Source organism: Miniopterus schreibersii, assembly GCF_964146895.1.
Source record: "Miniopterus schreibersii genome assembly, chromosome: 9".
In the NCBI taxonomy this organism is placed as follows: domain Eukaryota; kingdom Metazoa; phylum Chordata; class Mammalia; order Chiroptera; family Miniopteridae; genus Miniopterus; species Miniopterus schreibersii.
This window is the reverse complement of record NC_138118.1, coordinates 64,803,943-65,047,735: the sequence shown is the minus strand read 5'-3', so window position 1 is coordinate 65,047,735 and position 243,793 is coordinate 64,803,943. Positions and strand designations below refer to the sequence as shown.

The window sequence follows — 243,793 nt, the reverse complement described above, 5'->3', positions numbered from 1 at the left end:
TTGATCAGGCTTGTTCCAGGTATTTGAGCTGCATCTAAATCACCCTGGGAGCCCAGTGCTTCTCAGATCCTTACAGAGGTGAATCTCCATAGAAGGAACTGAAGTATTGCCTTGAGGATAGAAAACAAAAGGCTTGGTTAGCTGCCTTGCCTCTGCAGTGGGGAAAGCCCACTTGATGGTTACAAGCACACTGGACTTGGAGAACCAAATCTAGGTTCAAGTCCTGGTTTTGTAACTCTAAAGTATAATTTCCTGTATCTATAAAATATGGCTAATACATGCCCCTTACCTTTCCAGTGGTTGTGAGCAATCGATGTGAACATGGTTGGCATGGCAGTAGGCATTAACTCTGTGCATGTGAACCCCAGGGCTTTTAGCATCTTTCTTTTCTCATGACCAGCCACTGTGCTCAGACAAGTTTAGCAACAGCAGTTTCAGGCTGTGTGTTATACCTCATCCCAGGGGACTTCCTAGCCCTATCCTCGAACATATTTATTTTGTTTTAATTACCTATGAGGAGACTCATTTATGAATTTATTTGCCCATTTGTGGCAGACAGCATTTTCCAAAGATGGCCACATCAATTTCCCCATCCTATGAACTCTTCAGCAATGTGAAAGTAAAGAAGGAAAATTTGGTTTGTGAAAGGACTTTCAATATGGACACCAATTTTTCAACTTATCCTTTTGTTTGTCATCTAGAAGCTGAGGATGGGTAGGAAGGATGCTCTATTATTATTATTATAAAGTGAGAAATGGAAACCTGAAAATTCCTCTCCAGGAGCATTAGTTGGGGAAAAAGAATATAAGGAAGTATGAATCTGAAAATTGATTCTCTTAGGGGCTGTGTTCCTGAGCTTGAAGGCTATCACTCTTCATAACCATTCCTTTGTGGTATGATAATTTGAAAAACTTGTTTTATAAGGTATTACTAGAAGTTAAAAAAAATCAAAGTGGGACTGGGCCCCATGATGAAAAAATTGTTTAGGTAACTTTGATTTAACAGAGATTCTTCTTTGTATTTCTCAGACTGCACTGTGACGCTCCAGGGGGTGAGGGATACAGAAGGCGACATTCCCCAAACTGATCTGGATGGGAAACCTTTTATTTTCATAGAGCCTGATATTAGAAAATTGTTCAACTAAACATGCTTTTGGACGTACTGACTGTATTAGCCATCTATTTTTGTGTAACGAGGTACCACAAATTTAGCTTAGAACAACACACATTTATTATCTCACAGTTTCTGTGGGTCCGGAGTCTGGGTATACTCTGCTTCATTTTCTGCAAGGATGCATTCAGGGTGTTCTCCAGGGATGAGTCTCATCTGCCTGTTTGACTGGGAAAAGGTTCATTCCAAGCAGGTTGTTGGTAAAATTCATTTCCTTGTAGGATGGGGGGAGGGGACATTTTCTCACTGGCGGTTCCTTGTCACTTTTGGGTCTCCTTTCATCAAAACCAAAAGTGAGCAGAGCCTCTTCACAAGATGTATGTTACCATCTTATGTAACGCAATCATGTAAGTGTCATCCTGTTCATCCATCATCTTTGTTGAAATCAGTTGATTAGAAGCAAGTCATAGGTCTCACCTGCACTCAAAGGGAGAGAATTACAGAAAGGCATAGAAACCAAGAGTTAGGAATCACAGAGGTAAAACTGCAAAACTCTTCTTAGAAATGACTTTGTCTAACACCCACACTAAGAGGCTTGACTATTACAGCATGACTTTTATCAGCTCAGGGCTGTGTCCCTAAAAGGATAATCCCAGCCCCTTAAAATGGCTGCCAGAGAAAGCTCAAAAGAACTTACTGTTTTCTCTACTAAAATCTGTCTTGAGTCCCTAATCTCCCTTTTCTTAGAGCATTAACTTTAGAAAACTTGCAATTGTAAATCCTTTCTCTGTCCCTTTGAGATATATCTTCTACAACACAGGAATGTCTTTGTCAGGACCTGGGAGCCATTCCTTTAAACATGATCATCATGAAAGACGGGGTCCTTGTCTCCCAATCTCTGTGGGAGGGCAGGAGCCCCACTTCAATCAATAAGCACCAGTTAGCAGACATAGATGGCCTAATCACAATGACCAGATTCCCCTCACAACATCCTTTAGTACTTTTCCATTAGTACACCCAGCATTTAAAAGGCATCCTATTTGGATTTTTTAGGGAGTTGAACTCGGTCTATACTGGAGTGTCTATCCCCTACTGAATAGCCTGAATGAAATCTGTCTTGCCACCTTTGACAAATGTCCAACTCGTTTTTCTTTGACAGGAGCAACCTTAAGAGTTTATTTTACACCATTACCTAGAGGTTTTGGTATCATTTTGCTTTCCATTCTCACACATCTACCTTAGCAAAGCTGAGCTTCAGTGAGCATTTGTGGATTATGGTGTTTGTAGAGTAGCTTGGGTATTTCTCCTCGTGTATAATAGACACATTCCTAATGGGTAGTAATTGTTTTAAAATGAATTAATACAAATTAAAGCACTAGGGGATGTTGGTATTGATAAGAACCACAGGCAGAGAAGTACAGTCTGGGTTGTAGGTCTGGCTCTGTAACATAGACTAGCCTGGATGGTTAGTAGGTGGAAAGTAATTCTCTTCGTGGAAATACCTTCAGGTGTATAAGAAAGGAAAAAAAAATAGCCTCAGCCTTGCTGGAAGAGAGAAACTGAGGTGGAGTGGGTAGTAATGGTGTGTTACCCAAGTCTAGCCCAGTAGTAGTTCACTCTTTCCCCCTGAGGAATATGAAGAATCCTGAGCAAGAAAATATCCCACTCATCCAGCTCAAACCTGAGTTAGAAGAACTGACGAAATACAGAGAGGGTCTGGAATTGGGGCTCTGTAGGAAATATGTTTGCCAAGCAAAGGCACACGTGGTTCTGGGATATTATTGGAGCCCTTCTGTTAAAGAACCTTTCCAAGGCTCTATTGGATCTAGAAGTGGTGGCCGCACGTGTGTTCCCTCTGGCCTCCTCCACTCATAGTCAGCCAAAGAGCAGGGTCCTGCTTCTTATGGTTTCCTGTGAGGAGTGGGTCACTGTCTATCAGACATCTCTCCTTTGACCTTGTAGGGCCAGTACCTCTGTGTCCCTCCAGGCCTGTACCTCCAGCCCAGTCCCTTGAAGGGTACAAGTGATTTGTGGATCATGATGCACTAAACCAGGAGGAAAAGACATTAACCAGGTGTTGAATGACTGCAGAACAGGAGGTTTTGTAGGTGGTGGTGTTTTGTTTTGTTTTTCAAGGGAAGCTCAGAGCTCCTTTTATGTTTTATGATATAAACTATGGACACCAAGAGCTGAGACATTTTGTCTGTTCAGTGAACTGCAGAAAATGCAAACCTTTACAAGTCAGAGGAATATATCTCCCCTGTGTGTGCTTAGAATATTTAAAGACCAGTATGTGTCTAACTTTTTGTTCTCAAAGTTTTGGAAATAACATTCCACTAGATTTTATCTTCTAAAAAATTAACTGGTTCTGATTTTGAAAGAGTGTATTAAATCAACAGTTATTTCCCTAGTTTTGTATTATCTTTAGTATTTCAAACTACATCATTTTTTACATTGCAATACTCTTCTATAGAATCCTTGGAAATAGGATTCTTAGGGATAATATTTACTCCCTACCCTCAGCTGATTGGATACAAAGCCACAATTGCTCTAAAATTAAATTCTGTATAGATTTTTGCCTTTCATATTTCACTTTCCCTCCTGATATTTAGACCTACTTTTCAATAAAACTACTTTCATATGGAACACTTCATTTATATTTTTATTTCATTAGTGGTTTGGTTGTAGATTCTTCCCTTCAACGTCATTCTGTTCGTATTAAGAAGCTTCAGGTCTCTGTGAGTGTTGGTCATCAAGTTGTAGGTTCTGGCCTAGGACCTTGCAGGTAAATTACTTTTCTCATTCAGGGCCTGTGTAGACAAGTCATAGTCTTCATGCTTTGAGTTTCCATCACTATATGTAGCTTCCCTGAGCCACTTGGCTAAAATTAGTAGCTCTCATTTTTATATTCTTACTAGATTATAACAACTTTAAGCTTATTTGGGAATAAATGTTTCAATTAATTTTTTTTCAATCTTCACCCAAGGATATTTTTTCATTGATTTGTAAAGGGGGGGAAAGAAAGAGAGAGAGAGGCAATGATATGAGAGAGACACACTGGTTGCCTCCCACACTTGCCTCAACTAGGGACAGGGAACCTGCAACTGGAGTATATGCCCTTGACCAGGAATTGAACCCGAGACCCTTTGGTCCAGGGGCCGACACTCTAACCACTGAGCCAAACTTGCCAGAGCTTTCAATTAAATTTTAAAGGATGAAATAGAGAAGATATTCCATGAATTTGAAACTTTTTGAGAAAAAGGTGTTATTTAATATCTATCATGTACCAGGACACTGTCATGTTCACTGTTTATTTAATCTCCATGTAGCAGGTGAGTCTCAGTGAGCCTGGCCTGAGAGCAGTGTCTCCTGCCAGTGGCCTTGACTGTCACTGCCCTGTAGCCCACTGCCCTCTGCCCACAGCTGATTGGATGTGGGGCAGCTTGTGACTCAAGAACTGTGCCAGATCACCACATGCGAGACTTTAGAATTCATTCGAAGTTCCTGGAGTTAGGGGCCTGTTGTGGTAAATTTAAAACCTCTGCTGAGTAATAATCAGAGAGAGAGGATTTTCACAAGGGGGGGAAAGGAACCTGTTAAGAAGAACAGGTGGAAGACTACAGAAAAGAATGCTGACCATTAGCTACTTCATTCTTGAAGACTTTCTAGTTCCCCATTCCGGCCTGTCTGGGGCTTTCTGACACTTGGATTCTGTGAGACATCCCTGTGCTCACACATAAGATTGCCTTTTACATAAATAGGCTTGAGTGGATTTTTATTCTTTACAAACTAACTGTATCTGACTAAGAAATTTTACAACATTCCTGAGAAAATCATATTTAAAATTAGGGCTGACTTTTCTTTTAAAAATAGTAGACTGAACTCGTGTTTCTCTCTGCTGCTTCTCTAAGAACCAGTAAAATTGAAGTAAAAAAATAAGAGGTTTTTCATCACAGGGACAAGGGGAAAATGAAGCGAAATTTTGAAGCAGTGGGAAAAGAGAGTATGTTGCGTGATAACCATCTCAGCTAAGCAGGAACATGAGGCCCAGGTGCCCGCACAGGGTGGTGACAATCAGACTACTGCGTGTCTCAAACCCCATTAAAAACTCAGGAACTGGCACCACCAGGCATAATGGGAGGGTGGAGTGAAGGGTGATGCTGAAAAAACACGAATGGGGAACAGACATCTGGGTGCACTTCCCCAACCTGCCCAGTGAGGCAAGTGTCCCTCCAATTAAAAAAAGGAAGTTCATTCCCTGCCAAAAGTAAATCAGAGTCTCCAGACAAGGGACAGCAGCATCTCCTGAGGAACAGGGGAGGCTCCCTCCTGACCATGAGGTTGAGCGAGTTTCCATGTGGGCCCGTGAGACTGTAGCCCCACTAGAGCCCTGGCTCCCTCACCCCTGGCACACTGTCTGTCCTGAGACACATAGATCCAGGGTGGATTCTTCCTGGAGGAAATGAACAGCCTCACATAAAAAACAAAAAAAACAAAAAACAGAGGTACTGACATTTGGAGGAGTCTCCTATTGAAGCCTCCTGGGGTGAAGCTCACCAGCCTGGAAGCTGCCCCAGGTACGTAGTGCCCACTCTTCAAGTATGAGTGGGCAAAGATGTCCAGACATGTGAGGAAAGCCTTCAGTATAAAAGGGGAGGAAGAGAGGGGGAAAGATATTTAGGGGAACAGAAGGGGGAAAATGGACAATTCAAAATAACTGAAAGCTTCATGAGGGGAGTTTGGAGACATCAACTTTGTGAGAGAATGGCCTCAAAAGGGTATAAAGCTAGGTGGCTAGAATAAGAATCTAACAAGAAGATGCTACTAGTTCCAGAAAGCAGGTCCTAGAAGGAGATTTACTGATAGAAAAAGAAAATGTGATTATTGTAATGGAGGAACAACTGACTGCCTCGGTCATAGAGAAAGGACATTCAAAACGACTTTGCAAACAAACAACCTCATAGAAAAAAATGGGCAGAATATTTGAATGGGTACTTTAGCAACGATTATATACAGATGGCAAATAAGCACATAAAAAAGTGTTCAACATCATTAGTCATTAGGGAATTGCAAATTAAAACCACAATGAGATGCCCATTTGAATGTCTAAAGACAAAGTAAAACAAAACAAAAAATACCAAGTACTAGTGAGAATGTGAAGATGTGAACCAACTACAGCCATCACATTGCTGGTGGGAATGTAAAATTCTGCAGTCCCTTTGGCAAACATTTTAGCAGCATCTTACAAAGCTAAATACACACTTAGCATTTGACCCAGCAATCCCTCTCCATGGCATTTACCCAAGAGAAAAGAAAGTTATGTCCTCACAAAGGTCTGTACATAGCAACTTTATTTATAGTCACCCAAACCTAGAAACCACTCAGATGTCTCTCAGGGTGAATGGTAAACACCCCGTGGCGCACATACAGTGAGCACCACTCAGCAGTGAAAAGGGGTGAAGTCCTGGTACGTGAAACACCGTGGATGAACTTTTAAGTGAAAGAAGCCCCACCTAAAAAGCTGTATCATTCCATTTATATGATATTCTGAAAAAGGCAAAACTATAGGGACAGGAAACGGATTAGTGGTTGCCAGAGGTTGGGGGTGGGGAGAGACAATGACAGTTGGCTATAAAAGGTCTCAAGGGAATTTGGAAGTGTGATGGAACTGTCCCCTATGTTAATTGTGGTAGTGGCTACATGACTGCATGGTTTGTCAAAACACACAGAACTGCACATTAAAAGTGTGAGTTTCACTATATGTGAATCATAACTTTTAAAAATGAAGGAGCAGTCAGTGAGGTTTCTGGCTTGACTGACAGTTGGAGAGTGACATTGGTTCATAGGAAAGCTTAGCTGGGCAGCCGACAAGCCCAAAAGGAGACGGTATTATTCTGCCTTGGGAAATGGAACCTGAGACAGCAGAAATACAGAGAATTTATATGGGTCAAGGTTGCGGGGCTTTTAATTGCTGATTGGTATTCTGTTTTATATCAGAATTTATCAGTTTACCTATTGAGGGACATTTGAGTTGTTTCCAGGTTTGGGAGATTAAGTCTCTTGAATGGTACCCCTCTTACATGCAGTTTCGATTTCCAGTTTCAGTCATCTGCAGTCAACCATGGTTCGAATAAATTAAATGGAAAACTCCAGAAATAAAATTTAAATTGTGCGCCATTCTGAGTAGCACAGTGAAATCTCACAGTCCCACTCCTTCCCACCCAGGATGGGAATCATCCTTCGTCCAGCGTCTTCACGCCGCATACACAACCCACCTGTTAGTCACTTGGTAGCCTTCTGGATTATCAGATTGACTCTTATAGCAGATGTTCAAGTCACCCTTATTTTACCTAATAATGGCCCCAAAGCACAATAGTGGTGATGCTGGCAATTTGGATATGTCAAAGAGAAGCAGTAAAGTGCTTCCCTTAAGTGAAAAGGTGAAAGTTCTTGACTTTATCATATCCATCATCACAAGAAGGGTGAGTATAGTACAATAAGATATTTTGAGAGATAGACCATATTCACATAACTTTTATTATAGTATGTTGTTATAATTGTTCTGTTATATTGTTATTGTTGTTAATCTCTTACTGTGCCTAAGCAAACTTAATTATAGGTATGTTATGCCTAGGAAACAGTGGCATGCATACACACACACACACACACACGCACACACACACATATGTATATGGTTCAGTACTACCCATGGTTTCAGGCATCCACTGGGAGTCTTGGAACGCTATCTCCTGTGGATAAGGGGGGACTACCATACACACATTCCTGGGGCTATTGAAAGATCTGAGCATAAGCCAGGGATATATGTTTCTAAAATGCAAACCTGATCATGGTAGTCCCCTGCTTAAAATTCTTCACTGGTTCCTTATTGCCCACAGCAGGGACTCTGCACCGTGACTGCACATTAGAATCACCTAGCGCACGTTTCAAGCTGCCAGATGCTCAGCCCACACCCAGAGATTCTGATTTAATTGATCATTGGATGGATTTCAAGCATCAGTTTTTTAAAAAGCTCATATGATTTTGTTTTATTTTTTTGGCTTAAATCTTTTTAAAATCATTATTGAAATATAATGTACATACTATATAATTTATCCATTTAGAATGTACAATGTATTTGTTACATTAAATTATTAATTTTTAAAATTGTAAAATGAATATAACATGGAATTTGCCATTTTAAATTATATAATTCAGTGGCATTAATTACATTCAAAATACTGTACAGCCATCGCCACTATTTCCGCTTCCTGTTTGACTTTAACAAATATTCAGTTCTAAAACTAAATCCAAGTTCCTTAGCAAACCCCAAAGCTGTTCTGTCTTCCTAGACGCAGCTCCTATCACTTCCTGCCCAGCATTCTCTTGGATTCAGACATGCTGAATCATCTTTAACCTTTGAAAACTCTTTACCTGTGCATGTTGCTATTTTATCTCTCTGAAACAGTATTCTCACTACTTCTGGTAAAATCCCATGTCTTCAAAGCCAGACTCCAGTATTATCTTTATGGGGTGTTTTTTGTACCTCTGGGCTTATTTAGCTGCTCCCTTCCGTGATCTATGGCACCCTTTACCAACTTCTATTCAAGCACTTAATCATGACTCTTTTCTATGTCTATTTTTGTCTCTCCCATCAGGTATTCTCCCCCACACACACTCTATTTCTCTCTCTCTCTCTCTCATGGTGAACACTCAAATAGTTAAGTTCCAATATGAACATATAAATTCATGAGGCAGTTTTCTCCAAGAACTGCCAAGAAAGCTACCTGAGATGGTGATGTGAGAAGTAAACTTTTATTGGCTTAAGACCCTGAGATTTCAGGGATGTTTGTTTCCACAGCATAGCATAGCTGAGCCTGACTAATACACTCATGATGAATTCATTCACCATGTTTATCAGCTGCTCTCTTGTAATAGAATTAAAAGGAGAATGTGAAACTCCATGGGAAAGAGATTCTGGGTTTGAGGGAAGGCAGAAGGAGAGCTAGGATTTAGAGGAGTCTGGGAAAGGTGTGAAGGAGAGATCTTGAATAGCTGTTCCTCAGGAAAGATAGACCTGGGCTGGGATGAGGGCAGAAGGAACTCATAAATTGGGCACTGAAGACAAACATCCTACTGAAATCTTTTGCATAACTGTTCCTGTCTTCCAGAATTAGACATCATCAAATGTAAGTTTCAAACCCAAAATCAATACTTGCCAAAAATATATAGTCTAAAAAAAAAAATCAAAAAGAATCGTGATTCTGAACAGATGTTCCATTTGTTAATTTGATTTTTACTAACAAGATACATTTTTGAAAGCACTGCTGAATACACCACTTTTGTCCCTTGTTGATATAATCAGAAAGATGTCTTGGTTCAGCAGTACTCTGGAAGTTGAAACATGTTCTCTTTTATGATTGGCAGTTCTGATTAGTTCTATTTTTCTGCCTAAGATGCAAAAATGCAAACACAAACTGAGATTCTGTCATTTCTGCTTCTTACATCATCATCATTAAAAAAAAATTCAAAGCAAATATCTTCTTTTGAATCTCACTAAAAATGTGGCTTGAGGTGCACGAGGCAGAATATAATATGGTTCAGTCTTCCATTACCATGTTAGCCTACTGACTCTTTCACAATATTAAAATACAAAACAAAATGTGCATCTGTCATAGGAAAACATGTATACATTAAACATATCCAATCAGAAATGAAGTGCTGAAAGGAGAAAAGCAGGTGTTAAAAAGCATTGCAGTCTGGGATCTAAGGGAAAATGTATGCAAAGCAAGCATGGCAAAATCTTAATAATCTTGTTGAATCTCAGTTACAAGTCTGCGGGATTCTCTCTACTCTTGTGTGTCTGATGTTGATGACAAATAGTAGAGGGATCGTAAATGTACAGATAAATACTTTCAAACATCTGCACAAATCTAAGGACACAGCTCATTGTAGTAGGTTCCTTAATTACAGAATTTCATTATGTAAAAAATAAGGTCCAAAATAATGACATTTTGCAAATAATAGGTTTGAATCTGTCTCCTAGTTGTTGCACGTGTTATTTCATCGTGGAGCATAGAGTGACAGATTCCTGTATGGTTATTACCTCTTTCTGGTACTGTTTAATAAGTTGCCTTTCTCATTGCTCTGAAATATGAAAATCCTAAGAGTTCATATGTCTTTAAAAGCAACACTAATCTTGTATCACCGTTAGAACAAGACTCAGTATTAAAGATAATGGTTGAAACTGACATGAATCATGGAGAGCCACATTCTCTGTGCCTTATATATTGATAAAGAAGGTTATCATGTTCAGACTTACACATACAACATCAGATTCAGTTAATTATTGTTTTCTGGAAACTGTATCTATTGATTGATTATGGCTTGAAACACGCCACTATGAAAATAGTGACTTTTTTAACTCCACTGACAGTATCAATAAAGGTCAAGTATTATCTTATTTTCTAGAGTGAGGTATTTAGTATGCTGTAGGTGTAAATGAAAGACTAGACTAAGAGACAAAAGTGAACCTTTCAAACGTTAATGTGGTATTGTCTGCGCTATTGTGAGCCTCATGATATCAAGTGCGCACAAGAACACATAGGTGTCATGCTGGGAAACCAATGATCTAGCTCTCATCTTGACTGCAGGCAAAGAATATCTCATTAAAGCTATAAATTTCATGAGTCTGTTCCCAAATTTAAAACCCTTAAGGCAAATGGCTCTCATGGTTCAATAGTTTTAAACGGTTGTTCTTACTTGGCTTTGTAACAAGGAAATTAATAGTTCTGAAACAAATCAGAATTATGCCATACTTGCATGTGTTTTCATGCTGTTGTCGTTAGCACTTAACTTCCTCTGTAGATGACAAAACCATGGACTTCACATTGAATTCACCATGGGGAGACATTTATTACCTGCTATGATTGCTCAGGATAGTCGGGTGGAAATGAAATGTGCTCATTCACGGCTATGTAAAAATTGTTTTCTTGAGGTAATATGAAATGGAGTAGGTTTCTAATCAACCTTCACTATTCAGAGTGAATCCTTTTTAGCCCACTATCAAGAGAAATAAGTTGCTTATATGGTGTTAGCACCCAACCAAAGAAATGTGCAGGCCTCAGGGACCCAAGGCATTGAGGCAATGTCAAAGCAATTAATTCAACTTATTTTTAATTTCTCAATGGACATCAGAATAAATGTTACATAGCCATGTGAGAGGTGCATTTGTAGAAAACATTCTCCTTTTTTGGGGGGGGTATACATTCAATTTAAAGAGCAACTGTTTGCTGCATCTGGGAAAAACAAGACAAATTACTGTGGATGTAGGACAGTGCAGATATGTCACGTGCCCGCAACTGTTAAAGCTTAGTGGAAAGGCATTAGTGATTGTTTTACAGAAAGAACATATACAAAATGAGTAATAAGAATATAATGATTACTTTCCAAAAAATAAATTAAACAAGCAAAATGACCTAGACTCACCTCATTTTATCTGGATGATCAGAAAGTTACAAATGAAAACTATTATACCTCAGGGAGAGCATGTGCTATTTGTCGTGTGTGGGAATGAAACTCAAAGCAGTTCATAAACCCTTTAAGTTGGAACAACGGGGCACACATCTTGCGTTTCTCCTCCCTCAAGCTTTCTAATCCAAAGGGAAAGGGATGGAAATTGTCCAGAAGATACAGTTTTGATTTAAAAATTTTTAATTGGGTTTAAATGTATTTTCAACTGCAAAGGCCATTAAAAAATCATTAAAACAGAACATGCAATCATTAAAAAGCTTTAACTTCATTAAATGTTTTCAATAAGACATCACACTATTTTTTTGAATGTTGCATTTTTTGTATGTTAATTTCTTTTAAAACTTTCATTAGCATATTTTGCAGTGGTGATAATGTTTAACTTTTACACTGTTGTCGTTACAAATGCTATTGCAAAATGCATCCAATTTCCCTAAAAGAAAATCAGAGATTAAACACTAATTCTGTGAAGCACACTACTTAGTGTGACAAGTGGATTCCAAAAAGAATAACCATTATGAAGTATATGACTTCCACTTAAAAAGAAAGAAAAAAAAGCATCTAGTTTTTGGCTACTATGAATAAAGTTGTTAAAAATATTTATGTATAAATCTTTATGTGGGCTTACTGGGTTATATATTAAGGGTATGTTTAATTTCATATGAAACTTCCAAAGTCTTTTCCAAAGTGGTATACCATTTGGTACTTGTAATAATCAGGTGGGCAAGACGGCAGTTTCATTTAGCAGTAAGTCAGCTTCTTTTCATGGCCACATCACTGCTTTTCTAGTAGGCTCAGGAACAAAATGGCCATTCTGCGGGGAGAAAGGTTACGTGTGGCCTTAACGTTAGTGTTTACTCCTAAAGATTTGGTTACCACTGCTGAATGCCTAACTTGCCAACTGCAGCAGCCTGTCCTCAACCTCTCACGTGTATCTCTTAGTTTTCTGTTGCAGCATAAGCATTACCACAAAATTAGCAGCTGATAACAATACATACTAATCATTTCACAATTTCCATGGGTTTATACTTTGGAAAAGGCTTAGCTGAGTCCTTTGTATGAATTATTATCAGCCTTTAAGTTATTGCCTAGGATTCATTTTGTCCAGCAGAAATGGAAGCCACATATGCAATTTCAAATTTTCTATGAACCATAATAAAAAGTGAAGATAGTTAAAATTTATGTTAATAATATATTCTATTTAACTAAATCTACTCAAATATGATCATTTCAGCATGTAATCAGAATAAAAATTATTAATGAGCTCTTTTACCTTTTTTCATGCTAAGTCACCAAAGTCTGACATGTATTTTATAGTTACAGCACATCTCAATTGAGACTAGTCGTATTTTAAGTGCCTAATAGCCACCTGTGGCTAGTGGCTGCTGGACTGGACAACACATTTATAGACATTTTAGTGTATGCACAGTGGCAACTCATTGTGGTTTTAATTTGCATTTTTCTTATAACTAAATGATACTGAGCATGTTTACATGTACTTACTAACCATTTGTATACCTTCTTTTGTATGTCTCTGTTCAAATGTCCAGCAACAGGTAAATAGCTATACAAACTGTGGTGTATTTATACAATGAAACAGTACTCAGAAATAAAAAGGAATAAACTACTGATTCATGCAGTTACATGGATGAAACTCAAAATATGCTGAATGAAGAAAGCCAAACTCAAAAGAATATATACAAAATGATCCCTTTGTATAAAATTTTAGAACAGGCAAAACTCGTAAGAAAGAAAGCAGATTAGTGGCTGTAGTAGGTATATGTTAGTGATTACAGAATTTCACAAGAAACCTTTGGGGGGGGGGGTTAGGGAAATGCTTTATATCTAGATTGGAGTGGTGATTACATAGATATATGCAAGATTTATTGAACCGCACATGTAAAATGGGTGTGTTTCTTTATATGTAAATTATACTCCAATAAAAATGATTTAAAGTAAAAGCAGTACATGTTAGTAGTACCTGTTATAATCTGTAAGCCAACTGCAAAATAAAACTGTGAGGCCCCTTATTTAGAAATTAAGCATTTTTTAAAATTTCATGACAGTGACTGCAGAGGAAGTTTGTCTGTTACTGAATCCCCGATGGGCAGTGTATGCATAAAGTAGGTTCCAAGAAAGTTCTGTTGAATGAATTTAAGAATTTGGGCATCTTAGTGCCCAGCACTTTGCATTGGAGAACAAATAACACCTCTTCCTCTCTCTCTGCTGTTTGTTCCATAGACCTGAGGAAGAGAATTCTGAATTGAAAAAATTTTTAATGGTGTTCATCAGTATGATAGAGAAAAATACTGGTTAAAAGTTGTTTTACTTTTAAATTCTTTGAAGGTGTGAAAAGATATGGTAACATGAAGACAATAGACTTTGGTTGAGTGTGTGGAAGCTCTACAGAAACCATGAGGTGGAGGGGAATTTTGTCCTTTAGATATTTTATATTGTGAGTTACAGACCGACTTCTGTTGGCAGTGTTACACCTAGTATGGGCCAGAAAATGGAGTAAGTAATGAGGATATGGAGATAAAACAGGGACATATAATTGTGCAATGGTTTACCTTCTTTAGAAATGAATGTTTAGATTATATTCTAATTATAAACTTTTCTAAAGACCTAAATATATATTGCCATAGACTTTTCATTGGGACTTCTCTCTAGTACTCCTTAACATAACTCAGAATTGTTATAACAGAGGCATTTGATGTATTTAAGTAATGTATTATGGAGTGAGTGTACCCCCCATATTCATATGTTAACGCTCTAACTGCACCTCCCCCCCCCCCCCCCCCCCCCGTAGTAGGGCTATATTTGGAGTAAAGACTAAGTAAGGTTAAGTGAGGTTGGGGTCCTGATCCAATAAAATCAGTGTCCTTTTAAGGAGAGATACCAGAGAGCTTGCCTGCTCCCTTTCCACATGCACACACAGGCAGGACCATGTGAGGACACCACAAGGCCACCATTTGTAGGCCAGAAAGAGAGGTCTCACCAGAAACCAAAACCTTCTGGACCTTGATCTGGGACTTCAGCCTCCATAACTGTGAAAAAATAAATATCTGTTGTTTAATTAAGTGACCCGGCCTGAGCATTTTGTTATGGCAACCTGAGCTAAAACAATATATAAAATAAGTATATATTTATATAAATAATATAAAATATATAATATGCATAATTTAATTCAAATTAAGTGACTAGCTTAATCAGTCATATAATGTAGACAACTTTGTAGCATTATAACAAGTTTATATATATGCACTTATGGCATGAATGTATGGGCCCTAAAACTTTGAGAAACTTCTATGACACATTTTCTCTAAAGGAAATTTACAGTGATTCTACTATACTACTCACTATCCTAAATCAAGGGGCATATATTTAGAAAAAAAATTTTTAAAGGAAAACTGGGGTTTTAAATGGTTAAAGGTATTACTTAAATGTAAGTATTTAAAGTGCCTGCTGGATGGCTAAGTGTCACTGATGCCTCTCATCCCCAAAACTCATTTTAGAAATTAAAGAATTAAGAGCTGAGATGACAGCACACTAATAATTGAATAAACAGTCTACTGAAAAACATGGACATAAATTTCTTGAAAAATCATAGAGAAGCAATAAGATGCTTTCATACTTGTTGTTCCATCATAACCCATTGTAGGAAAGATAAAGCACGATTTTCATAATTTGGAGCAGGTGGAATGCTAGTTATAATTGTTTCACTTACTTCACTCAAGCCAGTCTTCAGAATGAATTAGGTGTGGCTAAGAAGTTGTGGGAAAGAAATAACTAAAGGAGAGGTAGCAGGTAATGAATGAGGTACTATAAGGGGGAGAATAGTGGATTGAAAAGAAGGATAATATTAAGTTTTTCACAGTGATAAATGTGATGTTCTGGGGTGAGACTGCTTGGGTTTGAAGTCCTCCTAGGCCAATTATAAGCTAAGGTGACCTTGGTTAATTTATTTCCCTTGTCTGAGCCTCAGATCAATCATTGGTAAAATGGGAAGAGTAATAGTAACTATATTATATGTTAATTGGGATGATTAGTGGCATAGTGCATACTAAGTAGCATTTAGTATAGTACCTGCAAATAATAAATATAATAAATGTCAGCTATATGAATCATGTATTACTGCTTCTTTTGAAAAGTGACACTATTAATGTAATTTCAATCTGTGTAAATATGAAAAAATAGGGGGGGAAAATATTCATTTCTTAGTCTCAAAGTCTTTGCTCCTGAATTCTTCGAGTGAGTCCAGTCTGTGGGATACAGCTGTTTTCCTGATATCCACTTATGTTGCATTTTTGGGGGCTTACACAGCAACGAATTTCCTATCTTGCCTAGTTGCAGCTTTTCCCACTTCAGCCCACTGTATCACAGCTGCCAGCTTGTCCCGCTGTCACACCTTCATTGAGCTTGTCAGATGCATGTGATAAAACTATGGCTCCCGGGCAAGTACATGGATTCTAGTCTCACAGGGAAGGAGCTGTATTTCTGACATTCTCTTTTAAGCCTTCCAAAGTTCTGCCTCTTATTTTAAGAAACTCTGCCTTAAATAATCAAACAAAGACATCTGTCAAAAACATTTGGCTCTGTAAATAGCAAGTAATTCTTTGCTCCTGCTGGAGTTGGCAAATGATAGCTTGGGAATTAGAACCAAGGAAAGAAAAATGGCTGGTTACTGAGAACTGACAAAGATGGAAATCAAAGAAATCTTACAAAATGCCTAAACCAAACAGGTGGGAACTGTTTTTGAGATGTCCAGGAAAAGTGTGTAGGGCCCAGCACATAGTAGGTCCTTAATAAATATTTTATGAATTAAAAGTCATGGCCCTACTTCTGCCCCAGAGAATGTTAATGTATTTCTTTTTAGCTTTTACCTGCAATCCTAGAGTATTATGTGATATATAAGTTGAAATCAGGAAATGGTATTTCATCTTGTGGCACTGGCTGATTTTAAGTGTTTTCACATGTACGTGTTGCCTGTTCACTTTTGAACTATGCTGGTTTTTCTTTATAAAAATATTTGAAATTCTGTTAAGGCCCTTGAAGAAGACAACAGAGACTAGTAAGGGGATAAAAGACTTTCAATTTTCTTTCAGGTCATTCAGATGTGCTAACACTTAGGTTATAGATAAGAGAAAAATTCTCTCTATTCTCAAATTTCAGTTAAGAATTTTTTAAAAAGTATTTTAAAGGCCTAACTTTTATATAAAAGTTTAAATTGCTCTAAAAACATACAAATTTCAAATGCAAGCTCCTATTTCATTTTCAACAACTTTATTCAGAACATTTTGCAGATTAAGATTTTACAATTTAACATTTTACAATTAGAAATTTTATCTGCTACTACATAAGTTGCAAACTTTTCAAAACACTACAGAAAATCCTTTATTTCTTTGGATTTTTCTGTTCCATGCTGAGCTCCTGAGATATATTTTTTCTTTCAGCTTCATTTTCATCTTCCTGTGAAATAAATTTTAGAAAACATTAAAATATAAACTTTAGGGCATTTTATCAGCTATACTTAATACATTTTAACTCTATTTTTCTGAAGAATTGACTGTCGTGACTCCAGTAATCCTAGGGAAGAGGCTATAAACAAAATGGTAAAATTATGTAACATTTAAGTATTTACAGTGGGTACTGTTTTATACTACACATGGACTAAAAATTTCTATGATATACAGGATGTCCCCCAAAAATATATACACACTTTTGAGTAATTATTAATTCCAATGGGTTAAATCTGAAAAGAAACATTGGAATTAATAATTATTCAAAGTGTGCATACTTTTTTTGGGACAAGCTATATATTTTTAAAGTAACGTATTTTATTAACTACCTAAAAATTTCTTTTGAAATCACACTTGCCACTAAGAGGTGTCCTTTTAAAGGGGTGAATCAGATATTTTTACTTCACTGTTTGATGAAAAACATTAAATTTAACTTCTGAGACACTATGTGCTCCAGGCATGGCATTTTTGTGTCATCTAGCATACTTTCTTGACAGGTCTGCCAATTTTCCAATTACTTGTACCACCATATGTTATCTGAAGATCAGTCAGCTCTAAAATAGGAAACATGGGCATGTCAGGCTATAGAAGGCTCACAATCTCCTACAGCTTCGATTCTAGGTGGTGGCCTCATAACTCAGAGCAGGCTCCTGTGGAACACGGCGAATAGACGGCGTGACATCATAATGTCTGGCCCCATAGGAATAAAGGGCTGCTGGTGTTCAGTACTGTGCGTGACCTCCAAAGTATAAGTAATGAGAGTCTGGAAAAATATTTCATCTCACAACTTGAAGTACATCTCATCATACCTGTTCCTTCAACGATACCTACGTACAAAGCAGTCTGGCTTTTCTAATATTTCTGATTTATCAAGTAAGATCTTTCATATTTATTAACTGAAGTAAAAAGTATTGCCTAACTCTTTACTGAGTTAATTAAAGCAGGACTATCAACTTCTTAAGTATCTCTAGACAACAGTAATATCAGTTTCACTGAACGCATCACCCTGTATCTCTGTATCTTATAAACCATTATTCAATTAAATACTTGTTGAGCTTTGCTTAGTAAATTGACCATATAAGCAGTTGTAAGTCAAGGTATACGTATTTACTTCCCATGAAAATCCACACTTCACCTGTAAACATTAAGTTGGAGAAAGCTTCCTTTATATACTTTGTCTCTAAATTCAGTAGCATCTGTGATTCAGACTTTGTGAACACCAGGAAAGTACAGAAATTATCAATATGACCAACCAACCTGAATATTATAGCTATATGGGATGCAAGGGAGAGTGTTTCAAATATCATCTTGGCAATATAATTTAATATACTTCTCAAAGCATAAAAGCCACTGTATTTGTTTAATATTTTTTCCAAATTATCTCTACAGAATAGAGATATGTTCTGTTTACTCTTGAAAATTTATTAATGAACCGGTAGTTTCCACTTTTAGACAAAAGTTTCCAGAGATTACATTTTAATTCTATCCTAATAAAAAGTAAATATTACTCTACACTTTCCACTGCCCTCTCCAGGTGAGACACTGACGGAAAGTATTAAATCAGCAGGTAAAGGTGGCAAGACATTTTGTTAGGTATCATTGACTTTATCTATATGTTCCTCAGGGCAGGGCTTTATCTTTTTTATTTTATATTCCTACCATCAGACAGGGCACATTTAGTATATAGTTGGAGTCCAATAAATGTTTTCTGAGCTATTTAAAACAGTGGAGTATAAACTAATACGTAATTTGGAAAAGCACAGTATCCTTTCTTATCCAGTAGTCATACTTCTAGCAATCTTAACTTACTAGAACAGTACTAAAAACAGAAAGAAGCAAAAATGTTTGAAGCAACATCAGCCAAGGCAGCCATTATCAAGCTCATATCCTTTAATCTGTACAAGAATGGAGCTTATCATGGGGACAGTCTGCTAACTTCCCGTACCAGTAAGACTTACTGGTTTAAGAAGCTTGGTTATCTAGTTTTCCTAGCAACCTTCAATGATGCTCTAAGTAAAAGTAGAAATGTAAAAGCTTAATAATAATCCTGAGGGCTAGGAAATATCTATATACTTTACTTTCATATTTCACTAACTTTCTTAATATAATGCCAGTCTTTTTACTGTTGAGTTTCTGTGAGTAATAAAGTATGGTTTGTAAACGCCTGTCTCTTCTAACATTGCCTTCTGATCAGGACAGGTTGCAGAATCTGTTGCACTTTCCTTTATGCTGAAGACATGTCATGACCTCTCTTGCCTTTCTGTGCCTTTAAACCACTTGTGTAAGTAACAAGATCCAATCTCCTCCTTCCTTTGTACAAGGATAATAGCTGTGATCTGGATGTAGAAAGAATTATGGAGGGTGGAAAAGGCATTTAACCCTACCTGCTAGAGTATAACCCATCATAACTGCTATAGTATAACACCATCAAAATAATGAAAATAACAGGAAGAGATTTTATTATAAATAAAAGCATCAGAATTAGAGACAATAACGCTCCAGAAAGGATTACAGAGGTTGCTTTGGCTTCTTTTTTTAAGTGTTAATTTGTCTTTCTAACATTGCAGGTCAATTTTTGTAAGAAGTTTACATGCGATTCAAGATTAATAAAAACATTAAAATAGCCCAGGCAGCAAATCAAGTATCACTGGCAAATGACTGAATAATGAGTGAAACTGCAAAGAAAGGAAGCTATTTTACCAAAGTATTTCCTCACTACTGGACATTAAAGGCAGGCAAAAATTTCTTCTGATAGATGGCAGGGTTTTGTCACTCTTTGCTGAGAAAAGACATCTGTTTGTTTCCCAGAGAAAGACCCTTGCCACACGGATCATTTTCTTGGTGACAGCCCTGACAAGTTTGACATGTGTTTCATGAAGTGTTCTGAAGCAGTCAGCAAGAAAATGTACCCTTTGGGGCTGCTGGAAAGTAGACAGATTGACCTCTTAATGTTTAAGCTTGTTAATTCATACTGCAAAAAAAGTGTTGATTGTCACATCCTTGCAGTTCTCCTTGCATGTGGAATTGCAAGAATACCCACTCATATAACAATAACACTCACAATGTCAGATAACTGAATCCTTAGCCTTCTTGCTCTTTTTACACTAACAGCACTGTTGTAGTTGAGGACAATGGTTTCTAGGCACACATGGACCATGTAATTATGGTCTAATGCTTCAGGTGACAACACGAGACTAAAAGAGTTACTCTAACAGAGAAATAAGTAAAAACACTGCCATGTCTCTCTGCACTCAATCCCTCTTACCACTGAATAAAACTTGCCAGGTTGTTTAAATGTTACTCAGCTTGTACCATCAGTTTGCAAGAAAGTTGCTCTCTATTTCCCCTCATTTACAATTTTGACTTCCCACAATAGTTCAAAGAGTGGATGCCAATTAATAAAACCTACCCATCCTGCTTTTCCTTTTTCTTAGGCAGTAACCAACTTCAAACAAATCCCAATTATTTTAGCAGCAGGAAGTTCTGCAGCTCAGGTAATAGTTAGATTCAAATTACAGTCCACAAGCACTGATGACTGTATTTATCCTGTAGACTGCCAAGTTTTAAATGATTTCTTTTAAGGGTAGAATTATACAAAGAGATAATTTTCCCCATTGTTTCTTTTATATCTTTAAAGATGGCTTTAAGAGTATACCTGTATAGTGGAGAAACCTGTCAAGCATCACCTTAACCAAATGATGGCTGACATCACCAGTGACACATATTAACATGTGGAATCAAGCCCTTTGGTATGATGCACTTAAAAGGACCCATCAACTCTGGTCTGTGGTATCCTTCCCAATAATGTACCACCTCAATGTAGTCATGAGAAAATACCTGGTAAAAACTATAAATTGAACAGTAGTCTTCAAAAGTGTCAAGGTCATGAAAGATAAGGCAAAGCTTGGACTGTCACAGATTGGAAGAAACTAAGGGAATATGATGACTAATTACAATGTGGGATCCTAGGCCATAGAGGACATTAGTGGGAAAACTGGCAAAATTTGACTGTGGTCCATGTGATAGTTAATAGTACTATCTTAATATCACTTTCCTGGTTTCAGTAATTTACTTTGGTTATAGATGGTAACACTATAAGAAGCTGGATGAAGGGGAAATGAGAACTATTTGTATTAATTTGGCAACTTTTCTGTAAGTCTAAAATTATTTCAAAATAAAAAAGATTAAAAAATAAAAATGGCTACTTAAAAAGTTTTCTAAATTCAGAGTAAGTACAAAATATGCTCAAAGATTTTATGTAGAAAAAAACCTGAAACACCTGTAGCCCCTACGCTGAAAATATACAGCTAAAATAATTTTTTTATGCTCCATTGTTCTACTTAAAATTCCTTTCTTGAGTACTTCCAATGTCCATAGAGGTTATGTTATTAAATTTTGTTTTCTTGTCTGTGCTTCCATGTATTTTCTTATTTTTCTAACCTGAGCATGGATTACTTTCACTATCAGAAAACATCAGCTTTCTTTTAATAAGTCCGTTTCTAATCGGGCCATTTGAACTATTTTGAGAAATAAGTAAGCCTAATGGTGGTCTATGTTTACAAAGAGAATGATGTCAGTTGATTTTATTTTACTGAATTTGCTATCCATAGCAGACAAAGGCACATAGAGCTACAACAATAAAATGAAGTGAGAAGTATTTCTATTTTCTTATATTTTTCTTTAGATTTTAAATATTCCATTGATGAAAAGTTATTGTAATTGGATTCAAATGAACAGTCAAAATAATCTGTATGCTTTGATAATGAACCTTTTTAAAATTTTAGTAGCTAGAGAGAGATATAGCTTTCGGTGAAAACTATGTAGTCACACTTAACCTGTTCTATTAGTTATAGAACAAGTGTAGAAAAGCAACATGTAATACTATATTGTTCCAATCTGTGGTCAAGACTTTCTTTTATTCACTTAAAACACATGCCAGATAGAACTCTCAACAGCACTTAAGATTGTGCTTTTAACAGAGAAAATATGCTAGTGCTGCACAATGAGGAAAAATTTATCTTAATAACTGGAAAAATACTGATGATAATGAAAATGTTTTAGGCAAAATGAGCACGCTCCACGCTTCAGACTAAAATTAATTAGAGTTTTTAACGTTTTACAATTCCACCATAATTCTTTAAATAGTACATTTACTTCACAGTAATAAATACTTGGATCATTAAGTAAAGTGCAAAATGCGTGTGATGCGCTACATTTAACCACCTTTGGCCTTTTTTCCGTACTTCTGCATTCAGTTTTCCAATGCATTGAATGAGCAATTGAAGAACACAATTAAACTTCCTGACTTTGCATATTTGAGATTCTTATTTCATTTAATACAAAAGGCAATTAATCTACCATTTTACAACTGAATTCCAACTTTAGTGGGCCATGATAGATACTGAAATGAACTTACAAGAAATGCTTAATTAAATTTACTGTAAAAAAGCATAAGAGGGTTTTTTTTTTTCTTATGACAGAAGTTGCATATTTAATTAGGAAGTCTAGGGCTATATTGTAAAATTAAAGTAACTGGGGAGGTTCTTAGTAGACGTAGTTCAAACACATCTGTCATTAAACCAAATGGAGCTCTTTTATACATTTCTATCTTTTTTCTCTACTTGATGATTCAAACAAAAGACAGCTAATCAAAGAAATCCCCCTTTATTTAATGTTACAAAATCGTACCCTTTATTTTAATAGCAACTAAGATAGATAAAAGGGTGATAATGAATATCTAATTTCATGTATGAGAATACATGAATAATTCTATTTCATTTGTTGAGCAATCACTCATCTCTCCCATTTGTGATTCTGGAACAGATCTAGTGGAGTCAGTTTGCTTTCTGAAGGCTTTAGTTCCTCCTGTCACATTTTATTTTTCTTTGTGGTGGCTTTGGAAGCATAGAAATGGGGCATTTAAAAATAAGACTTTGAATTTCCCGAGTATGATTTGGAATCAAGAGGGAATCTCTCTGACCTGGGAAGAAAGACTGTATGGATTTGCCTAGCCACTTAGGGAGGGTGTATTTATAGTAAAGGAAATGAAGATCAGTGAGTGGGAGGGGCGAGTCTGGCAGAATAGGTGGGATAAAAAAAAGGAAATAAAGTGAATGATGGATTGGTATGTTAGGGTGGACTCTTAATAGGCATAAATCCAATTCTGTAAATTTATAACCTTCCCCTAAACGTGAAAAAAGCACACCTTTTATAATGTGAATTTTTAGGTGTTTAAGATATGTTTAAAATACAGTGCTAACTTACAGGGGCTAAGCACACCATCACACTCTTTTCCTGTATGATGACTATGTTTAATAATCCCTGAGGAGCTTAGGGTCTTAAAGATAAAACAAACAAACAAAAACACCTCTCCTTCTCTAGTAGACTTCTAATATCTGGGAAATAAGCATAGAAGTGTATGCTAGGACTCTACATTGGAGGCCTCACATTGATAACTTTCCTTCACCTATAACATTTTTGGTTTAAAAGATATTACCTGCTTTTGAAATATTTAGGTTGCTAAGTTGGTATGTGTCAGCACTGATTATAGAAAAAACTCCAAAACACACCTCAAATTCCATAACTGGCCAACATAAACACATTTTCAAATGAGGACACCAGATGTCCAATATATATTAAAGTTTATTATATGGAGATATAATATTTAAAGAGGTTTTTTAGAAAATATTTTTGCATAAATCGTGTACTATTCACTAAATGTAACATTTATTTCAAAAATAAAAATTGTGCTAATATTTAAAGACAATACATATAAACTTCTACTTCCCCCACAGGTACACAAGGAGAAGAGACATTTCTAAATTTATGTTGTTTTATTTTTTGCCCTAAATATATACATAAAGGTTTAAATTCCCAGGAGTTTAAAAAAATCTACCAAATTAAAGTAAGGTAAAAATAATGTCAAAAAATGTTTGAGATATGCAAGATCACAAAATTATAGTTCCATGACCAAGGGGTTTCCAGGTTGAATAAAAAGAATCAGTTATTGGCTCATTAAAATTTTCAGATACATACATGCAGTTTCTTATGACTAGAAATTATTCAACAATAACTTAGTTCATTATACAAGCTGGAAAATACTTATATATATTCATTAATATAAACAATAATCACAGTTCTGGAATTGGTAGCTTTCCCAGTAATGCATACCCCAATCTAATCATGAAAAAAATAACAGACAAATCCAAACTGAGAGATACTCTACAAAATAAGTGCAAAGTATTCTTTAAAAGTGTCAAGGTCATGAAAGGCAAGGAAGAGTATGTAACTGCCATGAATTGGAGGAGACATGAGGACAAAATGAAATAGAGGATCCTGGACCAGAAAAAGGACATGATTGGCAAAACCAGTAAAATTCAAATGACTTCTATAGTTTACTTATAATACTATACCAAGGTTTAGGACTGATAATTGTTCTACGCTTATATAAGATGCTCATGTAAGAGAGAAGTGTGTACTCGCTATGCAATGATTGCAGCTCTTTTAAAATCTAAAGTTACCTCAACACAAAAAGTAAAAACAGACAAGCGAACAAATAATCTTCATTGGATGATTTAGAAATAAGTGTACTTTGGTTTCAAATACTATAAAGTCTCTTTCCAAAGTAGTATGCATAAGTAGAGTTATGGATAATGAGGTTTTGGAATTTCCCTGACATGAAAAGCTCATTACAGACTGCACACTATAAATAAGTATTTACTGCTTGCTGGTAGAATCATACAGTCATTCAGCAATACTGAGTGATATTTCCCACATGAAATTCATTGTTATATTTTTGGGGTTCATGCAGTGTAAGAACTATTAGAATAATATTCAACTGGTAAATGGTAAGATATAAGAAGACCTGTTTCTGTTATTTCATATGGTAGTTTTTTTGGGGGGAGTAGTAGATGTTCATTACTATTATTATTATTATTGCGGATGTTCTTATTAATACTGACATTTTACTGCAGCACCTTTAATCAGGGGTTTCAAAATAATGTCTATTATTTGGAGGAAAAGAGGTACTTTTGCTTAACAAAAGAAATTTCTCCATAGAAGCATCATTTGATTTAAGACTGACTTAGTTGTGTACAAATATCTAAACAAAATGAAAATATTAGTAAATCAAAAGCTAAAAAAAATTTTGATTTTTTTGTAATCCAATGACAGACTTGACTATTGATCACATAATCTCACTTTAGAAGAGTCTGGAATACATTTGTCCCTTGACTCATATTTAACATTTAATCTTTTTAAGATGATCTTAACCCTTTAAGTAAACTCCTATTCCTAGAATCCTTCCTTCTTCCTACAAAAGCTTATTGAACAATGATTGTGTGTCAGACACTGGGCAAAGTATTAAAAATAATAAAGATGAATAAAACGTTTTGTTGTCTAGAGGAGCCCATGTTCCCAAGTGGTAGACAGCTGTGCATAAAATTACAATGCAATGGAGAAAGTATATAATAAAGTTCATCAGGCATATAAGTGTGATAGGGAAGGAAACTGAACCATGACAACACATGAGGAGAACTTATCTTTTTAATGATTAATATTCTACATAGTCGGGCTACAGCAAGACAATTAATATACACTCCTACATGCTCAAAGGTTAGTATGAATCTTTAAAAAAAAATACTTCTCAATGTAACTTACACTGCTTTTTTATTAAGATAACCAACACTAAGGACTCTATCTTTCAGAAATAAACTTATGTTTGGAAAGTGAATTTTTAAAACTTTACTCCGAAGTGAGTAGATTAAGTTTCCCCAAATATCTCTATTTCAAGTTGAATGCTGTTTTTCCCAGAGTGAACCCATTAATCTTCACAGTTTTATTGCAAATTAATTGCTCATTAGACATCCAAGTAACACATCTCCTATGGCACATTAGTTTTTCATGCATGAAAAGAGTTGACTTTGCTTCAAAAAAAATTAAAACAGTATTTTAGAAAATTCCACATCAAAAATTCTCTAATAATAGTATTTCATAATCAGAGTCAAAAATAGCCATATTTCCACATCTTAAATTTATATATTTTCACTTAGCCACTATTTTGCTTTGAAAAAAAGATTAAATATTTTAAACTGTTTCCTTTAGTTATCTTGAAACCATGCAGTGATATGTTCTTAAATGATCAAAAGAGTAGGCCACTTTGCAAATACCAAATGACTTTTAAAGCTCCCCTGAAAATGCATTCATTTAACCAATATTTTCTATGAACATATTATTCTATAAGTATAAAATATTTCTCAGTATTCCATAATCTCAGTATAGGACATTAGACAAAAATATCTCATACAGTGCCATTTAAAAATATTCTAGATGAAGAAAACATATTCAGAGAGCTACATAAGCCATTTATGCATCCCTCTCTGACAATCAACTATCAGGCATTGTACTAGGTGCTAACAAAAACTGTGATATATAAGACAGACACAGTCCCTGACTTGTGCAGCTTGTAATCTGTGACTAAAACAGTTAATTACCAAAGTAACTATATTACTGCAATTATAATATGTTCAATGAAATAAAAGTATAGTTCTATAAAACTTTTAATAGAAGGGCCTCAAAAGTTTCAGGCAGGCCCTCACCCTCCTGAAAATGGAAAGCACCTTGAGACCTGAAGGGTGGGAAGGAGTGGGTAAGGCCAAGAGGAGAGGCAGGCACATTCTGGGCAGAGGGAAGGAGAATGCAAGTCAGCTGGAGTCCAGTGGCAGAGAGGAATAGAGTGGGAAATGGCATGGAAAGGCAGACAATACTTGGGTTTTAGCCCTTTCTGGTTCTGGCATTAACAATGCTCATGGATGGTTTCATTAGACATACTTTATATTTGTCATTTCTCCTATGCAATTGTGTCCTAGAGAAAACTTGGGCTTTGTGGTCAGTGAGTGGCAAACCTAGAATCAAATCCTAACTAACTGATACACACAGTATCCAAAGCTATGCAACTTTGAAAAAAATCACCCTTTCTGGATCTCACTTTCCCCCTCCATAAAATGGTGCTATTACTGATGGCTAAAGGTACTGAATGAAATAGCACAGATTGTGGCCCACAGAAAGCACTCAGGAAGCTTTATTCTCACCTCCTTCCAGACTTGACTTTATTACAGATTTTAATCACCAATGGTCTACTGATATGCAGGGAGGCAGTGGGGTTCTGCTTCAAAAACAGTGCTTTCCTAACTGAATAACTATTATCATGATGTTAAATAGCACCCAGGTCCATCTGTCTCTTTAACTTTTTGATCTTGCAATTTTAACTGTTTGTATTACCGGACTCAAAAATAGCAACAGTAAATGGAAAAATAAGTTAATCAGGTGAATGATTACTCTCAAAGATACTCATTCATAAACAGTAATAATTAGGAAAAGGCAATAATTAAATCATTCTTTACAATTAACAACATGGGCCTTTGATTAGCATTTTATGATGACTCTCCAATTTATATCTTCAGCCCTGACATATATTCCATGCTTTAAGCTCATATACCACTGCTACTTAACGTCTTCATTGAACTTTTAATAGGTACCTCAAACATACCACACAGAAAGCTAAACTCTTCGTTCCCCTTCTTCAACCCCCGCCAACCCCCCAGAAAGCCTCTAAGGCATTGTCACACCTCTCTTGATCTGAAATTCACCTAATTGCTCAAGTCCAAACTCTAGGGGTCATTCCTTAATTTATTTCTTTCTCTCATACCCAACTATTGTTGTTGTCTCTATCACCAAAGGGTATCTAAAACCAGTCTAGTGCTTTCCGTCTCCATTGTTTACCATTTTAGCCCAAACTATCATATTTCTTGCCTGAATTACTCTAATACTTCCTAATCAGCATTCTTGCTTCCATTTTATACTTGTACAACCTATTCTCCATATAGCATACAGCAATCTTTGTGAGACAGAGATGACATCACATTCTAACCTTGCTTGAAACCCTCCAATAGCATTGTATTTAGAGCAGAACCCAAACGCCTGTCATGGCCTATAAAGTCCTATATCATCTGGCCCGTCCTGCCTTTTGGACTTCATCTTGTAGTTTTCCAATTTGCTTATCTGGCTCCAGACATGCTGGTTTTCCTGCTGATTCCTGAACAAATAGCACAGCCATTTCCTCTGCCTCTGATAGCTTAGTTTTGGGGGTGTTTTTTGGTCATAAAGGTCTGAGTCAGTGAGGAGTTCTCTAACTTTGTGAAGGAAACCAGCCCTTCCTTCACCACTCAAACAGATTGTTCTCCATAACATTTATCACAATGAAATGTCCATTTATGCCCTTGTTTACATATCATCCGTCTTCCTTCTCTAGAGTGTAAGCTCCATAATAGCAGACTTTCTATCTAGTTTACCACAGTATCCTCAGGCACTAGTACCATTTTTATCATAGCACAGCCTCTCGATGAATATTTTTTGAATCTATGAATGAATTCCCTACTATATACATGCATGGGAAACAAATAAGTAATAGTTTTGACTTTTTTAGTACTCATGAAGTACTAAGTATTTACATGCATTCCATGTAATCCTCACACATGCCAGGCAAGATAAGTATTATCCCCATTTCCTGAGAAAATTGAGGATTGGAGGCAATAAGGAGTTGTCGTTGGTCACATACTTAAAAATATAAGAGGAGCTGGGTTTTAAACTCAGTTCTGTCTGACTCCAAAGAATTCTCTTTCTATTATGACATGTGGAAAATTAGAATTCCTCATGATCAATAAATTTTAAAAGCTTCATATACCTTTCCAAATGAATTCAATGTTTGTCCAATAGATATTGACCACATTAATTACTTAGTTATACAAAAAGGTCCTAAGTTTTTCTTGTAGAACTGATCCAAAAGCAATCTTCAAACCAAAAACAGTTCAAAAATGCTGCTCCCTAAAGATTATTTATAGAAATCTTGATAAACATATGAACTGCTTTTCATTTTTCAAGCATCCTGACAACATTCAGACTTGTTGAGTTATATCTGCTAAATCTCATGAGGATACAGAAATAGATGAGGACAAAAGGGGGTACTGGGAAAATGTTACAAAAATCACGTTCTAAGCAACATAAAATATTGCCATTACCCTGGAATGACTGCTCTTCAAATAAGCTCATATAAAGATGATTTATTACCAAGGTCCACGGCTTCCTCGATTCTTTGGCAGTACTAACACAAAAGCTTACTTTCCAAGAAAGAAAAAAATTGCCTCTATTTGTAAGAAGATTCATAAAGTCCATGAAGGACTCTTGAGGGCTCTTGGGAATATTGAGAGTTCAAATTCAAAAATCTCAAAAGAAAATCTTAGTATACTATTAAATTGTATATAAAATTCTGACATAATGCAATAGTTAACAACATGAAATTATAAATTTAGAAAAATGAGAAAATGAAAGTTAATGATTTCATAGCTACTTTATGTGGCAACTATATTGTTAAATCAGAAATACGTTAAATGTTTAGAAAGTGTGAATTTTCATAATACAAATGTTTAACAATTACAAAGGAAATTTAAAATAAGTAAAAAGTAAAAGTCCAAGTTAGAAAGGCAATGAAAAGGTTTAAAAAAATATATTTTACTTTTCTTTTTTTGCCTTTTTAACTTAGGCTTTTATTTTTTATTTATGTTTTCCTTTTTATTGAATTTATTGGGGTGACACTGGTTAAGAAAATTATACAGGTTTCAGGTACACAATTCCACAACACATCATCTACCCACTGTATTGTGTGTTCACCACCTTATTTTACTTTTCTTTTTAAATTACTAGTGTATATTTTGTCATAGAAAATTCATAAATAGGGTGTAGCTCCTTTGGTCATTTTATCTTAAAATATGGGGTGGGCAAAAGTAGGCTTACAGTCATGAATATGGGAAACACAGTTTATTCTTGTATTATTATTTATTAATTATTGTATTATTTATTTGTATTGCAACGGTAAACCTACTTTTGCCAACTCCTGTTAAACTGTATACTCTGTATTTCATCATAGTTTGAAATGCCTTGTCAATATACTCAATATCAAAACAATAATAAAACAGGAATATAACACCAACAGTAGGCATTTGAGGCTGATAGCATTTTGGTTTTGTCCCCTCTGAAGGTAGGTAGCCTGAATCATTGTTAGGACTTAGCACACAAGTAGATACCTCATAATTATTTTGTGTTGCATGTTCACACATACCACAAGCAGCATAATAAATACGTTATAATATTTGATTTCTGGAAATATGTACGGAAAACTTAGTAACATTATGTTCTTTAGGGAAAATGTAGGCTTTTAAAATACCAAATAAATCTATATGCCTTATTTAAACTAAGCTTTTCTTAAAAAACTAAAGATCCATATGAAACTGAAAAATACCCTCCTTCCCTCCATTTTTTCAGTCAGTAATTACCTAGTGAATATATGTCACATGTTCTGGGCAGAAAGAACAAACAGAGCTGACCCCTGCTCTCAGGAATTTTATAGACTTGAAATGTAAAGATGTGTTCAACTTAGGCTTCCGACCTTCTTCATTGCTAGTCAGCAGGCCCTCCAGGTTTCCTCAGCAAATCAGATGGGTCCCACAGCTCTTTAATACAGAGCTGGAGTCAGAGTCATCTAAGTTGCTGTTGGGAACTGTCTGCCATGATGAGTCAGTACTGACCATATGAATCAATATGATTTTGAATCAGATGTTGGCAAAAATAGAGCATGTATAAAAACAAGTTGGTGAGGTTTGTATATGTGCATGTATGTATTCTGTGAATTGAACTGATCTTATATTGAAAAGCAGTTGTGTGATTTTCTTACCCAAAACATCTATGTGAGCACAATGGACGATGTATAGGTTTTGGTGTCACATAAACCTATTCGAATCCTGCTTTGGCACTTTTATTGGTGTGACTTTGGGGAGGGAACATGACCTCTTAATCTCAGTCTCTCACCTGTAAAATGTAAAACAAAACAAAACAACAACAAAAACTAACCTCAAAAAATAATTTTGGGAATTAAAAGTAGAATCATGCATGCAAATTTTATTAGTAAAACATTTGTAACAATAGGTGCTAAAAATAATGGTAGCTATTACTATAAAATTTAAAACATATTTCCAAAAACTGTGGTCCAAAGTTGAGCTCAGATGAACATGGTTAGAGAAAGTTTCTTCTTCCTACCAGAATAATAATGATCAGTTTTGCTTCCTTTTATAACTACAATTTTAGCATTTCAGTAAAAATGGTAATTATTATATTAAGAAACATTCAAACTTATAATATAAAAATGTTTTCTATTCATTTATTAACCTACAGATAGATACATGTCTACTCTGTGCCAGCAGTAGTCGTGGCAATGAAAAGAAGTATGATATGATATGGTTCAGTCAGGGCAAGCTGATAGGTAGGTGGGGGATAAACAAGAGAGTAATTAGCAATGATGCCTTTGTTTTTGGCACCCAAAAATGGTAGCAATGAGTTGGGAAAGACTGTGGGAAGGAAGCTGTGATAGGAATGAGGAAGGATCAGGAAACAATAATTCTATTTTGGCAACATTAAACTTGAGACAATATTTAGCTATTTGATGCGACTGTCAGGCACACATTTGGATATATGAATTTAGATCTTGGGGGCAGTGTTCAGAGCTCATATCAGACGTTTGGAAGTCCCAACACACAGACATTATAAGACTGTATGCGATCGTCTAGGGAATGACATGTAAGTAGAGAAAAAAGGGCCAAAGGACTGAGCCATGGTAATAAGACTTGAGTACAGTGGAGAATTCAGCTAAGATGTAAGAAGAAAATTAAGGGACTATGGTTGGGAAGGGTGGGTTCATATAAACCAAGATAAGAAAATGTTTCAAGAAAGAGGGAATGTTAAACATTGTCAAATGATACTGAGTGGTCAGGTAAGATTCAGACAGATGCATGACTGTTGAGTCTGACAAAAAAGAGATTTTATGTGACAAAGCACTTTAGTGTTAAGAGCCATTTCAGTGGAGTGCTAGGATCAAAGCCTAGTTGAAACAGATTAAAGAAGGAACGGGAGATGCCATCGTGCACTTCCTCCTTCCTCCTCAATTTCAGAAACATGGATGCGATGACTGGAAGCAGCCACCTTTCAACAATCAACCATGATGGAAAGACCAAAAGAACTGTAGTAAAGTTACTCCTGACAGCCAGGGCTGCTGGCAATACTATTTCTGGGCTTACTGTTAAACATTATATTTTTACATTTCCTGTATTAATCACACTTTTCCTGTAGCCTAAAAATACCCCCCCCTAAAATCAATATGTCATATATTCTCTATCCTGGTTGCTAAGACTTTCAACTTGAGTAAACAACACACAGAAGACAACTCCAGCACTGATTTGCACAGAGTTCAGTGCCTTTACTGTAAATAGAGCATTTCTCAGCATCTCCTTTTAGGTTTGTATGTCCTAGTTATGCTCAAAATGATAATATGGAGCTGACTGTATATATGAAAGAAAAACTCGCACATAGAGCAGACTTCTATAAGTGCTATTTTAAAAAATGTGCCTATATGTTGCTTTATAAACCCAGCCATAAACAGTCCAGTCAAAATAACCTCCCCAAATTCAATTTAATGTTCAATTTCAATTTAATGTTCTGAGAATTTTCTCTACATGACTGTAATCAGGATGTATAAAAATTTTCTACTCTTTCACTTATTTTTTAATAAACATCTCCAGTTTTGGAGAAAATGGAGGTATAGACGACGTTTAATAGTTTTTCTGTAGTACAAAAATAAAAATAGCTAAAAAAGGGATGGGAATAAGATTAGGGTCTGTAAAAGACGGGGAGATATTAAATCATGTTTGTCAAAGGAAACATTAAAAAATAAAGCAGTCTGGCTGGGCTTTGGCTCAGTGATTGAGCATAGACCTAGGATCCAGGAGATTGCAGTTCGATTCCCGGTCAGGGCACATGCCTGGGCTGTGGGTTGGGTCCCCAGTCGGGGGCGTGCAGGAGGCAGCCCATCAATGCCTCTCTCATCACTGATGTTTCTCTCCCTCTCCCTTCCTCTCTCTGAAATCAATAAAGATATATTTAAAAAAAAAAAAGAAAAGATTCTTCTGAAAAGTACTAAAATTATTTCTTTCAGATATTCCTCTGGTATTAGTTTAAAAAATAAAGTCTTAGATCATAACCAAAATTACTTGCTTTCAAAACATGATTTTGTAGTATGTAAATAAGTATTGTATTATAGGAAATCTATAAAGCACTAGAAACTATGTCATAAAACAGTGTCAGACGCCTAGATTTTCCTATGAAACATTTTAATATAATAGAATTAATTTAATATAGTTAATAATAATGAAAAAATTTAGGCTCAAAACATTCAAGAGCTTATTTGCCATTGTTTTTACAAAAAGATTTTTAATATGAAATATGCTTTTATATTTTCCTTAGTTTACTTTCTGATACTAATACAAGGTTAAAATATGGTAATGTATAACATATAGAATAAATAGACATGAAACAGAAAGGCATTAAAAGGCTTAGTATTCTATGACCTTGTTAATTTACTGTTTTAATGAAATTATGGTACTATTACATATATGTATAATACATGCTACTTTTCATATTTATTAGCATAGTTCACAATGGTCAAAACAAAGCACATGATTTTTTATTAGAAAAACAGGTCTTTAAATAGTTTGATTAAATTAAGTATATTAATATAAAATTATTACAGAATTGCTATGAAACTATGGTAATTGCTTTAGGACAGCAGGAGTGTTAAAAATGGATAAAATACTTTCATAAAATGTAACAAGTGAATTAGCAACTTTCTATTATCAAAAATAATTTGGAAATGCTAAGTTCTTTTCTGCCCATAGGGAAGTAATTGCCTAATAGACATTTTGGAGATATGCTCATTTTCAGTCTATTTAGGTTTATAGCAGTGATAATGATACCATCGTGGTTTTTAAAATAATGTGAATTTTTCAGATATGAAGGCTATATGCTCACAAGAATTGTTTTTCCTCCTAGATCCTCACTGAAATAGCTAATGGAATTTTAAAAACATAAGAAAGGGAAAGAGAGAGCAAGTGAGAACACATGCCTATAATATAGTACAGGAATCTAGGGAAGACTCTTACCATATTCAAAAAATATCAAGAATACTGCTGGGACCCATTAAACCAGGTTGGTTCCCTGCTTCTGGTTTTAACAGTGCCTTGGGTTCTTCTTCCATAGCTTTCATCTCATTTGTCTATATTCTCTGATAGACTATAAGCATCAAGAGGACAAGGGTTATATCCTGCCATGAACACCCAGTACTCCCAGCAGGATAATGAAAACAAAGTAATTAATAGATTTTAAAATGCAGCTCTTAAAGTAACCTGCCATTTAATTCTTTACTGAATATACCATAGATAAGCAGCAATATGAAAAAAGTAATAATTAAAATAAATTAATACTGCATAGTTATTTATTAAAAACATTTATGCTAAATGAAGTTTATATACCTTAATTATAAATTACTATAGCATACAACCTTCAAAAATTATTTAAAGCATATTTTAGTATATACACCATAGTTCAATAAAATTTTAGTTTTCATTGTTGGAAAAGCAAGTTAAAGTCAAGAAATGTAAATCTGGATTCCTGAAGCATGTCAAATATTTCTAACATAACTAAAACCCTTCTTATCCCTAATTTTTAAGTAATACAGATTAAATGATGTATTGTTAGTTTGTTCCTATTCTATAGAAATATTTAACTTTACCCCAAAAATGCAAGCAATACTAAATCACAGGGCCACATTTTGTGTGTGAGCAGAAAATAAAAATCTAGATTTTTCAAATTGGTAACTTTTATCAACTAGCCATTATGTCATTAGTTTATCCCTATATATATATGGGATAACTTTTTGAGAATTAAAGTAGGAAACCATGAACTATTAACATAAAAATTATTTCATTTATGTTTTTATATTTTGGGAGTTTTTTATGATCTTGCATATATAGTGAAATGTGACTAATAAAAATTTTTACCATTATTTTTTCTCTATCAAAAATAATAGAATCTTCTTTAAGCTAGGTTTGTGATTCTGATAGGTTAAACTTGTCATACTATTTTTAATAAAGTAGTGCTTCCTTACTTTAATATATGGGAAGTACATATATTTTCTTCATGAAGAAAAATGCTGATGTTATCTTGGTTATAAGCTTGCTGCTGAAATGATTTAAGTAGTTCTCTGTTCTATACAATACCAGTATAAGGTGTTTCTTTTCAAGCAAATGAATTATAGCTGATACTTCAAACCTATTTTATCTGTATCTTTTAGTTCAGAAAAATGAGAAAACATAAATATTTATTCTATATAACCACCACAGACACAAGACGTAGATAAAAATGATCCAGTATGGAGTAATGAATAAATGCTATGTGCACCACTATAAAAACAGAAAAGGGCACCAGATGTTTAAGTTTGACGATTCCTAAGGTGACTTAAGAAAATTTAAAATCTGTAATTTTATGTGATTGGGATTCATGATTTTGCATTGATAATAAATTTAGCATTGTTGTCTATGGCACACTTTAGAGAAAACACCAACTATTTGCTTTAAAAACTTGTCTAAGAAATGCTAATGTAAAAATATTTTAACCAGTAAACCTATTGTTTAAGCAAATTATTCATTTTATTTTGCCATTTCTGATACTAGATATTCAAAAGGTGGCCACCTAAAATTTTGTAGGCAGATAATTCTCAGTCTGATAACTTGAGGAAAGTATTATTTTCTTCATGAAGCAATCTTGTTTACATTTTGGGAGGCCACATGATAAGGAAAAGCAAGGACCAAGTAGAAAGAGCAGTATCACTAATGAAGTGATAGAAGTATAAAAACTTGTAGGTGCTAGAAACAAATAATTTGAAACATTGTTTAAAAAATCAAACACAAAAATACTGAGAGATTCACATACACTACTGATGTAAAAAATATCAAAGAATAAATACGAGTATAGATTAAACCTGTTTATGGGAAACATATCAAATTATGCTCTTGAAGAAACTCAGGTTATGATATAACACAATGCAAAGAACATTTTAAAATAAGTTACTTTATATAAAAATAAGGAAACCTTTATCTACATATGACAAACAATAAGTCCACTTAGATAATCATAGAAATTATACAATATTTGGGAATTTGTGGTTAAAAGAGTTTTAACCACAAATGCACATAAATGAGCACTGGGACCAATGGCCTGGGAGACAGAAACTCAAAACCCTTATCTGGGCCCTGATACTTATTACGGGTCTCTGACAAATTGTTTACAAATCTCCTGAAACTCCAGATTTCTTTTTTCAAATTTTATATAATTTTTGTTTGTTTTCTTCATTTTATCTTATTTTCTATCACTATTTACCCCTCCCATACCCTCATCCACCACTCCCACCCCCCCTCCCCCCCTCGTCCCACAGTCACCAGATTTCTTAACCAGAGAGACAATCTTGACTTGAGGGAACTCAGGTCTAAGAGAACTTGACCAGTTGATTCATAAAGTCACTTCTACATTTAAATTTTGATTCCAATTACTATAAATGAATAAGTACACTATTATGAATAAAACAAGGTGAAACTGGCATTTTCCTCAAATAACCTTGGGAAACAAATTCTCTCCTGTGTCAATACTTTATAATTCTAACAAACTGATTTTTTAATGGAGTTATTACTTGTTATTACTTGTTTTCAGGTAAGTCCGAACACATAATGCCTCTCTACTGACCTCTGTTATTAGCAATAATTTAGTATCATATTAAAATCAACACTAAGGGCCTGATTGAAAGATGCCTAGAAAATACAGTATTCATATAATGCTATGTTGAAAAAATTGTGAACTAGGACTACGCTTTAATTTCATATTAATCCAGAAACCACGGGTTATAAGTGAAGAAGAAATTTCTATAATCAAATGTATACATGATACCATTTTTCTCAAGCAATCTTTTTTGATAGTAACAATCATATAAAGAGCTACTATAAATTTTTAGGAATCTTGGGTTATAAAATATCAAACATACATTCAACAAAATAGCTTGACTTTGCTCATAAATCAGGATAAATGAGGTTAATAACTATAATAATAATAATCACGATGATATGTGTTGCCACTTATAGGTGATTTAATGGGCCGCAAATTGTGGTAGAAATTCTGCATATGCTATGTTCTGAGCTTCAGAACATACCTATATAGAATTTTTACTAATGAGTACATTGAAACTCAGAAGGGTTAAGGAATTTATCCAGAGTGGCACAGCTACTAAGTGAAGGAGTAGATATGCTAATTCCAGGTCTGTCTGATTACAAACCACATGCTACTCAGGTATGTTTCACTTAATTTTAATTTTATAGAAATAGGCATATAAAAAAAGAGGTTATCTCACAGCTAATAAATATAATGAAAACAGTGTCGACTTCTTGACGTTTACGTTACAGTACCGACAGTATATCAAAAGACATTTCCCAGGAATTAAACATTTCCCAAGGTCATTAAGTAGTTGGGAGTAATTTTAGATAATGCCAGAATTTGCAACCTACTGCCATTCTACTGGCGTGGAGCCTTTCTTTTAATATGAAGTGTAGAAGTTTCAATCTTATTATACGAACCTCTTTCAAATCCTATCACTGGAACATCTTAGTTGGAACTTACAGTTTCTTTAAATATTTCTGCATATGATACTCTTGTAGTCTGTGTATTGTATGATGAGGAAAAAAACAGAACTTATAAATCTATAGCTCATCATTGCTGAACAGTAAAAGATCACATACAAAAGCTTGAAAAAACCCTACACAAAATTAGGATTATAAGCAAATTATTACTTCCTCCTAGATGATCTATATTTGCTTCTGGATGTATTCATATGCCTAGACACTTAGCAATATAAAGACCTTTACATCAGTCAGGATGTATTATAACAGCAAGCGTGCTCCGATCTAGACACAATGTGAGCTTAGGGAGCTGTGAACATTTGTTTTAAAGGTGTAATTTAATAGAAAATAATAAAATAGGGTACATTACAGATAGTAAGGATAAGAAGGGTAAGTTTCGTTTAGTGTAGATTGTGTGTGTTTCGCTTTAGTGCAGGCTCTTATGAAGGGCTGTGTGTAGGTCTACGTGTAGAGCTGTGTGTAGGAACACACGTAGGGATGCTTGGGGGTATGAGAAGGTTGCTATACAAGGTATGCACAGAGTCCTGTAGAGGAATGTGTACAGGGCCATATATAGGGATGTGTGCAGGATGGTATGTAGGCGTGGGTAAGGAATTGTGGGTGACCGTCGGAGATCTTTGAAAGTTACTGCTCCAAATAAATGGCCTGATAGGCCAGGTCATCCCCGCTACCCTGACAGAAACCCAGAAGCCAATGCCATTATTATGTGGACTTGCTGATCAAAAAGCTGCATTAGTACATTATTAGCAATAGTACATTAAGTCATATCCTGTGGAATATTTTACTCAACACTCATCAATTCTAGAAATATTTACCATACCTTTTATATACCTGCTATACCTTTAAAAGGTACCAAAGTTACTTGCTATATGTTTCATCTTTTGTAATTTATTTTTTATTTCTTTCAGAAACAAAGCTAAATGATTGGCACACTACAGATTTTTGTCTTAACTTTTTAAATTACCTATAGGGCTAGTGTAAAACATTCTTCATTTAAAATAATTCAACTTTTAAAAATCCTTTAAATTTGATTTCATACCAAAGGCTGATGATTTCTATTTGTCTTTAATCTCCTCTCAATATCAAGTTCATCATAGTGTGACAATTAGTTAACTTAATTAGGTGAACTTGATTAAGCTATTTTTTCTAGGTCAATATGTAAAATTACTGAAATTGAGAGCAGAGTTTGTAAAATTAATATTCCTATATAATGTAAATGACACTGAGTCATGTATTAATAAATACTCTCCAAATATCAGAAGAAACAAGTGAGTATACCTTGAAATAAAAAATGACTCTAAAAGGTTTAATATAGATAAATGTCTAATTTTTTAATAGAAAACAAATTATTTAAATATTTTTCCCTTAATGTCTCTTATTTAAAAACCTGTAAATTTTGCTTTAAATTACTCAAAACCAACTGCTTTTTATTGTTAATTCCAGTAGAAATGAAAGAACATATCTAAAAAACTATCTGCTATAAAACAAAATTCTTCTTATGTTTATAAATACTATGAATATGAAAAAACACATATTTTTTGCAGACATGCCTACTCCCTGAGATTTTCCTAATAACAATGTTTCCAAGGCCTTTGCTTTTATTAGATTTTTTTGTAAAAAGTCATACAAGGAAAAAAGTAAAACATTTGTTCTAAAAAACAACTATAAGTTATAGTTAGCTCCTCACGCTACAAAAATAAGAAATACATAATAACCACAAGTTTGTGTTTGGCTAGATTACTTGGGTTCCAGAATCACGTGTTACATGGGCTCCAAATTCACTTAAAAATGAGAGAAAAAAATTTTAATAAAATTTTAAATTATTCAAGTCAAGGAGTTTAAATTTTACCAACAGTGAACTAAATGAAAATGAGAGCTGAATATAAAAAATAGAAGTCTTGCCCAGCTGATGTGGTTCAGCAGTTGAGCATCCACCTGTGAGGGGGAGATTGTGGTTGGGGCACATGCCCAGGTTGGGGGCTTGATCCCCAGCAGGAGGCAGCTGCAGCTGATCAATGACTCTCTCTCACTGACGTTTCTATCTGTCTCTCCCTCTCTCTTCCTCTTTGAAATCAATGGAAATATATTAAAAAAAAAAAAAAAGAAGTCTTCAAGCTGCAAAAATAAGTTCTCTGGCTCCACCAATCACAACATGACCTAGTACTTTGTGGATATTTGTAGACTGCTAGCATTTATGATTATCTCAAATGAAATTCATTATAATGCCTGATGCTAGTAACACAAAGGAATCTACTATTTACTTCTCAATTTGATAGTATGCCCACTGGCTTTGCCTAAAAGTAATTTTTAATACTTACTATGTAATATTAAGAGAAAAAGCAGGGATAAAGTCATTTATGCCAGTGTTTCTCAACTGTTTTTTAATAAACATCCCCCCAAATTTCAATGCCACATAAATACTGTACTGTATATCTGTTTATGTGCTTACATATAGTTGTACTATATATATAAAAAGAGTAAATTCATTTTTTATTTTATACAAGATTATGAATGACTAAATATAATTTTTAATCAAAAATTAAAGCTATTAATATGTAACAACTTTATAACTACCTTTGCTGAGTAATCTTAAGGGAAAAACAACCATGCAAAGGATTTACACAAAAAGAAGGAAAGTGTAATCCAGGTTCTGCTTGTGAATGCTGACATGAAATTTCTGAAAATCTGGCTTCTTTCATAGTACAGAATACTTTACTATGGTAGTTGCAGTATTTGGGGGTCAAAAATGAATAAATATGCTAGAATGAAGAGATAAAAACAGCCAACAAAGCAAAAAGCCAAATCCTAATTTTTAAGCCCAAATAAAAATGAAGAACTCTAAGTCCTTTCAGCTTGCATCCTGAGAAAGATTATTTGTAATTAAAATGCTGACAGAACTACTTAGCAGCAGCACTGCTACCATGGCAGACAATGGATTTGGCACTGTGGAAGTCACAACAGCTGCTAACTGTACCCAGCCTCACCCTGACTTAATATGTGATGAAAAATGAAGGACTTTAAAATGTAAGAAATGCAAACAGAACTGATTTTAGAAAGAAAGGACAAGAAGCTAGGCTTGAAATAAGATGTTGGGAAATTTAAACTGTTGTCAACAATGTTACTTATGTACACTGAAAGCTTACCAATTATTTTTCCTACCATTCCCCACCACCTGTTTTTTAATACTGGATGACTTTAACAAGACAGGTCTGAATGTATCATAAGTTAATTCTTTATCAGTTTTCATATATCACCCTTTACCTTGGTCGGCCAGCTGAAAATTATGCAAGCTATAAATTAGCTTTAAACAAGCTGTGAATCAGGTTAGAACTGGTTTTCGAATTAAAGAGCCTTCAGTATATTACAAGGTGCTGTCATTTTATTACCTCAATCAATTCTGTGTGGCCTGAGGTGGAAGGAAATGAATGCTGTCTTCATTTGCAATGGGTTTATCTCTTACAGCAGGCTCTGGAAACATAATCACAGCAATGAATTGAACGCTAAAGTACATTTAACATTACCAATGCAGGAAATTGTTACTCCTTCACAAAGATGGAGTTCCAATGGGAAAAAACCACATTTCTTTACCATGAAAAATATACAAAAAATTAGCACTTGATCAAGCTTAAATTTTATAGAGTATTTTAAAAAATTATAAAGCTGACATTCTATTAAAATAATTTTAAGTGGTCCTCAAATAAAGAAAAGAATAAAAACACAATGGATGTGCTACTCTCAGTGTTTCAGAAGTACTAGGCATAAATATATATATTTCATCTTTATCTTCATGAAAACTATTTCTTTTTCCTGTGGCCATGCAATTAAATAGAAAAGTGAATTAGGTACTCGTCAGGCTCATCATAGTTAACAGACTATAAAACATAAAACAGCCAAAAAAAAAAAAAAAGGCTAATAAGTAGGTATTATTTATTACTGAGGAAATGAGCGAACGAGGGAGAACAAGTGACCCCCAAGATAATGCAGCTACCTAGACAGCTGGATTCTTGGTCTGTATTTCTGAAGAATATCTGACTAAGAGTACAGGGCCATTGAGTATGTACACCTAAGAGACTAATTTCTTAGAAAACATTGCTTGTACCAGAAGTAACAAGGAACACTGCCGAGGGAAGGAATAAAGTCAAGTTAGAGGCCTTAGAAGGGTATGTTAGGTGAAGGAAGAGGTGGGTTCCAGTGCCAGGACACAAGGAAATCCACATGTTTATGTGCAAGTACTCAATGCACACACTAGAGCGCAAGAATGCTTTCAGGCTTTGACAAAGTTTGCTTAGAGGGCTGCGTGTTGCTCTACCAAATCATTCTATTTGTACAATGTAAGCTGCAATGACGTGTTAATTTCCATATATGGTTTTAAAAGTCATTCTGTAGTTTGCCATGTTTCCTCCTACAGTGCTTTGGACCACATATGTTGAAATAAAACTGTCATCAGTTTGGATCCCCGAGTGACCAAATGGGCAGACTTGCTCTTCCAACATGTATTAACATGTTACTTGCATGAGAATCAACAAGTGTTAATCCACCAAAAATTTGGTATTTTTTGTGTCTGTGCTGTATTACCTAGCCTACCCTGATTTATATTCCTATCAAACTCTTCCTAGTTTTCATAATCCCATTCCAATGGCATGTTATTTACAATCTCTTTTTGATTCTTGGAGATGAAAACGTTACTGAGTCTCTCAATGCCCACAGTAGCTTATTTGCACATTTTAATGGCACTTAACACTTTTAAACCTTGTTACAATTATATGCATACATGCTTCTCTATCCTTCTAGAATACAAGTTTTTTAAAGATGAGATCATGTCTGATTGTCATAGTATGTATCAAGCACCTAGTAGAATATGTGTGGCATACCTTTTGACTATGATACAGATTTTTATTCAATAAAATGAGGTTCCTATTGCAGACATATTGGTAGGCCCATCAAGGAAAAGAAAATACCTGTATAAATAAAAGAGTTCCTGTTTCTTTTCAAATTTTATGTACGAAAAATACGAAATAGACATTTTGTTTGAGATTAGTTTTACACCCTTTGACAACCCCAGTGTTCTTCATTCTGGAGGGCAGTTTCTTTTTAATTTAAAACTATTATCTCTATTCCAAAGAAATCTATAATCAACAGGTACTCTTATAGAGATGCTGAGTGAACTAGACAGGAACAGAAACTATTCTAAGAAGGAATATTACCTTAAGTTTGCTCAATAGATAATTTCTTACGTCTCTTACTCTTAGTCTTTTCTGCGTATTTGGGTCATGGCTGGCAGGCGTTGATGTTTCAGACATCATTTGTTGTTTCAACAAATAGCCTTGGGCATCCAGGGCAAAAACTAGAACGTGCACCCTTCCACTGCCATTCGGCAAAATAAAAGTTTAAAAAATAATTCCAATAACAACTAGTAGGAAACGGGCTAGCAGTGAAGAACTACCAGGAGCAACTTTAAATCTGTCTATCTTAGAAAATACTATGTGTAACTGTTCTGGCTCCTTGTCTTCAAGGAAGTATGAGAGAAATATTTTCTGCCAGAAGAGTTGTAGTCTAACTGGTCAAAAGAACCTAAACATTAAAAAAGATGAATAACAGTACAAAGAAACACCTACCAAATGCCAGGTGAACAGTCTAGCAAACAAATGCAACAGATTTAGTCCAGACCTGAGGAAGACGGAGAAAGCCAGGATTTCAGCTGGACACTTTATTTTATTTATTTATTTATTTATTTATTTATTTATTTATTTATTTATTTATTTATTTATTTGAGGTGTTTCTTGCTGTTGTTTTCTTGTTTTGTTTTTTTTTTTAACATATCTTTATTGATTTCAGAGAGAGGAAGGGAGAGGGAGAGAGAGAGAAATATCACTGATGAGAGAGTCACTGATAGCTGCCTCCTGCACGCCCCTGACTGGAATGGAGCCCGCAACCCGGGCCTGTGCCCTGACCGGGAATCCAACTGCGATCTCCTGGATCCTAGGTTGATGCTCAACCGCTGAGCCACGCCCAGCCGGGCTGGACATTTAATTTAAAAAATAAAACACCAAAAAACAAACACAAAAAAAAGGGGCCTGATCTTATGAGAGAAGGGCAGACGGAGGAAGTGGGGAGAGGGAGGGTGACAGACATAGCTTTCTGGAATACTAGCTGGGGACTGACTAGGTTATAGGTGGCCTTGAAAGTCAGGGGTAAAGCCCTGACATCTGTCCTATGGTATGGACAAGGCAGAGCTCCTTCCTTGAGTTTTCTAACCTGGAAGGACATGTGGGAAGTCGTCTTTCAAAAAGCCTGACTTGGAGAAAAACTTTTAACATGGCTTAATGGGAATAAAAACGGATCCTGAAGAGAAAGATTTTTGGAATAGAGAACAAAAGTAAGTGACATTTTGTTTTTTCTTCTGAGACAGTAAATAAGAGATTGAGGGAGGGAAAGTAACAGAGACGGAAGTCAGAAAAGTGCAAAGGCTACTTCTCAGGTTGAGAGGAGGGAGATGAGGAATTGGCCCCTTTCTCCTCGGTGAGGTAAGAAAGCCTTGCTGATAAATGAGGGTGCTGGAAGTAAAACCGAGACTTGAGATATGTGGCCAAGACTTGAAGTAACTGCTGTCGGGAATCTGACAAGGGGCTCCCACGATGGCCCGGAGGCCCTGCTTAACGTAGGAGGCATACATTTGTAGTGAACCGAAGTTCGTCATTTCCTCCAGTTATTTCTGGCCAGAAAAGAAACAGATGAACCAATCCAGTGAGTGCAGAGAAAGCAGAGGATCTGTAATAGGGGACTCTAATGCTCTGTAAAAGGGTACGTTCCGAGGCCAAATCGTAGCTTAGAAAGGAGGGGAAGTCGGAGGGGAGCGGTGGCCTGGCGGCCTGGAGGAGGGCTGGGCACCTGGCAGGCAGTGGGTGAAGCAGCGGGCGTCCCAAGGAAGAAAGGGTCGCCAGCTGAGTCACAGGGGAGGGCATTTCACATACATTAAAGGACTCACGGGCTGAGTGAGATTTTCTCGCAGTCTCATAAAATTTCGTGTGTTAAAGGAGATGTGCCCTGATACAACAGTTCAGGGACTGGTTCCCCTGAAGTGTTTCACAGCGAACACGGGCCTGGAAGCTCAGGAGAGGCCTGAAGAAGGCGGACAGGCGAGGTCGGAGAGGATGGGTTTCTTTGGAAGGGGCACTTTAGAGGCAGTCCCTAGATAAGAGGGATTTTCTGAAAAGCTCTCAGAGTGACCCAGGGCTTGAGGGACACAGAGACTGGGCGGCGAGGCATGTCTGCCTGGCTCCTGTGACGGAGCAGTGGAGAAAAGAGGCGAGGGCTTGCGTGTGCTTACTTAGGACAAATGACCCACAGAGGACAGCAAGACCAGATGTCTAGAAAGGTACCTAACCAAGTGGGACAGCCAAGTGGGAATGAGGTGACACCAATCAGAGAGGAGGAAAGGGACTTAAGTTCTGAAAATGAGTGATAAGTGACCCACAGGAGCAGGCACCTCTCACATCAAGGCAACTGCAGGTAGGAAAACCCTAGTAATGCTGGGCAGCTACAACCCACGCAGGGAGCAGGGACAAGATCCAAGGCCAGGAGGCCCTTCCAAACCCAAGGTTTCCCAGCTTGAGGCAGACCTGAGCTGGTGAGAAGCTTTGAGCTGCTTGAGAATCTGAAGCCCTGGCATTAGACTGGGCTAGATTTATATATATATATATATTTTATAGAGTATTAATACCTCAGGGAGACTGAAAAAATATGAGATACGCCCTATAATCACTTGAGGAAACAACAGAGCTTGTGTAAAGGCACTGGGATGAAAGAATTAAGTCGCTTTATATTTGCATCTTGCCTTGAACTCAGGAAAAACATATCTGAATAAAAATGGAAGATTAGTCTTTTAAAAACAGGAACCTGGATAGTCATTAAAGCATCTCATACGGAGCACAGATAAGACCATTTCTATTGTCTCCTTTTGTACTCTTTACTTAAAATTAATTTGAAGGGTTTTCGTTAAAGGTGTGGATTTCAGACTGCGGGGTTTTAATTTTTTCAAATTGCTAAAGTGAGTAAAAAATAAAAAGGCAACTAACTCTAGTTGACCCTACTGGGGAAGTTCCTATGTTAAAGAAGCTTTTTACTGATAAAGAAACACAAATATACTTGATAAATATATGTAGAGTGTCATGTTTTCAAATGCTGCTTTCACTAATTCAGGGAAAAAGGAGGAAAATTGAGGAAGAGGTGAGAAAGATTTAAAAATAAGAGGAAATTGGGGGATTTGGGAACAACATCATGAAGACAAAGTTTACCTCACACAAAAATTAGACTCATGGGTAGTAGTAGACTTGAGAAATGGAAGACAACACGAAACTTAATACAGCCTTTATGCCGTAACAGGTTAATGCTTCCAGTCACTAAACGTCACAGGGAAAAGGTAGAAAAAATGTCTAAATTATACAGCAATTTGCCTGCTTGTAAAAGAGAAAAATACGCTTTCTAAAAGATCTACTTCATTCGCAATCTTAAAATGACCTGAAGTGCGAAAAAATTAGTGGTAAGTAAACTAATGACTGGATACTAGAATAAATGTTAAACTGAGTTATTAAATAATGTTTTGTTATATATGTTGAAACTGCTGTATTAAAATAAGAAAATAATGCTTATCTACCTTATGTTTATGACTTGCTTTAAGCCACCTATATATCTGTGCTTCACAAGCTGATTCACAAATATCTGGTAATCTAAATTTAGATATCTGGTTTTGGAAAAAGAATTTACAGAATACTATTTGTCTTGAAAAGTTCAGAAAATAGTCCAGTCCCTCAGGAACGCAGAAGTGAACTAATAAAAATGCTCTGATGCAGCCTGAACTTTTCAAAGTGATTCTTAAAAATTTTAACCTCTATAAGCATACTCTAAAGAGTTTTCAAACCAGCGAAGCAGATAATCATCTGTAGGCATTATCGAAGGTACATTTCACCAAAACCCAACTTAACTTAAATGAAGATATAACACTATGACATAAACCTTTAAGAAACCTTCAGATAAAACATAAAAAGAGATTGCATTTAGGCAACCAGAGTTTAAATTTAGCATATGACTATAGTTCAAAAGAAAAAAAAGGAACAATACATTAAAGTGATAACAACCTGTACAAGTCTGAAACAAAAAAATCTGGATGGCTGAGCCAGGTCACAGGTAGAAATACAGTGGAATAAAAACAGTTACATATGTGAATCTTTATCTGTCAAGGAGGAGGTAAACATTTTTTTAACTTTTTATAGGTGAAGTAGTAATTTCATACTCTTTGGTTAACAAACAAAAGAATTAACCCCAAATGAGCCTAAATTGCATTATAATTGGTACTTGATCCACTGACAAACAAAGCATTGTTTTTGAATAAAGGAATTTTTACTGCAAAAGATTGCTGATATTAAAAAAATGTACAAAATCTTCCAGTTTGTACATAAAGTGGCTGACACTTCACAAATCAGAATATTCTTAAACGGTCTTTGCAAAAAGACTGAATGTGGTTGATTTTAGTTTCTTTGCACAATAAAGGTTTTTAAATTTCACAACTCAGGACAAACATTAAGAAGAAATATTTGACTCAGCTAAAATACAGTGCTTAGTGCCTAATAAAAAATTCACCTTTAGATCCCTTTTCCTCACCCTCCCTCCAAGTATAACAGATTAGATTCTGCTGGCTCTACATAAATCATCTATATTGTCAAGTGGCAGCTCTGTTAACACAGATACTTATTTCATTGAATTTTATGAGGAAAAAAGCCTTGAGCAGTTGTAGGACCATCTTTAATTAATTTATTTGTTTTAAGAATAACCTCCAGTTTTTATTCCCCTACTTGCTAGAAAGATCAAAACACATCCCACTTAACAATAAAGATATTTTTTCTTTTCCTAGTAGTACTAGTGTTTTTTCCTAATAGAAAAATTATCTGAGTTTCTACATTATGAAAATCTAAAATAGCTTCAGGACAAAATCTAATTTGAGAATCTCTTGCAAAAAAGGAACAGAAAATACTTATTTCAATATATGTATAAAAGCAAGTTTCTAAAACACAGGTTCTAAAATCAGGCAGGTGTGGGTTCAAATCACTGTTGTACCACTTATTAGCTGTGTAATCCTTAAGTTCTTTAAACTTCATTTTTCTTTAATCCACAAGGAGGAGCTAATAAACAGTAACTACCATAGGACTCTGGTGAGGAGGACACGGGATGGTACACTGACAGTGCTAGGCACACAGAAGTACTCAGAAGTGTCCATTGCTGTTGTTACTCCTATGGTACTTTCTTATACTAAAAGGGTTCCTTTTTTTTTTTTTTTTTTTTTGAACCAGCAATTACAATGAGAGTATATGTGTACAAAGAAATACTGCACATATATACTTAAAAATCTGGTTAGAAAAGAGTATTTGACATGAAAAATTGTTATAAATAAAATTACATGAAAAAAGGCCATTAAAACAGAATTATATGATTGCAAATTTTAAACTTAAAAAAAAATTTCAATTACAGTTGACATACAGTATTATAATAGTTTCAGATGTAAAACACAGTGATTAGACATTTATAACTTACGAAGTGATCACTTCAGTAAGTCTCGTACGCACCTGACACCACACACAGTTATGACAATATTACTGACTCTATTCCCGATGGTGTACATCACATCCCTGGACTGTTTTTATAACTGGCAGTTTGCACCGTATCCTTTCACCTTTCTTACCCGCCCCCCTAACCCCCCTCCCCCCGGCAACTATCAGTTTGTTCTCTGTATCTGAGTTTCTGCTTTGTGTGTTCGTTTAGTTTTCTAGATTCCACATATAAGTGAAATCATATGATACTTATCTTTGTCTGACTTATTTCACTTAGCAGAATTCCCTCTAGTTCATCCATGTTGTCACAAGTGGCAGATTTCATTCTCTTTCTATGGCTGAGTAACATCCCATTGTATATTTACTACCTCTTCTTTACCCATTTGTCTATCCATGGACACTTAGGTTGCTTCCATATCTTGGCTGTTGTAATAATGCTGCAATAACATAGGGGTGCATATGTTTTTGAATCAGTGTTTTGGATTTCTTTGAATAAATACCCAGAAGTGGAATTGCTGGGTCATATGGTAGTTATATTTTTAATTTTTTGAGGAAACTCCATACTGTTTTCCATTGTGGCTGCACCAGTCTGCATTCCCACCAACAGTGCACGAGGGCTCCCTTTTCTCCACACCCTCCCCAACACTTTTTGTTTGTTGATTTGCTGATGGTAGCTGTTCTGACAGATATGAAGTGATATCTCACTGTGGTTTTAATTTGCATTTCCCTTATGATTAAGTGATGTTGAACACCTTTTCATATTGGCCATCTGTAAGTCCTCTTGGGAGAAGTGTCTATTCAAGTCCTCTGCCCATTTTTTAATCACTTTTTATGTAAAGTTGTATGAGTTCTTCATAAATTTTTGTATATTAACCCCTAAACAGATGTATAATTGGTGAATATCTCCTCCCATTCAGTAAATTTTCTTTTCGTTTTATTGATGGTTTCCTTTGATTAATATGTTTGCAATTCTTAAAGAGTAGCTTGTAGTAGGATATAGGATATACTACCTAAACATGAGCAGAAATGTAATACTTTTAGGTGCTATTGTTGCAGGTAATTTTAAATATTTTAAAATATTTTTTAATTTTTCAATTATTCTACAATGACCATGAATTAACAGTTATAACAAATTTTATTTTATTATTTTTTTTCAAAATATATCTTTATTGATTTCAGAGAAAGGAAAGGAGAGGGAGAGAGAGAGAGAGAAACATCAATGATGAGAGAGAGTCATTGATCGGCTGCCTCCTGCATGCCCCCGACTGGGGATCTAGCCAACAACCCAGGCATGTGCCCTGACTGGGAATCAAACCCCGATGGCCTGGATCCTACGTTGATGCTCAACCACTGAGCCATGCCAGGCCGGGCTATAATAAATTTTAAAAGACACGCGCAATGTATGTTACTTCTTTTTCTGACTCCAAGTTTCTCCAGAGAGGAAGAGTTAGAGAAAAGAAGGAAGGAGAAAAAGAGTGAGAAGCACTTCTTTATTTAAAGCCAGATTTTATATAAAAGTTATTAGTTCTGTTATATTAAAAATTACTATTTCAAATTACTACTTTTCAGCTTTAAAGTTAAACAAACCTTAAGAGTCTGACACCTCAATTGTAGCACATTCGATCATACCTCAAATATACATTTGGAGATCAGTTGGTATGAATTCTCCTACTTAAGTAAATACTAAACTTTGTAGTGAAAGGAGACTATTAGATCATGGAAATGGCCAACTAGAACTTACTGATAAATTTATCACTACATGATGTCTTAATCAGACCAAAGGATAATATTTAAAAAGGCATAAAGCCTCTCTCTTGATGAACTGTTAACTCAGAGAAAGTAGATGGGTCATTAAATCTAAATCCCAAGTTTCCTGTAGCAAAACTGTTATGGTACAGAGCTTTGGGTATGGATGCTGTAGCCTGCAGAGTGAGAGAAGACTGTGAAAACAAGCCAAAAAAGCCTACCAAAAAGACCCAAGAAATGGTCTGCTAAGAAGGGAGAAAACCAGAAGAGAACAGGTTCACTAAACGCAAGAAAGGAGTTTGTACAAAGTAGGAAGTTACCAACAGTGTCAGCTACCACAAAGAAGTAGCAAGCAGATGAGGCAAAGTAATTGAGGAAGATTCTTGATGGGACAAACTGAATACAGCTCAGAGAAGATCCTTGAGATGTTTCTGGGCAATTCCAAAACTTGGGAAGAATGGGCATATGGTATATTAGTAATCCAGGAATGCTACTGTTCTGAACCTGAGTCAGGTGTCATCTCTTTACCTTGCCTATGGGGCTGAAAGACAGTCCTGTTAAAGAACAGCAAAATGTGAATACTGAAGTTAGAGACAAAGTATGTGTAAGGAATTTAAAAGAGATCAGGGTCAAAAGTTGTGCTCTTAAATTTTAATAATCATAATTATCACGTATGGTGTTTACAAAAATGCTGAATCCTGAGCATCATTGCAGAAATACTGGTTCTGCAGGTCTGCATGGGGCTGTCTGAACCACATATTTAATAGTACTTTAGGAGATCCTGGTGCAGGTGATCTGTAGACTACACTTCAGGGAGAAATCCCTGGCATTTGGGCTGTGTGGATTGACAAATGATGAGAATTACAAATTATAAGGTAAACCAGAAGGTTAAAAATTGTTTTTGATAAATAAAGCACAAGAAGGAATAAAGTGATGTTCACCTAACCTATTAAAGGTAGTTTAAAGGTAGCTCACAGGGCCCTGACAAAATGAGAACCGAAGCTAAGAATTTAATATGGAGCAGGACTGGACTATGCTGGAGCTTTGAGGCCATGGAGGACAGTGTGGACCTTTAAGGATAATTTGCCTTACTCAGCATTTACCAATGGAAAATATGTTAAGAACAGCATATATGAAATTCCCAGGAGATATTCAATTTTTTAAGTAACATGAGATAAATTTATATGCTACAATTAAGGAAGTACAGTCATCCCTCAGTATCCATGGGGAACTGGTTCCAGGTCTCCCAGGGATACCAAAATCCTAGGATAGTCAGGTCCCTTAGTCAACCCTCTATATCCACAAGTGACGCATCCCTAGATTCGACCAACTGCAATTCTCGGTTGGTTGAATCTGTGGATGTGGAATCCATCATACAGAAGGCTGACTGTGATTTCTTCCACTGGGAACCAGGGAGCGGGTGGCAGAAAAAGAGAATGGGGTGTAAAAATAGGGTTCTGAAGAATTTATATGTATAAATCATTGGCTTTTGACTCATACACATAAAGGACATGTTGAGGTCCTACATCCCTAAAAGAAAGGCATTAGGAGCATCTGAGAATGAGTATAATGCCCTCACTTCAGAATGAAGCGCTCTTGGGGCATAAATCTGTGAGACATATTGAAGGCACATAATCGTTTTATGAAATTCTGAATGTGTTTACAGTGTGCCCTGAAAGTTAATAACCTTAATTTCTATACTCCACACGGAATGTGAACACACCAGCCCAGAATTTGTCACATTTCTATCCTTAAAAGTATTCCAACATTTATACCATGAAAGGATGAGTTTCCAATATATGCCTGTTCTGTAAAAGACATTTGTTAGGCCTGATGAATCTTTATTATCAAAAATTGCATACAATCTGACAAACTGGGCCCATAAATTATCTTATACCTGTTTTCAGTGTTTGTTACTTTTAAATTTTGTTGTATTTACTTTTAATTTTTATTTCAGTTTCAAGTTTATAGTTTTCATGACCCCAAGGAAATAATACACCTCCACAATGTATAGGGAATTTCTTGTATATTTTTTCACCTATTGACAAAACATGCCTTCAGTTAAAAACAAGTTTCACTTTTATGCCCGTATCAGTTATATCTTCCTATTATTCAATAGTGGTAGATCCACTGGTTTAAATATGAAAGTAATATAGTGCCTTCTACTTATAAACATATTAATGTACGATCTTTGCGATTCACAGAGGGCCATAATTCTATATTTAATGTTAAATAGGCATTGCCATCAATATAAAAAAACAATTATTTGCTAATGACATACAATAAATTTAGCAAGAATACCTATGGAATACTATATAATTTTAAGTCTAGAGTACAAGTGCCTTAGTTTAAAAATAGGTTAATTATAAAAATACTTTTTCTTGCCTCTTAACTCTAGCAGGAAATGAAAACAAATAGCCCTTTTTGTGAATAAAGAAGTTAGACATGACCTTATTCTAGTGTGAAACTCTGGAAGAGACAAGACAGATTTTTACTTTTTATGTGTGAAGACAAAAAATAACACAGAAAATTGATCTTCGGATTACTTTGTAAAAACATTTCTTACATTTAAAAATCATAACATTATCACTAATTTTGAACTTTCCTCTTGACTAAAATGCTTGCTTATTTTTAAAAAATAAGAGATGCCATTTACTTAATGAGTATCTCCATTATTCCAAGTATTGCCATTAAACTTTTCACAAATGAGCAAGCTGAAGCCCGCTGGAGTATGGCTTGCTGAAGGTCACAAGCACTATAAATAGTTACTATATGAGCCCAGTTTATTCCTTCTGAAAGCTCGTAAAGCTGTTCTCTCTACATCATACTGAATACTTTGACTTTCTGAGTATTTTAAATTATTCTGTTTTCTTATTTAACAGTGCCTCAAATTGTAAGAAACTCCATAAATTTAATGGCAAAATTTTATAGAAAAATACTATCACTTAAAGATATAAACTGCTTATAGATACACATCCAAATTCCAGAAATGTCAAAAAGTAAATGTCAAAATAGTAAGTAACATGATATAACACACTTTCACTATATCCCCAAACCTTAATCTATAATTTCTTTTTCTTTTTTTAATCCTCACCTGAAGATATTTTTTCCATTGCTTTTCAGAGAGTGAGGAGGGGGGAAAGAGAAGCATCCATGTGAGAGAGACACATCAATCGGTTGCCTCCCACACGTGCCCCAACCAGAGCCAGGGATAGAGCCTGCAACTGAGGTATGTGCCCTTGGCTGGAACTGAATCGAGGACCCTTCAGTCTGCAGACTGACGCTCTAACCACTGAGCCAAATCGGCTAGGGCCCTAATCTATCATTTCTTACCAGTCTTGGCAAGGATTCTATCAGAACATCAAGATTAGAATGCTTAAATATATTTAATTCCAGAACTGAATTCTGTTAACTACCAGAGTTCATTCTTTGAGTCTTCTAGCTTAGAAGAAGTCTATCTTTGTTGTAGGCAAGAAGGTACTTTTTTTAAAAATTTATCTTTATTGTTGAAAGTGTTACAAATGTCCCAAGAAGATACTTCTTAAACCACAATATGTAAGTTACAAAGACAATTTTTAACAGATAATTCTACAAAATGATGAAATTAAATTAAATGTTTAATAAATTGGAAAGAATAAACTATCTAGCTGTATCTATACCTAGAATACCTGAAATCTCACTCACTTGTCTGAAGCTAGAACTTGAGCCATTCTTACTCGGGCGTTACTCTCCCAGCTCTGAGAACGGGCTAGCTCACTTCAACTAGGACCACCTCTTCGCAATGAATGCTGCCTCCACACATTACATACAAATACTGGAATGACAGGTTGTGTAATTAATATAGTCTCCATGACTTCTGAATTTTTACATTGGTATGTTACAAAACCCAATTTTATTATTTCAAATACTGGGTTAATAAAGTAAAAATATTCTTACTAACTTTTTAAAAGCAGTAAAGAAATATCTTTCAGCTTAACTACCATATTCTTAGTAGGGGACTTTTTTCCTCCAAGGGGGGGGGGAATATATATATATATATATATAAAAAAAACAGAAGAATTTAAAAACTAAAGAATGATAAGGTTGGTGAGTTCTGAAAGACAACCCTATGTATGGTGCCCTAGCGTACTTTGATTAATTATCTCAGCTGTGATTTAGTTTCTCATCACATATGGCTTTCCACAGCATGCTATAGAAACGCACCAGGCCACATGCCATCTAAATTAGAAAATGGCTTGGTTTTCCTAGTTTATAGTAACTGTAACTTAAAAAGTAATTTAGTTTTTCAATTTTGTATGTTATTAACATAGAAAACATTTGTCTCATTTTAGAGGTTCCCAATCATTCTCTTTCTCTGTGAATATAATGCTGAAGTATATAAAAATGTATGTCATAAACATTGATACATTTTACCTAGAGGAAACAAATCATATATTTGAAAAGGTTCTAGAGGAACACCTGACCATAATTTATTGAAGTAAACCAATATGCTTAATGTATATTACACAGGCACCGTGAAAACTACCTTAGGTTACAGAACTAAACAGATCAGCATAAATTCCAATTCTATTATAAAAAATAACCATAAACAATCTTTGTTTTGCTGAAAATTGTTACTTGATAAAAGTATTACCTAGGGACAGGTTTCAGAAACATGTCTAGGACAATGAAGTAAGCAACCTCTTTGAGCAGACTGTTATGACAAATAAAAAGTAAGTTCAGTTCAGTATATAAATGTTCAATTTAAACAAATAACATACTCTAAAAAAAAAAAGCACAGTGGAATTGTTAATGGCTGTTACTACTTACTGAATTCACAAATCACTGTTACTAGTCTGACATATAGCACTCTGTTAGAAACTAAGGGCTTAAAAGACATACAATTTTGCGAGCCAAGGAAAATGCCAGAGTAGCAGGGCATACCTTGAACTTTGTCTAGGAGAAGGTCAAAGATCAATTGGAAGTTTATGGGCTTTATCCCCTAAACTATCAAAGAGAAAATCTAAAGTCTAAATATTTAACTATAGCAATCATCAAGGATATCCCCCCCCAAAGTTTTAATCCTCAGACTTTTAGTAAGTCTACAAACCACAACAGATTTGTTCAATGGGATTTTAATGGAGGGCACTGCATATAGCTTTCCTCCAGATTTTTACATGCCTGTATCAGTGAAAAGGCAAATAAACACTCAGTGAAGCTAATAGAGGGCATTGTCTCACAAATCCTAAAAGAATGCTGAATTAAGACCATTAAGTGGTATAAATTTTACCTAAAAATGACTTCTCTGTCAACCCTGATAAATTCAAAGATTTAAAATTTAACCTAATGTCAGAAAAAAAAACAGGAGGCGAAATGAATAGTTAAAATATCACAAAGTCCTTTTTTATGAGTCAGTTATGTGCTCAAATTTCAAAGGACCTTAAAGGATAACTCATTTTAATTTTATATTTTTCACAAATCTTCATAATACATAAAATTCAGACACTCAATTTCTACTATTTCTAGCTTCAATTAAGTGTGCTTGCTTAATGTATTATAGCAAGATACTCCTTGGAGAGATTGTTCTGTTCCCTTCTTGAAGAGGCAAAATTCTCAATGACTATTTTACTTGAAAATAAACATCTATGTTGTTTCGACATAAGTATATCGGTTATAGGATTCCAGTTGCTCAATGCTGGAAATTTAAAAATAAAACAAAAGTGGGGGAAAAAATAATTCCCTTACTCAGGGATTTCTAATAGAAAGATTATCAAAAAGTACCATTTGTCTCAGGTGGCATTTGTAGTTCCACAAAATCTTCCATAGGGATTTGGATGAGGTTTCTATGCATATTTATGACTTAAAAAATTATATACTAGAAAGATCAAATATGAGGAAACCACATGCAGGTCTCCAAGCCGAGACAGCTCATCTTGTACTAGTCAGATAATGACCTGTCATGTTTACTCTAAGGCTTTTCACAAAACAGAGCTTAAACAAGGATGAAAAGTTAAAGCATAACTGGCACAGTCACTGTAAAATATATGATGTAAATTTAAATTCTCAGTGGCACTTGTGAACATAGATGACTTGGATGAAGCACTTTATAAAATAAATATTTATACATGTTCATTACCTACATCAAAAGAAGTTGTTTTCGTTTTGGGTGTTTCAGCCACAAAAGTTGTTGAGATCTACATCGAGTATACATTAGAAAAAGACTGAATAGTGAACTGGGCCCTATATTTTAAAAAATACAATATTAAGTCTACCTTATATCTTGATATATGTAAGTATATATCATAATTTTTAAATGTCAGTTAAAGTTTGATTTAGGTTATATGCATTGTGTGTATTTGTTTTAAAATTCTAAAAAAGTTCATTTTTACCTTAAAAATGTTAATAACTGAAGAATTCACAAAATACATAAAACAGTGGTTCTTATTCCTGATTAAAATAATTTGAGGAGCTTGTAAAAAATATATCTACCCTCGCTCCCTCTCTCTCTCCTTTCTGAACAATTTAGTCTAAAAGCCATTAGGTTTTGGTAAGTAAAGGTAGGTATCCATGTGGGTGGAGGTAAAGGGTGAAAGAGATCAGCATCAGGATTAATCATGTAAGAATATATATTAAGGATATTGGGAACCAGTTTTCTGTGAGGGGGTTACAAATATGGATGGGGGGAAAACTAGAATGGTTTCCAATACCTAAAAAGACACAGAAGTATAGGTGTAAATGTAGGTGTGTCGGAATGTGCACACAGGCATACCTTGGAGGTACTGCAGGTTTGGTTCCACACCACCACAATAAAGAGAATATCACAATAAAGTGAGTCACACAAATGTTTTGGTTTCCCAGTCCATATAAAAGTTATGTTCACACTATACTCTATTAAGCATGCGATAGCATTATATCTAAAAATACAATGTATATACATATCTTACCAAAATGTGACACAGAGACCCAAAGTGAGCAAATGCTATTGGGAAAATGGTGCCAATAGACTTGCTCAACATAGGGCTGCAAATCTTTAATTTGTAAAAAACACAGTACCTGTGAAGTGCAAAAAACAAGGTATGCCTGTAGGTACATCTAGTCCTTGGCATTGTCTACTGAGAAGACCTAGTAGGAGCAACATCCCAGTAACAATGAGCACATCTAGTACCCGTATCTTGGTTTCTAAATACCATTCTCTACTAACAGGAACTAGAGCTCCTTGGAGAAATAGCTGGTTCCAGGAGTAGGGGAATGGGAAGTGCAAGTTGAGCCTGGAACATTTTTAGTAAGAAAATAACTCAAAGACTGCTGATAATATCAAAAGGACACAGATGCCAAGCTGAAGTGGCAGACATCAGCCCCAAATGGCTTCCATTAACCAAATTTGGGACAATTTGAACATCAAAATAAATGATAATAAACCCATTGGGGGGGAAAAAACACAGAAAATGAAAATTTGATGAGGAATAGGATACTTACATAATTTCAAGGTTCTTGCCCATAAATTACATATTCCAAGTCTCTTTAAAGTTAGGAAGTTGATATAGAAAAGCTATCAAAATGAAGGAAAAACGACACTTTTTCTTATAGGATTTCCCCCCTTACCTTAGAAGATGAAGAATCGCATTCCTGACATATCCACCCATAGCCTGTTTGTTTAGGAGACTTTTTCAAAGGAGGATCCAGACAGCCAAAATGGTAGCACAGTCTGCATTCATCACACCTGCATGGTAAACAGATTTATGGTATATCTGAATAATATTTTCAAAACCATTTTTTTTGCAAAGACAAATAGCAAACTATGACACATTTCAACTTTAACACTGTTTATTCTACCTTTAGCTCATAAGATTATTAAATTAATGTTTATAACAAAAACAATCTAAACCTGAACTAATGGTAGGAAAAACAAAATATAACATATTTAACAAGCAAACAAAATATCATTCAGAACATTTTGATAGAAGAAATGTTAAGAGCATATGAATGAATGTACGTGTATAGCCATGTGTTCAAAACTGACCCAACAGTTTAGATTTTGAACTTCAAGAATTAGTCATTTGTCCATTAGATAATTTAACAACATTTAATGATATGATACATGCAATTCAATGTTATGAATTCAATTCACTACATTGTGTTTGTTCTAAAAATTTTTAGAACTCGAATTCTACAGGCTACATAAAGTACTCTGTAATCAATTCTATACAATTTATATCTCACCACTCTTTCTCCAAGTTCCTGTAGATTATAAACTTTCCAAAGTTTATAGCATGCTATCACAATCTATAGCAAATAAAAACCATTCTGAGAACTAAATGTAATTTTCTCAAATATAAATTTTCTCAAAATTTACTTGTCACTTTTTCTCAGTGTAGTTGGTTTTTCAAAGGACCTCCTAGTACATTTTAAATCTTATTAATAAATGTTTTGATAGTGTCTTTGCCACCTCTGATGTACAAAATCTAAGAAAACTATCATACCCATTCTTCGTTTCAGACAATGTCATCCTGCCGACAATGAAGAAAGATCTGTATTATTTCAGTGTCTTATAAAAAGAATTTTATCAGTTGGAATAACATGACCAAAATTTAACAACAAATAACAAAGATGTATACATCTTATAGAAAGAATTACATTCCTCCTTTTCTTTGCGCTCTCTTTTTAAGTTAAAAAAGATACTTTCTCCAAACCAATCTGTCAGATTCTCTTTATATATAGTTTCTCTTACTGATTTAAAACTTTAAAAGTTGAGAAATCCACAACTAAGAAACCAAGGGGAAAATTATAGGACCCACAATACTTGAATATATGCTAATTACTATTCAATAATCTTTATTAGAAAAAAAAGGGGGAAATGCTATTGTTATAAACCACACACAAAACTGTTGATTTTTTAAAAACATCACAATAAATGGGACTATAAATATACATTTATACTACAAATTTCATATAATGCTCCAAAACCCAATCTCCCAAAGACTCATTTTAGGAATCAAGAGTTTTCAGAAAAGTTAGCAACTTAGCTAAGTTATTCAGGTATAAAGAAGCTTACAACAGTTATATATCATATATTTATGCATTTCTTCCTCTACAACTTTCTCCTTATGAACCAAATAAATGTATATACTTTTCCAAAATCCTTTTAGACTAAAGATATGGAGTTGGGGGAAAATAGTGTTTACTGTGATAATTCTAGCCATGGAAAAATAAAACCAAATAAGAATAACAGTACTTTATTTACGATGCCAGTATTATAAACGAACTATCCAAAATTCTATTTAAAAGCAGTTAAAATATTTAAATAGCTGTGTTCTGACATTAAGAAATAATAGATAATATGTAGCTAACATCAAATGTAATATAGACTAAATGGCAAGCCCGCACAATTTTATGTTCTTTCTTCTCAACTTATTTACCTTTCAATAGTAAAAGCTCAGTTACACGAAATATATGGATGGTTATGGGACCCTTCATAGTATAAACATTTCTGAGTTTATAAGAATGTTGAGATTTCGAGATAGCTGAGGGCATTAAAACTAGTATTTCAATCATCTTTGAAAGGAAAATTTGAAAAAATGATTCTTTACTTCATCAAGAAAATGCATGAAGTGTAATTTACACTATCTTTGTCATCTCAGGACCATGAATGTAACAGATGTTGCTATGTGTCTAACGGTGTGCCAGCCTTTTGTGTTTGGAGTGAGTACCATCAATCTGCTGCTGTGTTTGAATTCTTGCACGCAACACTTTCACACGTTTTCAGAGTCCTCGCTTGAAAAGTATCAGCTACTGCTTTCTGATACTGTTAGTGTATTTGTCTAAGCAGCATTTCCCCCTCAATAATTTGTTATGGATTCAGAAACCAGATCATTAAACTTATTAAGACAAATTGACAGTAAAAAGACATGAAAATGAGAATTTCTACTGAGTTAAGTACATGGACTCAGTTTTTGATAACTATAGTCTTTTTTGCTTAATGGTAGGTTTTCGGGCAATGTTCCTCACAGTTTAGAATGCCAATAATCTGGGCCCTTGATAGGTAAAGAGGTATGGTAATGCCTTCCTAGTTCATATCAAATCACAACATAATTACTGCATATTTACTTTATAACTGTCTCATAATTACTTGCAAATTAAGCTTTCCAGTATATATTTCAAGTCAAACGCCAGATGAATATAAAGGTGAATCTTAATTCGTTATTTTTTACCTTCATGTATGCAGGTGATTCTTGTTGGAATATATATGAATTTCCAGCTAATAAACTAAGAACAAGTTTGCTACATTGATATAGTTCCAATTTGTAGATGAGTTCAGTTAATTATAAAATTAAATTATCTTTCAGCTCAAGAATAAATGCAAAAGGGAAAACAAAGGTTTATATGCTAGATTTGTTAGAATATAATGCTGAAGTATATGCCATTTGGAAATGACCTAATCCTTACTAATTCCTTCAATAGTGACACACTTTAGAATCACTTGGTCTACATACAGAACTTTGATGTATTTGTGATCAGTCCCAGAGGAAAGGAAGAATTTTGTCAGAATGTAGGGTGATATGTGAGTTCTCTCAAGTTATAGCTCACTCACCAGTAAATAAAAAATTGTAATTCTAAGACTAAAACAGAAAAAAAGAGTAGTTAATACACTTAGGAACTGCCAAAATCCAGGAGACAAAAAACAAGAATAAAAAGAAATAACTCAATCTTGAAATCATTAGCTGTTAATAAACAAATACACAAATGTAAACACTTTCTGGAAATGACTAAAATTATTTCCATGAGGAAAAAATCTCATCCTTTCTACATTGGAATATTAAAGAAATCTTTATGTGCTCGTAACAAAAATATCCTGAATGACACAGTGAACTTGAGCAGAATTTGCAAGAATATGCCACAGACAAATGTAAGAGATACCACCAAGAATCCTAGAAATCAAAGGACAATGTAAATTGTTGAAAATAGTGGATTACTTATTTCATGCACACACACACACCACTTTGTAAACTTTAGCAGATTTTGTCAGAACAAATTCTGGCTATGTTACAAATTTATATCATTTTTAAAAACTCAAAAATCAGAAACTCATAAGGGTCTGCAATCATTCTGCTACCTAAAAGCGAAATAGTTGAAGTAGTTATTGATCAAATTATTATTGTTGGTTCCTTCTATTTCTTACATATACTTGGAAACACATTATCATAGCACATGTATAGTACATACTTAATTTATAAAAATAAATAGTGAATAAAATGTTTCTCAAATCTTTTGCAAAAGCAGTCATTGACCCACAAATGCTTAGTGATATAACACAATGTACTTTATTAAACAATGCAAATGTCTATGTAATAAAAACAGACTATTATAACATACCGATAACACATATATTAAATAGGAAGGACATATCTTAAAATATGAAAAGAGAATATAAAACTAACCTGTAAAGAAACACTATGAAATTTTTAATAAAATGCAAACTGGATGCTTAAAGAAGTATCCTTTAAACATCTAATAAATACTGTTCACATTAACACTATAGGGCACTCTAAAATTACAATTTTAAATGAGATTAAATGAATCCCATTTATAAGATAAAAGGAAACCTGATTGTTTAATTAGATTCTTATTAAATACAATTTTCTAGGCATCAGATTAATAATGGATACAGATGTAAATAATAAAGCAGCTGTATATATGGTCTTTTACACATTGACTTAACAAAATGCAGTGAGCAAATAAATGTATTTCTATATGTTTTTAAAATGCTTACTTAGCATATGGTTAAGTATAGCACCCTAGACAAAGAAGAGGAAGAAAATGATTTATGTTCATATGTCCTATGATCCATGTAACAAGCAATCGATCATGTTTATCTGATTGCTGAGAATTACATACAAGTAAAAAAGAAACTACTGATTTATTTTTTCCTGTGCCTAAGAAACAGGCTAAAAGCCAGTGTTCTAAAGGGTTTCTTTAACTCTCCTAATTTCCAGTTGATAATTTCACTAGGAGAGTACACTAAATAACTACTTTTTAAACTAACAGAAACAATTAAATGCACCTCTTATGTTTATAATTTAAAGCCAGATGATAAGCTAAACTTGAGGAACAAGAGATATCCCCAACATGGAATTTGAAAAAGAATGTACTTTTTTTATGATCAAGTTGATCCATAATCAAGCTATTTTTTATGTCAATGAAACATTTTATTTAGATCCCTTTCAAGTCTATATACAGTAAAATAAAATACTGACTCTAAACATAGATACCATTACACCTGTTCACTTAAAACAAAACCCTAAATATCGAGAGAATTCATGGATTAGATTTTCTTTTCTATCATTTCCATGTAAAAATTCTATGAAAAAAAGATCAAAAGAATTGGTCTTGAATATTAACATTACTTAAATAAATCTTACTGGCAGCTTAAACACCTACACAAATCTATTAACCGGGAGTGGAAGATTCTTTCATTGAACAGTAGCCAGTTTTTTCAATTGCTCATTTTAAAAGATGGAGAAAATACAGGTCTGTGGCCCATGAGTTAAATCACTTTTAACATAATACAAAAGTGCACATAATTCTGCATTCTACCAATATCAGAATAACATTTAACATCAATAAAGACATTTTATTCCTTATATTTTACATCAATTTTAGTGCAAACCACTTATATAAGCATTTTCTAAACAAAATAACTAGAAAATGTCTTTATAGCATATTTCACAAATATAAGACTAATGTGGAGGTCTTAAACATATTTTCATTAATGCCACTATAGACTTATCACAGCCAGTAATAAATGAATGAATGGTAAGACAAAAATATTCTTTACACATGAAAAGTATATTAATTGGAAAAATATAGGGATAATTATCGAAATCCTAATTCATATTTAATGATCACTTAAATAATGGGGTCCCTTCAGTTAGCTACATCTGCACAGCCAGGTTACAAGATTAAAAGTGAAACCAAAAAAAAGAAACATGAAATAAAAGCATTCATATAAAAATACACAGTAAGGTCAAGTGCCTCTTCACAGCACGGGAATGATTGACATTTGCATACCTGGAACACGACTGCTTTGTTCTTTAATAAACTGATCTCCATCTGCTCATGCCCTTGGAAATGTTTCAGCAGTACAGCCTGCTGTGCTCAAGCCCCACGTAACTTTGTATTTACCTGTTCATAATTAACTAATTATGCTCTAATCAATAGTGTAGATCTTCATTTTACAATGTAAATCAGATAAATGAGATAATGGCTGGGGGTCAATCTCATTTTATTTACAAAGCCCAGCATGAGCATCCAATTTCATTATATCTTATGTACCTGAACAGCAGTGAATCTTATCAGCAGACCTGCAGAAAGTCTTAGAGGGAGTGCTGGGAGAAAGCGGTCTACAATTTCATTAAGAATGTATTTGCAAAGTATGTCCATCTCAGAAATATTTTTAATCACAATCCTTAGTATATGTAAAATTTACAAAATGCTGACTCAGATTATAGAAAAAGATTTCTGCCTTCATATACCATACAATGCTAAAGCTGAGTCTCTTGTCAAAAACTATTTCAGAAAACAAAATTAATAACATTAATACTCCTTTCTGCTGCAGAGAATCCTTCTAAATTCCTTGAGTAGATTTTGGTGAAATATTGATAAAATATTCCAATACCGTGAATCAAGTAAAACAGTGGTAAGTTTTGTCAAATAGATAATATAAGTGTTTAAAAAGAGAGTGGTCGCATTAAGTAGTAGGGTATAAAACCAGGGGACTAGATAATGGGTGTGAGTCTTAATATTGTCTGAGGTCAGCGACCTATTTTTAATATAATGTAAAATAAACATTCAAGAAATACATAATTAACAAGGATATATAAACAATACAGAAATATTTCTAAATTTAAGATGGATAAAGGTTAAGGCTAAATTTTGTTTTCATGTTCAAACATAACCCTAATTTCAAACCTTTTTTTTAAAGGAATCAGTGAATTACAGATAAAGATGTATATGTTTCTTGATTCATTTCTGAATCTAAAACATTGATTCCCCTATAGGTATGAAATAAAATAACCATCTAACTGAATTTATGAAAATAAAGAAATTATATTGTATGTGTTGTAGATGAGACCATCACAAACGTTTTTATATAGAAACATATTTTTGAAAATGTAAGGGCCCTTTTAAGGAGATTAAAGCAACATTCAATCAATCAATGTCAAACACAATACAAGAGATTCTTTTAAAAATATTATATACAGATGGTCCTCGAAGTGGTGTCCCTGGCCAGCAGCACCAGCAGCACTTGGGAACTTGTTAGAAATGCACATTTTCCGGCCTCACTGCAGACCCACTGAATCAGAAAGGCTGGGAGCCAGGGGGAGAGAGTGAGGCTGGGGGGGAGGAAGATAAGGAGGGAATGTGGCTGAAGTCGCACGGTTCCGAGGCAGCGTCAAGTTTGAGAACCATGGCTGCATGCTACCATGTCTGTCTTGTATTTCAGTTATTCAGTTTCCTTCCTGACATTTTAGTGTTTTTCCTTTCCCTGTTGCATAACACACAGTCATCATTCACTTGTAGTGCCGTTTTCTCTCGCATATGTCTGTGAATTGGCTCACATTTTATTAAGTACATATTAATGTTTCCTTTCAATAGTAACTGGACCAATTATGGAAAAAAATTAATTTTATACTGTGTAAATATGAGAGCATTTAGGAGATTATCAAGAGAAAGTGTTTTCTACTCCCTTCAAAAGTTCTCCTATTCCAAATATGTTTCTAGGACGAATAATTATGAGTTATGCGGTTTATATCTGTGGTGTGTGACAAAGATTTTTAGGGCTAGCACCAAATCTGGAATAGCCTGCCTACCACTGAAGACTGAAGATGGAGAATGGTAATAAGGTAGTGTCCTAATTAGAACCAAGGTGGAAGCAATTCTGATTAATAGTGATACCAAAACCACAAGGCTTAATGATTTCTCAAGAAATCTAAAATAAAATCATCGCTAGTCATTTCTTACCATACATCAAAGAAGGGCCAGGATCTAACGCATTAGCACATTCTTTTAAGAAAGTGGCAATCTGTAATTTTTCTTAAACTCAGCTGGATTTCAGCAATAGTAATGATTATCAACATTAGTAAACTTATGTAGCAATAAATAAGTCCTTTCTTACTCTTAAAAGAAAGCTTACTGGTTTTGCTATAGGTTATTAATACTTTTTTCAATAAGATCTTTTGATAAGTTAATCTCAGTTTATACATATTTTATATACACATTACTATTAGTAAACATCTTATCCAATAATATGGTTGCTTATTATAAATTACTACTAGAACACAGCAACTTTATATTTACACTTGCTTTTGATTATCACATTGCCTACTCTATTCTTAAAGTTTAAACTATTTTCAGTTTTCACTATATCTGAAAAGATGTCCAAAACCACATTTGTAAATCAGGAAATTCCAAGAAACAACTTGACAATTTACAGTGTATATGTGCATTTCAATTTCAGCAGAGTCTCTTCTAAACCAGTTCAAGATGGAGTGATGAAATATTCAACATATTTCTGTAGTTGACTTAAAACTTGATCATTAAAGCTTGAAGATGAAATGTTAATTCTGTAAACCTCTGGGAAGCTAAAGATGTTGATGAAGATCTTTCAGCTGGCGTGCTGTGTAGTCAGTAAGTTTTGTGTCTCACTCCTTAGTTTTTAACCTCATTCTTCAGGTTGAGAAAAATAAAATTATACTGAACACAGAAAGCTTGTATTAAATCAATAAAGACTGAATAAATTTGGGTATTACTAAAAAATATCTAGAGATCAACACAGATATACTCTTACTCATGAGCTTAAAAATCTGCAATTGTAAAAATTTCATGCTAATAATATTAGTGCTTTTACACGAGGACCAATGAGTCAAAACTAGGATACATATGCTTTACAAGTATTTCACTTCCACTGAGTATTATAAATAGAAATAACGTATAATGTGAGAGTCTGTAGTCTCTCAGTGCAGCACTGCATATGTGAATATAGGTATTAAGTTGGATGGAACAGAAGAGCAGCCTAACGGAAGGCATCGTCTCTCGTTTGTTACTGGTATTCGACAGCAGCAATAGCGCTTTGCATGTTAAGTCCCACAGGCTCCATAATCTTCAGTAAGTCCAAAGACTGTATCACCATTTGCCAAAGAAGCAAGAGGGAGAAACATCACTTAATAGGACAATTCTGACAAGACATTATCCAGTATTTTTCAACAATGCACATATCAAATATTTCTGATTAGTGCAAAAAAAAAAAAAGGAAAAAATTCCACACAGGCAAATTAAGTGCCTTGTCAGTCCAAGTAACAAACCAATCAATTACATTCTATCCAAACCTGACAAGCAAAGGCAACTTTCTGCAGTGATAAGCTTATGGGAAGGACAAGATAGCTGTTCTCCTTTACTTTATGTACTCTATTGAGAGTGTTATCCACATTTTTAAAATCACACTTATAAAAGAGGTTTCCAGGATTGCCTCCGAGGATGAGCTGTGGCAGAGTTGGGTCTCATGAAGGGTATCTACACAGTAAAGTGATAAGAAAAGAACATTAACATTTAAAGATCATAGCAGCTCTGCACTATGTCTTATGAAACATACTAACAACACCACAGTAGATTCAAATAACATATGATCTGGTCCAAAGAGATAGATGCCCTAAACCTAAACGCCACGATCTTGTGTAGGTTCAGACTGGTTAAAATGGAACTAATTTTTCATTTGAAACATTGAGTCACCTCCTCTTGTATTATTATTACTTTTAGTTGTCAAAATCTGTCTTACTAAAACAAAAAAGAAAATATGAATGTGATGAAGGGTATGTATTTACATAAGCAAACTAAATATCTTGAAAAATAGCAGTTTGCTATTTTTTTAATCAAATAACAGCATTTTAACAGCGCTTGAGAAAGCCTGTAACTACGCTGAAAATAAGCACACCTAACCAGTAAGTTCAGGGCTGGTTCTACCCAACCCTAGAGTTTCAGGGAGGAAATTTTCAAATGATTCTTATGCCCTGTACCAATACTGCCTTCCTTTTTAAAAAACTACACCAGAAATGTTTGGTTACAACTGTGAAAACTATGTTCCTAACTAGCTAGTTTAGTGGGTTGTGCAACAAAAAAGAGAATACACCACACTATAAAGACCTGGTAATTGATTATAAAAGCACCAATTTTAGCCAGATTTTCAAAACTCATACACTTGCATTTATTTCTCAAAACTTTCTCTAGTGTTTCTTGTACTGATTTCCCCTGTCGACATATATTCATTTGCTATATTTGTTCCTTTATTTCTAGAGAACAAATTTTATTTTTTTGACTATGGTAAACATAAAAATTTTCATTCAGTTATTTATATCAGTGTAGATGAGGTGAAGTTGCCAAGTAGTCACACATCATAGAAAAAGTTCATTTTAATATTTAACTATTAGAGAGATGTGTTTAATGCTTCTAAGTTCCACTGAGAAAAAGAAAGTGAAAAGTGGCACAATCACAGACAAATACAGCACTACTGAGAAGAACTGCCATGCTGAGCTGAGCAACCAAAGAAAGCCCAAACAATACTGTACAGGAAAAAAAGAATACAATGGGAGAGTGTTTAGAGAAATGTACTTATCAACACATGAAAAACAGAGCAGAATCCCCTTGTTGAGTAACAGAGAGATAGGAAGAGCTGAATTCCCCTGTTGAATATGCTAACTTTTCTCAGTGCTTCAGTCTTTCAGTGAGAGCTTTAGGCATATTCTGATATTCGAATTGCTTTGTCTACAGGTTAAGCACTACCAGGAAAGCTTAATGCAAGAGAAGCAACTACATCATTTACCATAGAAGTACAATTAACTCTTAATACATGCACAAATGATGGAGACTAGCAAACAACACAACAGATATCTTTGTATTTAACTTTGATAGTTGAATATACATACACTGGGTATCAGGAAGTCTGCTTTAACCACCAATAAAATTTAAGTAGAAGTTTAACTTTGCTAAAAGCTAAGAAGTTATTGCTAATATTCCTTCCTAAAATTTCCTTCCATCCTAAAATTTCACTTAATATTCAAAATCTCCCTTGAAACCAGCATCAGCAATGTGACTTGTCTTGGCTGCTACCTTCCTAGGATGAAAGACTTGTGGTCTTGTACTTCAGAGATCAAGTTCTGGCCTTGTCTTCATTCCATATGCACCTAGTAAATTTACTTACAAATTAATGTAGAAAAAAAGAAATTAACGAATTTCAAAGAACTTTATAGTTGGAATTGCCTGCTAAGAAGAAGCATGTACTTCTTTTGCCCCAACAAAGTCAAATATGCTAAAGTGTGCAGTTGGTGAGGCAGTGTGCCTTCTAGAGCATGAGTTTCACAGTCAAGATTACCTAGACTCAAACACTAATTCTACCACTTTCTAGTTGTGTAATTTTGGACAGGTTATTCTTCCAACTTTCCTTACCCATAAAGTAGGGATTGGCTGTGAGGATTACTGAAGATAAAATATAAAAAGCACCAGCACATTGACAGGCCCATAATAAATATGCACTCTATAAATCTCAGCAACCAATATGAAGAACTGCAGATTTACCAAACACTATAGTAGTGTTTATTGGAAGGGAAAAGAGTATAATTTCAATATGTAATTGGAATAATTTCTATTTCATGATACTTAGTGTCTCTATACCTCAGTTACCTAATCTCCAAAATGGAGATGTGCATACCTCATAGGACTGTTGTAAAAACTGAATGACCTAATACATTTAGAGAGCAGAGAATAGAGTCTGGGACATAGTAAGATCTAACATTAGCATTATTTTAATTCTCAGTCAATAAAAACTATAAAATAACATTTGTTTGGGTTTCATTACAAATACTAAAAATATAAGATTCTTATACATTATTACCTAGATATAAAAATCTATCAACTCCAAAATGTATATCCAATCTTATTTTCAAATTCATTTCACCTTTAATTTCATTACTACTGTATCCATTTCATAAATCCAAAACTACTCAAAAATAATACAAATCAAAACCGTGTTATAGGAGGAACAGATGAAAAAGGATGTTTGATTTTTTTTAAAAAAAGGAATACCAGAAAACAATATACAGCAGGCCCTTGAACAATGTTGTTTCATTCAACAAAGTTTCGTTAAAATGTTGTTAGGATGATGTGGGAATTTAAATCTTGTTTATATCAATTAGTTTATGGTGAAACTGATTTTGTTTCCATGACATTAAGTGAGGACTTGCTATAAGTGGTTTCTAATACTCGAAGCTGGATTATGCTTATTTTGTATGACTCCAAGAACTGATATTATTGAGAGACCTGTCAGCTCTCTTGGAGAGAGACACTGCCAATGGTCAGAACTGCCTCAAGAGGGAATAGGTTACTTACAGTTCTATCCCTGGCTGGCAGACGCTCTTTCCCTTGTTGCAGATGACTCAAGTCTCAGATGAATAGTGGGATAACAGACTTGGAGAGCATCTTCAGGACTATCTAGTGTTTGTTTGGTCATCTCTTTGAGTTGTAAAAGTTATATTTGAGAAAAAATGAGGTTGATGCTCTCATTTCACAAATGAGAAAATGATTTTAGAGGTAACTCTATTCAAAGTCACTCATCTAGCCAATAACAGAACTGTGGCTACTGTGCCCGTCTTTCCAAACAACTGAATATATCATAGATAATCCCTTCTGTAAAAATTAACAATATTAACATGCTGTAATGAAAAATAACTAAAAAATTACAAAAGTAAATTTTACTAAAAAGAGTGAATCGAGAAATATTTCATTGCTATATGTTCTTGAAATTATGATGTTTACTACTCTAAAATTGTGTACACTCCAGAAATACCACACTTCACTATGTAATTAACATATACCATGTTCAGGCTTCTAGTCTCTTTAAATACCAATTACATGTCAATAATGCATTCTTTTAAAAATTTCAAAATTAAAATGTTAACACATAATGTAAAAAATATGAATCATGCAAAGTTATTTAAAGATTTAATGTTTCAATACAGATTTTGAAAGTCAAGGAATGTCGTACATTAAATACTAAATGTGTGCAGCAGGTTAGCCATTCCACATGTCTACCAAAATAAATCAACTTAATTATAAAAGAAAAAAATATACTGAGTAAACATTTTCTTTTTAATCCATATTTATCAGAATATCACCTTAATAAGAAAAATTAAACGGCAGCTTGGCTACTTTCATCATATAAATACAAATATTTCAAAAATTAAACACCTCCAATATTTACTAATAGAAAAGCATTCTTTAAAAAATAACTTTTAAGTAAAGTTTCCTTCACAAGACCAGTTTATCTTCTGATTTCCTCTTTAGAATCTCTTCTCATGATGTACAATACACCATCATTTTAGGTCTAAAGACATTAACTTAAATCATGGATCATGGCTCTTTATAAAGCCAGATCTATGGCAAAAGGCCACATTCGTGGTGGTAGGTATCACCAAGTAACTTGTAAGAACAGTTATATAAAGCATTCGATTTTAGATTTAGACTGTTCTGTGCTATAAGACCTCTTTGTTACCCTAAATTGCTCAGTAAATGCTCAAGACAACCTTGGAAAAATGGTTATCTGGAGAATAAAGTGAGGAACAGCTGATTCCAGTAGAGAATGAAGCAGCAGGAGAACATATGGCCTCTCTGAATACTGGTGGGCTTTCCAATGACTAGAGTTACGATTTGGGCCATTTTATCAGGCAAGAGAAAGACCCAGAAGGTTGGGGAATTGAGACATATTAGAGCTACAGAATATGGTTATACATTAACAGTAAACATGAGGAGAGCCAAGGCAAACAGATCCAAGGAGAGCTAAACAGAAGTGAGAAACACAGAAAAAAGGCAAGAGAAAAGAATGCAGCAGCTAAGGTGCACAGAATGATGTAGTGGAGAACAGTGACACCAACACTGATAAAGGTCTCAAGGAAGCCACAGAATGGCAAAGAGAGGAAATGGGTATCAAGAAATGTTATGATGGAAAATTGTTCCCAAATTAGTCTGATATTTTCAGTTTTCAAATAATACACAACGGCTAATGTTTTTTAAATTTTGAACAAAATCATTAAAATTGCATGAATAAAAATATGTGATGTTATTTTTTTAGACCAATTGTAGATTTACAGAAAAATTGAGCAGGTATACAAAGATTCACATATACTCCCCTCCTCCCCACACACACCTTTCTTTAACTTTAAATGTTAAAAATCTTCATTTTCACATCATAGCACCTTTGATAGCTCAGGGGTAGGGAAAAATGAAGGGGGAGAATGACAGACAGAAATAGAGGAAGAGACAAACATACCAAGATTAGGGTATATGCACACTTCATCAGTTCTATTCAGGGCAATGACAAGGAACAAGTCCCTGAGTTAGATACTTGGGATAAACAATGAACATGGAGAGTGTGAAGGGAAGGAAGACTTTCATAGGAAGACGCAGCTAGCCTTACCTCTGCCTCTGGCGTTGCGTGTTTTACTACTTGTGAAGTAGTAAAATAATATTTGAAGGGGGTCAGTGATACATTAAGAATGCATATTTTAAAACGTAGGGCAACTACTAAAAAGTTGTTTAAAAGACGTCTAAATAATAAGACGATATAGATAAAACAAAATCATAAAAAATACTCAATGCAAAAGCAGGCAGAAAAAGGGGGGAAATAACAAAGAACAGATGGAATAAACAGAAAACAATACCAAGCTGGTAGATTTAAACTCAGCCATATCAATAATTACATTAACTCTAAGGAATGTGACCAACCCAGTTCATAGATTGAGATGAGAAGACTGTATAAAATATCAAGTTCCAACTATATGCTATTTACTAGAAATTCAATCCACTGTAATGTGGTCTGTGTGTGCATATGTAAATATTTTAAATATCAAGATATAAACAAAGCAGGGTAAAAGATATACCATGGAAACAGCAATCAACAGAAAGCAGGACTGCTTATAGTGATATCAAAGTAGGCTTCAGAACAAGAGTGTTACGAGGGTGAAAAGGACACTGCATTGATAAAGAGGTCAAGTCACCAAGAATAAATAACAAAGATTCAAAATATATAAAGCTAAGGGCCTGAAAGAGAACTGACATCGGTACTAATAGGCCGTACCTACGAGGTGCTACAAGGTACTAATACCTATGGAGCTTTGTAAAACCACAGATGCCCAAACGTCACCCCCATAAATTTATAATATACTGATTGGGAATCTCACAGAGTGAGGTTTTTTTTGGTTTTTGTTTGTAATTCTTTCTACAGGTGATTTGCAACCCTAGGCAAGCTGAGAACCACTACCTTAGGGCTTAAGCTGAAGGACTTCTGGAATAAAGCAATGATTCTCAAAGTGTGGTCCCTACACCATCAGTATCAGCATTAACTGAGAACTTGTTAGAAATACAAGTTCTTTGGCAGCACCTCAGAACATCCAAACAGAAATTCTGTGGTTTAATAAGATTTGAACCTGATCATTGATTTATAGAGCTGCTAATAAGATTTCAGATTATTTGAATGTACCCTAAAGATTAAGAAGTTCTACTTAAAGTAGAGCAAATTCAGCTGGCATGAAGGCACCACACAGAAACAGGCATGGAAACAAAAGCCAGTAAATAAATAAATAAGGTAGGAGACAAATTACAAAAGTTTTACAGCTTTGGTTAATGTGGACCCGTTAACATTCAACTAAGCAGAGACAAATATTTACACACAAAGATATTTTGGTCACCAAACAATGCTTTAAAAAACCCAAAGAGTACTAAGCAATCTTATCTTCAGGATCTCCTATTTGGTCATTAAATTTCTCTAGACTTAGCCTGTGGCCCAAATCAAAAACATCTACCCAATTCTTTCAGTTCCTCCACTGTTACAGAACATGATTTCCTATCAGACAGACCTTGAGTATCTACTCAGAGACACAGTCATTTACTTAAAGGTAGGAGAGTTAGGATTAGATACTTGAGTTGTATGGAACAAATCTGTAACAGTTACCAAATCTATTTCCAGAGTTGGATTCTGCTCTGCATTTGTAATCCCAAACTTTAATTTCTCATTTTACATGCCTAAAAAGAAACCTCACAATCCCCTATGACGCCATTCACATATTTTATTTGTCTCCAAAAAATAAATATAACCACTCATCTTTCTGTTACTGGTATCACTATGCTTTCCAATTATAGGTCTCTCCCACTTTCAAAAGATCATATTACACTATTTTGCTTTTACAAAAGCCCAGCATTAGTATCTGTTTTCACTGACAGAAATCCAAAGATGATTTTTGCTTTAAAAAAACAAAACAAAAGGTGAAAAGCAAAAACAGCATTCAGTGCTTGTTTTGCAGTGAACTGTTATACAGGCAGCGTGCACCTTGAGCAGTGGAAGTGGCACCACCAAGCTCCTTCCCTGAGAACTACTCTCAGCATCTCAGCATCACACCCCCACATCTTTCAACTGTCTGTGAGCATCTGTGCTTTATTTCTATTTATTTTGTGTATCCATTAGCAAGATGTGTTCTAAGGTATAAGAAAGCCTAAGAGAGCTCCCAAGGGTGTTATGCTTAGCATAAAACAGGACATAATTAAGGATTTCAGTCATGGTGAACAAAATAAGGGCTTTCCTGCACCCATGAAAAGTATTGAGTTTTTGAAAGGGCACATAGGTTTAGGGCAGGTTTTCAAGATGTTTTGCGTGCCTACAAAGAACTATATGATAGAAAAATGCACGAGGCAAAGAAGACAAGCATACTGTCCTATTTCAAGTCTTCCATGTCAGCTATACAGGTGATGAACCTCGACCTTCGACATCAAGTCAGGCAGACATAGAAGTAGGTGTTAGTGACATGCATGTCTGATGGATTCAAATGACAGTAAGATGCTATGACCCTTTTCCTCTCTCTCCTATAACCCTGTCTCCTGAACCTCCCACCACCCCGACCTGGATCAACTTAGCCTAACATCACTAGCTCTCGGCCTTCCAGGCTGCTCACTGCCTTCCTGATTCCCGTTAAGTGAAACTACTCTGTACATATGTTATTTCTACCTTACACAGGCTGTGTAGTCATCATATCATTCCTGCTTTATTATATGTTAGTGTTATTTTAGGTATTATGTGTTATTTGGTGGCCTTTTTTGGGGTCTGGGAATGCTCAAAGAATTTTCCATATAAATTAATGGCAACTGCTTCTTAACTCTGCACCATTTCCGTTTATGAAAGATTTCACAGGAACACTGTACTTTTAGATAGCGAGGAAAGTCTGCGTTCTGTTCAAGTCAGCCAGCTTCTTCCTTCCTCCTCATTTTAGTTAATTATCTGCTACAACCTCTAGAGTGATTTTATATCTCCTGAATCCTTTCGTTTATTTTTCCATCAGTCTAGATTCCTAGACCCCAAACTGGTCTCCTTGGAGCTGCTCATTCATTCACCACACAGTCCACCATAATCTTCCAAAGCGCTGCCCTCCCGATCGTCTCTTGCCTTCAATGAATCCCTATTAGGGCTCTTAAAATCTTTAGCCTGAATCCAGGCCCCAATCTATGTTAAAACTGCATCACACAACTCCAACAATCACACCCAGTGCCTTTTTCATTGCCACTCATTCTGAAGGATTTGCTACCTCCCTATTAACCTTCTGAAACCTGCTTATACTTCCAGATCCAACTCAAATGTCACCTTGCTTGAATATAAAGATTTCTCCCTCCTTCTTTTAGGAATATTCCCAGGACCTTCTAAATTATTATGTCTCTTATATATACACTATATAGCAATTTGATGGATGAATAAATGAATGGATTTTAATATCTGTAATGAATATGAAATCAATGGGGAAATTAAATTTGATGACAACACAGGAATTTTATTTTTAAAAGAATAGGGGAAAAGCAGATTCTGTAATTTCTTTATGAATGGAAGCTTCGAAAGAACAGTCAAAGAAATCTTTGGTCCGTGTGCTCAATGCTCTGCATGAAACTCAACTTCTCTTTTAAAAAAGATCTACACATTAAAAAAAAACACCAAAAGCCCGGCCAGCGTGGCTCAGCGGTTAAGCGTCGGCCTAGGATCCAGGCGATCAGGGTTCAATTCCCGGTCAGGGCACATGCCCGGTTGCGGGCTTGATCAATGACTCTCTCCTCATTGATATTTCTGTTTCTCTCTCTCCCTCTCCTTTCCTCTCTCTGAAATCAATAAAAATATATTAAAAATAAATAAAAAAATAAAATAAAATAAAAAAATAAAATAAAATTAAATTAAAATAAAATAAAATAAAATAAAATAAATAAAATAAAAATAAAATAAAATAATAAAATAAAATCCCGGCCGGGCGTGGCTCAGCGGTTGGGCATCGACCTAGGATCCAGGCGATCAGGGTTCGATTCCCTGTCAGGGCACATGCCCGGGTTGCGGGCTCGATCCCCAGTCGGGGGCTTGCAGGAGGCAGCCGATCAATGACTCTCTCATCATTGATGTTTCTATCTCTCTCTCTCCCTCTCCTTTCCTCTCTCTGAAATCAATAAAGATATATTTAAAAAGTAAAAATAAAATTAAAATAAAAAAGATCTACATTTTAGAGGCCATGTCACAAAAAGGTACTTGATATAATCAGGCAATTTTTCAACTCTTTAATAATTGACACAAATAAGTAACCTGACGAGATCTTTGGGTCTCGAAGATTTCAGCCACTTAAAAGGAAAGTTATTGACTGATGTAATTTCACTTGGATGTGACTGAATCCCATTGATCTAGTCTCTGGTAGACCTATCTGCCTTGTGCAGCTGTCTGTGTCCATCTGATTTACTGAGCAATTACAGGGAGTGCCTAACACTTTCACTCAAGACAGAACTCCTCCTCTGCTTGCAATTACTTAGAGAGAACATATTTAAAAGGTTACTTGTTCTGTTGTTCAATCTATCAGTTCTCACAGTGCTCAAGTGGTTGCTATTGATGAACTAAATCACACTTAGAGTTCTTGGCTTATTTTTGTACTAAAAAATGAAATACACTGAATGCATGAACAATTTTACAGTAAAGTTACATCACACAGTTACATTTTTAATAGTATAGTCATGAGGTAATAATCAACCTCTAACTTGTCACTCTTCTCTTCACCCATAATACTTTTCTCAAATTGCCTAAGTATTTTAAGAATATAGAGATATATTAACTACCTCATAAAAAAAGTTTCCAGAATATTTATCTGCAGTTTAAAGGAAAACCATAAAGCATTAAACACTATGGGACCTATGAAAGACAGGCTGAAGATGCTGGTTATTCATTTTTTAATAATTTTCTAAATTTCTTTCTAAAGAACTAAAAGTAAGGGTACACTAAAACAAACTTTGGTTAAATAACAGCATTCCCTCGCCTAGGACAGAATTAAATATCATAGTAACCAATCTGGGTAAATAAGGTACTGATTTAGAGAAATGATAAATTCTGGAATCAATCACTTAATTTTCAGATAATAATACATGCAAGGAAATAAAGATCACAAGAACCTTTCTAATATGCAAGGTTTTAAAGAGAAAAATCCAGATTTAACAGTAAATAAATCTTTTAAATTTATGGTAAGGCATGTCACTTATTTATATTCTAGATTCTAATTCCAGTTCCCCTTACAAACAAAGTTAGAGTAAATAAAAATTGTATTTGATAAAAATAGCAATTAACTCTGGCCAGGTAGCTCAGTTAGAGCAAAGTCTGGATATGCCAAGGTTGCGGGTTCAGTCTCCAGTCAGGGTACATACAAGCAACCAATAAACGCATAAATAAGTGGAACAACAAGCTGATATCTCTCTCTCTCTCTTTCTGAAATCAATAAATAAAATAAAAAATTAAAATAAGATGAAGACAATCTCATTCCAAATCTAATCTTATCTAAGAATATTAGGGGGTAAACAATGAAGTAGAAAGTAAGCAATGCCATTATTTATATAAATATGTTTATATATTAATATGAGTTATTATTTACCAGTATAAGAAAATAGGCTAATGACACTGAAAGACTTGCCTACAGATAGCAGTTCTATCTGGTATCAATAAATCACACATTGTAACCAAAAGTTGTTTTCAAGGATTTAAGACAACCAAACATCAGAACAAGAAGGTCTAGGAAATATATAAAGTGAACAGTTTTATATATGGGATATAATACTGTGCTATACTGGCTGCAGAATTTAAAAGGATATGACTGTGAGGACTGAAGCTCAAGAATGTATCACGAATGATCAGCAATTACATTGAAGTAACCAGACAAAATGAATACAATGTTGTAGAATTAAAGTAGCTATTGTCACAGAGGGAAATGTGGAAACCCAATGAAGTACAGTGACATATGACACTGCAAAACGTTTTTCAAGTATTTAAACAATTAAGAGACTTGTAGCTAATGCAGAAGAAGGAAACTATATACTTCAAAACAACAATTAAAATGATAAGTTCTTCAAAGGGAGTAGGATTATTACAGGAACTTAATAACACAGACCCTGTAGAAATAGTATGACAATGAACACTGAGGTCAGGAGGTCTGGCTTCCAAGCCTCACTCACACTAAACAAGTGATCTTTTATAAACCATCCATTCCAAAGATTACTGAAAGATTACAGCATGCCCAGTTTTACCCGGGCTCTTGAGATATAAAGTAAAACTCATTAAGTTCACAGACAGGTGGGGGACGGGGGAGTCAAATGAACAAAAGTGTAAGACTAAATTAGGAGAGATTTAATACAGTGTGCCAAGTATTACAGAGGCCTGCATAAGCTGCTAATGAAGCATACTGGGTAGACAGATGATATCTGCTTGAGAAATAGGAGAGAGGGTTCGGAAAAAGATTAACAAAGATTAAAGCAAGTGTTAAAAAGGTAAGTAGGAATTTATCAGGCAAAGAATATGTGGAATAAAATTTGAGACAGAAGGAAAGTACAGAGGAATTTTTTTAAAAAAAATATGTCAAAAAATTTAGTTTGGTATGGTTGGAGTGAGGGTACTTGTAGACAAGTGACAGAGGTCTAGATATTTTCCTGGAGATAATCTGAAAAGACTTAAGCAAGTAGATAACGTAAGTATGTGATAAAGAAAGAGGGCTATGGATGAGTTAACTGGAGAAAAAGGAAGCTATAAAGAGGGAACATTTTTAGAAAGCATTCTGCAAAAGCTCAAATAAGAGAGTACAAGGCCAAACCTGAGACAGTAGAAGTGAAGATGCAGACTGAAGGTATAGATTGTTATGAGATGTGAGAAAGTGAGTCAACCATTTACATACTGAATCTGAGATGCCTCTGAAATCTCAATTGGTGAGGCCTTATTTGGGCTACTTTTAGTGTCTTTCTTGAGAAGGAATTTTGATGTGTGTTTCATTTGAAGATGCTTTCTCTAGGAAGTTGTAGTTTCTGAGCAAAGGTTTGTGTTAAGTTAGGTTTTTATATGCTGTGGTCAACTGACTCTACCCATGTTTTTTATATTTAATTAGCCTTTCTCTCTGTGTGTGGTTAAATAGGGCTCTATTTGAACATTAAATTCATGTAAAATTTAGTAAAAAAAATTTAATTTTACACATAATCTTACCATACTAAAAAAATAACATGTTCATTTCTTGTCCCCTTTCAACCTGTAGCTATCTAAAGGTAACAATTTAGTAGTATATACTTATGACCTAAAGTAGGTTTTATCATTCTATGTAATTATCATGTAATTTTTAAAAGATACATAATTTTTGTTCTACTGATATGCTGTAGTTTATCAGAACCTTCCTATACAATCTTTAAGCTGTTTTTATATCTGACTGTATTACCCGGCAGTTAAAATTAGCAAAAACTAATCGTAACATACACATTTTTAGATTAAATATAATTCATTTTTGATGGGATAGGTACTATCCTTAGAAACGAGAGGCATACTAATCATAAAAAACTCATTTAAGAATTTAAAATGAACCTTAATTCATAGAAGAAAAACATAGCCATGAAAAAAATGAATTGAATTACTACACAAATTACAGTGTAATAAAGGCTGACAAATACTAACACCCTGATCTAAACAAGGCTTCAATGTTCTGTATCTAAAAACAACGTGGCTAATCCAACTTCCCGCTGACACCTGATGACTGTCTTTCTTAAAATATTAAATAAGAACCAGTCTAATTAAAATCTGTAGTAGGTTCTTTATTCTCTTCAGATGTATTAAGGGCATACTATATGTTAAAGGCATTGCGCTTAGACTGGGAATACTAAAATTAATTTGTTTAATTACTAAGATATGGTACTTACGCACTAAGAATCATGGATTGACCAAGACAGAGAGACTAAACACAAATGATTGAGAAGCCCTCATTCCAGAGAAAACAGAGAGGTCATTTTAGATAAGAGGGTACAACATAAAGTAAAAGCAAGACGGCATGGAAGTAACAGGAAAAGTTTTAGGAAAGAGAAATAGCCTGCTATGGTTTAAAAATAAGTCATCTGGAGCTGTGAATAAGAGGAAATGAAGAAAAAAAGATGGACTGGAGGTTTGGAGGGCCTTAAGCCATGTTGTAAACTCTGGATTTATCTTGCAAGAAACGGGAGTTTCTTGACAAATTTAAGTACAACATGAACAAATTCATTCAGAAAACTGGACAGAGACTGGAGACATTCAAACTATGAAGGTACTGGTTACTGAAAAGACTAGCAGAGAGTCGATGAAGGCATATATATAACCACTCTATATAACCACTATATATCTCTATTCATTTAATCCTCATAGCAGTTCTATGAGGTAGAAATTATTATTATTCCCAGTTTACAAATAAGGAAACTAAGGCACAGAGACTATATAACCAACTCAAAGTCACAACTAGTAAGTGTTGGGAGAGGATCTAAACCCAAATTACTTGGTTCCAAAATTCAAGTATTTAAACCACTGTTTTGCTGCTGGTAAGAACTAGAGTAAATGCTGTACTATGAAACCAAAAGTGTTAAGAAGAAAGATTGGTGACTAATGTTAAATGCTGAAATAAGACCAAATACAATGAATACTTGGAAATTAAAAAGGCCATTAAATTTAGCAATTTAGAGTTCACTAGTGACTTCTTCAATGGAAACAATAATTATTGCATTTGGAACCAAAACACATATTCAGTTTCCTCAAGGTCCAGAACACTATACAAAAGGTTAAACATCAAAAGGAGTTTCAACATGCTTTAAAATTTGCAGTTTCAATATTTAAAAATTAACAAACTAGAGTCTCTGAAAACTAATAAATTATATTTTAAATCAACAGAAGAATATGACATATTACATTAGAGCAAAGTAACATTTTTATGTTAGGCTAATGCCAAAACATAAAATAAAAAATTATTTTTAAATGACAGTATCTTAGCAGATTTGTGAAAATATTTCAAGCAAAACTGCATAGATCACCTAAAGGTCAAAGACAATGTGAGATGCCTGCTTCAATAATATATAAGATATTAGTTGGCTATTTCATAATAACACATCAGATTAGGTTTTTTCCACACATAAATATCACAACAAATAAAAATTAAAATTTTGATTTGGTAAAAAGTACCATTAGCAGACAACTCTCACAAATGCACACACACACACACGCGTGCGCGCGCACACACACACACACACACCCACCCCTGAAAGAAAGTATTTGCAATTTATACATCGCAATAAATTCATTTTTTAGAATGGAAAAAATACCTCAATAGATAAAGAGGCAGAGGATATGGAAAGACAATTCATGGATAAGAAAATCCAGATGGCTAATCAATATATGTATAAATGCTCAACCTCATAGGTAGTCAGAAAATACAATCAAAATGCCAATTTCTATCCACCAGATTGTCAAAAATCTGTACCAAGACATCATCACACATTTGTGTCTATTGGGAAATGAAGTAACAGTATCTATTAAAATGTAACATAGATATACTTTGTCCTAGCAAACTCACTTTGGATACAAATCAAACAAAAAAGAATTTCCATCAACAGAGAAATACTACAATAAATTATGGTACATGCACAATATGATATGCTATTTAAAAGACTGGTTTAGTTTTATGTTTATTGAGAAAAAGTCTATTATGTATCTCAAGTTTAAAAAAAGGTTTCAGAGTAAAGCCTATAATAGGTATAAAAGGGAGAGGGAGAGAGGGAGGAAGTATGGAAAGAGGCCAGTCAATGAGTCCTGGATATTTTGTTTGTACTTGGAAGTATGGATTATTATACACTAAACTATAATGTCTGTTATCTCAAAGGGGGGGGGTTTAGAGTAATTAGGAAGAAAATAACATTGCTTTATATACTTGTTATTTAAATAATTACAAACAACATATATTGTTATTTTAAAAAAATCTATCTGATAAGTCACTGTGTTCTAATCCATTAATTATCTTTAAAATAAAAGGCTATCTATATATGCCAAAACATTTTTATTTTTTCCAGAATATGTGTATCTTGAATTTCTTTGAGAACATTCTTAGGTTTTAAGTTTTGTAATTGTTACTTTAACAACATTTTTAGCAGACAGTTGTAAAAATATCTTATTAAATATTTTTTAGCTTACTCATGTAATGTTGCAGTCCAAACAACCAACCATAAATTGTGCTGTTTTAGGTCAAATAATTCTCCAGAAACCTCTGCTTGAATCTACCTATTGCCATAAAAACTTTCCTTCTTCCTGGGCTCCCCTCCTCTGGAAGGCCTGGCTCCATTCCTCCCTACTTACTTAGACCTACCCATTCTTGGATAGCCCTGCTACTTTTATTGGCTACCACTCCTTTTTTCCAGTTATCTTACTGGATAATCCTATACTAAGAGTTCCCACTATGTGAAATTCTTGGGAAAACACTATTTCTATACAACGGACTCCTGTGTCTTTCTAGTCAGGATGACCCGATGACATGAGTGAGTGAAAAGATTGGCTGACTTGGGGGTGGGGGTGGGAGAAAGAGGAAGGAAGGAAGGGAGGGAAGGGAAGGAGCAACTTGCTCAGCATGCACGCTTCCTATCACTAACAAAGCCTTTCAGTCATTTTTATTTGAAAGAATGGGATATAAGTCCACACTGTATATCATCCTGATTAGTTCTCCTGATCTAGGTCACAGTTTCTGCAATGAATTAAAATAAGATAAAACAAAGATAAAAACTTGTTGATCTCAATGTGAACCCTTCCCTTTTGTGAAGTTTGGAAGGAAAAGCAGCAGTTACCCTTGGGTGGAAACTAAATCTAACCCACACCTACAGAGTTCATAAAGAGAGATGAAGTCTCCTCCTGAAAAAGTCAGTTCTTTAAAGAGGAACAACTGACTGAGAAATTCCAAGTTAAACTTCCATTCCTTAATTGAAATTGCACCTTTTATGAATATTCCTGTAATACTGGAAAATGGGGGGGGCAAAGTAGTGTTTAGTCAAACACTATCTGATGCAATTTTTTAAGTGAGATACTAAGAAACAGGCATTTGTAAAATAAATTCTTGTTTTTTGTTTTTGTTTTTAAATATTTGTGCAACTGAGCCCATACCCAGCACTCCGTATCAGCACTGAAACTGAAAACCCAAAGCTGCAGAAGTCTTACAAACTATATTTTGCAAGATTTTTTCTCTCTTGGCATGTTTTCATAGGTGTAAACAAGCTTTATACTCTTTTTTTTAACCTGGTTTCCAAAGTTTATTAAAACTCAAGAATAGGAAAACTTTACATAAAAATGTCAATTTTAGCTTTCACACCATCTACACACACACACACACACAAAATCGAAACATGGTTATCTTTTTGTTAAACCTGTAGCCAGTGACCACAGTGGTAGCCAGGCCAATTCATTGGGTTCACCACGGGGGTGGAGCATAACACAGGTGCTTGAATGGAGCTTTAAAATGGGCACCCACGGGACACTCGCTGCTGTCCCCACAGTGGTGTCTTTAATGTAGGATTACAGTCAATGTTGCTAGTGTGTACCTTTGTACTGGTTTTATGTGGAACAACCTGATGACTTCATTTCCAACAGAAATGTAACCTGTCAAAGTTAACAGACTAATCTTTTGGACCTCTGAATCTATCCGTACTTTGTTTCCTTGTACAGTCAGCTCTAGTAATATACATCCAAAGTGACAGTAAAAATAGGAACCTTTCTCAGTTACATGTAGGTGAGGTCTATGTAATTACTAAAGAAAGCTTTCCTGAATTATTGACATGTCATTTATGATCAGGAAGAAAAAATACAGAGGAGGACAATGGAAGAAAAAACTACCTTTAAAGAAAAAATAACATCATTGCGAAGATATAAAAGAAGTGGTTTGTATATCACAGTTAACATACAATGTGAAGAGGGGAAAGCAAACATATTCCAAAAAATATATTTATTTAATTTGAAAATAAATTCATAGAATTTAGTGCTTGGTCACTCTTCCCCTACATTCCTATCCTAACTTTGGTTTCTTTTTAATGAAAAAAAGGAGTCAGCAAAACAAAATGCCACCATTAAATCATTTTGCAACATTTTGTGTCAAAAATGTAATGGGACATGCACACATCAAGGGAAAGGTTACTGTTCTTCCAGAACATCCTTTCGCTAGGTTCATGTCTCATTCTTCTACATAACTGTGCGGGCACTACTGCTGGTTTCCTCTTGGTTTAATGTGGCATTTGAAGGATTATGGCATTTTCGAGAAACCACAGTGCAGTGATTTTAGTGGTTATCTGGCTGAAAGTGATACTGTGATTGAGAATACGTGCACTGTTTATGTGCGATGGTAAAAGTCAGCTACTAAGGCATCTCGTCTCACAATGTCAAACCAATTCCTGATTACATATTTTCTTAATAATACATGAGGTTAGTCTAGAAATTGAGACAGAATGAGATGAAACTCCTTTTAAATGGGAGCCAGCTGTATGTATATAGACACACCACATTTAGCTTTAAATCCTATTAAGTGCATGGTAATAGGAAGAGCTAATTCAGAAACTGATCATCTTAATTCATTTCAATGTAGGATAACTGTAATTGCTCCTTGAAACTGTTTCACAAAAAGGATTACAATGAATTAAGAATTAAAAGAAAAATTTTTAAGAATTAAAATGAAAAGAAACCATATGTCATATATGCAAAACAATTATGAGTTACCCAGTAAACATGAGAAATGCTATAAATACTCAGATAACATGTCATTATTATCTACAAATATATTTTAGCCTATTTAAAAGCTCAGTGCATAACATTTTGTTTTATAGAATTAAAAAGAAAACAAAAAACTTTTTAGATTAAACTACTAGAAGCCATTCCTCACAACCTACATCTCAATTAGTAAAAATTGAAAACTGGCCGCCTTATAATCAACTCACATATTTGTGATAGGGGTACGATCTATAAAATATATAACTGAAATTGAAATTAGAAAATATTATGGGCTAACAATACAATTAATAGCACTGTTGGTGGGAGATTTGTGCTATAAATTATTCAGAATTCCTTATACCTGGATAATATTTTTCATTGCAAAATTTCTCTCTTTCATTCCCATAGTATTATAAAATCAGAATGCGAAAATTAAAGGGCTCTTCAAATCGATACATTGCTCATTTCGTGAGTGAAATAACTGGTTCCCAGAGAAGTTATCTGCATGCCTCATGGTGACACATCCTCTTGCTGGCAGAGCCTTACTTAAAGTTCCAAACTTCCCATGTCAGCCGTGTGCCCTCCCACCATTTTCCTGTTGAGCTACTTAAGTTTACAAAGGAGGCCCACATTTTGAGCCTATTAAGATAAATAGTAAATGCACCGCCATTGCCAGGGAGAGACAGAGACAGAGAGAGGGAGATTGTCCCTTAATAAGCAGAAAATCATCACTGTGGTTTTCCTAATTAACAATATGCATACCCAACAACTACAGTCAGTGGAAAATGACTTATACTAATGATGACACCACATCGAGAGAATGAGTAAATAAAGTAAAATACAGGGGGAAATGAGGCCTGACAGTGTTTCTTCTCTGTCCTTCATCATCAAATACAAATGTAGGAGCATTTGTGCTCTAATACCAGTTTTAACATCCACACACACATGTGCACACGCGCATGCACACACACGCTTTAATACCTGAAGATCACCTAAGGTTATGTCAGTCTGAGAATTAGCTCTCTCAGAAATGTATGCTAAAGTGAAATTTACTTCACAAAGGAAACTCTGGTCCACATGGTTTCATTGGGGAATTCAACAAAATTCAATAAAGAAATAGTACCAATCTTACACAAATGCTTTAAAAAAAGAGAGGAGGAGGGCTTTATAAGGCGTTTTAGAAGGCCAGGATGACCTGGTATCAAAACTTGATAAAGGCCTAGCCGGTTTTGCTCAGTGGTTAGAACGTCAGCCCTCAGACTATGGGGTCTGGGTTCGATTCCGGCCAAGGGCACTTATCTCACTTGCAGGCTCGATCCCCAGCCCTGGTCATATCTCTCTCTCTCTCTCTCTCCCCTCCCCCCTCCTTTGCCCTCCCCTCCCCTCCCCTCTTCTCTCCCAGCTCTCTCTGAAAAGCAATGGAAAAAGTATCCTCAGGTGAGGATTAAAAAACAAACCCTGATAAAGACTTTACAAGAAAAACAATTAACAGAACAAGACTTTTATGAATAGAGATCCAAAACCCTAATCAAAATATTAGCAAATGAATTCCAAAGTTAAATAAAAGAGACCATAGCCCATGTTCGGGAGGGTTTTATTTCAGGATCCCAAGCTCAGTGGAACTTTTAAGGCCTCCTTTTGTGGGGAAAGGAGGAGCTAGACTAAAACACAACCCCTGCACCGTTCCCAAGATCCCCTTGTTCAGAGAGGGGTCTTAGACACTTTTATCCACTGACTGGGTACTTTTCTACTTCATAGCCCTTAATTTCTTCCCCACAGCCCCTGGGCCCATAACACAGCAAGGGCCTTTTGTTCAGGGCTCTGTCAGCAGAGACATTAATGCACCACACTGCACCCAATGTCTACAGTGATCCGTTTGACCTTTACCCAGTTCTGTTTAGTAGGGGAAAATAGAACATTTGGGGAGCCAACAACCATTCCTATTTGGCCTCTTGCTTATGCTACTATATTAAGTAATTTTAACTATAACTTTCAGTTTGGTTTGTGATCCGAACTGACCCCCTCAACACTTAGCAGCTTTCAACACTTGTATAAACAGTTAAAAATTATATTGAAATTTTCCTATGCAATAGCATCAAAAAACATGACCTTGGAATATATTTAATAATAGACTTGTAAGACTTCTACAGTAAAATTACAAGAACAGATGAAAAAAAAGTAAAGGATATCTGAATATCTGAATAAATGTAGAGATATACCAAGTTCATGGATTAGAAGACAATATTGTTAAGATGTTAATGCTCCCCAAAATTCATCATAAAGCTAATCATAAACCCAGTAGACTTTTTAAAAAATTGTGGTTAAGCATATTTTCATTATGTCTCTTGTCCATTTGTATGTACTCTTTGGAGAAGTGTCTATTCAGGTCTTCTGCTATTTATTTATTTATTTATTTATTTATTCATTTATTTTTTATTATTTTATTTATTTATTTATTTATTTTCCTAATTTTTTTTTCTTACTTTTTTTCCCCACCCACACCCCCCTCCCCGCCTTCCCTCTGAGATCCCTCAGTTTGTTCCAAGCTTCTATGTCTCTGGATCTACTTTGTTCATCAGTTTATTTTGTTTATTATATTCCACATATAAGCAAGATCATTTGGTACTTGTCCTTCTCCGACTGGCTCATTTCACTTAGCATAATACTCTCTAGTTCTCTTCAGGTCTTCTGCCCATTTTTTAATTGGATTGTTTGTCTTCCTTTTGTTGAGTTGTATGAGTACTTTATATGTTTTGGAAATTAACCCCCTATCAGATGTATCATTGGCAAATATGTTCTCCCATATAGTGGGTTCCCTTTCATTTTAATGCGGGTTTCCTTTGCTTAGTTTGATATAGTTCCACTTGTTTATTTTTTTCCTGTTTCTCTTTCCCTAGGCTATGTAAATGTGAAAATTCTGCTACATGAGATGTCTGATATTTTGTTGCCTATATTTTCTAGGATTTTTATGGTTTCACATCTTACATTTAAGTCTTTTATCCATTTTGAGTTTATTCATGTGTATGGGTAAGCTGCTGGTCTAGTTTCATTTTTTTGCATGTACCTGTCCAATTTTCCCAACACCATTTATTGAAGGGACTGTCTCTGCTCCATTGGATGCTTCTGCCTTCTTTGTGAAATATTGAACATAATGGCTTGGGTGGATTTCTGGGTTCTCTGTTCTGTTCCATTGATCTATATGTCTGTTCTTGTGCCAGTACTGATTACAGTGGCTTTGTAGTATAACTTGATATCCGCTATTGTCATCCCTCCAACTTTGTTGTTCTTTCTCAAGATTGCTGTGGCTATTTGGGGTCTTTTTGGTTCCATATAAATTTTTGGAGTGTTTGTTCTAGATCTGTGAAATACGCCATTGGTATTTTAATAGGGATTGCAGTGAAATTATACATTGCTTTGGGTAATATGGATATTTTAATGATGTTAATTCTACCAATCCATGAACACCGTATATTCTTCCACTTATTTATATCTTTTTCTATCTCTTTTTTCATGGTGCTGTAGTTATCTGAGTACAGGTCTTTTACTTCCTCAGTTAAGTTTATTCTTAAGTGTCTTAACTTTCTGAATTGGTAAATGGGATTATTTTTTTAGCTTCTCTGAGAGATCACTGTTGGTGTATAAAAATGCCATCAGTTTCTGGGTGTTAATTTTGTACCCTGATACATTGAGGAATTGATTTATTAAATCTGGTAGTTTTTCGGTGGCGTCCTTCGGGCATTCTATGTACAATACCATATCATCTGCAAATAATGATAGTTTTACTTCCTCCTTTACAATTTGGATGCCTTTTATTTTCCCTTCTTATCTGATTGCCGTGGCTAGGACTTCCAGTACTATGCTGAATAAGAGTGGTGAAAGCAGATACCCGTCTTATTCCTATTCTTAGGGACATGCTTTTAGTTTTGCTCACTGAGTATGATGTTGGCTGTAGGTTTGTGATATATGGCCTTTACCATGTTGAATAAATATCCTTCTATTCCTACTTTGCTGAGTTTTTATCAAAAGTGGGTGTTGGATTTTGTCAAATGCTTTTTCTGCATCTATTGATAGGATCATGTGATTTTTCTTTCAATTTGTTTATGTGATGTATCACATTAATTGATTTGCAAATATTGTACCAACCTTGCATCCCTGGAAGAAATCCAACTTGGTCATGGTGTATGATCTTTTTAATATATTGCTGGATCTGTCTTGCTGATAATTTTGTTGAGGATTTTAGCATCTATGTTTATCAAGGATATTGGCTTGTAATTCTCTTTCTTTGTAGTGTCTTTATCTGGTTTTGGGATTAGGACAATGATGGCCTCAAAAAGAGCTTGGAAGTGTTCCTTCCTCTTGGATTTTCTGGACTAGTTTGAGGATAGGTGTTACTTCTTTGAATGTTTGATAAAACTTCCCTGTGAGGCCATCCAGACTAGGGCTTTTGTTTGCTGGGAGTTTTTTGATTACTGCTTCAATTTCATCAGTTGTTATTGGCCTGTTCAGGTTTTCTGATTCTTCCTGATTCAGTTTTGGAAGATTGTATTTTTCTAGGAATTTGTCCATTTTGTCCAGGTTGTCAACCTTGTTGACATATAGTTGTTCATAGTATTTGCTAACAATCCTTTGTATTTCTGTTGGGTCAGTTGTTACTTCACCTGTTTCACTTCTGATTTTGTTCATTTGGGTCCTCTCTGTTTCTTGATGAGTCTGGCTAAAGGTTCATCAATCTTGTTTATCTTTTCAAAGAACAAGCTCTTGGATTCATTGACCTTTTGTATTGTTTTTTTAGTCTCTATGTCATTTTTTTCCACTCTCACCTTTATTATTTCTTTCCTTCTACTTACGCCGGGCTTTTCTGGTTGTTCTCTTTCTAATTCTTTTAGTTGTTGTGTTAGATGGTTTATTAGAGCTTTTTCTTGTTTCCTGAGGTTGGCCTGTAATGTTATGAACTTCCTTCTTGAGACTGCTTTTGCTGTGTGCTACAGATTTTGGGTTGTTGTTATGTTCATTTTCGTTCGTTTCCAGAAATTTTTTTATTTCTTCCTTGATCTCCTTGGTAACACATTCATTGTTTAATAACATGCTATTTAGCCTCCATGTTTGAATGTTTTTGAGTGTTTTTATTATAGTTGATTTCTAGTTTCATGCCACTGTGATCTGAGAAGATGCTTGATATGATTTCAGTCCTCTTGAACTTGTAGAGATTTATTTTGTGACCTATCTTTCAGAATGTCCCAAGTGCACTTGAGAAGAATGTATATACTGCAGCTTTGGGATGAAATGTTCTGTAAATGTCAATTAAATCCATCTGACCTAATGTGTTAAGATCTCTGTTTCCTTGTTGATTTTTTGTCTGGAAGATCTATCCAGTGATGTTAGTGGGGTGTTAAATTCCCCTACTATGATTGTATTGCTGCTGATCTCTCCCTTAAAGTCCCCCAAGAGCTTTTTTATATATTGAGGTGATCCTATATTGGGTGCATATATGTTTACCAGGGTTATATCCTCTTGTTGGATCGATCCCTTTAGTATTATATAGTCGCCCTCTTTGTCTCTTTTTATGGCCTTTGCTTTGAAGTCCATTTTGTCAGACATAAGTATTGCTACCATTGCTTTTTTTCCATTTCCATTTTCATAGCAAAAAATTTTTTCCATGCCTTCACTTTCAGTCTATGTGAATCTTTTGTTCTGAGGTGGGTTTCTTGTAGACAACATAGATATGGGTCATGTTTTCTTAACCATTCAGCTACCCTATGTCTTTTGATTGACAAATTTAAGCCATTTACATTTAAGGTTATTATTGATAGTTACTTGTTGCCATTTTTATTCTTTATGCCTGTGTTCCTCTCTCACTCTCCATTTCTTCTTCTTACAACAGTCCCTTTAGCATTTTTTGCAGTGCTGGTTGGTGGTAATAAACTTTTACTTTTTTTGTCTGGGAAGGTCTTTGTTTCTCTTTTAATTTTAAATGATAGCCTTGCTGGATAGAGTAGTCTTGGATTCAGTCCCATTACTATTTTACATTGATGCATCCACTAACTCATTTCAAATCTGTGATTCCTATTTTCTTACCTAATACCCAGGAGAAACTTCTCTACTGTTTTTTAGTGACATAAAAGGAATTCTCCATTATTGAACTTTTTAAACAACTTCATCAAATACTTATACCTAGTGACCAATTTGTTCTAGGAAAAAATTATGATATTAAAAGTTTTGGAGTAATTCAGCAAAGAATAATCAGTCATTACTTTTATATGGAGTAGTAATTAATTATCAAGCATTTATTTTGAATCAAATGTGCTAGGAACTGTGGAAATGAAAACAAATAAGATATCACTAAGTGGGCCCATAATTACCTCCAACAAAGAACATCCATCATAAAGAGAAAAATACCTAAGAAGACCTTACAATTCCAAGTCAGAGTTTCAATTTGGCCGTTAGCATTTAATTGCACTAAATAACACATATTTTTGTTAATTGGAAACTTTCCAGGTAGTTTTTAATAAAATTTAAAAAGTAGATGGCAAAAAAGGAAACACTATTTTTCAAAAGTCCATATGATACTGTAAACTTCTTTCTCTTTAAGACCTTGACAATTTTTTTATTTCACATGTCTAATGGAAATAGTTTAGTCTAATCATTTTAGAACATGTTTCAACAAATTCAAATTTTTTGTCCCACATATTCTAGAATCAATTTTATATTAAAACAGAATATGCACATTCTCTGAAAGGTAAAAAAATATATATAGCATTTATTATTATTGGAATATATTTACCAATTGGAACCCTTATTTCAGAGCCCATGTATACATACCCTTTGTATCACTAAATTCTATCACTGTCCCACTATTTGATATGGAAAGAATCTACTGTCACTCAGCTATTATTAACAAAGTCCCTAATGGAGCAGAATATGATTTTTACCATGTACAATACAGGGGAAAACTGAGACACAGAAATTACTAAATTATTTGCCAAAAGAAGACTGAGAAAAACTTAAGAGGCAAAAGAGAAAATAGTTGGAACCTACTATTACAATTAACTGGTAAATTGAATGCAATTTCCCAGTGAGAGCAAAAAATTATGCATGTAAATTTACATATGAATATATACAAAGAACTGAAAAATCAAGGGAAATAATTAAGAAGGAATTTTTTACATAGCCTTAATTACATAGAGAAGTGTGGTTTCAAAATCAAAGTTGCTAAACAGCAGGTTCTAGTGAGCCATGTCCGTTTGTTGAAAAAACTTGGGAAATAAATATGGTTTATTCAATAAGAGATTATAAATTAAATTATGGCCCAAGAAGTTTAATTTTATAAGAGAATCTAATAGACATATATAATAGGTATAATATCATCTGACCAAGCACTGAAATATATCTTTAGAGAAAATAAAGTCTAATTTAAAATGTCTTAAAATTAAAGTTACAAAATAAAATTTCATGTGTAAATAATATTTAAGATGAAACTTAATCATAAAAGTGTGGACTTTTAAGAAAATTTGCAAACAATGTTAGTGGCAATTACAAAATGAAAGAGATGTTAAGGGAAATAGCAGATATTAGCTTATAAAATTACCTTTTTAAACATATTAAATGCTATGAATTGAAATGCTTTTTTAACTCAAGAGCAATAGTGCTTAAACTGAATGTGTATTATTTTCTTTTACGGAACAACTACACTATACCCATAAAACATTTTATGGCACTGCTTTATATCCAGCTTATTTCATCCTCAAAAACATTAATATGTAATATTTATAAAACTTTTTAAGTCCCTCTTCATAACCTCTTTAAATCCTTTGCAGAAAATCTGTGATGTTATCTTCTAAACAAAGTAAAACCAAGGCAGAAGGCTTTTATTCCATCATTTCTATAGTAACAAAAATACCTTTACCTTCCAGAAGACTTTCACAGAATCCCAAACACTAGCATGTTATAATCAATTAGGAATGAAACTAATTCAATAAATGAGAAGACTAATATTACTCAAAAGTATTATCAAGAATCAAAGAAAGATAGTACTTATTTTTTTAATACAGCTAAAATATGTGTCGAAGATGCTATTATAAAGTGGTTTTTAAAATAAAAATTATGTTTATTTCCTGGATTATTTCTTTCAAATGCAGGACCAAATAAATAAATAAAAACCTGGTAAAAAGTATAGGTCTTATAGTAAAAAGGCCTGAGTCAACCTACTATTTAAAAATAAATGAGAGTACATATTTCCAAAAGTTCAATTAATTAAAAAGAAGATAACCTGCTCTCTAAGTTTTTAACTGTTGTTTCAAACTGATCATGTCTGACAATGTCACCTTCAACCTCAAGGAAATTTCCTGTAGAGTGAATTTTTGTCCACTATGTAAGATTGTTTTATAATTTTCCCCTTTTGTTTATTAATTTGTGTTTATTGTTTCATGCACTCTATATGTTATGCTTATGCTAGGAATTTTTTTCTTTACATAAATCAGAAAATTATATTGTTGTCAGAATTATTCATGGGTATCGTCTATTATTAGAACTACTTCACCCTAAATTTAAACGAGTTTAACCTCTAGGAGAGTTCTCACAACATTCAAAAAACACTGGCCAAATGTTACACTTCCTTGACTTTGTTGAAGCACTTCGTATTTCATCACTGTAATTTTAATTTCCTCCTATCATCTTCAATGACAGTATAAAAAACTCAAATTCAAAAACTGTTGCCTTTGAGGAATTAAAACAAATAGAAGTTCTATTTTTAATAACAAATAAATGACATCATTTTGGAAGCAAATATTTATCATCATATACTAGTACTAATATATGTTTTATCAATTTACTGTTTTTGAAACATTTAATTCCTGTGCCCTCAGGTAATTTAATAGGGGTTTATAAAACGACAATTTTTTAAGAAATCAGAAAGAGTTCCCTTAACATACTAAAAGATTATTTATATCACTGTCCTTTGAAAGAATGATGACTCTTTAAAATGAAGTCTCCTTAGTTCACCCACCCACTCCTCCATCTCACCCAGGGCTTTGACCAAGCTCTTCGCCTCAGCAAAAGAGGCAAATGGCTAAAATGATCAGTGTCTGGGCCATCAGGAATAGCCAATATGCAACATCAGCTGAGATTCCTGATTAGCATGATGTCTTCTAAAAAAAAAAAGGTACCAAAACAAAACAAACAACAAAACAAAACAAAAAACGAAGTAACTCTATCTAGGCCATCTTTTCACCTTTCTTTATCACCAGAGAAGCATTTAACACATTGGTTTTGATAAACAGTAAAGAACTACTGATGAAGCTCTGATCCATAAAAAGCATATCTTATCATTTTTGCTAATAAACTTCCAGTTTTATAACATGCTAAGAGAACTTAGTAATTTTATTGTTTAATGAGATAAAACATAATAATCTTAGTACAAAGTGTTTGGATTAAATTGTTTGTGGCCTCTTTATGCAGAGTATTGTCAACATCTCTTGTCAAGAGAAAATTAATTCTCTTGTGTTCAAAATTCAGATTATCATTCCTCATTACATCTAATTCCAGAGAATAACCAAGTTTGCCATGTCAGTAAGTGGACGAAATCTGCTTCTGAAATACTGTTTCCACTAAATAAGGTTTTAGAGAAGGTCCTGTACTGTGATTTCCCCTCATTATATCTGTGATGAGAAAATGATGAAAATGCCACCTTAATCCCCTAAAGACAAGGTCTCAGCATCCACCTTACCTGACAAGATTTTCATTGTCTCCAGTTCCCTTGCAAGTTGCACATTCAGTTCGTAAATCTTCAGCCTTGGGTTTCTTTTGTAACACAGACTGCCTCTGTCTCCTCTCTCTAGGAACTCTTTCCTGCCGTCCCAGGGGCAACAAAACAAAATCAGGATATCAGGAACAGAAATAATTCTGAGCAAAAAAGTTTTCCAAAGTTTAGACTGTGTAAAAAGTGCTTAACTTATTCCAACCTCATGTTTTTCTTCATCAGGAATGAAACTTCGTTTTCGTCCTCTGGTTCTCTAAAAAAAGATCCACAAAAATATCTGATGTTTAATTAGTAAGAAAAATATTTGTCCTCTGTTAAATGTTACTGCTTAGGTTAAGCACTTGGAAAATAGTATTTCTGATTAATGCTGTATTTCTCTATTGCACTGTTATAATTTATGTCACAGGAAATTGAAACATGACAAATTAAACACAGTTTATAGTGCTGTACTTTAAATAACACAAGAATCTGATAGGAAAAAAATGTTATCCAAAATTAGTTTGAAGAATTTTTTCAATACTTCATATATGTCACACAATTATGACTTAGGCAGAGAATTTAAGTTTTCGTAACTTATATGATTTCTGAAATGCTAAACCTAGACTCATACTACATCTACTGTATGCCTGGGTATGTGTGTGTTTGCATGCATGTTTGTGTAACAATCAGTTTTTTACAGCCATAAAAAAGTGGGTGGAAAAGATCTCAGATGTTGCCAAATCCTAGTTAAAATAAAATGAACCAAAACATGATATAAATGACTTTTTTCTTTTTTAATCCTTACCAGAGGATACTTTTTCTATTGCTTTTCAGAGAAGAGTGGAAGAGACAGAGAAATACATCGATTGGTTGCCACCTGCACAAGCCCCAAGCAGGGCTGGGATCGAGCCTGCACTGGGGTACATGCCCTCGGTGGCCATCAAACTGGGACCCTTCAGTGTGCAGTCCAACGCTCTCACCACTGAGCAAAACCAGCTAGGGCGTAAACGACTTACTTTAAACTTAATTAATTAAAATTTACATCCCATATTTCAAAACACATTTACCACTTGAAAGACAACATCCAAATGTTTAAGAGTAATTAAGTACGAAATGCAAAAGTATTTAACAACTGAAATGTTAAAAATCTCCACTCACATAGCACAGCCTCTGTAGACCTACAATTCCATGTGCAGACCACTGCTCTACAAAGAATGGAAGAGAAAGGAGGCACCACTCCCACAAATTACTATGTTGAGATCAGGGAGCATTCCCAGGTTAGAATAGTTACCAAATACTCTAAACAGAATTGCTATCTGACATAAATACATAGATGCTTTCCTAAAGTACTGTCATTTCAAGTCTTAATATCGAGTACCTTGTTATTTTAATACCATGGCTCAATGCATACTATTTAATCTGCCTCTAGATAACCAAGACTTGACTGAATTAGTCATTCAAAAGAAGTAAATTTATAAACTATGTATTCGTTTACATTAGTACTGCCAATTAGTACGTTTTAATCATATTATGTAAAGAACTGGGGAGAAAAAGTAAGGCCGTATCAGGAAAAGTCTTTAAGTGCAGACCCTACTTCTATTCTATCTATTATTAATCCCAAAGACAGTGCTGAGCCTTGCTCCTCAAAATACCAATCATGCCTCATAGGCACTGGCCTTCCCTAGTAGCTTGTCAGAAATGCAGAATCTTAATTCTTACTACGTACTGAATTGGAATCTGCCTTTTAATAAGATCCCCAAGTAAGCCACATACACATCAAAGTCTGAGAACATCAGTGCAGAAGAGTCCTTAATATTAATAACACTTATCTAAGTTCTAACTAAAACTTTATGTCTAGCTCTTTACATATCCATCTCTCCCTTCTGTGACAAGCCGGTCCTTCATGCTTCAATTTCTGTTCCCCAACACAGTTCATTCCCAGACTGTTAAGGATGATATCATACTCATCTTTCTAAACCCAATTAAACTTAATACAATACGTATTACGTAAAGGCTGAATAAATTGGTTGTAAAAAAAATAAATAATAAGTGGTTAGATGAAACTCATAAATGATTATGCTAGATAATACAAATGATAAAATAATTAGCAGAAAGGGTAAATTATTGTTTCCTTCTCTAATAAGCGATTTTTCAATTTGCATAACTTTTGCATATAGGACATTTCAATGAGGTAACCAAAATAACCAACATCAAAGGGAAGATATTCAAATTACTCATTTTTGTTTATAAACATCTGAGAATGCTCCACACAGTCCCATGTTTCTCTTCATTGACCCATCTTTTAGGTAATGAAATACCAAGTGAATCATTTAGTTTTTGAATCATCTAATCAGTGAATTTATTTTTGAAGTACATATGTGAAAGCCTCCAAGTTCACGTTTTCAATTCTTTTGAAGATATACAATTATTTACGATGTCTAATTAATACTTTAAATCTTCAAGCATCTGAAATGACTCCATCAACTGGAAGTTTTTCATACTCATGAAATTAGTATCATAAGGCACGATGCCAATACATCATCCTAACGCACAATGGCATAGTTACATTTCTCTCTATATATAATTTCCTTCTTATATAAATACACATATATTTAATTAAAGTGCTATTTTAAAAATGAATAAGTGCATTTATAATTATCTAAAACAGTCATTTAAAATTAAGTGCATTTATTACCAAATAGTAATCATTGGTGTATTCCTGTAGTAATTTTAAATAACTAGCCATAAGAAACATAAACAATTTCCAGCCAGAAAAACATTGTTATAAGCAATATGAAATGACAGTGTCTTAGAGCTTTGAAAAAGCAGTCCAGGGGAGTAACCTGATGATCACACAGCTGATAAATGACAGAGGTAAACTTCAAACCCAGGTATCTCAACTCCCAATTCAGTGATTTTTCTTGCATGCCAAATCCAAGATTAATAAATTTAATCCCAAATAGAGATGAGCAAAGTTATCATGAGAAAACAAATATCTAACTCTCACTTGAATACTTAGACTGTAACATCATAATGCCTAAATGAAGCATTCTTACATTTCGAAACAAGTTAGTTAAAAAAATTGTACCCAATGAAGAGGTAACCTCAATACCTCAAATTAACACTACATTCTACCCAATTCGCTACCCTACACAGTATGACTACCATGATCCATTACCAAAGTAAATTATAACAAGCTTCTTTAGCTTTTATCACATCACTAATATTTACAAGGAGAGAAAAAATAAGGTGGCTGAATCCAAACACAACTCTTTACAATACCAAGTTCTCCAAGAAAATGCCAACAGCTGTTGGTCTCTTTCTAGTTGTAATGAAGTAGCAATAACAACTCACAATTGCCTATGAGCACAACAGAACATATCTTACACATGGTGCCCCTAAATGAATCAGAAAATGTAAGGAGAGTGAAAAAGTGGGAGAAATGATGCAAAAAGGCAAAAAGAAAGAAAAACAAAAACAATTTGTTGGCTCATTCAACAAATTTCAATGATCAAAGAGCTTGCCCCATCTTAACTGTATGGTAGTATTCATAACCAAGTGGTTATTTCATGGTATACATGGAGGCTGACACTATTTTAGAAACAAAATAAAGCAGGGCGTGTAAATAACATGAGGAAAGAAGAGTTTTATTTAACAATTATGTGCTTTGGAACCTAACACAGATACACTGTCTAGAAATTCCAAATGATCAACTGAGGGTTCATTCCAAATTGTGGTTCCTTTTGCAATTATTAAGCTATTAAAAGCAAATGGAAAGTTCGAAACTAGCTCCAAATCTTGGCATAGTCCTGTTTTTTTTTGTTTTATTTTAAGAACTTTTTGCCTAGGGAACAATTCAATCTAAGCTGCTTAGATCACCTGGCTCTTTGTCTGTCTATGGTACATTTACTTGAAAACAGGAGGTGATAAAAACATCCACAAAGAGAATGAAATGGTATCGGGAAAGAATAAAATATTTAGTCATCTGATATCATTTTAATAGCTACTTCATCTGAAACAAATAATTAGATGTTTCAATAACTTCATTTGGACTAGAAAACATGTAACAAATTTAAATTAATTCTTTAGAGCTGGGGTTAAATTTACAATTAAGTTTGATGCATGATTTTCCCAAGGTTAGAACAATTCATTTGACAAATGAACTAAATTTAAAACTAAAAGACAGCCCTGGCAAATTTGGCTCAGTGGTTAGAGCATCAACCTGCAGACTAAAGGGTCTTGGGTTCAATCCTGGTCAACGCACATGCCTGGCTTGCAGGCTCGATCCCCCATCCTGGTCAGGGAGCATGCAGGAGGCAACCAATCGATGTGTCTTTCTCACATCGATGTTTCTCTCTTTCTTTCTCTCTCTCCCTTCCACTCTCTCTGAAAAGCAATGGAATAAATATCCTCAGGTGAGGATTAAAAAATAATAAAACTAAAGACAGTTCCTCCACATCTTTAATATCATAAGATGGGTTTCACACATTCATATGTGCAGTTTTCTCTAAATTTAACAATTTACCTATTTTATGACAAATCAACATTTATACAAAGGACAATAAACAAGCTGTTATGTAGCCAGATAAAACATAAGGAATGCCTCCCTATGTAATTATATATAAAAAGAAATGCTTATTCTTGAGAAAGATTTCCAATTCAGTGTTATTAGCACAATTAAATCAAACCTTGAAAACCTCTGTAAAGCTTAATATCTTCAGATTTATACTGAGGAATAAAATACCTACAACTATCTGGCAGCTGTTCAAAATGCTTCAATATAAATTTCATATATACATAAAGTTTATATATATATATATATATATATATATATATATATTCTAAAAAAATATAAGTATTTTTTCCAATTATAGAACAATATATTGAAAACAATAATATATTAAGTAAAGCTCATGAAATATCCAAAAGAAAAATGTTAGTTACATATATAAACAAGGTTGGCTACTGGCATACAACAGATGGAATAGTGAGCACCAAGAGTGTTTCCCCTTCTTATCAACTGGCTGTAGGGTTTATTTTTATCTAATTTAATTTATATTAACAGAGTTAGGAAAATACATGGAAGAATAAAGAGAACATCATGATCAGTTTGGGTTAACAGTGTAAATAAAAATACAAATCTAAAAATATAAAACTACACATTTTACATAATAAATAGGTAATCCTATAAAACCCTTCTCACAGATCATGTTATAATCAAAATAAATAAATCCTAAGCTTTGCCTAATCTTCATTTTCTTTATTTCATACTCTTGGAAATAAATACAACTGATGTATTTCCAAGAGGCAAAATAAACAGCAGAAGCCTTTGGGTTCCGAATAAGGTTACTTGACACCCACAGTGAATCTCTTCTTACAAATGAGCCAGCGTGAGTAACATACAGTCCAGTTCCATCACAAAAAATTTTGCCAGCCCGGCCAGCATGGCTCAGTGGTTAAGCATCAAGCTATGAACCAGCAGGCCACAGTTCAATTTGGGTCAGGGAACATGCCAAGGTGTCGGGCTCAATCCCCAGCAGGGGGCGTGCAGGAGGCAGCCGATCAATGACTCAGTCTTATCACTGATGTTTCTATCTCTCTCTCCCTCTCCCTCCCTCTCTCTAAAATCAATAAAAACATATTTAAGGGGAAAAAAATTTGCCAGGTTTTCTTCTAAGGATAACAGACAGAGGTTATATAATTTGTTTAGTATTTCAAAAGTCACCTTGAGTCTTATAACAGACTCAATAATAGCTCTGATATCTAAAGCCTCCAAATAAATCTTTCTTCACAGAACTATAATACTTTAATTAAAACAGTACAAAATAACAAGTAAATTAAGAAAAGGACACAATGCATAGTAACCTTTAGTCATTTCATTAGGGCCAATCCATCAAAAAAATTATACATAAAATTAAGTTAAAAAATAAATTTAAAAAATATATAAAAAACATATTCCAGGTTTTCAAATTCTTAGGACTTAAGCGCTAACTTTATTAAGTAGGATACCATTTTGTATCTGTAAAACTAATTTAACAACAAATGTAGTAAGAGTAGAGTCTAGGACATTTGATTCTCAAGTGAAGACTGCCACTTGTAACAGGCTATTGACTTACAGTGTTAAGATGGAAAACAGATTAATCAAGTGTTTAAGTCTATTTCCAAAATAATGGTCTATAAGAAAAACATGATTTCAGTCAAAGCTGCTAAAAAAGTACTTTGACTTTTTATTGTGTTTATTTTCCAAAAAAGGAGATACATAAAACAAGATAGAAAATGTATGAGACAGGAAGAAAGCTCTCACAACTTCAGAGACAGCAGAAGATGATACACGTGTGCAAAAGACTATGGAAAGATAGGTCCCAAAAAGTCCTTTGGCACTTACATAAAAGATGAAAAGTCGCTACATGACACAGAATGTAAAGAAAATGAAAAGAAAATCTGAAAGCTTTCAAGTTACATTAAAGTTGTTAGAAAATATGCCAAAAAGTACAAACATCAATTTTAAAGTAACTTCAAAGGGGACATGGGTAAGCTAATTTATATTTTCTTCAAAAGTAATTTACTTGCCTAAAAGCAAGTGAAAAGTCATATAAAAAATAATGCAGAGAAAATGTCTAAGTAATAGCTTCTTAAACAGAAGTATCCCAGTCTGCTTTTACAGTAATTCTCTAGTTTTACCAACAAAATATGATTAACATACAAGGAGAAAGGACCAATTTCCTTCCTAACAATAAAGGACTAGAAAAAAAGAGTTTTCCAAAGTACACTGGCTTCAAATGCATAGTCATGGTGGAAGATAGTATTTCACAAATAAGTTCTTCTAAGTACCTACTGTGAACCCAACCTTGTGGTAGTCCGTGGGTATCCACAGGGTTTTAGGAATATGAGTCTACAGATACCAAACCATTACATGAATAATTACTTAAAAATATAGTAAATGCAACTAAGGTAAAATAAAAGAATAAAATCACACTGGTCAGATCTTTCAAAATCTCAACTACAATAAAAATTGTTCTTAAATTTAAAAATCATAGTTTTAATACCCTTCATAATGATATAAAACTCTACATTCATCTTAACAATGGATATAGAGAAAATGTCTAAGAAAAATATAAATCTCAAAGGAACACATTTCCGTGTGATGCTTACAACCCTCAAGGAGGAATGGAAAAAGAAAAGTTCAGACTTGCAAGAGGATAAAAGAATCAAGGGTGGTAGCAAAAGCATTATTAAAGGGACTAAACGCAGGATCCTGTAAGATACCAGAATTTTAAGTGATAGCAGGAGGTACCGGGGTAAAGTAGGTTGCTGGATAACTATGAGAATAAAGATGGCTATTGGACTAGAAATGTAAAGAAGGATCTACAATACACTGAACTCAAAGGAATCTGGATTTAGTCATGGTTATTTCACATATGCCTTAAAATAAAAATAAAAAATTATTTCATCTACCCTTCTCTACCCAGTGCAGAAAACTCTTCAAAAATATCCCTGATAGTCATATAGCTTTAACTATTCCAAAGAACAAGCAGCATGTTCCACTGTAACACAGTTCTAATTGTTGGGCCCAGTAATTAGATAAGTCTGAACTTATCCTACCATTCACATAACATCAATTGACTGCCTCCCGCATGCCCCCTAGTAGGGACTGCGCCCTGAACTGGGGTATGTGCCCTGACCAGGAATTGAACCAGCAACCCTTTGGTGCAGGGGACGACGCCCAACCAACTGAGCCACACTAGCCAGGGCACATTATTAGGATTTAATCCAATTAATGTCTTCAAAATTTTGCCAGAAAGTTATGTGAGAGGCTGTTGCCATCAAAATGCCTATCATAAAAACATGTTGTAAGAAAGATGGCTATAGGTGTTGATACCCAAATGTGGTTCAAAACTTTTACACTAACTTTTATGCTAAAGTTTCCCATGCTTATACAAGTATCTGGCTTACTGTTACTTTAAAAAATTCAGCTTATTATTGACTGGGCAATAATAACAGTGAACTTGCAATCCTTGTGGCTCGCCTCAGTCTTATATCTTTCCTCTTCCATTTCAGTACTATCATGTTACCCACTAGGGCAATTTAACTATACCGCTCATATGGACACTGTACTTTCTAATTTATATTACATTTCCTTGATAGCCAACTTTCTATCAACTTTCTGTTTCCTAGAGGGCATAGAGCATGTCTTCATTTTAGTATTCTATTCATCCTCTATTGCCCAGTGCCTTACGTTATTAGTTCCTCAAAAGATACATGTTAAAAAAACTAACTTGATCATGGTTCAAGACTAGTAGAGTCACAAGCAAGTATTAGAGAGTATACAAAGAGCTGGATTCCCCTGCATTCAATTTTTACTGCTTAACATAAAGAACTATTCAACTCAGGAATAAATATTACCAAAGCACTCGTACAAAAGATAATTGCCTTCAATTTTGAGAATTGTGAAGAAAATGTAACATAAATTCATGTTTCCGTCTGTTATAAACAAAAGTTCACCTTAAAGTACTGTCTTGCCTTTACTGGACTCTGAAGGTTTACCCAAGAGGCCAAAATCCGCTAAAGATCAAATCAGTGAGGCTGAGAATTACGCTGCGTGCGTCAGAAGTCATGATCTGCCCTCTAAGTGCTGCGAGGTAAAGCTGGAAATTAGCAAAACCAAAGTAGATGAAATAACTGTAGAACTACCGGGATCTCCGAAGATGTGAAAAACAAAACAATTAAGTATTCAAACTAGCTTATAAAATCCTAAAATGGACTACATGATACTAGACAGTGAATGCTTCACAGGTGAGTAAAACTGCAACCTACAAGGTCAGGGGGCTTGCAGAGTTGAGAAACAACCTGGAATGGTAGAAGGGTAAAAATACTATTTGAAACTAGTGGAATGGAAGTACTGTAATAAAACTCATATCTGAAAGATTAGAACCACATAATATTTTAATAAGTTCAAGAAAATGTTTTTCTTAATCCAAGTAATATATAAAGTATGGCAGTGATTTGCAACCTTTTCCATCTCATGGCACACATAAACCAATTACTAAAATTCTGTGGCACACCAAAAAATATATTTTTTGCTGATCTGATAAAAGAAATAGGTGTAATTTTGATTCATTCATACCGCGTGGCTACTGTTGTGTTGGCTGTTGTCATTTTTTTATTTGAAAATCTAAGGGGAAAGAGGACAGTGCCCCTGACTAAATAATCAGGTATTGCATGTTTTAAAATTCTTCAACACATCGGTTGAAAATCACTCAAGTATGGTGATTTTACATTTGAAGGTGGGCCAGGTATATAAATCAGTTCACTATCCTATAAAAATGCTCTCATTCAGGAGAAGAAAAGCAATTCTCCCAATACAAAAGAAGTTAAATTATATTATGATAAATGAGATTCCAGTCCCAAAGACTAAACATTTTCATTCCTACAATAAATGAAAAATGTATTAAAATATTATCTGCAATCATTATTATTGGCAATCAATGCAGAAGTTAAAGCTATTAGAGAAAATTACTAGTTTTCCCCAGAATGTATAATTAGACTATGAAAGATACTATTTTATAAAGTGATATTACTGATAAACCAAATGTAGATTCAAAACATCAGCTCAACCACTAAAAAATAAATTATATCAAAGCCAACTTTTGAAATAAACATTGGCAATGTATGGTATAAATTATAAGAATTCTGAAGGAAAAGTTACTTAATGCAATCAAAATAAGAGGGATTCTCTTTGCCAGAGTCTCTAATGATAAAAGCCCTAAACTCATTTGTGTAGCTTCTATAAACAAAGAGGAGAGAAAGTCACTGGGTTAACAGACGCTGCTGACATATCACCTATCACAAGAACCTTTGTTTTTTAAGATTCTCTACTTCACCCATGTTACTCCCTTTTAATTAACTTTTTAAAAAAAAGAAAAACAGGGAGAGAAAGCCTGTGATTCACTCATAAGTGAATGGCAAACAGTGTGAAGGCTGAGCTGGGTATTCAGCAAGCTAGGGAGGGAGTTAAGCCTCTCTCTATTTTCAATACCGCCGGGCCTGTAAAAAGCCCAGGTTCGCTTTCTTTGGCCTACACTCAGATTATCCTCTTGGTATGTTACAACTCTTCAGTCCACTGTGTGCATGCATGCTGTCAGTGACTCTATCAGAATTTACTGCGTGCCTTGCACAATGCTGAGCTGGGAGACTATGGGTGAAAAAGAAAATATCACAGACCTCAAAGAGGTAAGAGAAGGGGCGGAGGGAAGGAGTCTGGAAATGTCTCTGTCTATAGGGCACCTAGCCATGTGGCAAGTAAGCACTACATTAGCCACTTTTCAAAACAGCAGTTGGTTACTATGCAAGATTGCCTGCGGTCAGTCTGGCACACATGTCTATCATGACCCAGCCACCTTACTCACTCTAAGGCTGGAAATCACATTTCCCGAGACCCCTTCCCTGCATAATTCAATGTTCATAACCTCGGATTTGAAACAGATAGGAAGGTCATTTTTCTCAGCAGGTCAGGGGACTCTGATGCTTGGCTCTTTCAGATGCTGCAGCCTTGTAAACCTTTCCATTAACTACCACATCACAGTCCTGGCAGACTGCAGACTTCCCTACAAACTCATTTTTCCACCCACTCACCAGTGCTCTTTAGGCTGAGATCTTCACTGCCAAGTTCTCTGACCTAATGTTAGCTCCCACCACCTGTTCAGTGCTTCAGGATAAATATTTCATTGAGTTTCTCTGACGTTCAGCAGAGCTCTTCCAGCCTACGGTGACAGCTTTCTTAATATCCATACCCCAGTGGTATAAGCTCCTAATTCTCCACAGAGTGACTTTCATATTCCTGGCCAAACCCTTAGTCAGTAAGCTGCTGGAACCCTGAGGAGCCTCTGATTCTGGCCCAAGGAGAAGAGCTAGTAATTTTGTCTAGAAAAGCAGCACAATAAAGTGGTAAAAAATATGGACTCGGGAGATAGCTAAGTTTGATTTCTGGCTTAGAAGCTGCATGTCTTTAGGCAGTTAGTTACTTAAACTCTACCTCAGTTTCTCATCTACAAGGCAATGACATTAATAACTACTTAATAGGGTTAATATGACAAGTATGTTAATATAAAATATATACTAACAAAAGTGACTAAAAATATGCTTTTCATTCTTATTCTTCTTTAGGCTTAGTCTTCCTACTTACATCCAGTAATAAAAATCGAGAGTAATGGGTACTGAGATGCCGAAATACTAGAGATGAGATATTTGCAACCCTATCTAAGATGTTACAAAAGTCATATCTCTGAAACAATATGTGAAGAATTTTCTAAAACCAGATCATTCCTCTTTTACTTGAATAATTCTATTTAATTAATACTTGAATATTTCTGTTTCTTGAACTATCCCCACACTACTTTTCCACTACTTTTTCATTGATAATTTCTTTCTTTCTTTTTTTGACAAATACACCAAAAGAATGTACCCTTGGTAGATTTGAGGAATGTGAATTTGGGTTGGGGGAGGGGAATTCTAGCAAGAAACTCAAAGGAGATTTTAATTATATTTTTTCATTTCTTACAACTAAAAAGTATTTACGTATTACTTTTATAGTTAAAATTTAATTTTAAAAATAACTAACATTTGGAATAATAAATTGCCAAATAATTGATGGTAAGCCAACAATTAAATATAACATTAAAATGTGAATCAAAGAGAATCTCCATGTTTGTAAAAGAATGGTACTGTTTGAAAGTATAGTATTTTCATTTTTACACTTAGAAATAGCTCTTGTAACCCATTATCTTTAAACACTAAGTCTTTAGTGCTATAATTTTTTCCAGCAAATTTTCTGGTTAATCTTTTGATCTCCTTCGGGTAGAAAAATCTAAGAGAAAAATGTAATTCTGGGACTTCTCCCTTTGAAGAGCATCTATATCTTACAGAATTGGATGTCTCAAAATATGCTGTATTCGTTCAGGTTTCTATAAATCCTTATTAAGGAAACCAAAGTAGAATGAAATGAAAATTGACTTCCCTCAGTATCCAAATAATAAAAATATAGTAAGGCTTGCCGAAGTAGTCTATTCCCCACTGCACTCTCTGGCCATGATAAATGGAAACTGCCTGTCAGCAGGAAAAAGTGGATGCCATTCATCTAATAGCAGCCTTGTTTGACACAAAGGAGGCACTGGAGCACAAAGATTGAGTCTGTGGGCCCATCTCTCTTAACAATGGTCAAACCATGTGACCAAATCAAAAAGATATTTGTTGCCTTATCAAAAAAGCTGAGATTCAATGAGCTAAATGTGTGTTTTTTTTAATATATCTTTATTGATTTCAGAGAGAGGAAAGGAGAGGGAGAGAGAGAGATAGAAACATCAATGATGAGAGAGTCACTGATCGAGCCCGCAACCCAGGCATGTGCCCCGACCAGCAATCGAACCCCGATCGCCTGAATCCCAGGTCGATGCTCAACCGCTGAGCCACGCCCGGCCGGGCGATGAGCTAAATGTTTTAGGTATGTTTGGAGTGACTACTTAGGAAAGAAAAAAATAGGAAAGAAAACCACATACTTTCCCAATTTCACTCTCAGTACAAAGGCGTACACTTTTTTTTTTTCCTACAGGTTTCACAGTACTCACAATTTGGAAGAAACAAAAGCAAATGGACACAGAACAGGAAAATTAACATCCACTGGTGGCTCACCTACATGAATGCTGTTAGTCTACTTACTGATTTGCTACTTCTAAATTTTTTATTTTCTTTCCATTTGATTTATTTAAAATTTCAGTTTCAAGTTAGAATACCTTCAAGCATTTTATTAACTTCAACACTATTGCACAATTGACAGGAGTGATGCCAATGCTCTCAAACAACTGGAAAAAGAAAACTGTTCATACTCAATGAGGAGTACAAAGAAAAAGAGTGTTGAATTTACATTTAATGTGAATGAACTCAGTTATATGAGACAGTAAGTGGGGATGTGCCTGCATTCCCATTACACTATGCTGTGCAAAGACACATGAACACTCTGCTATCGTATTAGAACACCACACTCCCAAGCATGCTACCTAATAACCAAATGTTTTACAACAACTCTATCTGTACTTCAACTAAATGCTCCCCTACAGACCTCAGTAAAGACATGAGTTCTTAATCAGGCTATTTGGGTTCTATTCCTATCTACTTATTGTCTATAAGATCACAGGTAAAGTACACAAGCTTTCTGTTCCTCGGTTTCATTTTGAGTAAAACAGAGGTTTAATAGTTAAAAACTAACTTATTTTAATAGGATGGAGAATTACAGTGCAGTGTCTGGCATATGATGCATCATCAAATGTTAGCTATTATTAAATCATCTTATATATAGGTAAACTAATCCCCCACATCCTCTTCTGACGCACCGACCTTTGAAAAATGTAATGAAGTATAAAATACTCAATGGTTAAGTTGTAGGAAGAAATACAAAATAAAAAATGGTTGGATTTGCGCTGACCAGTTTGGCTCAGTGGTGAGAGTGTCAGCCCTCAGACCGAAGGGTCCCAGGTTCAGTTCCAGTCTAGGGAATGCACCTCATTTGCAGGCTAGATCCCCAGCCCTGGTCCGGGTGCGTATGGGAGGCAACCAATCGATGTGTCTCTGTCACATCTATGTTTCTCCCTCTCTCTCTCTCTCTCCTCCCTTCCCTCCCCTCCATTCCCTCTAAAATACCAATGGAAAAAATATATCCTCAGGTGAGGATTTAAAAAAAAAAAACAACAAAAAATAAAACAATACAGTCTTAAAAATAACCAATAACAATATACATGTTTCTTTCTTTGGTTCCTGAATGTATATTCACCCTTTGTTTTTCTCACCTCTTAAGTTCTAGCCTCAGAATTTTGTGATGATTATGATAAATAGGTAATAAATTACCGTGTTTCTTATTGGAATCTTCTTGGGTTCTGGAGGCATGTCCTGTGGAACAAATTTCACTGGTTCCTTAATCTGCCTCCTTGATCGTTTGGTCCCGTCTGGTAAGGTTTCCATGGCCATCTCTGCTTCCATATCACTGCTCCCAGCCTGGTCACATTCTGAACACTGCCTACATAAAGAAAAAATATAAGTCCATACATTTATTTTTACATCCTAGTGTTAGCATTGGTTTCTATAAATATAAAATTCAGGTATATGTGAAGAATATATAAAAATATAAATGTGTATATGTGACCACAGGGTATACAATCACTATACATACAGAAAGGCATATATATTCCTATAAGAATGAAAACAGTAAATATATAAGGCAATTCCATGTAGCCCACTCCTGTAAGTGTAATAAGAACATATGTAATAATGCTACATGTTTATGTGAACTAACATAAAAGATTTAGCACTGATTAAAAAGGTAGTTTCCCTTTGGAAATCATGACTTTTCCTTAAGTGACATGTACTGTGATACCTGAAAATCAAAGTCAGTTATTAACCCTACACTACTCCTGTCATAGCTATCATATCTTTTCATCTTAATGACAAGCCATGATGAATATAGCAACTAAGACTCTATAGGAACAGTTTTTAAAAAGTATTGAAGAAATAAATGGGTCATTTTAGTTAGTGGCCCATACTATTTACAAAAGAGGAAATACAGACTTACTCATTAAAAGAATTTAATGAAGCATTTTTAAAAACATGGGGTCGGAAGGAAGATGGCAGAGTAGGCAACCACAGGAATCTGTTTCTCTACCTAGAATACAACTGCACCAGCAGAATCTGTCTGATGTAACTATTTTGTAACTCTGCAGTCTATTGAAGGTTTGCAACACAGACAAACAGCTGTTAATTTCAGTCAATTCAGCTCTTAGCACTGTTGCAGCTACTCAAGCCACACAACAGGCAGTTGTGCACATATTCCTGCCCTAGTTTGTACACAGTAGTTAGGAGCCAGGGTGGGCAAAACAAACCCTGACTTCAAATATTGGGATCCATGCTCCGAGTGCTAGTTGCTGCTTTTGGTCATAGAAGTGTGGACAAAGTGGTGGGTGACCTCCCTCTATTACTGCAAGACACTCCTCCTCAGTCTGAAGTAACTTCCAGGACTTAAAAGACCAGGATCCTTTATCCTTCCACCTTCATTTTTCTCTTCTTTCCCCTTTGGGAGACATACATTAAAGACTAGGACATTCAAAAATAAGTGCATAGATGAGAAAAATAAGAAAGTGACCACACTTGTTCAAAAAAGACATGAGAAGGCCATAAGTTTACACCTCAGGCTGATCCTCAGCAAAGAGACAGCCCACTATAATAAAACAAACAAGTAAAAAACAATACAAAACATAGCAAACCCTGGGGATAGAGAAGAATTTCATTTCCAGACTTAACACATCATTAAATTTAAATATCCAGTTTTTGACCAAAAAAAAAAATGAAACAAAATAAAAAGCATACAAAGAAAGGCAAAAGTATAGTCCATTTAAGGGAGCAAAATTAAGTAAACAGAAACTGTGTCAGAAGACCTAATGGCAGATCTATAAGACAAAGACTTTAAAACAACTGTTACAAAGATGCTCACTAAACTGAAGGAGGTTGTGGAGAAACCCTGGAAAACAATGTATGAACAAAATGGAAATATAAATAAACAGATAGAAAACCAAAAAATAAAAGAACCCTGGACCTGAAAAGCACAAAAATTGAAATGAAAATTTCATTTTTCCATGGGGAAAAAAAAAAAGGCAGATTTAAGCAGGCATAAGAATCAATGAACTTGAAGATAGGACTGTGGGAATTATCAAGTATATGGAACAGAAAGAAAAAAGACTGAAGAAAAGTGAGCATAGCCTAAGGGACATGTGGGACATTAACAAGCAGACCAACATTTGCACTGTGGAAGTCCCAGAAGGAAAAGAAAAGAAAGAAGGGCAGAGACAATGTTTGAAGAAATAATGACTAAAAAAAAATAATCTGATGGAAGGCATGAGTATAAACATCCAAGAAGCTCAATGAATACATTGTTCAATAAACTCAGAGTCCCACACCAAGACACCTTATAATCAAACTGCAAAGGAAAAGATACAGGTAGACTCTTGAAAGCAGAAAGAGAGAAGTTCAGAATTGTCACATATGATCCTCAATAAGATTATTAGGCCTGGCTGGGCGTGGCTCAGTGGTTGGGCGTCGACCTGGGATCCAGGCAATCAGGGTTCGGTTCCCGGTCAGGGCACATGCCCGGGTTGCGGGCTCGATCAATGCCTCCTCTCATCATTGATGTTTCTATCTCTCTCTCTCCCTCTCTTTCCTCTCTCTGAAATCAATAAAGATATATTTAAAAATAAATAAATAAATAAGATTATCAGCAGATTTCTCATCAGAAACTTCGGAGGCCAGAAGGCACTAGGTCAATATATTCAAAGTGTTAAAAGAAAAAAAAAGAAAAACACAAAAAAACAGTCAACCAAGAATCCTATATGCAGCAAAATAGCCCTTTAAAACCGAGAGAAATTAAGATATTCCCAGACAAACAAAAGCTGGAGAAATTTGTTACTACTAGCTCTGTCCTGTAAGAAATGCTCAAGAAAATCCTGCAGGGTGCAATCAAAAAAAGACACTAGACAGTAACTCAGAGCCATATGGATAAATATAGACCTCAATAAAGTTTCATACATCATCCGTTTGAAAGCTAGTATTATTGTAACAATGGTTTTTAACTCCATGTTTTGTTTTTTACATGACACAAGAGACTAATACATTGAAAAAAAATTTTGCCCTAAAAGCTAGTATTATGTAACTTTGGATTGTAAGTCCACATGTTGAAGAAGGATTTGAATAATTACTTCTCCAAAGAAGATACACAAATAGTTAATAAGCACATGAAAAGATGCTCATTGCTACTAATCATTAGGGAAACGAAAATTAAAACTATAATGAGATACCACCTTACATTCATTAGGATGACTACTATCCAAAAAACCCAAAAACAAAATGAAAACCAGAAAATAAGTGCTGGTGAGAGCGTGGAGAAACGAGAAAATCTTGTATACTGTTGGTAGATGCGTAAAATGATACATGCTTTGGAAAACAGTATGGTTGTTCCTCAAAAAATTAAAAATGCTATTACCATATAATCCAACAATTCCAATTCTGGATATATACCCAAAAGAACTGAAAGCTAAGTCTCAAGGAGACATCTGTACACCCATGTTACATGGCAGCATTCTTCACAATAGCTAAAATGTGGGAGCAATCCAAGTACCCATTTACCAATGAATGGGTAAGCAAAATGTAGTATATACTTGCAATGGAATATAATTCAGCTTTAAGAAAGAAATTCTGAAGTATGCTACAACATGGATGAACCTTGAGGACATTATGCTGAGTAAAATACGCCAGTCATAGAAAGACAAACACTATATGATTGCACTTAGATGAGGTAATGTAGTCAAAACCACAGTCAGAGTAGAATGATGGTGGGCAAGGGCTCAGGGTAGGGAAGAGTGGGGATTAATGTTTAATGAGTACAAAGTTACAGTTTTACAAGAAGAAAAATACCATAGAGATTGATGGTTGCACATTATTAATGTATTTAATACTGTTGAACTGTTCAACTTAAAAATGATTAAAATAGTAAATTTTATGTTACATATTTTTTGCCACAATTGATTCCAATAAGATATACCAGTAGCTTCTTAAATTTTGGTTTCAAAAGCACATAAATGTCAAAAAAAAATACACTCCACTATATTTGAGAAGAGCAAACCAGTATGAGAGTCTCATGACAAACTGATAAAAGAACATTATGAAAAAGCAATTCTGTAAAATGGTGAAAATTGTAAGCTTCCTAACACAATGAACAGAGGTAGCTTTATGAGATAAAACAGTGAGGTCAAAAACATGCTTAATATGTTTGAGAAACACACACAACTTTTTGTATAGATCACCATTTAAGAATATGGGTTCATTCTTTTCTAAAACTAGAAAGGTAATTTGTATTAAAAGAATATCACGTTCATTCCAAAGTTGTCCATGTCCCACATTCTTCCTATATAGAATCAGCCTATTAAAATATGAACACTTGTCTCTCCCTTGGACTGAAATTAAGGAAAGGATAGAATTCATCATAGGTATCATAAGCTTTTATCAAACATTTGTAGTGATTCAATATGCCCAAGTTAAGGGAAAAAAAATAATTAAGAAACATGTCAAATGTTTCTAGATTTGCAAAGAATGGTTGAACTTAAATATAACTAGCACAAATTCAAATAAAAGCATGAATATGGAGGCAAATTCTTGATAAATTAGTTCAATTTCAAAATGAATGAAGTATTTGAAAAATTCTTACAGTAAAGCAAAAGAGAATTATAAACACACTAGACAGAATTCATGATTTAAGAATCCACTAAGATACCAAACTAGTCTCAACTTAAAATTCATTTCTCAAAAAAAACTATTACAGCATTATTCATATAATAGTATAATAAACATTTGTCAGAAGCATTTTTACCACAAAAATAGAAGGCAGTAACAATGTGAGGTGATGAACATGTCAATTAACTTAATTATTTTGCAATGTATACGTATATCAAATTGTTAAGTTGTATACCATACACACACACACACACACACACACACATTATATTTAATTTTTAATTGTTGGTTATACCTCAATAGTTGGATAAAATATTTATGACAGTATCAATTTTAAAATGTGCCACAAACTTTATTATGAAGCAATATAACACTTCATCGTACTCTACTGAAACAAAGCCAACCCAATTCTAACATCTAAATCCTCTCCATTTTACTTACCAATAACTGTTTTTGGTCTTTCGTGGCATCCGTGTAAGAGGAGGGTCCAGACACCCAAGATGGTAATGGAGTTTACAGGTATCACACAATAAAAGAAGATGCTGATCATGGTTCTTTTTACAAATTCCACAACTTTGAATAAAGGCAGAAAATAAAGTATTAGAATAATAATTATCATAGTGAAACAGTTAATTTATAGCATACTTTATAAATTTCAAATTTCATCTCAATTAACTTAATATTTCTTTTGTTGAAATCAAATCAAATGTTTTTTTTAACATATCTTTTTGTAATGTCAATAACTAATCGTTAATTCTAAATACTTTTGAGAATACTGAAAAATAGCTCAGATCTAGTATAAATAGTACTAGAGACAAACCTTTAGGAGTAGGGCATATTATCTGTTCTCAACATCTTTATCTTAATTTTAATTATCACAGAAAACCCATTTAACATTAGCTCAATTTTCCTCTAAAAATATAAACAAGAATTTTCCAATTTTCTACTTATCTACAAAATGAGTGACTTTACAAACAAATGTCAGTTTCTTTTCTACCATTAATTATAAATCTTTCAAAGACCCCTCAACATGTAAAAAAGCTACATATATACAAGTCTCTTTTGAAAATCAGACTTTGCATCTTAAAAATATACTATAGATATTTACTGCAGAGAATGAGGAGTTTTACTACTGGTGTTACTGTTATTTTGGGATTTTTGTTTGTTTTTAAGGAATCTAACTTTTCTTGTGTAAAAAAGGCAACTACTAAGAGCACACACACCATGACAAGAAAATCTAGAGTATATGTAAAGACTGGGAATGTAAAGACTGAAGGAAAAGCTGTTCAGAACCTAAAAGACCATCTATGTACAGAAACATCAATGATGTTTGAATTTTTAAAATAATGTTAGAAAAAAAATATCTCACACACACACACACACACACACACGCAAAAATTTGCTCTCAAAATTGCTCAGAGTTAAAAAAAAAAAAATCACGTAACATATTCAAAAATAAAAATGAACTGTAGTGCTAAAACTCAGAAGTATAATGATATGCCTGATGGTTCCAAATGAACCAATTTTATTCAGAAAAGGCTGGATTGAGAATGTGCTAGTCTTCACACAGTACATTAAGACACTAGTGGGCTTGTCCCACATTTCAAGGAAGTTATTTGCTATTACCTATGGAGGGAACCTTCAACCAGGAATAGGAATTATAAAGATTGATGTTGTTGCTATTGCTGCTATTTCTGAAAAAGGAAGAGGTTGTAGGGATATTTATGTATTACATAAGCATACATGCATGATCACATGAAAATACATTTGTTTGTGTATGTGTATATATACACAAACATAAATCTACTAGCATCTTCTAAATTTTTCTCATTTAATCAATATAATCAGTTATATTTAAAAAATCATTTGGGGTGGTGAACACAAATATAGTGTACAGATGATGTGTTGTAGAATTGTGGACCTGAAATCTGTATAATTTTGTTAACCAGTGTTACCCAATAAAAATCAGTAAAAGGGAAAAAGGAAGGAAGGGGGGTGGGGGGAAGGAGGAAGGGGAAAAAGGAGTGTAACCTATTAAACTATGCAAAGAAGTCTTGACTATATAAAATTACTATAATGGACACTGTAAAATATTGAGCCAAAAAAGTAAAGAATAGAAATACTTCTGGAAACAAAATTACTACAACTTAGCATAAAGAGAAAAAAAATGTAGACAAGATTCAAACCTAAACTTACGTTCATTATCTACCACTGTACAAAAGCAGTAATTCAGAGTATATATTTAATACCCATCACTCCTAAAAACACATGCAGAACTCTAAAACACACTCAAATAAAATACCTGTTTATCTAATGTACTGTTTAACTATTTATAAAAAGAATCATCTATATTATTTAAAGTCACTTTCCAATTCTCCACAAAGAGGGGAGCTCATTTCCATAAAGCTATGCACATATATCCCCAGTTACGTAAAAGATACAAAAAGTCATTTCATTTATCTTATTAAAAGAGGAGTAAAAATCTCTTCTATCATTAAACTTAAAAAGCATCTTTGAGGAAGGGAATAATAAAAATGAACTTTAAATGCATTTAACTTAAATTCTGGTGTGGACATCATTCATTCTCAAATACTTAAAGTACCTTGTTACTGAAAATACTAGTTTGAAAGTACATACACACGGTTAATCTGCCATAATTGTGTTACTTGCCTATAAAGTACTGTAGGAAGAGCAGATGTCTTTTGTGTGCCTCCTTCTTTCTTACTTGGTTTGCGCTCCTTGGGTGCTCGCAAAATTGCCGGTATGTTCAACTTCTATTGATTTGAACAAATGCAGTTTATTTGTTTTAAAAAACTATAAAACAACACTTTCCTCTCTAAGCCATTCAAATCAACTGAAAGCGCTAGGATTGTGGGGGGAAATGTTTTACCAGCTATTACACGGGCAAAAAGGATTAAAATGAGTTTTTGTTTCACAGTTACTTCCATTAGAAACCTATAATTACATACTTCCATCAATTTTCAGTAGCACACGAAAGCATTATGAAAATTAAACTTCTATTTAGCTTTAAAAAGTAAAAGACAAGGACAAGCATTTAAGAACATTAAAACACACACACACACACACTTGACAAAAAGAATATTGAAGCCGTTTATTTTCCTCAACATCCCAACTACACTGGTGCTCCATAGGTTAATTAGAAAAATTATCTTATTGGACCAAACTCTCCACAAAGTGAATGAGAATCTCTTTGGGTTTCTACTAATCTGTAGTATGCTGGCTTCTCAGACAGCAACCATCTATCAAAGTCATTTCTCAGTGGCCCAGTGGGCCAGCATCTGTTCAACCAACTGGAAGAAAGTGTCATGTAAGCAGTACAAATGAATTCTACCTCTGCTGTGTATTTTACATTTGCACAAGGAAATCTGTGAACTTCTGTTAAAAGTCATTTAATAAATGAAAATGCCCTTTTATAACAGATTCTTATGAGACCAACTTGAAAATCAACCCAAAAGATAATGCTAGCTTGGCAAATAAACCAATAATAAGCTTGTACTCAACATTAACTTCTCTAAATAGAAAATATAAAACACTAGCCCTGGTCGGGTAGCTCAGTGGATTAGAGCATCATCCCGTCCTGATACACCGAGGCTGTGGGTTCGATCCCTGGTCAGGGTACATATAATTAACAACCAATGAATGTATAAATAAGTGGAACAACAAAAATCGATGTTTCTCTCTCTCTCTCTCTCTCTCTCTTCACCTCTCTCTCTAAAATAAAATAAAAATTATATCTATAAAACCCCATAATCTTCTAAAAATCCATCAACAATGTTCAATTCTCCATAACCGAGTATTCATTCTCACCTTTTAAATTATGTTTTTCATTATAAGCCACATACAGCCTGTTCACAAAAGCATCCTCAAAGCTAGCATGGCACAATACACATCAGTATGTATTACTTCCTAAAATAATATGTCTACATGAATTGCATGATGAATTTGACTCTTTGTAAACCTGTGAAGCGAGTACAATGAAAAACATCTTTTCTTTGAAAATCATCCTTCACAAATAAAACTACTTTCATTGTGAAAGGACCAGTGAGCCTCCATCATCCTTAAAAGAAACACAACTGAAACTACTTGAATGAATTCTTAATTTAGGAATTATATACACCTTACTAAAAAAAAAAGAAATTCAAAGAAATCCATTTGGCAGTGATTCTTCTTTCCAACACCAAGAATTTTAAAGGGCTAAAAATGTTCAAGGATAAAATAATTTTTTTCACAACTACAGTAATACCTACTGAAGGGGAACTATTAAGTTTCAAAAACCATTTCTTACACAGCTCAAAGGCAAGTCAACATGAAAACAAATTTCTCCAGTTTGCCTTTTAAATTTTACATTACAAATAACCCTCTCACATCCATGTTACTCTGTTTCTCCCTCTCTCTTCCTCTCTCTAAAAAAGAAAAAATCAGCCCAGCTGGCATGGCTTAGTGGTTGAGCATTGACCTATGATCCAGGAGATCCCAGTTTGATTCCCAGTCAAGGAACATGCCCGGGTTGTGGGCTCGATCCCCAGCAGTGGGCGTGCAGGAGGCAGCTGATCAATGACTCTCTCTCATCATTGATGTTTCTCTCTCTCTCCCTCTCCCTTCCTCTCTTTGAAATCAATAAAAAAATAAAATAAAATAAAATTAAAAAAAAAGCCCTAGTAGGTGTGGCTCAGGGCTCAGATGGTCGGGTATAGTCCCATGCACTGACAGGCTGCCAGTTCGATTCCCGGGCAGGGCACATTCCCGGGTTGCGGCTAGATCCCTGGTTGGGGGCATGCAGGAGGCAGCATATCGATGTTTTGCTCTCACATGGGTATTTCCTTCTCTTTCTCCCTCTCCCTTCTCCACTCTCTAAAAAAAGTCAATAAAAAAATATTTTTAAGAAAATCCAACTAAAATACATTACAAGAACAAGACAGAAGAAAATAAGACAAAGAATCTAAAACTGATAAATTCCAGGGGGTGGGGATATGGTAGGAGTTAACTAATGCTTCAAATCTTAACTTTATCACAATTACAGGTCAATAATCAGACCAAATGAAAAAATTCTACAAACAAGATAGCTGTTAAAACAACCAAATTAAGCTATAGGTTCCCAGTAGGCAGCTTCTAATGCTCTAGATGTATTTCAGGCAGAAATCATTACCCCAGAGGATTATTTGGCCCTAATTAAACAGAATTCTTCACCTAGCAAAGTGACAGTTGTTATCAGAGATCTGATTTTTAAAAATAATACAGAGAACAAGAATAGAAGGAGATAGCAATTGGAAAGAAACTAACCTGCCCTGTGATTCTGCCTAACAAGGCCCATATTCCTTGCCCTTCACTTCGAAGTTTCCCATTCAGGTTTTGTAGTTCTTCTAAAGATTCACATAGCTACAATGCAAATAATTCAAATTAGTAAACCTTTAAAGTATATAGTAAAATATGTAAAAATATAATTATTTACCTATAAATATCCACTAATATCTGTATTCCACATAGTTTATATACAAGTCACAATACTACTGAGAGATGAGGCTATCCAATTAGTTAAGTCTCAACAAAATGTAAGCATTTTATGTTAGTATTTAATGACAATACCTATATTTATATATTGCTATCGTTCACTATATAATTTCACACACATTTTGCTAATTAATTCTTGTGACTGTCAAAACACATTTCTACCATATCCCAATGAGAAAACCAAAAAACATAGGGCTTTTGTGACTTAGCCAAGATCATAGAACTACCAAGAACCCCCAGGTCTTCTGAATCTAATCCCAGTACTCTTTCACTACTGTATGGGTAATTATGGGATATTTCTTTCTACTAATTTTTTATCACTTAAAATGTTATCTAACAATAATACCAGTTTTATATGCTCATGTTACTTATTACCTAACATCTTAACCACATTTTGCTTTTGTGCAATCTTTCTTTTTGAGGTCCCTCATCATTAGAACGAAGAGACAGAATAAAAATTTGAATTGGGAGGTATTTTTTTAATCAAAAGTAACATTACAAAAAATTCGAGATAAAAATAGTAATTTAATAATTAGTTTCTAAGTTTTCTACAAACTTAGAGAAGTTCCATAGTACAGGGGTTAGGAATAAGGAATGGAGTCAGACTGCTTGGCCTCAAGCACAAACTCCATGACTTGATGGTGTACATGGCCTAAGCAAATTACTTCACCTGTTTAGGACTCAGTTTCCTTCTCCAAAAATAGGAGCAATAAGCATAACCCACATTATAAAGTTGAAGTGAGAATTAAATGAATGAATGTAAAATTCTCAAAATTGTGCCTGGCACATAACATAGCAAGTACTCAGTACGTGTTAGAGATGATAATGAAGATAATGAGGGGTGAGAGTTGTAGGGAAGGACCTAAAAACTCCAGAAGAATTTCAAAAGGAAAGATAAATAGTAATACTGTAAAATCACAAAAGAAATCACCAATAAGATCTCTTATATTATGTTGTTTGTTTTGTAGCCAACTTACCTTATTATATTCCACGTGAAGCTTTTCTTGTTCATTCTCTAATTTATCCTTTATATTTTTTTGTTCAGCCATATTTTCCTGAATTTGAATCATGCGCATATTCCTCTCTATATAAATTAAATATCAAAATTTACTTTAGTAGAAAATAAAAGCTGATATACACAATACACAAAGGAAGAAGCTAGCCATAGAGATGATCACATGGATAAACCTACATTGTTTAAAACACTTTTAACTCTATTCACAAATACATGAACCTAGCATTTTACAATAACCCACAACTTATTAGGAAAATAAACATGCTTTTGCTTGATATATTCAGCATGGCTAATGAATTAAAAATTGACAGTATACCAAATATTTTCATTAACAAATTGTTCTCATTGAAAATGTTCACGTAATAGTGTCTATACTGACCAAAATAATAATTCACAAAATCAGCAGTGAGAGCAGGTTGCTTGTGCTTTCTCCTTCCATCCACACTAGAACTAGTATCTGAATTGTCCACTGGGAAGATATCTGTACTGATCCCCATTAGTTCTGCTTTCCGCATCAGTTTACGAATGGCTGAAGCACTGCTAGTGAGTGGTCTGGGCAATTTTTCCCTTGGAACCCAGGCCTGGGGTCTGGTGGATCGGGCTAGTTCTGCTTTGGCACGATACTGCTGAAGCCGGGCATTGATCCTTGCCTATAAAAAAATGTATACAAATTTTAAAAGATATTAAAATGGAATATACTCCTTATAATTTTTAATTCCGTGCTTAGAGAAAGTAAAGATAACACAGAATTCCCTGTATCAAGGCAATTATATCTATCCGTGGTCCTTAAGGTGCACTGTATAATTCTTGGGTTACAGTAAATTAGGTCTACTCCTAGTAACAACTCTTCTATTCTATGATCAGAGTTGTCACAGACTAATTTTATTAAGCTGTGGTTTCTCTTCTTAATAAATGCAACTGTGTCCATACTTACATTTAAAATGATGGGCAAACTGATCAAATACTTTGTATAAACATTAGAACAGACTGAAAAGATGTGGTCAACATACTGCCCTCATAGAATACTTACTTCTAAGCCACATTTTTTCAGTGAATTTGGAAACATGCTTTATAAATGGCTGCTCTGATGACTAGATGAGGAGCAATGTATTTAGCCACAAACTATATCTGCCATTTAACTTAATGACAACCCATTTCCTAAGTAACTAAATTTCATAACTATACTTTACATGCCAGTGACAAACACCCACGAGGTCGGAAATACATAACCTCAAAAGAATAAGCATGAGTTTGGCATAAATTCCATACCTGTGCTTCTGGTGATAGCTGCTTCTCTCTTTCTTGTAGAGACATTTTACAATAGGACTGTAGAGCCAAGTAGTTTTTTCTCTTCCACTTTCTGTCCAACCTATCTGCATGTTGCTTACAATAAGCAAAAAATGGATCTGCTATATCCTATATCAAAAACGGGGAGAAAGTGAACATTTTTTACTCCAAAAGGTCATAAAAAACCCCAACACAATAGATAATTTTTAAAGACTCTCCAACAGTGTTATTTCTAAAATAAATTATAAAAGTAATTTATTCAGTGATAAAAACTGCTTCTTTAGAAACTTAATCCTGTATATCAACATCAAATTAACAATTTTTTTCTTTAAAGGGCCTTGTAGATTTAAACATACTTAAAACAAATCTTATGTATTATATTTAATTATACTTGTATACCTTAAAAAGGTCCTTTTTAAGATAAATAATATTTTAATAATCTAGGTGGAAATTATCATTAAATATTAAAGTTATGCATATATAGATTAGTATTATAAAACAATAATATATTCAGAAAATAGAGAACTAGCCAACACAGATAAGAGGGAAATTTCTAACTGGCTAGCAATACATGGACAAAAATGAATTAAGAAGGCCAGGCCCTGTCAATAAAACACTTTTAGGTATCCCCTTTACCTCTATATAACCCTAAAACCTTAAATGGAAATACAATGCTGTCATAGCCATCTTTCATGGTACTAGCTTAATGGCAATGGGTACATTTTTCATTCATAAAGAGTAAGGTACAATAAAAATAAAATAAATAAAATAAAATAAAATAATAAAATAAAATATAAAATAAAATAAAATAATAAAATAAAATAAAATAATTCTATCAAAAACAGAAATATTTTTTAACTACATAGCCTAAAAAAAAACTACCATGTGGTTGCTAATGAAATGACAGGTAGTCTTAAGGAGGAGAGGTAAAGATAAGCTATCCACATAGTTTTTATCTAAGTTATAGTAAAAGGGTCTCGTAGTGGGGTGAGGTTTACAACCCAAAGAGAAATGATGATACTAAAAAATAAAAATAAAAAAAATAAGAAAGAATAGAAAGAGAAATAATAACTAAAAAAGAATCTAAGGTGTCCTTAACATAAAGAATATATATGATGCACTTAGTGTGATATCCACAGATGTCAGACTGTAACACTGTGGATAAGGTCACAGGATTTAGAAATATAAAACCCTAGTTATAAGTTTTAGCTCCACCATTTTCTGGTTTTGTAGCTTCAAACAAGTTGCTAAACATCTCTGGGCCTCTGTTAACTCATTAATGAAATGGACTTAATAACTTCTTCATATAGCTATAAAAATAAAATACAAAAATGTCGATAGAAGGCTGCATTCACACACACACACAAACACATCTGCTTTCTCACGACATGCTCTCAATCCTGGTGACAGAAAGTGCTAAATGGAAATAAAGATCTGAAGTATTTGTCCATTGTTTCAAAGTAGGAAAGGTTGAAATTGAGTTATCAGGTAGGATTCATGCTTGCATAGGTGAGTTAAACATTAGGACCAAGCCAGACTTAGGAAAAAGATCAGCCACCTTTGTTCTAACAGATATCTGAAAGTGAGTAAGTAGCCCAAGTAATTTTGTTTTGTTTTGTTTTAATCAGTTAATTTTGGATTAAGGGACAATAAACCCTAATTCTATGGTTAGCATGACCAAGGGATTAATCTTGTTTAGAGAATGAAACAGATATATTATGCAAATACTAACTATTGTAGAAACCACTGCTTTCCAATTCTTCAGTTAGTACTAGAACCCTCTGAGTTTTTACTGGATGCATGGCTGCCCTGCTGGGAACACTCTTTCCCAGCCTCCCTTGCAGCTGGATATGGCCATGTGGTAAGTTCTGGCCAATGAGGTGTGTGAAATCTCCACACCCTTGAAAGAAAGCTGCCCACTCTTTTTGTTTTTAATTCTCACCCGAGGATATTTTTTCCATTGCTTTTCAGAGAGAGTGGCAGGGAGAGAGAAAGACAGAGATGTGAGAAAGACACTTTGGTTGCCTCCTGTGCACGACCCCTACTGGGGATCCAGCCCCCAACCCAGGCATGTGCGCTGACCAGGAAAGGAACCAGTGATCTCTGGGTGCATGGGACAACACACAATGAACTGAGCCACACCGGCCAGGGCCGTATATTGTTAACTCTTGAAGTTTTAGACCAGCGATCTAGGCAAAGCCTTTAAGAATAAACTTGTAAGTTTAATTTACGATGCATACCTATTGTAGGATATAATGGAGTCATGAGAAGTCTCACAAACATATTCATCAACTATAGGTTTACATAAACCTACCTCTTCTGCTGCTGCCTCTGAAAGCAGACCTTCCTTCTGGGCGCATGTCACGTGGAAATAGGCTCTGCACATCCCTGCATCACAGCTAATGCAAACTCCAGTTCTAGCAAAACGAGGGTCTTCACAGAAGCTACACTCCTACATTGGAATAACAGGAAAGTGCTCAGAGTACAAATATTTCCAGAATGAAGACAGCATTCTCATACAAAGCATCCACAAAATACAAAAAGTGAACCAACAGTAAGTATATCAATACAAACAATAACAGTAGACAAGCCAAGAAAAAATTCTCTATGTGATTCAAATAAACCAAATTTCCACTGACATAATAATAATGATAATAATATTTGAGGGCTTACCATGTGCTAGGCACTATTCTAAGCACTTTACATATATTAATATCATTTCACAATATTCCACACTAATATGTGAATGAGGTAATATAAGTATTCCCACTTTACACATGAGAAAATTGAGGTGAAGACAGGATCAGGAATCCACTCAAAATAACACAAGAAATAACTGGAAACCAGTCTTCAAACCAGGTAATCTTACTTTACAGTTGATGCTCTTAACCATTAAGTTACACTGGGTAAGACAATATAATGCTGCTTGGGAAAAGAATGAAAATAAATAAAAAGTCAGAGAAAATTCACCAAAAGATCTAGGCATTACAAAGAAATCATGCATTTAAAAAATATCTTTAAGAGAATTAAAAGTGGTCTAAGTTAAGTGATATACAACATAGCCAATTATTTATATTATTTCTATATACTAAAGGGAAATGGTAAAATTAAAAGTATAAACTGCTGAATATATCCCAGGTCCCCTCCAAATTTATCTATTTTTCTTTTAACTATCTTAACTACAGAGAGAAAAAATCTAGTCTCAAAATATATACTGCTCTGGAAATAGGAATCTTTATAAAAGAAAAACTTGCTAAATTGTGGAAAACTGCCAGTAGACAAGGAAGTACTAAATGTATTCTAAGTAAATTAAATATGACAAACATATAAAGGGCAAAAAGTTTCAGTAGGTACTAAAAATATCATTACAGTACTATAATAGTTAGTGACTACCGACTGGGTAGACATCAGCAGACTGACACATCGGCAATGAATGAAAATAGCAGGAATAGGACTCGGTACCGATGTGAAAACACTCCCAAATCCTGATACTCTACTGCCTAGTTAAGGGTCCTTTTCCAATAATAGTAGAATGTGTATGCTATGAAATACCAGCAAACAGTAACCTAAACTTGATACCAAAAAAGAGAAAGAGGAAATAGAAGAAGAGAGGGCAGGAGAGAAAGAGAGAAATTAAATTATTTAAAGGATGTCAATACTATGACTAGAACCAAATTGTAATATGGTAAAATTGAGCAAGGGATGTCAGAGTGAACACAAAGAAAAGTTCCCTAACGATAAAGTGTTATAAGAGTACAGAACAACCTGTCAGAGAAAATGGAGTATTCCTCAATTGCCTAAATCATTTAAAATGCTAGGGAACTAAGCAACTGAGAACACTGGGGAGAAAGTACTCAGGATTAGGAAACGGGCAGACAATGTGGTCCAGAAGAGCTGTCCCTGCTATAATTCACAACACTGCTAGATTCTGCAGATGAGCTGGAGAATACAAAATTCTCCACTCCATTTCCGAGTAATACTTCAAAACAGAATCAAGTGATAATGAAAAAGTCAACTGACAACTGGGCATTTAATAACTCTTCAGTCTGGAGGTCACTGCTGACTTCAATTATATGAAGTAATGTCTAGTTACTGTTTTTTGTTTCTAGATTTATATTTGTGATCATAATGTATGCCTATTAAAAAATGACTCAAGCTAGTCCCTTCTAGCTCTGTGCTTGTGAATTATGGAGCTGCTATCAAAAAGTAGTAACTTCTACTTCCAATAATGGTGGACTAGGTAATTTGTATTAGTGTGGCTCAACTAGAAAATGTGGACAACAGTTATTTAACACTATAGCTTAAAGGCATCAGAGAGGTAACAAGATAGTGCAGAATTACCTGAAGACCAGAAAAGTAAGTGCAGTGGTTGGGCCTGCTTTTCTCCCTGGGGGCTTTAGCTAATTCTGGAGGGGGCAGCTGTGAATAGTTTAACAAACATTACCCAAACTAAAGCACAAAATTACTGGAGTGCAGGGGGGCAGAGGGAGCATGGTGGTGGTTAGAGCCAAAGGAATATATTCTGAGTATAAATAGCAGAAACTGTCAAATTTCTAAATGTTCAATATAAAAATTTCCCAACAATCTATGAATTCTCCACCTCACCTTTAATATGTTACGGATGCTATTCAAGAGTCTTCCTTCCCAATTTCCCAATAAACAGTAATGAAAAGAGAACACAGAAGTGCCCAGTTAGTTCTAGTATTCCAGGAAGTTTGTAGTAATTATATACCTAAGTTTAAATTAGTAAGTGGGTATTTTTATCATTGATAATCCTAAAGGTCAGTCAACAAAAACCAATTTATGATCAAGGTTGAGAATCATTTGCTCAGCAGGTTATGTAGGGTTATGTAGTCGTAACGATAAAACCAGTCCTTGAGTGCTTCCTCTACTCTTTTTCACAATTTTGATAAATTCCACTTCCAAAGTAAAATCAGAGATTAGGTTTGTATTTGACCCAACTAATTAAAACTAAGGATTTCAGCCCTGCCAGGCATGGCTCGCGCGGTTGAGCGTCGACCTAGGATCCAGGCGATCGGGGTTCGATTCCCGGTCAGGGCACATGCCCGGGTTGTGGGCTCAATCAATGACTCTCTCTCATCATTGATGTTTCTCTCTCTCTCTCTCCCTCTCCTTTCCTCTCTCTGAAATCAATAAAGATATATTTAAAAAAAATAAAAATAAAAAAATAAGGATTTCATCTGGAAACTCACTATATACTAGGCAGTGTGTTAAATGCCAGGGAAATAGCAGTAGTATCAATTACCACTTTACCCCCACAGGTTATTCTAAATTAAAAATACCTGGAAGAATTTATACATTTTTAGCTTTCTGAGAAAATTACTATAAATAATAAATGACATAATGCTAACTGTTATACAAACAGCAAGATTACTAATAAAGCATCTCTGTGGTCAATATAAGTAAAAAGCCATGTAAACTAGTAAGTAAAAACTTTCTCTCTTAGACAATCAAAAACACTGTCTCACCTTGGCACCGTATTTGGAATAGTTCATTTCAGTTAGAGTTACTGGTCGTAATTTGTCAATATCTCCAAATGCTACTCCAGGAACATACAGGGCACAAACAATGTGAACCCATCTACAAGGAGAGAACATACAATTTTTCTATCAAACCCTTTTATAAAATGTCCACATGGAAAATACACATAAAATATATACCATCTCAAATAATTACTGAAAGAGTTCTATGGTCAGATTTCAAAATCTCAGACATAAAACTAAAGAATATGGAACACATATAGGATATTATCATTTAGTTACAGAAAAAGTGACTAAAATAAGCACTACTTTTCTATCTGCTTAGTCAAAGCTGAATTAACAATGACCTTTCATTTAAAATTCACTGCACTTTGCATTTATCTGTTAGTCTTAAATATTTGCACAAACCATTACTCATATGAAACAAAACATCATTTTCATACGCATGAAAAAGTATTCACATTCATTATTTTAAGTACTTTGAGAATTAAGAATCCTAATTTAAGAACTGTGAAGTTACTCTGCAGTAATTAGGTAAAATTGTTTCTGTTACTTTTTTTCTAAAGGCTGTTAGATAATCCTTAAGGACATATTTTAAAACAATTTTTGGTATGCATTTTGACTTTCTTCCCAGGTTAAAACTAACTGCTAGAAAACTGTACAAAACAGTTATAATAATATAAGGAAGTCATATTTCATTCACTCATCTCTTAACAACACAACTTACATATTAAAACTTATATCCCCCACATAAAATTTTTTTAAAATCTGAATGATGCAGCAACACTAAACAAAGAATGCTCAAAGTTTCAGTACACGAAAAAGAACAAATCAAGTTGATTCTGGTCATTTTTAACTGCTCTGAACCTTTTGTAATATATTAGGCAGTTTCATTTTGCTCTCAACCAAAATATGGATCATTCGACTTTGATATTTAAATAGATCTATATCACTTCCGTAAGAAAGAGGGTAAAAGTGAGAGGGCAAATCTCTCTTAACCTTGTGAATATATTAACAACAGCTTCTCCTTTATCACAGCTTAGAGGCTATGATTGCTACATGGTTCTGTTTTGTGATGCACTATGAGTTTTAAAGAAATAATACTAAGAATCATTTTATAGAAGTACCAGGGAAAATAGTTACACATCTTTAAAAATTATCTTTTTTATTAGAAAAAACTCCAAAGTTTGAGATAGAATGTTTTAATCCAACCTCCCAAATGCATCCTGTGGAGTTCAATATAAAGATACACATCTCCAACAAGCAGCTTTCTCAATTTAATTTGAGCAGTTTTTTCATGCTCCACTGGTGTGTTAAATGCTGCTGTACTCTACAGGAGTTTATCTTTGATAAACCCAACAGCTGGCTGCTTGATGCAGACTGACCTTCTTAAAATGTCTTAGTACAAGTTACACAAGCGTTACAGATACAATCACCATTTCAGTGTGACTGGCATACAAGTGTATCCTTCCCCCCAGCCATTCATGAGAGGATGCCAACATGAGTCTTTATTAAAATGCAGATCAAAAAGCTGAGGCAGTGTTGGTCCTTATTGATACCTGTTATAAAAGATTTTTTGTTCATTGTTTAGCTGCACATGCTTTAGAACTTTGTAATTAAGGCAAATTGGGAAATCAAAAAGGAATAATCTTCCTTGTTACTTTACCATCCATTTTGGTTGGAGCTATGATGACAGATGTTGATTGGGGAAAGGAGCAGAAAACAAGTACCACATAAAACCACCAAAAAAATGAAGAGTCAGAATTGTCATTCTAGCATAGAAACTATTGATAGATTCTTTTAAACTCACATATTTTAATAAAGCAAACTCAGTAGAAAGATACATCTCAAAAGACTCATTTCAGAATAGGAACTATATTCATCTATCAAGTTTGATTCCGAATAGCCTTGAATCTGTCGTGCCTTTACAACATATAAAACAAATTCACTTCCAGTATGTTATTTTCAGTCCTTTACTTATTCATCCACTAATTAGTTACTAAGAGCACCCCAGGCAGTCTGGAAGTCATGATAATGAATGTGAAGTGCTGCAGCGTGGTGCCTAGCATGCTATCTCTAGATATTAGAGTATGTCTAGTATTTCCCATAATCAGGTTTATTAAACCTCTTAAGACAGGGTAAAATACTCCAAGAAATGAAAAATTTAATGACAAGAATATACTCATGGTTTTCTCACATCCAGTCCCATCATTTTCTATGGAGAACTGGTGGCTACCATCAGAAACAGGGAAACAAGTCTAATTAGCCCATGTGACAGAGATCAATTTCAAAACTTTTTTAATACTTTCTATTCATTGTTCTTTCTTTTCCCCTCTTTTCTGTGTGAAGCTAGAATACTAAATGTATTGTCAAATCTTCTTGGCTATGTTTTATGCCTTGGATCAAGCTAGTGTTACATTCTTCAAACTTTAAGACCTATAATTTCCACTATAGTCTATAGGTGAGTGTGGACATAAACATAAATAAATTGGTTGAACAGTATAAAAGAACTTTTGCCAGACTGCACAATCAAGGGAGATGCGAGGTCCACAGGAGCCAATACAAAAATCTCTCAGTAAATCTAAATGGTTAAAGAGGCCTCCCTTTTCTTCATTCACAACTTTACCAGTGGCTTTGTGGACTGTGATAGCATCAAGGGACAGCTACTTTAAAGTTTTCCAATAGAACTTTAAAATTATTAACAAAACAAAAAAATTCTCCTCCCTGAAAGGAAGCTCCCTGTTTTCCAAAGTTGCCTTATTTATTCGCCACAACTTACCACCATAAACTTCAACTCGCAGAACTGAAGAGTTACCAGAAAGGATTTATGCAGCGGGTACTCAGATTATTTTAAATAAGGAGGATAATATTTTTAATAAGAAAGCACTAGTGATAGCGGAAGTAACAGCGGTAGCAGCAACAGCAGCAGCCGAACTACAGAGACATCCAATGAGCACTTATGTTTCAGAAACTGTATAATTGTTTTATATGAATCATCTTATTTAATCTTCTCAAAAATGCTAAGGACACAGAGACACAGGAAGGTTAAGTAACTTGACTAAAAGCAGAGTTACTAAGAAAAGACAAGAACCCAAATACAAGTAGTCCAACTTGAAAGCACACACTTTAAATGCAGTACTATACTCCCTAATTCTAGGCCAAAGTCAGTCCAAACATAAAATGATGCCCATGTCTATGATATATACCACAGACTCTTGTCAATACATCATATCATTTGTTACGTATTTCTTTTATTTTAGTTTTTGGGTGGGCAGTGAGGAAGAGGAGGTAAGAAGGTTAGCCATTTTTCCTAGACATCGACACACAAGGTGCTCCGAGAGTTCATGGTAGAGTACGTCCCAACAACGTGACATGGCAACATTCCTCAAGGGCCTGTGTACCAACTGAGGCAAAAATGGGGAAAGTAAGAAAAACATTTTTTACTTACTAAAGTAACATTTATTTTATTTAAAATCCTATCCTTTATTTTGGGACACAATGTATCCTATCCTTTCCAATGCTAAAATATAAGAAATGATGGTGATAATGTGCATAGGTTTTGTTCTTGATAAAATATTACACACATTTGATAAAAATACTGAAGTACCCTTATGTGACAAAATAAAAAATGGAGCATCCCCTATTATAAGGAAGGGTGAGAGTGGGAAGTAATCCACAAAATACAAAAAGTTAGGGACTACCCTTACATTTCAGTCATCCATCCAAGGTGGGAGTCTCCTGAGGAAAAACATGAAAGATGTCAACACTATTTTGATGACAACTGCTCGCAGGGGATAATCAAGATGGGTATGAATACAATAGTGAAAAGAACAGAGGTCTGTGCCAGTTAACAATTTATTGCCTCAGCTCCAAACCCACCTTTCCACATCTGCTCTGCAAGAAGGGACAGAAGCCCTTCAGCAGGCATTTCTGCTTTACAGTGAGCACGTGCCCAGCTCCCTTAGGGTGCTGGAGGACATTGTGGGAGGAAAGGGCTTCTCCGCAGGGATGGGGGTAGGGAGGAGGGCATCCGCCAGAGCCCTGCCCCGGCCACACGCATCATCCCTCAGTGACCTTGCAGGCCTCGCCTGGAGATCTCTTTTCTGTGGCCCTTGCAACATAGAAACCACATATAGCACCCTGGCTCCCTCTGCAATCTGTGCTCATCCATCTGTACTCGCCAAGAACCACAGATTAGTTCTGGCCAAGGCAAACCAGCAAACGTCTCTACCAACCAATGGCTGCAACTACACCTTCTCCAGCAAGGTCTGAATCCCAGCCTGGGAGAAGGGGGTTATCCTTCCAATCTTTCAGAGTTCTTTTATATGTTATGGTTCCTTTTTTATCATAGCTTACTAATGCTTTAATTTCAAATTCCCCTTTTAAATCACTATGTAGGTTCTGTCTCCTGATATATTCTTGGAGTCAAACCAGATATGGGTTCAAACTGGACCAGCTTGTGGTTTTGAGAAAATTAAAATCACTTAAATGATCTGAGCCTTAGGTGCTACCCCTATAAGATCAGAAACTTTATAACATGTCCTACCATAGGTTTAATATTAGGATTAAATAGGCTAATGGGTATAAAGGCAAATGGAGGTACTCAATAAATGGTCTTTCCTCCTCCCCGCTCTGATCTTTAGCCTACTGTTCATTTACTCAGTGCCAAGAAGATACAAAAATGCAATCCAATGAAAGGAAGTAAAACACAGAAAATCAGAGTAAAAGAACACAGTAGTCAGAAGCAGATACATTATAAAGCAGGCATATTAACCCAAAAGAATTATGACATCAACCTTCCAGCATCTGTCTCCTTGAAAATCCCATCCTGATTGGGACACAGTTCACAGCTGGGGGAAACACCACATTTACAGGCATCACAAAACCATGGTTCAGTGGAGTTTTCAGAAGCTGAACTCATAATAGAGTCACTCTCTCCATCAACTCCATAGCAACCTAAAAAAAGAGAAAAGTATGATTAAGTAATTTATTTTTTTAAACTTACATTTATAAAATCACAAAAGAAAAAGAGAAGGAAAGTAGAGCAAAATTCTGAAAAAATAGTTTATAATGATGATTTTAATGTCAAAACACAAAGATGAAATCATTTTATAAAAAATGCTTTTTCACCTACTATAGTATACGCAATAAAATAAATGACTTTTTAAAATAGTTTTAGACGTACTGGAAAAGCATTAGGAAGTGGAAAATGTACATACAGTTCTTTTAAAAATGTTTAATTGAAAATACTTAAATATGAGTTTTCACTAATAAAATATCAGACTGAGCCTAGGAACTATTGATTAGTAAATATTTTTTTAGCTCCCTTTGTATAGGACATTAAAATATACATAGATGATCACATTCATGTAAAACAAACATACAAACAAAAAAGCCTCAGATCTGATTTTGGAGGTGGCAGCTTAAAACACACTCCATTCAGCCATAAATGTAAAGTAAGTATTAAGAAGGGCTACAGAACATTTGAACACTTCAGACTAGAATCAGACAAGCTGAGTTCCATTCACAAATGGAACCTCTAGCTATATGAGGTATTTTTTTCTTTTTAAACATTGATAATTCTATCTTCTATAAAAATTTATTTATAACTGAAATGAATGAAAATATTCCTCTTCTCATTCACTAATAACTCCTATTCTGAAAGGAGTTAATGTGATAAAAATCTTTAAGATACTCATGAACATACCAAATAAACTTTAGCATAGTACTTTACATTTTAGAGTAGGAATGTTATACTTCAGCTACCTCCCAATTAGCAAAAGCAAGAAGTTTCCTTATTAACTAAAATATACGTCTGAAATTATAAATAATATTTAAGGTTACTATTTGGGTTTTCAGATCTGTGTAAAATATGTATAAAATCAAAAAGATTTTCCCTGGTCTTGAGCTTAAAAAAAGTAGATTAGATGTCAAAGATGTAAGCCAACAGGAAATTCAGGCAGGACAACACTGTTAACATCTTGTTAAGATCAGGTTTCATCATGAAATTTCCTAAAACTCAATTTTGTCTATAAACTCAGCATTGATGAGGCTCTCAGTACCTGACAAACCAACCAAATTCACTAGGAAGTGATGTCACATCTATAATGAATAATTTTTTCTCAGTATAAAGATACCAAGAAGAATGTATTGGCACCAAAAAGTGCTGATGATCATGGAATCCAGTAAAGGGGAATTGGAAAGTTGAGAGATAATTTCACCCAGACTATAAAAAACTATCCTGTTCTAGTGATGAGTTACAATAAAAATCATTCTCTGGTTACAACAGTGATTCCTAAATAACTTTCTTTTTCCTAAATGGTGCTGGACACACACCTTTATATAATCCAATTTCTCTTCTTCTGGAAAGAAAGACATGCCCCTCAAGTTAAAATGTCCTTAGACAAGCAATTTAATGCACCTACAGTTGAAATGGATTACAACTTAATTCTGGTCCAGATGTATGCCCTTGTGATCTTTAGGCTAGGGCATTTTTCTGATCTTCCAACACATGTATTACCTCTCAAGATACATTCGTTGCTTCTACAGATAGCCAAGTATCGACCATCCCAGGACACGGCCCATAAAATGAAGACATTAGATAATCCACTATGAGAAAAATATATAAATAATGATCATCTCTCAAAAGGCTTCACCACTTAAGTAAGTTTATATATCCAATGTAAGGTCATGTGATTGTTTGAACTGACTATACACTAAACAGACAAAAAGGGCCTATATTGGAGGGTGCTTTCTTACAACCACCAAAGATACCCAAATTAAAATGAATAAATAACTATGTAAATAAGTAAATGCTGAGTCAAACAAATCACTCAGAAAGAAAAAAGAACAACATACAACTAGTAAATAATTTTAAAGTACCATTAATTTACTAGATGTCATTAATAGGTCAACAGTCATATGTAAATATTTCATTCATACATTACTACTATTCAATACAGACTATAATTAAAATAATCTAGTAGGCAGAAAACTAAAAGTTGATTTGCAATTATGATTTACATAAGCTGCCTCAAAAACTCCAACAATTACTATCATCATTAAGCTAGTCATGGCTTTATAGTAGTGAAACTTAATATAATGTACAAGTCACATAAAAGAATGCCAAAGAAAAGATTTTAAAGAAACTAGAGTATACCAGATAAGCAAAGTAATCAGAATTCATTAATTTCTTTAATATCATTAAATTGTGGTTGGTAATCTTCATCACTTCTGTTGATACACATAAATTTTTAAAATGAAAAATAAAATTAAAAGGAAATACAGTTTCCTTTTTGGAAGCAGTTATTATTGATTGTCACCCATAAAAGACAATTTTTCAGTAAAGGCAACAGTAAGCAAAACATTGTATTTAAAGAAAAATCATAAAACGAAATAAAAATAGTCAGTCTGCTTTTTCAAAGGATTATGCAATAATGCAAGGGGGAAAAATCTATTTTCTTTACAAAATAATGTTCCCTGTGAAACCAGTTCTTTCATCTGTATTCACACAAAGGCGGCAATTACCAAAATAATAAAGCCCCAAGGGGCTATCCATTTTATTCCTTTCATTCACCAAAGTCAAGGTAAATCACAGCAGTTCACTTTTTTAGAATAAAGCAAAATTTCAATTCTACTTTTTAGAAGAATATATTACACACATAGCAAACATTTGCACAGAGATTTAACCACCTAGGAACAACCTCCAAAATGATTCTGAGAGTCTCTCCTGGAAAATTTCTACTTGTAAGCTAGAAAATTGGTATCATGCAAGCTCAAAAAACATCCAGCAAGTGGATAAGTATCTCTTCTTCAGCTTCATTGCTGCTGAAAAATAACCCATATCATGTAATCACCTTTACAGGGTTCTTCCCTTGCCTTTCACCTGCCACTTTCCCTATATTTCCTCCATACCTATTGGGTTTACTCAGCTCTAGACCAAAGTTATAGCACTTAATATCCACTCGAATCTATTTTAATTAGTGACTAAATACATTTTTAAATCATTTTTCCTTCCATACAAAACAGAATTTAAACTACCATAAAACAGTGTTTGCTCTCTTTTACCTATCTAATTCTGAGTAAGATATGCCAAAAGTGCATCTTCAATGTGATTATGGAAAAAATTTTTTATACAGGTAAATATAAAATAAAAAGTTTATAAACATAAAATCCATTTCAGATGGATTAATCATGTTTTCAAATGAGTAAACACAGAAAGCATGTTTCTATGGCTATCTGATTAGTTAGGATCAACATATAAGTAACACATGCATCCTACACAAATCATAGTTAAGGGAAAATAATATAAAATGTGTTTACAATTGTTTTGAATTATACAAGAGTATGGATAGTCCAAATAAGTGGAAATTTTCCCCATTTAATTTGTCACAAGGGACCAAAAGACCTGCAGTTTTCTATCTTCTGTCTATATAACTGGACAAACTGCATCTCTGAGACTGAATCACCTCATCTGCAGTATGTATTTATATCTATCCTAACTATCTCTAGTATAGAAAGGGAAAAAATAGGAACACAAAGTTGCCATATAAAAACTTAAAACAGTTCTTAGTTATTTAACATCTTATCACTAAACCTCTGATTACAAAATCCACTGAAAGATTTTAAAGTGAGTCATGTTGTTTATGAGAAATGAACTTATACATGTACCTGTCAGAAATATATCCTAAAGCATAAAAGAACCAACTTTATTACCAGTAAACACTCATGCAGATATATTTCTGCATACACTAAGAAATAAAAATGGTCTAGGGCTAGACTAACAGCAGAATGAAAACTAAACAGGAGGAAAACATCGCTCAGCAGACCTGATCTGATTTAATGCCTAGCAACTAAAATTAAGGGTAATTGCTGGCAAGTGCACTACCCAGTGCTCTGCCATATACTGTGACACATACCTGACATTTTTCCTCCGACATGGTGCAATCAGTGCATCAGGACAACTGACAGCACAGTCAGGGGTACCCTAGTATTACAAGTCAGTTACAAGATCTTGTCACAAAGGTGTTTACACTGACAGTCTGGAACCCTTCCATTTCAAAAAACAGGAGATTTATCTACATTTAGATGAAGTGAGTCCTCTGAAAACTAATTAGACAATCATACATTTAAAAAGCAACATCTGGAATACTATCTTTTAGCAAACCCTCAACTTAAAAGTCTCTCTTCATTATGACTGCTTCAGGACTATGTTTAACAAGGAGGAGGCGGAGGAAAAGAATGACACAGGAAACACATCAAAACACTAACTGTGGTGGCCTGGATATTAGGACCAGTAGAAACAAATTTTCTTCTCTCTGTTCTCTATTTCCCACGTTTTATTTAGCATCCATGTATTATATTATGATGCGTAAAATGTTTCTCTCTGAAATAAAGCAGCTGTTTATGTTTAGCTATGAGATCTTTAAGGGAAAGATGCATGGCTGAGTTACAATGTGGAAATCTGCAGGCACCTGAATTTGAAAAAAGCAAACAAACCTTAGCAACACTAGTTTCCTATTACGCTTTAGAAAATTTCCCCTTTCTCTGGATTAATTAATTTTAGATGAAAATTCATGTAAGGACTTAAAAAGTAGTAGAGAAAGATCTACAAATGTGACTGTATAAAAGAGAGCATTCTAAACACTGAAAAATATCACAAAATGAAAAGGTACAGGACAGGATGGAAAATAACTGTAACATACAGCAGGCAAAGGATTAACTATATTTTAAAAAAGAATTCTAATAAGTCAGTGAGAAAAAGACAACCTATTAAGAAATGACTAAGGAAATGTAAAACAAATAACAAAATAAAGTGCAAATGGCTTCTTGGGGAACCTCATCACAGGTTTGACCCAGGAACTGGACCTGGGCAGCTGGGGGCTTCCCACTCCCCTTCAGTTTTGGAATGTGCATTTCCCTGCACTAGAAGCTATCCAAGGCCTTAAGCCTGAGATAGAAATGTGCTGATGAGATTATCTGGACTTGGTACTTGACTGTCCCTAGTTAAGGCTTCTATGTAAGCTTTTGAGATTCTGGCCAGCAGGTGCAAAAAACTCATCTTGTGGCTGCCCATGACACACCTCCCACGTTCTTTGGCTTACTAAACCTGCCACCTACCAATCCGGGTAATCTGCCTTTTCTTCAGTGGCTCCCTGCCCTCCAGCATAAGGGGCCAGTTCTCCTTCTATCTCACTGGCCAGCCACATGTTCCCCAGTCCCAACATCTTACCTACACCCAGACGGCTTAAAGCCAAACTTATACTGTCTACCTGAAAACCTATTCCTCTCTTGGATCACTGCAATGGTCTCCCTAAACCATCTCCCTGATTTCCACCTTAGACCTACTAGACCACTTCAGTCTACTCTCAATCCAACAGTCAGAGTGATCCCTCCAAAATATAAATCAAATCAGATTAATCCTCTGATCAAAACTCATGTATGTCTTCTTATACCCATCACAGTAAAATCTAAAATCAGTACTATGACCTGCAAGGCCTCACCTGGTTTGTCCCAACCTCTATCCTGCCACGAACCAGCTCGCTCACTCAGTTCTAGCCATACCAATCTCTGCCATTATACAAACACTCCAAGTATGTTCCCACTTCACGAATTTACACTCACTACTCTCTCATACTAGAGTGTTCTTCCCCCAAACATTCATAGGGCTTCTCCCTCACATCCTTCAGGTCACTGCTCAAATATCACCTTATTAGACAGGATTTTCTATAAATACTGACCTCTAACTATCTACTCAACCACCCACATCCATAGCATTCCCAATACTCCAATGTCCAGATCACCACCTGATATGTATTTATTATTTTTTCATTGCCAGTCTCTGTTACCAAACATTAAGCTCCATGAAGTCAGCAACTTCTATATTCTGGTTATTTCACATGTGCAAAACCTACAGAATGCCTAGTACATGGAAGGTACTCAACAAACATTACTGAAAAAAATAAGTGAACTAGTAACAGAAAGAGGAGACATTCCCACAGTGAGCCTTAGCAGCAAGCGAGGGCAGCTTCACATGAAGGCAAGAGGATTGGTTAAACAGCACAGGCCCCACAGGTCCCACAAGTCGAGCAGACTCCCAGCTGGGAGGAGGGCTATAATACCAGAAAGGCGGGTAAGGGCAAGGCCACTGAAATGCTGTTTTATGGAAGTCATGGCCCTGATAGAAGAAAAAAAAAAATTAACTGATAGGAAAAAATAATAACTTTACTACTACAGAGAAACCTGAAGACACCTTCTCAACCAAGTAAAGTAACATCCCTGCAACTGGACAAATAAACATTACACTATGTCATACACTGAGAATACAATATAACTTCTATGACATTCCTGCCTAAAGCACATAACCTGAATTTAATAATGAGAAAACATAAATTTAAAAGCCCATAATAAGGATATTATATAAAAGAATTGGCCTTGTATTCTTCAAAAATACCAATGGCATATACAAAAAGGCACAGGATATGTTCTAGATTAAAGGTGACTAAATAGTAAAGACAACTGAATGCAGTCAATGATCCTGGATTTTATTTTGCTAGAATTGACATTATTGGGATGATCGGTAAAATGTGAATACAGTCGGTAGATTAGATGATAGTATTCTATCAGTGCTAATTTGCTGGCTTTGATAATTATGTGCTTAAGAGAATGCCCTTTTTCTTAAGAAATACACATGGGTATTTAGGGGTAGAAGGGCATTATGTCTATAGTTTACTCCTTCAGAGGTCAGAAAAGAAACTGTTATATGAGAGAAGATAAAACAAGTATAGCAAAATGTTACCATCTGTGAAATCTGAGTAAAGAAAATATGGGAATTCTTTGTATTACTCATAACTTTTTTGTAAGTCAGAAATTACATCAAAATAAAAATTTTAAGTAAAAAAAATTATATAACAGCCTGGCCGGGCGTGGCTCAGCAGTTGAGCATTGACCTAGGATCCAGGAGATTGAGATTCGATTCCCGATCAGGGCACATGCCCGGGTTGTGGGCTCAATCCCCAGTCGGGGGTGTGCAGGAGGCAGCAGATCAATGACTTTCTCATTATTGATGTTTTTACCTCTCTCTCTCCCTCCCTCTCCCTTCTTCTCTCTGAAATCAATAAAGATATATTAAATAAATATTTTTAAAAAATTATATAACAAAGAAGGTTCAAAAATTATAATCAGGAAAAATATTTTCAGTATATTACAGTGACTCCTATTTCAGATTTTAGAAGATGACCCCTACATATTCTCCTTTCAAGTTCAAAATTAAAAATAACTCTGAAAGGAGAAAGTGTATAATATCACTATGCTTAGAATGTTACTTTTTAAATACTATAATGCATTCTACTGGACTAACATATTAGACTTTGTCTACATCTAAATTTTATTTAAAAACTAGAATAAATAGTGTCATGAAAGAAAACTATAACACTGACCATCAAAGACTTATTGTGGTGTCCACATAGTAACATTTCTATTTTTATTACTTTAAAACACATTTAGAGTGGTGAGAGGTTGAAGAGGGTAAAGAAGGTCAAATATATGGTGACAGAAACTTTGGGTGATGAGTACACAATGCAATATATAGATGATATATTATAATATACACTTGAAGCCTATATAATCTTATTAACCAATATCACCCCAATAACAATAAAAAATTTAAAACATATTTAAAGTTAACACAATCTGAAAAATAATACCCATCGTACTTGAAGGATTCAGTATGTCTTATATCAACTCAAACATCATGAAATATTACAGGAAAATCTTAGAATAGTACAAATGTGTAAAAGAATTGATTTTACTTTTTTAAATGCAGTGTCAGTCAGCCATTTCTGAAAAGGGAAAAAACAAAACAAAATTACCTTCATGGACTGTAATACCACAATTGTCACACTGAATTATTTCATCAGCGTCTTCGCTATTATCTCCAAGACAAACACAGCAAATCAGAATATGGTCCATTTTTTGAGAACTCCAGTTTTGACTCTTCTCAAGAATCAGCGAGTCCTAATATTAAAACATATAAGAAAATCACGTATTTAAATGAAAAGGTAATTTTCATAAATAAATTCTCACTTAAAATTCTTTTATGGATTTCCATAATTATGCTGCCTTCTCCATTCTTTTAGTAATTTCAGAGCATACTACATTGGAGAAGTACACCTCTGTGTCAAAGGACCCTGCAAGCGCCCTCTAACGGTTCACTTCTCTTCAAGTCCCATGTACTTGCTCCTCTAGGGAATGGAAAAGCAAGCATGCAACCAACAACTCCATGTCTGCTTTGCCACCCTGTGTAGTCTAACCCTTAATCTAGGAGAAAGGAAAAAGTAATCTGTAAGTAATTATTAACCCTATACATTGCTTTAAAATGTATAAAACATTAGGCTCCTGCTCTTTAGAGACTTACAATCCTACCCAGGGAAGACAAGACATGCATATATTAAACAGGAATAAAGCAATTCAAGATAACCTATCAGCAAACCTGTCAGCAACTATGTATGTAATGGCAGTTATAGGCCTACACTCCTGATGTATATAAAGGTAATTCAGGAGTTCCAGGGTCATCCAACTACTGGATGATAGATACATGAGGGCCTACCTAGGTATGTCCATGTATACAGGTACAGAAAACCATCTAAAAAAGGGTCCAGGTTGATTAGTTGCTAGGAGAATCAGAGTACTCATATTAGGTTTATGTCAAGAAATATCTGGTAATAAAGAGCCTAGCTAATTGTAATATAAAAGGAAAAAGATATATTAATAGATAAATATAAAAAGATAAAATTTCAAGAAAGGGAAGAGTTTGCTTCTTTTAATTTAAACCTTCTGCATTATGGATTTAAATTTTAAAGGGTAAGTTAAAAAGATAATAATTCTTGTCATATTTAACAGACTGGGCTTAGTGTTACATAGTAAAAGATGGCACTTAAGTCTATATATTTTCATTTAATAACTTAACCATATTCAGAAAAAAACTAATAAATTAGTTCCATATTATACATTCACTATATTGTTTCATATTAATTTTTATATATTTTTGTTCTCTTAAACTGACCAATATTAAAAGGTAACATTTAGTTATCATTTCAATAGCAGTTTGTGACATCTGAATGAATGACATTTGAATGTCACAATTAATAACAATCAGTATATTTCGTAAACTTGCAATTGATCTGTAGAACAGATCAGAAAAGAGTGCAAAAGTCAACAAGGAGATATGCAATTTCTCTTGAGAATTCTAGTACTTTAAACTTTTATATTTTGCTTCTTTTTGTTATAAATTCAAAGTAGTTTAGGGGCTTTGGACATGGCAAGCAAATAAATGTAAAAAGTTCCTAAAAAGAAAACTCATGTTTTACAGTACTTTGGTACAGTGAGTAAAATAAAAATATGCCCAGATTTTCATCCCATTAGCCATGTTTCACATTTCACTCTAAGTCAATGTTGTTCGGTTTCATTCTCAACTCTCATTTAATAGCTGTTGAACTTGAAGCTGTAGTTTTCTCATCTGTAAAATGGGATGATAAAAGTAATACCTACCTCATGAGGTTATTGTGAGAATTAAAAACATAATGTATGTAAGAATGTTCCTGAGACATACTAGATACTCAATAAATGTTCATTCCCATTCTCCTTTCCTCTATTTCTTGCAGGAGGGTGTAAAGAGAAACATTGAGCTGACCATTTATTACATTTGGGAATCTCCCTTGGAACCACAAAAGAAGTTATAAGCCTCAGTGACCACAGCTACTATAAATATGGTTAAGTCCAAAGTGACTTTTCTCTTAGAATATCACATCTAGGTTTTAAAAAATCACAGACTAGGGAAAGACCTAATAACCAGAGTTTCATGACTGAGAGGATACTCGTATTTATGGGCTGTGACAGTATTTATCTGGTGGAATTACAACAATTAATCAGCCCTTGAAAAAGGTTTATCCATATGGGAAACAAGAAAATTTCAATGGATCAGAAAAAGTAACAGGTAGCTAATTCCAGTATTTTCCTAATTGTCTATTTTGCTCAGGAAAACAGTAAGTGGCTAAATTATATCTCTGCACCAATTTCTCTCCTATACATATTATCATTTAGAGGCAGAGATAACAAAGTTAACTGGTGTCTCTGGCCCTGTGTTCCCCATCATTAGAAACTCTTACTAGAAATGTAATGCAAAGAGAGACAAATGGGGGGAAAATAGCACCCTGTAATAATAATGCACAATCCAGTGGTTCACAGGCAGTGCTTCAATGGGAAAATCTGAGTAACACAGTCTCTTAAAAAATTATGCTCTATGCCCCGCCAAGCGTGGCTCAGCGGTTGAGCATCGACCTGGGATCCAGGCGATCAGGGTTCGATTCCTGGTCAGGGCACATGCCCGGGTTGCGGGCTCGATCAATGACTCTCTCATCATTGATGTTTCTATCTCTCTCTCTCCCTCTCCTTTCCTCTCTCTGAAATCAATAAGGATATATTTAAAAAAAAAAAAAATTATGCTCTAAGTTGTCTTTAAGAGATCAAACATAGATTTTAGCACACTTATAATCAGAATATAAAAGCCAACTTAATTAGTTTTCATTAACATACTTCTAACGCTGTATATATAATTTTTCAAGTTTCTGGAGAAGACAGTTTTCACCACAAAATCTATTTGAAAATATGATTTTTACATAAAAATAGAAATTGGGAAAGTTGGTTTTGAATGGCATGAGAGTATCACTTAGAATATAACTTTAATATTATGGAATAATTTAAAGGATTCTAGTGGTAATTATAAGAATAAATGGGACACTATAGTAAATTAATTATAGTAAATAATTTCATTTTTTCCCTTGAGATTTTAAATTTATACCAAAAATTATAATATTGCCCAATGGTCTCGTGGCTCTAAAATATGCTTAGTGTTCATTTATATGTGTATTCCACATAGATGATTATAAATAATTTATACAACAGGGTAAATTCTAAGTTATATGTATCCTTAATAGAAGGAAATTCCAGCACACTACATGTAAAACCAGAATTAAAGGAATCTATTGCCTTGAAGAAGGGAATAAAATTAGTATACCAAGAAGTTTGACCAATAGTTCCATGTTTTTAAACAAGGTTAAATTCTTAAGAATCTCAAGTAATTTTTGTACAGTGTTAAAAATTGATTGTTTACACCTTAAAGAAATGTTTTATTTTGAAATGTGTAAAAAGGCAATTGATTAATAAGAAGCCCTAAACACAGTGGTTATTTATAAATTTCAGCAAAAGTTTTACATTTTAATTAGCAAATCAGAGGAGAATTGCCATTTCTGCACATGGGAAGACACTACTATCCATTTATTATAACTGAGTCTTTTATTTTAAAAAAAACAATAACTTCCATCTGAAAATTTCTACTGTTATGATTTTCTGTCATATATTAGTCCAAAGTTCTTTAAAGTCCTGAATATGGAAACCAGGCTCTGAAAATACTATATAGCCCTCTGCCAAAAATTTACTTCAGGAAACTAAAAGGCAAGATAACTTAGTGAATCTCAAAGCTTCAAGATAAAAGTTTGAAATAACAGACACATAACCATATTCTGAGGAGACTGTTCAAAGTGCACCAAATTTAAAAATGCTATAATACCACTGACAAAGGCAAGTGCCCCTATGCAGAAAATGCCCAATTCTAGAACAGTAGTTCTCAAGATATGGTCTAGGAGCTGTCCTTTAGGGCCGTCCACAAGGTAAAGGCCATTTTCATAATACTACTAAGCCTATTTGCCTTTTTCACTCCCTTATCATGGGTGTAAGGTAAAGTTTTTCACAAGCTACATGACATGGGATGGCAATGGAATCATCGACCTGACAACTTATATACTTCTTTATGTCTTATTTTTTGACATTTCAAAGTTTTAAATTGAAATGGTAAATATCGATATATAACCTACATAAATAATAACTGCGATCCTCAATAATTTTTTAAGAGTTTAAAGAGGTCTTGAAACCAAAATGTTTGAGAATCACTGCTCTAGAGTATTTCAAGGCCTGTAGCATAGATAAGATGTTCAGACCATTAACAGCCAATAATTTATAAAAGGCCCCTGCTCAAAAAAATATCAAATTCCCCTAAAAAACTTCAAAGTTCCTGAAGTTCCTGGCTATCACTTACATGACACCCAACATCCTTTCCCTACAAACCACTTGACATAGCAGCCAAGAAAAAAAGTGCATCTGCTTATAAACTAAATATAATTCTATTAGGTATTTCTAAAGCCACATTAGCTATCTCTACTCCAAAGCAGTATTTGAAAACTTATAAAGCAGAGAAAAATAAAACTTCAAATATAACCAAATAAATACATATTAACTAACGGACACTTGGCAAGGTATATCTACCTAAGATAGCCAAGAAGACACAAACATTGGCTATAAGGCAACAAGGATTACCTTTATTCATCTTTTTACAAAATCAAGATCATATGAATAGGAAATTTAGAAACATAAGATAAAATGATAATCTCAATTGAATAGTTTTTTATCAAAATGTAGTATCTAGTTTGAGTAACATTTCAATAAAACTAATATCAAAAATTATTGAAGAATTTGAATAATAGTTTTGGGAGGGAAAATTAACTTTCTGTAAGTTCTACATTTCTACATAGGGTAGAGCAAAAGGAAAGTTAACATAAAATAACAGAAGAGGAATTAATTTAGCTACTTAAGAAGAAACAAGGCACTTTTCCAAGAAATACTCTGGAATCTCATTCCTTTGGGACTGTTAACCTAAATATATCAAGTCCCATTATTTACTAAAGTCTCTTCTGGTAAGAAAAAACCAAACAGCACATGTGACCTTGAAGTGCATCATAAAAATAGCCTACAACCCCTTAAGCAATATATTATGCATTATAGATTATTAACAAATGGATACCAAAGAGATTTTATGTGGCAAATTTCTGGACATATGAAGGTGTTCCCCCTATCTTAGCATAAGTCTAATCCACGCTGCCTCTATCATTAGCCGGCCTACTTTTGTGAATGTCAGGCTAATAAAAATGAAGAAAGTGATGCTGCCAAAGGTAAACTTATTCAGTAAATACAGATGGAATACTAAGTGCTATAAAATAAAGTGGATACATACCTAAAAAACAAATGTGAACAATTGGATTTTCCATACTTCTATTTCCATAAATTGGCACTGAGAATATGGAACTGCCTGTGCTACATTATTATAAATACTATATTATAACCCAAATGACAATTCTCTTTACCTAAAGATAAGAATTAAGATAGCACTGGAGGCAAGCAACACTCTTCATATGAAAGTAGGCACAATAGAAGTTAAAAAATGTTTATAATCTAAAATATAAACTGTTGTTTCATCTCTACTGACATATAACCCCTCACTGACTGCTATGTATTATTTCGGTAAGAAAATCACCATATTTTTTAATGAAACTTAGTTAAGATGGATAATCACTGCTAAATAAAATTTGTAAGCAGAAGAAATGTAAAAGAACAAATAAAGCATAAAAGAAAAAATTTTCTACCAGTTTAACCTATGTCAATGGTATGAAAAACAAAGTGCTTGATAAAGTGAAAGTGAATTTTCATGACTATAAACACACTAACAAAATGACACTTATATTCTAGTTCTACATGTGATGTAACAAATACATCTACATGTGGGAAGACAACTCAGTCTTTCTTTTGAAGAAAAACATATACATAAACACACAGACAAAAAGACACAAATGTGTTTGACTGAAGAGTCTTGAATGCTGCATCTCGGGCCCAATGGATAAACCTAATTTTCAGCAGTAGAACATCACGTGGAAGAACTGAGTCATTATATGTAGTTTTATGATAGAAATGTTTGTTTGGTGATGGAAATGTTTGTTTTCATTTCTTTGTAGAGAGAACTTATTCACTAAATACATGTAAACATATCGTTTATATTTACTCCCATACATCTAAATCAAAGATCTGGTGACCATTCAGACAATGGTGCAACGACTGGTAAAGAAATTAACCTTGAAAATTAATCTCTAAAAGTCTGAGACAATTGTTAAGCTGTTTGTTGCCTTGCTCTCAAGTATTCTAAAAGTCTAAACTTTTACGTGGATATGAATATAACGGAGTTGAAAGAAAGGTGACCCTTTTTTCCATAATCCAATTAGCATCCTTCAGCAGGCCTAAGGACAATGGGGTGAGAGGATAGAAAGGTCAAGGAGAAACCCTACCATTTCCCAAGTCTATGGATATAAGAATATTCCTCTAAGCACATGGACTGTGAGCTCCTTGAGAACGATGACTGCGAGCTCCTTGAGGACGGTGACAGACAGCAGGAATTCAATAAAGGTGGCTGAGCAAGTGAATGTGTTACACCGACTCCCTACTCTCTCCCCGGGATTGCAGGGAAGCGGCTACGGCCCCAGCGGCCGGCCTCGAGCACTCCCGTCACCCCACAGACAGACCCATAAAAAGCGGCGCTCTACCTCGTTGCTCTTGCTCTGAGATAGGGCGAGGCTATCATTGGTCAGTTCCTCGTCGTCGGCGCAGTTCCGGCTGGGCGCCTTGCCCCGCCTCTTCCGGCCGCCCTCGCTGGCCGGGCTGCCGCGGCCCTCCTCGGGGCCCTCGTGCTCCTCCTCGTCGCTGCCGCTGCCCTCCTCCTCCTCGTCCTCGTTGTCCCCGTCGCTGCCCTCCTTCTGAGAGGCAGCTCTTCCCTTTCTCTTCACCACCGTGGGCCGCCAGTCATTGTCGTCCTCGCTGTCGTAGTCGTCCATGTCGTTCAGCTCTTCCATGGACACGAAATCCAGAAGCGGCCGGTTTCGGCGCAGGTTCCACTTCTTGGGCTCACTGACTTGCTCCTCCGCGGCCGTGGGGGGGCCCGAGGGCGACGCGCTGACCGCGGGAGGGCTGGTGGCCGGGGCGGGGGCGGCGGCCAGGGGGTCGGGCGCGGCGGCCGCTTCCTTCTCCCCCTCGCCCTTGTCTCCCTCCTTCTCTCTCTCCCGCTCCCGCTCCTTCTTCTTGCGCGGCCTTTCTCCGCTCTCTTCCTCCTTCCTCTCCGCTTTCGTTAGCTGTTTCTCTGACGACAGTGCGTCTTCCTCTGCAGGGTTTTTAACTGGCTCTTCTTTGACTTTAACATCTTCACTCAGTTCTTCCTCTAAAATATTCTCTTCAGAATCACTACAGGAGCCTTCTCCACTGTCCTTTGAGGGGTCTTCACTTCCATTACCACTCCCTTCAGAATCTGTTGAAAATATGAGAAAAAAAACCACACATATGTAGATACATACACACACACACACACAACGCGGACACAAATGAAACCACCAAAACCTGTGAACAACTTGTCAAACGATATAAACAAATTTAAGGCAAGTGATGGCAGACATTACTAACCTGGTTAAATGGTAAGTCAATGAAGCTGGTTGATGGTTTTAGCTCAACAAAGCACTAATGAAGATGAAAATACGTAACTAAATTAAAATATGCTTTAAAAAGAGCACTGTTTTGTCGTACAACACATGTGTTATTTGGTACCCTAGAGGCAAATTTTTTCTAAAACTAAATGTCATTCCTTATAAAGTGGGTACTTGATTTTAACTTAATGATAATAGAATACACACCAAATTCCTCTTCCGTTATTACAGCTTCCTTTCATAAACTATATGGACTTCCAAGCATTGTGTCACATCCAGAACAAGAAAATCCTGGCCCAAAAAACCTCGTTCCATCGCTTCATGCTTTACCCAGCAAAATTAAGCGCAGATATTTACGCCAGTCACCGTGTACTACACCCCTAACACACCAATCAGTGTTAGCACCAAGCACACAGGTGGGAGGGGACAAGAGCAATGGCTCCGCAAAGGGAAGCTGCAACAGAAGTTACCAGTTTTCCTGCTTATTAGGTTACTTACTAGGATATCAATAAGAGTTACCGAAACCTTCAAAAAGTCTAGGCAGTGACTGCTATATCCCCTAAAATGAAAGAAATTAATGAATTTTTAGAAAACTAAGCCGTCTTGGAAATAAGCAGCCACAACAGTCACTAAAAAGATAGGCTAAGGACATTAAAGAGTTCACATAGGACTGTAAGCCTTCTAGAAAGTTTCTCCTGTTCCTGCCTGGCACAGCCCAGCTCTTAACACTGTTTAGTAACCTCCTAATCATCTTTATGCCTGATCAAATAAAAACCTAAAATATCTGGGGAAAGGGATATGGGGGTGGGGGGAGGAAAAAGGAAGGGGAACAGGAGGAAGTGGGAAACAAACTAGCCACACTCAGGCCATCGCCAACACCAGTAATAAAATCTGTAAGATGATGAATACTTTGCACCTATAACCAAGAAAAGGGTAATAACAAATGATGGAAAATTTATGTTTCTACACCATTTTAATTTCTGTTAACTCAACCAGCCTTAGCCTCTATAATTTATTGGGCATTAGATGTAAAGAAAGTTGTATATAATTAATACCTGATATTTAAAATAGCTCAAAAATCCTTTACAAATGACTGGTAAAATAAAAATCCTGCCAGATAAATCACATTAAAAAGAAAAAAGAAAAAAAAAGGCTAACATTTAACAGATGTCGACTGACCTTATAAAATCATTGTCAATCTCTAGTTTATCATGCAGATACCCACAGGTTATTCAGGACTGTTGTGAAAAAACACTCTCATCCTAAGAAATCTTGCATAGGAAACAAAATCATGTAGGTCAACAATCCCTCATCTGAATTTTTTGGAGCCAGATGTTTTAGAAGTTAGATTTTTTTTTTTTTTAATTTTAGAAGGGTATAATGGTATCTGGACAATATATCACACTAGTACTCCCAGTGAAGTCTATGGTCCTGTCCTATAATCGAATACATTATTTCTGCAATAAAATGTATGAATATTTAGAGTAAGATACATACACTCCAAATAAACTATCAGTACCAATCAGGTTTTACCATCAAATAGGTTTATGCCAAACTTAGGAAACACCTCTGGATTTGTGAGCTCCTTGGATTTCAAAAAAGTATGGGGACTCAATATCACTCACAAATAGGTGACTTCAGTCCAATAGCTCTATAAATCATTAAGAAAATTAGGACTTTTTTTTTAATACTACTAACAAACCCAACCTACAAAAACAATCTACCTCTGGAAAATACAGTAATTTCTAGATATTTTAGACAATGATCTATTAAATAATAAGTAGAGTTGACTAAACACTTCTAAGGCAAAAAAGAATCTCTGTGCACACTGACTAAAGAAAACTAGAACATCTTATAAGCAAGACAATAATTAAGAACTGGGAGATGGAGAAAAGGTACTTTTCGTCTGGATTAATCTAGAAGCCTTTTTAGAAGAACCTAAAAGGTACTGCTAGTTATTTTACCAATAAAAACGTAACAACAGATACAAAAGATTAACCAGGGCACGAACGTGGTTACCTGATCAAAACTGAGAGGAATCCAACTTTGCTATTAGTAAATTTTACAAAACATCAAGAATTATTGTAATTTTGGTTTGGTTGTTGTTGCCAATACCAATCAATTAATCATTTTTCAAAGTAGAGGGAAAGTGATACTTTGATTGTTCTTACTTTAGAACCAGGCCTGAACAGAGCACAGTTTTTAATAACTTAAGTGGTTTACACCTGTTAACAAAGCATTACAAGAAAGTGAGTTTTTCCACAAATCCAAGTCCTAGGAGCTTACCCAACCCTTCACTCCAAATATGACATATGAGCCGACTCCAACTGCAGGCATCAGGAATATGTCACATTCTATTTTCTCTGATGTCTGAAAAATAACTTCATCTCATTAGTCATCACTTCTTTTTGGTACATATGTACTTGAGGGATGGAGATAAAAATACTTAGTTACCAGCATAGCTTGGCAATAATAATAACAAAGAGAAAATCAGGGTCCTTGGCTGTCTATAGTTTTGTAGGCTGCAAAGAAAAATTTCCTCTTACTACAAATTCAAACGAAGACTCTCTGCCATATTCCAAATCTATCACTTACACCCTTTAAAGAAAAAAGAACAGACAGAGAAATAATCCAAATACTTCAAATACAGCTAATCTTAGGTATACGGGCCAGTTAATTCTAAGTCTATAATAAATAATTTTTACACTAGAAAAAAATATTTAAAATTGAAATCCCTACTTCCTATTCAGTTAAACAGAAGGTAACCTTTCTCAAGCACACAATCTATCAAAATCTCTCTAATCAATAGCTACTTCAACTTAGAGTTACAGATTTTCTTCCCGTTACAGAATTTAAAAAAACAACCTTCAAGAATCCCTTCACAATATTCAATGCTTAAGTTTTCCCCATGATTAATATCAAACAATAAAATCAAAAACAAAAAACAGTATGACTTAAATCAGAGTTTTTATGTTAGCTTTGCAATATAAAAAACCATCTTTGTTCATCAGATCTAATTAATTATTCCATTCATTGATAAAGTTCAAGAGCGATCAGTTTTATAAACATACAAGCCAGACAGACAACAGACAGATCACCAGTCTGCTGGTTATTCAGTTACCATCTTGTGACCAGTTTGACTAATCCTGTACAGCTCTTTTTAAAAAGCCAGTCAACTCAGCTCACCCTCTATTTCCAGGTGTGACAATTTTGTCCAACAGAGGACAGTTGACAGTGTCTAGAGAATGGGTGCCATGAAAGAACCAGGGGTGAGGGGCGCTAGGTAGAGAAGATGCTCCTGGCATTTAGTAAGCAGAAGACAGGGATGCTGCTTAATATCCTACAACACACAGGACAGGCCTCCACAACAAAGAATTGTGCGGCACAAAATGTCCACAGTGCTGAGGTTGAGAAACCCTGGTCTGGCATATAAGGCCTCAATGTGACCTCATCCTACTTTCCCTGGCTCGTCTCCTCTTTTATTCAGTTGTGATCCAGGATTAATAAACAATATTTTCCAGCCTCTACACTTTTAACACAACACTTCCTCCACCTAGATTTGGGCTGTTAATTTAACTCTATCTCCTCACTGAATTTTCCTCGATAAATCCAGTCTAAAGTAGTCCCATATCCTTTGAAAGACTTAACCTGTATAAGTGATCAATCATGTGCTGTATCATCTATCCATTATATTATCTAGTTACTCTATTATTAGCACTATTTCTTAGTGAATTTGCCATAACATTCAGAAAAGTGCTTTTAAACAAAGCTACAATGGTCAATGAACATACTTTGATCCACTTAAGCTAAAGTCAGATTAAGCACAAAATATTACCAAAGCAAAGTCCCAGCCTGACTCTTTCAATTAAACTACTTTCTGACGATTTCACCTCACTAAACTATGACTTAAGATATGAAGTTAACCAGTTTATTTTTTTCATTAGATTCCACATATAAATGAGATCATATTGTCTGTCACTTATATCTGGAATCTAATGAAAATAAACCGACAAAATAAATCCGGAGACATGGAAGCATCAAACACACTGAGGAATCCCAGAGGGAAGGGGTGGGGGCAGCAAGAGATCAACCAAAGAATTTATATGCATAACCCACGGACACAGACAACAGTGTGGTGCAGGCCTGAGGAGGGGGCTGGAGTAGGGAGGAGGAAAGGGTCAATGGGGTGAAAAAGGGGGTCATCTGTAATACTTTCAACAATAATGATAAATTTTTAAAAAATCAAACCTATTTCAAAAGATAACTAAATAAATAAATAAATAGCCCGGCCGGGTGTGGCTCAGCGGTTGAGCATCAACCTAGGATCCAGGCGATTGGGGTTCGATTCCCGGTCAGGGCACATGCCCGAGTTGTGGGCTCGATCAGTGACTCTCTCATCATTGATGTTTCTATCTCTCTCTCTCCCTCTCCTTTCCTCCCTCTGAAATCAATAAAGATATATTTTTTAAAAAAATAAAAAATAAAAATATAAATAAATAAATAAATGAAAAATATAAAGTTAACCATCTCACTTTGGCCAGAGAGTTGGGGGACACAGCATTGTTATTTTGTCATTTAATAAAATGCATGTACTCTTCTTCAAAAAGATTACATTTATGTAGCAGATTACTAAATGAATCTATCCTAGCCCTAATCCTAGGTCCAAGTCTCAAATATAACCACTTGAACTAGGCCAAACCATGAAATCGCCAATATGTGACAGTTTTATACCTATAAAAGTGGTAATTTTATATAGTTTCACCTAACATTTCTACATATGCTTTTTCTGGTGGTTAGCACCATAATTCTAATATACTTAAATCCTGTTTTAGGACTTATTAATTGTAAAATTTATTTATTGACTCTCCTCAATGAAAAGTGAAAAATTTAGCTCTACTTTCACATTAGAGATAAAAGAAAAGAAAATCTATTTTCAGTCCATAATTTTTTCATGGTAGAGGCTAATAATTATTAACTGTTGATAATTATTGAGCAATATTTATCCTTTTAGACCTATTATCTGAGAAACACATGAATAAAATTATGTTTATCTGCAAGGGTCTTAAATATAATAACCTTTGGCTATGGAACTGTATATATTCTATTTTTTCAAGATTTTTTTCTTGATTTTTAGAGAGAATGGGAGAGGGAGAGAGAGAAACATCAATGTGAGAATGATACACTGACTGGCTGCCTCCTGTACCCCACGACCAGGGATCAAGCCTGCAACCTGGGCAACCTTTTAGTGCACGGGAAGATGCCCAACCAACTGAGCCACACCAGCCAGGGCTATATTTATTCTTATAGCCAAACAGAAATAAGAAGTTTTATAGTCAGAATTTCAGATTTCAAAATGATCAGAAGAAAATGATGCACAGAATCCAGGTGAAAATTGAGGTCAATCAATCTAAGCATTTTTACATTAAGTTCTAAGGAAGCAGGAGTCATTTCTGGAAACTTTTTGAAAGAAGCTATGATCCACAAATGGTTTCCACGACTCCACTTTAAATTTAACCTCCTATTCACAGATAGGGTTGAGATTCCACAACATCAGCATGTTTGAAAACCAGGGATAAGTCTAACTAATGTTTTATTTCCTGCAAGAGTCCAACTACCTCAGGCAGAGAAAAGACTCAAACAGGAGTCACTGGTAATCTAGAGTAAGCCAAGATCTCAGCTATGGGAGACACCAATGTACCTAATCCAAGAGCAGAAGATACCACTTAATGTCTATTGACTGTGAACTATTTTAAAGAAAATAATTTTCTACTAAACTCTCATTTACAATTACATCAAGGACTACACAAATAAATTTTGATCTAGGGTCACAAATTTAATCTCCACAGAGGTCTGAAAAGTAAATTACAAGTACAGCCAGCTAGGTATTATGACAAGAGGGAACAGAAAGTATATAGATTTTTAGTGCTTTTAGATTTTTTTTTTAATTATCAGCTAACAAAACTCATCCTAACACTTACCGCAAATAACAGATAATTCCCATCAACTCTGATTAAGATTTAACAAGGTCAGGAATTTCTACTTAGCTTGATACCATAAATTATTTTGAGAAAGTAGTTTGTACGATTAAACTGTTTTAACCTTTGTAAAAGAGAAGTGATACCTGTGAATTACTCCATCTTAATAAGCAAAAAGAAAAAAATTATTTACAAAATCAGAATTTACTGCCCTGGCCAGTGTGGCTCAGTGGGTTGACCATCATCCCATGCACCAAGAGGTCACTGGTTCAATTCTAGATCAGGGCACATGCCCAGGTTTCTGGCTCAATCCCCAGTGGGGCCATGCAGGTGGCAGCCAGTGGATGTTGTGCTCTCACTTCAATGTTTCTCTACCCCTCTCTCTTCCCTTCCTCTCTCTTTAAAATCAATACAATTTTTAAAAAATAAAAATCAGAATTTATTGCCAAAAAATATTTATGGAATACTTAAGTAAATTAAGCTTTGGAGTTTTTCTCATAATGGTATTCAAATAAGTCGTAATTTTTGAGAACCAGCTATTTTTGTCACACTTTACAATCTGGACCGTAACAAACCAAAACATTCTAATCAAGAATATTCTGCCAAGGGTTCACCAAGAGAACTAAAGTAGATTTGGATTTTACCCCCTTGCCCTACCCGTTCTTTGGAAGTACCAAGCATCAGTGGATCAACTGAATGGAAGATAAAAAAGCTGAGAAGCAAAGGTTAAAAAAACAATCAAGATAAACCTAACAACTTTTGGTTACTAGGAGTGACCTCAATTAGTCACCATAACATCCAAGTAGTTTTGGTTTAAGATTATTTCCTATCTCTTTTTAGGATCTAAACATAGAAAAGATTATAAATTTTGGAATCAAAAGATATGGATTAGATTCCATTATGGCCTGAGTGACCTCAAGCAAGATCTTAATTTTTTTTAATACGTTTTTATTGAATTCAGATAGGAAGGGAGAGGGAGATAGAGATAGAAACATCAGTGATGAGTCACTGATCAGTTGCCTCCTACACGGGTCCCCACTGAGGAGCAAGCCCTGACCTCCAGGTTCATAAAGTGATGCCTCAAGGGCCTCAAGCAAGTTCTTTAAATTCAGTTTCCTTATCTATAAAATATCTCCTTTACTAAATTACTTTAAAAATTAAATGAGATTATAGAAACAAAAAGTTCTCAGTAAATCACAAGTGAATTCTGATTGTTGATGCTATTAAAAGTAATAATAGTAATACAACCTAACTTCATCCTTTCCTATCATCCCTAGCAGGAAAAAAACAGAAAGGAGATAGGACTAAGCATATAAAATTTTATGGAAGAATACTTAAAAATTGTTAAAGGGATGAGCCCTGGCAGGGTAGCTCAATTGGTTAAAGCATCATCCCAATACACCAAAGTTGTGGTCAGATCTCCTGTCAGAGCACATACAAGAAGCAACCAATGAATGCATAAAAAAGAGAACAACAAATCGATGTTTCTCTCCAATCAATCAATTAATAAAATCAATTAATTTTAAAAAACTTCTAAAGGGATGAAATTGGAACGGCTTACATTTCTCACTTTATTTAAATTTCCGTTCAAAAGGGGCAGAATTATAAGTAATGTTTATTGTTCATGTGTCTTGGTATTATTCACATAAAATATTTAATCAAAATTTGTATCCACTTCTCAGATTCCTGAAATTAAAATTTTATATGTATCTCTACATGAGTTACCATGAACAGAAGATACAAAGTAAGCCATGCTCTTCTGTTTTCCAGTTTTGCGCAATGTGAATACATAACCTTTAAAAAAAGCTCATTGTTTTTAAAATCACAAAATGTTGAGCAAGCACGCAGGCTTTACATCTCAGAGAGCCTTGAATGGCCCAATCCACAAGGTCCAGCAGCTACTACAAAGCACAACTTTTTTCTCTGGTCAGTTTTAGTAAAACACCGCTCAGAGGGGGCCACGTGATTGGAAAAGAAAGGAACCCTACTCTCTCATCAACAGTTCATGGCTCACATCACTCTCAGGATATTACTCCACCTCGTGATCTCTCTCAATTTTTTTTCCTCTATCCATAAAATAAGCATGAATGTAATCTCAAGTAAAGAATAGAGCAAATGTTTTTGCATCTTTGGAATAGGTCCTCTTGCAGGCTCCTTATCTAAGTACCAACAAAAACAGATGCAATGATAAGACCTAGCGAGAGGATCCTAGAGAGATGTGGGAAATCAAATGGACAAAATAAATGACGTTTGTGTGCTTTAACTTTAAATTGGCATTTTCATCAAAACCAATTCTTTAAAAAAAAGTCTGAAAATAAACCCAACTCTGGAAAGCTGGGAAAGGGAAGAGAGAAACATTTACCTGAGGCATCTCCAACTTTAAAATCACTGTCATCTGAACTATCATAATCGAGAGCTTCAAGCAGAGAAGCTGCCAACGGCTTCACCTGCCTCCTCTTGGAGCTGCGATCCACTGTTAAAAAATAAAAATTAAAAAATTATAGCTTCATTTAAAATCACACAAAGCACAGGGGAGAGCTGTGGTGCTGAGGGAAGGAAGGCACAGAAGGCCCCGTGCCGGGGGTCCTGATCTAACTCAGTTCTCAGCAAAAGGTGCAAAAGGTGCGGGGAAGGTAGGGGTGGGGACGGGCTGGGGGGCCGGGGGCGCGGGCAGCCCCGGCCGGCGCGGGGCGAAGGCGGACGCAGCCCCGCCGCAGCCGCCCCTCTTGCGCATCTAGTGATGTTTCTGGACTCGCCCGTAATCCCTCATCGAGACACCGTGACATCCACAGGAAGCAAATGCAAGGCCCAGGGAATGAAAGCAGCCGCGATCGTTCCCGCGGGCCGTGGAGGGGAAGCGCGCCCAGCACCCCACCCCCGCCCTGCGGTCCACCGGCCCGGCTCGGGCTCGAGCACCGGCCGAAACGGACCTCTCCGCCCGCGGAGGCTCCGACACTTACTAAGGAATCCGAGAGGCGGTCGTTCGGAGGAGACCCGGGGAGAGGCTGCGGGAGCCCAGCAGCGCCGAGGTCGGGCACTGAGACCGCCGATCCGGTCGTGAGAGGCCACTGAAAACCTGCGGCTCCGCGGGGCGGATCGGGGCGTGCGTCCCCGCCCGGGCGCAGCCCCGCGGTCCCTCCCGCACCCCACCCCCCGGCCCGCCCCGCCCCTTGGTCCTCGCGGAACCGGCCCCAGCCGCTCGCGCCCCTTCCCACGGCGCTCCCACGGCCCAGGCGCCCTCCGGTCCCGGCAGCGCGGCCACCCCGGCAGCCCTGAGGAGTTAACGTTCCCCGTTAAAACTGTTGGGGGGGGGGAAGAAAAGAAAGAAAAACTTTATTAGCCTGCACCAGAAGCAACAAAAGACCCAGACTTTGCACAGTCCGAGGCGCCGGTTGCCTGAGACAATGGGGGACGCAGCGACCCGGATACAGCTCGGAAGACGAGGAAGTAAAAACTCTGGCGGAGCGAGGGCCGGAGTGCAGCGGGAGCCCAGAGCGCCTGCGCGGGCCTCGCCTCCGCTCGCCCTGCGGGAGAGAAGCCGAACAGCCGAAAGGCAGCCGAGAGCGAGCCGAGCGGAGCCGAGCGGAGCCGAGCCGTGCCACGGGAACCGAGAAACCCCCGACCCTGCGTGGCTCCTCCCACACGTCCCTGCAGCCCCACCCCCAGCCCAGATGTGTAAGGGGCCAGTTTTGGTTCCTGGTGTTTCTTTTTTAAGGTTTTACTCAGAATACGATTTCCCTTTGGGACGTTTGCTAACCTAAGTCACTGTCAACATACCATCTCTTCTGCTGCTGCTTCCATAAATTGCATCCCTTAAAATGTCTCGGAACGTTGGGAAATTTTATTTTCTGGAAGTAATATGAGAATATTAGCAATAGACCTTCTTCAATTGCTGTTTTGATAATTACAACTCTTTAACAGAGGAAAAAGCATTACTTTAATTATATTAACTATTGTTACAGTGATTGTACTGTGGACAGACATTTCCACATAAATAAAATATACACATTTAATTGTGAGAAAGAGATAATACACCCAGGGGAAATATTCCCTCTCACACGTATGTTGTGCACTCACTCGTGATGTGTGTCCACACGAATGTGAAATAGTGCCTTTCATCCACTTAGAGAACTTATTTTTTAAAACGAATTTTTAAACATATAAAAACCTGAGGACAGTATGCACAGCCAGGCCTGGCAGCCTTCCCTCAATGGATGGGCGCTGGCGCGAACCCAGTGCCCACAGGAATCCCTAGCTCTGGGTGCAGTGAAGAGAGAAGTTTTGCCCAGTGCGAACAGCTCGGCTGGCACAGCGCAGTGTGAAACTGCTCAGCAGCGTGTAACTCAGGTACGAAGCCCCACAGCGCGGCTGGCAGGCGGCCCTGGGCGGCCGTCTCTGCGTGAACGGCTCTGCCCCGGGCTGCCCCGCCAGGCGTCTCACATCTTTGGTGTTTCAGCTCCAGCCGGGGAGACAGTCTTCAGTCTCCCACGGAAAGGAAAGTGCAGTGAGAGGAGAGACTATAGACAGAAGTCCCTGCCCCTGGGACTTTTGTAAGTGAGGACACCAAATCCTCACAGTTTGATTGATCCAAAAAGCACTCTCCTGATGGGTCAAAATGAAGCTTCTCTGACTGGCCGGTGAAGATTCTGGATGGAGAGATAGCTGTGCTACAGCTCGGGTGGGACAGGGAAAGCCTGTCCTATTGACTGAAATACTATTCCAGGAACTCCTTTCGAAGGGCTGGATCATAGGGCAGGAACCGGTGCAGGCAGCCGGCAGGTGCAGGCTTCCACCTGAAGTGTGGTTTGCATTAGAGGCCCCTGTGCAGAAGCAGGCTGCTTGACTCTGCTTTTAAATTCGAGCCTACTTTGCCACCAGGAGCCCTCTTCTGTGGGTATCTTCTTGCTTAGGGGTCCGCACCTTCAACAGTTCCAAAGCCCATGCTTATTCACAGACAGGTTAGCTACTTTTAAAAGCAATACTAAAATGTTAGAATCTGAGCAATATTAATACTTTTTAAAATGTTTATATATCAAGGCTAGAGAAAGATGTGCATGAAGCTGATTCGGTTCACTTGTTTATTCTACAAGTATACATTATTAATGTGGCAATGTTTGTAACAGGGAAATACAGTGTTATGAATGACTATAAATTAAATATGTAGGAATCAAATCATATAATGCTGTATTGGAGCTTACTCTTTAAAGAAACATGTGTTTAATGCTTTTATAAACTGGAATTAAATGATATAACATTAAATTTGAAAATTAGTAAGTATTTATGTGGTACAGTTTGTGGGATGGTTACAGAGAGGCTGGATTTTCTGCAAGACAGTTGTCTTTTCCTTTTCCAGAGCTTAGGATATAGTTGAGGATACAAACCAGTCAATAAGCAATTGCTGTATATTGTGAAAAGGGCTACCAGAGAGAAAGTGCACATGCATACAGGAGAGAAGACACTCGGGGAAGCCTTCCTGGAGAAAGTTATATTTGGATCCAGACATAAAGTGTCTGGACTGGCCTGGTGACGGGAGGAAAGGAGACAGAGGTGTTCCAGAGCAGGAAAGGACATGTGCACATGCCCAGATCTAAGACAGCATGACTAGTCAGGTTCCTCAAAACCTGGGCTACCTCTCATGCCCTCAGGGCATCATAACAGTACTTGTACCAATTATTATTATTATTTTTATCCTCCCCAAGGATATGTTTATTGATTTGAGAGAGAACGGAAGGGAGACAGAGTGAGAGAGGAACATTGATGTGAGAGAAAGACATTGACTGGTTGCTTCCCGTACCCACTTCAACTGGGGATTAAACCCAGAACCTAGGTATGCGCCCTCACTGGAAATCGAACCCTCGGCCTTCTGGTGCATGGGAGGATGCTCCAACCAGTGGAGCCACACCAGCCAGGGTTCTTGTACCAATTATATTGCAACCTCATCTTGCTGTTTTCCTCATCACTACTAAAAATGTAAACCCTTCCAATCTCTCTGAACTTCTAGTCTTCTGACCCAAACTACCACTGCTATCTGCCCCCTCAAACCTCTCTATTGTGCTGTAGAAACTTCCATTCCAAATTTAAAAACCTACTTAGTAAACCTTCTTCCTTATGATTGAAACTAAATCCAGGAGGTTTGGAGATAAACAGACGAGGTGCTTGGGGAAAGTAAAATAAATGAAAACAAAAATTGAATTGTCTTACGTGGTTTGAGGGAGAAAATGTAGATCCTGATTACTTTTTCAAAGCATCTAGGAAAGTGCAAATCAGTTTATTATAAGTCTAAGGACAATAGGTCTGATTCACAAAGGGTAACTGAACATCTGAATTACCTTTCTGCCCTCCCCAAATTTCACTGAAATCACAAATATATAAATAGAAATACAGCCATAAAATCATACTACTGCTATAACCTTAGAGAAGTGTCACCCAGCAAACATTTGAGGGCTATTGAAGAATTTTCACAGTTATGGAGGTGGCCTCGGATTGCCAACAAAACCCACCAGACTAAGAAGCTAGTGATCCTATCCAAGTGAAAGAGAGGAAGCACTGAATGAGTTCTTCCAGTAAAATCTCCATATAACGCTCAGATGAGAGATAATGAGGACTGTAGAAAGGACAGGCTTGGACAACAGGCTGGGTAATTCATTGGAAGGAACAAAGCCACATAACAATCCTTTTTCCAGAAAAATGGAAAACAGAGTTTCTCCCCAGAATAAAACTTCAAGTTCGGTTCTATTAAGAAGGAAATCTGCCCGGCCAGGCGTGGCTCAGCGGTTGAGCGTCAGCCTGGGATCCAGGCGATTGCGGTTTGATTCCCGGTCAGGGCACATGCCCAGGTTGTGGGCTCGATCAATGACTCTCTCATCATTGATGTTTCTCTCTCTCTCCCTCTCCTTTCCTTTCTCTGAAATCAATAAAGATATGTTAAAAAAAAAAAAAAGAAGAAGAAGAAGAAGGAAATCTGACTCTAGAAATTACCAGAATGGGCACCAGGTTTATAGGAGAAATAGTGAGCCCAGTGACTATCCACTGCTACAAGAAACAGGAAGATCCAACATACAAACAACTCATAAGGGAGAGCCTATTCACATGCATCCTCCCTCTACCATCAACCTTCTTTTCCCACCCACCACAACCATTGGAGCAGGGACATCTATGAACAGAACTTGTATTCACATCTGCTGGGTGAGGTCTTCTTATTTAGGCAAGGTATATAAATTCTGGCGACCAATACCACACAATCTATGTATAAAGACATATAGGCAACCAGGAATCATTAAATATTTAAGTAAAACTAACAATGTCAGAGAAACTGAATTTTTTAAAACAATTATATGATTCAGATATATCAAGTCACCTATGTACATCATGAGACTTAGAAGAAAGCGAGGCAGAAACCTCTTAACTGTAGCAGCAGCAAAGAAAGCTGCATTATCAATGAGAATAGAATCTACCTTCTAGCTTCTACCTTCAAAGGTATAAGGAGGTCATGTTGGAAGAGCTATTCTGGAAAAGGTTAGCAGCAACAGCAGCACTGGTTTTCTGACTTCTAGATCACAGCTACATTGTATGATCTTGAAATTAAAAGTCCCATTGTATCCCTGACTTTCACTCCTCCAGCCTTTCAAACGATTTTGTATACACCAAATTTCTTTTCAGTATAAACTACCCAGAGTGGTTTCTATTTCCTCAACTAACATATTTTCTGATACAGTATTTGGTACAGAAAGGTGTTCATGAAATAACTATATAAGCCTGGCCGAAGTGGCTCAGAGGATGAGATCGCAGTTCGATTCCTGCTCAGGGCACATGCCTGGGTTGCGGGCTTAATCCCCAGTAGGGGGCTTGCGGGAGGCAGCCAATCGATGACTCTCTCTCATGACTGATGTTTCTATCTCTTTCCCTCCCTCTCCCTTCGTCTCTCTGAAATCAATAAAAACATATTTTAGATAGATAGACAGATAGACAGATAGATAGACAGATAGATGATTAGATAGATATAGATAGATAGATAGATAGATAGATAGATAGATAGATAGATAGATAGATAGATAGATGATGATAGATAGATGATAGATAGATGATAGATAGATAGATGATAGATGATAGATAGATAGATAGATAGATAGATAGATAGATAGATAGATGATAGATAGATAGATGATAGATAGATAGATGATAGATAGATAGATGATAGATAGATAGATGATAGATAGATAGATGATAGATAGATAGATATAGATAGATAGATGATAGATAGATAGATAGATGATAGATGATAGATAGGTAGATAGATAGATAGATAGATAGATAGATAGATAGATAGATAGATAGATAGATGATAGATATAGATAGATAGATAGATAGATAGATAGATAGATAGATAGATAGATAGTTAGATAGATAGATAGATAGATAGATAGATAGATAGATAGATAGATGATAGATGATAGATAGATAGATAGATAGATAGATATAGATAGATATAGATAGATAGATGATAGATGATAGATAGATAGATAGATAGATAGATAGATGATAGATAGATGATATAGATAGATAGATGATGATGATAGATAGATAGATGATGATGATAGATAGATAGATGATAGATATAGATAGATAGATGATAGATAGATAGATGATTGATAGATGATAGATAGATAGATAGATAGATAGATGATAGATAGATAGGATAGATAGATGATGATAGATAGATAGATAGATAGATAGATAGATAGATAGATAGATAGATAGATGATAGATAGATAGATACCTCAACAGTAGGAATTTAAGATTTATTATTTAACTCGGTGTTGGTCAAAAGACAGTGACAACTTCATTAGCTGTGGAAAATACTATATTGGTAGTAGAAGGCATACACTGGCAAAAATTATTTATATTATCACATGTAATCACCTGGAATAAAGTACCCATTGAAGACAAACCTTTGATAACAAGAGTTTGATAAATGTTAAGATGGAAATAAGAAATACTGAGCTGGGCTAGCGCCAGCAATTAGCCAAACAATTGCCATTTATGATCCCTAAAGGATATCTTTTGCAGAAAGCCCATGGCTCATTTGATCTCACTATAATTAATATTTTCAGGGATATTTAAGAGAAAACAATAGTGATGAAGTAGGAAAAGATTATACTGAAATGTATGGACTTCGAGAGAATCTCAAACGCTTCCATAGAGAAAAAACACACAATATCTACATAGGAATCAGTTTCAAATTAGAATTCCTAACTGCAACTTTGAGTGTTTGGGAACTTCAAAATCATTTCAATGTTTTTTAATAAAGGGCTTATTGGTAATCACCCTTTTCAAGTTATGTAAAATATATTAATCAAAGAATTTTCTTTAAGGTTTAGGCCGTAAGAATCTACTCTAGTATTACATAAGGAAACACTTTTCTTACATATAACAAAAGAATAATATTGCAACACAATTTAAGTTAATCAATTAAGTTTTTCATAGCTATATATTGCACAAATGAGTATCATGAAAATACATTTTCATCTTATCTTTGTGCCCTAGCCAGTCAGTCATCACTCTAGACATAACAAGAGTAATTTTTCTAAAAAGGGTACTTAGCTCAGGGCTGAGTTTTTATAACAACTTTATTGAGATATAATTCACATAACTTAAAACTCTCCCTTTCATATTGTAAAATTTAATGTTTTTTAGCGTATTTAAAATTTGTACAACCATCAACATGACTTAATTTTAGAACATTTACATCACCCCAGGAAGAAACCCCATACCCATTAGTAGTAACTCCTCACTCTCCCTCTTCCTAGCCTCTGGCCATCACTAATCTTCTTTCTGTCTCTATGGATTTGTCTATTCTAGACATTTCATAAAAATGGAATAAAAAACATGTGGTCTTATGTGTCTGGCTTCTTTTCACTAGCATAGTGTTTTCATGGTTCATCCACATTGTAATACAGCTTGTTTTTAAATTAACATGGTACTGTAAAATGTGATTGGTATTTGTTCTGCATGGAGAACAAAATAACAAACAAAAGTGAGAGGTGAGTACCTCAGTATTTGCTATAATAGCTGTTTATTAGACAGATCTCTTAGACAGGCCAAGGTATTTTATCCTGTTTCAGTGCATATGAATGGCAGTCTTAGGGGCTGAATTTCACAGGTCCCAAGAAAGCAGAGCAGATGGGCAAAGATAGCATCAGTGGAGCAACATCATAAAGTTTACAGTATTATATGTAAGTTATAATAAGGTTAGTTAGAGACAGGAGGTTTCACGTCATCAACTCAAAAGGTGGAAAAGCTTCCAAACAAACAGAAGGGCATAAATGATACCTTCTGTTCTTTTAATCCATCAGATCATTAACTGACAAATCATAAGCACACTTCCTAACATTGTTCTAAATCTATACAACTTCGTTTTCAAAAACATTTTATTGGCAAATATAACAGGGAAAAGTGAAAAATAAGTAAATGTTTAGATCAAAGGATCATCAAGAAGCAAACACCCTTATAAATACCATCTGTGCCGAGACCCAGTGAGCCTCTCTTGAGCCCCCTCAGTTAATATTCCCTTGGTGCCTATAAAGACAGTCGCTATCCTGAGTCCAACAGCACTATTTTAAAATTCTACGTAAATAGACTCATACAGTATGTGTAGTTTTTTCTCTGGTTTCTATGATTAATCTTTTTCTGTAAGGATCATCTATGTTGTTGTGTGCAGTTGTAGTTCATTTGCACTGTGGAAACACATACTTGAATGTACCACAATTTATTGACTCATTGACCCTTGATCAACATTTTGGCTCTTTCCATTTCAAGGCTGTTATAAATAATGACTCTGTATTCTTGTTTGTGTCTCTTGGCACACCTAAGCACACATTTCCTTTGGCTTTATATCTCAAAGTGAAATAATGATCATATAGTATTCAAATATTGAACGTTAGTAGAAAAAGTCAAACAGATTTTCAAAGGGTGGTACAAATTTATACTCTTATCAGGAATGTACTTAGGTTTGGCTTTCTTTGTCTTCTATATGGTACTTGAAGAGAGTCTTTAATCTTTAGTTTGGTATCTTACTTACACCAGATTTCAAACAATCTTTGTTATATTTCCAATGTTTTTTATGCTTTTGTCCAGTGATTTTTAACCTTCTTCCATTTCATGGCACATAAACTAATCACTAAAATTCTGCAGCACACCAAAAAATGTATATTTTTTCAATCTGACCAAAAAAAATAGGTATAATTTTGATTCATTCACACCAGACAGCTATTGTTGTATTGGCTATTGTCACTTTTTTATTTGACAATCTAAGGAAAAAGAGGTTAGTGCCCCTGACTAAATTGTCAGGTAATGCATGTTTTAAAGAAGTTCTTGCGGCACACCAGGGTGCCGTGGCACACTGGTTGAAAATTGCTGCCCTAGTCTTCTAGTGTTCTCCAGAACTTCAACTTCATATATATATTGGATACTCTCTTATTTTCTATGTCTCTTACACTGTCTCCATTTTACTTCACAGTCATGTTTCTCTCCCCTGCCCCACTTGCTGGTTTTTTATTTTCCACTTGGTGAAAGGCACACGGTTACCAGGCATCAGGAAGTCTCATGTGTGGCTTGGATAATAAATTTCCTTTTTGGTGTTTTGCGGTTTTGATATAAAAGAACCCATCTGCTTCTGCTTGTTGCAGCCTGCCTAGTCTACGGGATGGGGTAGGGAAGCTGGGAGAAAGGTAGCGAGTGGCTCAAAAGAGCATAGTGCCTCTGGAAGTCTGGTAGCTGGTGGTGGCCACTCGGGATGGGGGCCTGGTATTGGCTTAGCTGAGCTGGCCACCAAGCTGCTTCCTCATGGCTTCCTGGACCAGGTCACAGGTGATCATGCTGCTGGAGGCCTGAGGAAATTCCAAGTGCTCTGGGTACTCGAACACTGTGGCCATGAACAGCAGAGGAGAATTCCCCAAAAAGAAGCTCGCCCCGCCTACCAGTAACCCAGTTAGCCTTGGGGAGACTGGGGTGGTGCACTTTCACAGAAGCTCTTACTGGCAGTGGAACCCAGGTGGCACCTGTAGTAGTTGTGGGTGGCCATCAGAAAGCCACTGGAGGGGACGGTGGCCATGCTCTGGCTTGTGGGATGGTGGAAAGCTCGGTGGTGACCCCTCAAAGGCCTTGGCACGCAATCACAGGTGGCGGGGAAAGAGGCATCAGGCCTGGAAGCCCAGTTGCAGGGAGACTTGTGGGAAGCCACTCTATGAATGAGTCCATGGAGTAACAATTCCTTCTTTAATTTATCTCTTTCCTCTTGCATTTTATGCAAGTAGCAAAGAGAAACAAGGCTCTCTCTACCTTCAACACTTCACTGGGAGATCTCTTCAGCTAATATCCAAATGTATCATTTACAAGTTCCATCTTTATGCTCAACAATAGAACACAATTCCTCCAAGTCATCTGCCACTTATAGCAAGGATCGCCTTTCCTTCAGTGTCTAATAACTTGTTCCTCACTTCCTTCTGTGACCTCACCAGAAGCACCGGTGATGTTCATGTCTCTATCAATATTCTGTGCATGGTAATTTATGTATTCTCTAAGATGGCAGTTTCTCTACCATGCTCCTCACTTCTGCCTGAACTCTCACCAGAACTGCCCTTGATGTCCATATTTCTAGCAATTGTCTCTTCAAGGCAAACTAGACTTTTTCTATCATGTGCTTCAAAATTCTTCCAACCTCTATCCATCACTCAATTCCAAAGACATTTCCCCATTTTTAGGTATTTGTTACAGCAGCACCTCACTTTTGGTACCAAAATCTGTATTAGCGTTCAAGGATTACCATAAAATATTACTACAAATTGGGTTGCTTTTAGGAAATAAATAGGAATTTACTTTCTCACAGCTCTGGAAGTCAGAAACATGAAATCAAGGTATCAACAGGGCACACTTCCTCCAAAGGGTCTAGGGGAGAACCTTTCCTTGCCTCTTCCAGTTAGTGACTCCTGGTGTTCCTGGGCTTTTGGTGGCTTACCTCCAATCTATGGGTCTTTCACATGACTTTCTTCCTCATGTGTTTGTCTGTGTGTCCACTCCTCTTCTTATAAGGATACCAGTTATTGGATTTAGAGCCCACCCTAATCCAGTATGATGTTATCTTAACCAGTTACCTCTGCAACAACCTTATTTCCAAATAAGTTCAGATTCTGAGGTTCCAGGTGTTCATAAATTTTCAGTGGACACTATTCTACCCACTACACTCTTCAATGTCTTTGAACAGAAAAACATAGTCTGCATTGTCTGAGTAATCTAGAGTGCAAATCTTGGAGTGAAAGTCTATGAACAGTTTTAAAATCAAGTGATTTTAAATCAATATTTTACTAGGGCCCCACATTTTGAGGGATCTGACATTTATTTGATAAACTGATGTCATTGGTCTGTTTGTAATTAAAGAAAACATGAGTGGACTATTCATGTCAAGTTTTATTATGAGGTTAATCCTTGCTTTGTAATGCGAATTTGAAAGAGTCCTTTTTCAATGTTATGGGACAAACTTAATAGCATAGGAATTATCTATACCATGAAGGTTTGATAGATGTTATGAATTGAATGTTTGTGTTATGAAAAAATTCATACATTGAATATTATAGGATTTGGATACGGGGCCTTTCAGATGGAGTTGGGTTTAGATGAGATCATGAGGGTGAAGCCCGTATTATTGAATTAGAGTCTGTATAAGTAGAAGAAAGGAAACCATGTGAGGACACAGTGACAAGGCTTCCATCTGCAATCCAAGAAGAAAATTTTCATCAGGAATCAAATCTGGGGGCACCTTGATCTTAGACTGGTGAATGCTTTTGTATCTATAGCTGCTATTAAAGACCATCAAAAATAGTTTGCTTTCTGTGACTCATAACATACTTTGACTGTCATACCGGGGATACATTAACTCTGGAGCCCTCCTGCAGGGTCCTTAATCATCTCTTCATTCAACAGAAAGTCATGATGATCAGTTATACCGATGGTATCATGTTGATTGGACCTAGTAAGAAAGAAGTAACAAGTGCTCTTGACATATTGGTAAGAAGACATAGGCCAGGGGGTGGGGACTAAATCTCACCAAAAAAATCAGGTTTCTGTCACCTCAGTGATATATCTAGGGTTCCAGTGATCTGGGAAATATCAAAATGACCCTTTCAAAATGAAGGACTACTTTGGCTCTTATTATCACAAAGATATGTAATACTACGTGGGCCTCTGGATTTGGGAGGCAACGTTTACCTCATCTGGGTGTGCTCACTCTGACCTATTTACTGAATAAACTGAAAAGCTGCTAGTTTCGGGCAGGGCCCTGCAACCAGTCTGGGATGCCAGGCAAATTGTTCTTCAACTGAGGTGTATAACCTAGCAGATCTGTTAGTGCTTGAAGCAAATTACCATAGCTACCTGAGTTATCTATCATGAACTGGGTCACATCTGACAGAGTCATAAGGTTGAATATGCACAGGAGCAGTCCAACACCAAATGCAAAGCAGACCGGTTTGAGCAGGTCCTGAAGGCACAGGAAGCTGCATGAGCAGGTGCCACAGATGCCCATGTTCTATGCCTCCTTCCCTCTCAACCTGCACCTATGGCTACATGGAGCATTCCCTATGACCAGTTAACTGAGGAAGAAATATTTGGGCCTGGTTTACAGATATGGCTCTGTATGCAATGCTGTCAATATACCAAAGTAGTTGTACTATAGCCTCACTCTGGATTGACCCTGAAGGACAACAGTGAAAGACAATATAGGAGTGGCTCTTCTTACTATTTTCCCTAGTGACCCGCTAATGAAATTCTGACTTACCATCAGTGCAACTGTGGCTTTGCTGGTCTAGAAGTCTTAGTTTCAAGGTAAGAATGCTTCTATCAGGAGACAGGGCAATGATTCTATTACACTCGAAACTGAGACTACCACCCAGTCACTTTGGGCTCCTTATGTCAATCAATAAACAAGCAAATAGGAGGGGTTACTCTATTATCTGCATGAAGGATTTTGATTAGCAAGGGAAATTTGGGATACTAAAACTCAATGAGGGTAAGGAGGAGTGTGTTTGGAATTCCTGTTCTTGCCAAATTACTCCTTTAGCTTCTATATTCCTGGACTAGATTTTTGTCTAGTTTTGTGTCAAAGGTTCTCATGCCTTCTGCAGGACACCAACATCACTGAACTTGAGTCTGGAGACAAAAAGAGATCCAGTGGGTTCTCTCTGTCCTTTTGGGTTCCACCTATTCTCACAGGTTCTAATGTGTCTTTGCTTCTGCGATTCACGTTCCACTTCCCAACTGCCTCCCCTGCTGACATCAGGCTGCAGTAAGAAACACTGCTCCACAATTGCTGAAGGTCAATTCCTTATAATAAATCCTCTATTATATATGTATACATCCTAGAAATTCTGTGGCTCTGATTGAACACTGACTGATATATCTTTCTACATTTCTGATTTATTCTAACTTTCCTGTTCTGACTCCTCCCTCCTGGCCTGGTCCTCATTTTGTTCAAGTTCTCTAGGGTTTTAACATTGACTCTCTTCTCTCCTTACACTTGCCTTCTTTCACAGTCTTTGTAGACAAGCTCCCCAATATGCCCTTTATTTTTAAATTGTGCTCCCAGACAAAAAACTCTTGAGTGATGTTTCTACCAGTATTCGGCATTATCTCTAATTGATATTTCATAGGTATCCTAGACTGAACATTCCAAAAATAAATTCATATTCTTGATCTTAGCATGGACACTATACTTTTAGTAAGCTAAGCCACATATCAGTGTCTATTTAGCACTTACCATAAAGCTTTGTAATGAATTATACTCCCAGGTCCTCTAGACTACAGATGTTAAGCACTCAGTATGCTGAACAATACATAGCAGACACTTAATATATGTTTAATAAATGAATACATTAATAAACACATGACTGAATGGATGGATTCACAGAAAAGACAGAAATTGCAGCCTGGCTGGGCGTGGCTCAGAGGTTGAGCATCAACCTAGGATCCAGGCGATCGGGGTTTGATTCCCGGTCAGGGCACATGCCCGGGTTGCGGGCTCAATCCCCAGTCGGGGGCATGCAGGAGGCAGCCGATCAAAGACTCTCTCATCATTGATGTTTCTATCTCTCTCTCCTTTCCTCTCTCTAAAATCAATAAAGATATATAAAAAGAAAAAAAATTGCAGAGATAATAAATGGCAACATAGAAGAGTAACAGAACATAGTTCTTCTAAAAAAGCTATAACCTGATGATTTAGGTGTATGATATATTATTCTAAAAACTGTAAATATAGTTATCCTAAAATATTAGTTAACCATAAGGTTCCAGTGACAAGAAGTACCACTTATTTCAAATGGCTAGTGTATCTTTACTTTTAGTATTCATTGAATTTTGCACATAAAGTGCTTCGGGTATTTAATTTAAAATGATGAGAGTATATGAAGCTTGAGATTTATAATAGTAGAAGTAAACTTTCACAGACCAAATATGTTTTCATTTTTCTAATAAAATTTTGTAATTAAATACAGTTTATGCTAAGTAACCATGATACTAATGGAAGAGCATATTTACTTTTAGATTAAGGATAGCTGTGGAATCTTTATTAACAAGCAAAGGTATAATTTGTATTTATATTATCAGAAAAACAACTCCAGTTGTCAACTTACCTGCTAGAAAAATAATTAAATGCCTAAATGCAAACAGAGTAAAAAATATAAGATTCTGCCTTCAATTTGCATTAATATAATTGTACTCCATGGCTCACTTATCAAATTATTCCTCTCTAAAGAAGTTATTTCTTTATTGTCACACATAAATAACAGTACATAATCACTATACCTTCCAGAGTGTTCTAGGCTTTAATATTCAGAGAAACTATGCAAGAGAAATCATTTTGAGGGGTCCAATTGATATACTGCCTAGACTTTCTTCAGAGCTATTCACTGTACAACTTACATTTAATTTGGACAACTAATATTTATACTTTCTTTTTGTGTTTTAAAATTGTCCACAAAATTAAATCAAACAAAGGAACAAGGAATCCAGAGAGCACAAGTCTTAGAGTGGGATGATAAAAAACAGCTCCAATTCATTTATTAAGATATTGTGCCTTGCAGTTGTTTTATCCCATATTTAGGTACAAAACTTTTTATGAGTCTTCACTGCCTAAAGAATAGTTCTAAATCTAAAATTCTTGAAAATCTAATTCAATAAAAACAAATTAAGAAAAAAAAGCAATGTCTCCCCAATAAATTCAATAAAAATAAAAAGGTCATAGCAGCACAATTTACAATAGCTAAGATCTGGAAACAGCCCAAGTGCCCATCAGTAGATGAGTGGATAAAAAAGCTGTGGGACATTTACACCATGGAATACTATGCAGCTATAAAGAAGAAGGATCTCATATCCTTTGGGACAGCATGGATGGAACTGGAGAGTATTATGCTAAGAGAAATAAGCCAGGCAGAGAAAGACAAATATCACGTGATCTCACTTATATGTGGAATCTAAAGAACATAATAAACTGATGAACAAAATAGACTCAGTGACCTGGAAGCATGGATCAGACTAATTTCAGAGGGAAGGTGGGGGTGGGTGGGGAGAGATTAACCAAAGAATCTATATGCATATATGCATAACCCATGGTGAAGGCCTGGGGCGGGGAGTGGGTGGGGGTAGAAGGGGTCAATGGGGAAAAAAGGGGACATCTGGAATATTTTGAACAACAACAACAACAACAATAATAATAATAATAATAATAATAAATAAAATTCTTTAAAATCTGGGTTAACTCTTTCTTTCTTTCTTTCTTTCTTTCTTTCTTTCTTTCTTTCTTTCTTTCTTTCTTTCTTTCTCTCTCTCTCCTTCCTTCCTTCCTTCCTTCCTTCCTTCCTTCCTTCCTTCCTTCCTTCCTTCCTTCCTTTTCTTTCTTTTTAATCCTCACCTGAGATTATTTTTTTCCATTGCTTTTCAGAGAGAGTGGAAGGGAGAGAAAGAGAGATCGATGTGAGAGAGATACATCCGTTGGTTTCAGGCCAGGGATTGAGCCTGCAAGCGAGGTACATGCCCTTGGCCGGAACCAAACCCGGGACCCTTCAATCTGCAGTCCAATGCTCTAACAACTGAGCCAAACTGGCTAGGGCTGGGTTAACCTTTTCCATTTCATTTTCTGTAACACCTTCCTATATAGCCCAAGATCTTATCACTCTAACCTCATCTCAATTTCCTCTATACATTGTACACTTAAACTGAACTTTCATTTCTTCTGCTTTATTCAGGCTATTTCATCTATATGGAATGCAAATTTTCCTCTTTTTTTGTCTTGATCATTCTGCAAAGATCATAGTCTTCATTAAGTTATTCAAAGACCCCACAGTCTTCTTTCTTTCTGTATTATCAGTATTATTTTTGTACCCTTATTACCCAAATCAAGTCATCTGGTTAAGCTTGATATAAACAGGGAGACACAAATATAATCTTTTCCCAGTAAGGACATTAAATATTTATGAACAAAAAGACAACCACAGTCTGCCCTTCTGATTGCAATAATTCCAGTCTTTCTCCTTTTCTGTTTCAAAATATACTCACCCTCCTCACCAAAGGAGATAACTTAAAAGTCCTATATTATCATTATTGCCAGCTCAAAGCCTGTGATCTCTGAGTGATACTGTTATTTCTATGTTTGTTCTCGATAAGTTTCCTCTTGATCTGGAGACCTATGAAGTAACAAAGTCAAGTTATTTGCCTCAGAACATGCAAAATACAATGCCTAAACAGGGACTGGATAACCACAATGAATTTCCTATTCAGAAAGAGAAAGAATGGGAGACATACATTGGTCCTGAAATCTCACAAAGCAGAAGTTGTTGCTGACTGAAGGTGTGGAATATTCCTTGATTAGGCCCTGATTTTGCTATATGGGTATTTGTTCTAGTCTACTTTTCTCTGTGGCTCCAGTCTCCCCTCTGGAAAGTCTTGTCTTAGATCCACTAAAGAGGACATTATAGAAGATTGGGGGATCCAAGTATCATTACACATCGCAAATAGTCACAGACTCTTTATTCCAAGGCTGATGTTTTTTTGTTTTGTTTTGTTTTGTTTTAGTAGTACTTGGTATACTTCTATTTGATTCCAGTAAAGTCCATCCATCAAAAGCCATACTCACAATTCTTTTTAGAGATACCTCTTTCTTTCTCTAGATTTAATTTCAGTCACTTTGATCCTATCAGGCTTTGGTGAGAGAGCTACACCTTTATCTATTTGACTTTCAAATTGTTCAGTTGAGATTTACTGAGACACCTTAACTTATTGAGATGTTTCAACAAAGGTGTGATGGCTACATTCCTGAATGGGTCCTTACCTTGAGGGTTTTGTTGTTGTTGTTATTGTTGTTGTTGTTAATCCTCACCTGAGGATACTTTTTCCATTACTTTTTTCAGAGAGTGTAGAAGGGGGTGGGGGTGGGGAGAGAAGCATCCTTGTGAGAGAGACACTTTGACTGGTTACCTCCCACACGTGACCAGGGAGGGGAGTGAACCTTCTCACTTTTATCCTATACAGTTGGAGATGAGTTCCATCTTCCAACTAGGCAAGTCTATAAATTAATTACTAGATGCTCTATTCCCTGTCATTACAGCTTGTAAACTGATCAATTATTTTGAGTCCATATCTTTTGTCAACTGTTGCTAATAATAACTGATACATGCTGCTAAAATACCCTTTACCTGCCATTTCATTGAAAGCTAGGAGTTCATCAGGAACATTGACTGTTTTCCAATGAATTGAGAACTATTTCACCAAACGTTTCAGCACTGCATAAACAGATTGCCATCCTTCTAGCCTCTGATAATAGTTCCCTTATCACCTGTTGCCAGGAATCAAATACCACATACATATTTTAGGATTTTTATTATAACATGCCACCACGTTTTTGGTGCCAAATTCTTTATTAGTCAAAGTAGACTAGGTTATGCTGCAGTAATTGACTACTCTCAAATCTGGTGGCTTGTAACAATACATATTTATTTCTCATTCTCAATACATGCCAGCAGCAGGCCAGCAATGTCTCTACTCCAGGTAGTTTCCATCCTGATACCCAAGATTCTATCTAGAACATTGCTGATCTTGTGGCAGAGAGAAAAGAGAGAATATGGCACCTATTGGCTCTTAAAACATCTACTTGTGCATCACACATTTCTTTTCAGTCTCATTTGCTAATAAAACAAGTCATCTTATGAAGCCTGACATTAATAAGGCAGATAAGTGATATCCCCTTCTAGGGAGAGGAAGCAGGTATAATATAATCCACCACAATACCAGTCCTATTTTTAAGTCTAAGATTTATTTTTACAACATATATCCTTTACTATGACTTCTTTTTCAAGACTGTGACTTGTACTCCTCCAATCCATGCTTGAAATATAGGTCACAGGCTCTTTAACCTAACTTTAATGTGCAAAATTTCAAGTTTTACAACGTGACATTTTAGTTAATATTTAATGAAATTTATACTCTGTAACCCTGCTTTGTTAACATTTCCAAAGGCATCACTTGACTACCTATAGTATTGTTACCGCTAGAAACTAGGTCAGTGACACAAAAGTAAGCCACTGGATTTTACTTCCGTATGAACAGTGGTATTCCTTATTTTATTACGAACTATTTTTGTTTGTTTGTTTGTTCCTTGGCCAGAATCAAACCAGGCTGACGCTCTAACCAGTGAGCCAAACCAGCTAGGGCTGAACTGTTTTCATTAAAAATAAAATATTGCCAAGGAGAGGTCTTCCCCCTTCTAATTTCTTTGCTAAAATCCTACTTACACTTACTGCTGTTAGGTTTCTCTATTCGCATCTAATTATTTTCCATGATTTTTGTGCTTTGATTTTTTAACACAGCCATACTCCTTACCATGGTCTATAAGGTCAACGTCAGAGAAGCCTTTATAATCTCTCTGATCTCATTTTCCTCTCCTCTTCTTTGTTATGGGTCAGCCACACTGGCTTCCCTTGAACATTTTTTTTAACTTCAAAACTATTTCTCTTGACAATGGAAATATTCTTCCCCCAGATCTCCACCAGGTTACCTCCTTCTTTTCATTTAGGATTCAGCTAGTACCTCCTCAGGCAGACCTTGTCTATTCTCGCTAAAGGCTCCTTCTTTCCTCCACTCCCCCATGTCCTCTCTCACTATTATATTTTATTGGTTTATCACTATCTAAAGTTATCTTGTTTGTTTAGTTTGTCTCTCCAACGGCATGGAAGCTCCATTAGGGCAGAACCATTTTTTCATTCCCTGATATCTACCGAGTTCCTAGTAGTACAGTGCCTGGTGCACAGTAGGTACTTAACATTTACTGAATGAATGAAAAACGCACCAGCCTTCCTAAGCTTCATCTTGATAACCACCGTTTATCTCCCCCCCTCCCCTTTTTCCTACCTGGCTGGCCATAGCCCCTCTCCCAAGCGCCGCGCGCTGGAAGGAATCCCTCAGCTCCACGCCCTTCGTGTCTCTTGTCACTCTACCCTCGCTCCCTAAACAATCTCGCGCGTGGCTTCACTTCCCATCCACGCATGGAGTCCTAAATATATCCTTCCGGTCCACAGCGCTCTTCTGCCCTCCAGAAAGTATCCATCATTCTCCCGGGCTCCTTATCGCCATCAGGGGCATCGGCATCCACAGGGCCCGTGGGAGCCGCACCTCTGAAAAAGGGCCCCAGACTCCGCCCCCTTCTCGCCCCGCCCCCACGCTCGACCAATCACCACGCCCTGCCGGCACTGCTTCCCATGGACCTCTGCGGTCCGGTCTCCATCCGCCCACGGCCTGCCCTGGTCCCAGCCGCCATCGTCTCACACGGGCCTGCCGCCGCCGCCCGGGAGCCAGTGCCTGCCCTCTCATGCTCATCTCCTCTCACCCACTCTTCAGAGACAAAGCAGTCATGTAAAACCTTGTCTTGCTCAGCTGCCCTGTTGTCTCAGCAGCACACCCATGACGTGTATGTGGCCGCCGGCCCAGCAGAGCCCATTCTCTCGGGTTTAGGCCCAGCTTCACCAGACCACGCTCAGCCCCTCTCGGGACGCAGACCCTGCCACCTGTCACCTGTTCTGTGCACCTGCACCCTCGGTTGCCAGTCGGTCAGCGTCCACTCCTTCAGCTCTCACGTTACTTTTTCCGAGGAGCCCTTTCCTATCCTTCTCAGACCCAATTACCTGTGTGATCATTTGATGAGTGTGTTAGGTTCAGATTATCCCGACACCCCCTAAAATCTGGCCCATGGAAGCCTTTTGGGTTAAAAAAAAAAAAAAAAAAGAAGAGATAAATGAAAATAGTACTGGAGTATTAGAAAAGATGTGTAGGGACACGATTATTGAAAGCACATTTTAAGAACACAATTTTGGGCCCAGGGAGAGGGCAATGTCGCAAAGGTCTTCGTGGTGTTTAATATTATTCATTGAGGCCCTGGAGCTGAGGGTTTAGAGATCACGTTGACAGAACTGTTGCCATCTTTAAGGCATTTTCGGTTTTTAACCTCTGCGCGTAGCGACAGTGTAAGAGGAGAAACAGCTGCAGTCTTCTTCAACCGCAGCCGCTGACCTCAGCCGCAAGAGACTCGACCTGCCCTCCAGGCACCAGGCGCTCAGCTGCTGCAGGCGCCGCTCGGCTCCCTCCGCGGCGCTCAGGCCCGCCCGGCGCGCGCCCGGCACAAGCGTCCCCAGTGCCTGCGCGCGGACTCGGGTGACAGGCGCCCCGCGGGAGGACTCGGCTACCCGGGCGCGCGCCGGGACGTGCGCCCGCCCGCCTCCACCTTTCAGCACGTGGCCTCCGGAGAAAGTGCCTGTCTAGTCAATACAAGCGATCCAGTTTTGACGGAAAAAAATTACCCGTCTGGACTATACATCGCACAGGAATAAGACTGTTTCCCTTGGAGTGGAACGCTGAGGGACTGGTCAGGTTAGAGCAGACGCGTGAGTTGCTGGGTGAAGCAGGCACTGTTAAGGACAACCGCATCCGGGCCCTCTTGCCGCAGGTTGCCGTGCGAGCCAGGGGTCCTTCAGGTAGGAGGTCCTGGGTGACTTTGGGCGTCCGCTCGGCCTCGGAGAACTGAGTACCTGCTGCCGGGCGGTGCAGTCTTGTTTTCCTGTGCTTCCGGGCCCTCTGCCGCAACCATGCTCCGCCAGATCCTCAGTCAGGCCAAGAAGCATCCAAGCGTAAGTTTGGGACCCCTTTCCCAGAGGCCCACCCTGCGTCGGAATGCGGCTGCCTCAGTCCCCTGGGAGCTTCCTCCTTGGCGGCCGCATTCTCTTCGTTCCTTGAGGCCGGGCCTGGCCTCACTTCGACCTGTCCTGCTGGTCGCTCCAGGCCCTTGAGTTCTGACCTTCCCCGCCGTGCATTGTGGGGTGCGGCCTGGCCTGCTGAAGGTGAGGGATACATTGGAGGAAAAGAAACTAGTAAATGTTGGAATAGCCTGGTGGCCGCGCCTTCTTGCAGGTTGCCCGGACGAAGAGGGGTGGTTGTGCGCTGTGTCCGTTAGAGACAGTAAAGCTGAGCTTGCCCTTTTTTGTGTGCCGTCTGTTAAGGGTCTTGTACGCACGGTATTGCCCCGCTAGGCCTTGTGGCAAATGTGAGGGTCTATGGTCTTGGACTCCTCAGTTTGTCTTGACACCTTGACATTTTGGGGAGTTTGATAGCGCAGATTTTAATTGCAGTTCAGTTCTTTTGAATCTCTCACCCCCCCCCCCCCCCCAGCACATCAACGCGCTGTGGTTTAAAAGCTCAGTTGTCTACGCGTTAAGCGTTGGTAACAGGACGTTCTCAGAGATTATGTCTAAAACTAGTATATGTATCCGCTGTGTTTCTGTTTGCTCATTCAGGCTCTTTTATGCCACAGAACTTGTGTTTTCCGTGCACGTATATTGAGGCAAGCTTAAGTAATTTGCCAAGAGCTTGTTTTTTTAAGCCTCGAAATGAAGGAAGCTGGGAAATTTAACGGGAGTGATGCATAAATGTTAAGAAAGGTGAAGTAGGCAATGTATTTTCTTGGAAATTTTAAAATTTGAATATAATTTTTTTCCACGTTAAGCCGGAATTGTCTTCGCATCCTTTGGAAATTCCACTTCTTTCTTTTGAACACAGTTACAAGAAATAACACCTCAGTGTAAGGTCCACGTTCATTAAAATTTTTAGGCAGAATTGAAAAATTGCATTTGGAACTTGGGAATCAATGTGTAAAAACTACCGTAGCCTTTCTGTTGTTAGTGTCTAGGTATTTGAAGTTGACTGTTAAATCTTGTCTATTTTGTGTTTGATTCCAGTTGATCCCCCTCTTTGTATTTATTGGAGCAGGAGGTACTGGGGCAATGTTGTATGTCACGCGCCTGGCATTGTTCAATCCAGATGTCTGGTAAGTACTTAACGTTTGGGACTTGGATGGTTTATTAAGCTGGTTTAGGAGCCACAGTCTTTCTAAGGAGGCATCATCAAGTCATAGAAAGAACACGAGTTTTGTAGTCGTATAGTAAGTTCAGATCCCAAAACTGCCGCTGTCATTTGCTTTTCCTGGTTCATGAGATCATCTAAATTTCGAGTCTCATTTTTCCATTGTTGGAGTAGAACTGTTAATACCTATAATGTTGTAAAGATTGAGATACTTGTTTTGATAAAACACTTAATCAGGGTTGCTGGTACATGTAAATGTTTTTTGCCTGCTTTTCAACAATAACATACTGTTGGTTGGTTTGTTTGTTTATTTTGAAGTTGGAAAACAACAGGTAAGGAAAAAAGATTGATTCATTGTTATTCTGTGAACTTTTTTATGTCACTTCACTGATGAAAGAAAACTTTACTAACAGCCAAGTATAAAGTTTCCTGTGCCAAGGGTAGGGACAAGGACAACTGCCCGAAGATGCTGTGTTTACCTTTTTAATAATTGATTACATGGGATTGCTTAGTATAGATCCAATCTCTGTTTCAACTTTATAATGAAAACAATACTGTACTTCACCCAGTAGTAAATGAGATTGATCTATTCAAAACATTAGCCTTTTAAGAAGTACAAAACTATTTTAAGTAGTTTTTATTGCTATAACTATTATAATGTTTTGTTTTAGTTGGGACAGAAAGAATAACCCAGAACCCTGGAACAAACTGGGTCCCAATGAGCAATACAAGGTAAGCTACAAAATTGTTTTAAGAATTGCTGGAAAGTGTGTTCTAATAAATTTTGTCATGGAGTGGTTTTGTGAGTTTTTTTGAAATTGGATGCACAAGTAAAGTTATCACGAACTTTGAAGAGCTGCTAGATTGTTCTGTGAAATTAAAATGGCATATTTTTCTAATAAAGTATTTTTTGCTAAGCATTTTATTCACAGACTACACTCTGGATGTGAAGTTAAGATAATATCTCAACTCTACTGATTTGATAAAGAAAAAAGTAGAGATAGCTCTTTGCCATTTTCAGAGATCTTAGTCTAGTGTAGTTTTTGTCAAATTTGAGTATATATAGGTATCACCAGGACAGTGTTTGAAAACAGATTCTTCAGCTCTACCCCAGAGAATCAGATTCACCTGGTCTGTTGTGGAGAATGAGAATTTAATTTCTAGTAAGGTTTCAGGTGCTGTTGACACTGCTGGTTCATGAACCACGCTTTGAGGAGTAGTAATCTAGTGAATGTTTTCATTGGCTGTTCTTTCTGGTTGGTATGGTTGAAGTAGTGCATGTGAAGATTAGTAGGAAGAAATGAAAGTCATTTGAAACTGAAATTTTACCATAAACCTTCAAGATAAACTTTTTAACATTATTTTCTGAAGAGTGATTTATGGAAGTAGTCTTCCAAAGAATGATTTCATGGACTGAGACCATTTATTTTTTTGAGGTATAACTGACACATAATGTGTAAGTTTGTATGTGCTGGTTTGATATATTGCTATATTGCAGTATGATTACTACAGTCGCATTAACACTTTTATCACATCACGTAATTATTTATTTTTGTTGAGAACGATTAAGATCTAGTTTTTAGCAACTTTGAAATTTATAATACAGTTGACTATAATCACTATGTTGTGCATTAGGTCTCCAGAACTTATTTATCTACTGGTTGCAGGTTTGTACCCTTAAATATCTTCCCAATTCTGCCACCTTTTAGTAACCACCATTCTACTCTCTGTTTTTATAAGTTGAGCATTTTAGATTTTATATGTAAGTGATATCAAACAGTGTTTGTCTTTCTCTGTTGAACTTATCTCACTTAGCATAATGCCCTCAAGGTCCATCCATATTGTTGCAAATCTGAGACCATTTATTGATTCCCCAAACATAACCGTCCGTATGTGTAAAATTTTTGTGTATAGACAAACCCTTGCAATGTCAAAAAAACAAAACAAAAAATAGGTCAGCTTTATTAGGGTACAGTTTACATACCATATAATTTACGTGTACTTTCCGCTGTTTGAGGCTGCTTCGTCAAAAGTGAAATAGCAATTTGCTTAAGCACTTTCAAGAAGAGGTACTCTGACCAATGTGTGTCTTAGATATATCTCCATAATGGAGATAGATACTATAATTACTGTTAACAGCAACTTTTAAGATAATTATCACCTTTTGTTGATGCCAAGCTTTCCACTCAACCTTCAGATTATAAGTTGACTTCCAAATCTCTTTAAAAAGATGTTCCTACAAGAAATGAGCCATCTGATCTGTGTGTTAAATTTTGCCTCAAAAAAAATGATAAACAAGCATCAAGGTTTATTTTTCTCTCTTACAAATTTGTTTAAGTTCATTCTAGAGAAAACGGTGGCACATTCAATAAAGTTTAAAAGAGAAAACCAAAAAAACAAGTGTTGGTTCTTCCACCGAGGAACATACTGGAGTCTGGCTCTTTGTAGTTCATAAAGCTCCCTAAGTGATTCTGATAATGAAGCCAGTTACCAATGCTCTGGGACATGATAATAACACATGCCAGTATGAGGCCATGTGAATTTGGGAATGGAATGTCTCTACAACAGAAATCTGTGTGGCATAGATGGGCTGAAAGTGGCTGTGACACTGATATTAGAGACTAGAAAGATGAATCATACAGTGGCAAAAAGTATTTGGTGAAGTGTCACCTGCTGTACTTGGAAGGTGGACCATGTGCTTGAAGAGCTGTTATGGAAAGAGGTTTTGGAAAACAAGATGTTAATGGACAGTTACTGCTGACTGTATTTGCCAAGAGATGAGCATGTAGAAGAATTGGATGATTTGCAAGCAGAAATAAAAGGGTAACAGTCCAGAAACTAGTGAGCCTAGAGTGAAGGAAGCCTACTACTACTTCTAAACCCAGACAGTTAGGTGTAGGCTAGATTATTCAACATTCACTGCCCTTCACCTAAGATAATTTGCTTTTCTTGCACATCGACATCAGCTTTGGCAATGTGACTTGCTCCAGCAAATCATAAGTGAGGGGAAGTTATATCAGCCGTTTCTGAACCAGTGTGTGGTTGTCCCCATTGTTCTTTTCCGTCATGAAACCGAAATTGACAGCTAAGGATTACTCGTTCAGCCTAGGCTCAGAATGAAGAGAACATGGCGCAGTCAGTTTGTAAGTGGTATATAATGTGAGTGATTTAAAATAAACCACTGTTGTAAACCACTAAGATTTGGAGGCGATTTGTTCCACGTAAAAATCTAGCAAAAGCCAGCTAATACAAACCAGAGAGGGTACTAAAATAGGATTTAAGCATCAAAGGCCCAGCAACACTTCTCAGCTGAATAAAATCCTCAAACCAAGATCAAAATATGTTGTGCTTTCCCAGCTGTTCCAAAGACCTTCAGGGTAGCCACCATTAAATTGAGAAAAAGAATGGGGCCATGGAAGCTGAAAAATAAAGCAAGTTTGAAAATTACTTCAACAGAATTTCGATACTGGCACATGGAACCAAATAGATGCAAATACATCAGAAGCCTGCTTGGTTTTGAGAAAATGGCGTAGATGCTATAAATTTCCCACTCTGCCTGGGAGTGGGGCTCCATCCTGCTTATTCAGTGTTTGGCAGCTTGATCATTAGTTGCCTCTTTCCTAAAGTAAGAAGGTGATAATGAGGAAGGTGATGATTAACTAAGGTAAACAAAGCATTCTGCCCACAGTGCCTGGCATCCAGTAAAAGCCCGGCAAATGTTTGTTTTCTTCTTAATGTATAACCTGCAGTTCCTTTTATAAATGTTCCCATAATATTTTGTTAGAAATAGCACAGTGTTGTTATTTTTAATTCATCATTTTGGTTCAGTTGCTTCATAAGAGAATACTGTCAAAACAAGGAATACTGCTTTAGGGCTCTTTCTTCTCTGTTTATGAAAACAATTTTCATTAGGTTAAAAAAGGTTAGGGTATGTTTGGAGAAATAAAGCAAAGGGCTTGAAGAAATAATGGATGCAGTTTTATGAGCTCCTTGCTTAAAATCCCTGGAGAAAATGTTAATGATTCTGCAGTTTTGTGGGTTTTTGTTTTCATTTTTTGGAGTTGATGTAGTCTTCAAGTAATTATAGCACAACCTTCAGTGCTCTTTGGCACAAGAATGAGTAAACTCAAGATTATAGCTATATTTGGGCTTATGTACAAATTCTGACGTTTCCTCATTCTGGAGCAGTTTAAACATGAACCATTAAAAAGAAAAGTTACTGAGAATTAGAGGCAGTATTTTAAAGCAATCAGAGTAAGAGTTCTAAAATTCATTTTAGTTGAATGTAAGAACATTTTTGGAAATTACAAGGTTTCCAGATATACAATGTTTTAAAAGTTATGTAAACCACACAACAAAATATTACCTACCATATTACTGGCTTATCTTGGTTTCTATAAATCAGTCTCTCCTATCTAACTTAAAACACTTTGCTAACCAAAGTAGGGATGATAATTCTTGGTATTCCTCTATTCTATTGGAGATTCATCTGTATACATAGCGGACATGGAAATAAAACCTTAAGAATTGGAAGTATGTATCAGAAGTAATTCTTATTCACTAGGAAACAAGAATTTTTTATAGGTTCTATACTAATGCTGTTCTGCAGTAGAATGAATATTTTGATCTTACAGAAACTATTATTAAAGGACTAGAGTTTAAGTGTCTTTCTTTGAATTACTTTTACATTGTTAAATATTCTTAATAAAAAATTCATGTCTGTAATTTTTACTGTAGAAAGCTGAATAAAAATCTAAAGCCTCTGTAGCATCTCTATGTATTTGATAGATTATCTAAAATATCTTTTTTCTTTTCCAAGTTCTTCTCAGTGAATGTAGATTACAGCAAACTGAAGAAAGAAGGCCCAGAGTTCTAAATGAAATGTTTCACTATAAAGCTGCTTAGAATGAAGGTCTTCCAGAAGCCATCCGCACAATTTTCCACTTAACCATGAAATATTTCCCCTCTAAATGCATGAAATCATGTTGATGTATTGTGTTGGGGTTTACACTGATTAATAAATATTTGAAACTTGATACGTCTCACTATTTAATGCTGGAAAATGTGCTCTGAATTTTATAACTAGGGTATAAGAAATAAATACTAGAATTTAAAGAATTTCTTGAGTTTATATACGTGTGTATGATTTGAAAATAAGACTTTAAGTTGCTCAGTAAAACATTTTAATTTAGTGTATAGGCCATAACTTCACTAGAGCATAATTAACAACTGCAACTGGAAATTATACAAAGGTAGAATTGGGAAGAATATTTAAGCCTCTTTGGCATTGGCAAAATGGAAACTTCTGGATTTCTGTTGCTGGCTGATATCAAAGCTGTGCAATTATTAATGGTTTTTACCATGCATCCTTTTTGCTGGAGAGTTTCAAAGTTTTCAGTCACTGTGGTCTAGCTGGGGATTTTAGTTGGATCTGAGTCCATCACTGCTGGCCATGGAGCTAGTGGCCAAGAACAGTTCTTGGGAATTTCTGCTGAATCTTGGCAGGTTTTCAAAGGCCAGGAAGTATATTAGTAGTAATTTTAAGGTGGGAGAAATATGAGAGAGTTACCTTTTTCAAAATGGGCTGTGGACTTGGAATTCTGTTGAAGATAAATGTTAAAGTGTATATTGACGTTACTTGTTACATGCGTGGCTCAGACCTTTTAGCCAAGTCTGAAATTATCCAATGAGCAGAACATTTCAATGGTGGGTAATCAAGAATTAACCATATCCTAGATAATCAAGTTTTCATACAGGTGTGTGAGCCATTACACCAAAATTAAAATTTTGGATTTTAATATATACTTTGTTTAAAGTGTAGTAAGAGCACATTGTACGTGTCAAACTGAAGTAAATGTTTGAATTAACATGGATTATCTCAAATACTCATCCATTTCTTTTTAAAATTGAGAAGAACTAAGGTGTGGGTGAGTTAAATTACTCAAGTATGTTCTCTTAGACAAATGTGGATATTTGAACCCAGGTAGTCTTGAAGCTACAGTGGAGAGTGCATTTCAGTTATTTTAAGCTACTGTCTCTTGCATAATTTCAGCCTCTAGAGCATAGCTTCCCAACCTTGCCATTACTGACTTTCTAAGTCAGATAATTTCTGGTGGCCTGTCCTGTCATTTTAGCATATTTAGCAGCAACCATGTCCTGTACCACTACAGGCCAGTAGCATTCCTCTCTTCCCCAGATGTGAAAACCAAAAATGCCTCCAGATATTGCCAATTGTCCCCTGGTGGGCAAAATTGCCCCATCCTCACCCTGTTGATAACTACTCTATACACATTGTTACAAATCACCTCAAAGTTTAAGATAGTGTAAAGACACATGGTGGCCAAAGTATAGGTATGCAAATAACTGATAAAGATTTTATTTATTTTTATTTAAACACTAAAGTTCCAAATAAATGCTACATTACTAAAGGAATTAGTAGTAACATTTTCAAGTATTGAAGACAATTGTATGGATCCTTAAAGATCCTTAAACTTGAATAGCATCCCCTGTGTGTTCAGTATTCCTGGAATTACCCACCTAAGAATGAATGATAAATTTGGCATGAAATATAGTACAGTTTTGAAGAAACTAAATCCTATTACTGCTATTCAAAAAGCTACAATGGCAGTTAAGTAGATTGCCACTGAGGAATGCATCAGGTTTCAATGCTGCCAGGAAAGATAACTTGCTCTTTTTTTTTTCCTCCCTTAAATGCATTTGTTTAGAACTTTTAGTAGGCTTATTTAATCAGACAACAGAATGCTTTGTCAATTCCTATCTTAATGAGGTCACCAGGCAAAGATGCATTTAAATACAGATGTCTTGGGTTAGCATTTATGTGTATTTGGAAAGTTGCAGTTTTAAGACTCTACAAATGCTTCCCAGTAGGCACTTGAAAAAAAAAGAACCAAGCAAAAATTATACTGATTTTTACTTTCAAGCTTATTAACCTGCACTGATGAGGTTTTATCCTACTACTACACTAAAAATGCTTCTTTTAAGGTCATTAGTGCTTCTAAATTCGAGTTAATTATCAGTCTCTCTGATAATTGACACAGCTCCTCCTTGAAACACTTTCATCACGTAGTCTACCATACTGCCTGCTTATTTGTTTTTATTAAAAAATATATATTTATTGATTTTAGAGAGAAAGGGAGAGGGAGAGAAACATCCATGTGAGAAAGAAACATCGATTGGCTGCCTCCTGCACACCCCCTACTGGAGATTGGGCCCACCACCTGGGCATGTGCCCTGACCAGAAATTGAAGCAGTGAGCTTTCAGTTCTTGGGAACTGAAACGCTCAACCAACTAAGCCACTCAGGCTGGGCTGTTTTCTTTTGGTTTTGGGATTGTTGTTTTTACATCATTGTGCTTGTACTAAAACATCTCTTATCCTGGAATTTGAAGGCTACTTTCTTATTTCACAACATTTCAATCAAGATCAGTCTGAGTGAAGAAAGAAAATAGATACAAGCACAAATAAGAACAGATAGGTCCTCCTTTTATTAAAAAAAATAAAGTCCCCTTGCCCAAAACTATTCATTTCCTTTTGCTCCTTTTTTCCCCCTTTCCAGTTGTAAAAGCAATGCATACTCTCAACACAATTAAAATTATTCACAGAAGACACATATATATCCAGGGCCTGCTTTGTTTTAATAGTGTAGAGTATATGTTAGAATGCTATTCTATAACCACTTTCTCAAAAATGCTCAAATATTACATTTAGGAACCTTGTTATTTTAATAAATAACAGTTACTATTGAGTAAAACACCTTATATGGTTTTTTGTTTTGTTTTATTTGTCAATTAAAGTTATATTAGTTTTAGGTGTATAGAATAGTTGTTAGACACATATAATTTATAACGTGTTCCTCAAATTAGTTACGTTTGTAGTAAAAATAATTCTTAAATGCTTATCTTCTCTTAATAGAGAGCAATTACATGTCAATTCTGTTAATTTGAAATTAATTTGAAATTTAAGTTTCAATCAAGTAATAAAAATATACATATAAATTATATATACATTTACTACACTTGAAAATTTTTCCATTGTAGTACTTTTTCCGTTTCCTCTAGTGTGATTGGTAGACTTCATTTTTGGAGGAAATCTCCACTTTTCTTGGTTATGTAGAAGGTAAAGAAAAAAAAAAGAGAAAGGGTCATATTAGTATCAGGATGAAACTAAAGCATTCTATGAAACTAACTCATTCTGTAAGGCCAGCATTACCCTAATACCCAAACCAGACAAGACATTATAAGAAAACTATAGACCAGTATCTCTCATGAACATAGGTGCAAAAGTCCTCAACAAAATATTAGCAAAACAAATCCAACAATGTATATAAAATTATACTCTACAACCAAGTGGGATTTATTCAAGATATACAAGGCTGGATCAACAAACTAAAATTGAAAATTAATTGAAAATTAATTCACGTAGTCCATTACATCAACATGCTAAAAAAAGAAAGTAACAAGAAAAATCACATGATTATATCAATAGAGGCAGAAAAAGTATTTGACAAAACCCAATTCATGATAAAAACTCTAGGATAGAGGGAACTTCTTCAACTTGATAAAGTACATCTGTAAAAAACCTACAGCTAACATACTTGATGGAGAGAAACTCAAAACTTTCCTGTTAAAATTAGAATCAAGGAAAGAATGGCCTCTCTCTTCTTTTCAACATCATATTGGAAGTCCTAGCTAAAGCAGTAAGACAAGAAAAAGGAAAGAAAAAGTATGTAGACTGGGAAGGAGGAAATAAATTGTGTTCTCAGATAACATGATCACCTATGTAGAAAATGTGAAAGAATCAACTAAAAACAAGTCTGGAACTATTAAGCGACTATACAGCAAGGTTGCAGGATATAAGGTTAATATACAGAAATCAATCATTTTCCTGTATATCAACAATAAATAAATAGAATTTGAAATTAAAAACAATACCATTTACAATTCAATCCAAAAATAGAAATACTTAGGTACAAGTCTAACAAAATATGTATAAGATCTATATGAGAAAACCATAAACTTCAATGAAAGAAATTAAAAAAACTAAGTAAATGGAAAAATAGTTCATGTTCATATGTAGGAAATCTCAGTATTTTCAAGATGTGAATTCTTATCAACTTAATCTATAGATTCAATGCCATCTCAATTAAAATCTTAATGAATTATTTTGTGATTATTAACAAACTGATTCTAAAATTTATATGAAGAGGAAAAAGAGCCAGAAAAGCCAACACAATATTGAAGAAGAACAAAGTTGTAACACTAACACTACCCAACTTCAAGACTTCTTATAAAAAGTAATCAAGACAGTGTGGTACTGGCCAATGAACAAAGAAACAGATGAATGGAACAGAATAGAGAGCCCAGAAAAAAGCTTCAGCCACTTTAGAAAACAGCATGATGGATTTCTTATAAAACTAAACGTACACTCCTACTGTAGGATTCAGCAATTACACTTCTTGGTATTAACACAAAGGAGCTGAAAACTTGTGCCCACACAAAATTTTACATTTTTATGTGTTTATAGCAGCATTATTCATAATTGTCAGAACTTGGGAGCCAGCAAGATGTCTTTCAGTAGGTGAATGGATAAATAAACTGTGGTACATTCAGACAATGGAATACTATTCTGCACTAAAAAGAGATGAGCTATCGAGCCATGAAAAGACAGGGAGGAACCTTGAAGACATATTACTAAGTGAAAGAAGCCAACCTGAAAGGGCTTCATACTGTATGGTTCCTACTATATGACATTCTGGAAAAGGCAAAACAATGGAGACAGTAAAAAGCTCAGTGGTTGGGGCCGGGGTGGCAAAGGGTTGAGTAAGTAGAATATAGGGAATTTTTAAGGCAATGAAAATACTCTGTATGATACTATAATGATGGATACATGTCATTATACATTTGCCCAAACCCATAGAATGAACAACATCAAGAGTGAACCATAATAATAAACTATATGAACGTTGGATCATTATGATGTGTCAATGTAGATTCATCAGTTGTGACAAATGTACCACTCTGGTGGGGGATGTTGATAATAAGGAAGCTATGCATGCGTGGGAGCTGGGGGGTTATGTAAAATCTCTGTACCGTCCCCTCAGTTTTGCTGTGAACTTAAATCTTCTCTAAGAAAATAAAGTCATAATTTTTTTAAAAAAGAGAGGAAAAAAAGGTTAAAAATTTTTAGAATGTGAGTTCCAGACAATCTGCAATTCTTTTTTCCCTTGGACCTTTAATAACACATAATTTTAATATTTATGATGGCTACAAAAACTTTACGCATAAATCTTCTTCTCCATTTCTTTTCTTTTTTAAAAAAAAATATATCTTTATTGATTTCAGAGAGAGGAAGGGAGAGGGAGAGAGAGATAGAAACATCAATGATGAGAGAGTCATTGATCGGCTGCCTCCTGCATGCCCCCAACTGGGGATCGAGCCCACAACCCGGGCATGTGCCCTGACCTGGAATCGAATCCCCATGGCCTGGATCCTAGGTTGATGCTCAGCCGCTGAGCCACGCCTGGCCGGGCTGCTTCTCCATTTCCCATGTATTGAGTGCAGCACTGGAGTTTTTTACGTATCCATGAGAACAGGCCTATGTCTGTTTTGCTCCCCATTATATCTCCAGGGCGTGACAGTGTCTACAATTAATAGGCCCACAAGTATTCATGGATTCAATACTTAGAACATAATGTGATTGCAGAGGCTTTGATTTATAGACATTTTCTCAGTATAACTTAATTTATAGGTGGTAGCTGAATTTTGAATGGATATTTAGAATAAAAAACTCAAGTGCTTATACGTTATTATTAAAATGAAAATAAAATGCAGTGAAATGTTTTTCTTATAAACATTGAAGAGATCATATATAAAACAGCAATAAAATTGCTGTTGAAAACCCCTAATTAGTGACAATTGTTTACCATGTAGACACCTTATACAACATTTCTAGATGGAAGCTATTAATTTGAATTACTCAAGGAAAAAAATGTACATAGGCATTTGTAGTTTGTCATTATAATATGGTGATATACCCCCTCTTTTTTATTAGAATCCTACAGTGCCTGTCATGAGTAAATTTATAGATTTGTTTTTCATATTGAAGCAAAATTACTATGAGCATGAAATGTCCTCTTCTTTTAGTTTCCTTACTGCAGACAAAAAAGACCTAATGGATAATGAGAATAAATTACTCCGTGGAGAAATAACAACTAGATGCCTATTATTAATTTTTAGGTCCATAAACAAACAAGCAAATTAGATCATATTACTTGGTCAGTATTGGTACAAAAATAATTTTAATTCTAGTTTTAAACTTGACTTTCAAATAAGTATAATTTTGGGGTTCAAATAAATGTTTTCAGGAGAAGAAAATGAGTATGGTATTTGCTGTGATGTCAATATATACACATGATCAAAGATCTTAAACAGCTGCAAGAAATACAGTGCTATTTATTTATTAGAATTCAGCGAGAATTAGTTCACTGGAAAGAAAACAGGAAGACATTTGGGCTAATTTATATTGCTTCTTAAGTGTACAAACCTAATAAAATACTGTGTTAGGAAAGAAATGCTTGGAAAGCAAAGGACATGGAGAACCATTAAATAATCAGACTGCTAGGGATAAAATATAAAGCTTCAGGAATTAAGAGGATTAATTTTCCTCTTGCTTCTATAACGGATGGGGGGGAGGGGGAGAAGGGAGCTCTTGTTTAAAATGCACAAGGCTAGCCTGGCTGGTGTGGCTCAGTGGATTGAGAGTCCTCCCATGCACCAGGAGGTGCACCAGTTTGATTCCTGGTCAGGGCATTTGCCCTGGTTTCGGGCTTGATCCCCAGTAGGGGATATGCAGGGGCAGCTGATCACGGTTTCTATCTCTCTCTCTTCCTCTCCCTTCCTCTCTCTCTCAAATCAATAAAAACGTATTTTAAAAGAATTTACTAAGTTTAACAAAAAAATGTGCAAGGCTATTTACATGGCTCATCTCACTTTTATCCTTATGTCAGTCCTATTGGGCTGCCTTTATTTTACTCATCTTCATATAGGAAAAACATAGTGCAAAGAGGCTGGTTGAATAAGCGACTCCAAGTCACACTACTATCTTCAAAGAGTAGGTATTTGAATTCAAATCTACATGGCTCGAAAGTTCATTCTCTTTCCACTATACCATGCCTGCTGTCAGGCAAGATTTTCTCTACTTGCAACTATGCTTGTCAGGGCACCTCATGAAAGATGTCAATAATTTTGAGTCCTAAAGCCATTTACAAAATGATCTGGCTTTACAAATCTGCAAACCTGGTGGGACTGACTTAACCATACCGTAAATGTAGCTAGCTCCTTTCATTGCCTTTGGGTTATTTTTATTCCTGTTTTAACAGATGAAGAATCTGGAGTATTGAGGTTAAGTAGATTACCTCTGGTTACACAGAACACAAATTGCTGAAATGGGATTTGAGACAAGGCAGGGTAACTCCAGAGCACACATGCTTAACCACTATGCTCAAATGTCAGGCTTCACAGAGAAGGAACCACATAACCCTTCCTCTTTACCACAGGTTTCATTACCTCCTGGTGATTTATACTGCTCCTGGACAGGGATAAGGGGTTGGGTGAGGAGGGCAGTACAGAGGGAAAGGAACTCAAATGCAGTTCTTTTTTTTAAATATATGTAGCCTGGCCTGGCGTGGCTCAGCGGTTGAACATCGACCTAGGATCCAGGCGATTGGGGTTCGATTTCCGGTCAGGGCACATGCCCGGGTTGTGGGCTCGATCAATGACTGTCTCATCATTGATGTTTCTATCTCTCTCTCTCCCTCTCCCTTCCTCTCTCTGAAATCAATAAAAACATTAAAATATATATACATATTTTTATTTTATTTTTTATTTTTTTATTTTTTAAATATATCTTTATTGATTTCAGAGAGAGGAAGGGAGAGGGAGAGAGAGAGATAGAAACATCAATGATGAGACAGTCATTGATCAGCTGCCTCCTGCATGCCCCCTGCTGGGGATCGAGCCGGCAACCTGGGCATGTGCCCTGACCAGGGATCTCCTGGATCACATAGGTCGATGCTCAACCACTGAGCCACGCCGACGGGGAGATTATATATATACATTTTTTTAATCCTCACCCGCGGATACTTTTCCATTGCTTTTCAGAAAGAGTGGAAGGGAGAGAGAGAGAGAGAGAAACATTGATGTGAGAGAGACACACCAGGGATCTAGCCTGCAACCGAGGCATGTGTCCTTGACCAGAATCAAACCCAGCACCCTTTAGTCTGAGAGCCGACACTCTAACCACTGACCCAAACCAGCTAGGGCTCAAATGCAGTTCTTTTATATTTTTTATTTTTATTGATTTCAGGGAGAGAAAGGGAGAGGGAGAGAAAGATAGAAACATCAATGATGAGAGAGTCATTGATCAGCTGCCTCCTGCACCCTTGGACTGGGGATTGAGCCCGCAACCCGGGCATGTGCCCTGACCAGGAATCGAACCTCCATCTCCTGGGTCATAGGTCGATGCTTAACGACAGAGCCACACTGGCCTGGCTCAAATGCAGTTCTTTAATAATTAACTCTGGTGACTGTTTCATGGCTTATACTTGCCCTTGGTGTATGTTGTGGGAAGCAGGAAAACAAAGAGTATATTTGGGTAGTGATAAATAGGAATATAAGGTACAAGGTTTATAGCATAGTGTATGTAAGCTGGTAGTAAGAGATAAGGCTGAAAATGTGTGTTCAGGACAGACCAAGAAAGGAAGAAAAGATAGATAGTTGAAGAGGAGCATTTATGATTGACATAATCAGAGGTTTGCTTTTGGGATATTAATCTGGTGTAGTTGTATAGGAGAGAGGAGACACCAGAATCAGAAATTTTAACAAAAGGCTATTTAAATATAATTTACACTACATGTATTTATAGGGAAATATTAATTGTTAAAGTAGTTAAATCCCCATATCTTAGTCAGTTTGGGCTGCCATAACAAAATACCATAGACTTCCCTGGGTGAGTGACTCAGTTGGTTGGAGCATCATCTTGTACACCAAAAGGTTGAGGGAGGGCTCCATTCCAGGTCAGGGCACATAACTAGGTTGTGGGTTTGATGCCCTGTCGAGGTGTGTATGGGAGGCAATCAATCGATGTTTCTCTTTCACATAGAGGTTTCTCTCTCTCTCCCTGCTCCTCTAAAACATGAATGGAAACATATCCTCAGGTGAGGATTTAAAAAAAGTACTGTAGACTGGGTGACTTAATTAACAAAAGTTTATTTTCTCACAGTTCTAGAGGCTGGACATTTGAGATTAATGGGCCTGTGTGGTTCAGTTCACTCTGCACCCCAAGCTAATGAAGACCTTATTTCACCGGCTACTCTTCTGATCATTACAAATCTGAGTCATTCTCCTTCTCTCAAGCAAAGTGGTCACTTCCTAATTTGCATCTAGATGTGGAATTAACCTCATTGTTGAGATTGAGTCCTCGGTGATACATGGTAGTTTCTACACTGGGTAGTGATGCGTAATAATTTCTAAGTTAGTTCTTGATATAGTTCCTCTTGAGCCAGCGACCTAAGAACTACAAAGATGAGCTATCTGCATCCCACATACTCAATATATAGTCACAGGACAGGGATGAGAGAACCAGAAAACACATTCTCATTCAAAAAGAGGAAGAACAGAACACACAGCAGTCTCTGGTCCATTAAAATTCTGAAATCTCTCTATGATATTAAGGGCTCCCTGACCTAGAGGTAGGGAATATTTCTTGATTGGGTCAATTCTACTTTCGGGAGGAGCTGCCCAGTACATTGCTGTCTATGGCTCCCAGGTCTTCCCTTTTGAAGATGATTCCATTATTCCTATCTGTCTCACATAGAATGGACATTAGAGAATATGCCCTCCTTGGAGGCTGAGTAGCTTCCTGTCCAAGGAAAGTTGGAGGCTAAGGGTTGTTCTAAGTCTCAAATGGTCACGGATATTTCTAGCCTAGGCTCCTGATTTATATGGCAGCAAAATGCTCTTGTAAACTTAATCGGCATTTAATTTAATTTCACTTACTTTTATGTGCCAATGATATGACCATCATTCTTTTCTAGACATACTTAGATTTACTATATACCTTTTCTTTTTCAATCCCATCTGCTGCTTCTCCTATTACTCTCACCCCCATGTTAACTCTCGCCATTCTCTCTTGGTATTTCAACTTAGAGTGCCTTGGATTTATCAGACTTTGGTGGCAGAGTGCACCTTTGTTTTATTTTCCCTGGGTAATGTGAACAATTGAAAGCATGTACTGAGTGCCAGTTCAATGTATTCACAAACCTTATGTTTGGTTTCTTCCAAAAGGCTGAATTTTATTCATTCTTTCTTGCTCAAAAGTCTTCTCTGTTTTATCTTTTACTATTTGGATTTTCAGTAACCTCTTTCAACCCACTGTTACTAATTCTCTTCTTGAGCTTCTTGTTTTCTTGTAACACTTCATGGAATGTAGACAACCCCAATCAAAACAAGCAACTAAACTTCTCTTTCCAACCTTTCCCTCAGGGCCACAAGTTCATTAGGTAGATAATCTTCCATCTAAATGATTTCACCTGGCAGGTCTAGCAAATGTTTTGCCATTGGCATAGTTTTGGAAAACCATATTTTCAGCCTCTGAAAAGGGTTTTCTCATCAACTGTGGCTTGAACCCAATACTACATTCATTAGGTTTTGTTGTTATGGCAGCACCTGACTGGTAAGCACTAATTTCTGCATTTTTCAGGATAGGCCAGATTATGATGTAGAACCAAAAACTCAAATCTCAGTGGTTTACTAAACCAAAGTTTTTCTTTCATGCTACATGCTTAGTATGGGTTGAGTGAAATGTTCTGTTCTTAATAGTCATTATGGAATCAAGTCTTGTGGACGATTCATCTAAACACTTTTTTCCAAAATCTTTCCCAGGTTTAGCACTGAAAACCCTGCTTCCCATGAACCCCTATTAGTCTCAGTCAAGCCAGAACAATTTGCTTTGGATCTTAAATCTGGAAGTCCAGTGTCCCAGGAACCTCCTCAGTTCTGGGAAATTGGGATAGTTGGTCACCCCACACAATCACTGCAGCAGTGGGAAGGAAATGTTACACTTAAGGTACCAACTCAGTGATGACACCCACCACTTCTTTTCATTGGCCAATGCAAGCCCAATGGCATTGTCTAAAATCAAAGTGGGCAGAGAAGAACAACTGACCAAGTGCCTATAAGGCAGAGAGTCAGAAATATTTAGTGAACAGCACAAAGGGCTACCACACTAGTTCTTTGCCCAGGAAAAAGACAAAATGCTTTGTTAAGCAGCTGGTCAGACCCTAGCAAGCAAAAGAAATTATGGTGGCTTAATATACTAAAACATATGAAAAATTGCTCAAATAAAATAAATATAAAAATGATAAAAGCAGAGCTTTAAAAGGAGATCCAGAAAATAAATCAGATCTAAAGGGTGATAGGATCTGCCTTTGAACTATAAATTTAGTAACAAATGCATTCTTGGTTCTAGTTAGTATATATGCATGTGCATATGACAGTGGAAATAATACATGTAGAATTTTAAGATCAGCTACTCTCTGATAATAAAATTTTGCAATGAATGCAAATTAGCCACCTGTAGGAATTGCTCTTTCTGAGCTCAGCAAATGTTACTAGGGTACAGGTTCAGAATAGTATTCAATCATTCATCTATTAACTTATTCAACACAATAAATGGAGTGACAAACATGATAGGCACTAAAGATATAGACTTATAATGCCCCTTTTCTTATTGGGAAAAACAGGTAAGCAGGTAAATATGTTAGTTGTAGTTTGTGAGCGGGAATGAACAAGATGATAAGATGGAAAACAAACAGAGGGGGCAAAGGAGAGTTGGGAGGAATTCTAAGTCAAGTCTTAAGGGGAGTTGTCTGTCAGAAAGTCGTATAGTTGGAGTGTGAAGGGTAGGAATAGCTTTACAACCACAAGTGTTAGCAAGTGCAAAGACATTGAGGCTTGAAAGAAGAGCCAAATGAAGCCGAAATGGCTAGAGTGTAGCCATGGGGAAATTGGTACAAAGAGACGTGGGAGAGGAGGCAGGAGCCAGGGAGTTTGGAGTTTATTCTGGTAATTGAAAAGAAAAAAAAAAAAAAATTATATATATATATATATATATATATATATATATATATATATATATATATATCTTTATTGATTTCAGAGAGAGGAAGAGAGAGGGAGAGAGGGAGATAGAAACATCAGTGATGAGAAAGAGTCATTGATCGGCTGCCTCCTGCAGGCCCCTGATTGGGGATCGAGCCTGCAACCCAGGCATGTGCCCTGACTGGGAATTGAACTGCGATCCCCTGGTTCCTTGGTGGATGCTCAACCACTGAGCCATGCCTGGCCAGGCTAGAAATATTTTTATTCAGTAAGTGATAAAATCTTTTTTGTTTTACAAAGAACAATCAGATAGCTCTTTGGAGAATGGATGGAAGAGTGAAGGCAAGGAGCCTAGTTAGGACCACTTTTAGCCATCTTGGTGAGACATAATTGCTCTTTGCATTAGGGTAGTGGCAATGGAGTTGGAGACAAGAGAATGGATTTTAGATATAATGTAGAAGCAGCAGCAGTAGGACTTGGTCATGTAATAGGAGAGAAGGATCATGAGTGACTCTAGGTTTTGGCGTGAGCCACTTGAGTGGATGTACTCTTTAATGACCTATGGAAAACTTGGGAAGAAATAAGATCTGCGGGAAAATCAAGATTCCTGCTTGGGGAGATAGTCTGATATGCTCGTAGGACAGCCAATTGGTTGTATTAAGTAAGCACGTGGATATGTGTGGGCCTGGAGGCCTGGAGAAAAGCTGGACGGGAGATACACATTTCTGAGTCATCAGCATATTGATGGTATTTAAAGGTAGGGGAGTGGTTAAGAACATATAGGGAGCCCGGCCGGGCTGGCTCAGCGGTTGAGCGTCGACCTAGGATCCAGGAGATAGAGGTTCGATTCCCAGTCAGGGCACATGCCCGGGTTGCGGGCTGCAGCTGATCAGTGACTTTCTCATCATTGATGTTTCTATCTCTCTCTCTCCCTCTCCTTTCCTCTCTCTGAAGTCAATAAAGATATATTTAAAAAAAAAAGAACATATAGGGAGATGGTGTACATACAGAAGCGAAGAAGGTTCTGGACAGATCTAGTGGAACTTGAACATTTAGGGATTTTGTAGAGGGCGGAGCAGGAAAGGAGACTGAGAAGATGCGGCTCAGAGAGACATAACGTAGTATAATGGACATCAAGTGAGGAGACTGTTTCAAGAAGTGGTGGTGGTGGTTCACTGAGCTGTTGCTGCTGAAAAGTTCAGTAAGAAAAGGAAAGAAAATAGCCAGCCAATCTGGCAACATGCAGACCGCAACAAGAGCAATCCCTATGGAATGGGCTGAGGAATGAGTGGGAGAGGGGGAAACGGAGACAGCGAGTGTAGATAAAGATCTCCAGGCATAAACTAATCTTGTTAAATATAAACAGCTGTAATGTAATTGAATTGCAGCTCAATATACCAGAATAAATAGAAAATTCACCAGTTTATAATTATATTACTTATCTCTAGATAGAAATTAATTAAATGAAGGTGATCGTGAGTGTAGAACCTAGAAAGGGGAGACCAAAGTCCAGGAATCTAGTAGATAGTCCAACAGGTTCAAAGGGAGTGTGACGATGAACCTAGAGAGAAGAACTGTTGTCATGACCACAGAGCTAACTTTGACCAAGAGCTAGGATTCTTCAGATTTTATTATTGTCGGAACAAAATGTCCTCAAAGCTGTCTATCATTCTGCACTTTGATTTGTGCCTACTCACTAATGATTCAGTGCCCCAAAGTAACTTGGTACCAGAGAGAGAGGAAGGAAAAACAGGCATTTTCTTTTTTTAATCTTCACCCAAAGATATTTTTTCCAATGCTTTTCAGAGAGAATAGAAGGGAGAGAGAGAGGGAGGGAGAGGGGGCGTGAAACATTGATTGGTTGCCTCCCTCATGTGTCCCAACTGGGGCTGGGGACTGAGCTTGCAACCAAGATACGTGCCCTCATCCAGAATGGAACCCAGGAGCCTTCGGTCTGAAGGCAGGCGCTCTAACCACTGAGCCAAACCTGCTAGGGCTCATTGTGGTTTTAAGATTTATATCTCCTTTGACTAATGATGTCTAGCATCTTTTTATGTGCTTTATTGGCCACTTATTTGTATACCTTCCTAGGAGAATTATCTCTTCGTATCTTTACCCATTCTTTAAATATTAAGTTGTAAGAATTCTTTATATATTCAAGATGAGTTTCTTATCAGATATATGATTTACAAATATTTTCTCCCACTGTGCGGCTGTCTTTTCACTTTTTTTATTGCGTCCTTTGAAGCACAACATTTAAAAAAATTTTGATGACGTCAAATTTATCTATTTTTTAATTTTGCTCACGATTTTAGTGTTATGCCTAAGAATTCCTTGCTAGATTTTATGTTTTCTATGAGTTTTATAGTTTTAGCTCTTGCATTTAGTTAGGTCTTTGATCCATTTTTGAGTTAAGTTTTGTATCTGTTGTAAAGTAAGGGCGTTTTGATCACCTCCTATTGACCCAGTTGGTGAGAGAGATATCACCTAACCCTACATAGTACAAGGTGACTGAAAACATGATGTCTAACACAGGGCAGAGGAAATAAAATGCGAGTCTACTAATCAACCATCCAGGCACAGAGGAAGGCAGAGCCTGTCATATATGGCCACATGAGGCAGCACTTAGGAGTAGCAGGAAAAAGCAGACGCTGTGGAAGTCAGATGTTTATATATGTGTATATATATGGCATGTATAAGTTGATATATATATATATATATATAGCATATGTAAGTTGATCTTATCTTTACTATAAACTGCTTCTCTAAAAAGGACTAGACTCTAGAAGATAATTAAGATGCAGCTGAATAAACATTCCATTGAGCCTGTGAGATGTAGCTGCTAAGGTATTTACCCACCATCCTTAAACATCATCAGTCAATGTAAGCTTTCCTGCCGTTAGCTGGGTTTGGCATAAGTCAGGAGACATGAAACTCAAGACCAGCCCTGAATTGGAATTGGAAATATCTTGTTACTTAATTTTTAATTTAATTTAATTAATTTGTTTGTTTTTTAGGGGGGTGTGTGGGTGGGTGGGTGGACCTGCTACCTAACTTTATAGTTACGTGAATTAGGAACAATTGGGACTAACTTTATAAAATCAGATTCAGTATGAGACTAGGGATATATTATAAAACCATGTTAACCCAAAAAGAGAAAGGAGCAGCCCATGTAACATTTGCTTTGTTTTTTATTATTTTAACATTTTAATGAGATTTGAATACAGATATATACAAATCACATAATTAATTTACATTATTAAATTATTTTGTATTTTATTAAATTAATGTTTATGTCTGATACTTTATATAGGATGAAAATTCCACTATACTTCCTATGTAAATTAGTCCAAAAGCATTTGGTTGTTACCTTCAGCTATAAACAGTTTTGAGAAATTCAAGCTGATTTGGGAAATCATTTAATCAGTGAGAGACAAAATGTGTGCAAATGAAAATGAAATGTCATATTTTACAAATCAATTTCAAGCTGAAATAATATAATTTCTATGTACAATTTGAGCTTCCCATAAATATTAACAATGCAAATTCAAAGCCACATTTTTATATTTATATCACACTATGATATCATTTTCAAGGCATATATTAATGTGAGTTACAGAAAAATGAGACTCAAGTTGTAAAAGTTTACCGGAATGAAACTTAGAAGAAAATAACCCACAAGATTGTATATTTTCCTTCAATTAGGTTTGTTGTATATTGGTGATGCTGGAGTGAATTGCTGTCTTTCTGACCCTAAGACTCATATTCTTATGCTATAATATTCCTGCTGTCTCCTATAATATTCTCATATTAATTTAATCACATTCTGGAGAACTATATGACTAATAAAGAAAATCAGGATGAACTCATGGATTTTATTTTATTCAGTAGGTTATCATTTTAGTATTATTGTTTAATTTGATGCTCAAATTTTTCCAGATGTGGTCAGTGGGGGCCTTTTCAAGCTGACACTTCTGTCATTTTGGAAAAACCACGTCTTTGATCACTTCCTTTCTCTTGGGCATAGCAAATGCTTCAGGCCTATTTTGTAATTCCTCTGCTCAGCCCTGGAATCAGCCACTTTCAAGGACCCCTGGATCTGTTAAGTGGAGAATGGCATTGGATATTTGGAAACTAAGATCTCAGTGCTAGGATCGCTTGTTGCTAATAGGGTATTGCTGCTCCCAGATCCCTTTAGTGGACAGAGCTGGGGTTATATGTATGTATATATGTACATATACATATATTTATACACATATTCACTTCTATATCTATATAGTCTGAAATCACGAGTTAACATTAATCTCCAGCTCCAATCTAGCACCACAGGGTTCATTCTATTTTTCTCCCTTTCCACATTTATAACTCCCTTCTCCCCCAGTGAGAAACACGGGCTGCCATTATTTTTTAGCATATTTACGTATTAAATCCTCTCTGAACAGAACAAATCTCCTGCTGCTGCCACCAGCTCCCTTCCTCCACATGACTGAATTTTTCACTCTCGACCTACTTTATCCTGTTAGACTTTGATATCCTGCTCCAAGCTTCCTCTCTCGGTACCTTCTGCACTGATGGCCTCCTCACCTCATGGATTTCTACACAATGCACAGGCCTGCTGCCCCCAAACCTAATCTGCAGGAAGTCTAACTTCCTGGGCTTTGGGGCTAATTATTTAGGAAGGCAGGAAGAATACAGGCTTGCAATTTTCAATAGAGAGGTCATTGAAAACATCTTGGTAAGCAGATTAGATTTGAGGGAGGATCTGCAGTTGGTGAGGAGTGGGTCATGTGGATTTTTGGAGAAGAGTATTCCAGATGGAGGGAGTAGGATGTGCAAAAGCCCTGAGGCACAGAGGTGCGCTGTGAGTAAAAAATCAGGAAGGCTACCATCATCGGAGCACAGTGAGAAAGGGAGAAAGTAGTAGACGAGGTCAGAGAGGTCCGTAGGCCAGATTCTGCAAGGCCTTTAAACCATTGTACAGTCTTGGCTTTTCTCTAAGTCAGTTAGGGCACTATAAGAGGACTCTGAGCAGTGAAGTGATGTAATTTGACTTTTGTTTTAAAAGGATCATACTAGTTCCCGTGTTGAGAATAGACTGTGTATATGTGTGTGTAGTGGTGAGCGGAGGAAGAGGGAAGTTGAAAGCAAGGAGAACAGTTAAAATACTGTTGGAATAATCAGAATGAAATTAGAGCAGTGGCACCCATTATATGTCAATTTTTTTAGGTTGTATTTACATGATGCTGAAAACAACACATGGAAAAATTCAATTCGGTAAAACTATGACTTCATTGTTTCAAATTCTGCCATGCTACTAATGGCTGCTAGAGGGCAGCAGAGGCCAGGGACTGGCAAGAAAAGCAACAGCTTGAACAGGCTGAAGAGGCTCTGCCCAGGCCTGGGGAGCCATCTGTTCAGGGTTGAGACAGAAGATTGGGTTCAAGAAGTCTGCAATAAAGGCCTCTTTAGTATCTTGAGAGGCCAGCAAAATAAAGGAGCAACAAGAGTGCTAACAGGCTTCGGCGCTTGCCCTGGCCGGTTTATCTCAGTGGTTAGAGCCTCGGGGACCCAGGGTTCCATTCCAGCCAAGGGCAGGCTCGGTTGCAGGCTCTGGCCCCGGCGGGGGTCGAGTGCAGGAGGCAACACATTCATCTTCCTCTCTCTCCTTCCCTCTCTTTCTCTCTCTCTTTCCCTTCCATTCTCTCTAAAAAGCAATGGAAAAAAGATCCTCGCGTGAGGATTAAAAACACACACACACAAATCCCCACACAGAAAGGCTTAGGTGCGTAACAGGCACTTACCTTAAACCTTTTGGAGGATTGAAACAAACAAGTTTAAGCCAAAAACCACGCGTTACCAGGTTATCTATTTGGAGGAGAGGGTAGAATTAAAGTCATGGTAAAGTTTGAAATGCACGTATTGGGGAAGCAAGACATCTGTCTCTACCTGAACCAGGGATGTCGGAGGTCTATGACAAGGTGGCTCTAACTTCATCTGAGCAAACTGCCCACTGGGAGAGGCCACATGTGAGGGCAACAAGTAAACCAGTGTTAGGCCACGGGAGAGGTAACATGTTAGTAAGGCAATATCTAACTTCTCTAGAAGAAAGAACATGGGGCAGGCGTCCTGAGCGCTGGATTTAAAGTGTAGCCACCAACTAGTTACATAGCTGTGAGCGAGTCACTTACCTTTGTTGGGCTTATGGTTTCTCATGGACAGATTGTGGGGGGAGGGTTTGGACTAGATGAATTCTAAGATACCGAAGATATCTGAAATTCTAGGGCTAGAGCAATTGGTGATTCGTTTAATCAAAACCGTGCCTCATACTGTGTAGCTAGACTGTCTAGCATCAGTTTTTCCTTTCCTTGGTCTTTACCAGTTGCCTAATGTAGCTAGCCAGAGAGCGCTCCTCCGATCCTCCTATTTCTCGTTTGTACTTAGAGAAGCACAAGAAAGAAGCAAGGCTTCCCAGGGTCCTCTGATCCGCTTTTAAATAAACTGCTGTGTATCTTTGTGAAATCTTTAAAGAAATTGTAAAAGAATGCACAAAAACTCATCACTGACGTTCACACTCTTCAGATGTTGACGCTTCGAGTCATAAGATTAGGAAGATTTTAAAGGATCTTTGGGGGTATTTTAGATTTTTCTAATCAGAGCTTCTTTTTTGAATTCTAAAGTACTATTAGATAATGGTAAAAATATTGTCAAAATGGTTATCATTTCCTTTTCCCTGTCACTGTACGGTTACAAACAATTTTGTTTCTTTCAAATTTCTTTAAAATTTTTTTGTAACCCTGTTTTAAATTGGGAGTTACTGCTGTTTGAATTTTATACCTTTATGGAAAAATTTAGTAAGTAGATAAATCTAAGGAGGCTGTTTATAGTTATTAGACTATAAGCATTTTTGAAAACCTACTCTCTTGCAAGTAGACAAAGAAGAAAGTAAAATGTAGACATTTTAAATTTTCAAGCAACTTCGCCCAGCCGGGCGTGGCTGAGCGGTTGAGCATTGACCCCCTTCCTTTCCTCTCTGAAATAAAAAAAGATATGTCTAAAAAAATAAAATAAATAAAATAAAATGATGTTTTAAAAATAAATAAACAAATAAATAAATTTTCAAGCAACTTTAAAGCCGCTTGGAAATAAAATCTGATCTGCTTTTCATCTAATTTTATGCAAAAATTCAGAAGTATTAAAAATGATGCATAAATATTAAAAATTGATTTTTAAAGTGGGAATGTATCATCAACATTGTCTGGTACACTGCCAAGAACTCTTTTAATTATTTTTTTCTCTATTGATTCAATATTTTGAAATACTTTGTCTAATTTTCCCCAGCAAAAGCATTCCTTAAATTATAATTAGATTTTTATTTCAAATTAATCAGAAACGCATATAACTGCTGATCTCTTTAGCATGAGTTCAGCAGTGACGCCATCCTGAGATGATGAATTTCAACCAAATATAAAAATCCTAGTGTTTAGTGCAGACTCACTATGAGCACACACATGAATTCTATTATAGTTTTGAAATATTGAAAAGAGCTCCAGGACTCCTATGGACCCTGGTGACCTACTGCTTTTCCCTACCTCTTTCAATTTGCAGATAAGTAACTCAGTCAGTTGTCTAAAGTCACAATGATACAAGTCCAGTGTTCTATCTACAATGCTGGGCGCTCCCTTTTCTTTAGGGTTAATCATTGCAGCTTATGGTAATGAATGAAGTTAAGTTCATACTTATCACAAAAAATGAATCTAGAAATTTGAGTTGGTTGTTCTTTTGTTTTTTCTCAGATGGCGCTGAACTGAACAAGTCTAACTTTAGGAGGCATCTCAGGTAGCAGATTCAAGGAACAAATTCTGGATATTTCCTGGAAAATAAGTTCCAAGGTCATATCCTTTATGTTGTTTTCTTTACAAAATCCTCAAGAATGAGAATTCAGAGATTATTTTGTCTTAGCAGCATGACTGTCATTTCATTACTTAAACTTTGTTAGGCACTAATTTATTTGCAAAACAGAAAATCTTTAATTTCTGACTCCACAGATGCCAAATGATAACACTGTGTGTGCATGTGTGCGTGTTTGCTAATTACACAGGCAGCCTTCCCATCCTCACCCCTAAACATGTTACACAGGTACAGTTTTCTAGAGGTGAGGAAGAAGACTATTGTGAGTACTCCTGAAATACTAAAGTATAGGTTACCTACTCCTACTCATGGAATTAGCTCCTGCATATACATGGGCAGAACTCTCTCTTGCCATTCCCTACCGTGATGCTTGGAAGTCCTGTATCGACCTTTTTAAAAAAAAAATCAAAATATGCAAATATATCATCTTGGAGAACTAACATAGTGATTTGTTATCAGCCTAACCAAGTCAACATGAATTATTTTGTTAACTAGGTTAACTAAAGAGAGTAGGAATGAGAAATAGGAAAAATCAAGTTTGTCAGAGTGGTGAGATGAAGGACAGTGGAACTTGGAATGCTCCACTGGCCTGCAGGGAGCCAGGGTTCTACTCAGAAGGCACCAGGAACCTGGAGTTGGAGTCAAAGAATAAATGAATTTTGTCCTCTGAATGGTTTTGTTTAGGTTAGTTCTATACATAGTATTTGTGTTCTGAGGTAAACCAAGCCTTTAAGAACATATCTGGAAGTGCCTGCTTCTAACACTGGTCTAGTCTTGGAACCCTGACTGCTAGACCTTGCTTTTAATATTGCAGTTATCACAAGAGTAAAACAAACATTTAATTTTATGTTTTAAAAAGATAAACAACTAAAAATTGCTTTTGTCTTACACATGAAAAAATTCATTATATTTGTATTTTATGTTTGTCTCCAGAGAATAGTTAAAGGAGGGTATCTTTAAAAACAAAGTAAAAAAATTTGACTGAAAACAGAACTCTTCAATGGCAACTAGTAAAAAAGTCTAAAAACAACCCCCCCCCCCCAGCTCTTTGAACTTGGTGGGAACAGAACATTGGAGGGCTTTATAGAATCCTGTAGCTCATATAGCATAGTTGGTTAGTGGCAAAATCTGGCCTAGAGACAAGTGTCCTGCTCCTCTTTAGATGCTCAATTCACAGGGCAGGGCCTCCTGAGGAACTGAAAATAAACCTGAATTTAAAATGTTTTTAATTTCTCTGTTTATAATAGGTATCACTTTTTCATTCAAGTCTTATCATGAGCCAGGCATTAACATGCATCAGCTGTAATCGTTGCAAGGTGGTGATAGCTAACACTGAGAGGTAGAACAGCACAGAGGTTAGGTTCTGACTGGTTCTGAGTCACATAGAGTGATACATGGTACCTATCTGGATTCAAATTCCACACTTGTCACTTAATCACTGCGTGGCCTCAGTTTCTTCATCTATCAGATCTAGGTAAGTAGTACCTATCTCATAGTGTTGCTGTAAGCAAGAAAGATGAGAGCAGCGCTGAGGACCAGGAGCTTGCCTGGCTCTATCAGCTAGGACTTGGTGTTGCTAGAAGCAGGCTTGACCCTGGCAGCTAGATTGTGGTATTTGCCTGCTGAACATACACAGGTTCATAGAACATTGATGGCAGACAAGGCCACTCTGTGATTGTGCTGGATCAAGGCAAAAGATGGGACTACTCTATAATCCTCTATAATCGTGTCTGAACACAGACAAAACCAAGAACAGTGTCCAAACCACAAAAATAAAAAATGACCAAGTGTCCCCCTGTCCTGGCTAGAGTGAATGACTGTAACTTTATCAATTACAAATCTAGCTTTACTCTAGTCATCCTGCCTTCTAGATAAGAATTACTAAGATAGCAATTACAGAATCACCTTCACTTTCTTACAGTATCAAATACACAGTAATGTTCTCCTTCCTCTGACTCTCCCTAAATCACCTAACTCAAGCCTGAATCCCAGTCCTTTCTAACACCCACTTGCTGAGATGCCCCATAGTTCTCCATGATGTGTGTGTGGTCTCGTTCATTGTAACAACTAGATAAACCTAACCTTGGTTGACCGAAGGTGTGCTCAGCTAAAGGGCATCAACATGAGGACTGAATGCATTAATCCATGTAAAACACTTAGAATAGTGCCTGATATCTAGCAAGTGCTCAATGAATATTATCGATATAGTGTTTTATGGTTTTGTTGATGGTGATATGGAAACTCACAGAGGACTCGTAGCTGGGAGGTGGTAGTGCTGAAATTCCAATTCAGGTCTACTGTGCTCCAGAGCCCATGTTTTCCCTACACCATACTACTATGCTTTGATTCATCGCCACTGTCCCCCCATCATTCCTGTTAGGAGGTGCCTTTATTGGCCCGCTAGGATTCTAATATTGTCTTGATCTATGCTTAAGTGAGAATTCTTTTTCCTTTAAATGGCATTAAAATTCAACCTTTAATTTTTTTTCATTTATGTAGAGGCTTGTTAGGTGAAAGACCTTCAGACTTTTTTTTACTACAACTTTAGTCTTTTGATCTTGGTAAAATTCTCTTTAATTCTTTAAAGTCTCATTGACTGAAAAGACTGGTAAAGAATGTTGACTTAGATTTTTGGCAAGATAAGGTAGTTGGAAGGGATGAATGGCAACAGTCCAAAGCCAGCCCCAAGGTAGAGAAGTCTGAGGATGGGAGCCCAAATACAGGCCTCAGTCAAACCATCCAGCCCACTGCTAATGTGATAAGGGAATATTGGAAAACCTTAAGGAAAGACCACACTGACAGCCAAAGCATGCTTGACCTCCAGAGCCAAAGGTAAGAGAGAGATTGGTAGTAAATTAGACTATGGATGTAAGTGTCTTTTGCATCCACTCACTTTCTAGTTTATCTGTCATTGGAATTTGTGTGTGTTGTGGGGTGGGTGGAGTGAGGTCTCCTGCATATATTTGCTTTAGGTTAAAACTTCTGATTGAGTTTTTCCAAAACTGTGTTTCTGGGAGTACTGGCATTCTAGGAGATATTAATATCTATGAAAGAGAATTTGAGGGTTAATTTTTAAAATTGTTCCAGCTGTATCTACTTCTTGTGGATTCACAAAGGAATATTAACAGCAATTCAAAGTTCTGAAAAATTCAGTAGAATATCTGTTTACCCTCTTAAGCCAGGCACTTCCCAAATTCATTGGAATTTAAGACTTTTTCCTAGACCATATCATCGTCATCATCATCATAGCTAACACTTATGGAGTGTAACCATACACTAGACACTGTTCTAAGTTCTTTTCATGTATTAACTCATTGCCGCAACAGTTTTATTACCGCTAGGGAGTCTGAGGCACAGAGCAGTTAAGTAACCTATTTAAGGTGACACAGCTAGTAAATCAGTACAGAATATTCCTTTAACCACTAAAGTCTTAGGAGAAAAAGTAGGAAGTTCTCTTTTAACTTAAGGAGGTAACAAAGAGAAAAGAACTAGACTTATTCAAGGATTTTGTCAGCATTTATTGAGAAACTAATACAAACAAATGCTATTCAAGGTACTGGAGATACAGCATTGAGTAAGGCAGACAAGATCAGATAAGCACACAAAGATACAAAACAAACAGACACCCAGGTAGTGATAAATGCTACCACGAAAAACCCCCCCACACATGAACAAACGGTGATCTGATAGAGTATGGATTAAGAGTAGCTGAATTATTCTTAAAAATTAATTGCAATGCCTTATCAAATAACTTAATGTGACTAAAGCAGAATAATCAGTTTAATCGCTGCCTTTAAATATTAGTCTTACTGATACACTGGTAATGTGTTCTTCCTCATTGGAAAGGTCATCAATTTGGCTTTTTAAAATATTCTTAGAGCAGTGTTCCTCAGATGGGATCAATGAATACTAGGTCCTGTGAATTTTAATAGCTGTATATGTGTGAAAATATTTTTGTGGTGAAAGAAGTGAAACAAGTTTCTTTACTACACCAATTACCCAGAGACTCCAATATACCAATTTTTTTAGAGAAATCTAGTGTATAATATTCTAAACTTATTTGACCATAAACTTCTCTTGTGGGTACTTTTCATGGGAGTAACATTCTGCACTTTGGAGTGCACTGCTTCGGAAATCTCTTCTCTCTTCTTTTGTGTGTGTGCACTGCACATTTGTGGTGCTACTGCATTGTGATAATTAGCTTACTTAAAATAAATTTTGATCTTTTGCATTGAATTAGAATAATTATTAAATTCTACTTTGTTAGAGTTCTGAAAATCCAAGTTTCAATTGTAAGAGAAATAATATTTCATACGACAGTACTATTCTTTAATGTTCTGAAATCTTGCTAATTTTGTTTGGTGGCATTTTGGTTAGTGGGTAGAAGATTGGACTGGAAATTAGATAATCGGATTTCTCCCCCCCTTGGCTCTTTGCTTTATTATTGTGAGTCAGCTTTTCTTGATAAACCTGTGCAACTCTTGGGATCTAGTGGGCACTATGTGTTATGTGCTGTTTCTCTGTCAATAAGTAAAAGAAATTGTACAGCTTTCTTTGTCATCTCACATGAGCATAACAAAAAGATAAAGTTTTCCGTGAATGTACAGTGAAAAATAACTTTTCCTCTTGCCCATATTCCTAATTCCCAAAGGCAAAAATTGTTACCAGTCCCTTGTATATTCTTCTAGAGATATTATATTATTATTATATGTATAGCCTAGAGATATTATATATAATATATACTGTATCACATATACATAATAATATACATACATATCACATTTCCATATATACTATGATAATAATATACACATTATAATAACAATATTTTATTATAAAATTATATTTTATTATATTATAAAATTAGTATAATATTTTAATAATATTATAACATAATATTTGCACTCACATACACATAGAACATTTCCTTTTTTGAGCAAAAGTGTTACATATAATAGCACACTGTTCTACCCCCACTTATTCACTTTGCAGTTCATTTTGGGAATGATTTCAAATCAGTTAGAAGAGATCAGCATCATTAACAAAAGGAAAAAAAAAGAAACAAAAACTCCTGCAGGGTATTCCACTATAGAATTGTTAAATTTATCTAACTATATTCCACTGTATGGAATACTATAATTTATTTAGTCTCCATTTCATAAATGTTTGTGTGATTTTAAAACCATTACCTAAAATAAAATAACCCCTTAAATATTTTCTTGTGACTGGAAGAATTTGCCTTGATATTTTTATTTTAAAAACTTTATGGTTTCTAAATTGACTTTTGACAATTTGAAAAGATTTTTCACATGTTATGGTTTGGTATAAAAAAGTTTGAAGACTTTCAGAGCACAGAAATTTTAAAAGTTGTACTAAAAACAGAAGGCTATAAAAATCTGATTTCCTTTATAAAAATTCTAATTTTGACTTTTGCTGATGTTGTAAGTTTTCATATTCATTACATCCTAATATTAACTACATACAGGGTGTCCCCCAAAGTGTATACACACTTTGAATAATTATAAAGGCTGTGTTTATTAAAATACATTTCATTTCCAAAATGTAATAAAATCAACAGTTAAAGTGTATATACAATTTTTGGGAACCCTGTATTTGCACCAAGATATTACATTTTAATAAAACTTTTAAGGTCTTAATTTTTGAATTTTAGACGTAGGATCCACAGTACATTGAACATTTGGTTGACTTCTTCCTATATAAACAAGTCATGAATAATATAAATGAGTTTAGATTGGATCAGATACAATGAGGGCCGAAGAGTGATGGTTGATGCAAACTAGAGGGGTGATTAGTATTGTTCTTGCTGCATGATGAATTACACTACATCATGTGTAGAACAATGGCTTGTCCTTCAGGATATCAAAGACTTTTTAGCAAAGAACATAATGGGAAATATATAGTCCTTTATCATTTTGCAAAAAGTGAGAGTTACAATAACAATTTTGAGAATTCTTCTCAAGTCTCAAAGAACATCATGGTGGCAGCACTGATGAGAATGTATGCACCTTGTCCTTGGTAATGGGCACAGTGTATTTTACTGTTCTTTTACTCTGCAGTGCTGCCTGTGATGACTGGTAAGCTGTTTTGATCTCTGGGTACTTTAGCTTAAAGTGGACCAGGAACTCTGCTACCCTTGGGGGTGTTAGTAGAATTCTAATGATTCTGTTTGATCTACCATGTTAAACACAAATGAAATAAATCAAGAGAAATACACATAGTGAGTATATCAAAGAGTTATTTCTACTTCTGGGCATAGCAGTTGCTAAGCAACCTGTGTCAGGCTTCATGGTCATCTGTTAGGAAGGACACAAAGTCAATGCTCGCTCGAGACACGTAAGATCGTAAATGAAAAAAACCATTTTGTTGGATTCAAGAAGAAGCGTCTTGGCTGAATGTATAATGGTTGCAGGATGCGAAGTGTCTATTTGCAGCTGTGTTTAAAAGAGCAATGAAATTGGCACAAAAAAAACCTCCCCAAAATCCTACATTCAATGCAAGCAGGTTGGGAAAATAAGTTAAATTTTGTATGAATTGTTCCCACTTTCCAGGGTCTACCTTCAGAACACTGTGGCTATCTGTGGGATGTAATGGCCTTAACAGGCTGTGCTGCTAACCTTGCAACAACAGGGTAGTCCACAGTGCACCTTTGGGACTTGGCGTTTCATTGATAATAATAAAATCACTCACAGTGTTCTTTCACATTATTTTTCAATGCCACATTTCCAGATATGAAGTCTGTAACTTAGAAAAGAATTTTTTCAAAGAAAAGAGGTATGGGATAAGTTTCAGGCTGTCCGAGGCACAAAGTGTGGAGGAATTATGTCTTTTGCTTTGCAGAACCTATATGCTCAGTATCTAAAAAGAACTGATGATTTTTCTTCCTTATTTTTTTCTGGATAGATTTTTTTTTTTCTGATATTAGACTGTTGCTTGGCTGGTCAAAGCATTTCCTTGTGCTGTGTTCCACAGAGTCATGCTTAACTGCAAGGTACCACTGGCCTTAGGCAAAGTTTTCTTTAACTCATCTGAGTCCAGTTCCTTAAATGTAAAACAGGACTATAAACAATCATCTCATGAAATTATGATTATTTAATGACCATATATGTATACACGCACACACACACGCACACACACGCACACACACACACACAATGCCTAGTGGATTATTTAGTAATAATTATTACTACTTATGGCTTAGACTATTATATTAAGACACTGCATTCCAAGTAGGACTGTTGCATTTTGTCTCCTAAAGGCATAAAAAATTTTAATGTGAAACTACATTAATTTCATGTTTCCGCTGCAGATTTTTTTTGATAAAATTAATCACATTTAATTAGGATTTAATTAATTATTACATAGAAGTGTAAAATATATTACACCTGTGTTTGAAGTATAGATGGCAGCCCATTTTCTTTTTGTTTTTGCAGGAAGTATAAAGTACCTGAAGTTGGTCAGTAAAGGAGTGTTTCTTTCCGTATTAATTATAATATCTTTAGCATATTGATGATACAAAAAAATCTGTCCCACAGACTCATAGATTCTCCTTTGAATTTGCAGCCAGCTTTTTCTTTTTTTTGTTTTGTTTTATCCTTGGGTGGGGATATTTTTTTCATTCATTAGTTTGAAAAAGAAAGAGGGGGAGAGAGAGAGAGAGAGAGAGAAAGAGAAAGAGAGAGAGAGAGAGAGAGAGAGAGAGAGAGAGAGAGAGAGAGAGAGAGAGAGAGAAAGAAAGAAAGAAAGAAAGAAAGAAAGAAAGGAGAAAGAAAGAAAGAGAAGGAAGGAAGGAAGGAAGGAAGGAAGGAAGGAAGGAAGGAAGGAAGGAAGGAAGGAAGGAAGGAAGGAAGGAAAGGAAGAAAGAAAGAAAGAAAGAAAGAAAGAAAGAAAGAAAGAAAGAAAGAAAGAAAGAAAGAAAGAAAGAAAGAAAGAAAGAAAGATCGACGATGTGAACAAGACACATCGATTGGTTGCCTCCTGCACCCGCCTGACCAGGGCCAGGGATAGAACCTGCAACCCAGGTAAGAGCCCTTGACCAGAAATCACACCTGAGGCCCTTCGGTGCACCGGCAGATGCTCTAACCACCAAGTCACTCCGGCTAGGGCAAGGCCGGCCTTTTCTTTTTGGAGAACTTCTGCGTTTAATTTTGCGGGTCTGTTGAAATCTATTAACATTTTTCACCATGGTGGGTGCAGTGATGCTCTGAAGTCAGCGGAGAAGAGCAGTGTGATGATGAGGTGAAAGACCCAGGATCCACGCTTAGGGAATCACGACCCCTCTCTTTAGGCCCAGTCAGGCCGAGGCATTCCCTCTGTGGCCGTAGTGCACTTGTTAATTGATTCAGTGACTATTTTTTTGCATGGCTGCTCCGTGCTAGGCACTGTGGTAGATGCTGGGGCTAGAGTCATGAACAAATTTGAAGTGAACTCTGCCCTCCTGGAGCCGTGGGGGAAACAGTATAGTTCTAAGTGTGTTGAAGGAAATCAGCAGGGCGCAGAGATAGAGGATTTTGCTGCTGGGTTGGGTGACTAAGTTGAGAGGGTGGCCAGGAAGGGTCTCCGAGCGGGTGTCATGTAGACTGACACCATTCAGAACAGTTACTCCCTGGACCTTCAGCGTGGGTACATACCTCCACCCCAGCTGCTGTGCCTATCCATGACCTTTCTTTGTCTCCAGGACTCATGGGTTTGAATAAAATAGCATGGTCTTTCATCTCCTTTTCTCTTATGAAGGCATTCAGCTTTTATCTTTGTTTTCGGAGACAGGTGTTTCATTTTACTGATAGATGCTCTGTCATTCTTTAGCAAGACAGTGCTTCTTTCATTTTATGAGGATGGTTTTCTTCTACAATTTCATTTCAGCCCATGCTTTTTCCCCCCATATAAATGACGAGCTCTTTAAAAATAAACTAACCTGTTGGTACAGATTAGGGAGGAGCTGTAATCCACAATTTAGAATGGACTTGTTCCATTTTGCAGGTTTGTTTTCTGTATCTTGATTTGAATTTCTCATAAAGAATTGCTTAGAAAGGGATTTAGGAGGTCATTTATGTAGTACTAATCACTGCGTTTTCGTAGAATTTTAACTCTTTTAAATTATCACGTTATATATATTTAGAGAGAAGCCTGGTTTAACAGCAGGAATAAAAGCATCCTCGCACTGGCAGCAGTGTATTCAATTTGGTTACCTTTCAAAACACCCATGAGCTGTAACAGCAGGAGCATATTAATCTACACAATTTAAACGTTAATAGACTAGTAATCATGTTTATACGTTTATATTATTAAGCCTAAAGTGCACAAATTCTATTTTAATACAAATCAATGTCTACATGTCTGTCTATTTGGATGAGTGGGAGTTTTCAAAATTTATAATTAGCACCTAACAACTGCTAGAAAGGTATTATGAGAAAGGAAGGCAAACAATGAAAAACATAAAAGAGAATGTCACATTATAATAACATCTGTAACCCATGTTTTATCTTCATTGTGAGCAGCTTCTAAAACTTACCGAGGAAGTATACAAATGCGAATCAGTTGTGTACATAAAATAACTGGTTAAAATTAATTTTTTCCTGAGGTTTTTTTATTGTCCACCTTTAATTAAAAAACAATGGAAAAGTAAGCTACTTTAGAGTAAAGTTTTCTATTTGTAAAGATTAGAAATAAGCATAATCATAAAGCATAAAATAAGGATTCAGTTGTGTTGAAGAATGATGAAACCATTTTTCAGACTGTATATACATTTTCATAAATAATTTTTTCAGACTATATATTTTTTTCTAAATCATACATATATTATCTTTATAAATATACATACATTATTTTTCAGCCTCTAGCTCCACATGTGTATACACACACACAATACCCATAAATACTTTGACACAAACATTTGGGACTAAACATGAAAATAATTTCATTTAATTTACAGAATGGTGTTTTAAAGAATTTTCTAAACACTTAGGGGAATTTTTGTGGTTGAACTAGTGTTTTGCTACGGTATTAAGACTTGGACTTACAGCAATAATTTAATTCCACTTGATTAAAGTGCAGTGTTTATCTCTGACTGACTAATAAGATTACGAAATATTGATAAGTTCAACTTGACCCTCTTAGTGATCCAAGTCAATTACTCCAGATATATTTCTTTGTAGTCATTTTCTTAATGGCCTTACTGACGTACCCTCATTTTTTGGAGAATAGCCCCACTTTTACTCAAATGACTCACTATGCCTCTGTTTCATGAATTCATAAAAAAAACACTCCTGCCCTCTTTTAGAGTATTTAGACTGAGGACAAAGCTCCAGTGTGGCTTGGCCTTCATCTCTTAAATATAATACATCGGGTGAGTGCGTGGGAGAAGGTCTGGCCTGGATAACTGCTCTCTTTTCATCATAATTCTTCTGCGTCTGAACTTTGGAGTCCTGCTCTATAAAATCAGGCTCCAAGTCCAAACTGGAGGAAACATAAAGAATATTTGCTTTCCCCCCTCTATTCTTCCCAGTTTCAAACTAATGAAAAATACCAGAATATAAGTTTATGCCATCCTCATTTTTGAAGTCAAAGTAGGAGTTAACAGGGCATAATTCACCAACTATTTTATTTAAATATTTATTTCCTAGTGTGGATTTCCATGTTTCCTTTCTCAACTCGAAGAGGAAGTGTCTCTCTATATACTTTGCTTATAGAGAATTTTCTATTTGCCTTCTTACCTGCAGCTTCCCATCCTATGGCAGTTGTCAGCAGCAGCAGTCCAGGCACCCTGAGTAGCACTTGAGCAGCTTCCTGGGCAAATGAGCATTTAATCACTTTTCACACCCTTTTTACTCTCAAGGGAACCAAAAGGATTAGGGGGAAGGGTGGGGGATTTTCCTTTGCTGCAGTTGCCACTAGGATTCATGGAAATTTGAGTAATAACTATTATTGAAAAAAAATTGCTTTGGCCACCTTAGATATTTTTAAAAAAATCATGGCAAAGGAGTAAGGAGTGATAATGGAAGTATATTTGATTAACAAAATTTAAGGTAATATGTTACTACCACTGTTACTGTATTCTTCCAGATGTTCTTTATAAATATGTAAGCAAATATAAATGTTTTTTATTTTTATCCTTTAAAGAAATCATGTTAAATCATTATTTGATACATTATGTATTTTAAATGTTTTCTTAAAACACACACACACACACAGCATGTATATATTTGAATACCAGATTAATTTTTGATTGGTAACAAAATAATTCTCTATGGTTCAAAATGTAAAAAAAAAAACATAAAATCCTAAAATTTCTTTTTTCATGTATAAATATGTAATTATGAGCATGTAATTTTTTAAGTGCTTGGTGATTTGGTGGGTATATTAACAGCTATAAACCTTTATTTTTCTCCCTAAGCTTATGATCTAATTCTAGGAAGGAGGGATACCTGCTTTTATTTTATTTTATTTATTTATTTTTTAAATTTCTATTTATTTTATATCTAATTTAGTGCTTTCAGAGAGAGGAAAGGAGAGGGAGAGAGAGAGATAGAAACATCAATGATGAGAGAGTCATTGATCGAGCCCACAACCTGGGCATGTGCCCTGACCGGGAATCGAACCCCGATTGCCTGGATGCCAGGTCGACGCTCAACCGCTGAGCCACGCCCGGCCGGGAGGGATACATGCTTTTAAAAAGCTAACACTCATGGTGACACATAACTTTCAAATGTATGTAGAAGACATAATTGTCTGTGAAACTCATTCTTGTCATTTGTCACTAAACTTTTTTTCATAAAAAATTACTTTATTCAGGGCTAGGCAGAGAGGGACAAAAGGGGGAGTGGGGGACATCTGTAATACTGTCTACAGTAAATAAAAACTTACTTTTTATTATTTTTTTATTAAAGGATTTAAACAATTCAAAATTATAGAAAAGGAAGTAATAAAAGTGATCTCTGATCTCACTATCCCCAAAGAATCATCATTTTAAGTGAACATTATTCCATGATCTTTCTATGTGTGTACACCAATAGGGGCTAGAAAAAAGCTTTGAAATACTTCTCAGGGAACAGGGGTCATGCTGTACGGGATCTTTTAGGAACAAAATATATTAGACTTATTTTTATTTGAATTTAGAGGTAGCAAATGAAAATGAGGTGAAATGAAAGGAACTGCTGAAACTCAAATGTTTTGAATTTTTATTTCTTAAGAGATTCTTTTAAGATTCAATGAAATGATTATGGAAATCATTAAGAGTTTGGAGCCTTTTTTCAAACATCTTCAATTTATGATGGTGTTGATTGACCACATGATGGGCATTAGTGTTCTCACGTCTCCTTTTACTTTTCTTCTTTAATCTCCTGGTGTTTGTTAATAAGATTATTATTTTCATACTGTCAAGGTTTATAGCATTTACATTCTATTCTGTAATCTGCACGATTTTCTTTGTACTTAAGTGAAGACAGCACTTGTTGATTTTACATTGTTTTGCCATTCCTGAGTTCTTTATTTTCATTCATCCTATGAAAGTAGTTTTAAATTTTGATATGTTTTTTTAAAAGCAGTTTTTGAAGAAAGGCTCATAGGTTCTGTGGTCCCCCAATTCTTTCATGTGTCAGAATGACTGCCTGTTGGTTTTACACTTGACTAATCTCATGGTTGCATGTTGGGTCACTAGCTTTCCTTTGGAATTCTGTAGACATTGCTCCTATGCTTACGGCCTGAAATATTATGTGTAGAAATCTAAGACCAATCTGATTGGTTTGTTATTCTTATAGGCTTTTTTTTTTTTCTTAAGACATCTACCTGAAGAATTCTTTCCTTAATTCTTTTTTTTTTAATCCTCACCTGAGGATATTTTTTTCCATTTATTTTCAGAGACAGTGTAGGGGGTGGGAAACATCCTTGTGAAAGAGACACGTCAGTTGGTTGCCTCCTGCTCACACCTGGACCAGGGCTGGGGGTAGAGTCTGCAGCTGAGGTGCCTGCCCTTGGTCGGAATCAAACCCAGGACCCTTCAGTCCGAGGGCTGATGCTCTAACCATTGAGCAAACTATGTAGGATTCTTTCTTTAATTCTTGAAGTTCAATAACTTAACTAGGATGTGTCTTAATATTTAGCATTTTGCATGCTTTTCCCCCCTGAAATCTAATATGCTTTTTAAAAATCTGAAACGTAATCCTCATTTATTTATGGAAAGTTTATTCCTACTTCAAGGATATCACTTAACTTTATTTTGGATCATCCTCTGTCCTTCATATTATTTGCTTTTATTACTTCATGATTTTCTCAAGCTTTTTCTCTATGTTAATAGTATGATTGTTAGCTATATGTATTCTGTTTCTTACAGTTTCTGATTTAGTTGTTATCTTTATTATGTTGCTTTGACCCTTAATTTATTTCCTTACGCTTGTAACCTCTGTTTCTTTCTCTTTGTTTCTTCCTCTCTCAACTTTTCTCTGTCTCAGGGGATTTTCTGTGTCAACTTATCTAGGCTATGGTATCCAGTTGTTTGATCAAACCCAAATTTAGATGTTGCTGTGAAAGTATTTTTTGAACGTGATTAACGTTTAAATCAGTAGATCTTGAGTAAAGTAGATTACCCTCCATGATGTGGGTGGGATTCATCCAATTGCTGAAAATCTTTAAGAGTAAAAAATACCAAGATCCCCAGAAGAAGGAAATTTACATCCAGGCTACCTGCAGACTCAAGACTGCATCCTCAACTTCTGCTGGAATTTCTAGCCTGCTGGCCTGGCCTGCAAATTTCAGAATTGTCAACTTCCACGATCAGATGAGCCAATTCCTTAGAATAAATCCCCCCCATATATATACACCCACACATATATATATATATGTATATATACACACATATATCTCTCTATCTCTAATCTCACCTACATCTATATCTGTGCTCCTTGATTATGCTTACTGCCCCTTTTGTCTTTCCCTAGCCCCTGGAAACCACCATTCCACTCATTGATTTCATGAATTTGACCATTTTAAATACCCCCTAAAGAGGAGTCATGCAGTATTTGCCCTTCTGCGACTGGCTTTTTTTCACTTAGCATAATGCCCTCAAGACGATTAGGTAGGACACATTATCATGTGAACAAGTCCTTAATTACATTAGAGATGCAAATGTTTTTTTGAGATTATACTTTTGTAAACAAGATGATGCTTTCATATATTGCAGAATTTTATTTTTTATTTTGAAGGTTGAATAATAATCCATTGTATGTATATAGCACATTTTCTTTATTTGTTCACCTCTGTTCTCATTTCTGAGGTTTTGTTAAACATCCTGCACTAGGGTTCCCTGAAACTAATTGGAATATGTCCTGTTCTTACTGAGGGAACAGGGTAATGGATCATGACCTGTGTTGCCCTGGAGGCTTTGCTTCCATCAGAGCTTCTTCCCTTCATTGTCCATTTCCCAAACTTTACTTGTTTCTTCCCTGTAGCTCTTTCCACTTCTTCCCATCGGAACATCACTCAGTTCATTTTCCCCAGAACTGGGGGTATTCAGAGAGTACATTTGGCTTCTGAGGGAGAGGGCTGAGTGAGGGGCAGGGTGTCTCATGATAAAATACCTCCCACTCTGCTCTCTTCCCCCTCTGGGCCGCCACTTTTTTAGCTTCCTGGCATTGTATTACTTAGTTGCTACTGGTGAATTTTTCCTGGGTTTTGTTATTTTTATTTCATTGGCTTGGATATTGGGCGAGAAAATTTTGTGCAGCAGTTTTATTCTACCGTCTTAGCTCAGAAGTCCCCAAAGTTTTTTTATTAACCAGAAAAAATATTTCTATTCATTGTGCAGATATGAAAATTTCAAAGAGACGATTAGGTAGGACACATTATCATGTGAACAAGTCCTTAATTACATTAGAGATGCAAATGTTTTTTTGAGATTATACTTTTGTAAACAAGATGATCTTGTTATAATGGAGGATTTGTGATAACTGAAATGTGAAGGAGTCTCAGAGGAAAAATTAGGGAAACTGAATATGTGAACTATTTATTGCCTGAGTTGGTAGTGTGCATAAAATCCAATGAATAACAAAGTTTGTGTGCGAAATCACAACACAGCGCACACTATAGCACAGTCTCATTCTCTTCTTTTAAATATCTAGATTACTTTTTCATTTCTTGTAAGTGAACTGAAGAAACGTCTCAGGCTGACACACTTCGGAATGTTTTAAATCTCTAACAATCAAAAACATACTTGGCAGAGAACTAATTTCACACCTCAGGCATCAAAACCCAGGGTCTGTATTCATTGTTTATTTTACATAATGTAAAGCAGCATGAAGCATGATATATTATTCAATGGATGAATGGGAATTTTAGAAAATAGGGAATTATTTTACATTTACACCTGGTAGATGAAATTTTATATGTTGGAAGTTGTCCTGATATATCAAACATGATGTTTTTTTCAATCAATCAAATTTTTTGTCACTAGCATACATTAAATAATAAAAGATTTCAGTGATTATTGTTTGATTATATTTTCCTGGAACATAATGGTAATTTATGAATTATCAATGTTAGTACCTAATAAGCCAGACTTGTTTTAAATATGTTATATTAAAGTTAGAGATCACCGTAAAGTCTAGGTTAATAAAATTGGCCAGGTGGCGGTGGTGATACTGTAGAGAAGTGAATGATTAGAGAGATATTTAGGAGGCAAACTGATAAGACTTGGTGATGTGCTGGATATTGGAAATGAGGAAGAGGGCAGTTTCAAGATGTCCTACTGCTAGAAGAACAACTAGAAGTCTGGTACAGTCGCTCTGAGAAAAATGACAGAAGGCCCAGCTTGAGTTCTAGTTTTGGACTTTCAACATTTGAAGCACTTTTGAGATGTGTCAGTGGAGATGTTGATTGTTAAATTAGATACACTGTGTTTATGCTGTTTATATTGTGTTATTATTTAGTATTTCTCTTGAGACTGTGAACTCTTGCAGGCTAGAATACATGTTATGTCACTCAAAGTTTTATTTTCAGGCAGCAGATGCTAACTCCAATTAAGCAACAAATGAGTTTATTGAAAAGATATTGAGTACCTCCCAGGCTTAATATTAAGCTGGAATACTAGGCATGAGAAAAATGTTTCTAGGAAAAAATTCCCAAATCCCACATCAGAAATGGTCAATGAGGAAACCATGGTAGACCATCAGGCACTGTACCTGTACTGATGCCTCTTTAGTGCTGACACCTCAACTTACCACAGCTGCTACCATGTGCCATTTGTGTGCGTTGACCTCACAGCCTCCCTTCCAGGTACTGCATCTGTAGGCAGGGTGGATGAATCAGGGGTAGACAGGGCTGCGTTTGATTACCAGAACCTCACTTGCCAGAGTATTCTCTATCTGTAAGAATGACTGGAAATGTGAGTGTCTAACATTTTCAGTTCCTGTGAGGAAACAAGCTTTTTCCTTTCCACCAAGATAATAAAGTGGGAATCCTGAGCACAAAATATAAAGAGATTTAGATTCTGGACAGCTAACCCAATTGGAGGATTTCCACAACATATATCATCTTCATATTCTTAGCACTTCATGTAGCAGCAGTAGCACATATGTAATAACAAATAATTCATTTTGGTTGAAATTGTTTTAACAGTGACTTAGAGTAACTCCAATAATATTTTTCATCATTTTCATCATTGAGATAGCCTTTCTATTACCAGATTATTATGTATTACTTTAATTTGTTTTTATAAACTAATCGCACTGTCGTATTCCATACTTGCCATTATAATTTTTTTTTAGAAAAATATGTATTTTTTTCAAAACAACAATGGCCTTACATTTATTACTTGAGGGAGGTAAAGCACATTTCAGTGCCCCAAATATTTTAGACATTTTACTTAAAGAAAACATTTTCTTTCCATTTCTCCTTTTCTACCTGTGCCTTATGATGCTAAAGAAATAAATAATATTTGACATTTCCTATTGTTCCATGGCATGTGTTTGCCCTAGAACTTATTTCACATTCCATCAGTCCCATTCAGATTGATGGAATGCGATCATTTAGTGCTTCTCTGGCCTTCTTCCTTTTTATGTTTGGACCCCTAAGTTTTAGGTTTCCCCCCAAAAATTTGAAGAATATTTTTGAAAAATCCTGCATTGTCTTTATAAGCTGTAATAGATGAGCAACAAAGATTCTAACTGAATCTTGTTTAATGGTAGTGATGATTAATGAAATGCTTCCTTATTAACTTGAGAAGAACAATCTTACTAAATCATTTCTTCCCCAGACATGCAAATTAGACAATTTTACTTGCCTATTCCCATTTTATCTCTCAAAGTTCTGGTGTGAAAAGAAGCCTTTTGCTTTTTCCCTCCCATTAATGTCGCAGTTTTCCTTGATGTCAGCGTCTTGAAGTTTTTTCTTCCTGTGATAGCAAGACCTGTTGTTAGACAGGGCAAGTTGTATTATAATGCTAATTACCTCTCCTTTCAAACCCAACTCTCCTGGTGCGTTATAGTGTGTCGGTTATGCTAGAACCGTCTGTGTGAGAATGCTTCTCCCTGTGTGGTTTCAGGTTAGCATTGGCGGAAAAAGGACTTTATGAAAGATCTGGGAGGCAGAAGTGAAACAGTAATCATTTTCCTAGAAGGGCGACGTGGTTAGATGCAGTGACAGATGCAGATGTGCAGGCAGGTGTCACAGGTTCCACTCCTTCTTGCTCTGCATCCTGCTTTTATTTCTGGCTGTTGATCCTGTTGACTTACAGTGGTTCCTGGCCCACTCCTGGACTCTCTCTAGTGGACTCACTTCCATAGCCCTCTCCATGAGCTGCCCTTTCGCAGCCCCATTTCAGGGGTTGAATGTGCTTCTCGGATTGCCGGGCTGGTTACTCTCACGCGGATCCTCTGACTTCCTTCTTGGGCCTCCACTTGCCCAGCCGTTTCTCTAATTGTGCTGGATCCAGCTCCTGTAATAAATCTCAGCCCATAACTCACGGTGGGTCTGTTTCCTTGTTGAACCCTGATGGGTTCAGTTCTTCACGCTGAAACTTGTTCTGGTAACTTTTCCTTTGCTACTTTTTTGTCATGAATTTCTATGATTTTTTTTTTTTTTTTGCTTGCAAATTTAAGACATCTCTTGATCTAAATAAATTTGATTTCTATTATTGGCAAAAAGTCTAAATTAATTTTCTTCAAGTTATTCGGTGTTCTAATTCTAGTGCATTCTGAGCATCATTGAAACTATAATCATACTTTAACTGCTATTGTTAAAGTTCATTATGTGAATGACCTTGTATAAGGTCATGTGAGGTTGTACTACCAGATAAGTAGTAATCAGCTAATCTCAATCTCATCTGAACTGTATAAAATATATTTTTGTATGGCGCCCTTATTGGAGGTATAGCTGAGCCCTTAACACATGTAAGCAATGTATCAGAATATGGGTTGATTAATTTGCTTTATGCTTTTTTAGATCATGGGTGATGAATCTGAGGTGTGGTTTTGTTTCATATTTATTCTTAATGGAGGATGAGGTATATGTTACTTATTTGAGAATGCAGATATTATGTGCTTAATAAACTGAATTTTCTCACTTAATTCTTAAAACAAATGTTTGCTAGGTTTAATGTTTTATAACTATCAGAGTCTAAGGGATTAGAAATCCAAGGCACAGGGGAAATAAATAATTTATACAAGATCACAGAGAGAATAAGTGGCAGAAATGGGTTCTGGGCTAAGGTTGTTGGACTCAAGTGCTTGTAACACCTTCACAGTGCAGCCTCCCAGCTTCCTGCCCAGCATAATATGTTGAGAAGAGAGTGGCCATTGAAGTTGGAAAAGCCTGGAGTAAAATATCAGCCCTATGGCTTGCTAATTGTCTGCACTTAGCAATTTAAGCTCATTTGTCTACAATTTATTAATTTGAAAAAGTGAGATAATTACACATCCCAAGGTAGTCATGAGAATGTTAATAAATGATAAAGCACATTATAATGGGTAGTGATTAATATATTCTCCAGATATACAGGGTGTCCCCAAAAAATGTATGCGCACTTTAACAGCTGATAGTTCAATTTTGAAAATGAAATGTATTTTAATAAACTCTGCCTTTATAATTATTCAAAGTGTCTGTAAACATTTTTGGGGGACACCCTATATGTGAATTTTCTATATACTGTCCTTAGTAATATAAGAGTGCTTAAAAAAAAAAGACTTATTATGTGACTGGGGAGTTGGGCGCATTATCCATTTCTAGATTGAAGAAATATTGCTTAACTTAGAAATGAAAAAGTTCAAGTAGTAAATAATGAATAGTGATGTGAAATAATGATATTTATAAGAGTAAATATTGGGCACCTCCTAAATATCTGATATAGACAAACGTTAAATCAACTTTCTTACGTATTTTTAAGGAGTTGTTATGTAGCCATTAAAATATTTATGAAGAATTTATAATAACATGGGAAAATGTTGAAATATCAGTGGAAAAGTAAGACACAGAATACTACGTATAAAATACATTTAAAAATTGGAAGGAAACTTTAAAATATTAATAGTAGTGGGCCTACAAGTGAAATTTTTTTCTTTGTTTTATTTTCCTGTGGTTTCCAGATTTTCTCTGTTAACCTTTGAAATAAATGATGAGCTTTATTTGAGAAGTTGTGAACTGCTGTTGAGAATGGTACTCTGCTGCTTATCCATGGGTGTGAATCCCACAATGGAATGATAGAGAAGGTAATAAATTGCTTTTTATTTTACTGGCAAAGCTAAAGAGGTACTTGAGCAAACTTCTTTTCTTAAACGGCTGGCATACATTTTCTTTCCTCTTTCTCTGTTTCCCGCAATTATTGCTAGATGTAAAGGTGTTGGCACCAGTAGAGCATTTCATTTTCTGCAGAGGAGTGCATGCAATATTTATATATTACATCTCATTACTCTGAAATCAGTTTATGATAAAGGGAGCCAGAACTCTTCCACGGGGCTGCTTCTCTTTGTTTAAAGAGGCATCTTTTCATTGGAGTGTAGTAATGGCCATAGTACTTTAGCAAATAGCTATAAAACATGAAAATGTCCTCCTTTCTTGTATTAATCCATCAGGAAGCTTTCAGGGGCCCTTCTTGTCTAAAATATTCATAGGCAGCAAAATGTCCTGAATGCCCTACAGAATTTGTGCAGAGCCAGGCGGATGATTGATAGTGAAGTTCTGTTCTGAGTCACTCACAGTATGTAATTCTATTTGTCTTGCCAAATATGGGATAGCAGGCAACTCACAAAAGGTAAAGGTAAGAGACACCATATTTTCTTACATTTAAAAAAGAACTTGGTGTCTCCACTTCACTGTAATCCACTGAATGTAGCAGATTTTTATTAAAGAAAAGACAGGTGAGCTATTTGTAGAGTGGTATAAACTTTTATTAAGCAGATATTATTGTTATATTGCACATTTCTTTTTGGTATATATTTGAACTACATGGGCAAGTCTTAAGTAAAGGGTGTTAAATGTTGTCTAATTAAAGAAAACTGGTCAGGGTGCCTCATACAAGCAAGGTATACGGTAGACGTTCAATACATTCCTTAATTAATAAAAGTCAGTTTCATTCTTCCAGTATCTTTGACATTAGTGTTTTAAAGGTATTTATTATTCAATTTTCCATTGAATCCATGTTAAAGCTGAAATTCTGTTCAGGTTAATCTCATGAAGTCAGGTAATGCAATAGATAAGCAACAGATGATATTGCAACTGCTAGTTAGATTTAGCACCTTGGAACATTCTTATTTCTTGAAGGCATAGTCTATCATTTACACTTGTACACACGTCTCTGAGTTTTGGCTGAGTCAAGACCTTGGAATTAGGTCTGGATGACTTACTTTTAGTTTACATGCTTCAGTATATAAACTATTATTGTTCATGTCATATAGGGCGCTGCACTATATCTAAAATAAATTGCAATGTACAGAAAGATAGGATAAATTATTTCTTTTTTTCTGTATTGAAAAGATACTAGAAATACGGCATCACTGTAAAGAAATTCTTGATGCATGAGTCACTGAAGTCAGTTGGGACCTTCTACCTATGAGGAAGAGGTATTTGAGCTAAGAGTTGTTTATAAGTGTGCATGATTTGGTAGACTATAATCAGTTAAAGAGCAGGGACCATATTTCAACATTATTCAACTTTCAATCGCATGTATCACTTCGCACATAGTTGAACATCAAGAAATGTTGCATTAAGCAAAACCCAGAAGAATTTTAGTTTTCAGGCAATAATTGTTTAGGCAGAAAAATACAACTGGTGGTTTTTCACAGGAGACTCACTAGACCTTGACGCTTGGGTATCACTTTAACTAGTTTGCTTTATATTTCTCATAGAGCTCTCTTCCTATAATATTTCATGCTTTAGCATATTCTTTATCTTTATTCTTGGATGCCTTTCAGTATTTGAGATAAACAATGACTTTGCCCAGAAATTTGCCTACTACACAATGAAAAATTTGCTGACACAGTAAACCAAAGATATAAACACACATCTACATGTCTAACCTACCCTGTAGGCATCTTCTTGTTATTGTAACTTGTTGAGAATTTTGTACCCTTTTCACTGAGGTGGTGATAAGTTGCTTTTTAAGTGTTATGAGAGCTAAGTAGAATTCGTGATTCTCTAAGTCTATTATTTTGTATTTTTGAAAAAACACACGAACAAACAAACAGCATGCAAAGGAGCAGAGATAGATGAGGTTACTTTGAATTTTTTTCAACTTTTATTTTTCAATTTAAAATTATTTAGAAAATGTGATTATTAAGCTAAATTTATGAGTTTTAGAAAGCATTATGCCTATCCAAAATTTCTTGCCAGTCTTTTCAATCAGACTTATGATTGTAGTTGATGGTATATATATTATGGAAAGATTTTCAGCTTCTTTTGGGGTATGTGTTTGTGTACAGGTTTTCCTTTAGTCTGATCTAATATTCTTTAGTACTTTGATTTTCTGAATATTTAATAGGAATTTCCATAGCTAGATTTTTTTAAAACAGCAGGACAGGAAGTTTGGGGAACTCATTTATTTATTTAAAAATGTTTATTGAGTTTCTATTTTGTGTCAGGTCTCTGTTGGGCATGGAGATATCAACAAATAAGAGGGAGGTGGTCCCTTCTCCTGGACTTGCATTCTAGTAAAGAAAGCAGATAATAATTGCACATTCTGGTAAATACTTCAATGGAAATAAAGAGTGGGCTCTGAAAGATGGTAATGGGCAAGGCAAGGGCTGTTTTACGTGTGTGCACTACTTTAGACAAGTGGTCAGGGAAAGCATCTCTGCATAGTGACATTCATCCGAGTCCTAATGGATGAGGTGAAGCTAGCCTCTTTGCCAGGTGAAGAATGTTCTCAGGAAGAGTAAATGCAAAGGCCCTGAGGTGGAGCAGAGTTTATTTTAAATTAAGCACAGAAAGAAGACCAGAGCGTCTAAAGCACAGTGAGCAAGGGGGAGAGGAGTGTGAGGTGAGGTTGAATAGGCCAGTTTCTGAAGGACTTGGTGTCTATGTTTAAGAGGTTACATTTTATCCTGAGAGCATGTAAAGTCATTGAAAGGCTTTAAGCACGAGAAGGACATAATCTGACTTAAAATATACAAAAATCATACTACTATGTAGAGGGATTGTATTGCAGGAATTTGGAGGACTCTACATGAAAGGAAGATAAACCAGGAGGCTGTCGCAGTGATTTAGGGAAGGGATGACAGTGGTTGAGAATAAAGTGATGGAGTTGAGAGTAGTGGACAGATTCAGGATTCTTTTGGAGATAAAACTGATAGGTCTTGATAGTGGATTTTGGAGAATGAGGGGAACTGTGATATAAAAAAATGAAAAAATTGTGTGATATTAAAATACACGGTTTAGATTTAATTTGAAAATACGAAAAAAGATCGCAAAGAGTTTATCTCTAAGTGTTGGCCTTTCTACTTTTAATTAGGCATGAACGTATCTGGCGAACTCTATTTTGGTCATGTAAATTAAAAGAAGGCAGTAAAGTTAGTGGTTACAAGAGCAGGTTTGGAAACCAGACTGCATGGGTTGAATCTCAGTTCAGCCACATGCTAGTTATGCGACCTTGGAAAAGTTTCTTCTCTTTTCTATCTCTCAGCTTCCTCATTTGCACCTGTACCTGTCCAGAAAGTTGTAACCAATAAGTGAGGCTATTCACCTATTGCAGCTATTAGTCTCTTACACAACGGGCAGTTTATTGATTTATATTTTTATTTTTAGAAAAGTTTATTTGAGCCAAACTGAGCAAGATCTCAAGTGCTCTTAAAATGGGCAGTTTAAAAAACCAAACTAGACAGCTGGGAAACAAGAAAAGATCATCTCAGGTGTCTGGATAGTTGAGATTTACTGGGGGTAAATTACCTTAATTTTATTCTACTCAACTTTAAAACTTTTAGTTATTCATGTCTTTTCCCCAAATGAGAATCTGCCTTTAAAATGTGGTACTTTCATGGAACATTAAAACTATATAGAAATACTTTTATTTAAACTGCTATATTTACATTAAAAACTTTCTTAAGCCTTGAAAGAAAAGTTTGACATGTCAGTAGTCTTTCTAATAATAATATACGGGTCATCTACTGTAAGAACCACCTTAAAGTAACACTTGGTTCCTCTAGTTATTTTGTTAACTGGTATTTTCCTGGCTAGTCTGATTTCCTGACAACAGAGATTTAAAGTCCGAGGATCGGTGCCACTCTGATTATTGATGTTGCCACGTGGGAGGTTCTGGCAACAGAGTGGGTGGCTTCTGTCTGTCTCTGCGGCTGCCCCTCGGAGGGGTACTTAGGAGCAGGAGCCATGTCGATGGGAGGCAGCCTCATTAGTGCCTCAGCCATCATCAATTAAAACTTGTCCTTGGCAAGGATAGCCCCTCTTCCCTCCAGTTTGCTTGTAGTGCAAGTGTCTGTTTTTAAAGAGTAACTTGATTTGGCTGTCTTTTCCCATGGTTGACAGAGGAACAAATAGAAAGAATATTTGCAACAACAACTGTAACAGCAATGAACACTTATTGAGCGCTTATCTGCTGTTTATCAACTTTATATATTCATCTTTTATGACTCTTGAAAAAGTGAGGAGAAATTGCTTCTGGAGGCAAGTAAGCAGTATGCCCCTGCCCTGCTTCACTTACTTGTCCAGCTTTTATCTCTCCTCCTAATTTTTTTCTGCACCTAAGAATAGGATCCTTCAGAGAGGGTCCTGACCGTGCAGCTTGGAAAGTCTCACTGGGTTTTGGATTGAGAAAGGGAGTTGTTGCAGAAAGTGGATGGATTTACACAGGAGGCGTTATGTGGACAGGGGGCTCTACAGGCACCCATGGAGCTGTCTATATGCAGTCCCAGTGAGTCTGGGTAATGGAACTAAACAATTTTGACTTCAGTGCCCCAATCTGGACTTCTGCTTTGGAACTAGTTTGAGGCTGAGCAGCAAAGCAGAACCAAGACTGTATGTATGTAGCTCGGACACCCTCTGTGCTTTCAAGAAGGCAGGTGTGACATTCTTTTTCTACATTAAGAATTTATGGCCATGGATACATTTACTCAAGTAAATGACAGGCCGAAAAGACTGCATGAGACATTGTCATTGGCCTGGGTTCAAATGAAAAGAAATGTGATATAGATATAGATGGATGTGATACAAATATATAGGTATCGATCACTGAAGTTTTTTAGGGGAAGGAAAATACCACTCACTTGGAGTTCGGCTAACCACTGAGGCTTTATCTGGTAGAGGCTGTGTGGAGTGCTGTTGGGCTCCGGTTTTGCTGGTAAGGAATGAATACCAGCTAGCAGATTTTGAATGTATCAGTTAGGGTGGGAGGGAAATAGAGCTAGCAGGGGTTGATGGGGCTGTGAGGAGAATTGTTTTCTCTGTAATATAACTTCTGCCTTCTGATGAAAATGTGATTAAGATCTCCAGTTTGAGTTTGAGTTTGTGTTTCATTTGGGAGTGTTATGCACTGAGATGGGTTCAAGGAGTGCACAGGGCGAGAGCTGAAGCTGTGATGCTGACCTTACATGCATAATTTGCATGGCAAAGAGAAGGGGATTGTGGAGTGCCCACCCTTCTTAGTACAGGAAAGAGAAGATGCCCAGAAAACATTCATCAGTGGACTAATGCCTTTTCTAACGCCTGACATGTGATTGATATTCAAGAAATAGCTGTTGAACCATTTTTACATTTTAGAATGAGTGAAAGTGAGTGAGAGGGAGGAGGCTGGGGAGAAGACCTGCTGGGAGTCTACATCATGAAACTCTCCTCATGTTTGGGAAGAGAAGTGTGCCCATGTTCATTCTGAGCAAGTGAAGTGCTTAACGGTGTGTGTGTGTGTGTGTGTGTGTGTGTGTGTGTGTGTGTGTTTTAAGGACCAAATGTGTGTAGGGACTCTGCAAGAACATCCAATTTTTTGTGGTTTAAGCATAAAGCCAGCAAGTCAGTACATTCACACTTGAACCTCTGACGTTAACAGATCCTATTTGGTTCCTTAAGAACACTTCTGTTTCTTGTAGGAAGGACCTGCTTTGCTGTGGATGTGATGATGGGTTATAGGGGGGTGTCTTCGCTTAATGGATTATTATTGCTTAATAATCCATTTAGACTATATCTTGGTTGTTAGTAGATGGCTTTCCTTTGAGGAACATGAAGTGAATTGTGACCCACACAACTGTTTCTTTTTTTATAAAGCAAGCTACATATCTTCTAAGAATTTTTCATCTCAAGTGAAATCAAAGAAACCAAAAGAAGTAAAACAGAGACTATTATTTTTGTCCGTTTCAATTTTTTCATTGATACTCTTTTTGGCTATATTGATGAAGTAAATAGATTGGAACCTAGCTGATGCATTAATTTTACCCTGATCATTGTGGATTCCTGCCCGACTAGTAAAGTTGTTGAAGAAAGTGACCCAAATGAATGGATTTTGAATAGCCAAATTTACACCCTTCACCTCACCACTAACTAGCTTCGTTTTGAATAATCGATTTGGCAATGAAATGCATAATTGTAAAGGGCAAAGTCCTTTTTATTACTCTTATGGACACTTTCTCTTTAATTCTAATTGTCTTTTTATATGCAAAACAGGATGGGTTATTGTTTTAAACATTTGATGCCCTGAAATAAAGCTAGGAACATTGGGACTGATGTAAGTGAAATGCAACAAAGCTTTAGCAGACAATAGCCCTTGAAAACTTCAAGCTTTATTTTCACTGTCCCTTGTGGAAATCTATGTGACAAAGAAAGTAGAAAGCACATGATGGAGAATGAAGTGTGGACAATTGTGTAAATATTCTTATCACCAATGTTATGCTTTCAACAGGAGAAGTACATGTGTGTGTTTATATATGTACGCATGCACATATACATACATATACATGTATATATATAAATATAGACACACACGCAGAGTGGCCTAAAAACAGCATTGATTTGAAACCAGTAATGTGGCAAAGAAAAGTTTTACATTTGATGTCTATAATAGAGTAAAATTCACTGCTTTGAAATGGTAACAAACAGAAGCGAAACTTTATTTATCTTCCGTGGGTATCTTCCAGTCTGGATACAGCATCTGACGGCATTGTATTCTGATCACCTCTGTTTGATGTTTTCATTTTCCCCAAAATAGTTTGTTACAATTTGGTGTTACTCATAATAAGAATTTAGAGATGCATCTTTTCCTTCTTCCCAGGGAGTGTTGTTATCTTTTAGCAACACTTTCGTTGCATGCAACAGACAGCAACTTGCCATATCTTTCTCTTGAGGTAAATACATTTGATTTGTAGCTGAAAAGAATCAAACTGAAGGAGCACATTTATAAAAGCATTTCTCACTCTCCAAGAAAAGGAATCCCACACCAAATAGTGTACAACTTCCTCTGGGGTCTTGATGTGATGTCATTTGTATAAACATATATGGCTATTCTCTTCCTCTTATTAAGTGTATTTCTATGTAGTATAAACATGTATTTCTCTTGTTTTGTGTGTGAAAGTATAGGATTGATACAGGGAATTGAAATAATCCTAATATTCCAATTGGAATATTCCTGATAGTTCCAAAATATTAGGAGCTGTACAAAGAACTTGCAAAACTACTTATATTAGTTGTCCCACAAAATAACCAGGTATAAAGTGGGTCTGACAGGGTGTTGAAAGGTTATGGATTAACTAATGGTGTCTTCAGAGGAGAGTTGATTCCTGAGACTAGATTCCCAGTCTGCCACAAAATTTCGTGCGAATTAAGTAAAATGAGTAATAAGGCATGATGAAGCGAATAGTATTTGATTAGGGCTTCAGGGACAGGTGCATGAAAGGAAGGGGAGAATTTTTAGATAAACCAGGTTCCTCTCAATCTCAATTTCATTGTGCCTCAGCCAGACTATGGCTGGGTATGGGCTTCCTGGAAAGGCAAGGGCCTTAAGTGGGAACTTAATTAGTGAAATTACCCTTTTATCTGTCTTTATCTCTGATAATACCCTTTGTCTTAAAGTCTACTTTATCTGATAATATTATAGCAACTGCAGTCTTCTTTTTTTTTTTTTTATCACTACAACCTCATTTATTTTATTTATTTAAAAAAATGTATCTTTATTGATTTCAGAGAGAGGAAGGGAGAGGGAGAGGGAGGGAGAGAAACATCAATGATGAGAGAGTCATTGATCGGCTGCTTCCTGCAGGCCCCCAACTGGGAATTGAACCTGCAACCCGGGCATGTGCCCTGACCAGGAATCAAACCTCAATTTCCTGGGTCCGAGGTTGATGCTCAGCTGCTGAGCCACGCCTGGCTGGGCAACTGCAGTATTTTTGTGCTTACTGTTTGCATGGTATATCTTTTCCCATCTATTACTTATTATTTATTTTAAAAATTATTTATTTTTTATTGATTTTAGAGAGAGTGAAAGGGAGAAGGAGAGAGAGAAACATCAATGTGAGAGAGAAACATTGATCGGTTGCCCCCTGTGGGGATCGAACCAGCAACCTGGGCATGTGCCCTGACCAGGAATCACACCGGTGGCCTTTCGGTGCACAGGGTGATGCTCAACCAACTGAGCCCATTGGCCAGGGCCCATCTATTTATTTTTCATCCAGTACCTTTACATTTAAAGTACATCTCTTATAGAAAACATACAGTTGCGTCTTGCTTTTTTATGCACTCTGACGATTTCTGCTTTTTAATCAGAATGTTTAACATTTTTATTTGATTGGATTTAGGTATACCTTCTTATTTATTTCAGTCACATAGCTTTGTATTTTATTTTCTTAGTGTTTGCTGTAAACATCATTAACTTTTTACAGTCTATTTAAAATTTTACGACACATGCAGAAGTGGATTTTATGTAGTTTCTTGCAATAATCTCTAAATAAAAAGTCAAATATAAGATTTAAAAAGATGATTTAATTAGGTTTAAAGAATACAATCCAAGTATATAGCCTTTGAGAGTGTAATCTCACCAACGAATGGAATTGGACTGTTTAGAGGAGGGCTTCACCACTGAAATCTGCCAGATTCAATAGCCGCTGCATCCAGCCCTGCATCCTGTTTCCATCACTTACCACAAGAAGCCTGAAGCCCACCTGGACTCTTACTTGGCTTCTCATTCCCATGTGGTTCTGTGGAGCTCCTAAGTTGGATTAGCTCTCCCTTTTACCCCATTTTTAAAACCCAACTCTTCTGTCCCGTAAAATGCATTGTCACAAGCAAATACACCTCAACTTTAAACCTCAGCATCTTCTCTGTCTCTTTCATTTTTTTCTTTCTCCCCCCCATAACTGAGGCCAAAAACCAAAGATAATACTTCGCTGCTGCCCTTCTAGGTGCGTGACTTCTCTCTTTCCTACCCTTCAAGCTGCTGGGCTGGGAAATAGTACAGATGTACCACTTGCTCCTCACTGCTGCTTTCGAAATGCTCTCTCTTCCAGCCCCCACAGAGTCACAGCTTTAAAACTCATGCCCTCAGATGATACCAGCCACCTCCCCCCTTGCACAGTCATCTGGAAGCTCCAAGTTGCTTCTCTTAATTCATCGACGATTTCAATATCTGGATGACTGTCATCCTCTCTAGATTACTCCTCTCTAGATATACACAATTTTTGATGGGCTCAGTATCCCAAGCAGAACGTCTCTTTAACGCTGTTATCTTTTTGATTTTTACTGTCTCTTACCATCTTGTCTGCCTCCTACTTCAGCTACTTATCCTCATGGTTGCACTCCTAACTTTGTCACTACCAATGACTACTTTCCTTTTTAAATCTTAATTTCAGGCTTTCCGTCTCCTATACACCCAGCTTGCGCCCTCTAAAATATCATCTCCAAAAATACTCTGTACCTATTAAGACTCATAATCCTTTGACTATCTCATTTTTTTTTATGTCTGTTAATGTGGTGGCCATGAGAGTTCACCTTGCAGGCACCCTGCTGCAGGGATAAAAGCTGCCTTTTTCAGCCTTCCTTGCAGCAATGTGTGGCAATGAAGCCAAGTTCAGCCCTACAGATGGAACCTGGAAATTTAAGTGCAGTTTCCAGAAATTGCCTTTTAGAACAGGGAGCATTTCTTCTTCGACCTTTCTTCCTATATGTTGAATCAATTGTGGACTTTACGTCTCTAGCTTGAGTGAACATCTTAGACTGTGAGGGGAATCCTCTTTATTGGGAAGCGACAAGGTAGGAGGAGCCTTGGTCACTGATATAAAACACCATACTGGTCTTGCGCTGCCTCCATCTGGATGTGTGAGAAAAATAAGCTCCTGCCTTGTTTAAGGCTCTATTATTTCGGTGGCCTGTCATGTACACCAGCACCCAATCCTAACTAATATGGGAGGAAGTGAGGACACAAGAAGACCTATTTATTATGAGGTCGTTTCAATGACTCGAGTGAGAGAGAACAGTGGTTTTGATTAGGTGACAGCTGTGGAGGTGCTAAAAATATTCAGATTCTGAGTATTTGATGCAGCAGAATGTTTGCTTATGAGTAAAGGGTTAAAAAACAACAACAGTCATAATAACCCAAAGGTGTGAGCCTGAGTATCTGGTGGTGCAATAAACAAAACAAAACAACATCAACAACAACACAAAAATGAGACCATAAGAGGAGATACAGGTTTGGAAGGAGGAAGGATGAGCTCACTTTAGACACTATAGTTGTCTGTTTAAAGTGCTGCCAGGATGAGCTGTTCAGGATTTCTAAGACATTCCAGTGTAGATCTGTGGGTTATTCACATTGAGCTGACAGGTGGTCACAAAAATACACAGGCTAAGGCAGAAGAAGAAAGTACCCAGGACACAATTCGATGGATTAATTCTATCACACGGTACCCATAGTTAGAAAGCTTTTTGTGGTATTGAAGTACCCTGTGAAAAGATGCACGAACCTTATTATCACTGACATTGTAAAATTAGACACTGGCTGCTTCTTGTTTGGCATTGTTTCCTTACTTTAAAGATAAATAAATAAAAAAATAGTAAAAAGAATATGTTCTTTTTTTCTTTTCCTAGGTCTTCTTTATTTGTAAAGGGACTGAATCCAAATTCTCCTGAATGAAATTATTTTGGTAACTTTGGCTGCGTCTTATATGGGCTGGAGGTTATATCACAGAATAACCACCCATTTGGCACCACTGTCTAGGAAAGCCCTTTATGCGAAAGGCCAAAATTAGCATAGGAACCAATGAAGAATACAGCATATCCTTTCTTTGTACCTGAGGAGCAATCTTTCTGTGTAGATATGTTGGCAAAATGAGCTTGCATCTAGGCCTACTTTGAAAATTAAAGCAAAAAAGTTTCTCTTTGGAGAATAAAAAGTGCAGCTTAAAGTAAATTTTTTCAAAAAGTTTTCTTGCCTTGATTGCAAATGAACCCATTACACATTGTTTTACTAGCAATATGGTCTGGCACATAATATAGTGAAATCAGAAGCCTTGTTTATACCAGAATCCTTTTTTTAATGTTTTGCTATTGAATTTCTAAATTTTTGAAACAAATTTACAATTAAGAGGTGGCTAATAATTTGGGGGTATTTCTGATTTTCTTTGACCTTGTTTAGTAGAGGCAGCATGTGGAGGTGGAAGGAGCGTGGACTTGGGTATCAAACAGATATGGCTCTGCCACTGCTCTGCCACTTAGGACCAGTGTGAGTGCTCTGGGTTATCTTTAAATAAAGATAATTACTCCTATGTTATAATGTTGTGAGAATGAAATGAGGTGATGCATTTAAAGTGTAGAGCATTATGATCATAGCATAGCAGTTTATAGTAACCATTATTGCTACTATAATTATTAATAGTGATTTCCTCTATAACAAACACTAGCTTAGCACTCTTTTCAAGGTTAAGAGAAAAAGAGATTCTTTAAGAAAAAGTTTATTTGAATTCTAAAATAGTAATTCTATTTTACTATTTTGTTTTGCCCTGTTGCAGTGCTTCTGAGAGGTGATGTTCACATAGGTGACGCACTCCCATGGCCATATGAAACTTCCATGGGTTATAGGTGATGGCTGGCAAGCTGGTTATTTTGTCCCTCTTTCTCTACTACTCAACACAGTGTATTGGGATGCAAGTGGGATTTTTTTCATTTAACAACTATAAGATGAAAGCCTACTATGTCAGAGGTACTTTCCTGGTGAATGAAAAAGGAATGGATTCTACCCACCTGGAGCATACAACCTAGTAGTTGTGAGAATGGTGTTATTATATGAATAACCGTGAATGTGATCTAATTTTAAAAATGATCATTTCCAAAAGCTTGAATCTTTGATATGTAATGAATTATTGTGACATCCTTCACAGCTAATTGAAACATTCTGGTATGTTGCAAATTATGAGTTGAAATCTCCCAGTCTAAAGTATCAGCAAGGCACCCATCCCACGATACACACAAGGGACAGTCCTGCTTTATGACAAATCCATCTACAAGAGGTGGCAAGGAAAGCCACATGTATAATATCTAATAGGCAACAATCTAATGGGTATCTACAGTATAGATACTGTGTGGTGAGGATTTATCAAGGACTTCAGATAGCTCTGCTTCTTTCACATCAGGCCTGAGAGTTTAATCAAGAGAAACCCAACCTGACACAAATATGCATCTTTTGATCACTTTGACTAGTGCACATCTCAACTCGCGGCTTCCTTTGAGGGCCTCTGATGATTCCACCTGGGCATTGACTACTTTGCTGGACAGCTGTATCCAAAGGCAGCCTTCCTGTGGTAAGCACCCTTCCCTGGTAAACGGGGGTGTCTCTGACCATCTACTCATACATATCAACGTGGCTTTTGACAGCAATGTGGAGGGCTATGCTGGTGACTCTGATACAAGACGCAGGGCAAGGGGTTCTGGAAAACTAACAGCAAGAAGGGTGGCATCATAGCAAGCTCAAGAGAAACAGCTTAGGACTTCAGAGTCAGAAGACGTTTTTTGGGTAGAATGTGGAGTAATAGCTTGTGGATTATTTTTCTTCCATGTAAACATCAGTAGGAAAACTTTAATAACACAAAACAAGTTAATTTGTAACAAGGGACAGTTTAAGAATCCACTTAAATTATATTTCTTTTAGTCCTCCAAGTTCCTCATTTTCATTCTGAAGGATGGAACTTACAAGATAACCTTCTGGTTCTTCGGGCCCTTTTTTTGTTTCCTTTGGCTCTACTATGAATCAGCTTTGATTGTATGAGCAAAAGGTAAGAACAGGGGTGGTAGTGCAGATATTTTCAGTGCACCACAAGGGATGGGAAAATGCCACGAACTGCACTTCCCTAGTTGCCTTAGGATTTTGGAGACACCTGTTGGTTATATTGTTGGGAATGAAAACCTACTCTTTAACAACAATGGAAACACAAGGAGCCACTGGAGTATTGAGGAAGGCTGTGTCCCTGAAAGACAAGTCATTTCACTCTGAGCTGTAGGGCAGGGTGGGGACAGGTTCATGGTGGCAGGAATGGGCAGTTCCCTTTAGTAAGTTCTAAGGCCTAATGATTTTAAAGGTGGTTCTAATTAGAGTAAAGTAATGCTTAATTTGTTCACATCTAAATTATTCACGATTGTAATTAAAAATTTTCCTAAATAAGCAAAATTTATAAAATAAACAAACATTTGAGTTCTGAGGCTTTCCTGCTCAGTGTGCCTTTGCCAACCCTGGATCCCCTCTGTCTACTCCATCCCCAGATAGTATTTTGATATTCCATTTCCAAGGACTTTTGATAAAAGCTGGCCTATTAAAACTAGCTTTGCTATCTAAATCTAAATTCTGAGAATTTTGAGGAAAGATGATTTAAGAGGGATGAAGGGAGGAAGGCTCTGAAAATCAGTATTTTAACAGCGTAATCATACTTTATAGTAACTATAACAGAGGAAGTATTTAAATAAATCAATGTAACCACAAAAGCTAGGTTTTCAAAGGGCATACACAAAAGAGGAAAAGATAACCGTGGGAGAATATGAAAGTAGCAGATATCTATAAGATGTATTAAGAACAAATTTATGCCTTATTTTCGTTATATTTAAAATGGATATAATACAAGAAAATGGAACAAGCTATTGACACATGCAAAGCTTAGATGAATTTCAAAGACATCAGGCTGAGTGAGGGAAGCCCGCCTCAAAAGGTCACATGCTGTATGTTTCCATTTACAATCTTGAAAAGGCAAAACTGTAGTGACAGAGAACAAATTTGTGATTGGCAGAGGTTGAGTGAGAGGTTTGTAAGTGTGACTATAAAGGACAGCACAGAGAACTTTTTGGGGGTGATGGAACTGTTCTGTCTGGTTGTGGGGGTGGTTACATAATCTAATGTGAGTATTCACAAAACTATACATCTAAAGATATAAAGTTAATTTTACTGCATGGCAAATCAGAAAATAAAACTTAAAAATGAAATTCAACAGAGGAGAAAAAGAGATATAATAATTCTAGGCTTGTGGAGCCATTGGTAAAATTAACTGGAAAAAAAAAAATAAACTGAGATCATGTGACTGTGTCTGTGTATGAAGCACTCAGCCCATCTGTAACTGGTGCTCGGAGCAGGTAGTTGTCTTCATACTTTTGCTTTCAGCTAAGTCATTGGATACCCAGATCCCTTATTTATTTTTTAGAAAATGAAAAAATAAATCACACGATGTTATAGATGTATAGAAGACAGTGTGTATATGTGTGTTTATTGTTGCATAAGTTGGAAAATTCACCAAAGCATGTTTGGAATTTTTTTAATAGGTTTAATGTGCACCAGGAATTTTTCTGAGCCAATGGAATACAGTGTTGCTTTCTAAGAAATCTTGTATGGCTGTTTTGAGGATTATATGAGGTAACGTATGTAAAGCATAGAGTATACAGTGAACACTCAGTAAATGATAGCCAATTTGCATTTGAAGCTAATTCTAGTACTAGCCATACCATATCAGCATTGTGGGAAATATATGTCAGTGTGTTATAAACTGTAAAGCATTATCTAAATATGATACCAGCCTTGTAGCTTTTTTTCTTCAAGTTATGCAATACATACATAAAGTGAATGTATCTAGTATATCATCTGTTTAATTTCCTCACAGTGGTTTGTTGCTAAAATACTTTTCTTATAGCATTATTTTTGTTGAAAACAAAGATCTCAGAAATACACTAGATTAAATATTACATGTGCCTTTGAGTTAAACAGTTATGTGCTGCTAAAATAATATAAATAATAAACAGTTATTCTAAGCAGAAGAAGCACCTTTTTGGAGGGTGTTTGCTTTCCTCAAAGATAAGAATTTCATTGGAAAACTTAAAATGGGAGTTTAGTTTGTGAGATTGTGCCATGCTTCTCTTCTGACCATTCCTTGATTTCTTTTTTACTGTTCTATGAAACAAATGGTCCTAACCCTGAGGATGGGTAATCTGTCCTCCTCTTGAACTATAGCAATGTCCAAAAGCCAAGGTTTAAAAACATTCTTTTAGACTACCAGACTTAGTGGAAAAAGTGTAAACAAAAACAAGGATCTTTTTAAAAAAATGTAGCCTGTCTTTCTTCACTACAACAGAAGAAAAATCAAGCTATATTTTCAGAAGAACAGCAGAGAGGTTTCTGTGAGAGTTGGCAAATGCATCAAGACATTGTTTGTAGATATTATTTTTGATAGGTTTGATATACAGCATCGTTTTCTGAGCCAATGGAATATTGTCTCCTTACAAATCTCATCAGGCCAGCAGTGCTGCTGCTGTGGGCTGGCTTATCAGCTCCAGCCAGAGTCTGCCGCACTTGCGTGCACCTTCCTAGCCTGAGAGGAAAATAAATTGTACCCACACAGTTAATAAGAAAGAATTATTGTGAGTAAGATGCATGACATTATGAGCGAGCATCGTGTTTTACAGACTAAATGTTGATTTGCCGAAGGGGAAAAGAAATTCTTCCTCTGCACGAGATGAAAATTTTATTTTAAAATTGTCATTTTTTTAAGAGTATTTGCTGGTTTCCTAGTTCAAGAACTGAGTATTATCCATTTTGATGCAATTTAGGGGTAGAACTGAAGAGATAATTCCCATTTTCCGTGGTTTGCTAATGGATATTTTTATTCATTCCCGCTATTTAATGAAACATCTGCTTTTGTTTATTGAAGCAGATACACAGCGCCTATAGGTACACAGAGTGTGTGTTTCAAAGCACCGAACATAGGAACATAATCTCCAATAGTGTGACTGAATTGGAGTCTAAGGAGGAATATGAAGAGCCTAAGGTCCTTTTTTTAATTTTTCAGGTCAGCATTTCTAATGCCCAAGAATATGTACATGATTAGTTAAATTTAATGGGTGGTAACTATTTATATAAAGTATGATATCTGCTAAAGAGGGAAGTGAAGTCTTAGCCCTTCTCTTCTAATTAGTCAGGCACCAGAAGTTTGTTAATATTTGATCACAGTCATACGGGTGAAATAAGTTTTGTGAGGCCACAGAACTATTACTCAAAGGGATTAGATTTCAAACTGAGAGCTGTCTAGTTCTACTCAGAAAATGTGTATTTTGAATTAATTTTGCTTACTTTGTATTTAGAAACATAGGGAACAAGGTATCTGGAAAGATAACATTATTTGCCATAGCAAATCAATACCAAGTTTTTAGTAGCTTGACCCAATAAAAATACATTTATTTCTTATTAAGAATTCACTGTGAATCTTCTTTGTCCATGAGCAGCTTTCTTCTACCTGGTGATTCAGGGACCTAGGACCCTTTTATTTGTGGCTCAACCATCCATTAAGGCCTCCAAGTCCTTAACATTTATCAAGCAGATGGGGAGAGAGATACTGGGGAAGGAACGTCTGATTTTTAAAATCCCAGCCTGGAAGAGACACGCACTATTTCTGCTGATAATCTATTGGTGAGAAGGAGTCAACACAGCAGAATATGAGAGAGGCTGAATGTGGTAGGCAGAGCTTTTGGATGGCTTACCAAAGATGTGTTGCCGTAGGAACCTGTGAATACAATGAGACGTCACCCCCATGATTATGTTATGTTAAATGTCACAGTTGAGCTTAAGACCGAAATGGGTGGATCTGGGTGGATCTGATCTAACACATGAACACTTAAAAGCAGAGTGCTTTCTCTGGCTAAGGGTGGAAGGGGAAGTCAGAGAGATTCAAAGCACAGCAGTGGGGGGTGGGGATATGACCACAGTTGTTGACTTACCTATGGAGGGGTCACCTGAGAAGGAATGACAGCAGCTTCTAGAAGCCAAGAGAGCCCTCAGCTGACAGTGAAATGGGACCTCCTTCCTACCACTTCTGGAACTGGATTCTGCCAACAGCCTGAATGAACTGGGAAAGAGATTTCTCACCAGAGCCTCCCAGTCTGCCTAAACCTTGAGAGACCCTAGTAGAAAACCCAGACTTCTGATCTATAGAACCATGAGCTAATAAATGGATGTTATTTTAAGCCACACAATTTGAGATAACTTTGTTATTCAGCAATAGAAAACCAGTCTACTTTGAGATGCAGACCCTGGTTTGGTGGCACCTCCCAGTAACAGATTGATGCTATAAAATATGTGCACAAATATTTGATGAGCGCTAGTCATCTCTGGGTAGGGAGAATATAACAATGACAGCAAGGGATCACCAAATTTAAAAATGTGTGAAACTTCTGAGGCTAAAACTTTGGAAAAATTAACCAGAAAATTAGGAATATGTAATTGCAGTGTCTGGTGTTAGTGAACTAAAATGGAACCAGAATGGGACATTTTCATTTAGGCAACTACAGACTGTTCTACTCGGGAAATGACAAACTCAGACAAAACCGAGGGACTTTAATACTGAGGCAAGATGTAGCACAGGCAGTTGGGGGCTACAATGCAAGGTCTGACCCAATAATGTCAATCAGACTTCTAGGAAAACCTATTAACATAATCATCATTCAAGTCTATGCTCCAACTCCAGAAGCTGAAGAAGATGCAGTTGTAAGCTTTTATGCAAACATCCAAAAAGAAACTGATTACATGCCAAAATAAGACACGCTGATGATTATAGGTGATTGGAACTCAAAAGTGGGAAATAAAGCAGAATCAAATGTTGGAAAATTTGGACTAGGGGTCAGAAATGAAGTGAGAGATCTGATTTCTGTGAAGCCAACAACTAGTGTATGACCAACACATGCTTCCAACACATGCAGGAACATCCCCAGGTAGACAATGTAGAAATCAAACACATTATGTAACTGGAAACAAGAGATGGGGAAGTTATAGTCTCTCTGCCAAAACAAGACCAAGGGCAGATTGTAGTACTGACCACAAACCATTAATATCAAACATTACAGTGAAGCTGGAAAAAAGCACTAAAAGAATCATAGTGTCAAAATATAAATTATATTCCTATGGATTTAAAGTCCACATAAAGAGCAGATTTGCACTGTTAAGCCTAACTGACCAAGAACCAGAGAACCATAGACTAAAACTAGAAATATTATGAGGGGGGAATGGGAAAAGTCAATGCCAGAAGTAAAATGGAAAGAGAAATTGAGACGAATGACAGAAGAAAGACTAAAAATTGTTAAAGGCGGGTGAGAGGCAAAAGTGAAAGGTGACAAAAGCAAGGTTAGAATCCTGAATGGTGCTTTTCAGTGACTGTCATGTAGAGGTAAAGAGACTAGAAGAGAGCAATAGACAATGAGAATTGAGAGATTTCTACCAGCAGATTCAAGAAATAAAAGGGAAATTCAAACATAGGTTAGGTTTAGGTTTTTGACCAACAAAGAAGCACATTATCTGGCACTTAAGAAGCGGTTTGTCGCCCGGCTGGGTGTGGCTCAGTGGTTGAGCATCGACCTAGGATCCAGAAGATCGTGGATCGATCCCTGGTCAGGGCACATTCCCCGGTTGTGGGCTCCATTCCCAGTCATGGGCGTGCCGGAGGCAGCCGATCAATGACTCTCATCATTGATGTTCCTATCTCTCTCTCCCTCTCCCTTCCTCTCTCTGAAATCAATAAACATATATGTTTTTTTAAAAAGTTTACTTAAGAAAATATTAAGTAAGAAATGAGTATTTCCTGTAGTTTTTTCAGCCCTTTGCTGGTGAGGTTTCTTTTGAAAGTCTGAACACTTGATAAGGAGAGAGCTGTCTCCCATGGCTCCCGCAGCTTTCTTCATGGGGTGGGCAAGGAGAATTTTATCCACACTTAGACTCTGGGCTTCACTTAGTCCCAGACTCCCTCGTTTATAATTGACAGTGACGGCAACAGCTGCAGTTTCCTAAGTCGGGACACTGAGCAGCAGTATACAATGCGTTGTAAGTTGTATGCATTATGCTAATGGGTCACATCAAGATCTTGCAAGCCCAAGGTCTAGCCCAGTGATGACCATCAGTAAAGCCCATTTCCTCACAGACGGAGGAAGGATTATCACTTGGCAAACGGTCAAGAGTCCCTGCTTACAAGTGCAAAACTTACCAAGGGTTTCCCAACACCCAGCAAAACCCGAGTCGTGAAAACATATTGAAGATTTTTTCTCTCTTTACTTTTAATTTAATAAAAATCAGAAGGGAAAATTGTATATTAATAAAGAAATTCACTATGGAGTAGAGGAAAATAGACAGGGGGTGAATGTCTAGCTGGGAGACTCTAAAGTAGTAATTCTCAAACTTTGGGGAAATAAGATATCACTGGGGTGCTTATTAAAAGGGAGAATTCCCGGATTACACCCCACTGAGAATCTGATTCAGTTGATCTGAAGTCCAGCCTGGAAATCAGTGTGTTAAACAAACCAGTGGATTCTGCTTGAAGAGAATACAAGGATCACACTTTGAAAATAAAAGCTCTAAGGCAGTGGTTTAAAAAATATATGTGCCATGTACCTGTAGGCTATAAGAGATTTGGAGGGAGACCTTATTCAAGATAACATTTTGGTAGGTGGGCTTCCAGAGTGTCTGGGTTGGGACCCAGATATCTGTGCTTTTTAGGGTGTCCCTGGGTGATTCTGGGCACCTTGTATTTAGAAACCACTGTCCTAAGGCTTATAGTATGCTTCCTCTGTGAGGCTAGTCCTTGGTAGACCCAAATTCCAAAATTTAGAAGGGTCTGCTACTAAAGAGCAATCTGAGAAGGTGCCACTTGAACTATTTTTCCTCTCTTTTCTGTCCAATCCTAGAGCAGCATGGCTTTTCTTAATTTGTGTAGATAATAAGGGCTATGGTTTTGCTTTTGAGAGAAGCTGATTTTTTTATTTTTCCTTCTGAACCTTCCTAAAAGCATTAACGCTCACCATGTAATGAAATATGCTTTATTTGGAGACAGAAAATGAAAGAAAGAAACAAACAATAATTAAATCCCCTAAATAATGTGAGCTTTGTGGTTAAATCTCCATGCAACTCCTTGAAAATTTAATAAGGGAATAAAGGCTGTTTTCCATTTGTGTAATACACTGCCACATTTCTCTTCCCTATGAAATTGTCTCTGGCTAAAGCGTGCCTCACAATTTAGGTTGCTGGGTGTCTAGCTTGAGAGAATTTTATGCAGCTATTTTTTAACTCAACTCACTCATGTACAACCGTATTATCTGACATCAAAGGAGGGTATAAAACCAGGAGACTAGGTGAGGAGAAAAAAGTCAGGGATGAATGTCATATTATACGATCCAATTACACACAGTCCCTGACTTGCATACGCCTGACTTATGAATGCCCTTGCAGTTACAGATGGATTCCCCAAAGAGGGTCAGCAGAGTCCCCTCTTCCTCTCACCCCCTTCCCTCTCTGCCTCATTCATGGGCTGAGAACTTTCAGAGCTGTGGCAAAGCCTCTCAGTTCACCCTACAATTTCTTAATACTAACATTAGAAGTGGCAGTAAGTAAGAAAGGAAAGCAGAAACTTTAGGGGGAAAAAAGCACAAATGTTATTCTAACTTTATTTCTTAATGCTGGTTCTCTTCCTTATTGTGCTTTTTTTTATATAAAAAAATTGAAATGATGTAATGTATTCATCATTGCCATATCTGTGTCTCACCAGAGGCTCTCTCTCCAGCCATGGGCAGGTACTACATTACCTGCGGTCTTGAGGTGATGGAATCCAGGGAGAGGAAGGAGATGTAGTTCTTGCACTGGGGGAAACATGCTTTTTATTTTATTTTATTTTATTTTATTTTATTTTATTTTATTTTATTTTATTTTATTTTATTTATTTTATTTTTTTATTTTATTTTATTATTTTATTTTATTATTTTATTTTAATTTATTTATTTTTGTTCAAAATATTACAGATGTCTCTCTTTCTCCCCATTGACCCCTTCCACCCTGCCCCCTCCCCCTCCCCTCTTCACACCATTGTCTGTGTCCTTGGGTTGTGCATATATGCATATAAGTTCTTTGGTTGACCTCTTCCCCTCCACCCCCCTCCATTCCTCTGAGATTCGTCAGTCTGAGCCATGATTCCATGTCACTGAGTCATTTCTGTCCATCAGCTTATTACGTTCTTTAGATTCCACATATAAGTGAGATCATGTCAGCCCATGCTGGAACTTGAAATATATATAATTTTTCTGTAGAAACAATGATTTTGGGTAATGGTTATCATTCATCCTATTTGGAATGCTGAATAACACATATTTTGATAAGATATTGATAATTATCTTTGGTGCCTAACTACAATGTATAAACCACCTCATGAACTATAATTGCTTTGAGAATTCGTACATGAATGAAATGAAATTAGAAAGTGTATGTAAAGTTCTCATCACTATTTTTAACTCATAGTAGATAACCAATTTTTTTTATAAAGATTATTTCCCTTGCTTTTGATTTTTTTCCCTATGAGAAAAAGTTGTACAAATTTCAAGTGATGACAAACTTTGGAAACACATCAGACATATCTATCTGTTAGGTCTTTCTGTGCGCATCATGGCCACTGAGTGTGTGTGGTCCACATGAAACCAGGACAGAGCCATCAGTGCTTGGGCACCCATTCCATAGGCTGACTGGGGCTTATGACACACTGTGGTACTATGGCTTTTATTAAACTAGCTGGGATAGCTAACCTGAATCTTTTTTTCTATAAAAATTTAAACTAAGCAATCGTTATTAATCAGTGGGGTTTACTAGAGCTGAGGACCATGATAGAGTTTGAAGCTGGCAGCCATCATAGGCTCTACCCAAGGTGAGTTTTCTGAGGGGACTGCTGCTAGAGAAGAGGGTGGTGCAGGCACAGTCCCAGAGAGAAGTACAAGCAGGAGAGCCTGGGGCTGCTGAGGGGTGGGTCCAACAGCCTTGATTCAAGACTTTCCAACTCCCAGCTCCTGTTTGCCCGAAATCTGGCTACATTTTGATTCTATTCTTGTATTAAGAGCTCATAGCTTCTTGTCTGTCTCCCCCCCCCCCCCCCCCCCCTTGGCCTTATTCTTTGTGATTTTGACTCAAAGAACTTTGATTCAAGCAACCCCTGCTCGATATTTTGTTGAGCTCTCAGTCTGGCTTTTTCTGGAATCTCCTGATACAACTTTGATACCTGTAGAGAGAGAGTGCAGTTTGTAAATCTATGTTAATTATGTGGTTGACACATGCCCAATGTTAAAGCTGGACTTTAATAGAAAGAATAGCTATATGCCTTCCTTTAAAAATTATGTCTTAATTGTCCCCATTCAGTTAAGAAATATTACTCTTCCAGTGCTCACAGTGATTTTGCAGCTCTAGGCGAACCATGTTTATTAACCCTTTGCACAGCTGTTGAGTTATTAAAATCTGTTGTAGAAAATATTTTGGAT

The 243,793-nt window shown here is 36.0% G+C and overlaps 2 protein-coding genes across 6 annotated transcripts; one reads left to right on the top strand and one right to left on the bottom strand.

Annotated features, from left to right (window-relative positions):
- Window positions 1-1,084: 1,084 nt before the first annotated feature.
- PHF14 (PHD finger protein 14) lies at window positions 1,085-155,204 on the bottom strand. Of its 5 annotated transcripts, XR_013999580.1 has the most exons (19): window positions 155,025-155,181; window positions 154,427-154,537; window positions 145,163-145,917; window positions 138,554-138,698; window positions 130,481-130,640; window positions 125,673-125,784; window positions 122,498-122,635; window positions 120,166-120,312; window positions 119,276-119,546; window positions 118,859-118,965; window positions 117,654-117,749; window positions 115,023-115,126; window positions 112,794-112,925; window positions 107,928-108,096; window positions 94,258-94,308; window positions 94,023-94,144; window positions 57,760-57,877; window positions 30,940-31,073; window positions 16,904-17,106 (listed from the first exon to the last, which is right to left on the bottom strand). XR_013999580.1 is itself a non-coding variant. In XM_081147794.1 (18 exons), coding segments are annotated over exons 1-18 (2,763 nt in total). In that variant the 5' UTR covers window positions 155,026-155,181; the 3' UTR covers window positions 1,085-1,563. The 5 variants fall into 5 exon arrangements, 4 of the variants coding, with proteins under 4 accessions (XP_081003920.1, XP_081003919.1, XP_081003922.1 ...); XM_081147794.1 differs by lacking the exons at window positions 16,904-17,106; window positions 30,940-31,073 and adding an exon at window positions 1,085-1,587; XM_081147793.1 differs by lacking the exon at window positions 30,940-31,073 and having other exon boundaries at window positions 155,025-155,204.
- A 19,468-nt stretch (window positions 155,205-174,672) lies between these two features.
- On the top strand, window positions 174,673-181,541 carry NDUFA4 (NDUFA4 mitochondrial complex associated). Its single transcript, XM_081147079.1, has 4 exons — window positions 174,673-175,277; window positions 176,382-176,470; window positions 177,177-177,237; window positions 181,325-181,541. Exons 1-4 carry the CDS (start codon window positions 175,236-175,238, stop codon window positions 181,379-181,381), a joined length of 249 nt encoding a protein of 82 aa, XP_081003205.1. The 5' UTR covers window positions 174,673-175,235; the 3' UTR covers window positions 181,382-181,541.
- The last annotated feature ends 62,252 nt before the right edge of the window (window positions 181,542-243,793 follow it).

Bases quoted from the DNA above. Each gene is read 5' to 3' on its own strand.
- PHF14 (XM_081147793.1), bottom strand. The intron at 145,918-154,426 runs GTAAATGTTTCT...TATTTTCAACAG, and splicing joins TAAAGTTGGAGATGCCTCAG to ATTCTGAAGGGAGTGGTAAT. The intron at 138,699-145,162 runs GTAGAGCGCCGC...TTTTAATATTAG, and splicing joins CTCAGAGCAAGAGCAACGAG to GACTCGCTGATTCTTGAGAA.
- NDUFA4 (XM_081147079.1), top strand. From the start codon at position 175,236: ATGCTCCGCCAGATCCTCAGTCAGGCCAAGAAGCATCCAAGC. The intron at 176,471-177,176 runs GTAAGTACTTAA...GTTTTGTTTTAG, and splicing joins TTGTTCAATCCAGATGTCTG to TTGGGACAGAAAGAATAACC. The intron at 177,238-181,324 runs GTAAGCTACAAA...TTCTTTTCCAAG, and splicing joins GTCCCAATGAGCAATACAAG to TTCTTCTCAGTGAATGTAGA.